Source organism: Dermacentor andersoni, chromosome 7 (genome assembly GCF_023375885.2).
Source record: "Dermacentor andersoni chromosome 7, qqDerAnde1_hic_scaffold, whole genome shotgun sequence".
Taxonomy (NCBI): Eukaryota; Metazoa; Arthropoda; class Arachnida; order Ixodida; family Ixodidae; genus Dermacentor; species Dermacentor andersoni.
In genome coordinates this window covers 80,752,185-81,040,542 of record NC_092820.1, presented here as the reverse complement: position 1 = coordinate 81,040,542, position 288,358 = coordinate 80,752,185, and the positions used below count along the sequence as shown (strand labels likewise).

Genomic DNA, 288,358 nt, shown 5'->3' with positions numbered 1-288,358 from the left:
TTCTTTTTTTTATAATCTGCGGCTTCTTGCGATCGTTATGCTACAGCTCGCGCACTATTTACATAAGCAGACGTCGGCCGCAGTGCAACGCAGCCGACAAGTACGGGGTTGCAGTACTTGTTGCACTCAGTGAGTATCCGCAACGCTCCCGCAGCGTAAGCGGCCAACTGCGAGGTGCTCCGACTGCTGTAGTTTGTTCGCGCAGCTGGCAGTCAACTTTCTTTTAACTCTTCTTACTGAGCAATGGAGCCAGTCACCTCATTTCGACGGTGGAGGTAGGGACTCTCGACTTGTCGCTGAGCGGTACATCACACCCAAGGTGAAAGCGCCCGCTCTTTCCAGGAAACTCCTCTCGCTGCGTTAGATACAGCGGCGCCCTCTGTTGGGCATTCCACATTGGCATTCGCTTCATTCCGTGTTTATACCTACTCGTCTTTCAGGTGAGCGCGTTACCCAGCTGAGCGCATAGGCCCGGTGCCAGCGCTCGTAATTTATGAGGTCGCGACTTGCGGGCTTCGGAGATGTCGTCGCTTCGGCTTCGAAACGTGTACCGCACCGAGGCGTGTTTTGGCCGCACCCGTAGCAGCAGCAGTACCGTTGCTATTTGGGGTGTTTTAACCCTTTTCTGTGTCGCCGACTAGCTGGGTTTGTCCGCGCGTTTCTGGTAAAAAAACGGGCCATGGACGAGCTGAGCTGGTCGAAGATACTTCTCGTTGTTGTATAAAACGTTTCATGGTTTTTTTTTTTTTTTTTAGTGGTGATTTGCTCTTCGCAGAATCTACGAGTCGCTGGCTTGAAGTTTACTGAACACCAACGTTCTCTCTCACTCTCTCTTCAGTTTAGTCACTCGTAAGTTACCTACATACCATGGACGGATTGCACCATCATCATCTTCCGGATTTCTAAGGTTCACGGGCGCTGACATTCGCGTATTGCGATGCGCCGGACCGAAGGCACGTGAGGCAAAGATCGTGTTTATACATAAATCGGGTTTCCGAGGAATGTGCGGCAGTCGTGGTAGGTCGTTGACAGCCTCCTTACAGTATAGATGATACATCAAGAGAAAGCGATATATGCATGCCTCTACCAATCCCAACCACTGTACGTTAAGCCTAGCAAATAACCAAACTGCATGACCGCCCCCACGCACGACAACTCGCAGATAAAACGCGATCAGTTTAACCTTCTCGAGGTTTTGCTAATGCGCGGCACGTTCTTTCGTCGGAAGCAATTTGTGGCATCGAGAAGCTCGAGCATCAGGGGGGGGGGGGGGGTCACGATCTCGGCAAATCGAAAGATACGCGGTCGCTCGCGCGTGCAATGCGCCTCTCCGGCTGAGTTTCACCAAACAGGTCTCGTCACGTGACAGTTTTGCCACGGGAGCTATATATCAATCGTTATTTAGGCACGCACGTCGACAAGCACACGCGCGCGCGCGCACATACACGAATGCTTACATATGCATGTCAGGCGTGCGATGCTGCAAACGATAGAGAGGGACGCGCTTCGGTTTTCTCGTGATTTAAGGATCGTTATGCGCCTTTCGGTGATCTTTCCTCCTTTCCCGTACAGCTGAGTCCATGGGTGCGGCGCATTATATAGGTAACGAAAACTGCGTGCGCATGCGCTCACGTTACGTCGATCTGAATTCATCGCTGTGATTTCTTTCTTCTTTTTTTCTTGCACGCGTCTATTGCCTATATATACCCGACCACCCCGGTTGCAGGGAGCGAAGTCAAGGTTGATCCAAATAGGTCGCGAAGCTTCGGGCCAAAGGCGGTTCAGTACAAATTGTCACCGACATCTGCAAGGGTGGTTATGGGAGAAGCGATTGAAGCGCGACTATGTTTAGAGGGAACAAACCTGGGGAAAGAAACATGCGCTTTTTAATTCAAGCGAGACTCAGTTAGATTCATTCAACAAAAATAATATTCCTGGTAAATTTTATATATTCGTGACGAGTTAAGAAAATAAAGTTTATTTAATTTTATTATTATAAATAAATACATTTCTTTTCAGCGCCCATCGTTACAGGGGGCGTTGACGCCGCTGTCACTCGCAATGCTATACAACTCTTCAATGTGCAGAAAGGCGCGCTCGTAAATTTCACCTGTCGAATTACGTCCCCCTCACAGGTTGTGCTTTCTTGCTTGTAGAAGTTTGTCTGAATTTGGTGACGTGGGTAACTCCATCGCTTCTTAACTTGTTCAGTCAAAAGTAGTGAGTTACGACCGCCAGATAATTGTTTAGTTGTTTTCGTGCGACTGGGCTGGGCGACGGGCTTGGCATCCGATGATAGGATCAGCACTCTACACCCAAAGCTTTCGTCGGCCTTCAAAGGAAGTATGTTCTATGCAGGGGTGCGATTTCGACAACCGTTCGGCTGGCCTTTTGCTGCATCGCTTTCCGCGCTGAAAGCTCGAAACGCCCATCAAGTCGAATGGCGGGGCATTTGAATATATAGCTCTAAAGGCAGGCCAACAAAACAAATATTGCGCCTTCGAAAACAAAATGACGTCACTTCTGCTTTTAATGGATATGGCGTCACATTGTATTTTTGTTCTGCCGGAAGTGTTCCCTCCACATACAGATTGCGCTAAGCCCCATGAACCACTATATGCTCCCGCAGGGAGTAGAGTTGCGCATAGATGCGGCATTATGTTCCAGGTATGCAGTGAAGCCACTACTCGCGCGCGCAGGAGGCAATAGCCGCAGTGTTACACTTGTTCTTTTTTTTTTTTGTCTTTCGGCGCGAGCTATAAGCGGCAATTGTTCGCAACTGCTGAAAAAGATGACACTTCTTAATGCAGGCTACGCTCGAACCATTGGCGTAGCCGGAGTGGGGTAGGGTTCCAGCCCATTGAAAGTTTTATTTTGTATGTAGTAATGTACACGTACATGTACATATACAAACACATGCACGGACGTGCATATAGGGGTAGAACCCCCCTCGATCCCTCCAAATAAAATCCTGACTACGCCCGTGGCTAGAATTAACAGCTCAAAGTTCGCATGCAAACACACAGTACCTTGCAACAAAAAGCGGTGCAATGTTTTTCAGCTTGCATATGAAGATTTCTCGCCGAGGCCGGAAGGCAAGAAAGGTTTTAAAGGGTGTTTAAAGAAATATTCACACACGTATACGTAAGGTGTACAATTATTTAGCGCATTTTGGCTGCCGAAACCAACCGATTAATGATCGCTGCCAAGAAAGCTATCTTGCCTGCAGTTACGTCAGGGACCATTAACAGAGCATCATTCAACACTACCCGTCGTTCACAGGAGCTGGACGTTTTCGGTATACATGGTGCAGACACGTAGATTTAAACGCATTTCAAATGCGTTCCCCGCGCACCTCTGTCCGTCCGCATGGCACCGCGTAAAAAGCTTCGCCACCGTGCATGCGGATTGTGCAGTTTGGTGCGCTGCGCCGCCTCATGCTGGAACAAAAGTGTCAATACGATGTGTTTCGTATCACTTCACCAAGGTCCCCGACTTAATATCGTAGAACGCAGTAGCTGCAACACGGAGCCGATGAATGCAACGCACGCTTGACGGACGGTCCGCTGATTGCAATATCCATGGCACTGACGGAAACGACGAGTCGGCATCGCGCCCGTAAAGTTGGCTTCGCAGCTGCGCCGTTGAACATTTGACGTCATTTTGCAACGCGTGATAGCGCTCGGCCAATAGCGGTGCGAGCGGCGCCGGAAAAATTATGCGCAACTGTGCTCCCTGCGGGAGCATATACAGGAACACTATGAACCACCGATGAACGGCCATGTTTTGAACGTATGGGCTCCTGTGGAAGCTTCGCTACCAGGTACCTTGGCGAAATTCGCTCGCATGCCTCCCTATACAGCTTCCCGGAATGTCAGGGGTGACGGCGCGTGGGCGACGCGTGCGGAGGCTGGAAAAGCACGCGCGCGCGATGTAACTTGATTAACGCGGCGGGGTCACGTGAGGAGATAGATGTCTCGACTCAAATTCGCGGCGCTGTGTTCGTACGCCCCGTATGACATCACCGGGACCGCGGTATTTTCGGAACAGAATGTGCGGCTTGCGTGAAATATCGTGTAAAGGTTGTCGGAATTGTTAGGCGACGTAAGCGATCACTTCCCGCGGCCGTAGTTTGGCCCGCATGCCTCTGACCTTTCTTATCCACGCGGGCTCGGTCTGTAGCGTTTATTAACAATTGCTTTCCCAGTCTGTATTGATGCGGTGTGCGTCTCTGCAACGAATTTCCGGTCAATTTGATTTATTTGTGCATTTTTTCATTACAATTTGTTTCCCTCGTCACGCGTTGTTCGTGCCCGCGTTTCACCATGTTACAGAGAGCGGGGCTTTGTCAAGTGGCTGCCGCAACTTTTTCTTGATCTCTTTTCTATATGTGTATGTCTCCTGAAAAAAAAAGGCAAACAATTCAATGCTAAAAGAAAAACAAAACACACAATGAATCATGGACAGGACGAGAGCAGCGCAATGACTGATTTACTTTGAGCTGTCCTGACTTAGATGTGCTAGCGCTATATAGATTAAAGCGACTTCCAGCGATGTAAGGGGCGGTGTCCTCAACAGAGCACCTGAAGGGGTGAGAGCAGCGGAGAGGGAAAGGAGGAGACGGCGGAGCGGTGTGACGTATTAGGGAGGCACGGGACAGGAGATGTGGCGACGATTGCGTGAGTGTGCTGCATTCGCGCCGCATTGCGCAATGCTATCGACAGCACTGCGCCGTATGCAGATAATTCTAATAAAGCGATGTCAACGGATAGTCATTTAATATGACCCTGTAATACTGTCCCATTACAGTCGTTTAGGCGTAGTTTGAGGAAGGGGCGGGGCAGGGGAGAGTATTTATTTTATTATTGATTCACTGTTGAGTGGTTAGAAATATTCAGCGAGTACATTACGTCGCAGAGTTGCACCGGCTTGTCAGCTGAATAGGGGAGGGGCAGTCTACGTACTGATTATACTAGTATACGCTATATGCTAACGCATTACAGCCGCTGAAGTGTAGCGTGTAGACGTACGATTGTTTTGACGTCACAAAAGAGTATATCACCAGCTAGCCGATCAACGAGCCACAACGAGCCGGAGCGATTCTCCCCCCGTTTTTTTTCCTGTCTTTGTTCTGTTTTTTCGAGTATGCTACATCGTCATTGCGTACAACAGTATACACGATGACGTCGATCCACGCGCTTTTCGTGGAAACGTCCAAGCCGTTTCGCTACGCCCCTCGATTTCTCCTACGCATCGGATAACGATGCGCTGTTGTTTGGGGGTTCCGTCAATTTTAGCCGCACGCCGACGGAAAACTCTTTGTTTCTCATTCAGCCTCCACGCAACAAACCGCGAACCGCCACGCGCTAACACGATATGATAGCGGCAACTGATAACCCCCCTGACCTCGAGCATTCTCGCTCTAGGTCGAGATATATTCGGAGGCGTAAACAAGAGAAGCAGCGCGTCTGCTTCAACGCTCGCCTCCGCCACGCCGTTTCAGATAGCGTAAGGGCTTCGGTAAAATAAAAGGACAGGGAGTGAGTTAACGACGAAGAGTTGCGCTATGGCTGCAACAAAGAGCAAGCGAGGCTCTCAGAATGCCAGAATTTGGCCGGCCCTGACATCCCCGCGCAGGGTCCGCCACGGTCAGTTGCCGGCCGGCCCGACGCTTACTGCCACCCTCGCCACGAGAGGGCGCGGCCATCCGGGGACGTTCTACAGACACAGACATCAGGCGCTCATTAACTCGTAACAGTGAATAAGCCCGCTACCGCGCCGGTGGTATCGGCTACCGCGGATCTCGCCTTTCCCGACCTTCTTGAGTGACCCGCGCGAGCCTGTCCTGTATACTCCATACGGGACGGGGGGCGGAGACACTATAGCACCACCAAGTGAGAAGAGAGGAACGATTGGGGGGCGTGGTCCCTCGATGCTGTATGTACCCGTTTCTTGGGTCGCGGTGAACTATGAGTAATGGTCGTCTTCGCGGGCCCGGCGGCGGGATCATCGCGCCTTGCGTGCGTTACGGCCCGCGTGTGTTGCACGGCTTGTGCTCATGACGCTTGCTCCGCTTGCAATGACCGGCGTCGCTTTAAAGAAAGGATGCCGCAGCGCCCTTGTTGCCTCGTGAAGCAATTTTCTACAGCCGAAATTAAGTGGCGCGTGTGTTGTCTGCGGCGTCTTTATTTGTTTTCTTTGTATTTGTTGCTTTTTTATTAATTTCACTACGATGCTATATAGTATACTAGTTATCAACCCTGAAACGTGTTTTCTTTTTTTTTCGTTAGATATTGTTTCCCTTTCACTATTAAATACATGCCCTTTTCGCCATAATACATAGCTGAATGCTGAGGATTCTGTCTTCTTTCTCTCCTTTATTATTATTTTTCTAAAGCGGTGAACTGATTATAGGTTAAGATATCGAACATTATCACTTGTTCGGGTACGTAAGCTTTTCCTAGCCAATCAACTGGTTCGTCGCGCAGTCTGTAGTTTCCTTTATGCACCATTCTTTCCTTTCTAAAAGGTAGCTGCTTTATTTCCTGTGAAGGGGGCAGTCGAAGCTGAGAAAGAGGGGCGGAATACGTTGCTCTTACGGGCAACTTTTTAATGAAATATATTAAATAAGGCTGGTGGCGACGGCGATGGCCACGGCCAAACAAAGATTGCCCATTTTAAGTTCTCGATTCATTGCTCACCGCGAACAAAGGACTCACCGGTTTTCATATAGCGATGTACACTGTCCCCAATTGGAGCGCGAAATCGTATAGCACATACACTCCAAGTCATCACAATGCACACACAAAATTCAATGTGAGATTACTGTCACACTGCGATGTAGCAGTAGACGGTGTCGATTTTCCATAAGGGAGTTGTGCCTCCCCTTGTGTGTTTTTTTTTTTTTTGCTGCAAACAAAGGATAAGCTTTGCTCGAGTACATTTCTGATAGAACAGTGACAGCCTACACATATATAGTGTTTATCAAACGCAAAGCCCACAACATTAAGCGACGCAGGCATTCCGTGAAAGTAAACACTTTTTTGGCCCCACCAGCACACGGGAGTCTGCAGCACCGAGCGAAATATCGTAAAACATATTATACGTTGCATGGATATTTGTGAACGCAGCTGTCGATTTAATGCTTCATAGGATAAATGCTCTATTTGGGTTAAATTAGCATTATACTAAAAATTGTTGTGTGAGCAAAGAATGGTAATACGAGATGATACGAGAGAATTCCGGCAAAACAGCAGTTTTCGCAAGCGTGTGTGGACAGTCAAATGAACACTTAAAAAAAAAAAACAGACAATAACAAAACCACACGTTCGACAGCTTTTTCTTTTTTTTTTGCGATTGTACTCAGCTCAATAACGTGTCAGTGCCGAAAAAAAGAAGAAAGAAAAAAAGAGAAGAAGAAGAGATAAGTGCGAAGGAATCAATAACATAAAAGACACCACAGACGAACAAACGCGCTCAGACACCCACCCATGCGCAATAGCCAGTGGCGCTTTGGGCAAGTTGTCCAAAGCACTTCGGTGCGTCTTTTAGCCCCTTTCTGCGTCCGCGTCTGACACCGCAAGAGAGAGAGAGAATGAAGAGGAAAGGCAGGGAGGTTAACCAGATATGAGTCTCCGGTTTGCTACCCTACACTGGGGATGGGGGATATGGGTTAGAAAGATGACAGAGAGGAAAACGAAAAAAAAATTTAAAAGAAGGGAACGCGCACACATGGAGACACACACACAAAAGGTGTTCCAGTTAAAGTCGTTCACACAGGCCGGTAGATCGCAAGAAGCGCAAAAGCGCTTGCACGGCCTTCTTCTGTGAAGGTAGGTCCTTTCGATGTTGTAGAATTCTTTTTTCGGATAGCGCTTGGTCGTCCAGTCGGTCAAGTTCGTGGCTAAGGCATGCCCTCTGTGGACTGTGCTGCGGGCAGGCGCACAAAATATGGCCAATTGATTCTTCCTGGACAGCGCAATAACTATTTCGTACGATATCAGCCCGTGCAGCGCGGATAAAAAAGGCAGGCGAAAGAAGAAAGAAAAAAGACACTTGTCAAGCAAGCTTAAGCCGGTTTTGACATGAAAACAATACGAACAATGAAGCAATAAAATGTGTAACTAAATTTTTGTAGAATAATAGCGTAAAATAGCTCACGAAAACATAACCACACGTCAATACATACGTGATACATTACTTTGGTATGCCTTGCTTTTCTGCTAGCAATGGAAATTCGTAATTAATCCGCTGCAACTATTCGTGCTGTTGATTACTTAGAAACGAGTGTCTGCAACGCGATCTATTATTTTACTGTGTCGTCGGGCCTCGCCGATGGTTCGCGTTGAAAAAAAAAAAAAGAAAAAAAGACGATGAGAAAATCAGACAACAAAAGGCCCTTGAAAATTTAACGTATAATATATAATCATGTCTTTTTTTTTTTCACTGTTCAGACAGATTCCCTATTTCAGGAATTTCACTGTCATCGTTCTCGGAATGGCTTCGTCTAGCGACGAGCAAATTAGCGAGGAGTAGGTATGTAGAGCTTGTCCTAAGGATGGGAACCTTAGAGCACGTCTTTCCGAAAGTAATAATGATAGGCCGGCATAAAGTGTTCAGCACTGCCGCTGCAGGCCGCACCAATCGGTCATAGCGATCTCGAGTGGACCCCGCAGACAGGTGTTGTAGTAACTACGTCGACTGCCCTTGGCCTTCGAAGCCAGACGTACGCGATTGGAGGGCGGTGTTAAACGGGTCGCGAACCGTCTAATTTGCCACGCAAGAAAATTAAAGGACTCGAAAGAGCTAAGGCGTTTTCGCGAGCCCGTTATATAGATACCTGAGGAGACGCGTGTAGTTTACGGCAGAGTGTTGTCGGCTTGTTTGCCGTATGTGTGGGCTTGCGCATAGACTTTTTTATCTATAGACATGTATTCATAAACGTGTGTCATATATTGTTATATCTCGTGCTTTGTTGACCATGTGATCTCGACCTTTCTTTCTTTCTTTCTTCCTTTCCTTCTTTCTTTCTTGTTCCTTTTTTTAGAATTTGGTACGTCCAACGTTCCTCTGGCCGTACCGCTCCGTTCCTACCTTTTGTCGCTTATTGAGATTAGGAAAGTGAAAAACACCTTGAGCGTGTAGTAACGAATCACTCCCTGTTTACAGATTAACACGTTTATAATTGCGTTACCTCGAGTTGTCGTGGGAAGACAAAGGGAACCCGCTCGTAGCGTAAGTGGGCGGTTTCGGGGAACATCATTAACCTTGAGACAACGATCGTAATTTGGTGGAGGTCATAGACGGTACGTGGCTTGCGAATGAACTCTAACTCAAACTCAGGTCGGACTAACGTTTCACTAGGTGGACCTGTTTTTGTTGAATGTCATTTCTTTGTTATTTATTCAGTACCTGCATCTCCAATAAGGCATTACAGCAGGGGGATTTCATTCGAAATACGAAAGTTTATAGAAGGGTATTTATACATTCAAGGAGTGGTAAAAAGCATTAACAGATGTAATTAGTACAACGTCAGGCGGAAGAAAATTCCAGGCGCGTGCTGTCTGGACAAAAAAATAAGGAATACCGCAAAACGTCACATTTAAAAGCAAGTTCCTTGACTTTCAAAGGGTGATCCTTTCTTTGGGATACATACGAAGCTGGTTTCATGTATTGAATTCCCTCGACGAATACCAGTATTGGAATGATATATGCTATAAGAGAATTTCAAACGCAGGTTTCTCCTGCGAGTCTTTAGGTCCGACCATTGAACAGTATGTTTAGCATCTGTCATTATGAATTTTCTGTCATAGTTTCCAAGGGCAAATCTGGCTGCCCTGTTTTGCATTCTTTTAAGTTTGTTAATTCATTCCGGCGTGTAAGGGTCCCAACATACACATGCGTGTTCTAGCGTTGATCGTACGTGTGTGAAACACAATTGTTGCTTCAGACCTTTGGGTAGAAGACCGAAATTCCGCCTAAAAAAAACTGAGCGCGGACGTCGCCTTATTCGTTAGATCATTTATGTGCCTAGTCCATGGGAAATCCGAGGTGAAAAAAAGAAAACACCTAAATGTTTGAATTCCTTTGCAGTAACTAAACTAGCCTCGTGGATTAGATACTTGCGCCGTTGGTGGGAGCGCTCCCTTTGAAGGTGACGTTCATACATTTGCTCAGATTCAGCGACATTTTCCAACGTGCACACCATGTTGCCACAATGTTCAACTCATTCTGCAAAGCTGCGTAGTCACTCTGTATAAGATACAGTCTTCGGCAAACATTACAAACGATGAAGTGATGTTATCCGTAATGTCATTAATGAACAGTAGGAATAAGCGTGACCCTAGTACTGATCTCTGGAGCCCCCCGGAAGTGACTGGGGCGTTTACCGAAGAAAAAACGTTCAGAACAACAGGCTGCTGCCGGAAAGAGAGGTATTCAGCAATCCACTTGAGCACATTTTTCTCAAGATTATAAGCTCTCAGTTTTGATATAAGTCAGCCATGCGCAACAACATCAAACGCTATACGAAAATATAAGAAAACACATTTCAACAACTAGCCGCCTATCAATAGCGAGAGCTAAATCATGTGTGAATAGAAAGTCCGCGACGAAATCCGTGCTATCTGTCAGTTAGAAGATTATGCTTTTCAATATGCGACATTACAGAAGAAGAATTACACGCTCCATTATTTTGCACGGGATACTTGTTAACGACACTGGTCTGTAGTTCTGAACGTTGTTGTGTGGCCCACTGTCATGTACAGGCACTACATTTGCCAACTTCCAGTCACGGGGCAAAGCAGCATGGTTTAAAGAATATTGAAATAACTGAGAAAGATACAAACTTAACATCCCTGAACAGTGCTTGGGAATTGTAGCCGGGATATCATGAGGACCGCTGGCTTTGCTCTCTTTTATATCATTAGCCAACCAACGAACACCCGTTATCGAAAGTGACACCGCGGTAATGCGATCTACTTGAATCGGATGCAAAACTTCAATATCTTGTGTGTTAGTAGGGGCAAACACGGACGAAAAGTAATGAGCAAAACAATCAACTTTGGATTCATCATTCTGAATAATGGTTTCATTGTCTTGTAAGGCAGTGATGGTGCTATCATCTCTGCCATTTCTGCGAAGTTACTTCCAGAACTATTGCGGGTCCGCTGCTAATTCTTGCCCAAGGTCTGAAAAGTAAGTCTTCTTTGTCAAGTCCTTCATCTGTTTAAAATTACTTTTCATTTCCGTGAGCAGAGCAAAATGAGCGGGTAATTTACCTCTCTTGTACTAAGTATATACCCGTTTCTGACGGCAAACCAGAAAACTTAACCCAGCGTTGAACCACCATTTGACAAAGATAGGATACACCTATCGATACGTTGGCCAGCATTTCTGAGGCACTTTATCCCTGTTCATGTAGCCTGTATACCAAAGTGTGCTACTTCATCGGTCGACCCCCTTCTTGATTTTGTGATTTCACCTATTGACCCTTTTAAATACGGTGATCCCGTGGACGCTGCCATGTTTGATCACGCGGTGGCGCGGCCATTGCTTGCGTCAACTGCCTCCGTTGCCTCCATGTTTAAAATGGGTTTGTATGACGCCGGTGCGGCTTAGCAGACCTCTTTTTTCGGGAGACATCATAGACGGTGACTGGGTGGACAAAACGAAGCTCTGGCCAGAGCTTCAGATAACATGCAAAAGCGCTTTCGGAGCTGATTAAGCTATATCCAAACGGCGCGAGCAGCGTATATCATGTTTGTTCTACAGCGAGGCCAAATATCTATTTCAAGCTATGCGAACATTTAGCTCTTGAATTGAATCAAGATTAGTGAGTTTTGCTCTTCGTTCTTTATTCAGCAAATATTTTGAAGCAGCGGCTTCTCACATTTCTGACTTCCTCGGTGCGGTCACTATCCGATTATTATCTGCCTAATCACTCACGTGTGTGCTCACTTCCGATAGATTTGTTCTTGCTGCGCGTAAGGCTTGAAACGTAGCTGTTTTGTACCTTGCACCATTTTGTATCAATCGTGCGTTATCGCTGGATTCCGTCATTTATTGTGCTTATATGGTGCGCATACACTCAAGTGTGCGCCCATTCACTCATTGACGCGTTGGCGATGGCGAGGACGTAAGGTTTCGTGCCAGTTGAGGGTAGATGTGCGTAGATACTGTGCGCGAAACGTACTATGACAGGAAGCGGCACTGTTCCCTTTGTCATTGTTTAACGAGCGGTACTCACTCGACGTTCCGGGTCTGAAGCACTTTCTCTGGAGGTTAGCGATGCAACGTTGGCGGATGAGCAAATTACCGTATCCTCGAGAAAAGCCGTACATCTCGAAGTGTGGGTAACTCGTGCGGCCAGTTGCAGCAGCGGTCCGCGAACTTGGACACACAGATACATTCCATTGCTTAATATGCTTATTCCATATTCATTCCACATTCCTCACTCCGTAAATAGAATTTGCCAGTCACTATTTTTGCAGCGAACTGTTGCACGCCTAGTTTTTTTTTTTTTTATTGAAGTGAATATTAGGAGAGGTTGGCGCCTTTATGGTGGCACCGGCTACTCCTTGTCACTTGGCAAAGGAAACAAATTTGCGTAAAAAGGGAGAATAGCGACACGAAATATGGCACTCAGTAGAACACTGGATGAATAAAAAATATACAGTCCAACAGTACATCAGTCGCAAAGTTCTGTGCATTAGTTCAGTCCACATACGCATATATAGTCAGATATTTTGTACAGCCGAAACACACAGCACATGTAACGCACTGCAAGTACAGAACAGAATTATACATATTGCGTAAATGTTGCGATCATCACATAAGCCAATTATGAACCACAGACATCGCTTGTGTTACTCATTTAGCGTAAATGAGTAACACAAGCGATAGTTCTCTGCACTTCTCGACTGCGCTTCTCTTACCTTGGCACTCACTCTGTAATTGCGATAGACCCACCCACCGGCCTGTTTATTAAGAATTCTGGCACCCGTTTCCAAACATACATTAAACGACAAATGTACGTCCAGACGTACGTAGCGTGGACGGTTGGATTTATTTATTTGTTTTTATTTATTTATTTATTTATTTATTTATTTATTTATTTATTTATTTATTTTGTTTAGCACACTGCAGCTATGACGGTTCCGGCGGAGCGCTCCGCCTCCGTGGAAATGCGGGCCAGGATTCGAACACACTACCTCGTAGTGAATAGCAGGACGCCGTCGCCACTCAGCCACCAGGGCGGGTCGGGCGTATATGTATTGAGACGACGAGACGCTGAAGCAGGACCCAAGATTGTGTTGAGCTGCGCGGCTTACGCGTCACAACAACACTCTAATCGAGTAGCACTGTTCGGTGCTGCGATTCTGAGTCGCGGTGTCGGGGAGAACGGGGTTGGGCTCGCGTTGATTGATGGATCGCTACCGCCCGCCTTCACGCCACCTGTCTGTCGCTCGTGGAAGCAGGCCACCGATTAGCCGTTTTTTTATTGTTTACGCTATAACACGCATCACGTGAGAGGCCACGTGAAGTCAAGCACTCGCCACGCGAGTTGAACGTCCGTGTGTTTATTTCGCCGTTGTACCCGAGCGCAGTGCTTGATTGCAAGGTTGTCGCATGTCATTGCGCGGCGGACCAATACACACGTACCGTGAGTATTGCAAGGCCCCAAGAACCGACAGGCACACGCCCGTGCCTGTCGGTTCCGCGGCACTGGTACGTGCATACAAGCTGGTACATACATGGTCGTTCTGTACCAGCTTGAGGTCCCTTACACAGCAGTACCTTAGTTCTCCGCAACAACTAAGCGACTGCCGGCAGCTGATATCAAAGTGAAGCTTTCTTTGCCGCTGCCGCTGTATTGGCGAATACGCAACTTTGAGCCACAAGTAATGTGCCACTGAGTATGTGGCCGAATTGTCTACTTGCTGCTCAGACTGCTGTATTTCGGAGAAGACAACTTGTGTTACTGGGTGTGAGCCCTAATAGACAACTTGGACCACTGGATATGTGCCACTGGGTATTCAGGTCCTTCAGAAGAGGTATACGCGCCACTGCGACTCGGAGTTTATATAGAACGCTTAAGTGTACGTGTCGGTTGGGATTCATCTTTGCGTACACCTCTCCTCAACAGTCTTCCCTCGACAAGCATCACACGTCGCTTTCGTTCGTGTCAAAAAGAGAGCTCACAGTTGCAGCTGTATTATACTTGCTGCTACCTCGCTGAATGAAAAAAAAAACAACTTCGCGTTATTTAAGATTCCAGCAATGTGTTGGCTCTGTCCCTGTTTGTCTATGTTCTCACCACATAGCTCTTGAGTTGGTGCAAATTGAGCAAAATTTCGTTTGATTGTTGGAATCCTAATCTGTTACCGCTCTAATGCGCAGGAAAAGACTGTCGAGTTGGTACGCATATGGTCCGAATGGTACATATCATAATACTGGTGGCCATTGCGCAGAGCAGTAAGAACAACAACTACACTAGGTGAAGGGAGGGTGGCATCGTCCATGCGGGCGTGCTCTTTTTCTTACATGTACATTACATGTCCAGGCTTGGAGTGGCGCCTGACACCGGCAAAAATGCCGAGAGCCAGTGGAGCTATACCAATCCAGGCACCACTAAATTAGGAAGACCCACTAAGCTTCACCAAAATGCCCTCCTTCACCAGATCAGGGATCGGCCTCCGTGTGCAGTCAGTATTCGGCCATTCTCTTCCGAATGACTCATTCGATCAACCAATGACCCTCAGTACCCAGCAGCTGCGGAGCACCTGAACAAGGCGGCGTCAGACCTGTAACGCAGCAGAGGGTGCTAAGAATCTCTGGGTCCGGACAGGCCGCCAATGGAAACTGACCCTTGCAACGTTTAACACCCGAACCCTCTCGAGTGAAGCTAGCTTAGCAGGACTATTTGAGGAACTATCAGGCATTGTTTGGGATATAATCGGCCTTAGTGAGGTTAGAATAGTGAGGCTTATAGAGTGCTGACAAATGGCCACGTCCTCTGCTCTAGAGGACTTCCAAATAAGAAGCAGTACGGAGTAGGATTCCTAATCCATAAGGACATAGCGCGCAACATTGACGAATTCTACAGCACTAACGAGAGGGTAGCAGCAGCCGTAATAAAAATTAATTAGAGGTACAGAATCAAGGTAGTACAAGCCTACGCTCCAACCTCCAGTCATGATAATGGTGAAATAGATCAGTTTCATGAAGATGGTGAATTAGCGATGAGAAAAGTGCGGACTCAGGATACTGTAGTAATGGGCGACTTCTATTCAAAAGTGGGGAAAAAGGCAGGCTGGTGAACAAGCAATTGGCAGCTACGGCGTCGATTCTAGGAACACTCGAGGAGAGACGTTGGTAGAATTCGCGGAAAGAAATAAGCTGCGAATAATGAACACCTTCTTCAGGAAGCGTGGGAACAAAAAGTGGACCTGGAAAAGCCGTAATGGTAAAACGAGAAATGAAATTGATTCATACTTTCTGCCGATCCCAACATAGTGCAGGATGTAAAAGTATTAGGCAGGGTAACGTGCAATGATCGAACGTTAGTGGGGTCTAGAAATCACCTCAATGTAGAGAGAGAAATATTAACATTGGTCAAAAAGAAACAGGCCAACCTAAACGCAGTAAGGGTAGAAGCAGACCAATTCGGGCTGGTACTTTCAAACAAACATGCAGCCTTGTAACAGAGAGATGAAGATGACATAGAGGTAATGAATGAAACCGTAACTAGGCTGGCTGCAGAAGCAGTTGGAGGTCAGCAGTGGGAGGTAAGGCACCAATGCGAACAGTTGGCAAGCTCTCCCAAGTAACAAAGGACCTAATAAAGAAACGACGAAGAATGAAATTATCCAATTCAAGAAATCAGATAGAATTGGTGGAACTGTAATAACTGATCAACAAGGAAAAATTAAGGGATATTCGAAATTATAACGTCAGAAAGACGGAGGAAGCAGTAAAAAATGGACGCAGCATGACATCTTTGAGAAGGAAACTTGGCATAGGACAAACTAAGATGTATGCGCTGAAAGATAAGCAAGGTAATATCTTCAGCAATCCGGAAGATATAGTAAAAGCAGCGGAATAATTCTATACTGACCTGTACAGTACCCATGGCAGCCACGTTACTTCCATTCGAAGTACTAATGAACAGGTTACGGAGGTTCCTAGTTAGCGATTAATTTAGAAGGGCCTTGCAAGACATGAAATGGGGAAAAGCGACAGGAAAAGATGGAATAACAGTCAAGTTAACCAAAGATGGAGGAGACATAATGATTGAAAAACTGGCGGCCCTTTATACGAGCTGTCTATCGACTGCAAGGGTCCCATAGAACTGGAAGAATGCGAACATTATAGTAATCCACAGAAAGGGAGATGTTAAAGAATTGAAACATTATAGGCACATTAGCTTACTTCTAGTATTATACCATATATTCACCAAGATAATCTCAAATAGAATAAAAGCAACACTAGATTTGAGTCAACCAAGGGAACAGGCTGGCTCCAGGAAGGGATACTCTACAATGGATCACATCCTTGTCATCAATCAGGCAATCGAAAAATTTTCAGAGTACAATCAGCCTCTTTATATGGCTTTCGTAGATTGCGAAAGGGCATTTGCTTCAGTAGAGATACCAGCAGTCATAGAGGCATTACGTATTTAAGGAGTACAGGACCCTTACGCATATAGCCCGGGAAATATCTACAGAGGTTCCACAGCTACCTTAATTCTCTACAAGAAAAGTAGGTGGATACCTATAAAGAAAGGGGTCAGACAAGGAGGCACGATCTCTCCAATGCTATTCACTGCGTGCTTGGAAGAAGTAATCAATCTATTAAAGTGGGAAGGCTTAGGAGTGAGGATCAACGGTTAATATCTCAGCAACCTTCGATTTGCAGATGACGTTGTCCTGCTCAGCAACACTGGGGATGAGTTAAAACAAATGATTGAGGATCTTAACAAAGAGAGTGTAAGAATGGGGTTGATTAATATACAGAAGACAAAGATAATGATCAATAGCCGGGCAAGTGAACAAGCTTTCAGGATCGCCAGTCAGCCTCTAGAGTTTGTAGAGTACGTTTACCTAGGTTAATTACTCACAGGGGACCCTGATCATGAGAAGGAAATTTACAAAGGTATAAAAATGGGTTGGAGCTCATACGGCAGACATTGTCAGAACCTGACTGGAAGCTTACCGCTATCATTCGGAAGAAAGGTGTAAAATTAGTCCATTCCACCGCTATTAACATATGGGGCAGAAACTTTGAGATTGTGAAAGAAGCTCGAGAACAAGTTAAGGACCGCGCAAAGAGCGAAGGAACAATGTTGGGCGTAAGGTAACGAGACCGGAAGAGAGCGGTATGGATCAGAGTGCAAACGGGGATAACCAATATTCTGATTTGATTGACGTCAAGAGAAAAAAATACAGCTGGGCAGGCCATCGAATGCGTAGGTTAGATAACCGGTGGTCCATTAGGTTTGCAGAATGGGTGCCAAGAGAAGGGAAGCGCAGTGGAGGACTGCAGAAGACTAGGTGGGGTGATGAAGTTGAGAAATTCGCAGGCGCTAGTTGGAATCGGTGGGCGCAGGACAGGGGTAATCGGAGATCGCAGGGAGAGCCTTTCGTCCTGCAGTGGACATAATATAGGCTGATGATGACGTACATCATGTATATAGGTTGGTCTATCGGGCAACAAAACGAATGGTGTTTAGTGAGCAGATTGTCCTGTCGGTCTTCCCACGTCCCGTCGTCGCGCTCCTCACCTACATGTGAAAAAAAAAAAACTGTTCCGTTTTGAATATATGAACGCTGGTTTCTGTATCATAGAAGATAAAAAAAATTCGGGTAGTCTGTATCGGGGATGCAGCCCCAGTGGGATACGGGAACCGTCTTGTGCGCGCGACAGAGAGCGTACGGGCACCAGGGTTCGGAAAGGACATAACCAAGCACACTAGTTACGTATAACTGACGAATTTGAAAGCTCACATGCCTAACTTATGTTACATTTGGGGCTTCACGGTTTAGTCGTGCAATCGTGCTCGCTCCCTATTCGTTGTGGGCCTGTTTGCTTGACCAGAGGGTGTTTGGGCACTAGGGTAAGGAAGTGACCTCCCCCCCCCCCCCCCCTACTGGTGGCTCCCGAGACTAATCTGCACCGATCGAGCCCACTGCGCTCACAGACGGATGGGTCTCCTGCACTTGCGCTCCTTATGGACACGGACACGTTCCACCGTGGCCAATCGGTTGGATATCACTCCGTCTTGCTGTCAGACTCTTTCCGTGCCATTTCGCGACCCTGCGTGTCGAATACGGCGGCGCCATACAACCAAGCAAGCGTTACATTTCTGAAAAAAAAAAATGAAAGAAATGCGTACCTGTCAGGCCTGATAAACTTCTGGTTAGCACTGGTTTGAGTTTGACGAATTATGCCTAGTATGACTGAGTAATCGCTCTCTCAAGCGCTCGAATCGACAAACGTACTGATGAGTTATATGCCTCTCCGAAGGTCGAGCGAGAGATTAAATTTAGCTCCGATTGCGTCACGCGTGGCGCTACAAGCGCGCCATCTGTAGACGCGAGACATCCCCGACGGTGGCTTCTTTCCTCTACACAACGATACCAATAGGACGCATGGGTGTATTTGAAAATAGTAGAGAAAGTTTTCGTTACTTCAGGTTTTGCAAATATTTATGTTCGGATGTAATGCTTTGTTCTTCTCCTTCTTCTTCTGTTTCTTATTTTCCTTTCTTGGTGCCCATCACCTTCGTGGGTCTACGTGCTGTGACGTTTAAAAACTCAACAGTGGCAATTTTTCATATCACGAGAATGAAATGCTAAGTTTTCGTGACACAGAACACTAAGCGAAGCGTAGTCTCCGATTCTTTTCGCGAACTCCAGCTGTTGTTGTTGTTGTTGTTGCTGCTGCTGCTGCTGCTGCTGCTGCTGTTGTTGTTGTTCTCCTGAGTGGCTGTGGTGCATACCCACATTGGAGCCATGGATCGTGGGCCATGAATCGGATGGTTAAATTAGGTCTATAAAAACAAGGCAGTTAACAATTTGAACGTTGGAGCTTAAAAAGTAAAATTTGTGTGTGTGGGAGAAAAGTAATCAGAAGAAAACCGTACATAAAAAAATTCTCATGATATAGGCTTGTCACGAGCGACTCGGAAGCTACAACTTCTTCAATATACGTCTATGTATATTGCATTAAAGCGATGGCAAACATTTAAAATATTTTGACGAGTATACATCTTATTCCACTCTGTTAAGAATTTGCTTGTCTGATTGTTTTCTTTCTTTCTGGCTTGCTTACTTGCTTGCTTGCTAATTTGTTTGTTATCTCTCTGCAAACGACTCATACCCACAAAGATGGATTGGCCAAGATTTGGATGGAAGCAGAAGGCATCAAGAAAACAATAGAAACGTGTGAGGAATAATTCAAAGAATGAAAAATAACAGCAAGTACTAAAAACTTAACGAACAGAAACTTCCCTGAAACAAGTAGAAATTATTAAACGACTCAACAAGCAGCCCTGTAACAGAGTCCGGAAGAGGAAGCTCCCAGAGAAAGGATGTCATGAATTCAAAAATTCCCTCAATTTCCTTTGTAAATTTTACTTGTAAAATGTTTGCTTTCCTTATAGATCCGAAACGGCAACGGGAAAAAAAAATCTCTACATCATCTCTACAAAATGGGCACTGTGGGGAGGGAGCCAGACTTGACTTGCGCCGATGAAACTTCAAAAGGAAGGTGCCCGACAACCTAATGGCAAGTGGCTTCAATATATATATATATATATATATATATATATATATATATATATATATATATATATATATATATATATATATATATATATATATATATAGTGAAAGAAATTGCGGCTAAAAAGATCAAGCATGATTCTATGTTTCTTGAATATAGCTGCAGTTATGTAAGCTGATGCAAGCTAGCTAGAAGTATCCTGAGAATATGACTGCTAAAGGGCGATCTCACCAGGCTATCTGCCGTTTCATACATTAAAAAAATGGCCCATGCCCTGGCACCAAAAAGAATCTTATTAATTTTAAATCAGCCGGCACTAGAGAACGTAAAATGTGAGAACCCCTATTTGCAGTGTGCGATGAACGTAAGGATGACTAATCTGTTCATGGGACGTTATTGTCATTTTGTCCTTCACTTTGAATGTTCCCGCTTTTCAGGCGTCGTGTAAGTGCTGCCACATAGAGGCGTAGATGTGATACTATTCGGTTGCCTCCGAGACGTTAGACTCCGCAGTCCGCGCCATGTCCACGCGCGACGCTAGATGTTATGCCCCAACCACTGGCACGCGCCGAAAGCTTCGGCGCGCGCTGGCAAGCGAATGCGTCGCTTCGCTTCGGCTGGAGGGAAAGGGCGCGCAACCACTGGAGACAAGCTCCGACGCGCGCCGAAGCTCGCTCCTCGGCTGCGGCGCACTGTTGCTGGACTATTCTGTCTGTGATGTTATTGGGGCCGGATCACTCCAGAAAAAGGGAGAAGCAGCACGCGAAAGCAAAAACACACATCAGACTTGTATTGACGAACACGACACAGATAACGGCACACACACGTGACAATGTCCCAAAATGCCTCATAGGCGACATGCACGATATCTATGGATCGGTGGATTATGATTAGCCTACAGTTCCGGCGGAAGCGTGTGTCGCCGTGTCCGAGACCTCGTTGAACCGATGCCGGCCAGTGGGGTCGGACAACAGTGTCGGCCGGCGGGTCGGACAGCTGGGTCGCACGGCCGGGACGGTCGGCTGGGTCGGACAGCCGGGTTGGACGGCCCGGTCGGACCGCCTCGCGGGGCTCAGGTAGCCGGCCGCAGTCACCAGGTCGCGTCCACAGCTGGCGGGGTAGCCCTGTGGCCGCTCACCAGAACGCTCGAGCGCCCCGGTTCCGGACCGCCAGCCCTCCTGGACCAGTGCCCAGCGGAAGAGCGGGGCGAGGTAACCTCCCAGCGGGCGACAGTGTTGCTTCAGGTGTGGCGTATTGGCACGGTCGGCGATAGCTCCTATGGGCCAGACGCCCAGCGAGGAAGCTGTTTTTCGTCGACCGCCGAACCTCGCGCACTGCTCACGCCACGGGCCACGGGCCACACTCTCTCGCGCCACGCTTTTCGAGGCGCCACTGTCGACGCTCCCAAATCGGCGTCGATGATGATGATGATGGTTCTCTCGCGGGTATTTGCAAAGAGCCGGTGTCCTCTTCGCCCCCGCACGGCGCACTGCCTTCCTATGTTTAAGCTTTCCACTCCCGCGTACCATATATTATGACACTGTCTTCATCCGTGAAAGTCCGGCCTAAAACAGCCTGCTGTAAACTAAGCTTGAAACAATAAGTTAGTGATCTGTATGTGCTTTTAGATATAAAAAACACGTTTGAATAATGAATATACGCCTGCCGCAACAGTTTTTTATTTTTGAAGTAACAATAGTGTACAACATGTCGACATCAGCGCTCGCGCGTCGTCTGCCTGCAAGATCGCTTTGCAAACGCCTGCACGACGATGCCATATATCAAAAACTGTTGCACCATTTCATTTTTTGGTAGCTTATTGCACAGCCAACTATGTAAGAATTAGGCGTGCAATGTATAACTGAAAAAAATCTGTGTTGGAAATATTGCCACGTAGTAGTGACGGTAAATAAATAGTGCCGGCTCAATCGCAACGATAGCGGCGAGCAATGTCGGCAATCGTAGAAAATCTCATCTGCGGGTCAAGCGCGTCGGTTTGCTTACGGCAGTCGTCGAAAGTTACAGCCTATTCGCTGGTGCCCGCGCGCCTTCCAGAAACTATAACACAATTCGTGTCGCGTATGCAATCAGATTAGCAAGGTTCGTCGACAACAGACAGAACCATCGATAACATTCGCGAAACTTCCGATACGTTCAGGCGCATCGTGCAGCGAGCGATAACGTTTAACATCTTTTAGCCGGTGAAATACGGTAACCGGACACAGATAAAGCATCCGTGTCAATATAATTATGCTTCTTGGTACATGAAAGAACCGTGAAAAAGTGGGTTCTGAGAAAATCAGCACAAACGAATTGAAACACCTGTAGCACTCACAGAAAAAACAAACTAGAATAGCTAAAATGTATGTAATTCGTATCTTGTCTCCCCCCAATTCTTGATTCTGCCAAATCTAGCCCATGGAGCACCTCTATTATTCTAGGTTGTTTTGATGCATCAACACCGCATCCAGAGGCCTTCACATTGAGTGTGTTGCTACAAAACATTTTCACAGTGTAAGGGCCATGTTCCATTGTAACTGGTTTCCACATATCAAGTTTGCCTTTCTTTACATTAATGATATGACATACCGTCAGATAATAAAAGCTTGAGAATTAGAGGGTTTTAATAGGAGTCTTTCGTTGCCCTTTGCCAAGTCGTACTATTGAAGCACTTATTCGAATGTATGGGAGCAGCTCATTTGCATAGTATAAGAAATATATAAACAGGTTATTTTCACAATTTATACACTTCGTCAACACAAAAAGAAAAATTGCAGTTTATTGTTTTCAGCCTGCTATGATGTTTTGACTGAGAAAGATATATTCAATTTGTTCTGCGAGGCACGCAATAATTGCTGTGGCATACTATTTTTTTGCACAACACTGCATACAGTAGCCAGCCATTATTAAAACTCAGAAGAAATTAATAGCACAATGCATATGATCAGGCACATAGCATATTATTGCACTTTCTTAATTCATGCCAGAACGACGACCACAGGCGTCCTTCTCCAACAAGGTCAGCATCCATTGTGCCTCCTTACCATCGGGCTTCACACCCTCAGCACGTTCAACCTCAGCTTTGTGGTGTTTAAAGCAACCTCAAGTGCGTCTTACGGTTCCAGGGATAAGAAAGAAGACCGTCCTGCCTACCTTGGCCTTGAAGCAAGCAGCTCTGGATTATTTGCACACTTTCTACTTTGATCGAGTCCACATATATACGGATGGTTCTTCCACTCAGACCAGCTCCACCAGCGCAGTGGTTATACCATCATGATCACTAAGCATCCAATACAAGATTTCTCACTTGACAACATCGACCAGTTTGGAGCTTGTTGCCCTCCGAGGTGCCGTTGATTATATTAATAACCAACCGGCTAATCGGTGGGCAATATTCTGCGATTCAAAGGCGGCCTTACAATGTCTTCTGTCATCTCTTCGTCGCGGGTCATGTGAACAACTCGTGTCGAAGATACGAGAAATGCACCATCACGTGATCAAGAAAGGACATGACGTCGTGTTTCAGTGGCTGCCTGGACATTGCGGTATCTCCGGTAATGACCTCCCTGACGAAGCTGCTAGGAAAGCCCACGAAGGAGCAACCCTTGTTTCTATACCTTTATCGCGGACCGACGCAGCCCAACACTTAGGCAAGCTAGCGCACTCTTTTGACATTGGAAAAGTGGCACACACGTGAATTCACTCAACATCGATTGCATTCCCTCGATCTCTCTATGCAACTGCGGCTGTTACCAGGTCTTCTGCGAAATGAGGAAACAGTGCTGTGCCGCTTACGTTTCTCACTCTCTTCTTAATTCATGCCCTTTTTTTAATTGCACGAAAGCTACTGCACTAAAATAGTATACTAGCACATACTTAAAAAGCACAGTTTTATACTACGATAATAATCAATCATTCAAATTTTTATTGTAATGCCCAGGAACAGCTAGAGAGCTTTTGTACTGGTGCTCTTAACGAGCACTATGTGAGACAAAATGTAGAGAAAACATGAATGCAGTAGACAAAAAAATGGAAGATAGAGAAACAGATAGGGAAAAACGGAAATGCGGAAAAGTAAAAGGGAGTTAATCCTATGTGATTATCTACAGATACACAATACACAGGAAATGAACTCTGAAGTATGTTTTGGAGTCGAGTCTTATTAGCACCATCTTGTAACAAACCCAGGCAACGAATGTGGAATGCTACCTGTTATACTGTTGCGGCACAAACAAATGCATATAATCAAGAAGCTTTAAGGAATGTATAATGTCATGGACCACCTTATACAGGAACAAAAGGTGCGATTAATTAAGACTTGAATCTAGAGGTGCGAGTTGAAGTATATTTGAGAAGGCTCAACTGTGGTCGCCATAATGGCAAAAGTGGTGCTTTAAAATAGATATCAATTTATTCTGGATGCGTTCAATGAGGTCAGAATTAGATTTGCTCATTGCACCCCCCTCCTACAGAGGCAAACTCTAGTAGTTGGAGGCACACAGCAGAATTTCAGAAACACAACAGGTGAGTGGAAATCATGCAATATACGGCATGCAATTCCAAGAGCGTGAAGGGCATCTTGTGTAATTATCTATGTGAAGAGAAGCTTAGCATTTTGTCGAATTACACACCAAGATCTTTCATTTCATCGACCCTAAGGAGTGGAGCATCACGTAGGGTGTATCAAAATTTCACATGGTGCGTTTTGTGCATATAACTTAATGCCATAGTGTTGTAAGCATTTAAGAGTACTTATTGCTTCTGCACCAGTTTGAGAGTGAAAAAATGTCTTTTTGGAAGTCGATGCAGTGGTGAACACTGTTGACAGTCTGAAATAATCTGAAAGTCTGAAATGTCGGCACACAAAGTCATGCTGTTCATTTATTAAAATGCTCTTAGCACTAACAGAAAGCGAGGAATCCCATATCGATTCGAACACCTGACGCACTGAAGAGGATAGATATAGGTCGGCAGTTAGTAACTGCACATCTAGCACCTGATTTGTGCATGGGCAATGTTCATACTACCTTCCGAGTGCTAGAAAAGGTACTAGACTTCAGGGAACTATTGAAGATGCTTGTGAGAACGAGGAACAAGTATGCTTCCATACGTCTTAACCCTTTCAGACACTACTTTATCCCGTTGATTGAAAAGTTGCTTCCACCACATCTCTTGCATCCTCAGAATCGTAGAAAGTGTACAGCTGCAGCAAATATTAAGAATTTTCAATTGTTTAGCGAGTTTTGTCAAGTTTACAAAATTTCGACTCCATGCGAAAACTCACTACAGGAACACAAAATATGAAAACATGTACTATTTCGTGTTTTGAAAAGCTTGAAAAGCACTTATCCAGCCACTTGACAATTATGCCTGGTGCACGACATTGTAAAAAACAATGAAAGAAGTGAACCCGCTACATACAACATACTGACACAGAGTAACAACACCCAGCCGTCTACCTTCCCACTCATTTTGTTAAAACATTCTGCACATTATTCAAAATTGCAGCACAGTTCCAATAATAAGTGTTTCAAGATGTATGAAACACATTTTAAATACCATTACTTTCATCAGTGCTTTTGCTATTGATGCACGCTCCTGCTGTGCCCAATTGTGTAGACAGCGTCTCAAAGGGTTAAGCTCTGTGGAGGAAATACCATCAACACCACAAGAAAGGGATAGATTAAGGCACTTCATATACTTGGAAATGAGGTTTTCATTGACTGTTAGCATACACTGCGCCAGACTGAGAAGGAAGGTTACTTGAAGCATATTTCACACCATATAGCAAACAGAAATGTTCTGCAAAGGCATCAGCAGTGTTCGATACAACACCACTATGTTCATGAAGAAGACGTACATCTTTGGCACTCCTTTTAGAGGAGAGAGCCCACAAAGCTCCAGAAATATTTTGAATTATGTGTCACGCTGGCTTCAACACAATCAATGTGGTCAAAGTGATGATTCTAATAATAATAATAATAATAATAATATACTTAGTGGTAACTTGGCACACTAGACTAAAAAGAAGGCTGATGCCTGTATGTTAGAGCATCTGATAACCAGCCATCTAAAGCAGGAATTTGCAGGATGCAGAAGACACTTCCTTCCCCTCCACGTGCACACACACTTGCTCAATAACACAGCACGGCACACACGCACACATTCGACAGGTGCACAACACACAGGAGTGCCAATGAAGTCTGGTTCCAAGGAAGGAGAATCCAAATCGCCAGGGCAGTGGAGAGAAAGCTCTGCATGCCAGATATAATCATGGAGTTGTGGTGTCGGGCCATAGAGGCGTGATGAGGGCTCAGGCTGTGCTGACCACTTGTTCAGACGAACTGAAGAAAGATTAGTGCTGTCCAGAGAGACGTCAAACACCCTGCAGTATAGACTAGTGGAATGTTGCGTTGGTATTGCAGGGTGTGCTACTTGAGGGGTTTGAGGCAATCCTCGAAGGCTGGCATGAGCTTGTGACAACCAAAAAGACGGGAGTAAAGGGTGCGTATTGTCCGGCGCTGAACAAGCTTAAGCTTGTTAGCGTCGCGAGTTTGGTACGGGAACTATACTGATGAGCAGTAATCAAGTCGTGACAGAATGATAGAAGTGTAGAGTGCTCGGAAAACCTTAGGTCATCGGGGAAGGGAGACACGGGACGCAAACCCAAGAAAGGGCCGGTGCTTACATACAGTGCTGGTGACATATGCGGAAAAGTTGAGAGAACAGCTAAATGCTACACCCAGAATGGGAAGGGCCCGAACAGTCTTTATAGAAGTGCCTCCAAGGAAGAAGGTTGGACGTGCAGCAGTTTCGTTGTAGCTGATACGCATGGCAGCACTTTTTACGGTGCTACTACAAAGTTTGATATTGTAGGCCCAGTCGTTCACCCTTACGGAATGTATTTATTGTAAGCACGTATGCTGTGCATCGGCATATTGTTGTTGTGGAAGCGTTAACTTGTTAATCAAACACATTCTGCGCAGATGCATTAGTAACTTGGTTTTGAGTAGTTCTTTGTCCTGACTACAATTTATAGTATCGCAACAAGAAACATTTTAGTAGAGGCTGAAGGCATTCCAGCAGTTTAAGCATACTGACTGCACAAAACACTGATGACACCTTTTCACGTTCCCCACAATGCACTCACACCATCTACACTTTCCATAAGCAAAAAGTCAGATAAAAAATCAATTACAGTTTCATTGACTCAGTAGGTGCTGCTTCTGAAGCGGGCATCGAAGCAATCGTGGTATACGCTGCTACATGCATAGGTCTTGCATGATGCAGGTCCTGCTATGCACTGCACACAGGGCACACGTTGCAAACAGATAATTTCTCTTTGCAGTGCTCAACTATAACGACACACTGACTCAAACATGACTGCGTTGTCACGTATGCTTCAGTGCGTCAGTGTTCTTGATTGCTTCACGAGCGATTTATGTCCAACTAGCCCAAAAGACGGACGCACTAGAAAGAAGTGAGTGAATGAGTACAGTGAACTTGTACTGAACTGGATTCACATGCCGAATAGAAGAGCGCAGTGTCAGCTGAAACAGGCGGCACGGCTGATTATGTAAGTACTTCCAATAGTTCGGCTACTAGTGTATTTCGCTTTCGAAAGTTATCTTTACCACTGGAAACAGCGCAGAGCTTGCCCGTTAAACTTGAGTCAACCGACACCACACGAAACACGCCGCGGTTGACCAACCCAACTTCCACACGGTTCATTCACCACATCACAGGTCACACGAAGTCAAGAGTGCCATATTTTAAATCACTGCAGCACCAAACGGATCTGAAAATTCATTTCCTTCGACAGAGTTTCTCAGGTGAGTTCGTTCACTCGCCAGTTACGAACTCGATGGACGCGCTAGGCCTACGCGTAACGTAAACAACATCGGCGGTAGGCGAGTGTTGATTATCCAGACTTCGGAGCTCGTAAACGTGTTTCCATTCGTTTTGAGCACAACAATATGCACATACAACAAGCACAGACGTTGCGGCAATCGTGATTCGGTTGGCTGTTTTAGCAGACGATCGTACCGAGCCCGGCGGAACCCAGTGGGCAGGTTGGATTAGTCGGCGTCGTTCGAAGTCGCTTCGGATCCACGTCGCACTGCCACAACCCACGGTCGTCGGTCGGTCGGTCGTGTCGTTGTCGGCCTACTATTACAACACTGTCTTTCAGGAACACTGTCGCGCGCGTCGTGCGTCCAAAAAACTCGGACGATCGTCGGTGCCGGCGCCTTCGCACGGTCGGCCATTACAGCCCTAGCAGCCGGAGGCTCCGCAGCCTCCGATTGGTTGACGCCTGCGAGACGTCGCAGCCTCTCATTGGTGCACGCCGGCGCAGCTTCGCCGCGCGCCGGCAAACTTCTAGCATCGGCAGTAGACATAATCGCTGCGCGACGTTCCGCTTCAGCGAGTTCCCGACCGACGCTTTGACGCATTTGACCCTTCGGCGCGCGCCGAAGCTTTCCAGCGCGTGCCAGTGGTTGGGGCATTAGATCGCTGTGGAGCACTGAAGCAGTGGAGCGCGTTTGGCAATCTCGGAGGCTTTAATCCACAATGCGCCTTCTTTAACGCATCACCACGCTAACACGCGCACGAACACACAGAAACGTCATGTCTGCCGCGGTGACAATGACGTTTTTGTGTGCGTATGTGTGTGTTACGCAATCATTTTCACTGTTTATAGTCAGTAAAAACATGGCCTTTGAGGTTAGATTTTGTTACCCTCAGAGATCTGACGTGCACATCATAAATGGATTTCTCCGCTCTTTCTGTGCATGCGCGAGGAGCAGTGGTCGCGAGAGAGAAATGTGGGGACTTTCGGTCCTCGAGATTTCTCTTCGCCTAGGTACTACGGAGAAGAAAGTTGTTAGCTCCGTTCGTCACTAGCCGAGCTGGCAACGCAATCGACAGAATGCGTGGCCGGCAAGGCGAAGAAGTCTTGTCCAAGGTGAGTTTGTTGCTATTTTGTTGCGACGGTAGCATAATAAATTTTTATAGTCGCAGCGGGATACGTTTGGAAGTGAGGTGTCTTCTCGGATGACTTTAGTGGCAAAGCATTACATCGTGCCGATGCATTGTTCATTAGTGTCGTTGAGCAAGGTCAGCATACCGCACACTTCAGGAGATTCGCGGGAACGGAAACAGTTTATGAATTCGACTGCCGTGCCGATGCGAGTTTGTTGCTTTTTTTGTTTTTTTGCGGCGGTACCATATTAAATTCTGATAGTCGCAGGGGGATAAGTTTGGACGTGAGGCGTTGTCTCGGATGACTTTAATGACAAAACATTACGTCGTGCTGATGCATTGTTCATTATATAGTGTCGTTGAGCATACCACACACTTCAGGGGAATCGCGGGAACGGAAACAGTTTATGAATTCAACTGCCATGCCGATGCATTAGTTGGAGATTCGTAGGAATGAAACATTTTGTACTCTGTATGTGAAAGTACTCAAACTTGCGTCGCCATGCAATGTGAGCCGTAGACCGTTGTGAGAGCTGTACAGCCACACTGGCAAAACACTATGTCCTGCGGATGAATACGGAACAAATGTATGCTAAAGAAAAATGGTCGTCATGCAATTTCATAGCAGCAGACCCTTGGAAAGCTGTACAGTAACACTGATATTGGCTACGTGGGTTGTGCAATCAGCCAGCTCTTCCAGATTCATAAAAAACTTAAGACCGGAGGAAAATTTCTCAAACTACAATACGGCATTCTGATTTGATAAGTCATAGTTTGGATGTTTCCAATAGAAGCACTTGCACTAATGGAAACTAAGTTGCAGTAAAAGTTGGACTTCAGAAAGTAAATGCGTCAACATTACACCAACGATAAACGCAATTCCACTACATGGATGACTTGCCTTGTATGAAAACATTGTTTTCACCTTTTGCTCTCCTGTTCTACACATAAGCATTGCGGATTAAGGCGAAGTCTCACTGTTTAGTGCAATGCGTTTGTCACTGGTTGACCACAAATGAATCGCTATCAATGTCGTATGATTAGCATTAAAAAGTTCTCTTCGGCTCCTACTTTGCGACTGATGAGCCGCCTGTGCTTACATAGGTGCGGATCCGCCTCCAGAGGGTCATCACTTAATTGAATTTTCTTTTTTTTTTCTTTTTTTCTTACAGGAGCATGGACACCTGCATAAATAGTGTTTTTTGACTGACTGCACATAGGTTACCAGGCTTTCTATCAATCTTTTATATCACCCACACAGGCGTACGTTATCCTCTTCATTTAGTAAAGAGGGATAAACATCGACAAAACGATGCAGCTCAAATAGCTTGAATGTGTATGCGTTTTCTATCCGCAGTGACGGACAAGATAGCTCGAGCGTTGCACAATGCCGTTTGCCTAAAGTCAGCTTCGCCGTAAAGCACCAGTGTCGCGCAATCAAGCATGCGCAGTGTATTGCGGCGAAGTATACCAAGAGTGGAAAGCGGCCACTGTCAGAAGATATAGTGTGACATACGTGCGCACCTGCCGTCACATCTCCTGTCGCAGTACAAGCACGGAGACGCCGAACAAGTGTACTGGCAGGCCTTCAGAGCTATTTCGCACGCGTTGTAGCGATCTGAGCCCTTGTTTCGCCCACATAGGGCTCCCCGTATATGAGCTATCGTAACAGACGGGATTAGTAATACGCACTCCTTCATTAATTACCCTTGCGCACAAGCACCTCAGAATCGCTACGAATCTGCACCACGTAGCCAATATCAGTGTTACTGTACAGCTTTCCAAGGGTCTGCTGCTATGAAATTGCATGACGACCATTTTTCTTTAGCATACATTTGTTCCGTATTCATTCGCAGGGCATAGTGTTTTGCCAGTGTGGCTGTACAGCTCTCACAACGGTCTACGGCTCACATTGCATGGCGACGCAAGTTTGAGTACTTTCACATACAGACAGGGGCGTAGCCAGGGGGGGGGGGCTTATGGGGCTTCAGCCCCCCCCCCCCCCCGAAATTTTTTCGTGCTGTCCATACACCGCCCACCCAAGCAATCTCCGGTGCCGGAAATCATTCTGAATTTTCTCTAGAATGTCTTTTTCACGCTCGGAAAGACATTTCAGCGCGAACCTTGCGAACTCGAGCTGGATTTCGCGGCAGCGCCCATGCACCAGGAGTCACAACACGCCAAGCAGCCCCATCCGAGCACAAAGTTTCAAGGGCGTTTTGATGCGTGCGTCTATTTGTCGTACAAAAATCCCTCACGTGACCTGATCCTAGGTGCCTAGGGACAGCATCGTTTAGGGATTTTTGAGAAGGCGCGATGCTGGCGCCGAACGACGCCGTGGCGTGTTCGTCCTCGGCATAATCGTTCTCTGGACCGCGCGTTGTTCAACATTGCACATGTGATTGTACGTGCGTTGCTTGTGTGTTGATTGTAGGTTCTGTGTAACTTGGCGGAAAGCCGTGAGTAGTGGCGGTGCGGCAGTGCGGCTTTGGCCTCGGTGAGCTCTGGTAGTACAGAATCTGCGTTGTGTGACCCGTGCTTTCTTGAGAACCGGCGGTGGTGACGATTGAAATATCGAAGTGGCCTAGCGCCTCGGCAGCGAAGTTCTGCGAACCGCGATGTGGCGTCGCCGTGTCCGACTTTGCTTAACGGACATCGAGGCATGTGCTGTTCGCTGCAAGTCATGTAAATGCAACTGCGTCGACCACCCACTGTTCAGCGCTGAATGTGTGTTTGGTGTGCTGTGCTTGAAACGATTGATGCAGCCGTGCAGAGGGGGTGGCGAAGGAGCAGAGTGGCTTAGGGGCTCCGTTTGCGTGTTCACAGACATGTGCTCCCGTCTTGGTCTCATTAGCGGCTGTCGCGGGATTGTGGTGTGCTAGCTCCTTGCCTAATATGAAGTTTACGACGCTAACACACAGCATGTTCACGTTTTCCCGCGCTATATGTCATTTGCATGACGGCCGAGTTGAAAACGAGACGTATGTCTGTGTTCTTTGCGTTTGTGTGTTGTAAATTACTTGCTATTGTGGAAGTTCTGGGAGTCTTATTACGCAAGGAGTGCGAACGTAAACATAAACACATGTCTGTGTGAATCAGCTACCGTATGTTGCGACGCTCTTCCGTGTGGTAGACTGATGCATGGTGCGCGTTTATTGCTGTACTGTTGTAAAAACCATTTGTTTATTCACTCAATAAAAATGTACGGCTTCTTCGCCGCAGTACATTTTAATTACGCGGTGAAGCATACTAAAAGTGGGAGGCGGCCGCTATCAGCCAGCATAGTATGTCCACTTAGGCGACCTGAGAGGCCGCGGGTGCGCGAGTGTATAATTAAAGAACTCTTATTATGTCCGGTGACAGTGGCCCCTTTTCACTTTTAGTATGTTTCACCGCAGTACATTGCTTAGGCTTCACCGCGAAATATTAGTGTATTGCGAGAAAGATAATCGTAAAAAGCCTAATTATGCAACGTTTCTTTTGTACCTTGCTACACCGCAATACAGGGGTGTAAATAAGCATCATGCAGTAAAGCATACTAAGAGTGGAAAAGGCACATAGGTTGACACTGTGCTCATTATTTTCAATTGTGACATAATTTGCAAGTGCATCTGTGCTCGTGGTAAGCTTCATTGACAATTCTTTGTACATTACAAATTAATATTGCAGGGAAGCTTACTAAAGCACATTCGCCATTATGGTATGTGTTATTCACCTTCAATGCAGGAGCACAATGTGGATTCTTGCCCCTGCTTTTGGCTGGACTGCACATGCTCTTTGAGAAATGATTCATTTCATTGATTCATTCTTTGATTAAGCGCGAGACCTAGCAATGGGTAGCCCAAATATAGATTTGAGAACACCAAAACGAATTCAGCAGTAAGAAGCTAAAGGGTTGTTTCGGTGTAGAGCAGTGGCCAAGTCTGGATATGAAAGAGGAGGAAGAAAAGCCGAGTCTTTCCACTTCAACACTGGGAGGCACAACTCCCACAAATAAATACGACTCTTACTTATTTTACTTTTAAGATTACAGACTTGCATTGGCAAGTGTTGAACAAATGCTGCATGAAGTAAGCTTCCTGCGCATATTTCACCAGCTACTGCATCATTGTTTCACATTATGAGTGAAACTGCAATTTCCTTTATGCCACAACTTGCCCAATCTTGTGTTTTGCAGTAGGATGTTAGCAGTGCTATTAAGGCACTTAAATACTCATGCATAGTAGTAGAGAGAAAAAAAAATAAAAGTAAGAAAGCAGTGGCTTTTCGTGCGTAGACTATGCATACACCTGGTGATCTTATGGTCATTTTTTCCCTATCTGCTAAACCATTCTAAACAAGAAAAGTTTATACACAATTAGTTTATACACAGACCACAACTAAACCACAGGTATCGTTGGTAAGCAAAGTATATTTATTCGGTGACATTTTCTGCAGCCCTGCTATTGGGCTTTCCTCCCTTCATTTTCACCTGTGCAGATTCATTAAGAAGTGATGAGACAGTTTGACAATTTTAATCGCTGAAAGCCTTAACGAAGCCTTTTTCAGGTTGTTTATTCTTGGTTTCGGACTCTGCACATTGCATGTTTTCTGTGTTTGTTGCTTTTTCTTTATGGGTAGGGAATGTCAACATTTTTTACACCATGTCAAGTATGTGGTGCCATAGACTGTTCTTAGATGGAGTCTTGCCCTTTCATTCTGTACAATATGATGTCGTTTTTTGTTGTGTCCAAGGCCGTTTTACAGCGTGATTGTAGCATTTTGCTAAGTTTTGCCTCTGTCACCCAAGCTTGAAAGATTGCTACCCACTGCTGGTGGCATGACAGATGTGACATTTCTTGAAAAGAATATTAGGTAAATTTTGGTGTGGGTGGGAATCATACCCGGGCCTCCGGAGTGCGAGACAAGCACACTTCCCCAATGCCACGGTTGCTCCACGGTTCTGATGGGCTAAATGAGCGCCCAGTGTGTGCATCCTTGTGCACGTCACGTCGCAGCGCTAGTGCGTGCGTCGTTGTGCTTGTGGCAGTGCAGCCAATGGGTAGGAGGTGACGCCACGTCACGAGTGTATAAAGTGAGTGCGTATAATAAAAAGCATTAATGTCCAATTAAATGTCTCTGAGTGGTCTATTGAATTATGAACTCCTTGTGGGCATATGAGGACACTAAGATGCTTGGCACATTTTCATTTGGTCTCACCAAGGCACAGAAAAGCGGCCGAGAGCTTGCACCGACAAGGAATGTGGACAAAAAAAAAGCATTTCAGCAAAAGGACTAATGCTTTCGCATTCCCACACATAAGCAGTCATAAGTGTCCCTGCCGAATTTATTATATCAGTATTGCCTTGCGTGGGGCAATTCTAACTCTCCAATTATTGTAATTGCAATTCACTGCTGAATCCTGTGATTGAACCCTTCACTGATATATAGGGTGTCCCAGCTAACTTTGGACAGAGTTTAAATATATGCGAATGCCACACAGCTGGACAGAACCAAGGTAATGTTGTTTGCCGACACTTGGAGATACTCACATTACTTCTTTTTCGTTCTACCTAAATACATAATTAGTCCTAATTAATTAATCAGCTTCTCAAGTATTGTTGTTAGATTAAAAGTGTCAATGAGAAAATTGCCATAAAAGGAAGTGTGTCACTTATCCTGTGCACTGGTTCTCTCTTTGAATTGCAATTTGTTGCCTATATTTGCTCTTTTGTTGCATTTTAGATTAGGAATGGCTATCATAATTGACATTTAACCATATTGCACACAATGTGGATGATATGTAATTGCTATATATGGCCACCATAAATATAATAGAAGCTAATAATTCAAGAATAGTGCCTTTGCATGGTGATGCAGCCATGAATTGTGGCTATAAGGTACCAGTACTGCAGGTAGCACTGTTTGTGCAGAATATAGTTCAACTCTGCTACTTTCAAACATCATTGTTTTTATCTGCATTTATATAGCTCCAGTTTCTATGAACAACACACATCTGGTGGAAGAGTGGCTTGCACCTGCAGTTGGGTCCAATTAATAGCCAAATTTCTGCCCGTTTTCATGTTATTAGCATATTAGTAAAGGCAGTCGTTTTTATAGTAGCCTGCTTGCCCAGTGTAGAAGCCGCTGCAGGGTGTCAGGATCTCATACACATCTTCAGCTTTGCAGGGGACACAGCATCTGGCACATAATTTGTCACAGGCCATGTATTCGGGGCAAGTTGAGTTTACTCACTAGCAACGGTAAAACCAAGCTTGTTGGATATGAAGTAAACCACCTATATACTCAGTGGCCTTCTTCATTTCGTGTGACATATGTGGTTATAGCGACCCTTGTTTTCAGCACTTCTTGTCCAGCAGCGGTCGTTTGCTTTTGAAACACTCAGGATAGCTTTCAGCAAGCTGGACAGGAATAACACTGAAAAACCAGCAGATGTTAATTGTCGCACTTATTATGCGAAGCTTCGTACAGTATGATGAGGGCGTAAATAAATGAGGGTGTTCCTCAAGGCCTTGTAGCACATGTCACGAGTTTGAAGGAACATGATTTATAGCACTTTTTTGATCGCATGCCATAGGTTTAGCAGGTGTGGCCATGGTTGAAGTGCGGTGCAAGGTCAAGAAAACAGATATCTATGAGCAGCACCCTGGTAGAGGAGACTCTGGGAAAACTAGTGGGAAGCCTGTTGAACATCTGGTTGACCCACTGGCTGGCTCCATCAGGCAAAGTATGATAAAGAGAAGGAAGTCATCAACACATCAGAAGGTTTTTACATCTAAACACTGTGCTAAGGCCATAACATGCCGACAAGTCTTAGTGCGCAGGCTATGCACGACCAACTACATATGCCTTCTGTTCGGACATCGCTCATTGTAACTAACAAGGATGGAGTGGACAAAAAAAGAACAGCAGCTCCATTAATTTGGTTTCACTGGTATCAACAGTGTTTTGTAAGTGTACATTGCCATACTCCCCAATGCTTTCTTGGGTGACACCAGCAAGGACCAGCTTGAGGCAAGGGGTAATAGAAGTCTGTACAAGCTAAATATGCATGCATGCATGGAGAGCACATTGTGTCCAAAAAGTAGGCACTTCACAGGGGCACTGGAGAAGGAACAGGTTATTAACAGTGGGCAAAGACAAGCTACTAAACACCCAACACTGTTGCCATGTAACGACCCCTGAAACAATCCCTCTTAAAGAGGAAATCATCTTTGTGTATCCATAAAGAGGGCAGATGGGCAAAGCCCCTTCAGTAATGTTGCCAGCTTCAAAAGCCCACTTTGCACATCCTGAATGCTTCCTTCTTACGATTTTGCTGGGTGCAAGCATTCTACTGTCCAAAAGCTGTCATTGAGAGAACTGTTGGTTTGGTGGCAATACAGTTCAGAAGCAATTGTAACACACCTCCCTTTCTAGTTGGCCTGGATGCTCACGGTGCTTATGAAGCAGCACCATGAGGCAAGCAAGGTGAACGGATGCCTCGAAGCCCTTGTTTGTTTATCACACTGTTCTGTTAGTAACAACCATGAGACTTGAAACCAATAAGCTCAAGTTCGGCACTCACGTGGTTACTGCGGAGGATCCATAAAAAGCACAAAAACAGAAAATTCAGGGAAAGGATAAAGCACCATTTAACACTTAGTATTGCTGCAGCCCACCCCCTTCTTTTATTTTGTCTGGTCGTGCTACAGCTTTTTACTATAGATAGGCATGAACTTAGGTGATGTTCCCAATCAGTGTCCAATATTTATATACACTACGTGCTGGGTAGTGTAACACACAGGCTCGAAACACAGGCTCGAAACACTGCAATGGAAGCTTCAAGTAGAAAAGGTGCCTGGAAGAAAAAAAGGAAAGCTGTGCTGCAACCATCTCGGCAACATCTTGTCCCCTTAATAAAAATTGTGCTTTCATATCACTTCATACTAGGCAAGGAGCTAGCACACCACAGTCCCGCGACAGCCGCTAATGAGACCAAGACGGGAGCACATGTCAGTGAATGCGCAAACGGAGCCCCTAAGCCACTCTGCTACTCCGCCACCCCCTCTGCACCACTCGTTTCAAGCACAGCACACCAAACACACATTCGGCGCTGAACAGTGGGCGGTCGACGCAGTTGCATTTACATGACTTGCAGCGAGCAGCACATCCCTCGATGTCCGTTAAGCAAAGTCGGACACGGCGACGCCACATCGCGGTTCGCTGCCAAGGCGCTAGGCCACTTCATTATTTCAATTGTCACCACCGCCGGGTTCTCAAGAAAGCACGGGTCACACAACGCAGATTCTGTACTGCCAGAGCTCACCGAGGCCAAAGCCGCCCTGCCGCACCACCACTACTCACGGCTTTTCGCCAAGTAACACAGAACCTACAACCAACACACAAGCAACGCACGTACAGTACAATCACATGAGCAATTTTCAACAACGCGCGGTCGAGAGAACGATCGCGCCGAGGTCGAACACGCCAAGCCGTCGTTCGGCGCCAGCATCGCGCCTTCTCAAAAATCCCTAAACGATGCTGTCCCTAGGCACCTAAGATCAGGTCACGTGAGGGATTTTTGTACGACAAATAGACGCACGCCGTTTTGATGGCGAACGGGCTCGCCACGGCATCTTGCGGAGGCCGCGGAATCTACGCAGCGCGTGAATGTCAATTCCGAAATTTATGGGTATAAAGTTCTCATGAAGTTTTGATGTGGAAGGTGCATTGACATTCCCAAAGTTGTGGTTTAGATTTTCAATCGCGGAACTTTGTGGGTTTGATGTTACTATAAATATTGGACGCCAAAGGTGCATTGACGTTTCTAAAGTCTTACATCGGACAATACAACGAGACAATTCAAATCAACACACTATCACACAAGCTGACAAAGGCAGCAGCGAGGTGGGATGAGATGAAGCGTCGTGGTGGTTCATTCGTGCCGTAATGACACATAAAAAATACCATTCTTTTTCCCCTACGCCAAAGCATCCATGTCAAACTCTAAAGTCAGCCAAGGTAACTACGTTCTTATTTATTTTTTTCTACTTCGACTTTTATTCGCGAGGACACATTGAGCCTCTTCAATTTTTTTGTCCTCGCTATACCCTACCCGCGGACTGCCAGAGGCAGCCAGAGCGCATGAGTTTTTCTGGTGTTACCACAGAGCACCTATACATTCTGGTGTTACCCCGACCACCGCGCGGCGCACTTCGGTGCGCGCTCGCTTTTCTCTGGCCGAGTGGATTTTCGCCTGGCGTAGTTTTGGGCACTTTCTGGCTAGCAGACGAGAAAAAGAAACTATCGTCGCTCACCGCCATCACTGTGGGGACTCAACGCACCGCGTTCGCATGAGCGCAACCTCTCCGGAAAGTCTTGTCTCGCCAGTGTAGGATACCGAGCAGTACGCGTATGGTTCTCGGTGGACCAAGCGTCTCACGTTTTCTTCGATATTCTTTCGGTAGTTACATTAGGTGCCCAGAGTAGGCACTTGATTGTGGCAAACATACTTTGCGCTTTTTTCATTTCGGTGCCCCGGCCCCACAAAAGAAAATAAAAGGACATTGTTGTGGCGCAGCGAATTGTCGTATGGTGAAAGTTCGATTTTGTTACTTCTTTTGCAGACAGTAATGGGCCACGGGACGCTTCAGTTGCCGGATAGTATTATTATATAGTATTGCGATAGCAATTATATGGACACTCCAGGCGCATTCCGCCGTCGCCCTCATGTTTCGTATAAAGTCCAAGGGCGATAACATCGTGACCGCGCGCGGCATGCTGTATGTGCGAGTGAAAGCGTAGGGAGGGGCATGGAGGGCTGGAATGGGTGAGACGACGATGGTGGCTCAGTCTTGTGTGCGCAAAACAGCAAAGCGGGGAGCAAGCGCGTCGCCTTCCGTCGCGCGCGATACATCGGGGGGAGTGGATGGAATATGGGTAGGATCTAGGATTCTGTGAATGTCTGATTGCGCAACATGTTTATTTGCTTTGTTGGACGCATTGTATACAGTGACTTTTTTTACATACGTAGATTTATTGGAGACTTATACGTATATTTAAATATCTTGTTGCGGGGTTTTGTGTATACGTGCAGTGAACTTTGTTTCCAGTGAAACTTTTTCCCCTTTTATCAAGCTGTATCTTCGCATTTGTATATTCCATTGTATCGTCGCATTTCTAATGTACGAAGGCGAGTAAAATGAAAGTGACCCTACCCACGCCTCGCAATAATTGTTCGGTCCATTAGCTGCGACGCATGCACGTGACACAGAGGCATCTCTCTATCACAAAAGTGGCATGCAGGTGTGAGTATCAAGGTTGTTTAATGCTCTCATGCACTGGGTTGAACATGGTTGCGCGACATAATGGACGCTCTAGAAGTTGAGTAGCGTGGTGCCCTGAGGTTTTTGACAGCTGAAGGTATTTCCCAAAAAGAAATTAGTCGCCGTATGGCTGCCGTGTACGTTGAACATTGCATTAATTGGCCACTGTGAAGCGTTCGAGCAAACGATTCAAAGAAGGACGTGAAAGTTGCAAAGACGATCCCAGACCGGGCCAAAGCCATCGTGCAATCACACCTAACAAAACTGCAAAGGTTGATGAGCCGATGAGACAAGAACGGAAGATAAGCATCGATGAACTGGCAGAGCGTGTGAACACCAGTCACGGTTCGGTTCACGCCATAATTCATGAACATCTCGGTTATCTGCTCTTGTGTGCGCAATGGTTGCCCAAGATTTTGATCTACGGCCAGAAGACGGATAAGTTCAGCGCTGCCTTGACTCATCTGATCCGGTATCACAATAAGGGGGACGACTTCTTGTCTCCAATTGGGATAGGGGACGAACCATGGTGCCACTTCTACGAACCTGAAACCCGACAGCAAAGCTTACAGCTACATAGTTTACATAGTTTTAAACATAGTTTTACATAGTGTTAAACTTGATAGTTTAGATTTCTGAAAATTCGGTATTTTGGTGAATTTTTCATAAAGAATTGACAAACTAAATGAAAAATTCAAAACAAACAGTCACTAGAATTTAAGTTTTTCTATTAAATGCAACAAACCTCGTCAAATTTGGTACATTGGTTGCCGAGAAAAACTAATTCTCCATTTTCATGTATTTAGATACGAGCACTCGAGCTAAAGCTTCCTCTTAAGGAGGAAACCGAGCTGCAATGTGAGCCCCCCCCGAACGAAATTTCTGGCTACGCCACTGCATACAGAGTACAAAATGTTTCATTCCTACGAATCTCCAACTAATGCATCGGCACGGCAGTTGAATTCATAAACTGTTTCCGTTCCCGCGATTCCCCTGAAGTGTGTGGTATGCTCAACGACACTATATAATGAACAATGCATCAGCACGACGTAATGTTTTGTCATTAAAGTCATCCGAGACAACGCCTCACGTCCAAACTTATCCCCCTGCGACTATCAGAATTTAATATGGTACCGCCGCAAAAAAACAAAAAAAGCAACAAACTCGCATCGGCACGGCAGTCGAATTCATAAACTGTTTCCGTTCCCGCGAATCTCCTGAAGTGTGCGGTATGCTGACCTTGCTCAACGACACTAATGAACAATGCATCGGCACGATGTAATGCTTTGCCACTAAAGTCATCCGAGAAGACACCTCACTTCCAAACGTATCCCGCTGCGACTATAAAAATTTAATATGCTACCGTCGCAACAAAATAGCAACAAACTCACCTTGGACAAGACTTCTTCGCCTTGCCGGCCACGCATTCTGTCGATTGCGTTGCCAGCTCGGCTAGGGACGAACGGAGCTAACAACTTTCTTCTCCGTAGTACCTAGGCGAAGAGAAATCTCAAGGACCGAAAGTCCCCACATTTCTCTCTCGCGACCACTGCTCCTCGCGCATGCACAGAAAGAGCGGAGAAATCCATTTATGATGTGCACGTGCTTTTGCGGACGGCGCGCGACTTGGCGAACCTTCTGCGCATGCTCCGAAAGTAGCAGCCTACGGCGCGCGCGTTGAAGTATTGGCCTCGAGCTCCACCACTGGAAAAGCTGGCGCCACTGTCGGCGTGACGTGATAGGAGGGATCACGTGGACATAGCGGCCGCGTCGGCTGCTTCGGGCGCGCCGAAGCGAGCTGAAAACGAGTTTAAATTCCCTCGTATGCTGCGGTCCTCATTTAGTGGCGAAATTTTCCCGCTTCGAGTGTCTCCTTTACAACGCTTGAAAGCACTACAATAGTTAGTGGCTGCCTTTGAAGGCGCGCAACATGGTAGGCTACTGCTCGGTGCCGCAGGGCGGGACGCACGTAACGGAGGCCGGTGTCAGCCTTATTCACACGTAACCGCAGGACAAGAAGCTGCGTGAAGCTTGGCTCGCGAAACATAAAACCGGCGAACAGTCATCGGCTACAACTCGGGTATGCAGCAAGCACAGACGCGAGGAAGATTTCTGCTACGGCGCCCGGTCTGCGATGTTCTGAAAACGCGCACTGAGACGCTCGCCCGAGTCCGCTGCCCGACTAATGTCGTGACGGTTTGGTCTATGAACTTGTCGATGCTATAGATACTGGCAAGTTCAGTGAAGTGGAACAGCAGCGGTAAGAAGCACATTTAAAGAAAGCATGGCATATGGTCATGTTTGTGTTATGAATTAATGCGCTAAATTACTAAAAAGGAGCAGCGGGAAATTGCGCGCTGAGAACACCGATAAACATACAGTGCGACGCAACTCGAGAAATAGTATTGAAAGGTCAAAGAATTTAGAAGAAAAAAAGAAGATTGAATCGTTGCGACGGCACATCACAGTCCCCGGGGAGTAGGCGTCGAAGTCTCTACAATGAAATTATTTTTGAACAGCTGTGATAGCGCCTACGCAACAATGGTTGCTTGTATACTGTCAAATGCTCATATCCTGCGGCCTAAAGCTCATGGCACGGTGCGAAAACGCGCGCGCGGTGAAAACGAAACAGTGCGCGGACAAGCATGCAGACGCGCAGTCGGTCGCTGCGAATCTGTGCGATCGCTGCATTGAGGCTTCGTTCTATTACACTCCATTTAGTTATACAAACACTATAAGAACATATTTCACATAGTTTGCTCTCAGCGTTTACCTACTTTTCACGCGAGAAGCCGGTTCGGGAGACTCCATCGCGGCGACCGCGCGCAGTGGCGTTCACTGTACGTATTCGGTAAAGAGATAGCGTCTGTAAACGATTGTGGGCTTTCAGTTTGTCCAAGATTATTATTTAGACAGTAATAAACTTCTCTCGTTTCGAAAGTACTTACAGAAATGTTCGGGAGAGCTCGCGCGTGGTGCTTTCAGTGAGCGCTGACAGCAAAACCTATGAGGAGCGCGCCACGTGATCCCTCATAATACGCCAGCGAGGCGCTTCCGATAGGTGGCGACTCCGTAACTCCTCGCCGCCAATAGAGGGGATGGCATCTCGGCCGGCGCAGCGCAACCGACGTAGCGCGACTGACCGCGAACGACGCTCGCCCGCGCGCCGATAACGTCGGACTATAAACGGGCCTTGAGTGTCAGCCAGCAACAGACACTCAAGTAATCACGGCGCGGGTCTTCGTCGTCTTCTTCAACATGCGATGGAAAATCACAGGAGCGCGTCTGCTCCAGTAAAACTGTTGCAGGAGTTTCATAGGCTTTGTTCCTACGTGCGACGGCAGCACACTCCACCAGCGGCTCGTAGCAGTGCAAGTTCAAAGCTCGCGCCTCTCTGCTCCGGTGATCTGATTGGAGGCGCAAAAGGTGATGGCACAATTGAAGCCTTTCCGGCTTCAGGAACGTAACGTCAGGGGCCCTATAACGTAAAACTATTCCAATATGTTTCTATTCCAATCTCCTGACGTCAAATTTGCGTAACCGCCGACGCAAGCACTGGGCGGTCACCCGCAGGGTTGTCTGAACACACCAATAAAACGCACTCCTCGTTCATAGGAGGTCACTTTTGTTTGCTTGAAAAACGAATAACATTGCCTACACTGAGCGGCTTGTCGTATCTAATTTGCTGACAAGAGGCGAGGAGAACGCTCAAGTGGAGAGAAATTTGATGGGGCAGAGCCATTGCACTGAAAATCGATAACCAGATAAAGAGGGTGGTGCCGGCATATGCGATTGGTCGGCTTTCCCTTACTTAGCTTCAGGTGGCTAGTCGAAAATCGCGGCGGCATCCAACGGAAGCTTAAGAATGATGCTAAAAGGGATACTCAGCAAGGAAGAGTTGGCAGAATGAGGTGGTAAACGTGCCGAAAGTGCTCGAAAACGTTACACGGCCACGCAAGAAGTTTTATTATGCGCAAGTACACCCATGCTCTCCGGCAGGCGCGAGTAGCCAGCGCCTGAGCGATCGGCGGCAGCCACCTTTTATTTCTTTCGGAACGGGGCCGCCTGCGGCTATTCAGAAAAAAATTCAGTTTTGTTCGGCATATTCATGCATCTTTAATGCGTACACGTCACTTTGATGTGGTGAGTTTTCGCGGTTTTGTGACGTCGCGTGACAGGCAGTGGAAGTGGGTGCAGCCCGAAAACTTTTGACCAATAGCCGGAGGCTAGTGGCGAAAAGGCGTCGAATCAAAAATAACTTTTTCTTTTTTCTGTCAAATCATGCATAATAAGTGTGTACACAGCATATCAGATGGGGAGGTATCGCGGTTTTCGCGACGTCGTGTGACAGACAGGTGAAGTGGGGGTGGTTGAAAAAAGTTTTTGACCAAATGTGGAGGGTTGATAGCAGAATTGGAATAGAAAAGTTTGGAATAGTTTTACGTTATAGCGCCCCAGGGCCTGTCGCATTTTGTTTCTTTCCTCCATGGCTGATCGTTTCGCGAGAACCTAAATCCAAGTTTTGACAATAACCTAGCGCCACCTTTGCGAAACTTGTTATACAACGAAGTGTCTGTTTCAGGTTATGCTCGCCAGGTGAGGCCACCATACCAGATATTTTGTGAAGGGAGTTCACATAACAAAGGCCTGTTTCGTTCTGAGATCGAGATTTGACCACAAATAAATATGGGATCGTGCCACATTATCTGCAATGTACCGGCCATGTCCTCTGAGTTATCGTTAATACAAAGAAATTTCTTTTAATAATAAGACACGAGCTCTCCACGTTGTACAATCTATATGGCGAAAGTCTGCCTGATTTCCGCAAGGTGACTGTTCGAATAGTTGCGGTAGGGTAAATCACGGTGTAAGAATAGGTAAATGAAATTTCACGGAATGTGCGAATTAGTGACATGTTTAGTTACGGCGATAACGCGCTGCTAATTAGTGTCCGTCACAGCTGCGCAGACGATCTGTTGCGCAGAGCCGCAGATCCCATATCCCTCCTCTATCTTATATCGCGCTAATTCGCTAAGCTTTTCTCTCGGCGCTCCCACTTCACATGACTGAGATGGTGCATGAGTAAAAGGCAATGTGTAATCTGCGTAATCAACTCCGGCATACTGGTTCTGTCTGCGACGGTCTGATCTTGAAAATATGGGGTTGAGACAATCAAAGGGATAATTTCTGCTGAAGAAGCTTCGTAGCAGCGACGGACATGAGAATTTGCGCGATTGTATCGCCAATAGAAATAATAAATAAGAAAATGTCACTAATTAGCTCCCTAACTAGGGGGGAGGGGGCAGCATGCTGAAATTGCAGAATTAAAGTGCGTTTTCTGAAAATGGAATTTCGCAATGTACGCTGCTACATGTTCCAGTTAACATTATTTTCCGTATATTAATCAAGAGTTCGATGGAACATCTTAATTGACCAATGTGAAAAAAAAAAAAATATTCAGGATTCCCCAAGCTTTGTTGTTTGTAGGGATCTGTACAGAAACTACATGGATGCGTGCGTCAAGTTTGTAGTTTGCAGGGATCATATAGATTCCGGAAAAATCGTTTAGCTTCCTTTTTTTTTTTTTTTTGAGATATGACAGATACCCTAAGCAAGTTTGGTTTTGTAGATATCTATACAGATTCAGGTAACGTCAAGTTCGGGCATCGAATAGCAAGGCATTGTCCTCTGTGTTATTGTTCAGACTTCCCTCCTTATTTCTTTCTTGCCGTATTTGTAAATACATATCTATGGTCTTTTTATCGCAAAGCATTCTTCTCCGAGTCGAGCCACTTTTAGGCGGGCGAGCCTATCTCGCTGTTTTCGTGGGTTGATCCCATTGATGGCGCTGTCTACAATTATCCGCCACAGGGGCGACTACGTATGTGCAAAGGGGCCAAGCGAGCGGAGTCGCTCAGGTCTACCATTTTGTTCCAGAGGTATGCGGTAAAGCCACACCTTGCGCGCGCAGGAGCTAAAGAACTCGGTGGCGGAAGCGAATAGACGCTGTTTTGTGTTTTAATGCGTTTAGCGTTGTAGCATACTTTGGGCACATTGAATCTATCTATCTATCTATCTGTGTACCACAGGATCAGTTCTGCGCTGTAAAATGTGGGAAAAAGTATAAATATCCGCGCAACCCATGGATGACGGATGATCTTATAGAAAGCTTAAGAAGGAAAACATGTACGAGAAAACTAAACGTCAGCCCTTTAATACTAGACTAGCTAGACGCTATAGTAGGTACTGTAAATTACTGAACGCTTTACTTAAACAGGCGAAAAAAGGTACTACGAAAATAAATTTGACCAGAACAAAAATAACCCCCGAAAGCAATGGCAGTTATTGAACTCTTTTCTTAACAAGTCATCTGTTGATGCCTCTATAACCAAAATAAATTACAATGGTCTCACTCTTTCTGAGCCCAACGAAATCGCTAATGCTTTTTCGGACTACTTTTCTTCTGTTTACACTAATAACAACCTACATGCGCAGTTGCATAATACTTTGAGCCGTACGACACAATCGTTATTCTTGTTGCCAGCTACACCAAATGAAGTGTGCTCCACGATTGCTAACCTTAAAAATGCAGGGCCTGGCTTAGACAATATTTGTGTCAGGCATTTAAAACTGCTTGCGCATTTAGTTTGAGATACGCTCTGTAATATTATCAACCGTATGTTTAAAGAAGGTGCATTCCCTTCATTTTTAAAGAACGCCAAAATTATTCCTGTTTTTAAAAAACGCGACAAACACACAGTTAATAATTACCGACCAATTGCAATTCTTTCCTGCCTTAGTAAACTCATTGAGAAATTATTTGTTAAACGTCTTAATAACTACTTAAGAAAGTTGAAATTGCTAAAGAACAATCAATTTGGTTTCCGCCCGGGAAGTTTCACGAATCTAGCTGTTCTATCTCTAACTGTACATAAAAAATGTATTCATTCGGGAAACTTAGCCAGATCTGTATTTTTAGACTTCAGTAAAGCTTATGACACGGTTAACCATCAAGTCCTGCTTAATAAACTTGACTCTTATGGTATAACCGGTCCTGCGCTAACATTCTTAAAAAATTACTTAACTGCGCGAGGACTAACCAACCGTGCCGCTGCTACTACAGCCGACCCGTCGTGGTGGTGGGAAACCAAGGACGAAATGACTTCCTACAATGAAATTGTGAAATGGTACCGACTAGAGCGAAGGACTATGCCGCCAGTTCATCCGGGCTTGACCCGTAAGGAGGCGGTTTTATATCGACAACTTCAAACGGGGTCGGTATTCACCCCGGTGCTGATGAGGCACGTGTGTCCAAGTGTTTATGAAAGTGATCTGTGTTGTGTGTGCCGAGAGGAAAGAGCCACTGCAGCTCACATCCTTTGGGACTGTGCTAAGAATCCGCATGAAACTGCAACGATGACAACGATCCCGCCGCGGCTCGAGGCCGCAACGAGGTGCTATGACCAAGATGTCCAAACCCAGGCCGTCCAGCAGATCTCGGCGGCCCTCGAAAGGCAACGACCGAGCGAAACCGGAGGGAGGCTGCCACCCCAAAAAAGGGGCAGGCGCGGTCGACCAAAGGGAATAGTGCGGTCGCGGCCGAAGTAGAGGCACCACACGCCGCGAAGACGTCATGGCCGCGTCACGGTAACGCCTCCCTAACAGGGGAAGGCTAACCGTTCTGCAGGCGTTCACAACAAAGTTTCTTCGCTCACTCACACTCAATTGACCGGCCATACACAGCAGGCACGTACGCAGGATTTTTTTTCGGGGGGGGCCCACCACCTCCATCATCATCATCATCCTCATCCTCATCATCATCATCAGCCTGTTCTTTGTCCACTGCAGGACGAAGGCCTCTCCCTGCGATCTCCAATTACCCCTGTCCTGCGCCAACCGATTCCAACTAGCGCCCGCGAATTTCCTAGTTTCATCGCTCCACGTAGTGTTTTGTCGTCCTCGATTGCGTTCCCCTTCTCTTGGTACCCATTCTGTAACCCTAATGGTCCAACGGTTATCTAACCGGCGCATTGCATGACCTGCCCAGCTACATTTTTTCCTCTTGATGTCAATTAGAATATCGTCTATACCCGTTCGCTCTCTGATCCAAACCGCTCTCTTTCTCTCTCAACGTTATGCCTAGCAACCTTCGTTCGATCGCTCTTTGCGCGGTCCTTAACTTGCTCTGAAGTCTCTGCCCCATATGTCAGCACTGGCAAAATGCACTGATTGCACACTGATTGCACACTTTACTTTTCAATAATAATGGTAAGCTTCCAGTCAGGAGCTGGCAATGTCTGCCGTATGCGATCCAACATATTTCTATTCTTCTGTGAATTTCCTTCTCATGATCAGGGTTCCCTGTGATTAATTGACCTAGGTAAACGTACTCCTTCACAGTCTCTAGTGGCCGACTGGCGATCCTGATCTCTTGTTCCTTTGCCCGGCTATTTATCATTATCTTAATCTTCTGCATATTAATATTCAACCCCACTCTTACACTCTCTTTGTTAAGGTCGCCAATCATTTGTTGTAACTCGTCTGCATTGTTGTTGAATAGAACGATGTCATCGGCAAACCGAAGGTTGCTGAAATATTTGCCGTCGATCTTCACTCCTAAGCCTTCCCAGTTTAATAGCTTGAATTCTAAGCACGCAGTGAATAGCTTTGGAGAAATTGTGTCTCCCTGTCTGACCCCTTTCTCTATAGGTATCTCCCTGCTTTTCTTGTGTAGAATTAAGGTAGCTGTAGAATCTCTGTAGATATTCTTACGCGAAGGACGAGTCAGTAAGACGAGAAACTATTTACAGATTATATTTAGAACAACGGTTGCAGCGTTGACCGGTTAGATTCACAGCACGAGCCCAGTTCGTTCTTCCTCCTCTTTTCTGGAGTGATGGCGCCTACGCGCCTCGTTCAAACAAACAAATACCACATGCATGTAGCAATATTTTCCAAGCTTTTAACGTAAGCGTTCTGTACTCCTTGATTACGTAGTGCCTCTACGATTGCTGGTATCTCTACTGAATCAAATGCCTTTTCGTAATCTATATAAGCCACATAGAGAGGCTAATTGTACTCTGCAGATTTCGCGATAACCTGATTGATGACATGGATGTGATCCATTGTAAAGTATCTCTTCCTGAAGCCAGCCTGTTCCCTTGGTTGACAAAATCCAGTGTTGCCCTTATTCTATTGGAGATTATTTTGGTAAACATTTTATATAATACTGGAAGCAAGCTAATGGTCCCATAATTTTTCAATTCTTTAACGTCTCCTTTTTTGTAGATTAATAGAATGTCTGCATTCTTCCAGTTTTCTGGGACCCTGCAGTCGATAGACACTTCGTATAAAGAGCCGCCAGTTTTCCAAGCATTATGTCTCCTCCATCTTTGATTAAATCGACTGTTATTCCACCTTCTCCTCCCGCTCTTCATCGTTTCATGTCTTGCAGGGCCCTTCTGACCTCATCGCTAGTTATAGGAGAGTTTCTGTATCCTGTTCATTACTGTGTCTAAGTGAGATATCGTGACTCCTCTGGGTACTGTATACAGGTCAGCTTAGAATTTTTCCGCTGCTTTTACTATATCTTCGAGATTTCTGATGATATTATCCTCCTTATCTTTTAGTGCATACATCATGGTCTGTCCTATGCCAAGTTTCTTTTTTACTGATTTCAGGCTGCGTTCATTTTTTACGGCTTCTTCAGTCTTTCTCATGTTATAGTTTCGAATATCAGTTATTTTCGCCTTGTTGATCAGTTTTGACAGTTCCGCGAAGTGCGTAACGCTGTGCGGCCGCCAGTCCCATACAACCGCGTAGAGCGCAGGACTCTGCGATTCTAGACGTACTGCGCTCACCGCGAAAGGTTAGAAAAACACCCACATAAGCATAGCAGAGAAGCGGCTACGTGAGGCGGTTCGACCGATAACTGTAGAAGCGTCATTCAAAACAAGCAATTGTTCTCCACTTCCGGCGGCGTTTTCTCTATTTCCTTTTTAAATAAACAGATGTTGATCCATAAACATTCTCATAAACAACGGCTAACATTTTTATTATTCGCTTTTGTTCGCAGTTTGGTTGTTGCCTTGGCTCTCTCCCTTAGTAGATCGCTTAATTTCTCAACTCCTTGCGATTTTTTCTTTCCGGTTGCCGATTTTGCACGAAAAGTGCTATACAATTAGGGAAAAACAGACGAGGTAACGGGCGACAGTCATCTTGCTTATGGGTTTAAGGGTTATTGCAGGGTTTCATGATGGACGCTCTTTCACATTATTTTATTTCCCACCTTATCTAACCCATATCACGTGTATATATGGTTCCGGGCAGCACTTCCGGCGCATCTGCCAGCGTCGCGGCGAGCCGTAACTCAAGGAAATAATGAAGCAAAGGGATAAGTTAAACGCAACTGGCGTTTTCTCCGGCCGCAACTCGTTCCATGAGAGTACAGACCAGCTGAGTAACAGCCGCATCCCTCTCCTGGTCCCAGGATCAGCCTAAACAAAGAAGGTTTAACTAACAAAAGCAACAGCTATGCGCGTGACGGTTGAATAGATGGTGACAACTGAACGCATCTCGAGTTAATCGCGCGGGTGCGGAATATATGAGAAAACCGTCCTTCACATTACAAGAGATGCCGATAACTACCGCCATCTAAAAGGAGTGAAAAAGGCAGCATAATGCTGACCGATGAACAGCTGCCAAGTCTCAACATTGATCTGGCGGCGCTTTAGGAATGTGTGAGGAGTGGTGGCGTGGGTGGGGAGGGGGGGGGGGGGTATGCCACTTGATTTCGGGGGGGGGCCGGGCCCCCCCGGGCCCCCCCTTGGGTACGTGCCTGATACACAGTACATGCAGCAAATACTTTCTCAGTAACAAAATGTATTAACCAAGGTGTACCACAGGGACCAGTTCTGGGCCCTTTGCTTTTCCTTCTATAAATTAATGATCTTCCGGGTTCTGTTAACTCCACCAACTACGTTCATTGCATATTATACGCAGATGACACAACCATATCTTCATCTGACAAATCTGTTGCTACTCTTACTTCTAAGTTAAATATTGCATTAAGTAACACTATAAAATGATGTAGCAACAATTACTTAGTTCTTAATCCTCTAAAAACTAAATTTATGTTATTCAAAAGTGGCTCAAAGCACCTTAACTTCTATTCCTGAAGTAAAGCTTGGAATTCATTCAATTCCCGTTAGCACCTATGTAACTTTTCTTGGCATACCTCTTGACCCTAACCTTACATTTCGCTCTCAATTCTAACAAACATCTCAAGCACAAGACTGCGTTTGGTATACGTGCATTAATCAAAGCTCGCCCTTTTTTTTTTTTTCTCGTGAGGCTTCGCTAGCGTTGTATTATGCGTTCATTCATAGTCACATTAATTACGGCATTGTTTCATGGGGCAACACGTACGCTTGTCACTTATCATCAATTCAACATGTCCAAAATCAGTCAATACGTATTATCACTTCTAGCTCCATGCAACCCAATGTCTCTTTGTTACTTCGCGCGTATAGTATCTTGCCTATTAATAATTTGTTCCAGTTTAGCATACTCGTCTTACTCCCACAAGTTGCTTCATAATAACCTTAGGTTTCCGTTCATTGCAGTTGACCTTTTGCAGAATTAAAATATAACCGGATTTGTGGCTGACAACAATTTCTTGTTATCGATGGTTCATACCAATTACGGCAAAAAAACATCTTCCTTCGCTGCAATTTCTCTTTGGAATGAATCACCATCAACTATAAAATCCTGTACTTCTCTTGAAATCCTGCAGGACGCGCTGACGTGCGTCCTGCAGGACTTCTATTAAAGTTTTTCCAATCCAATCCAATCTTGAAATCTTTAAAAATCGCCTTAAGCATCATTCCTGCGATAACTTAACTACGATCTGGAGGTGTACCTTTGACTTTTCTCTCATGTCATTTCTTGTATTTCATCCATGCTTTCTTCCGACTTTCTTTTATAACGTGCCTTTTCGTGCTTGACTGTAAATGTCACGTCTAATGATGTATTTGATGCGTAGATGTTGTTTATAATGACGCTAATTTGCTGACTATTGACATCACCATCAATGATGTTATTCTTAACCGAGGGTCCCACTACAGTTCTTTCACTTTGGGATCCTCGTCTGTATATTTGTCATGTTGTAATTACTTTTTTTTTTGAACCAATAAATCTGAATCTGAATTTGAATCTGAATCTGAATCTGAATTTGAATCTGAATTTGAATCTGAATCTGAATTTGAATCTGTATCTGAATCTGAATTTGAATTTAATCTGAATTTGAATCTGAATCTATCTATCTATCTGTCTGTCTGTCTGTCTGTCTGTCTGTCTGTCTGTCTGTCTGTCTGTCTGTCTGTCTGTCTGTATGTATGTATGTATGTATGTATGTATGTATGTATGTATGTATGTATGTATGTATGTATGTATGTATGTATGTATGTATGTATGTATGTATGTATGTGTGCATGTATGTATGAGGAGGGAAGATAACCGATGGTCATTAAGAGTTACGGAATGGATTCCAAGGGAAGGAAAGCGTAGTAGAGGGCGGCAGAAAGTTAGGTGGGCGGATGAGATTAAGAAGTTTGCAGGGACAACATGGCCACAATTAGTCCATGACCGGGGTAGTTGGAGAAGTATGGGAGAGGCCTTTGCCCTGCAGTGGGCATAACCAGGCTGATGCTGATGCTGATGCTGATGCTGATGTATGTATGTCGGATTCACGGCAAGCTTCTCCTTTGATGCTGTTTGCGAGACATAACCTTCTTGCCGTCCAAGTTGATGGCATACTCATCGCAGCACTCATAGATACCGGAGCACACATATCGATTATGACTAGCCGCCTTCGCCGCCGTTAAAGGAAAATTGTTAAGCCTGCCGTTACTCGGTTCGTACGAATCGCCAAAGGCAGCCCGGTGACCGTGGTAGGAATGTGTACTGCACGTGTGAGCATTTCCGGCCGCCATACTGTCGGCCTTTTCACTGTGCTTGACCAACGCCCCCACGACCTCATACTAGGCCTAGACTTCCTCTCTGCCCATTCAGCACTCATCGATTGTTCCTGAAGTATCGTGCGGTCTTGACCTGCCTCTAATGAACGTTCCTCCGACAGCGCATGAAGTTCACCTAAGACCAACTATATTTGTTCACGTTCCACGACAGGCCTTAACATACATTGAAATGCCGCCTTCTACGCCGGTTCCCGATGGTGATCATATCTCCGCTCCCATAACTGCCATTGTTCTCACCCACAACGTTAGTGTCCCGCATATAAAAAGGGTCACAGACAATCGCACGAATCTCCCTCTGGCGAATTTCGGGCGGGCTCACTAAGCAAGTTCTGCCTAAAGATATCACCCTGGCTGCAATCACTGCTTTAGACGTTAGCTGCGTTGAGACTTTTGCCGTAGACGCTTCCTGTGAGCCTTTCTGGTCGGCCAATTGTACTGACAACGACATTCATAAAATGATCGCCCCGAATCCTACACCTGCGGAGGCTGAACAGCTCTGCAGTCTATTGCTTTCGTACAAGGGATTATTCGACCTGAACATCTGATCCTTAGGCTAGACATCACTTGTCAAACATCGCATACATACAGTCCACCCATCCATCGGCGACCCTACCGAGTTTCAGCTTCGGGGCACCGCGTCATCAAAACGGAAGTAGACGAGATGCTAGCGGAAGACATCGTTGAGCCATCGTCAAGTCCCTGTGCGTCACCTGTCGTGCTAGTCAAAAACAAGGACGGCGCATGGTGATTCTGCGTCGATTACCGCTACCTCAACCGCATCACGAAGAAGGACGTCTACCCACTACCTCGTATCGATGACGCCCTCGATTGCCTATACGGGGCACACTATTTTTCGTCCATCGATCTACGGTCCGGATATCGGCAAATCGCTGTGGATGATCCAGATCGTGAAAACACCGCCTTTATAACGCCTGATGGTCGTTACCACTTCAAAGTTATGCCTTTTGGGCTATGCAACGCTCCAGCTATGATGGAGCGTTGATGGACTCATTCCTCCAAGGATTCAAGTGGTCGACTTGTCTCTGCTACCTAGATGATGCTATTGTGTTCTCGCCTTCATTCAGCACACACTTTGAACGCCTTGCCGTTTTTCGCAAGGCCGGTCTACAGCTCAATTCCAAGAATTGTAACTTCGGCCACTGTGAGATTACTGTTCTTGGACATGTCGTCAACGCGACTGGCATCCGACTGGACCCGGAGAAAATTCACGCCGTGAAAGAGTGCCCTGTTCCACAGACCGCAAAAGATGTCTGAAGTTTCGTGGGCCTTTGCTCTTACTTCCGCCGCTTTGTTAAAGATTTTGCCACCATAGCACGCTCTCTCACAGATCTCCTGAAGAAAAGTGTGCCGTTTTCATGGGGAACCTCTCAGGCCGCCGCCTTTCCTCCCCTTACCACCATGCTCACCACCCCACCGATTCTAGGACACTTCGCTACTTCTGCACCTCAGAGGTTCGCACCCAGGCCAGTAGCCACGGAATCGGTGCCGTCTTGGCACAGGTTCAACACGGCCATGAACGTGTCATCACGTACGCTAGCCGTCTTTTGTCACTTGCGGAGCGGAACTACTCTATTACCGAGCGCGAATCTTTGGCCGTTGTGTGGGCAGCAGGGAAATTTCACCCCTATTTATACGGCAGGCCCTTTTCTATTGTAACGGAACATCATGTCCTCTGTTGGCTTTCGTCCTTAAAAGATCCCACATGGTGGCTTGGACGATGGGCTTTGCGGCTACAAGAGTACTCTTATTCGGTGGTGTATAGGTCTGGTCACTTACACAAGGACGCCGACTGCTTGTCTCGTTACCCGGTACACACGCCCGCTAACGCGGACAGGGACGCTTCCGCAAGTGGTCTTTCCATTTCCCAGCTTTTGGGCATGGCCAACGAGCAAAGCCGTGACGCTACTTTGAGAACCCTCATTGACCCAATAAAATCTCCTCATACTGATCCATCATTACGGTGGTCGGCCCTCAACGACAGGATATTGTACCGACGCAATGTTCATCCTGACAGTCCTCCCCTTCTCCTTGTCGTTCCTCAACACCTCCGCTCAACCGTGCTTCAGGAGCTTCATGACGACCCAACTACCTGACACCTTGGGGTTGCCCGCACATACGACCGCGTGCGCCGCCGCTTCTACTGCAGCCCGGCCTCGCACTCTCTGTACGGCGCTATGTAGCTGCTTGCAAGCCCTGTCAACATAGGAGAAATCCAGCAATGCTTCCTGCCGACCGATATTCCACCTGAGCCATTCTTTCGCGTTGGTTTGGATCTCCTTGGCTCTTTTCCCCGAGTCCATCTCCGGCAACAGGTGGATCGCTGTCGCTATGCGCTATGCCATCACTCGGGCACTTCCCACGAGCTGCGCAGCCGACGTTGAAGATTTCCTACTCCAGGATATCATTTAAATACAAGGCGCACCGCGTCAGCTCCTTACCGACCACGGCCGCACTTTCCTCTCCCAAGTAATCGCCGATATCCTACGCTCATATTCTACCAAGCACAAACTGGCTACCTCCGGTCATCCCCAGACCAACGGCCTTACTGAGCGACTTAATCGGACCATTACTGACATGCTATCGAAATACATTTCACCCGACCACAAGGACTGGGATGTGGAGCTGCCCTATGTCACGTTCGCCTATAATTCATCACGCCGCGATACTGCTGGGTATCGCCCCTTTTACTTCCTCTTCCGTCGTGACCCTGTATTACCATTGGACGCTTCACTCCCCTTGGTACGTGATTGGAGGACCGAGTATGCCCGCGACGCCATCGCCCACGCTGACCATATGAGCGCCCGTACTCGTTTCTTGGCATCGCATGAAACTCAACGGCTCATCCGTATTTCAGGCTGAATTTCTAGCATTAGTATTAGCCTTACGCAGGCTAAGTTCAACGATATCGACGGTAGTGATAATAACGGATTCTTTATCTTAGTGTACATCGCTCACAACAAATAGTGGTGCGATCCTTTTACGTACACTCCATTTTCTAGTGCCTGACCACATAAATTTAATTAGATTACTTTGGGTACCTGGTCATAGCGGATTATACATGAACGAGATGGCTGACAGTCTCGCGAGAGTGGCCCTCAATGGCCCTGTACTATCATTACTGCCGGCATCAGCTTACCTAACTACTACTATATACAGGAGATATGCAATTGCTCTAGACTTTTTGCATCCAGCGATAGAAAATTTTTCAGAATATCGACACCTCCTATTCCCTTGGCAAAAAAATTCCTTTCACACCAGAAAAACTGAAGTAATTTTTACCCGGTTGCACTGTCGAACACCATTATTAAACTTTTGTCGTCACAGGGCTGGTCTGGCACCCTCCCCTCTGTGCCCATCCTGTGCAGTAGATGAAACCATCGATCATGTTTTCTTATTATGCCGCCGTTTCTCCGATTTAAGGAAAATCGTTTTAGAACCAACGTTCACGCAACTTGGTTTAAGTTTCTCCATTTTAAGTATCCTTTCTCTAGGAGCTTCCTCTCTTGGCAACTACCACAGGGATGTCTGCTCAACCGTGGAGGAATTCATAGTTGTTTCAAGACGTACGTTTTTCTTAAGTTTTTCTAACATTATTTTTATCCATTTCCACATGACACTTTTACCAGTTTTTGTACTACCAACATCTTCCTAATACCATCCCAATCTTGGCCAATCCCCCGCAGGGGGTACGCGCCATCGAACAAAAAAATCCAGTCCAATCCAATTCTCAGCTGCTGTTTATATATCTCTTGTAAGTACATCGTGTAAATGGTTTTATACCCGTAACAATATTAACGTCCAATAATTGCCTTGATTGCGTTTCTCGGAAAGTCGATTGGTTCACCTGGGGCTAGTGCAGCTTTTAAAAAAGAAACACGCTTGTTCCGATCGGGAGTTTTCACTCATCCAATCAGTGCATTTAAAATATTTCATAACTTTTCTCTTACATGTATGTCGTTGAAATATATGTCTATGTACCCTTAGATTTACCTAGAAGTGCATTGGTCATCTGCATATCTTTGGGCCTCGCAATTATTAATATTGGTTTATTTCACTATAGTCTGGAGTTCTTTAGTTTACAGTGCCCGAATGTGTTTTGCATTTCCCCCCCATAGAAATGCCACCCCCGCGGCCGCAAGTTAGAACCCGAGTGAAAGACTGGCGCGGCAGTATTTCAGCTAACCACCAGATGCACGCGTCATCTGCTGACGTACCCGCCATGGTAGCCTAGTGGCTATATACGCCATGGTAGCGCAGTGAATATATACGCCATGGTAGCGTGGTGGCTATATAGGCCATGGTAGCGTGGTAGCTATATACGCCATGGTAGCGTGGTGGCTGTATACGCCATGGTAGCGTAGTGGCTATATATGCCATGGTAGCGTAGTGGCTATATACGCCATGGTAGCGTAGTGGCTGTATACGCCATGGTAGCGTAGTGGCTATGTACGCCATGACAGCCTAATGGTTATATACGCCATGGCAGCGCAGTGGCTATATACGCCATGGTAGCGCAGTGGCTATATACGCCATGGAAGCGTAGTGGCTATATACTCACGAGGGTTGCAATGTGGGCTTGTTGGTAATGCATATTCAAGGGGAGTACGGTAGCGCGATTAAAAGACGCTGTATATTTGAATGACGCTTCTACAGTTATCGTTCAAGCCGCCTGACGTAGCCATTTCTGTGATGTGCTAATGTGGGTATTTTTCTAACTTTCCGCGGTGGGCGCAGTACATCTAGAACCGCAGCTTCCTGCACTCTACGCGGTTGTACGGGACTTGCGACCAGGCTTTATTACGCAGTTTCCCAAATAACAATACGAGTCGAATTTGGCACCTAACTTGGTAGAGCAGTAAACGAGGGATACAAAAGAACTGTGATTGTTCCACAAATATATCTTTCCCGATAATTCTTCCAGAGCTAATTGGAAAAACACTACTAGAAATCTTCATTTTACGCTTTCATTTGTATACTTGTTCTTGGCTGTGTTCTTGTTGTGTTTCTTTCCTGCGCGACTCAATTTGATGTGGTTCCTGGTTTACCAAGTAAAGGATACGTGTATATCACAGGCGTACTTGTGAGATACACATGATTTCATTTCTCTTTTGTGCGTTTACGCGCCCTGGTAGCGAACGGTGGGAATTATTAACGTTCGTACTAGTAAAAGTACACCCCCGCCCCGTCTCACGTGCACAGAAAGGTTACCTTGGGGGTTGCCCCCCCCCCCCCCCCCCGAAAAAAAATCCTGGGTGCGCACGTGATTGTTATCCAACTATAGGCCCGTCTCCTTAACAACGCATTCATGTAAATTACGCGAACACATTATCTTTAACCCCCCCCCCCCCCATATTATGGAATTTCTTGAAACTAACAAAATGTTATGCACTTCCCAGCATGCTTTTAGACGTGGCCTCAGCACTATAACACAACTGACAGAATTCGTTAACATCAGCAGCTCTTAAGACATAGGTGACCAGATTGATGCTATCTTTATAGACTTTGCAAAGGCCTTCGACACTGTCTCAGACCCTAAACTTATGCACAAATGGTTCGCTATACTAAAAAATGCATCCTTGGTTGGCTGAACATCGAACTTTCTTTCCCAGCGCTCACAATATATACGTTTCAACTCTACTAACTCACCCTTGAAGCCTGTTTCATCAGGGGTTCCCCAAGGCTCAGTACTGGGTGCTCTTTTATTCCTGCTTTATATTAATGATCTCCCCCTATACACGCCTCAGTGAAAATACGCTTTTTTTTTTGCAGACGATTTAGTTTTATATCATACCATTAAGTCTCCAACTGAGCATGTTGTCCTTAACAATTATTTCGCCGACTTCTGTAACTGGTCCAAAGCACGGCAAATGAATATCAACTTATCCAAAACTGTTCCCATGTCCTTAACACGACGCTCATGCCCTTTCTTCTTTGCCTATGCCTTCAATAATATTACTTTAAATGGAGTGTTCGAATTCAAATATTTTTAAGTATCCTACTAACACACGATTTGTCATGGTCGAAACACATTGATGTCAGCAGTAACAAGGCCCTTAAAAGACTAGGTTGCTTACATCGCACACTGCGTCTGAATTGCTCCTCAAGAAACTAAATTTCTAGCATATAAAACCCTCATTCACCCCATCCTCGAATATGGCTGCGTTGTATGGAATGCATACAGACACTGTGACGTCAAAAAACTAGAATCAGTGCAGAAAAAGACAGTGAGTTTTGTTTGTACGAGATATGGCAAGGAGTTTCCCCGTCTCCCTTCCCATATACTTTGCCTCACTCCCATTGCAAAGCGTCGCAAACTTGAATGCCTAAAATTACTTCACATGTTGATCAGTCTCCTCGTCTCTCCTCTCTAGATACCTATTTGACTTTTTCTAAACCCTCATCTATGAGGAGTCACAACACACTAAATATCTCAACCTTTTTACCCGCACTGATTACTTTCAATACAGCTTCTTTCCATCAACAATTTAAGTCTGGAATTCATTACCGGGCAATATCTGTTCACTACTAGTGAAACAATTCACGCAGGCTTGTTTATAAATGTTCGTATGTTTGTTGTTCATCCCACTCCAGCAATAGCCTCATTGAGGCTGCAGTATGGGTAGCTAAAATATTACGCTTGCGCCCTTGATTTACCTGAAAGCCGTCGTGAAGTATTGATTGGTCTGAAAGCCATGAGAAACGAAAGTGATTTGTCCAGATTCGCGTCGACGAACTCAGCCGTTCCGAGATGTACGGCTTTATATACAGTCTATCCGAGCATAAAATTTATTCCGATTGGTTTTGATAAGTTATTTACTGCTACTCTTCCCAATGTCCTCCAATCTAATGCATTTAGTGATGCCGCTGAACCGACAGCGCTTCAACCCATTAAAATTGGTCTGATAGATAATGAAAAATTCACCGACGACACGGCACTCCATTAATCCGAAATTTGAGCGCAGCTCTATGTGTGTTTTCATTTTGCGATATATTGGCTGGCACGGACAATCTGTCTTGTGCGGAAAGTTGCAAATGGAGCGAAGTGCGGTGCGACTTCCTCGATATATAATCGGGCGATCGCGAGAGACAGCGCATAGGTGACGCGTGGCCGCGATTCACAGCAGCCACCGCAAACATATCTCCGCTAGTGCAGCGATTTGTTTTCATATATAGTATCGTTGGACGCGCTCGCTGCATGCCATCGGTCAACACATGACGCGCGCTATTCTGGCGCCATCTCGTAGCCTTCGTCGCCGCAGAGCGGCACTACGATTTTCTCCCGGCGCTTTTGCCATACCCTCCTCCTCCTCCACTTTCCTCCTTGCGCTCTTTTCGCTTTTCATCTCCCGCTGTGCTCCGCGTTCGCTCTGCTAGTTCACTCGGTAACGTTGACGACGCCGACGCCGAGGCACGCCGACGCTCAACGCAGGAGCGGGCGCTTAAGAGCTGTGCTATAAGAACATGTCAATTTTGTGAGCACAATGTGAAGTCTGCGACTGACCACTATGCTGTGAAGCACAATCACAATATCAAGACTACAGATGTAAAGGCAACCATTGCTTCATCATGGTCGTGGAGCCAATGCATCATACGAGTTTCAGCCATGTGCATGAAGATTTTGAATAACAGAGTTCTAGATGGCTATTTCTTAAGCGACTTTCGTCACTTCCATGTCACTATAATGTCGCCAACTGTTCATTCAAGTCGCCAAAAAAGGTCACCGGTCGCTAAGTAGGAAAAAAAAATTTGGCGCTAAACAGATGAAAATCGATAAAAGGGCAAGACCGTTAAGTTATAAAAATCAACGCTGATTTCGTGTTTCCAAGGATGGTTAGGTTGCATGCTCTCAACAAACTAGTAATTATGCAAGCGGCAGAAGATGAAACTTGTTATAGACCGCCCGGTGACAAGCCGCCTCAGCAATGCAGGCGTGCGTCCGTAGGCGGCTCGCACCGCGAATAATTACCATACCCTGCTTAGTGCAGCCGGCTCAGCGTCTTCGGCAAGGCCCGAAATACAATCCTCGCTGCTTGAGCAGGAAATACAAAGCATGCTTACGGGGGCGCTATCGTGAAATACAACTTGGTCCCTGCTGTTTTCTTAGATTTTGTGGTGTGCGGCCGTCAGTGACTGCTTTCGAAAATGAAGGGTGGGCCAAAGTAGGCTCTTTGCCCCCTCACTTTTGACGGTGGGGGGACGAGTGCCTCCCCCCCCCCTCGTTAAGTACGCCTATGCCGTTCGGTGTCGGAAGCGGAAGCCAATTATTCTACGACCAAAAAAACAATGCCTTGCCAGTTGGGCTACCACGAAATTCCGCCCTTACCTATACGACAGGCCCCTCAAAGTCATAAGTGATCACCATGCCTTGTGTTGGGTGGCAAACTTCAAGCACCCTTCAGGACGTCTCGGACAATGCAGTCTCAGACACCAGAAATTTGACATGACCTACGAGTCCCGACGGAAATACTCTGATGCCGACCGCCTATCATGTGCCCCCATTGACCTGCCGCCGAGGATGACGACGCCTCCTGGGCGCGATAAGCGCGGAAAACTTCGCTGAACAGCCACGAGCGGACCCGGAGCTAAAAAGCCTCGTCGAGTACTTGGAAGGCGACACTGACGTTGTCCCTAGGGAATTTAGGCGAGGATTGTCTGCAATTTCCCTGCAAAATAACGTCTTGGTAAAGAAGGACTTCTCACCAGCCCGCGCCAACTACGTTCTTAATGTACCCTCAGCAATGCGTCCAGAGGTTCCGCTCGCCCTACACGACGATCCGACCACTTGGCACCTCGGATTCTACCGTACGCTATCGAGTGTGCAATATCCAGTATACGGCGGTCAGGCCGTGTCTGGCCGCCGACGTCGCCCACTACGTCAGTACATGTCGAGACTGTCAGCGATGTAAGACAGCACAAACAAGGCCAACGAGATCGCTACAGCAAATCAAGCCACCTTGCCCACCATTCTAGCAGATCGGAATGGACTTGTTGGGGCCATTTGCGACGTCAACATCCGGGAATAGTGGGTCATCGTCGCTACCGACAACGTTACCCGATACGCCCGAACGAAGACCCTACCCGAAGGTACAGCGGCCGAAGTGGCGAAATTCTTCGTCGAGAACACCCTCTTACGACGTGGTACCCCAGTGCGGCATTTTGTTTTCACGAAGGAAAAGCTACAAATGTGCAAATATGTACAGCCATGACATACAGTTGCCGTCGTAGTAGTACGCAACGACGCCGGCAGCGCGAGCCCTAAGCAGCAGGTCACGTTCATCAGTGCTTAAATCGCTGAAGTCGAGGCCAGCATCGCGAGCCAATGTGTGGTTGTCAGGGTCGTCCATTGCAACGAGCGTCAAAGTTGGCGTCATAAAATAATGAATAAGCTTATTGTCGCGCGCTTTCCCTTCCGCTAGCGGCCATAGTTCCGCATTCGCGCTGCTGTCGGCTCTGTCTTGACTCTTGGCTCTGTTTCTGACCCCGCGTTTGAGTTTTGCGCAGAAAAGCCGTAGCGCCGTCTGCGGGCGCCGTTTCACGCACCGACGGCGCAACGTCACTATGAGGTCATGACGTCACCACTCCTCGATTGGAGGGCGGGCGATTTGAACTGCGTAGAGGTACGCGGACGCTTCAGAACGCATTTTCTCTTAAAATAAGTCTTTTCTTCGCATGAAACAAGCGTTTCGAGGTTTCTGGGATGGTATTTCAACAGTCCACGCTGACTTAATATTAACCTTTAGTGTCCCTTTAAACCTTTCTACTCTCGCTGACGAACTCTGGGACCTTGTTATCTTGTAGCTGTTTTGAGCATGGAATTCTTTTAGCTCCCGTTATCGGCGACCTTTAAGTGAGCTTACGCTAAAAGCGAGAGCCGTTATCCGGGCACTCAAACGAAAACATTCGGGCAAGTTGGAATAACAAAACGAGATCATCCGGGCAACCAGTCAAAATTGTGCAAAATGCGGTTTCTGGCCTCCAACCCTTTGTACAGGACCGCATTACATACCCTAGTTACTGCCCAAACAAGTCACAAAAAAATATTGCTTCCGAGTTCTTCCTAACGTTTCTTTACAATATCACTCCTTCTGCAACTTCTAGTACGCTGAAGTTTTATTTGTCGTTTCGAATAGCGACATTCAAAAGGCAGGTACAAGGCCCCATAAACTTCATTGTCATCTTTTGGCGCTGATACATGTTTTCCTGTATTATTTTAAACGCCAGCGATCCGCGAGTTTTGCGGCGCGACTTCTCCGTCTCTTCGAGGGATGGCGCCATGCTGCGTGGCGCCTCCTTTAGGCGCTTTTCTTTTTCTAGCTGGGCAATGGGGAACCAGCGCTGGATAGGCGGCGCGTCGAAAAGAGTGCGTTGTACGCCGCCCTGGCGACGAAACGCGGCATATTCCAGCCACACAACCAGACGACACACACATACGCAGCCATATTATAGTTCGTATGTTCCCGTTTTCGCGCCGCTTCAAGTGGAGTTTTTGTAAAGAAGCTATATAGCGCCATCAAGTGAAGAAATGACGAAAGAAGCTTTTTAAACTTTATATATTTTTCACAGTGCGTCGCGGCGAGCACGTGTGTTTAGTGTGTTTCTTTAACGGTTGCGTCGTGTATCGATGCCATGCTTGCGTGGCTGCCTGCCTCGCAAATCTAGCAGTTATGGCTCCGGTCGTGCTGCGCTATGGTTTCGTAAGTATTAGTTGGCCTGAAGATATTCCATATTTCTCTGGCAAGACATAAAAAATTCTGATGTTACTTCGCCACAGCAGTCAATGGAGAAGAAAGCTTTATCGCATCAGCTGACTCGCGCAAGCAAATGTTTGAGTGCTCGGCTGCTTGATCCGTAACAATCCTGGCTACATTTAGCACTAATTACATAAATTTGCCGGATGCATCTCAGCGCCGAGTCCTCATCCGCATGCGCATTTTTATAAACACATAGGCGGCTTAGTCGCGCGTGCGCCGGCACTATGCGCATACAACTCGTATTACAAGGCAGCTTCCCTCCCACATAATTCTTGGCAATGAATGGATAATTTTTACCTTTCGCTTCGTTCACTTGGTGCGGTGGCGTTCGAAGGGGCTTGGCGGTGGCATTGCGAAGGAAAAATGGTACATATGCCGGATGGTGCATGCTATTGCTCATTTTGTTTCCGACGAAATACCGACAGCAGATTCTGCTGTTTGGTACTGTCTGCCATGGCTGACCGTCTTCACTATCGAATAAACCAAGGACACATGCGAAATTTGATTTAGAAACCAGCCCGACACCGCTTGACAGGGCGACAAGACGGGAGCTTAATTACTCCGCTCGCCTGCCTGCTTGGATCCAACGCCGCCTCCGTTCTTGTTCGTAGGGTTTAGATGGAAAGACGCAGAAGGATACATCCTCCCTCATCCCGACTTAGTTGTGGCACTTGTATACGCAACAGTATCGTCGGCGCCCTTTTGTTTTCCTTCGACTTTAAGGGCACGCAACGCAATTTTCGTCCGCGGGGGAGGCTGCATTGTGCACGTTCTGACCGCCAGGGCGGCGCTGCAGGCGCCGTGAAAACTCCAGCGCTGGTTCCCCATGCGCTCCGCATGGTGGAAGGAAACTGAGGAGAGGCCCTATTCCCTCCGCGCGCTAGGAGAAAAGTGTGGAGGAAGTGACGTAGTACATTCTCCTCTTTTTTGCTGATTTTTATATTTCTTTGCCGTGGCGGCCACGCCTTTCGGGCCACAATGGCGGCTTTATTTTGGTTCTGTGCGCTCACGCGTGTTGCTCCGTAGGTTTCGTACCGTGGCAAAGGCGCCGTGCGGGCAGGTTTGGGTCGGTCTCCGTGATTTGTTGCGCTGCGTTATCTGGACCGTGCTCTCCCGGATGTTGCTGTGACCAGGTGGGACAGGAGGAACTAAAGTTCGTGAAATGAACGTGCATGCAACGCTGTACGCAATGTACCGCGCCACGGCAATGGCTACGGACGAAGGAATATCCGCGGGAAATGTTGCCCTCTTTCGCGGAATCATGCTAACGTGCTAACGATTGCTCAGTATTGCTGCTGAGCGCGCGCGTCCGAGCAGCATGGTTGCGCGCAGCGCGGCGTGGTTTCGCGAGAAATGTAAACAAGAGAGGAGAGCTGGCCCGATAGGCGGTGCAACGCCACGAGCAACGCGAACTTCCGGCTTCACTTTAGCTTCACAAAGAGTGACGTCAGGGCCTCTCCTTAGTTTCCTTCCTCCGTGGCGCTCCGTCTCGCTGGCGTCTTTCGCTGCCTGTCGTGCCACCTTCAGCCGGTTTTATTCTTCTATTTTTATTAATCAAAAGGCTGGCGCGATTAACAGGGACACAGACAGAGAAGACAGGACGAGCGCTAATTCAACTAGCCCAGCTTTCTGCCTTGATCGCTTATTCTTCTAGCTGGGCAGCGTCCACATGGACCAGTGCACAGTATGGCGTGGTGCGGTGTGCTGTATAATGGGCTGTACCGTCGCGAACATGCACTTCAGCCATTTTAGGATTGTGGCTAGTATCATTGCCAACCAATCTGCTTTGCCCGTTGCCATTTCATGCTTACATCAACTCTGAATTACGGGAAAGCCAGCAATTTTTTTTTCTTTAGAACGGCCGGGTACCTTTGTTTTTCGCTTTTGTGTTTACAGTCAGTGCCTTCCAAGTCACTGCGGAGTCATAGGGAACGAACACGCTGATAACGCTGCTCGGTCGGCTCTTCAAGGGGACGAAGAGGAGCCGATACCGTTATCAAGGACAGATGCAGCTCGAAAACTTCGAATGATCAGCCGTGACATCACGTTCTCCTTGTGGAACGCTGGCAGTTTTCACGACTACCAACTCCACAATCTTGACTCCTCCTACGCCTTTGTATTCCAGCTGGACTCTGCCGTCGCGAAGCTACCCTGCTTTGTCGACTATGGCTAGGGGTGGCTTTCACCAAGTCTTTCGCTTACCGAATTGGATGGGCCGACGACGCCTCGTGTGAGGACTGTGGTAACGAGGAGACTTTTCAACACCTTCTTTGTGACTGTCCTCGATATAATTTACAGAGACAATCACTCGCAACCGCGATAGCGCGCTTTGACCAAAGACCTCTCACAGAGCAACTTATTTTAAAATACCGCCATCATAAGCCATCGCAGCAGAGGGCGACGAGGGCACTGTTGCGGTTTTTGAGGGCGACAGAATTGGACAGGCGGCTGTAACCTGAACAGAAGTTGATAGGGCTGCAAGTGACACTGTGCTGTGCGATGACAGTATTCGGTGACAGTGACCGATTGTGATTGTGTGTCTATGCTCCTTCCTTTCCTTATCTCTACTTTGTTACCACTTTACCTCCCCCTCCCCACTCTCCCCAGCGTAGGGTAGCCAACCGGATCTTTTTCTCTGGTTAACCTCCCTGCCTTTCCCCTTTTGCTCTCTCTCTCTCTCTGTTTGCAGCATCGGGACGACGCTTTTCAAGAGGGGACATTGACACGTACACTTATTTATGTTTCTCCGTTGGTCGCTTTTCACTGGCTAACGAACGTTAAACTTTGTACACCAGAACACAGAAAAAAACTGAGTGGCGCCATTGGATGGATGTATGGATGTATGGATGTTATGAGCGTCCCTTTGGAACGGGGCGGTGGGTTGCGCCACCAAGCTCTTGCTATTATACTGCCTAATGCCCTACCTAGGTTAAACAATAAAAAAAGAAAGAAAAACACTATGAACTCCCACAACCAAATTTTCTGATCCCCAATTGCGAACTGTGCTTTTGCACGTCTCCGTTTTTTTGTCTTTGCCTACTGTTATTCCACCAATCCTCCAATCACCTCTTACTAATCCCTATTGCTGATTGCTTTACCTCCATTTTCGAAGCACGGTGGCGCCACCTGCTGCTCCAACGGCTCCGAGCTGCAAAGCGAGGCGACCGCAGGTAGACGCAGTGCTTGCGCTTTGACATTTCTTTGAAGTTCTCATGACGGACGTGATGGTGAATTTTAGCTAACGAATTTAGTTAGTGAACTTCAGTTTCTCGGCAAGATTGTGCTGCAAATTAGAATGGCTGTGGCAAGCGCAACTTCCGCAGGCGGAGCGGATCGTTCGGGTAAGTCCGTGTTACCTTTGCGTGCGGAAACATTGGTTCTGCGGCTATGCCACTTTGATTTGCACGTCTGACAATACGTCATGAACTAGTAAAAGCCTTGCAGTACGCGATATACTTTACCTCCGCGTTGTAGTGCCTGGAAAAATCTCGCGGCTCGCACCTTGAAAACAGGAGGCATGGCGTAGGTTCGAGTAAGCGTAGTGCACGTACGCGGGTGCCCAGACGTGTCCGTTTTTTGTCTCGGTACGGCGGAAGAATGAATTAAGATTAGTTCAGCCGTGTCGGATTTACTGTGCAACGTATGCATACTTTTTTAACAAACATCGCCGCTCTGGCAGGTAGTTACGACAAGCAACACAAACCAGCTTTCGCACGTAAAGGTTTCGGATAGTTGCTGAAAGGTATTGCGAAATTTCGTGGCCACTAACGCCAGTGGACGGAATTCAATCTGTTACGCATGAGTTCGATTGTCATGAGCGTCAGAACTTCGTAGCAGTGCCAACACTGTTGCGGCATTTACTTGTGAATCAGGTGCGGAGTTCTATGGCGAAGCCCACCTGTACGAAGCCCACCTCAGGTCTTTGTGATGCCCGTAGAGATACACGCACAGATACACACATGCAGAGACAAAAGGGCATGCACGGCTGAATATGCCACAGCGGCACAGCTCTCGACGTACATCGTGTTCGTCGCAAACGGTGCTATGCAATTTGCTTCGTTTTCGCTGGTTACTTGCACATCCATATATGACGCAGTGACGCCCCGATGATGTTCGGTACTTGGATGTTGAGGGCACAGATATATTTACCGATTGAACACCCCTTAACACACAGACGCTACATGCACGCGAACGCGTCTTGGCAGCTCACGGGAGACGGCGGCCGGTCGCTGGGTTCCGGAGTATGCGCTCAGTCCATCCGGTTCGAGACTATCGTGTTAGCGCAAGATCCGCCTTTATGTATCTGAAATTTCTGGAATGTTATCGCTGGTTCTATCCATTGTCTCTTGTCACCGCATCTTTGTAATCTTTCTATACGCGCCACGCGAGTTGTGTAGTACTTTCTGGAAGGCACGCGGACACCAGCGATTACGCTGGAATCTTCGACGTTCGTGGGGGAAACATCGCGAACTCCACTACCCGACTATGGTGGAGCGCCTAACGAGGCGTTGGACGCCCCCATCACAGAAGCGGAAGTGCGAGCAGAGATTGTAAGACTCCGAACGAAGTCGGCTCCGGGCCCTGACGGGGTAACGAACAAAATGCTCAGGAACTTAGACGATGATTCCATTAGTTATCTAACGAAGTACATGCAGGAATGTTGGGAAAAAGGCGAGCTCCCACAACAGTGGAAGACGGCAAGCATTATTTTAATACCAAAACCCGGGAAGCCTCCGCAATTGGAAAACTTACGGCCAATTTCCTTAACTTCATGCGTGGGGAAATTGATGGAGCACGTCGTCCAGACCAGACTGATGGGCTTTATGGAGCAGGGCGATCTGTGGCCACATGAGATGGTCGGGTACCGACCTCTTTTGTGTACGCAGGACGTCATGCTCCAAATCAAACATGATATAATAGACTCAAGGTCTAAAGATGCAAAAGCAATTCTGGGACTCGACCTCACGAAGGCTTTTGACAATGTAAAGCATGAGGCGGTCCTGGAAGGGCTGAACAAGATTAATGTAGGTACCAGGACATATCGATACATCAGGGACTTCCTGACGGGAAGAACTGCTTGCATGAAGTTCCAAACGCTGGTATCCCCCACAATTGAGCTAGGGAGTAAGGGTACGCCCCAAGGATCAGTGCTGTCTCCCCTACTCTTCAACGTGGCTATGAGAGAACTCCCCGAGCAATTGGCAAAGCTCGAGGGATTAAAATTTAGTATATATGCGGATGATATCACCCTCTGGGTGAACCGGGGAAGTGATTCAGCCGTCGAAAGCCTGCTCCAGGCCGCCACCGACATCATAGTCGATTACGCGGCCGAGAGAGGCCTACCATGCTCGCCGCAGAAATCAGAATTGTTCATATACAATCCGAAACACTTAAGGTGCAAGGCACCATCGGAGATCAAAATTAATGTGGCGGGTAAAGAGGTACCAATAGTCGAGCAAATTAGAATCTTGGGCCTGATTCTCCAGTCACACGGCCACAATGGCGAGACCGTCAAGAGGCTGCAGAATCACGCAATACAGACCCTGAGCCTAATTAGGCGGGTGGCCAGCAAAGGCCAAGGGTTAAAGGAGAAAAATTTAATTAAACTAATACAGGCGTACATATTCAGCCGGGTGAGCTATGCAACGCCATATCTCGATTTGAAAGTGGTGGAAAGAGAAAAGATTGATTCTCTAATGAGAAAGTGCGTAAAACGAGCGCTGGGACTGCCCATGTGTACATCAACAGAGAGACTGATGGCTCTAGGAGTGCACAACACATGGGCAGAGCTGGCGGAAGCGGTGCGAATTTCTCAAATTGAGAGACTTAGCACCACGAGAACAGGAAGAGCCATATTGGCCAAAGTTGGAATAAATTCGGACAGAGGCCCCTCCCAAAAGGTGGAAGTAGATAGGGAAGTTAGAAAAAATCTGATTATCCCCCCCCCCCCCCCCTGCCAAAAAACATGCACCCGGAACATAGCAAAGACAGGAGGCTTAAACGAGCCGAAGCATTAAAAATTAGATTCGGTAATATCTCGGAACATGAGGTGGCCTATGTAGACGTGGCGGGAGGTAGCGGCAGTTTTACGGTGGCAACGGCCGTCAGCGGCCGGGGTATTCCCGTGACCGCTGTCACTCTGCGCGGGCGCAACATAGAAGTTGCCGAGGAAATTGCGATCGCATTAGCTTGCGCTGGAACGGACGCGAAATTTGTGATCAGTGACAGCAAAACTGCCATACAAAATTTTAGCAAGGGAAGGATCTCGCCCTTAGCGGCCAGAATCCTAGGCCAGAGAAAGGTAGATAGAAAAATTCAAATAATTTGGACTCCGGCGCACGAAGCCGTCCCCGGCAACGAGGCGGCCCACGAGCTGGCTCGAGATCTCTACCGCCGAGCCGCTACGGGGCCCCTCGATGACCGAGGGAGCGGAGAGCGCATGCTAAAATTTGGGGAGATCACGCAGCATTATAGATTGGCTCGTAGACTGGTATCCCCGCCAGACCCAAAATTAAACAACAGACAAGCAGTCGCGTGGAGACGACTACAAACTTATACATATCCGCACCCGGTTATGGCGAACCACATGTTCCCCGAGGCCAGGAGCGATAAATGTAATCTCTGTGGGGCGAGAGGGACCCTCGACCACATAATATGGGAATGTCCGTACTCTTCCGGGGGAACACACAAAATAGATAGTAGAGACGCCTGGGAGACTCTGCTGCGCAGCTCGGACTCTGAGCTCCAGCTCCGGCTCGTCCAACTGGCTGAAGAGGCTGCTGGGACCCAAGACCTCCCAGCCTGCATCTGAGGCGGCGGCACTCGCCCCCTGCCCTGCGTGTCGGGGGGTGGGTAGATCACCTAATCCGTTGGACATTAAAGTTTATTCTATCTATCTCGACGAGTCATGTATAAAAGCCGACACGCTTGACCCGCAGTTCAGATTTTCGACGATCACCGACTTGGCTCGCCGCTATCGTTATGCTGGAGTGTTACTTGTTTTGCTGGGCAGTTCCCCCATAAACAGTTAAATTTGTAACTCAGTTTTGACACTGCGTTGTTATTCACAGTCACTACAACGTGACAACATAGTGTCTACGTTATAGCAATCATAAAAATTTGTTGCAGAAGCCTCAACAATAGTGAAATTTTATTACAGAAATCTCGATGTGAGGTATTTATTCTCTGCTTGCTTGTGAAGTTTACGCGCTTGTCTTGTAAAGCAAACGCGACTATTACTTGCACGATGATGCCGCAAGTCACTCTTCCGCATGGAAAGTTCAAGCTTTTCTTTTTTTTTTTCGCTCATGATATATACTGCCAGCTAACGAAGCTTGTTGACCCTGGAGCTTGCATACCTGCTAGAGATGTGTGATGCGTCCAATTTCTGGAATATTGTAGCTACAAGAGAATATAAGTTTTGTCAAGTGGTACTGTGTCACCGTAATGCATATTTGCCACAGAATGCATGAATCAAGACTAATTTCTGTGCTTAAAAAGGAAGTGATTTTTGCTTGCAATGCTTATGTTAGATTGAACAACAATATGATGGGCCTTGCAGACAGACAGTCTTTCCTGCTTATAAGGTCCTTGTAATGATGAAAGGAATTGACACAAAACAAGACAGAGCTCATTTTTTGAGAAATCATAACCGTTTATTGCCCGGTCCCACAGGCTGGCTCATTATGTACAGTAATGCTCACCAACAATGGAGTCAATAATAATAATAATATTAATTAATAGGTTTGCATCTTATAAATTCTTTGGCTCTAACAGCTCATAAATAACATGGTGTAAAAAAAAGGCTGGTGAAAGGAATAAGGAAATTAATGCAAGGTTACCGTCATTTCGCCGTGTTCTGTGTTCGTCCATTGGCAACCCTCAATAGCTGAAATGCTTCGCCCCGTGTTGTTGCTGGCATTTCTGGCAAGCCATGACACCATCAGCCATCACTTATCTTTCATCGTAGTATCTTCACATAATTCTTTTCTTTTGCTTTGCACAATGTTCTATGTACAAGTGAGTGAGCAACGACGATGAGACTGCAGGCGATATTCACCAAAGAGCTAATAGAGGCAGCGCATGCACTACTATGCACACTGGTTCACCACACGTGCAGGAGGTCAGACACTGTCCTTTTTACTGCAACTGAAGTAAGTAAAAGACTTACACTAGAAAGCACAAACAAAGCAAGCACTGGATCCAAAGAAAAGGCAATATAGCAACACGTCTACACTTATGACCTATCGCACAACTTGAGTGCTAGCGTGATGTGACGGCTGCCACAATGTAAAACTACATGGTACTTATGAACAGAGTTGTCAGGTTGGCCACCTTGTGCCAAAATGGGTAGCTTTGGGGCTTGTTAATTATGAAAATTTTGGCTCCTCTACTGTTTAGCTATTTTTGAAATCAATATCTGTAATTGCAGCAATGCAATATTTTGCACTACAACAATAGCACGCACTTAACTATATTACAAAGTTCAATCTTTCATGGTTAAAATGAAATACCTGGCCATCACTTAAACATGTAGGGCATTCCTGCATTGAACAAATTGGAGTGAGCGTTCTTTTGGCGACTTTATTTGCTCTTAAGCTGTGTTTGTAATCTGAGGCCTAGACTGACTGACTGGCTTTTTGCTGCTTTTGAAAATGTCACTGCGTTCAGAGTTTTGGGACCTGGCAACTCTGCCCATGAAAAAGCAGCGAATTCACCAAAGTCAAGCATACTTGGTGTGACAGCTTTTTCTCTTCAACCTCCTCCAAGTGATCTTGACAAAGTTTTGATTCAAGGCGCATGAGTTACAAGGGGGGATGACAAGGCGGCAGTCACTTCACGCACCCACCCACACCCATTGAATCAGCAAGAACAGCACTGACAACAATAAATGAGAGAGGACACAGGACCACTTTCATTTTCTGTTGACAATAAGGGCACAGTCAACATTCAACAAGTCACCAAAACAAGACAGAACAAGGCAACACCTGCACACGACAAAGAGCAGATTTATAGCGTTTCAACTGCGTTGAGCTTAGATGCATCGCCACCAGCCAACCAGTCAAAAGCCCGATGCTACGCACATCCACACAAATGTGAAAAATCTAAAATATGCCGGTTGCAAAGGGCCGTTTTGGTGTAATAAGTCACAGCTTTGCAACGCACATCATGCTCTACATGGTAAATGTTGACGAAAGACTTCTACAATCTGACCATCTTACAAAAATTACAAGTGCACGGGAGTGCTGCAAGCAGAATTAAGCGAGGGAAGGAAGGCGTGGGACATGGTAACTGCTGGTTAACTCCTGACGGCAGTGTTGTTGACTAAGATTGCGAACCACAGTGAAACAGCGCTTCGGTCATGCTGTGTAAGGTTTGTTCAGTATTTTTGCGTGCCAGTTATGTACAGTGTTCCTTTCTTGTAAGAGTCAAGGCTGTTCTGTACCCAAACACTCAAGAACCCGTGAAGTGTGTAGTGCGTCACATAGTATAAATGTCTAGTAGGTCTTAAAAACTTCATGAAGTGAGCTTATGAAAAGCACTGTAGTGCTTCTCATCAAGCTTGTGTAACCTGTGCTTCCCACAAGACTTTTGTTAACAGTGCAACTTCTACTACTATCGCAGCATTTGTGACATCCAGACAACACAGAAGTTATGCCCACTTCTCATGCGCATTCGAGAACAGGCACAGATACGCGTTGTGAGCTATGGCCAGCCTTTGTGTGCTTTCTAAGGATCGGCTAGATGAAAGAACATGTGCTCATGAAAAAGTTTAAGATGCTTGCTTTTCATGACATGGCCGTACATGACAGTTTGGTGTGATGTTGAAATGTCTAGTTGCCAAGTGAAATAACCCAACTTTCTGGTTTGAACAGAAGTTACTGGAGAGTAACCCGTCGAAGAGCAGCCTAGCTGGATACAGAGAAAGCACTGATTACTAGAGTAAAAGCACTATAATAGGGCTTGTGGAGGCTGAAAAACAAAAAGGAAAGATTCAGAGGACAGGAAACTAGGCAGTGCAAACTCCAGGTAAAAGCAGTTGACACTTCAGTGCCCAAGACCACTTACTTTTCAATATATGCATAAACTTTTTTTCTACTATAGCAGAAGCCTATATAGTAAAGGAGTGTGCAAGTATTCGAAATTCCCAACAGAACTGTGTACTTCCAATTCAGATCCTAGTGCGTCAGTTTAGGTCTTGATCAATGATTCTTTTTTCCAGCATCCAATTAAGGTTAACTAGGTAGCTTGCTACAATCAATGGAGCCTGGCTGGCTCATGCATGCAGCCTGTCAGCTGCTTTTAAGTGTCCTGTTGTAAGCCAAAGAAGAGCTGTGGGAAGCTCATTTTTTATGATTTGCAAGCAACTCTGCCAAATGAATTTCAGATTGTCTATGTTTCTTTCCCTTTCTTTCAAATGGTTAGGAAAATTCAGTAATCGATTTGATACTTGAAGCTTGATTTTTTTTTACAATATCTATACCGAAATGTTACCGTTGCAGAATACACCGGCCACAAAGCAATTTCAAATTTCGATGATGATGACATTGCATAACATCCATATTTGCGAAGAAAATTTTTTAATGCAACATTAGCCTTTTTTTCTCAGTACAGTGCTGACTGTATGCTACCATGCTTTGCAATATTGGCTCCCACCTCACATCTCAAGGATAGCAACAATGGTGGCCGATGTTCAGCTGCTTCAATTACTGTGTTTTATGAGCACATATCCTTTCCATGATTGAGGGGAGCTTAAGAAGGTGCCTCAAGCAATGGCCAAAGTGTCATTAACCTGCCATGCAAACTAGAGAATCATAATCTTACTCACAATTAACCGCGTGCAGAGATGCCGGTCATATTTTTCGTGGCAAAAAAACAGTTAAAGGTATGTTTTGTGAAAAATAATGTTTTTGTTCTGTCATAAACATTTACAAAACAATTCTTTCTTTGAAAACTGTTGGGCGGGTAGTTTCAAGACAAGTGACATAAGCTGATGCTTTTCAGTCAATAAACTTTTTTTTAGCTTGGTAATGATGCTACAAACATGTATTAAAGGAAATACACTTGCCTGCTAGTGCCTAGGCTTATAATTCAAGCACTCTAGCTTGACAGACAAGCTGTCAGCATGCCATTAACAACTCTAGCTCAATGTCAAGCATATAGGTGGCTTTGGCAAAGATATGGCAATGAAAGCATGATCTGATAAGTGCAGCTTGATGGAAAGGCTATTCTAGGCAATGGAGATGACTGCACATGTATGACAAAGACATACTCACATATATGCTCTTGCGTATCAAATGGAACTGCTCAGCAATGTGTAAGACGACGCACACAACGATACACACACACTGACCATTATTCATGGTTGCCGAGAAACTGAAACGGCCAGTGGCTTGTGTGGAGAAGATTAGTATTGTGAAAATTTCCCCTCGCACAGTTCAGAACATGCTAAAGAGAGTATGTTGCACTTACATATAGGAGTGACTTCAGCTGAAGAAAAAAAAAGAATGAAGAAAAAAAAAAGCACAGAGCTCATGTCAAGAAACAATGGTTGAAGCTTTACAGCTCACTGGAAAGACAAGAAGTGGGAGAATGTGGCGACTGCCTGTTTGAGCAATGCACAAGGTTCGGTGCGTGTCTTGCATCCACCAGCAGTAACCGTACTCAAACCAATGATAAGACAAAATAAACACAAAGGAGACCAGTAATGAGCAGTAATCATTTTCAGCTTGGCTCCATAGGAGCTGCTTTTATACAGTGTGAAGCAAAGCTTTTTATACTTTGCATCATCCACCGCTGATCTACAGTTGGGCTTAATTGCACATTGCGCTACAGTGCATGGAGGGAGGTCCAACCGGAGGTGAGAACCAACGACACATCAAAATACCTGGCATGAAAATTAAGGGAAAGACTTGCATGAAGCCCTATACCGATTTCTTCATTCAATAGTGACTGCAAAAATCATCTCATTAGGCAACCACAACTTTGATTTAGATTGAAGCTGTTACATGCAAAACAAAATGCCAGATTACATTAGAGTAAAAGAATATTTATACCCTGGTATATTGAAGAACAAACAAGAAATTTTGCTTAGGAATGGCAGCATTACAACCTTGCGGCTCTACAAATAAAATGCATGCCTAAATGCACAGCACAGCAGTATTTCACTGATAACTTATTAACAGAATTTGCTCATTTGACCAAATAGTTTCCCCAGAACTGGGTGAATGCCATGTGCTTTGTAAAGCTGCCTACAATCCCTAAACATCCCTATAACTAGGCCCTAAAGTAAGCTAAGCCTTTCCATATAGATACATTTTGATTGAAAAAGATAAGTTTGGCCCAAGGTAAACTTTCTCTTAAACCATCTTTCGAATGTCCACAAGATTCTTATGTAGGAGCACATGTCCTAGCCATGGGTCGTAAATCGTCACGTGCAGTGCAAAATATAAAATGTTTTGCAAGTTTAAAGACAGTTACAAAGGCAATGTCAAAAACAGCGTTGCCAAAAATAATACTTCCACCTAGCCAGCATCTTATGTGTGAAGCAGCTCCCGTTAGGACAGCTGGACCCACCGAGAATGCAACACAATGGAACCATATGCCTAATGTGTCCAGGGTGCCATGGCTGCTGCCAGATTTGCCAAGTCATGGGAAACAAAAATTGGGCAAATAAGGAGGGGATGGTCTAACAATCTTGAGTAAGAGGCGACTTCCTGTAGTGCTTAAATTATTTGAAGAAAAAGTAAAGCAGAACTGGAACATAATGCAAACCTGCAAGTTACACTTACTGCAGCAAAGCATGTGGACTCATGGAGGTGAAAGAAGCTGTGAAAACATCTAATATACGTGGACAAGTATCTGCGCTCAATATAACTCGTACTAGGTGATAGTACTGCTAGGTGTACTAGGTGTTCTTGGCATTCTTCACTTTGTGCTTTGTTCATTTGACGGCTAGTTAAGAACAGATGTGTTTGTATCTGCACAACAAAGTCACCGTGCTAGCCACAAAGCTGTCTTTTTATGCATCATAATAACAAGCAATAAAAAATTCATATAAAATCCACTACAATATTAAGCCCAATAGGACAGAAAACCAGCGCAGAATGTCAAAATGAGAACCAGTAAACAGAACAAGACAAACCAGCTCTGAGATGGCAGAAATAATGGCAACAGACGTTCTTGTGAAAAAACTGTGCCTAGAAAACGTGACTAATTATGCACTACAGTAATGTGTTTGCGACTATAATGTGCACCAAAAAATCATGAATATGCTCAATGAAACACTCGTACAACTCAGTGGTAGATACACAGTTGTCATGTCACTGCACATGCGTTTGACACTGTGCATTTATCAGCACTGCCGAAGATACATTGTAGCAGTTAACTGCGCATTTCGTTAAGTGACCTAACGTGAGCACAACATTATTGTTCACACTTGAGTGTCGCAGAGAAGAATCATTGCAGGCAATGCAAAGGTTGCTAGGACCGGCAGCATATCCGTTAAAGCAGCTGAATTTCTGTTAAGTCACTAGGTGGGTTAGAGTATCATAGCTCCAGTGCACATGAAAAATATTGTGGCAAGCAAGTGACAAGCTGCTATTTATCTTCAGTAATTGAAAGCACAAGGAGAATTAGGAGAATGTCAACCTATAGACTTGATGCATCACAAAGCTTCATGGTACTCAAAGGTGCTCGCATGGTAGCATGTGGAATGACTCCTAATGCAAATGGTCAACAGCAGGAGGATTTGTTCGTTTTACTAGGTGCAGCATCAACTTCACCTACACTCGCCCAAACACCTAATATGTTTTAGGGTTGCAGCCTATTTTGTTATTTAAGGACAGCATACGATTTGGAACAACAGCAGACACTCTCTGCTACGTAAAAAACAATTTTAATTGTTGAAGTGCTGCAGGGTTTGGTGGTGTCAGAATAACAAGGCCCATGTCAAATCATGAAAGGTAATGAGTGCAAGAGAATTGAGAAAATGGGCAGAACAGACAAGTTTGAAAGAGGAATCAGTATTACCACAAGCAGAACAGTTACGCACATACATGTACACGCATGCAGTTGCAGTGTCTTGGTGGCAAAATTCTGTGCTACCCTCACATACCAGGGCTCTGGCGCCTGCACCAAAGCAGCGTGGCAAGAGGGAAGCGCTGTCAGAATTTGCTGGAAATGGCAATCCTTCTTGCTGCTCAAGCACTGCGTTTGGCCTCATGTGCTAATGTTTTTGTGGCAAAATGACAATTAGGCTTACAGCGTGTTCTGTTTCTCGCTTCCTGTCTGTGTCTATCTGTGCACATAAAAAACATGTTAAGACATTCACATATTAAACCTAGTTTGCCAAGTTATTCATAGATATTCAGGTCAGGTTTAGTCTGAGGAGCTCCACACTACACTAGGCCAAGCACTTAGAATCACTTCGAAGTTTTTAAACTTTTCTGCTAAAGCATTCTGAAATCAGCTGAGAGATGTGCAAGTACATAGTAAAGGCACTCTCAAAATAAGTGACAAGGTGTTGGCAAAAACTAGGAAAACACAGGAATTACAGAACACAAAGGAAAGCCAGCGTTGCCCACCGATCTCTCCTTGCTGTCTGGATTGTGTTTAGAATGTCTATGTTTCGAACCACTTATCTAAGTTTGTCGACTTGTATATTGAAAAAAAAAAAAAGACGTTGCTGGAGCATGTCACAGTTTCACCCTGAAATGCTTACATGGATGGTTCATTGAAAGCAGTTTCATCTTTTTAAATAAATTTAATAATCTTTCTATGTAATCAGGCTAGGTACATGCAGACATTACAGAATCATGCCCAAAACCAAATGGCTCTCAAAATATGCCAAGCTTCGATGTTACAAAGATGCACCTTCATATCAAGCTTATGCGACTCACACACTTTAAGCCTAAACTGCCCAGGAGTGTCTTGTTCAGATAATTTCATGCAGAATGCAAAAGTCTATCACTAAAACAGCAAATCAAAACAAGCATTAAATTCCATATTGCATTCCTATTAAAACTATCAACTTTATATCTAGCATACTTATTAAGCTTCTGTCAGGTGAGCGAGCCTCAATAATGAGTAGAGAAACTCACAGTTTCAACTTCTTTTTACTATATTCTTCTTTGCACTTGAAGAGCTGACTTGTGAAGCACCTAAGTTGTTATATAATTTGAGACTACACCTTTCCCATGAACAAGTATTATCAAGTGGTTCAGTGTGTGAAGTTGAATGCACCGACTATTGGAAGGCGAGCATGTGCTGCAGAAATCAAGGTAGCGCAGATAAGCGTTAAACTAGTTCGATTGATAGACAAATTCCCAGCAGCCTAAAGAAAGAGGGAATTGCTAATGTGTACTGGCTCCAGACAAACTCAGACTAATACTGACGAGAGTGGTGACTGCCCAAAAAGATTTGCATCAGGCACCTTAGAAAATATCTATGATGTTTGTATGCTTGTCACATAACAAAAGCATGACCTCTGAACATGGCTGCAATGCCTCTATTTTCAAAAGACAAGAACTGTTACACAATAGAAAAGTGAAAGGCAGCCCAGACAGTGCTCTTTTCCGCAAGAATCATGGCCATCCATAAAGGTTATAAAGCGAGGTATGTCGTTAACCACGTACAGTTGAAACTCAATTCAGCGAAGTGATAACCACGCTCGAATTCCTTTAAATAGGGAAGTTTGTAAAATTGAGAAAGGAATTTTTTGGTCCTTCGAACTCTAAAATTGTAACATAGCGACATGCAAAGGCTCCGCCGCATTGTATTTGCCGCTAATCCAGTCACCTGTCGCATAAACCATGAAATAACAAAAGCAACCACCGCTGCCCCTACCGAGGCGATGTTGAGTTGGCTGTTCCGTGCATGGGCACGGTGTGCTGCCTCGTAAAAATAAAGCTAGGGATGTGGCCATGGTGCTTAGACGTTTTAACACGATAGCTTTAGAGCACACGCTTGAAGAACCCATCTGTGTCAAAATGAGATAGAAGGCACCGTTTCTTTTACTAATTTATTCCAGAAAAACTTAGCTAAATCGAGTTCGGCCAGGTTTGTTTTGTTAATTCAGGTTGAGGATAACATTTAACCCTATGAGTACTTGCCGAGGAATGTAAATTTCTTCGTTAGATCGGAAACTTAGTAAAATCGGGTTTCGCTAGATCGAGTTTTAACTGTACCATAACATAGTCAACTGAGTTTAAGTAAGTTCTTTCTCATAAACTTTAAAAGATTGCCCTCCCTTCAAATAATTACATAAAGAAGAATGCCTGTGCGAGCACTAAAAGTTTTAGCATTATGGAGTACTGCGTGGGGAAATTTTCTCTTAACATGTGCATAGAATCAAAATGTAGCAGTATTAGAAAACTGCTTCGATGAATTAGATGGTGAAAAGGAAAGTACATCCACCAATCATTCTTCCAAATACACAACACATCAATCAGATTAGGGGTGTGCAAATAGCAATTTTTGAGACTGAATGGAATACAAATTGAATAGTTGTTTAATAATGAACAGCCGCTATCACAAATGATTTAAAATGATTTTCACATCCTAGTATTCTTAAAGCTAGCAAGTTTTTGTCATTACATAGTACGTTATGAAGCATTGTTTATTAAAAGCACAAATGGAGCATTAGGAGCGAACCACTAGTTTGTTCACATGTACCGGACTGTTCAGAGAGAGTGAATGATCGCTATGTATATAGCCTATGTTGTATGGCTACCTAAGTGACATAGCCGGGGCATCCCCAGCTGAGACACTGCCAGCAAGTCAGCACTTCAGCAGCAGATCAAATGGACAGGTCCACGAGGTGGACACTTACAGTTGACATTTTGAAATACTGGAAAAGTAGTAAAAAAACATTCGCAATTTCGAAACGTGACTATTCGATTCATTACTTGAATGTTTAAAATATTGGCACCTCCCCTATTAAGATGGTGTCACAAGTGCAGCATAAGCTTTTCAACTTAACTTAATGAGCGTTGGCAGCAGTAGCTTAGCCTGAAATTTTTTTTTTTTGGGGGGGGGGGGCATGCATGTGTCTGGGGACGGGCAAGGTGAGGAGGGGGGAGACGCTGAATAAGCCACATACTAACACAAAATTTCGGGGCAGGGGCTCGTTTCCAGTGTGCCTTGGCTGCGCCTACTGGTTAGCAGTGCCCCCTACTTTATAGTGACATAAGTGGCTCAGACCAGCGACATTTTGTCAACACAAGGATGAAAGCCTTTCTGCGAAATGTTTCTATTTTGTGGTCTGCAAACAACTGAAAGAATGATTCGAAGTGCCAAGCCTGTAGTGCCGTGTCAGGAAAGCTCCTTCAATGTGAACTAGAATACTTGTGTGTGGCATCCTCCTGAAGAGGTAAAGAAGTGTTGATGCTAAGTGGTGGCACTAGCACTGCAAACTAGTGCCTTGCTAAATACAATCCACTCTCACCATGCAACCAAACAAGTGCTCCATCCCTAGCTCAAAGAAGCTGACTTGTACCCTCCTGCCACAATGTCAATAGGTGGGCTAAGGGTAGGCTAAAGGGTGGGCTGTTGGAAACATTGCTGTTTATACCACTGTATTGTAGCAGACTAGCACAGAAAAGTAGGCAAGGACAACAACATGACAGAATGTGTCTGCTTTTTTGTGCTGGCCTGCTACAATAAATTACCAACTCGCCGAAATATACACTGCCTTGGGTCTACACCTCGCCCACATGGTATGGGCAACCTCCTCTCCCCAATCCAAGTGTTCACTGCAAGCCAGTGCTGCGCGATGACATCCCCTCCAGTTTTTCGAGGACACAAACGGGCGCATGACACAGCACACAACCACACCGCGATGTCCCGCGGCCCGAGCTTCTCAGGCCTGGTGCCGGCCCCCGCACAATCCACACCCGACGGCCGCCCGGTGGCAGGCCCTGAGGGGCAGGTAGCACCAGAGGCAGGGCACCAACAACGACAGCAGCGTCAGCCCCGCCCAGCGGCGGCGGCAGTCCCTCGGAGAACCCGAGCACGAGCAGGGCCGCTGGCTGAAGTCGCCCTCGGCGTCGGCCATGCAGTGATACAGCATGCAATGGGCACACGAGATGCACGAGGCAGTGTTGATGCACGTGAGCACGCTGTCCGGCGCATACTCGCACGCTCCGCGCACGTTGCTGTCCTCCGAGAACTCCTCGAGGCAGTGCCGACACTGACGGCGCTTCTGGCCTCCACGCGCCTTGCTGGGCAGTGGCGGGGCTGCGGAACCTTTCTTGCCGGGCGGCGGAACGGCGGGCGTCTGGCCGGTGACCGGAGCGCCACCGGTGCCCGGAGGAACCGCCGCGCCGCTGCCGGCGTCTCGGACGACGCCGCTCTTGAGCGTCTCGACCAGCGGGTAGGAGTAGTCGTGCTTGGCAAACTGCACGTACGAGTAGGGCTCCGGCGGCTGCTGCTGCACGGGGTTGCCGGCGTCGTCCAGCAGCAGGCCGCCCTTCTGGTGATTGTTGGAAGGCGGCGGCCCCCCGTCGTTGCGGCGCACGTAGTTGATGCGGTGCAGGTGGTGGTTCGCCGAGTACGGCGACAAGCCGCTGCCGGCCGAAGAGGAGCCCGATGAAGAGCGCGAGTCGACGGGCAGCTCGAGCGTCATGAAGACCTCGTCGTCGCCGATGTCTGAGTCGGGAAATGTGCCGCACAGGTCGCCCACGCCTGCGCAAAGGGGGAAAAAAATGCGAGGGCGTGTGTCATTTAAATGATAGGCACTTAACAATTAAGTCTCACGCGATCATCAGCACAACTCCTGCGTACCAACGAGGAACGTTGTATTTGGTGCTCACAACTCGGAGAAGCAGAGGCGCGTCTGTAAACACGGAGCTATTAGCATGGAAAGACGGTAGGAATTCGCACGCAACCACGAAAACCGACTTGATTACGCATCGCGTCGCAAACCATTCTTTTTTGTTCGTCAGCGTAGACTTTTCTAACGAGAACTGCTTGAGTACCAACATGTTGCTCCTCGACTATTGATCGTGGGCAAACGACGGAAAGCATCGGGAAAGCGGGCGCGTCTGCCGTCTGCACGTGCTTGCAACAGTTCAAAAAGCGCGTGTTTTACGCCCGATGAAATTGGGCATAATCATGGACTCGTTACACTTTTCTGAAACTGGAGAAATATGGCCAACGACAGATCCGTTGGACAGTATACACGAACAAAATGACTCATATTTTTTAAAGATATTTATATTCTGGAAGGAAACTCGTGAGTGCGATGAATGAACTGGTTAGGCCAGCATGGCGTGAAACAAGAAATGCAGAATCAAACGGCCAGCGATAGCGGGTTGCACGGGACTGCACGGTGGGAGGAGGGAGCCACGGAGCTTGAGCGTGGCACCTCCTCGGAGAACTACAGGAGCGCCACCTACGATCGATGTTAGCAAGGGCTCGACACGAGCGCGGCCGCAGCCCCTCGGTGGCGCCACTGCCACGGAGGGTGTGCTGCTTTCGAGCCGTAACCCCCCGTATCCCTGCGTCTGTCGTTTGGCCTCCCTTCGTTTGTACATCGCCGATTTCCATTGTTTCCAGATAAACCTGTTTCTCTCCTCTAACCCTACCTTACAAAACATTCTTATAATATGACGCTGCGAATCTATGCGCTACCGACGCATCGCTAACAAAGATCTACGTCGATTCAAAGCCGCACCAGACGCTTCTATAGCGAAGTGTTTGAGGCCTCCGAAATAATTCGTTCTACAGGTAGCTTCGTTGTAAAGGTCGCGCACCGCACAGCAGAACCGGGACACGATTATTCCTTCGTTCTACACACCATTCGGTTGTAGAGGCGCTTGACTGCATGTGGTTTTCCGCGCATCGCCAAACATACAACTCTGCTACCGCTTCTCTCCGATCTTAGCCAGAGAGAGAGAGAGAGAGAAAGAGAGAAACAGCGAACGCTGTGGGTCACAAAGAGTAATGGCACCCAAGATGGCCTGGTCGCTTTAGGCGCTGTTAAGTGTTTTGCGTAGTCGAATACAAAATTTTGTGCAGCTCGCCTGAGCCGCTGCGATTTTCCTTGCACAATGCGCGTCGACATTATGATAGCCAGTCGAGCCAGCCGGACATTAGGTCGACGAATGTTGCAGAGTGCGTCTACGGTGAAGAGAGGCTCTGTTTCGAGTGAGCTCTGATCATATTCAACCCCTACTAGTGCAAGCTTGACCCCTTGGAGTTAAACGATGACCAGGGTTTCATAGAGTGCCACGAATGACCCTCAGGAAGACGCTGACATTGCGCGTTCTTGCGAGTTTCGTGGCTCTATCGCAGCAAATCCTGTCGACTGCGCCAAACTTGTCCCCCATCCAGAAGTGACTAGGCCATCATGGCGGCTGCGTGTACAATATATATATATATATCCACTTCTTTATGTTTAGGAGATACTTTCTTGCTTCTTCTTCGGCTAGATTATAATACTAGTTTCACTATATGTGCCTTCGCTGTGATTCAAGCCTAGCAGGCGAAACCGAATGTGTGAACCAACCCAGAAACAAGAAAGACAAGCATTACCGCATTACGCCATACACACAGTCCGGTAAACAACGCGGCGCCAGCCGCTTGCTCCGCGCAGGCGCGACCGATCACGTGGGCAGTACGTCAAGTACGCCCGCTCAACGCACCTCTCCCCTAGTCACACTTTTTCCGGAGTAGGAGCGAGTGGGTGTGGGTGATCCGAAGGCGACAACAAAAGCTGAACCGGCGTAGAACGATCCGCCGCCGTTCCTGCGTGCGCTCGTTGTACTTTGAACCGTAACGCTCTCTTCACGCACGCTCACGCGTATATAGTATAAGTACTACGCACCCACGCAGCTCTTTCCGCCATTCGTTTCACAATTTCCGGTAGCCGCGTCCCCGCGTATTGTTTGTTACCTTACGCACGCGCTGACGCCGTGGAAGAGTCAACTAGCAAAGAATTAACAGAGATAGAGAAAATTAGAGATGGAGGGAAGAGATTCAAACGTTCTTGCGCCACATTTCTTGTCCCGCTTGCTCTCCGTCTCGGGACACTGAGAAGCGGCGAAAGCGTACAAACGACGATGACCGCGAATGCGTGTGAGGAAAGCTCAATGACAGGCAAAAGAAAAAAAAATGACAAAGGAAGGAGCTCCAAACAAACCCCCCCCCCCCCCCCCCCCCCCCCCGAACACAGAAATCGGGCAGAGGAGACATAGATAGACGCTCTCTTCCCCCAGCTACCTTCTCGCGACCGCTCGTCGCGTTCCTCGCTGGCCGGCTTCATTCACGAACCGAGGCCCACCGACTTATTTTTACCCCCGAGCGCCCCGGCGGTCGCCCCGCGCGCGCCCACCACCACTACCACACCACCACAACCAGCGCGCACGCAGGCAGGCAGGCCGGCACGGAAGGAAAGCTTGAGGGGGTCGTTGCCGGCGGAGGCGGCCGCTTTAGAGCGAGCCAGCTCGCTTTTATCTGTTCTTTATTTCTTCCCGCGCGCGCCGAGTAAAAACAACGACTAGCCCGGTAATTGACGGAGCGAGCGCGGCAAAAAAAAAAAAAAATAATAACTGGTTGGGCGTGGCGATGCACGGGGTGTTTGAGAAAGTAAACTACGGGAGCTGGAGAAGCGAGGTACCATAATAAGGCGGGAGGGCATTTCTAGACGCACCGAATCAACGGAGCTGCGTGTGGCAGACGCCGGTTCACCAACTTTTTCATTCGGAACTCGGTGTCGGTGACGATACGCGATATACGTAATGTTTAATGTTGCTTGTTAAATTCTAGGGTTTTATGTGCCAGAACGAAAATATGATTACGGTGCCCGCCGTAGTGGGGGACTGAGGATTAATTTAGACCACTTGGGTTGTGCACCGAACGCACGATACGAATGCAGCAGCCGCGGCCCGGGATTTCATCCCGGGCCTTCGGGTTCAGCGTTCGGGGTTTCTTGATGCGAGTCTACAGTTGCTGGCTTCGCAGCGTTGTCGAGTGCTACCGTGAACCGCTACGCCCACGAACTCTATGAACTCTACACAGCTACATCCATCACGCTCGAAGAGCGCGGGCATAGAAATGTTTCAACGGTGGACGCGTACGCAACACGTGACGCTTCGCTGTACGGGGACGCCAAAAGACTACGAGCGGGGTACGTGTAGGCGTGGTCATCAATGGGAACGTCGGCCTTCCTAGGTTGACGTCATGATGAGAGCGTTCAGGCCTCGGGCTACCTAGGACGCGCTGCTCGATAAAGGGAAACCAATAACTATTTCTCTCTTTCTCTCTCGACACGAACGCGTAAAAAAAAAAAAAAAACCGGCCCAGTCCCTTGCAGGCATCGTACCAGGAGCAGATACCCCGGCTGCTATAAAACGCCAAGTTTAACACGCGTTGAAGATGCCATCCGGTTTGCGTGTTGCAAGTGCTCACCCGACAAGTGCGAACAGTCGGTGCGGTAAATCTTTCCGGCGCGTCTACCGGCAGATCGCGGATCGCTTTGACGCGCGTGTTTCCCACCTAACCTTAGACTGTGGGAGAGTTATAGCAGTCATATTACATCTAGGCATCGCCACGCTTGTAGCTTTGTGTGTAGCTTGTGTAGCTTTGTGTGCCGAGTCTCTAGCCGGCAGTGCTAACAAGACTACGTTCACCGTCTCCCGTGCCAATGTAGCCCGATTCGCTAAAGAGGATAGTGAGTACCGGATGCTCGCACGTCGCGCGCATGCGCTAGTGAGCTGCCCGATGTCGTCGCGTTCCGAAAAGTCCTTCCAACATCGTCGCTCTCCGCGTTCTCGACCTCCCCCCCCCTCCCCCCCGTATTGTAGAACCTGCTTGTTTATTCACTAATCACTGCGTACATCTCACTAAGGTCCAATAAAAACAAGACATTGGGGTTCAGCCCTACAATATATGTCGACATCAGAGTGCGAGGTAAAAATCTGTTCACACGCAGCCCGCTGCATGCAGGACTCAATACGTAAACAAAGGTTCCTAGGAGTTCAGCACACCGGCGCTTCCATCCGTAATGGTTCGGAGAGGCGCACCGGTATACAAAAGCAGTCACGGATACTCACCGTGAGAAAGTGGCGGCCAGGACGTTGCAGTCCACAAAGCAGCGTGCGTAAAGTGAAATGGGTGGAAAAGGTGGGGGAGGGGTGGAAAGACAATGAAGAAGCTTGTCGCGAGCATTTGGCGCACCGTCCACACAATCGTGACAGTTCCCCAAGAGGGTAAAGAAGGTCACACTCCGCACAGCACACGGGTCACACGACCCGTTGCATCGTCTCTAGTTCGAAGCACGGCTTGCCGAAGCGATACGCATTTGAGGAAGCCTCACCGTCGGTGCTAGACTGATTAGATTAGGTTAGGCAGGTACTTAGATAATAGGGCATCGGGAGTAAGTGCTGCGCGCGCGAAATCACTCTCGCTTGTCACGATGTGCAAGAAATAACGCGAGTCTGTCCCTATAACGCATTAGCACTTTATGGAATACCGGCAAACCTGATACGTAGACGTCGACATTAGCGCTTGTGATGCCATCTTGCGACGTTGAGCTCGAGCACAGCGCACAATACGAACATAGCAATGACAGGTTGTGCACTATAGCAAATTTGTTCGCGAAGAAAAGCGTTGGCAGCAACATAATCACGGAAGTACAATGACTCGTTTCTTTCGAAGTGAACATCACGAAGCGCAAGATAACGCACCGGACACTTCGTGATTCAGCAGACGGCCGCAAGATGACGCCACCAGTGCTGCGGTTTACGCCTGTAACTCCGGTGTTCGTGCACTCAGTAAACAAGCAATGCGTTCGCGGATAGACAACTACGGAGCGTCACTTGTCCGTAACCGTATTACCCTACATGGAATACGTACCGGCTTATCAGAGACGTGGATGGGAGTGCAAACGATGGTAACAACATCTGGTGACAGTTTGTCTAACCATAACGCCTTATAAACGTTTTCGTGTAACATGAACGTTCTCGCCGATCGAGAATTACGAAAGAACTGTATGTAAACGCTTATGTCGCTGCCGACGCTTTAACAGCAGCAGCTGAGTAGAATACGGTTGGTCATTGCCGTAACAAATCTGAGCACTGTCTGGTTAAACTGAGCGCCACTAGGTGGCGATACCAATGCGGCAGCTCATGCCCAATTGATAGGAGCGGATCCGTTACAGGCATATGTAGCGGTACAAGGTAGATACAGACGTTTAAGCGAAGAAAAAGAAATGATTAAGGGAATGCATACAAACTGCTAGAGTGAAAAGCATGTATAGCATACCTGATTAGCTCTAACAGGCATGGTGACCATTGTCATAGCCCCGTTTCAAAGTACATGCCACTAAATCGTCGTCATCACGTTTACGGCATCGGTAAACCGGCGTTTCGCGAATGGTAACACGTTTACGGACGGGATGAAACTTTCTACTTTCTAATCTCGCAGCGTGCGGCGAAAAAAAAAAAAGATATATATATATCAGCTACGTTCTGTCGAACGCTACGCGCTTCCAAGATGTCGCCGACACTGCTTTTTTTTTTTTTTTTTCCTGGCTACGTGTCGTTATACAACAGCAATAAGGCAACAGAAATACGCGGGTGGGCCTGATAGAAACCTGACAAATGACGCTAGTTGGGCCGACTCGCCGGAAGCACATTATGATTACCGAGCGCATGTTCCACTGGCCCTGGCAGACCTGATACGTGTTACATCACAGATAACCTGTCCCGTGTGACACATTCGAGTTACGCCACAGCAAACACGCTGGCTCTCGACGGCAACGCATTTACTACATACACTCACAATCAACAGCTGTTTTTCTTTTGTTTATTTTTGCCCTCTGCATTGTCGCCGTTGGCGAGAGGCCGTACTCTACCGCAAGCACAATAACAACGAAGAAACGAAGCCGTGCATTTGTTCAATGAGTCTCTGTAGCGACGTAGGCCCTCCTTTTTTTTTTTTTTTTTCGCAATGGCCCTCCGCAATAGAAAGCACGAGATTTTCGTTTGATTGTTTGATTCTGTCCGCAAAGGAGCGCGTTTTCCAACCGTGCAGCTGCTGCACATGTCACATTTTTAGCCAGCAATGTGGTAAAAGTGCGGACTCATGTGCGGACTCCATAGAGCTTCTCACTATAATACATACGGCGCGCCACCGCCTATGGGAGTTTCCTAAGGGGCTCTGTGCCGTCATGGGAATGACGGTATATGCGTCTGCAAGGCTTGTGTTGGTTGGTGTTGTAAGAGGCTTCGTTTAAAACGTGGATATGGCTACACAAATAACGTGTTTTTGCAAGGAAAATCTTAATAAAAGGTTTTCGTTCCCCCCGTATGACACCTTCCAATGAAGTTTACTCGCCTACAATGCATAACCAAGTGAAGAAGAGCGAACGCGAATCTTGTCGTCTGTCCTCCAACTTTAGCGGCCCGCTGATACTTCTTTACGTTTCATACAATTGTAGATGCAATAACAAGTTCTCGTAATTGAACAAAACATGTTTTTGTGTAATAATAAAGCTAAACCAGCTTATGTGCTTTTTTAGTAGAGAATGAATCGTTGTGACAGACGGAACGGTGCTAGCCAGGCGCGTCTTCAAGGCAAGACGCCTGAAAGCTCTCCGAGAACGAAGCCAATCCGAAGTCACAATACACCAGCTTTCCCATGCATATCACAGTGTAGCAGCGCCAGATTTCAGTCTAGGAAATATAGTGAGAAACTCTATGGCGGACTCGCGTTCTTTCTTTTATTCCCAGCGATAACGGTACAGCGCTGGGAAAGATTGGGATTGGCAGAGAGGGAATGCAAACAAGGAAAGGTAATCTCGCGTCTTCCAACACAGTAAAGAAACTCCTCCCATATCAGTATAGAACACATACCTAATTTAATAGGACAGAGAACGCGGACGAAGCTCGTGCGACGTGTGAAAGCTGGGGTGTGATATACGAAAAGCTGAAGGAGTTCTCCCTCGTCCGCAGGGGGACCGGGGCGTCCCTACAGTTCCGTTCTGTAACGGCCAACGTACGCGCGACGGCCACCGCAAAACTGCCACCACCGTGGCGGGAAGTGGCACGACTAACCGCCAGGTGGTCAGCTGTCTACAGAACGGCTATAGGGAGAAGCCCGATTTTCCATCCTGCTAAAAAAAATAAAAAGTGGGTCTGTATGCACCGTACCACAAGTCGCATGTATTCACACGGGTTTATATAGGACCGTACGATTTTTCCATACAGGATCCCACATGGCCGCACGCGATTATAGATGCGAGACGTTAGTTTATTTTCTCGGTTTTCTTTTTTCTTTTTAACTTTCTTTTCCCGCCGATATCGACAGGAGCAGAATGGCGCTTGACGGAGCTTGTCACGGAACACGATTCGTCTCTCGTCTGTTGTTTCCTGCGCTGCTTCGCGTTTTCATGCCGACTTACACTTATTTTGTTTTTGTTTTCCCTGCCAAACTCCGCTACACATAGTACGAGTATTCATTTTTTTTCTGTCTTCCTTTTTACTTTAGTTTTATCTAGTTTCGCAATATTGCTTACAGCCGATATCTTGTCTATTAATTACTTCATCTACTTATATCTGTATCTCATTATTTATCTTTACTGCAATTGTACCGATTGAGCTGCTGTTGCTTGCCAAATGAACTTTTATGTTAACCATGAACAGGAGGTCCCAATTCAGTATTAACTATGGGTCCTCCTTCTGTACACCACTATCTGTATAGTATTTTTATCTAATAATAAACATTGATTGATTGATTGATTGATTGATTGATTGATTGATTGATTGATTGATTGATTGATTGATTGATTGAGACCCCGCGGCCAGCGTGCCGTGCACACAGCATGCATTAGTAGCCATCGCGTACCGTCCAGCAGGTCCTCCATGGCGATGCGCACCGCCTTGTCGAACGCCCGGGCGTCGGCCGACGTCTGGAAGGTCAGGCCGAACTTGTGCTCGCCGGCGCGCCAGTGGTGGAAGGTGGGCATCACCTTGTTGTACGTGAAGTCCCGCCCGATGGCGCAGGACAGCAGCACGCGGGCCTCGCGCTCGCCCGTGATCTGGTAGCAGCAGGCGCCGGCGTTGTTGGGCGCCGGCTGCAGGTCGCAGCGCTTGCGCACCGACACGCTGCTCAGGCCGCCGCCGCCCAGCGGCACCCAGCCGCCCGTCGAGTCGTCCCGCGTCATCACCTGGGCCCGCACACGAACCAGGCAGCCGCCACTGCAACGCACGGACAGACAGACACAGGCGGGAGCTCAGCAACCGATGCGTGTCGACAAAAAACAAAAAAAATTGTCACAAGTATATGTATATATATGTAGCGCTGTGGTGTTGAGCTTCGTCTCTCTGACCTGAGGTTCCTTGCACGCCTTAGTTTCTCATTTGCTTTATTATAATTTTCTCTATCTCGCCTATCGCATCCCTTTGCCCCTGCCCCAGTACAGGGTAGCCAACCGGAGATAATCTCTGGTTAACCTCCCTGTCCTTCCTTTGACTTTCTCTCTTTCTCTCTGTCTCTCTTTTAGCAGTCCCGTACCAACAAGGCTAAAGCTCTCGTTGACAGAGACTAGAAGTTGCCCGTTGACAGAAAAGAAACGTTGGCGATGTATCTTCTGCCAACCTTTCCTTTCTCAGCGCTCTAGTTCTTACACTTTTTATTTGGAAAGGGCACTAAGTGCGTCCACATACACCATACACCATTCTGCAACGAATCATCGGTGATGCGAAGGGGATTTACCAATGGAAGACAAGAAATAAACGAAACCTACAATCTGCACGTGTTTTCACGGTAGTTTAGCTTCTTCTCGGTGAGGGCCCAAGAAGGTTTGGCATCAACGGCGACATGCAAGTACACAAAGGCGCGCTGTCACACATAGGTAGTTACGGAGCTTTGGGCGTCTCGTCGGTTACGAAGATCAAAGACGCAAGAGGAGGCTTCCGCAAAGAGAGGAGTTCCTTTCCCACTATATCCCGCAGGGACCCCCCGCCTAAAGGAGACGTCATAAGAAATGCCCGACATCGGAAGGCGGCTCGCACCAGAGTCCGAATTCACGTATCTTCTCGTTCGTATACGAACTACGCCCCTGGCCCGCCGTCTTCGCTCCTGATATGTTCGTTGTTAAGGTCGTCCGCCGCCTTGTCTTGCCAACAGGTCTGCCGTACGAGCTGCCTTGCGAATTAGGAACCATAACTGTTGTGTCATGCGTTTCTTGTAGAAATGTCAGCGCAAGCACATCAGAAAGTAGACCGCAGGTGGAAGCACTGCTTGCGAACAAAGTCAACCGCGTGTCGTTACTCGTGTTCTTGCCCGGTGTCTCACCAGCGCTAATACTCGCTCCGATTCTTTCGGCGCTTGCCTTGTCGCCTATCGATGACTAAGCTTCGACTTGCAACCCAACCTACAATGATAGCAAACGCGCGGTAACAACACGCACGCTCGTCACCAATCAGTTTTATTCGACCCAAATTGGAATATTCTTGCGTTCTTTGGGACCCGTTTACCAAAATCAACATTAACGCCCTTGAAGGGAGGGATACAGAGAAGAACCATACGTTTCATTTTTTCCAAATACGGCCGAGAAGAGTCCAGGCGAAAAATAATACGCCTGAAGTTCCTTTACTCCTTCATAAACCGTAAATTTTCTTTAGATCCTAGTCCATACATAACTCTTTCTGCGTCCAGGAAAACCCGTCATTCCCACCCTCTCGCTCTCTCCCCTTACGTTGCCAGGACAAACCCCTTAAAATTTTCTTTCTTTCCTCGAACTACAGAAGAATGGAACCTCATCCCTTTCCATCATCTGAACTGCCCTGAATCAATTCTGACTCATACTATTAGTATTTCCTAAATAACATTGCTGTTTTGTGTTATATTGTTTCATTTCCTAAGTATTATATATTGCAACTCCACCTTTTGTGCGCGTATTTCTTTATGTGTTAACTTGTCCCTCCTGCTTGGGCCACACGGCCTGCAGTATGATGTAAATAATAAAAAAAATAATATCAGGAGACGGGTAAGCCACGTTAAAGAAAGCTCTTTACTGTCTGGTATAGTTGCGTCACACCGTAAACGTAAGAACCCGTTAATAACAAAACAAACAGAACACAGTTCTTTCGTTGCCACGGAGAGGCGCGAGCATAAGAAATGAATCAAACGCGCTTGTTACAACGGGCACGCTCAGTATTTCACCGAACAAAGGTCCGGGCCGAGAAGACACTCAAGCATATTTGCCATTGTGCGGCCACGCGCAGCTAAACCACGTTTGAACAAAAGAGAAAGACGGCGCATTTTCCTTCCTTAAAACGAAGCATTCCGCTATAAAGTGAAGCTGCTTTTCTGCTCTAGAGAGAGAAAGAAAGAGAGCGAAAAACAAACTTTAATGATATGCTCGAGTGTTAGCCGCGCTGATCGCCTGGCATGTCAATCCAGGTTGCTGGGTTTTTGGGTGAATTCTGCTCTAGATGTTGCAAGCAAACCAGTGAATAAGAACTGCGTAAGCGGTCCCAATTGTCTGGTGAAGCACAGTGAAGCTACGTTGTAACGAAACCGAGAGTGAAAGAGCGAATCGCTTCTTGTTCCAAGTCGGCCGCATTTCACTTATACAGCCAGACGGCGCTGAAGCCACCGCCATTTTGGAACGTTCCGTCGCAGCGGGACTGAGAGGGAACAATGCTTGTTCCTGTATTAACAATGCCGGGCCTGCAACAGTTGCTCGCCGTTGTGTCACGCGAGGGACTCGTCGAGCTTCCGCGCAATTATTATCGTCACCTTTTTTTTACTCGAGGCGCAGTAAAAGGTCACAGGTCTGCCTTCACGCTTCACTCCCGTTACTGTAATGCGATGGCATCCCGAAAACCTATCATTCGATGATCACCTGTCAACTATGGCAGGACTTCCCTTAACTCGTGGTCACGTGTGAGTTATTACGCCATTGCGATCTGCTGGTGCCTATACCACCTGCTGCCCGCGAACGTGGACGTCACCCGCCGTGAACCGAAACACAACAGCGCAACGACTGCGTCTGCTTTGCTGCTCATAAGCAAGATGCATCTAATACCGTATGACATATCATGCAGCCGTCTTTATAGAACTCACTATACACTGACCATAGCTGCCGCAATTTAACCACGCACACCCAATATATACCTACAGCATTTTGTTTATTATCAAGTCGCCGACGCGTGTTATTGGTTGCAAAACATAAATAAATAAGTAAATATGAACGAACAGTCGGTCTCTTTAGAACCACCCCGTAGAGCGCAGTGTGGTGACGAGCACGCGCAATCCAGCGCCCGCAGCTTCAGCTTCGCAACCGCCGCCGCCGCTCCTCCAGTCACGTGCCCCTCTACGTCACATCACTCCGCTGCTCCTCTTTTCCCGCTCCCTGGATGTTGCTCCGCTCGGGAGATACTTCGCAACGTGGCCGAAGGCCAACTTTTCATCCGGATAACGCCACCGCATTAAAGCGCTTACGAGGACACGTCGTGCATTGGTATCGGGAACTAACCCCACGCCTTTAACTTCACTGCCTCCAGGACTGGCCCGCGTTAAAAGCAGGGTTACAACAACACCCACGGCCCAGTTTTTATCCGTATAACACCGTCGCATTCGTACACAAACACAATGTTGCAAGGGTGTTTGTCAAAGCATTTGGTACGACATTTGTCGTCTTGAGCGGCATCGGAGCCGTAATAAAAACGCATCGCCACCATTGCAGGTCGCGTCAACAACGGCCACTTGCGGGGTATTAAGTCGCCACAGGTTTTCGCGACCACATTCGTAAGACTTTCTCCATCAGGCATCTACAGGTACGTGTATATAAAGCTTACAGAATGTTTACGAACCCCGACAATTGTGTTTTTCCTTTAATGCGTGAGTCAACACACCTAAGAGGCCCTTCGCGGGTTTCGCCATTCGCATTTGAACTGCCGCTACAGCTCAAACTAGGGGGCGGGGAGGAGGTGGAGGGGGTAGAAGGTCAGAGGCGAGCTCACCCTCTCTTGCGACATCTTTCGTGTCGTTGCCCCTGCTTTAAGATCGAACTAAACGGGCGCACGCGAGAAGAAGAAAAAAAAGCGTTAATGCGTTATCGCGGGATCCTTGGAGGACCACACTTCGTTGAAACAGCTTGCACGGCAAAAGAATGCGAAAGGTATGGACGGCACAACAAGAGCTGATAACTAACAAAACTCTATTCGCAAAGACGATCAAGATGTAATGGAAGGATATCGATCAAACGGCTGTTTAAAGAAGAAGTAATTCATCGGAAGACGCTACACGATTGATCAGACACTAAACGACGACCGCATCACAATTTCGTCCGGCTACACTTCGCCCATGCTATCGTTTGTTTGTGACTGACAAAGGCACTCAACGAAGTGACAGTGCGACCGAACACTCCGGGAGGAATGATGACCAAGTTGCTTTTAGTAAATATTATGCATAGTACAGGTCTCTCCCTGGCCCAATATCTTCTCTGCCTGTCCTTTACTCCCACCACACCACCATTCCTCTCCGCTGACCATCGTTCAGGCCCTCGATTTAGACGGTTACAGTGCGCCTCTCAGCAGCGATTTCCTTCCTTCCTCGCTCAGTTCAATAAACAACCCCTTACTAACTGCCGTCTGCTCTGTTACAGAGATAAACGCGTGTTCACGCTCATCCATATATAGTTCACCGTTACGCTCTTCCGGACGCTGTCAATTTCCTGCATGAGGGCGCTGCCGAACCAATCAGAGATGCCGTAACAGCCCTGCGAGCCAATCAATGCTGATAAGATGGCGGATTGGACTATGTCGCTGAATTTGACGGCGGAGTACAGAATAGGAAACCTGCGCGCGACGCACGTGCCATGTTGTTCTTGATCCTTCACTTCGCTCTTTCATCCTGCGGCCATGCGCTACGTAATGTTTCAGGGTATTCAAGTAAAACACGTTGTTGGGCAAGTTGGTGCATTGCATTAAGAAAAACCAGCAAAAAAAAAAAAGACATAAGGGACGCACACAGGAAACATACAAGAAGCCTCTTTCTTGTCTTCTCGTGCGTTTCCTGCGTGCGTCTTTTTTTTTTTTTTGCTGATTTTTCTTAATGTTTTAGGGTGTACAGACAAGCCACAGGTCAAAGAGCATTCGACTACTTTGACAGCTTTATTCTTCGCAGTTGGCCGTATTCGACAGTCATTTCAGAGTAACTTGAAAACGTGGCCACGTCTGTTCATCTGCGCTACACATAACATATACGCGCACATTTTCCCCCTTGCCCCTCAACACAGAATTCTAGAAATAGCGGACGTTGCGTCAGGAACGCAATCTAAACAAAATATGTCACCCTATGAAGGTTACGTTCGGTAAACGGGGAAGGGGGCCTAGGGTATTCACAGGACTGCGAGAGGCGCTTTCTGTACCACAGCAGGACATAGAATAAAGCGTTCATGATGATGATGATGATGATGATGACGACGGCGACACTAGCGCAATGTCAGAAATTTAGTCTGTCCACAACGCAACGCAGTTACAAGATTAGACAGCTTTATATTAGGGGGACGCAAGCGCCAGCAGGTCGCAACGCTTGCGTACCCCTAATCTAAAACTCTCTATTAAATGCACAGACGCTCCGACACCGTCGCCGTCCACGTCGACCAGAGTGTGACACAGCGATCCCTTCAGAAGGCCAGTGGCGCGAAAGAAGAAGAATAATGTTTATTTACATGTTCGTGCGTGTTCCTGTATTACATTAAACAGTTTTGTGGTAGCGTGTGCAGAGCTTCGCATGTGTTCGTGCTCTGTGTTCAGACTGCATTGTTTTTTTTTTCTTTCCAGGCGCTTTCTTTTGTGATTTCTGTGCTTTAAAGTGCTTTTTTTTTGTGATTTCATATTGTTTGTCATGCGAGAACGAGCAGTCAGCGCCACCTAAAAGCGCCAACCCCTCTTATAATATCGTGCCATAAAAAAAAAAGAAAAAAAAAAAAAGACACGGCACCGTCAAGAAAAGTATTCCCAGTGAAAGACGCCGGTCGCTGAAAGCAAATATGGAAAAAGAAAAAAGAGAGAGTCTCCCAAAAGACGTGATGCGCGCTACAAGGCCGAGGGGTTCGAAGGAGGAAGAAGAGGACAGCCAGAGAGAGAGAGAGAGAGAGAGAGAGAGAGAGAGTAGCTTGAAAACTTCTCCGGTCACACTTCCGGTGGCGCCTTCTCCCTTTCCCCCGGAGGGCCTGCCTGCCCATTTTAGCAAGAGCGGAACGGCAACGGGCCGTGCGAGGAGGCGCACGCGTTCTTTGACGCCGTTTTCACGGGCTGCATCCGTGCGTACTTCCCTCCTTGGCGACGCCAGCTCCCATAGAGCTTTCGACGTAAAAACTGCTGGGGGAGTACCTCTGCCGCTGCAGTCATTAGACGACCACGGGAATAATGGGTACAGAAGTCGTTGCGGCTATAGAGGTTATTGTGCCGTCATGCATTGCGCTTTCGTCTTTCTGACGCAATACTTATAACGCAATATTTTATGGTCTCTTGTACGTGGGTCGCGTGAAGAGATTGAAGAGCGCTTCGGCTACTCCCATTGCTCCATGTTATATGGCAAAAAGTAAATAAATGAATGAATAAATTAATATTTTGTTCAAGGTTATCAACAGGCACAGTCACAGAGTTTATTCGGAGACAGAAAGACGATGTTCAGGAAAGTTTGGCAATCAAATCACTCATATGTATGCTGGCTGAATCACCGTGCTCGCAGCTCCCGCAGACACAAGCGCTAAAGATTTCTCTACCAAAAAAGGAAGAGAAAAACCCTGTGCTTAACCATGGCCTCCGAGATCAAGGGCCGTCGCGGGCACGTCACGCATTCTCGGAGGCCATGGCTTAACGTACCGAAAAGGTGCAATGGGATAGATGAGGGGGCGCCGTGTAGTGGGCGGCTCCGTATTAATTTTGATGACTTGAGAGTTCTTAACGTGCAGCAAAGTACGTACAAGTGCGCAAGCGCTTCCGCCTTTCGTCCCAATCTTACATTCTGCAAATGCAAATGAAACTAAAGAAAGAACAAAGATCCCGCGCGCACTTGCAACTACTGGAAACAGCCAATTCCATTGGTTTTGTAGTTTCGCTAGACAGTAGATGGGGTCGAGTACTTCCATGGCGGTATACAGGGATGGTGACAATCCACTTAATCCATTTACTCACGTCGTCGCGGTTGCGAGTCGAACACGCCACGTTTAGCGTTCAGCAGAGGAACGCCATGGCCACTGATTTACGGCGGCGGGAACTTCCTTCTTGCAAGTTTTTGTTTAAGAAAGAAGATAGAAAGAAGAAAAGGAAACAGTACAGAAAAACATCTACACAGAAGCTACTGCCTCTACTCTTTACCCTCCCCCCCACCCGCTTCTAACGCTCCCCCTTACTCGTACACCGAGCTCCGCGATGCGTCTCCGCTGTTGGCATTGGAGAAAAAAAAAAAAAAAATCACTACGGCTGTTGAAGTAGGCGCCTCACGCGGCGTTTCCGCCGATTCCGGCTAGGAAGGACAGACAGACAGGCACCCGGATTTTCGCTGCCTACACCGTGGAGGAGGCGGCGAACAGAAAGGAGACGAACGTGGCCGCCTGGTTGTTCTCTATCGTATCTCCCAGCTCTCCCTCCCCCCCCCCCCCCCCCCCCCCCCCACCGCCACAGCTATAGTATAGCCCCCCTCCTCCTTCCCGCTTCGTGGTCTGGAACTTCCTGCCTTCCTGCAAGTGTCTTTTACCCCCGTTTCCGAGAGATGCGGATGCGAGCGCGAACGCAGGAGAAATGGGCGTCGTCGCCACCGCCGACGGCTCTTAAAAGAAAAGGGAATACATAGAGGAGTGTGAGAAAACAAAAACAAAGTGCGGGAAGAGTAGAGAGAAAAAAAAAAAAGAACGATCATCCATATACCGTCTCACGAAATCCGTGCACTGTAGGGTTGAAGCTACCGATCACGTAAGCTTATGGCAAAATACCGAGCACGCACCATGCGACAAAAAGGGCCGACCCCCGTACTTTTAAAGACACTGAGAGATATTAACCTTTAATCATAAGGATGGATCAGTCGCCTAAGGAGATGTGAGGGTGAGTAGTAAGGATCGTAAAGCAAACATAAATCAGGAAAGAAACGTCAAGCGTTAACTCCCGCACCTTGGACAAGCTGAGCATTCTCCTAACCACCAGCCAAACTCCTTCAGGATTAATTAAAGAGCCTCTCTCTCTCTCTCTCGTGTTCCTAAGTACGCATATCAAGGACGTTTCATCACTATGGGCACCCATTTATCTATTTAACGAGTATGCCAACCTCCTGGATCGCTCAGACTCGGGTGAGTACTTTGACGCGAGGAACAACGAATACCGGTGTAAATGTGCTTCCTAAATTTTATTTCTAAACACTGACGACTATTTGCCGAGGGCGCGAAACTCGATATTTTCTTTTTATTTCTGCGGTCGGTGCGAGCTATCCAATCCCGTGCGTGACACCGATTCCGATGGACGGAAGCGTGGCCTCCGAGACTGCCCTCGTCTTTCAAGTGCGATCTCGAAGGCCACGACGAAAGGTAATCACATACATAGTGCGCTCGTGCAGTTATCTTTGCTATGAAAGGTCTTTTTTGCTCGTCTCAACATGGGTTTCCGTCTTTCTTCTCCTTGCATTCCTTCTCCGTACACCCGATAAACCAACCATTTCAGCATCGCCCAGCTTTGCAATCCCGGATAGATTTAGCGGCGCAAAACATGGCCGTGATGGGACAGTGTAGCGCAGTACACAAACCGTTTCCCGGATCGCGTTTCTGAAATTCGTGCGATCCGACTTTCACTGCACGTAACTAGGCGCAGAAATCGGAGCGCACGGGAAATAAGGGAATGCACCAGGGAGGCGAAAGGGTGGGAGTGGAGGAGCGGGGGGGAGGGCGAGGGGGATTAGAGGAGGGCGGGGCGGCATGCCGAAACCGTGCCCTTGGACTTCACGGAAGGATGAAACACAAGTTATCACCGCACCTCGTACCGAAGGCCGCCGAAATACCTCGGACGAAAACGGAAGGAGAGGGACCCCTCTCTCTCACTCTTTCTCTCTCGTTTTAATCGCTCTCTCGCTCTGTCGTTTCAATCCCTCTCTCCCTTACTCTGTTCTTTGCGGCAAGCCTGCCGGCAACGAATGTGATGCTACTGTCCACCCTCAAGCAGCTGTCCCGAAAGCACAGCGTGGCAGCATATACAGCGCGGAAAATAAGAAATATGCGGACAGTCTGCGACACAACTATACATGTTTTATATAGCACACGTTCGCTTTCCCCAAAAAGACAGAAAGTACAGGGAATACTGAAACACAAGTACGACCGCATGGCGCAACATGGAAGTGTTGCAGGCATATCGCAAGACTGTAGTCCTTGTTTTCCTTTCTTCTTTTTTAGAGGGATACGCTTCTTCTGTAATCTAAGCGCCGCGCCGAAGTATACTCGGGAGGCTTGAGCACCGACGCCTACGAAACATAAGCAGCGCAGGATTCGGAGGCGTGAGCAAATGAGAGAAGCCAAGGAAAGTCGTCGTGCCATTCTGGTCATCTCCATCGGCGCCGACTTGGTCTTGCTGCCGGGACACACGTTGGCACGATAAACAGATCCAAGATCTCAAGCAGGTTTACGTCGCGCCGCTGACAAATCGTCCTCCGACGGTTTCTAAATTACGCTTTCTCAGGGCTCGACTGCCCTGGTGTCCGCAATATTTTGCGCTTTTAGCGGCCTCGCGGCGGTATTCCAGGCAAGAGCGTCACCGCGCTTCCTCAATGCTCCCCATTGCAGGGCCATCTATGCTCATTCCCGGCGATAGCCAACTGATCCTGCGGTGCGTGAACAGACCGTATCCGTCCTATGCCTCCAAACTTGCTAAATCATCAAACTACCTCTGATAGCCTTGCCGTCCCCGACGGCTTCTCTCTTGCCTCGGCACTCATTCCGTTTACTAGAACTCCCACTTCTGCCTATCTCACACCACAGCGTGCCCAACTTCACTTCTCCACACACAAACCTCAACCAGGTGCAGGCACTTCGCGGACTGTGCCGTTCCCTTTCCTCACCTTCGTCACACCATTCGCCACCATCTTCCCCACCCGGCAATATCTGTCGTTCCTCAGCGCGGAGGAGCAGCCTCGTGTCGGATCACTCGAGCAGACCTCTCCACCTTTCTCTCGTTAAAGTGTCTTTTTTTTTTCTCTCACCATCTCTCTCGACACACACACACACACACACACACACACACACACACACACACACACACACACACACACACACACACACACACACACACACACACACACACACGCGCACACACACACACACGCACACACACACACACACACACACACACACACACACACACACACGCACGCACGCACGCACGCACGCACACGAGACCAACTCGAACGGCAAGGCGTGGGCACGACGCGGCCGGGGCTGTATAGAGAGACGATGCCGGTTGCCCCCCTCCCTCCTTTTCGGAATGCTTCGTTCGCGGCACAGCCGAAACCGCGCGCCCCGAACGGCGGCGGGCGAAATCACGCGGCGCGACTTGAGGACGTGCCTGCTCCCGTGCCTCCTCCGCCCACGCCACGACTGCCGCGTAGGAAGCGTCACGTGAGCGAGGCTCTCGTGGAATAGAGGGGTTGGGGGGGGGGGGGGTAAGGGGGTGGAGTGAGTTGTACCCCAGGGAAGTACTTCTGCCGCAGTCGCAAGATACCCGGGCGCCCCCGCCCGTCTACTACTGACACTGTTTCTTGTAATTTTTTTTTTTCTGCGTTCTTGCCCCTCGTACTGCGGGCCCTGCCGCCGGTTCCGCCGACGAGGCGACGGAATGCGCCGAAACGTCCAGACGTGCACCGCTATATCTCCGACTCGCCTCCTTGCGTACGTTGCAACCTCTCCCTCACTCCGACTTCCCTCGTCCTCGCCTCCAAGAGTTCACCGTGGCCCACATAGCGATAGAAAACTAAACGTGAAAAAAAGAAGAGATAAAGGAGAAAAAATAACAGAAAAAGTACCGTTTCCTGCTTTTTCTGCGCCATTCGACACTTCAACACCCTGCAAGCAGCGACGGCAGCTGGTGCTGCTAGCGAGTTGTCGGCACTACAGAAAGGCCACACAGAGGAAAGAGGGGGTGGGGGGGTGGGGCGGCGGTGCACGGGAGGGAGGGCAGGAAGTTTGCCTTCTGCTACCTCCCGCTGGTATTCGCTCAGGAGCTTACTGGTAAAGCCTTGCGTTATTACTCATCGTGTAGGGGAAAGTTTCGACAGGAATGCTTTGAAGCGTGCAGTATAAGTTGATGCACGCCGCAATTTTATGCTGCTCTCGAATGACGGAAATCGCGAGCCGTGTAACTGACGTCCTGCCGCATGATTTGCATCGCGTGATATGTTACCCATCATCGAACCATTCAACGGAAGAAGAGAGGGAATTCCACAGAGAAAAAAAAAAAAAAGAAAGTGGGGAAGGGGGTATGTTCCTTGGGACACAACTAGTAGAGAGAAAACACTCAATATTCAATGTTCTACGTTTTCAGGGTTTACATGCGCGTTTCATTTACTCTCCTACTTCTTGTTACCTTTCTGGCGGTGATACTAGTTCTCTCAAAACATGTCCTCAGAAATCGCGCGCGCAGGGATCTCGAAGGTCATGGTCAAACTGCGCTATAGTTATCTCGCCCCTCCTCCTCCCCCTTTCGTCCAGTCAACTTTGCGGTAACTCTTATCACTTATCTGAATCGTACGGTGTCGAAGGGATTGTCTGCGACTCCAAACGTCCATCGTCAATGGCGGCCGTGCGGGTGTGTCCACAGCCTTTCACAATGAGAAAACATCGCCGTTTCGGGGCCACTGGTTCCCGATAAACACTGCCTCGTGCGATCTCGACAGAGACGCGAGTATCTGCCGAATCAACATTGCCACTGAGTACTGCTCGGCAAGGGGCGAGGCGGACGCGTCTCCGATCGAATCTTTCCGATAACTGCTGATGTGACACGCGCATGCGCTCACGTCACATGACTATGACGTCGTTATACGCGCGCTCGACGTCACGTATCTCGGCGCCTTATGCCGGCAGAATAAGCGGATGCTCCCCCCTAACGAATGTTCTGGCCGGCCACGCGCCCACTCAGACTCCCACGTACACTCGCTAGCACACATATTCACGCCCACTCACGCTTGCCGACAGTCACCCGCGCACTCAAAGAATCACCCGTCGCGTACTTTAGTTCGTATACATACTCACGTTAACAGGCACTCGCTCCTGTTCATGTTCGCGTCCACTCAAGTTCATCGGCACTCACTCCCGTTCTGATTCACGCCCGTGAAATGTGTGCGCGACGAGTGTGAGTCTTGTGTGCCCCCGTGAGCGATATACGCCGCCCCGTGTATCTCAATGCCTGTTTGTCGTTGTCAGAACGGCTGCCTGGTATCGCTCTTATCCGGACGAGGGATGGAAGAATCTGGCGTAACAACGGAGGGGCTCGAGTCTTTTTTTTCTTTTCTTTTTTTGTCAGCAACAGCCACATCAAGCCAAGAGACAATGAAGCCAAGGAAAGAAAGCACAGGCAAATATAAAATGCTCTATTTAATCGAAAGGCAGAGCTACTAGAGAATAGGGGGAAATGAAAGTAGACGGCAAGGCACAGTGTCGCCGGTGGGAGTCGAACCCACAACTTTCCCATTAGGCTTGCGATGCTGTGCGAACTATCTGCATATACGCAACGCGCGATGAACAGGGACAAGAGAGAGAGAGAGAGGCAGGGACACCCTGGCCTGCCCTCATCTACGTGCTCCCTGACCCCCCGCCCCGCGCCGTCCCTCCATTTCATTTTTCGCCCTCGTTTATCGTGCGCTACGTATAACAAGGTCAATACTGTGCCAACTCACCCAAACAGCTACCATATCAAGTGAGCTGTGCGGCAGCGTTGGTAGCTCAAGTGGAGAGGACATTCTCCGTGACCTAATGTCAAAAGAACCCCGGAGAGTCTTTGTCAAACAAAGTTTCGAAGTCACAATCGGCGAGTGACGTCATCCGTAATCGGGCTCCTCCCGTTTCCGAGGCTCCCGTGAGCGCAGCCGGCGCACCGCGATTCTCGGGAGAACGAGGTCCGCCGTTATGCGTTTCCAAATCTACGCGCCTTTAGAGCTACGAAATGAGGGCAGACAGCTACGGGTCCTGTCCTAGCTCGTACACGCGGCCTAAAGGTCAGGTCCAGTCCCGCACGCAGTCGGTTTCCAAACCTTTGAGGCCGCGTGCACCTAAGTGCTCAGCTATGACAAACGCAATTACACGGAGCGAGTGGCTGCCGGCGCTTGTTGCGCCGCCTCACTGAAGCGCTGGGGGGTTTCGCATGCGTCACAAACGCTCTCGCCCTCATCGTATACCCCCAATGCATCTCAGTCCGGTTTCCCTAGCGTCGGCAGCCAATGCACATTGAGTATATCGCGCTCGAATCGCTCGTCACCTGTACGTGTACGCATGCACGCGATGACGCGAACGTTGCGCTCCCTCGCTCGTCGATAGCGCAAACGTGCACGAACAATATCTGCAAGGTTGTTGTCGCAACGCTTCCTCCCGCACTTCCCGCGATTAACCGGCCACACGCATCGAATTCTCTCTCTCTCTCTCTCTCTACTAAGGTGTCCTATGTTCCCACGATTCGCACACACGCAGAGGAGCATGCGACGCAATGAGAACTGCCTCAAGAAAGTGCTGCGTGCGCCCGGCAGCGAATACAATTGCGACCCAGATACCTGGGGAATTCGCGATAGACGTTCTTTTGGTGGACACCGTGGGATTCGGACAAGCCGTCGGCTTGTCTCCACCCAAACCGCCACGTTGCGTGGTTACACATAAAAGGTACGGGCACGCTGACACAGCACCTCGTGACTTAGTAACAGATGGTGGCCTTGTGCAGTCTCTTTTGAAAGACGGGTCAGTGGCGAGTGCGCTAGTTAATTAGCTTGGTACACGCTTATTCGTATACTAGCACAATTTTTTCTATGTGCATCATTTTTTTATCACTTTATACTGCGCGCGAAATCTTTCTTCCCCCCCCCCCTAATGTCGTAACTGTACAGATAGCGACTTTCCTGGCAACGCATCCTGCGAATAGACTTTCACGTGCAGACGATACAGCGCGTTCTGACAACGCACGTTGTATATAAGTTATGCGACGCTTGATTCCATCCACTATCTTTACCGTTGTCTGTTTTTGTATTTTTGTCTGCCTGCAAGACTTACTCATTGGAGCTTATTTTCGACTATAGGTATGGACGGCCCTACGGTGGCCTATATTTTTCTTGTGACTGTTTTTTTTTTTCGCACTTCGCTGCTATTTCTATTTCAGTTTTTTTTTTTTTATTTAGAGATACTGTTAACGCTCTCTTGAGGGTCATTACAGGAAGGTAGACCATTCCGCATACAGAAGTTTACACCTACGCACACATTTATATACATATGCGTATAAAATAATTAATAGACCCAAACAACAACACCATACCTGAAGCTCAAAGTAACCCTCAGAATTAATGACATAAATGCACATCAAGTAAACGCATGAATTCAGAAACATCATTTGTATTGACCACACCTTTCAGAAGGCTGTTCCATGCCTCAATTGCATCAGGAAAAAAAGAGAATTACTATTGCTAGTATTATTCTCTCTCTTTTTTTTTTTCGTTTTGCACGGTAAACCGAAGGTGTCGTATATGGACGGCAACAGCGAAGGATTAACATTTCGGCGTTCTGTGACGCATCCCCCGCGCCCGAGGAACTGGGCCCACATTCAAGAAAGGGTCTTTCATGCGCTAAGACTGCTCGCAAGACAAGAATGCCGCCAGTATAACTGGCGGTGGACATATCACTGAACGCGGTCGGCGAATGACAAAGAGCACTTATGACGAACGAAAAGCTCCGTGAATTCGGCCCCTCAGTTTTAAGAAATCGTCGTCCTGCATTTATTTTACAGAATCTACTTCGTTCGCAACGTTATTTGACGTAACTGCAAGGGAGACCTATCATAGATGGTGGGTGTCCCTTGCATACATGAATAAAGATTGATACATGATTGATACATGCCCAACCCGTGACGCTATTTTACCCGGCGCGCTAAGCCGATCACGTGTGTTGTTCCTCAGAGCCTGCGTACGTCCGGCAGGACCTCGAATAACGTTTACCCAATCCAATACGATTTCGTACACACCGCAGATCAGGCATCGACGTTGCCATACAACGCTGCCTGCCATCTGTGCCGCCTGTGTAGTGGGGAGTACATGTGCTGAAATTTCGAACGGTATACACGTGATTGACAGGCATATACTTCTATCAGAGCCCTTTATTCTATTTCGGCGTTTACGTGATCACTGTATATGTTATAACTATCACCAAGCAGGTGGAGCATGCCAGGCGATCAGCCAGGCTTAACATCTCCGGCATATCGTTAAAAGGTTGTGTGTATATATATATATATATATATATATATATATATGTTTGTGTGTGTGTGTGTATCTTGCAATCTTAGCGTAATTAAAAAAAAAGAAACTGACTATTTGCTGGTCCTGGGCGCTGGCCGCGAGATTAAAGTTTTCTGACTGTAGTAATAGTGCGCGCGATCAGCATGTTGTCACACAGTTTTACTTGCTCCAAGCAAAAAAGAAAAAAAGAAAAGGAAAAAGAAACAAACCCTGGGTTCAACGAAATTCGAATATAGCGAATTATAACTTGTCCGTACAAATGCATTGTCCTCTGCGCTACACCCGGTCGCCAGAAGTGATGTAAACGTGAACGGCCGGGTCGGTGGCGCCACCTAATGGTGCCGAGTTTAACCAGTGACGACACAATGCGCTATTATTTCAGCAGCCGAGTATATTCTAACTAGCTGCTGGTGCGAAGCTTCGGTAGCGACGTAATCGTCAACATGCAGCATTTTTGTTTTCCTCATAGTGCATCGACAACAGCCTCGCCCTCCTCCCCTCCCCTTCAGCTATGTGACAAACACATCTCTAACACATCGTCGTTGGGCAAAACGTCACAAGATCTCGCTAACCGACGTCCTGTGACTGTTATCTTCCATTGTATTTTGTGCTCTTGGCGTTTTTCCTAACCAATGGATTACAACGCTACTGCAGTCCACGAATCCAGTCCCCCGGACTCCGGTAACTTCCTTAGATCCATTGAGGATCTCGTATCCGGCAAACTTTTCGCGCCGGCTGTACAAATACGCGCCGACGAGCGCGCCCGGACACATCCCGGACGCAGAGGCTTCACGGACGCGAAGGCTCGCGATCGCCTCTCGTCTTCTAGCGAGGCGGATGCGGTGATGGCACAATCGCAGCTACAAAGAGGGGCCTTGACAGCTGATCGCGCCGCAGACAACGAACCGAGCGAAGGAGGCGCAAGCGAGGCGGCTACGTTTGAAGGCGATTTTGCCGCCCCACGCTAAGTGAAATCATTGCGTCGCTCTCCGCTCTGGCACCAAACTTAGGCGTATTGTGTTGTGAGAAAGAATAAAATAAAAAAAATTAGCCACCTCTTTGTGAGTCATTAGCAGTTGTAATGTCAAAAAGTCATAGCGCATAGGTTTCCTGGTAACGGCGTATTGTCTCGTGAACAATGGGCCATATAGGGGGAACTTTGTAAAAAAGGCAATATGGTATGCAGTATGCACCGAACGGATTTAAGAAGTTGTCTGTTGCCCGCTGGCGAAGCGTGGTGAGGGGGCGACGGGGTCAACCCCGCCCTACCCGAAGTGGCCGTTTGTTTCACCTGCTGGACGAATCGTCCTAGAAGCGAAATCGGATAGAGCACACAGTTTAGCCCTTAGTAGTAGTAGTAGTAGTAGTAGTAGTAGTAGTAGTAGTAGTAGTAGTTAGTATACAGTAGCATAATCATTACGGAAGCGTAGTCTATTCGCCGCGATCGCTACAGCCCAAGAGTTTGGCGGTTGTTTTCATACCGCGCGGAGCCGGCTTCGTCGTCGTTCGTTCCATCCGCCGCTTCTACGCTCTCCTCCTCCTCCTCTCCTCGGCGCACCATCAGCTGTGCGCGCGCGCGTCGTTGGCGTCCATTCATCCGTTCCTCGTTCATCCATTCAAGCGGCCAGCGGCAGCAGCAGCCAGGCTAGCAACGGTCTTGCGAGGGAGTTACGCGGGTTGGTGGAAGGGAAGCGAGGCGACGACTGGGCACGGCCATTCTCTGGAACCGCCTCAGTCTCTCTCTCTTCCTCGTACGTATTCTCCTTTCCCTCTCAACCTCTCTTTCCGCTGATGCATTTGGCTGCGACGAGCGTCCTTCTGCGCAGCAGCAGCAGCAGCAGTTCCCGCCGCCACTTGCTATTCTTTTTTCTTTCTAGCTTTCTTCGATGAATGTGGTGTGACGCGGGCTCGCAGAAGCGGCAGCAGCCAACGGAGCTGAGCTACGTGCAAGATGTGCCGTGCGTGAGCCCAAGCGAGCAGCTGCGTTCTCCCCCCCCCCCCCCCCCCATCTCGCCCCCAACGCAGCGACGGAAGCAGCACCGTCGAATAGAAGAGGGAGAGAAGGCAGGTGAGAAGGAAGAAAGTGTGCCGCTCGGTGCCTTTTCTCTATTTTTTTTTCTTTTTGAGTAGATGAAAACATGTCATCGGTTTCGGGCGCGCGACAGTACAGCACCTGCGGCAGCGCGCGATGCGCGAGTCTTGCGTGCACACAGCTACAGCTCACCCACGGAGCGAACTTCGCGGCGTCTGGAAACGTGTCTGCATTCGTACGGCGCGACGCGAATTACGGGAAACACACGCACATCACAACATCTAGCGCGGACGGGTGAAACACTGAAATTTCGGCTCGGTTAAAAACGGCGCTTAGTAAGGATGCGGCATACGGAAGCCGGCGGCGCACGTATAGTCGCCTACTAGCGCTTTCACACGATCGTTCGCTTGTGAGCGTGTTCCCTCCACCCGCCCTCTTCCTCTCTTTCGGTCGACACCGTCTCATAAGGCGCACATTTGTATATAACGTTTGCACTGACGTCATCGAGGCCGCAATCTTGCCCCCCCCCCCCGCCCCCTACCCACCCCCTTACTCTCTTTCTTTCGCTCGATACCGTCTCATAAGGCGCACATTTGTTTATAACGTTTGCATTGACGTCATTGAGGCCGCCATCTTGGGCTACCGGCGCAACGAAGATGCTGCATAAGCAAGGAACCGGACGGCAGTGCAGGCGCGTTTTGTGCCGAGCGACGAGTCGAATACAGTCATAATCCGGTGAAAAATTATCACTGTCAAAAAAAAAAAAAGAAATGTGCGCGCGATGAACATGGTGCATTGACGTCATCGTGGCCGCCATTTTCGGATACTAGCACGGTGAGAAGCTACGTCCGTGACGTCACGCGACAACTATCTCTAACCGAGAAATGAAGACAGCCAGCCGATCGGCGCTGTGCCCCAAGTGGCCGTGTCCACCGAATCTGCTCCATCCACTCCAAACCCTTTATTTGCGCTGAAAAGAGGCTTGCGTTCGCTTGTACCGTGAGTTCGACAAGTTAACGTCTACCGATGTAGCCATGCAATGCTCCGGACAACCCCGAGCCTTCGTCAGGTGTACTCGCATAATCATCACGAAATCAGTTACACTTCTTTAATGTATGACTAGATCGGTCGGCGACACCACGCAGGCACTTTGCTAGCGCTCGAAGGACGTTTTCTTAACTCGGTCCTCGCATTCGCCAAGTGCGCAGGCTTACGCACTACTGTTTACGTCATCGTTACCCGATAAACCCTTCTTGCGCAAGTTGAACGCGTGTATAGCCGTTTCCACGTCAGATCCTGGTTGTTTCGCGCGCTTCTATTTCAGGGCGCGTACATTCGTCGTCGCCAACATCGTAAGGTCTTTTTTTTTTCCTTTCTTTTTTTTTTTACACACAAAACGTTGCCGGTTTCGGCAAGCACGTAACGGTGCGTAAGACGTAGGTGACCCTCGGTCCATTACGTGTCCCGCAGACCCGCTCGGGGCTCTTTGTCGGTGGGACCGTTACTCCTTCGCCGAGCAGTCAAGGCTCCTCTCATCTCGTGACGCACCGGTAATCCGACTCTGCAACGGCGAGCACACGCAGTTCGTTTCCGACGTATAGTCGGCGACGAAACTACGCGGGACACGACGCGTTCCGCGCAAAAAAAAAAAAAAAAAAAAAAAAAAAGAAAAGCGAATTTCCGCTCTCTTAAGGCATGGCCCTTCTATCGAATTTGGTGGATTGTGGTGTAGAGGTTGCCGTTTTGTCTTCATAATGACGAGTGTACAAGAGGAGAGCACTGAATATAGTTTTGCTTCGGCAAGCGTCACTCACCGAGATAGATAGATAGATAGATAGATAGATAGATAGATAGATAGATAGATAGATAGATAGATAGATAGATAGATAGATAGATAGATAGAGATCTATTAGGTAGACTGTAGTTGCCCCCCATTCGGAACCTAACATCGGTACCCAACTAGATCTCGTGATAGACACACACACACACACACACACACACACACACACACACACACACACAAAAGGCAACTTCCCACACATCCTCTACCTGACTCTATAGTCGACCAAGCAGATCGGATAACGGAACGTGAAGCGTAGCGTAGTAGTAGTACGTGTACGCGCTGTCGGAAATGTAGTGGCGGGGAAATGGGGAGGAGGGTGGTAACGGTGAGCGTACGGAGCGTAGTAGTAATACAGTAGTAGCGTAGTCGGGAGAGAGAGAGAGAGAGAGGAGGGGGGGCATCGCAGGACAGCGCCGACAGGAACGCATAGAAAGAGAAGGGGGTCTGCATCCGTTCTCTTTCCCCCCTCTCTTTTTTTTCCTCGGCGAGTCAACTTCCGCAGGAAGAGACTATTTCCGTTGCCGGCTTGTTATTAGCATCGGGACCCCCCCCCCCCTCGTGCCTCTCGTGTGTGTGTGAGGGGGCCTAACGCTAGCTCTCCGGCCAGACTGCCAGAGAGCCCCCACCACAGTTGCTTCCTTTTTCAGTTTCAGCAGTTTCTGCACACATCGGCTCCCATACCGAAAAAGAGGAGGGGACGGGATGGGGGGGGGGGGAGGGGGGTGTCTCACGGCGATGACGCCGTGTCGTCGGATTGAGCCCGAGACTACGTCACTTCCGTTCTCGACGCTGCCGCCGCAGCTGTGTCACGTTATTAGCGCGCGCCACGTTTTTTGATCGTCGCGTCGGAAACGGAACGCTCGATCGGGAACCCCACGCAGGCACGTCGCACCGGCAAACACACCGTACGTGCGCTGGCGTGCGACTATAGAGCGCTGCTAAATATATACGGGCTGCGAAGCGGGAAAGTTTCGCGCCGCTGAATGAACAAACAATATATATATATATATATAAATATGAGAAAGAATTATGCGCTTTCGAAACCGAACAGCACCAATGGCAGCAGCTACGAGAGCATTCTTGGAACACTTCGCTTTATAGATTTTTTTTTTCTTTCTTTAGCTGCACCAAATTTTTTACAGGTTGGGCTGTGGCAGGTAGCACAGTCTTAACCCTTACTGATACATTACTTTGCGAGAGATCGAAATGCTTAATTGAATAATTAACATCAGTGAACTAATCAGCTTTCTTAAATTAATGGCTTTACGGCCCATATTTCAAGTTACGAATTGTGGCTACAAACTTTACAAGATATATATGCACTTCGAACGTATTCTGGGTGTGGCACCGGTTTCGAAGGATGCGCCGTCAAACGTGCGGTAAAAACATGCACTGTTGTTCCACTTGCCCCCCCCCCCCCCATTTTTTAACGCTGTTTTATGCATTGAAGCACTAAGGTAACTGGAACGCCAATGGATTTCGTCGTACACTTTGAGAATTTAAATATCTCGGGAAACTGGTCCACAGTCCTGAGAATTCGTTCCAAGCGGATATATCCTACGCCTTGCGAACCCACCGGGTACACTTCGTAAATTGAATTACGTGCCGGAACGTACTTAGTTAATAAATTAGTTACATATTATTGATCCAATTAGGCATTTTGATATTTGTCTGAAGTAATGGCCGCCTCGTCGAGTAATTTAGCTCAAGGGTGAGAATCGTAATGTCTGCCTGAAGCAATTTTTTTTTTAATTTGATGCAGCTTTAAAAAAAAAAAAATACAGACGCCATAGCATACTTCCAGCGTGCCGCTCCAAAGGAGCACGGCAAGTGAAACGCGTCTCAGTTGGTTTCATAAATGCCTTTACACACGGATAGAAGAACGTTTAATGACAGGAAAGGTCACACGAAAAAGCGCGCCTCTTGGCCGACTGTTTTACACTAAGGTAAATGGAGAAGGGAAAACATAAAAAAAAAAGTTTAAGACAAGCTGAGGAACAATGCACCTAGCTGAGTACGCGCTTAGTACCACACACACACACACACACACACACACACACACACACACACACACACACACACGCACACACACACACACGCACGCACGCACGCACGCACACATCACAGGGACCCTCGCAAGGTTTGCGGTTTGCGCCACAGAAATATAGAACGACCACGCAAGACAATGGTGTGCCGCAGTTGTTCGGCAGAATGAAGCTCTGCTCATTTTCGGCAGTTTTCATCTACAGGCGATCACAATTAAACGAATAAATTTGGCCGTGTAATACGCGGAAAAGCAATCAATATCCGTGCTCTAGGCATGATAAGCGTTTCTTTCATTCCAAAACGGGGGTGTCTGCTACGTTGACAGCCAACTTGAAAACACGCTTACACTCAGCACGATATAGACGAATAGGGCATGCGACCGGAAGTTTCTTTGGGGCCACAAGCTCACTACTGCCAAGGCGCGTAGAATATTGTTTACACCTGTATACGCAGACCTATATAAAACGGCAAAACACGCATTTAGTGTTTTGTTATTTCCTTTAAGCCATGTCTGGTTTCCACGTGTGGTCTCCATTTCGTCCTTGTTCAATTTCCCCGCTGAAAAGTTCGACACGAACACATAAAAGCACGCAAGAAAAGCCGATTTAGACTACTTCATGTCAATTCGGTCTAGACAAGCGGCTGAAACTTGCTGACGCGATGTCTGTCGTTACCTATGCTGATGCGCGTCAGTGGGGTAACCACACCTCGGCGAGCCTACTCATGTGTCGTCTCATTCGGAACCTATCGCGAGCAAAGGTCTCAGCAGGTCCGTGTGAGACCCTCCACTGCCCCCGTTGTTCTCACACGAACCTCGATTCAAATTTCTTCCTCCACTTTAACAAGTCGAGCACAGCGCCAAGCCGCTTGGGGCGCTACGCTTCTCAAGAATTTCCAATGTCAATGTCAATTCGAAGATTTCCAATTTGTCAATGGAGCGGCGTGACCGCTTCTGCCGCGGGACGGCGCTGCCATCGACTTTCGCTCGAGTCTAGGTGCAGTATTGAGTTGAGCAACGTTCTAGAATACGGGGCTTAGGTAACGCGAGTTTGAGTCTCAGTGGGTCTTAAGTGAGTCCGCGGTAGCTGAAAGATCGCGCATGCGCGAGACCTTCCTTCAGTAACTTTAGTAGGAAACGCTATAGGGCTTCCATCTGTGAGTGGCTCGCGACATCAAGAGAGTTTTGGCTAATCCGCGAGCTTCTTACCGTTTACGGATTAGCGGGTTATCGGAGCCGCGGACGATATGAGCGGAGCTGGTAGCGGCATCTCTTGACGCTTCCTTTTTCAACTATAGATACAATGCCTTTGAAGCAATTTGTGTACGCGGTGCGACTGTTCTCATCGAAGGAAAATCGTAAAAGCATCGTGCGTTAACGACTACATCACTACGAACGCTTTGTACCCGCAGTTAAGTAGATTATGGCAGGTAACTGCTGGGGTGTCACACCCAGGCATCTTTAATAATTACCAAACACTGGTTTAAAGCGGCAGGGAAGTTATATAAACACACCTGCTGTTAAAAAGACGCAACCTCTCGAGGTTGCTAACGGAAAGTTGTTAGAATGCGGGCAGTCTCTAGAAATATCAGTATTTCTGAAAATGCTGCCCATCGAGTTACACTGGTGCATTGTGGCGAAGTTCAGCAGATAGCCGTAGGGGCAACGTCGTAAAGGGACACTAAAGACAAATACTATTAGTCAACGTGGACTGCTTAAATACCCTTCTAGAAAACTCGCAACGCTTGTTTCGTGCCAAGAAAAGACTTAATTTACGAGAGAATCGCATCTGAAGGGTCTGGATACCTTTTCGGAAATTTAAAATCTCCCACCACCCAACCAGGGGAGTAATGACGTCGCATACGCCATCACCACCCTTTGCTGCCGTCAGTGAGTAAAATGGTGCCCGACAGACGGCGGTACCGAGCAAGGTCAGAGCTGAGAATGGAGGTTATTTGACTGGTGGCTAAGATCAAGGGAAGAGTGAAATTTCACCCTCCACTAAGTACAATATATATTATTAGTCACGCCTAGGTGGCTTGTGCCGCCGCGCGCGCCCGATTTAAAGGGTTCAGCCTCATTCATTCATTCATTCATTCATTCATTCATTCATTCATTCATTCATTCATTCATTCATCCATCCATCCATCCATCCATCCATCCATCCATCCTTCCAGAGCGGCGGATTCGCCGCTGCAGCTGCTTTTTTTTTTTTTTTTTTTTTGTCAAGTGGGGTAGACCGTTTGGGCATCCCGCGACATCACATGGAAGTTGAATTCTCTACTACTTGTAGTTTGTGCGAGTTTCGCGAGCCAGCAAAACCAACGCAGCACTACGCGATAACGAAACAACCTAAACGCGAGAGTGTGGGCGGCGCAGAGTCGAGCGAAAACGAAGCCTTTCGACCGACCGCGTCATTTTGTCCAGGGTAATTTGAAACAGTTCTGTTTTCTAAAAATGAAATAGAACTGGAAAAGCAGCATTCTATTTCGTCTTATAATACAATACAAGGCGTTTTTTTTTTTTATTTTGCGACGAGTAGTTGCTTACTAGTGACGGAATTTGACTGAGGATCGAGTGCTTTCGTCGAATGTCCCGGGGGAGCCTCTAATCGTGTCCTGCGTTTACCTCAATTTCTCGATTACTAAGGCTCTGTTAGCGATAACATTGACGCCTTAGAGTTCATCGAAAACCAATCTATCACCTTAGCTCGACTTCTTATTTGCCTTTAGTGTGCCTTTAAAATTCCTGGACATGTCTCTGATTAAGCTGCGCGGCACAAGATGCCGCTACCAGCGCCGTTGCTGCCGTACAACTCTCCGGTAACCCGGTATTTCGCAGTCTCTAATTATATATATATATATATATATATATATATATATATATATATATATATATATATATATATATATATATATATATATATATATATAAGTGAATGCCCCGTGCCGTCCCGCGCAAGCGTCCTACCCCGGGGCTGGACCATTCTTCGTTCCTACACTTTCGGGCGCTTTTCATTTTCACGTTCGCCACTTCCGTTTCGTTTTTGGCCCGGCATGCCGGAGTTCTCGCGGTACGCGCTTGGAAGTGGCTTCACGTCCGGGCAGCTAGTTGCGTGCAGTGCGGCTAATGCTGCATTCGCGCTGATATTTCTTCTGCTAACTCCTCCCTCCCGCTTCTTGTTTGTTCACCCGTCAGTATCAAAAAAAAAAAAAAAAAAAAACACGCGTGTTCCCAGGGTAACCGAAAGGGCGACATATGCCAGGCCAACTCTAAGATGTTAATGCTGATGCTGACGCTAATGCTGACGGCAGCGCTAAAAACGCTATTATTTAGATTGTTATGACATTCTCGAAACGGCAACGTTTCCAAATGTGCACATTTTCACATACTGGCGGTGACCGCGGCGCTGTTCGCCCTTTGTTAGTGGTAATATCACGCCTCAGCAATTGCGGTGCTCGAATTTTTCGAACATATGTATTTTAGTCGGGAATAAAGGCGCCTGGCGCTGGGTAAAACCTTAATAACACCAACGCTGCTTTCACGAACCTACCCAAATGTAACCGAAACACCGAAGCCAGCACGGCCGTTGTTTAACGTTAGCGTTACTCGTCTGTCATTAGGAAAAGCCGCAAGTTCGGCCGCATGACGAAATAGTTTCGAAACCGTGGCAGTACAACTGTGCCCGTGTTTCAACAGTGCGGCATCCCGCGAGTCCCCATCTGCGAAACAGTCAACCGGTGCAGGCAACGGCTCCAAAGAGAGCACGCGTTTCCTGTAAGGAATTTCTTTCGGAAGTGATCGAGTGCGTGGAATTCCGACCAAGTCATACACCTCTGGATTGCACCCAACAGCTGATTCATCCAGCTAATTAGAGTTCTGCGGAAGTCCACGCAATGTGGACGAATGTTAATTATGAAACTGATAAGGTATAGGTTTATCATAATGACGAGAAAGCCGAGAGCTCGGCCTGCATCGAAATTCTGACCAGGTACGCACAGCATTGAAGACAAAGAATGGGAGCAAAAATAAAAATAATAATAAAAGAAGTTGATGAGAGAAGAAATGAGGGTTTTATTTACATTATCAGCGAAGTCTATTTAATGTCTCACATCCACAACCACTCTGGGTATCCACCTGTATCACGAAGCTACGAAGATCGACACCACGCTGTGGGTTTGTCGAAAAAAAAAAAGGAAGAAAACACTCAAAGAAAGCTTCGCAGCAGAAGACACAAATCGTAGAAGTCGGGGATTGTAGGACCACATATCGCAGTCTTCAGATCAAACCAGAAGTAACATTATGGTCCATTCTCGACTCCGATGTGTTTCAGAAACCTAAGGGAGCGTTACGCAGGCAGGGTTTGAAATCGACTTTCCGGCGCGCACAAGTAAGTTAGGACTTGACTCGGCCGCTTTAACCTCACGTTGGCACTTGGCGGCCCTCCTCCGCGCTTTAAATTTATCTCGCAATCCTGTTTTCAAACGACTCGCGCTGGTTCTTAGTGACGTATGCCGCTCGTATAGAACGGCGGACTCAATCCGCGACGGCTGACGCAATCCGATCGTGGGCTACGTGCAACGCAAACGATCTGCATACACTCGCTGAAATCTTGAATGAGATGGGAAGCGCTACAATCAACACAGCCCACGCACTGCCGCGACCTCTATCGTAATGGTTAGCAGCATCTGACATAACAATAAACAATGCAACCAATCAGTCAATGTCTCGTAAAGATGCTACATACTGTGGAACAGATTGGCGAACAGAAGGCTATAGCAGTATTCTTTCAAACAAAGCCGGCAGCTTTGTTTGGAAGGTACTCTTTCATGACACGGTATAATACTGCGGTGGTTTCCTATTTCGGAACTTCGAGAGAGCACTGACTGCTTTGAATAAATTTCTTACGAGTGCGAACATGGCATACGGAGGAGACTGTAGCAACTTGGAGGTGAATTGCGTGACCCAACTCTGTTTGCTGTCCTTTTGTTTGACGAATAAATTGTTCTTTCTTTTCTACCCTTCGATTTCCAGTCGCATACGTGCTCGTGTTTATATGCATTGTACTGCGTTTTCTTCTGTAGCAAGGTGGGCACTTTGACGAGTTAGTTGGGACATTCATTTTGCCTTGCAGCGCAGCCTACGTCTTTTTCCTTGCTCACTTCCCGCGGTGGTGCTGCAAGCAAAAAAAAAAAAAAAAGTATGTCCTTACGTTGTTTGTGTCGCTGACGCAAGACAGCGATAACCGAATGCACGCCTGGACTCTGACTGCTTTAATAAAATGGTCAGCCATCATCATCATCAGGCATAAATGAAGACGCCTGATTGCGTCCTATGGCTTTATAGCACAGAACGACAGGGAAGCGGAAATATAATTTCGGGATAATTGTAACCGCCCCCCCCCCCCTCATTTCCTCCCCCGCACCCTTCCCACTACTCCTTCTGTCCCGGTCGCACCCCTGTCTTCACAATGCCACTCGTCTGTCAAGGAGGAAAGGCAGAGTTCGCCACGGCGAAGACGACGGCTACGAAGGTGACCCCCACTTGCGCGAGCTTGTCAGCCTTTCGCAAGTACACCTCGTTACATTGCCTCCGAGATCGGGCGGCGCACTCGGGTTCTGAGACCACGCGTCGCTCGATCTCGAAGGCCACACGAGTCTTAACAGTGCTTCTTCGCTTGCGCAGCAGCGTGAGTGTTACATGGTTTGGCCGTACTTGCTCTGTAGCTGCTGCACCCCCCCCCCCCCCCCCCCCCATACGCGTAACGTACTTTTTTTCCCGTCAACTTCCGGCGTCGCCCGTCACTGTGTAGGTATACTAACGCTCAGACGGCGTGTGCTCGAGCGCGGAGTTCGTCGCGCTGCTGCGGCGTCCAACTAAAAAAAAAACCCGCACACGCCGCTGGGCGGCGTGTGCGCGTGTTTATTGTCTTTCGGGCGAAACGCTCCGGCGCCGTCCCGTCGCCGCCGCGAACGCAACTTGCGCGCCCTACGTGATGGACGTTAGAAAATATACACGGGGCGCCGCGCCGTGGAGGATGCAACCCGACACAAGAAAAAGAAAAGAAAAATCCCGCCGCGGGGTCCGAGCGAACACTATCAAAACCTTGTCCCTTCCCCCTCGCCTTCGTTCTTTTTTTTTTTATAGTCGCTCTTTTTGCTATTCTGCCCCCACCCGCGCGCCCTTTCTCTCTCTCTCTCCCCTGTTGCCTCAGTTTGCCTCGAGCACAGCGCACAGCCAGTGATTCGGCAAACGCTCTTAAGACATACAGTCCAGAGGAGCCTACACTAGCTGCGTAACTAAGAGAGGCAAGGGGGGAACACAAGCCAACAGAGGGTCTCAGAAAAGAAGGAAGACGCCTAAAAGCGAGAACGAACAGAAAAAAACAAAACAAATAACAAGTAATAATAAGCAGAGGCACGGAATCACTGCAGGGCAGGGCACACGTCGATGGGACGGTACGTGTGCTTAAGAAGGGAGCGGGAGATTGCTTAAGGTGCTCGTTCATTATAACTTCGGACGAAGCGCAAATTTGGCTCTAAGGGGCGGGCAAGGTCGCACTAGCTGCGTTTTGCGAAAAGTGCGAATATAGCTCGCGGAGAGTCTACTATGTACGCAGTACTCGAGTAGTGCCCCACATTCCAAGGAGGGAGACGGGGGCGCCATTGCCTCAGCATCGTCTTCTCGGGAAATAACTGTAGATTAATGCCGTCAGTGCAGCTAACAGCAAAATCCCGAGGCGACTGCAGAAGGCAATGAAAAAAGTTCAGTGCTGCCGCCTGTTGGGAGCGGACTCTTTAACTGCGCTCTCAATGTCAGACATGTTGACGAAGATCGTAAAATTTCAGAAGAAATTCCAAGGAACCGCCAGGTTTACAACCCTTAAATCTGGAACAAGGGAAGGTGCATACTTCGCCATTCCGTTTATTTAATGACTTTTTGTTACGATCTATAAAGTCCCAAAGCAACACCTGGACTATATCAATCAATCTAGATGCAGACTCTCCGGTGGAAGATGAGCTCCCAATTAAAAGGTCATGTCCCAATCCGCGCCCCAGCAACGGTTGCCTCAGAGCAACAGAAACGGATCCGGAAGGCTACGCATTTGCGGGCTGCATTTGCGGGCTGCATTTGCGGGCTACAAAAGGCCGGAAGTGATTGAAAAGCCGGAAACACGTGATGGCCGCCACGTTGTTGACACCACCGCATACTGCGACCGGCCATAGTGCGAGCCTGAACACGAGTACGCCAGCGTTTTATTGATTTCTGCCCGCCTCGGTACGCTTCCGCCGCGATGAGGAATCGAACCTGCAACCTTCGCAGCGGAACAACATTTCAGCCAGTCAAGACACCGCGACAACGGCACAGCAAACAGGTCGTTTGTTCGCGTACACAAACATCTTCGAAGAGCGCGAATGCCGAGACTTGTCATGTTTTATGCCCACACTATGCCAGCGGGGATGAAATTTGTCGCATGTGTGTACCAGTTCTACGTTTGATTCCACACCGTCTACGTTCTAAATTTTCGAAAGATATTCGCAATATATTCGTCCTTACGAAAAGTGACTATTATTTGATTCGAAGGCCGAATCACACAGAAACCTACTCGGTTCGTCACTTGAAAGTTTCGAATATTCGCACAGCCCCAAGGCTTTAACATGAAATGCAGAGAGGTCGGAAAGAGCAAGGGGGGGGGGGGGGGGCTGCGGTACATTCTTGTAGCCAGTTATTCTGCGCTAGGATAAAGGAGAAAGTGGGGGGGAGAGAGAAATAGAACCACGATGGGGGTGAAGATGCCAACAGAGGGAAGACGCGATTCATAGCGCATAGCAGTCTAGCGAGTGTGAAGTACACACATGGCATACGCATGTCGAATTTCTTTTCGTTCTCGCGCGCTTTCACTGATGCAAATTCCTTGGAACGCGAAGTATTTCAAACGTTGTATGCCTCACAACTACAGCTCCTCCTCCGGCTCTGCTAGAACCGATGGTACGCATTCATAACCACCAATCGATGAAACAGAACGTCATGTAGTTGACTGTTCCGATTGAGTGAGTGACAAAGCATCGATTATGGCCGCAATTCAGGGACATCATATCTGTATTAGTGGCTTCCTTTTGTTCGACATGTTTCTCTTTCTCTCGTCAACTGCATTATTAAAAAAAAAAGAACTTTCCATGCAGCGTAATCGACAAAGCGGCTGCATGGCTCCGGCGATTAGGGCGGGATTTTCTCGGAACTGTAAACAATTTCCCGAGAAAAGAGTGAAAGCGCCGAGGAGTGCTAACGGGGCGCAGCGATAAGCTAAATTGAAAGTCGATTATCCATGAACCATCAGACATTCGTGGAAAGTGCCAAAGGTCGCATAAAAAAAAGAAGAAAGAAAGAACAGGCGTGATAAACCACTATTGATGTAGCTATGCCTGTGTGTGTGTAGCTGCCAGCGTCGATGACAGCTTATAATAAAGCGTTGCGTAGTTCTGAGGTGCCATTAACATGAACTGTCGCAGAACTGTTATGCCTTGTTAATGTTCGTTGATGAACAAGTACGAGAACAAAAGGAATAGCGCAGAGTTCGTCAGCGTTGCAGCTGAAACAGCAAAAACAGTGCTGCATACAGTCCGCTGCAAGAGGCAACGACAATTTACTATACCAGCACCAACAGCAATACACTTTTGGTACAAACGCCCGTACCAAAGTTTGTCAGGATCGCGCTCACTCTCGCCACCATCATAATCATTGTCATCATTCTAATTTACGTCCCCTAAAGGTCGAAGACTTCACTCTCTCTCTCTCCTAGCGACCTATAACTACTTTTGTACTGCGTCAGCTGACTGCACACTATGCCCGCAAGTTTCCCGATTTTATCACACCGCCTAACATCACAAATTAGGTGGTACACATTAAACGACGAACCATATAATTTACGTAAGTTCCGCGCTCTGGCAGCGTAGAAAACAAATCGCGTTGCTTACTCGGAGCGGTGCGTCCTTTTCTATCTCTCTCTTTCTTTCTTTTTTCACTCGTCTGACGAAACAGTAACAATCGTCTGACATGCTCCGGAACGGCGAAAGCGCCGCCAGCTGACAGAAACGTCGACGGGCTTGACAACACGCGAAATCATCGCGAGACACTGCGGTCTCTCCACCTTCCTTCTTACTCTCTCTTCTCTCGCGACCGACTGCTCTCATCATCCCTCCTCCTGCACTCCGCATCCTCCCCTCCCCCCCCACCCTGCCCTCACTGGCTGGCCACGCGTTTGTCATTTCCACGAGAGCTGAACCAGAGAAAAAGAAAGAGATAGAGAAGTAGGGACACGTGGCGCGGAGTCGTCGCGAACGCGTCGTACCGCAGCAGCAGCGAAACACGAGCCGCGAGTCTCGGATTCCGGTTCACGGGCAAGCCCCGTCAGCACGAGGAGGTCGCGGAAGGGCCGAGAAAAGAAACTGCGAGCAGCAAACAGAGTGTAATGACTTGGGGAAAGGAAGAGAAAGAACGTAGCTGAGACGATGAGCAGAGTGTAGTTGAGTGGACGGTCTCCCGAGACTTGGACAGTCGAGGAGGCTCATTAGACGGCTTCTGACGAGTCATCTATGTAGAGAAACTACCGAGGACAGTGCGTAGTGTTCCTGCATAGCTTCTTCGTTTACGTGTACTCGACGCGAGTGAGTCGAGTCGGCAGTCGAGTTGAGCCAGCCCGACCCGACAGCGTCTCGGCAAGCTTCCGAGTTATGGACCGAGTTGACTGAACTTGCCTCGGATGCTCGCTGGCTCGCTCGCTCGGCTCGACTCCCGCGGCGTTTACGTAAACCCGACGACCGGATTTCGGTCCGCCAAGCCAACTCGACCCGAATCTGACGGGCTATTGAAAACGTAGCTTATATGCTGCGGGAACTACTAACAGAAACGCAAGCCTGTCGTAGAGTCCCCGTCGTAGTGCCTCGTATGGCCCCAGGCGACTCGCACAGCGATCAAATGCCATTCCGAGCTGACAAAAACAGACGACGCTGAAGGCGGCAGCAACAGCAAGAAAACTGCGGCGCAGATGCCGACCAGACGACGACGTCGTATTCGTACTCGCTGCACACTGGAACGAAGACATACTGTTGTACACTGCACGCCGTCGGCTTGTTTCATGTGGTGAAGGTCAGGCAGCGTAGTCAGTCATGTCGACAGTCAGTTTGCCAAACCCGAACGCGCACGCTCTCGCGATTTTTTCCTTGCAAAAGCACTCACGTATTGTTCATTCAAGGCATTTATAGCGTACGTTCGTACTTACGCTCGTACGTGCAGAAACCAGCGTGTGCGTCATGAAGTTCATTCAGACAGGCGGGAGTTCGGACGCCTCCATGTGCCCGGCATTTGTGTGCGCGCGCAGCTGCGCGAACAATAGGTACGTGCTGCAAGCGTGCTCTGCGCGGCGATGTAGAGCTTGTTACGCACAGTACGCGTACAGTACGAATACAGGGTAGCGAAAGACGCGTGCATCTTTCATTGTATTTCTGCAGCGTACGTGTTATTATCTGCTTTCGCTTTAAACCAATGAGGAGCGGTAGGCCAGCAAAGCGCGCTCTCCAAGCCGACGTTCTGCCGACTTCTGTTCATTAAAACCCATTAAATCAACCAATGAGCGCTAGTTATAATCATATCATATTAAGCTCATTTCATTGCCTGTACTGTGTTACTGTATACTCACTGAGAGAAGAATAGAATACTCAATCGAGAATACTAAGAGAAGCGAAGAGAACGACGAGAGGTTAACCAGAAGAAGCAGCAGCAGAGAAAGCAAAAAAAAAAAAAAAGGAAAGAGAAGCTCCAGTTAACCTGCACCGAGGGAGAGGGAAGAGCGCAAGAATGCGGTAATTGGAAATTGCTGGGAATGACTTTCGTTTTGCAGTGGTAGTAGACAGGCCGGTGACGATGTTGCTAGATAATCCCGCACATAAAAAAATAAGGTATCGAAGTACTCTGACGTAACACTCCAGTGTACTACACCATACCCCAAGCACCACCTATCCCAACCCATTACGCCTGACCTCGAACGATAGAGCTTCTTATTTCGCCCCCGGTCGGCGGCGTCCCGAAGGAACCGAGGGCGTCCGGGCTTCGCCCACGCATCGCGTGACCCACGCAGGCGAGCGCGCGCGAGAGAGGGAGGGGGGGGGGGGGGGGCAGTAGACCCCGCAGCTCCTAGCTGCACGGCGTCCAAACTCCCGCGAGATCTCGCCGCACGCAAGCCGCCGGGGCGCGTGGCGAAGCACGGTGGGCGCTCTCGCAGAGCGTTGGCGGCGCCCCCCCTCCCCCCACCCCCATTCTCACCCCACCTCCTCTCGGGTTATAGCCCGGCGTCCACAACGCGCCGCCACCGAAAGGGAAGCGCCGTGGGCTCCCGCTCCCTTTTCGTTCGACGCTACCGGAACGCTTTTCGCGGAAAAGTGTCTCGCGCGCGGCCTACGCCCACCGCTGGCCGAAAAAAAAAAAAAAGTTAAGAAAGAAAGAAAGAAAGAAAGAAAGAAAGAAAGAAAGAAAGAAAGAACGGACGAGTGAAGCAGAAATGGAAAGAACGAGAGTGAGGTAAAGTAAGAGAGAGGACGAAGGTGACTTCGCTCTCCCTCCGCCCGCACGCTAGTGTCAAGAGAGAGAGAGAGAGAGAGAGACGATGAGATCCCAGAAAATAACATTAAAAAAGATATGCGGATGCTCAGATGAGCGCTACAGTAGTGTTGAGTGTGAGTGAAAGATACGGTCACGGCACAAGAAAAAAAAAAAAAAAAAGCGCGTGGGTGGAGGTGGCACGGGGACATGTCGGAACGTTGGAATTCCGTCCGTCTCTGTCTCTCTTCGTTTTTTTTTTTTTTTTTTTTTTCGTTATAGACGATACCTACGCGGGTAGCGCAATTGACGCAGAAGCATCTCTCGCCCTCGCCATCGTCGAAGAAGAGATACGCAAGCAAATTCATGGCTGAACGAAGACGGCGACCGAACTCTCGCTGTAGCTGCGCTCTCCCGTTTCGGTGACGCTCCTCGCGCAAGGCACGCAGCTTTCCATTTCCCCATCTCGTCGCGCGATTATTGATCTTACGCACACCTCCCGGGTGAGAGAGAGAACTGGCGCGCGTCGAGCCAGTCGAGCACGCGAAGCTCTCTGGCGGTGCGGCGCGCTCGAGGTGGGTAAAACGGGAGTAGTTGTGGTAGTTGGCGGTGGCTGGGGGGGCGCACAGGCGAGGGTGCAGTAATCGGAAAGAGAAAGTGGACACGGCACGCGCGCGGCATACGGAGATGAAAAACCGAGCAATTTTTGTTTCCTTTTTTTTTTTTTCAATTTCGTACTCTCCATATATCATAGCCCCGCGTACGTGTTGGTTTCTTTTTTTATTCCTTGTGATTATTGCCATGTGTATCTGGTTGTGATTAAGTATACCAATACTGCCGTGGTTGTGCCTAAGCATATTACGAATTCTTCTATCTTACTGCTACCTTATTGGTGTTTGTAATCTGTGCAGGTTCACTGTTGACGAATTTTGCTACTGTTGCCCTTGTTACAGTCCGCACAAGCAAGACTAGCTAGAGCCGCTGTGGTGGTAGCCCAGTGATTATGGCGTAGTGCTGCCGAGCTCTAGGTCCGGGGTTCGATCCCGGACGCGGCGGCCGCGTTCCGATGTGGGGGCAAAAGAAAAAAAAAACGTACACACACACACGCTTGTATACCGTGAATTGGGGAAACGGGGTAACGGTATGAATAAATCAATAAAGAAATAAAAATACATAAATGAATAATTTGGGTGCACGGTAGTGGGCAAAATTAATCCAAAGGTTATTGGAGACGTGTGCTGCATTGCCCTTAATCTCTGCGCTTACGCACGCACAAAAATACAAATACACAGATGGCCGAATTACGCAGTACTTTTTCGTACCGTGCGCTTTCTATAGAGGCCAGGAAAATTAAAAGCCATAACAACCTTTTTCACGGAAGGAAATTGTTTGGCTATTTCGTAATATGCTCTATACGACTTTTCCACTGAATGTTTAAACTTCAATAAGTACTTTCGAAAAGAGTAAAATTTGCTTTTGTTAATTATGGCATACGCTCATATTGAAGAATACTTGTGAGCTGTTCAAGGGGACAGTGAACGTCGCAAACGCGTAACGCACGCCTTCAAATACTTTTTCTGCTTTTTTTTTTTTTCGTTTTCAAAGTCCCGACACAAGTCGGCTGAAACACCCTCAATGTATGAAGAGTCGTAAAAATTATTCGCTTTTCAGGATAAACTTTCGAGTACAGATGAATAAGGAGGAGAATCGAGACTTTTTTTTTTCTCGGCCACGCGGACGACGCAAGCAGACAAGCAGAGATGCCGATGCCAACTTAGGCGGACCGCAGACTCTTCCTGAAATAGCGTGACGGCTCCTCGCGCGTGAAACCATTCAGCTGGACTCCGCACGTCTCCAGGGGGAGGGGGGGGGGGGGGCGGTTCTGATACGACTTCTTGCAGTGCTCGCCGAAAGGAAGTCAATCGACCCAAGCTAAGCATGACAAGCGATCGACCGGACGCCTGAATCCGAAGTGGTCTCACGCGTGTTCTAACACAATTTGCGCGGCACCAAAGCCGAGAATTCGCTATAGTGGGGATGCCGCCAATTTAGAATTTTGGCATGATGTAAAAATCCGCCATCCTCATTGTGCAACATAAAGTCAAAAGAAAGAAAGAGAGAGAAATAAAGAAGAAAACAAAACCAGCGGGAAATGGCGTCAGGCAGATGGCCACGACAACGCACCCTCCTCTCCTCCAGGTTCCATCTTGCGCGTTAGCTCTAGGGAAATCGGCCCTTCGTTGTTGCCGCCACAGAGTTTCCTACAATAATTGTATAAAACTCAATGGCTGCCGCACCTTTCGAGACACTGGTTCGTGGTAGCTTCTAGTGAGGCTCTCTTCACGCCCCCTCGTTGCCCCGCTTTACCCTCTCCGCACTCCGCGGCTGGAAATTGCCGCTAGCCTGTCACGCAGCGAGGGCTTATTTCCCGCGAGCATTTGTTCCTCCACATCTTTCTTTTATGGCTAGAATTTTTCTTCGTTTCCCTATGTCGCGCGAAATAAAACTGCTTTCACCAAAACGAAGATGTATACATATATCATCGAGTTTCGGGCCGTGAAGCCTTGAGTTTAAATCAGTGCAGTATCCGTACGTGATGAACGCGACCACCTTGAAAAAAAAAAAGAAAAAAGAAAGAGGAGAGAGAAAAAGAAAGAAAGAAATGAGTACAGGTGGGACCGGAAGTTTTCCTCCATGGAGAGCGAAGTGGTGTAAGCTGCAGCGCCTAGCATCTCCAAATAAGCTCACGTGTCGCTTGTTTCCGCACTGACGGCACAGCGGGGCAGTTGTAAACCACTACGTCGGTCGCTCGTGTAGCGGTGGGAAGAAGACGCAACACGACATTTCAGCGGTTACCCGGGCACTGCGAAATCATCGGCAATCGAAAGAGCCGACCCAAGCTGGCCCTCCCCCTGCGCGTTACACGGACGCACTGAAATCACTTCGATTTCGCTGTCCAGAACAGACGCAGCGCGGCACGTTAGCAAAATATTTGCCCATACCATCGCGTTAAAGAAATGCAATTCACCCGAGTTCACTGACCGGCGGCCGCACGAAATGGAGCCGCATTCGAAACTCTCGCTCGAAGTGAAGTATACCCGATTCGGTCGCCTAAGAATACGCGTTGGTTTTACGGATCCCTACTTTATCCTTCCAGGCGACGACGGGTAGTGTGTATGCTGTGCCGCACGTGGACCATAGGAAACTCTAAAGCACCTGACGCGTGCGACTGGCCCGTCGTACGAATGTCAAAGACGCGCCTTTCGGACTGCTCTGGGAAGAGAACTCGACGACGTGCAGGGCCCTTTACAGAACTGGAGATCTCGGGATCGCGGCCTCATTTTGTGCCTGCGAGGTACCAAGGCCACAAAAGCGCTGCTGCGCCTCTCGAGGTCCATCATGTACGTGAACGCCTGTGACAGATTGAACGCTGGGCGCTTGTGCGTGTATCTGCGTGTACACTGTGAACGTTTCTTCCTTGCTTCTCTTAATTTTTTACTGCGCTTTCCCCTTTCATATATATATATATATACGGCTTGAGGAAATCACGCTAGCCCCGGTAGTAAAATGAAGAAAAAAAGAGAGTACGACGTACGTTGAATGAGCACATTATATTGCACTGACGTTTCGGCTGGTGGACCACTTTGACACTTTGTGTGTGTTTGTGTTGTCGCGACGCAGAATATGACGTGCAGACAAGAGACGATGACGAAGAAGCGCTTCGGCCACCACGTTCTAGCGTGAGCTGGTGCCTTCAGGGTTCGCCTTGCATAAACAACATTCGTGCTTGTCTCCGCTTCGGAAAGTTTTGGTGGACGTGCGGGGTACCAACACGGAGCTCCGGAGCGGTCACCGCGTGAGCCCTGACACGATGATCGGCAGCCAAAGCGCCACAATGACCGACCGCCCACCTATGGTGCCGCACACTCTGACCTCCGTGGTGTTGTCCCAGCCGAGAAACCCAGGGACCTTCAATGGCATCGATAGTACGGACGTTGAAGACTGGATTTCCTGGTGTGAGCGTGTAAGCGAAAATAATCGGTGGGACCCACCGATAATGCTGGCGAATGTGATATTCTACCTCCGAGACACAGCGCTACCTTGATACGAGACCCACGAACAAGACATAATGAGTTCGGAAGTCTGCAAGCAGACGCTTCTGGACCTTTTTGGAAAGCCCTTTGGCCGTCAGCTGGCAGCGAAGAAGGAGCTATCTACCCGTGCTCAAACGTAAGCAGATACGTGGCATATATTCAAGATGTCCTCGCGCTCTGTCGTAAAGCTGACAAAGACATGAACGAGACCGACAAGATTGGCCACATCCTAAAGGTTGGCCACATCCTAAAGATTGGCCACATCCTAAAGTTCCCGCAATACGCAGCAGTTCAACAGTCTGCCAAACACAGCTTCGACGTCTTCGTGTGAAGAACAGCCACGTGGACCTCCTCTGTCCGGACAAGAAAAATTGACGCGGTTAATTCGTCGCAAGCTCGATGCCATGTCTCCCGCTGTTCCTCCTCCGCGTTGCCCAGACAACGCATGCTCTGTCTCGCCTATAAAGAACGTTGTCAGACAGGAGATAGCAAATTTAGGCATCCCGTCTCCGTGCCCCATTCGTGATGCCGCTGTCAGTCGGGACCGGCCCGGCCCAGCCACTGCTTCCCCGTTTTCAGCAGTTCCAACTCACCGTCGTAACCCGGCCGACTGGAAAACACCGGACGATAGGCCAATTTGTTTCAATTGCTCGCGTGTTGGACATATCACTCGTCATTGCCACAGTCGTTGGTCATCGCCCCCTAGGTGGAGCTTCCCGTCCGACCGTCCAGGTCAAGGTGCTCCCCGTTTCTCTGCGCGCCCTTCATCTGCGAATAGCGACAACGTACCTACGACCTCCCGAACCAGCCGGTCACCATCGCCCCTAAGTCGTCGGTCGCGTTCGTCGCCCGCCGCTCTTCTTTCCCCGCGTTCGTGCCACAGACAAACTAGTCGGTGCAGCTCCCGGAGGTGACGCTGCATCTGGTAATTTTCTGTTGATTATCGCCATCTGAGCAAGATCACTAAGAAGGACGTGTATCCATTGCCTTGTATCGACGACGCACTTGCCGTCTACATGGCGCGAAATATTTTTCATGGATTTACCTCCGCTTGGGCTACTGGCAGATTGTTGTTGATGAGAAGGATCGCGAGAACAAAGCCTATATTACTCAGGATAGATTTTTTTTCAATTCAGAGTCATGCCCTCCGGGCTTTGCAATGCCCCAGCGACGTTCAACAGAATGATGGAAACCTTTCTCCGAGGCTTGAAGTGGACTATCTCTCTGTGTTATCTCGACGACGTAATCGTTTTTGATCCAACCTTTGAAACCCACATTGAGCGTCTCCCGACTGTCCTTGCTGTGTTTCGCGCTCCGAAACTTCAGCTCAACTCGTCGAAGCTTCAATTCGGTCGTCGTGAAATAACCAAATAACCATTCTCGGGCACCTTGTAAACGCCAATGGAATTCAACCTGACCGGGCCAAAGTTCGAGCCGTGCAAGACTTCCCTGTGCCATGCTCAGTTCCATGCGAAGGTGGTGCCATCTTCGCATTACGCGTGCGATGCCCTACCAACTGAGCTACCGCGGCGCCGTTTCCCCATCCACTTTCTTGGGCAGTTATGTTTTTCGTAGTAGTATTCTGGGAGTGTTAGCCAGCGCCCCCACTCACAAACCTTGGCGGCGGATGTGGAACGTCCTTTCTGCCGCAGGCGTCACGATAGCGTGACGCCTGCGCCGTGTCGGCGAAGGTTCTGGGATCGTACCCCACCCGCGGCAAGCTTTTTCATCCACTTTCATTTCCATTACTTTATCGTTTCTTTATTTCATTTATTAAGCACAAGTAATTTCCCCTATGTTGTTCTTGGTGTCGGTGATTGTTGGCTTCTTATGACATGACTATATATATATATATATATATATATATATATATATATATATATATATGTGTGTGTGTGTGTGTGTGCGTGTGTGTGTGTGCGTGCGCGCGCGCGCGCGTGTGTGTGTGTGTGTGTGTGTGTGTGTGTGTGTGTGTGTGTGTGTGTGTGTGTGTAAAGGCATATCAAAGATCAACCACATATCGAAACAAGTCTAAAGAAAGGTTCGCCTTAATACCCATCGCGCCCGATCGACCTCGCCGTCGCTTTTCTCTCCCCATTGCGCGCCTTGGAATGCAGATCGCGCCACAACCACGGCCGGGAGTCGAATGCGCGACCTTGCGCACGAACGAGGAAGCACGCGTTCGCCGCAGCTCAGAATCGCGCCGTGCGCGTGTAGGCGCGAGCGTACATAATAAAACGGACGTGTTTGTTTATTTGCTGCTCTTTCGATCCCTGCACGGGCTCCTCGCTTCGCTCTCTCCCGTGCCCGACTCCCTTCCTCTCCAGACGAGTAAGACGGCAGCAGCTGCTGCTGCGGAGTGGAGTGAGCGCCAAACTATCTCTCATCTGCGTGGGAAATCAGACCGAACTAGAGATTAGGCGGCCGATAGTGGCGGCGAGAGGAGCGTTATCTCGTGCGCCGCCGCCGCCTATTTTTATTGCACCGGACGTGTGGTATCTTCCGACCGCCGTTATCTCTCTCTCTCTCTCTCTTTCGTATCCACAGAGTGGTCGAGCTACGACGTATGCCGCGGTTCGCATGAGTGAAACCACGTTGGCGGACGCAGCGCGTTAGTTCCGGCACATGGCGTTCGTTCGGGCACACCCCTCGCGTTTGAAAACGAAAAAGCTATTCAGTTTACATTCACGGCACATTGGAGAGTCTGGCGTTCTTTATCGGCCTTTTCACACAAGCAAAGGTATTCGGAGCCTGTCCTCAGAGATCGTCAGCTAATAAAGTCACGTGAGCTCTCCTGCTGTGCAGCTGCGGGTGAACAGACTTGAGTGCCCGACTGTAAATACGCGGCACCTTGCGTAGTGCGTTTGAGTGATTCTAGACTCGTGCTTGCTGTCTCTTTCGATGCCCCCTCCCCACGTTTAGGGTAGCAAACTGGACAAGGTCAGGTTTGCTTTTCCTCTCCATCTTTCTCTCTAAAGCTATTCAGTTTAAAGTGGCGACTAAGAGAAACGCTAAATCGGTTAGGCACGATAAATCTGTCATGCGAAACTCTGGTTTCGCAAATTTCGTGGCAATACGTCGGATATTATAATAAAAAACGCAGGTCACCATTGCGCCGAAACCCAAGTGCGGGTAGACGTTAGTGCGACGTCACGGAATTCAAAACACCTTATCGCGCTTGGGTTATTGTGACTCAGTAAGGTGCTCGAAACTTGCCAAGTCTTGTGTATTGCTTTTCTTTCAGAATAAAATGTCCATCTTTGCCATTAAAAAAAAAAATTAACTAGGCTCGATCAGACGCCGTAAAATTCAATGACGTCACTGCGTACCGACGCGGGAACTTCAAAAGCGGCGTCGCCAAACGCGTTTTGTTTCCGCGCCCCTGTGGCTTACCGAGACTCTCCTCACCACCACGAGCGTCAGTTTTTTTTTTTTTTTCCTTTATTTACGGAAACGTATATATACCTTACAAATGAAGCTGAAAGACTTTTTCTCTTTCATGTACATTTAACGTCTCGAAACTGGACAGTGGGTCACGAGGTTTTTCGGATAATATTTTTGACCACCTGTGGATTTATTTTACTTGCACGCAAATTTAGGTACGGGCACTAGCACTTCCTGCATCAGCTTTGTCAGACAGGCACGTTATATCGTACGATCCGCACTGTAGGAGGCCATTACGCGCATACCGGAAATCGAGCGATCGCGCAATCTCGCTTAATTCCGTTCCGTGCTGTATCGCATATTACGCCACGCGCAACGGCACGGCTGGGTCCAACGCTTCAACGGTGCACGCCCGTGGTGTCCTTCTAGCACGCACGTAGCTCGAATCCCGATTATATTGCAGATATACTGTCGCAGCGTACAATAAACGAGTGGAAGCTCCAGTCAGCGAGGCCATCTTTCAGGAGAATGAGATGGGGGAGGAGGAGGCTCGCGGCAATTGAGGAAAAAAGAAAAGAAAGAGACGGATAGAACGAGGGTGAGCGCGAGCATCGCGGAAACACTTTTTTTTTCCCCCTCTGTTATATTTATTTTGGGAACGGCTCATTCCGTTTCGCTCGACAGCGCGCCGCGGCGGCGATTTGCGCCGAGAATGGACATTTCAAAAGTACACGCCCTCCATTTCGCCTTCTTTCCTTCTCTCCCACACCCTGCCTAATTCCACTCTCTCTCTCTCCCTCTCACAACCACTATACAGTACGAGCGGGTCGTCCTCTCTCTTCCTCAAAACGAACGCTTCCTCGTCGCGAATCGCTGTGACGTGGGCACGCGGCCGTTTTACGCGTCCTACGCCTGCAACTTTTGTTTTCCTCTTCCTTTTCCTTTTTTTTGTCTTGGGGCAGGCGCGAACGTTTTCCCAGGCCATTTAGATGCGAAGAGAAAGAAAAGAGCGAGAGAAGAAGACGGCGAGTTACTGAATGAGAGCGGAGGGGAGAGACGATCGTCACCCCCTCCCCCCACCTCCGTGTAGTCTTTCGTGGCACACGCTGACTACCTACTTTGATGGTCGAAGAACCGTTTCTCGCTGCGTTTCTCAGCCATTCTGTGCGCGGCTTCTCCCAACACCTCATCGACCTAGAAAAAGCAGCACCAGCGTTTCCTCAGCAGTACCCGAAGGCAACGAACACCTTGGGTCCCCGAGCCTATGCACTATTATATTCTTCTAGCCCACTTTTAAGAAATATAACGAAATGAATAGATACAGAAGGAACGAACGCTGGCCTTTGCTAAACTTAGCTCAACTTGTTTCAACAATGTTTTCAATTTAACCTTCAATTTCATTACTCTATACCCTCTTTTCTTTTTCTTTGCGTACCTTAACCAACCTGTACTCAAAACTTCCTGTTTCATTTGTTTTACATTTAAGTACACTCTAAATCGCCTTTTTTTGTTTTACCTGATTCTAGGCCCCCAGGGTGTCGGTAAGCGCCAGCAAATTCATTTGGTTCCACTGCTACAAAATGTACTGCAAGCCTTGTCACCAGGAAACTGTCCTGCCGCATTCGTTTACATAAAAAAAAAAAAAAAAAACTGCAAGAAGAACCGCTGCAAGCAATAAATTCAGTCAAGTTTTCTACAAGCCCAACACGTCTGCAATGACCACAGAAGACGCTGGACCTTATTTAGTGGATACGTGTTTTGTTTTATCTGTGTCCTGTTTTTTTTTCTTCTTTCGCTCCCACGTTCTCCCTTTCCCACGTGCAGGGTAGCCAACTGGAAGACGCCTACTTAAGCTCCTAATGCCAAGTTTCTAACTGCAGTCCAGCCTATCTTTACTCGTCAGACATGTTGCGTCTAAGCGCCCCCCTTTTGTCGGGCCTCGCCGTTTAAAGCAAACGTGATATCTCTGATCTCGATCACGCCAGCTAGCTTATAATTCCCATTTTCTCTCCGCCTTCCCCCTTTTTCCCACGTGTAGGGTAGCGAACTGGACAAAACGCCTTGCAGTGGGGAACCTGCGCAAGCGAGGAGGCGCGACGGTAGTTTGAGTGCGTAACTAAGAGAGAGAGAGAGAGAGAGAGACAAAAGATGAAAGACCGGGATGGCGTAACCAAAAATATGCTGATGCCGTTCTGTAGCAACGTCGGTGTTCCCGTCGGGTGGCCAGAAGCTGGAGGAAGCTCGCCCCAAAAGACGAGCGGTGAACCTGCCGACTCGTGAAAAAATTACAGCGCGTGCTACCGAAAACCCCGCCCCGCTAAGCTCCGCGGTCAAGGGCGCTGCGGTTGGCAGGCGAAGCTTTTTTTTTCACCCGCTGGTTGCGTTCACTCCCGGTGTCCCTTCTTTTCACAAAGGCCCGCGCGCTCCTCTGGCCTTACGGGATTATGACGAGCCCTCGAAAAATTTGGACGGGCCAGACGTTTGCCCGTCCTCCTCGCCCCATCCCTTCCCTTTTTTTCTCCTGACTGCACCAAAAAAAGGCCGGTCTCCAGAATCCCCAGGCACCTACCTAGCTACCCCAGGAGCGGGCCGCCGTTTTTCGGCGTATTCAAAGGTGTATACCCGTTTGTACGTCTGTGTGTGTGCTCGGGCGGGCGTGTGTGTGTATGTGCGTCTGTGTATGTGTGCGTGGGCTGGCAAGCACCGTTTTTACTCGCACCCGCTCATTGAGGTCGTCGCTTTGGTGCCACCCCCTCCTTCCTTTCCTTCTCCGAGCGGGGGGTTTTTGCTGCTCCGCGAGAACGGGGTGACAAAAGACGTCTCAGTCCTCACTTTTCCCGAGAATGTTACGTCACTTCCCGACCAACTTGGCCCGCGTCCACGGGGACGCCGCCGCCGCCGTGGTTGGCTTCTTCTTGGCCACCAAGGCTACGCGATAGCGAGGGAGAGAGAGAAAGAAAAAAAAAATACGAAGAACGACGCGAGCAGAGCGTAGCGCGGAGGTTGCGAGGGCAGCTCGGCGCTCATTCATGGAGCGCAGCGTAGAGACGAGCGAAACAACGGATGCGGCCGCTAGCTGTCTCGAACGCGCGCGCGTGTTTGCGGTTTATGGCCGGTTGGGCGACGGGGTCATATAATACTCTCTCATAGATGACATATCGCGTGGGCGTAGCACTACACGTGCGTCTGCCGTCGCTCGGAATGCCTCGGCAAGGTCGCGCGTACGCAGCACATAGATGAGCGAGTCTCGTAAAAGGGACACCGCAGTTGTTTTTTTCGTTCAAGCTCTTGATCATCTGTCCCCCCCCCTCTTTTTTTCCTCTCTGTCTCTCTCTCTCTTTCTTAAGTGAAGTATTTTATGCGTCCCGCTGTTCTTCTGCCTGTGTTCTTTGCGAAACTCGGGTTGTGTTGCAAGTGTGACTTCTCTAGTTCAGCATTAAGAGTAACATCACGAAATATCACAGCCTTTCTTGAAGTGTTTTTTTTTTCTTCGTCGCTGTAAACAAAACCTCCGACTTAAGGTTAGGCACAAGGATCGGATGTGCAACTGATCGCTCATTTTCAGACGGTACACAAAATTTGATGTTGGGAAGGTCCACGTACTTTGGCGCATACACGTTGCCCTACTCGCCTGTCGTGGGCACTTAATCATCACCAGAGCAATACAGAACCAGTCCAAACGTCGCCAGATCTGGTCGCAATAAACGTGTGCAAATCTGCGAGTCTTGCCAGAAGGCAGCGTAACGACGGAATGCTGTCGCATTCTCGTGGTCACCGGAGAAAAATTCCGTAACGTCTCTTTGTCACTGCTCCACGAACCTTACCATGATTTATGAATTCTTCATCGTTTGTCTGGATGTAAATAAAGTGATGATGATGATGATGATCATTATTATTGCACGCGGCGATTCAACGGCTAATGCATTCAGCCGCTCACGAGGTCGCTGGGTTCGCTTCCTCACGAATAAGGATGCGTACAAAAAAAAAAAAAAAAAAGAAGGAAGAAAAAAACGCACTCGCGCGATGAAATTTCACAGTCTGTCGAAGGATCTGTTGCATTTCACTGTAGCGGTCCCTTTAGTACACGGCATTTCTCATAGATTACAGCGCAGAGTCGGGCGCATTACAAAGGTCGATGTTTCGAAATCTTTGAAAGGCGGCGCGGCCCGTTTCCGTGACTGTCCTTCCGGCGATCCTAGCGTCTGGCGCCTCTCGTTTATAAATGTGGAGGCTATATATACGAGTGCTGATACGAAACAAATCATTCGCGTCCAATCCACCGCTGCAATCTCTTTTGTTTTATGCTGTCGTCTCGCCGTAAATTTTTTTTTTCTTTCTTTCCCTTGGGCTTCGTTACAATCGCATGAGTTGCGCTTCCTGCGATTTCCCCGTTGCTCGCTCGTTAAGCTGCGTGGCGAGACGCCAGGCTTAACCGTTTTTGCTTATCTGTGCGTTTGCTTTTTTGTTTTGTTTTGATTTGTCTTCTTGTTTGTTTTTTTTTTTTTTGCTCTAGTTGCCGCTGCAAGTCGACCTAATAAAAGCAGCGCGTCCGGCGTTTCGGATTCCGGCTTTCAGTTTACTCACTGCTTCACTATGGCTTAACAACTTTTTGTTCTCGTTTCTTTGTTTTTTCCGGTTCACTACGCACGAGGCGATAAACGAGGTATATATCTAGGAAAGAAGGCCACATAGGTTAACGAGAGAATATTCCCGTCGTCTGCCTTTGAAACACATCACCCCGATAGAAAAGCAAATTGAATGGTGAGCGGCAAACAACGCCTCCCCCCCCCCCCCCCAAAAAAAAAAAAAAAAAATCGAAAGGGCTCGGTGTTGTCGGATCTGCGACGTTACGTCGTCTAGGACGAAGTTACCAAAGCCCCACAGCTCTAGTACGGCAACAGCGTGAGTGCCGTAGACATTTCTGTAAAAAGAAGACGAAAAAAAATGGAGTACCACCAAACTGATGCAACTACGCTCAAGCTCGCTGGCCTGCAAAATAAAACATACGAACAAGGAAGAAATAATAGCGATACGCCGCATATAAAAAAAGAGTAGGCCTCCAAGACGAACACCTCGCGTTGCCTAATAAGTTACCTTCACCCGCCGCGCTTGGTTTAGCGGCTATGCTGTTGAGCTGCCAAGCGCGAGTTCGTGGCATCAAATTCCGGCCGCATTTGGATGGGGGCGAAATGCAAGAATACCCATGCCCCTTCCGTCCGTGCATTGGGGGCAACTTAAAGATCCCATGGTGGTCAGAATTAATCCAGTGTCTCCCACTACGGCGTGACTCATGATTAAATCGTGGTTTTGACATGTAAAACCCTAAAATTAATTAATTAATTAATTAATTCATTCAAGTTACCTTGACCGCTAGGTGGTTCACCCTTAGAAAATCGCGAAAAATCGCAACGCGCACAGAGGCACCACACGGCAGGCGCCTTCTGGTGTGGATCTCTCTGCGCATTCTTTCGTTTTTCCTTCTTGCGCTATTCCAAAAATGCAACGACACCAACTCGCTCGGCTTGAGAACATTTGTAAAAAATGTGGCTGCGCATTCGCGAGCAGAGGCATTTCTAACCGCGTAACCTCGACCACAGGCGAGCAGAACGAACTGCGGGTGTACGAACAGTGATTTTTTTTTTTGAGACGGAATCGAATGGTGCCGGAAGCTAACCGAATAATTTTCAGATCATCATCACCATCATCGGCCTATTTTATGTCCACTGCAGGACGAAGGCCTCTCTCTGCGATCTCCAATTATTGTTGGGAGTCATTTGGGAGGGTGTGGCCGTGTACTGCACCAGGGAGGCCAATTCCTGTTCTGGTGAGTTAGTGTCCTTGTTGAAGCTTAGTGGGCCTTCCTAATTTGTTTGTACCTGGATCAGGATAGCCCCACTCGCTCTCGGCATCTTTTGCCGGTGTCAGGCGTCACTCCAAGCCTGCAGATGTAGTGTATTTTCGGATAGTTATCAAATAATGAAGAGCCGTTATCACAAATGATATAAAACGCGTTTAGAGGGAGAAATGTAGACTTGCGAAGGGCAGCACGTGGTTAGAGAAACACCGTGTGGCGCTCACTACTTTGCGAATCGCCTGTTCTGACGCTAGAACACTTTCGTCGGGCGAGCTTTTGGCCGCAACTTTCTCGAAACGCTGCTCCGCTCTGCGTGTCCAAACTTGTTGAAGCTTTCTTTTCCCTTCTCCCCCCCCCCCCCCCTCTATCTTTCTCCGAATACGTCAGTCCAAGGCACGGCACTCCGAGTTTGGCGAATCGTCCAATCCTCCTGCTTTCCCAGCGAACGAGTGGGGATCTCCTGGCCGACGATTAGCACCTATAAGAATGAACCTCGTTAAAGCAAAAAAAAAAAAAAAAAGTAAATGGCCTAGCACTTTCTCCGGCGAGAGCAAAACGACTTCGCAAAGCATTGAGAGCCGTTTCACCGCTGTCTCGCGTCGTCGTCGTCCCCTGACGCGTCCTCTCCCCGTCCCCAACCCACAAGAGCGTCGAGTGATTCATGCCGCTGGAACGAAGCCGGCAGGTCAGGCAGGAGGACAGAAGAGGGTCGGCCAAAGGAGCGGGAGCAAGGGGAGCGTCCTCGGTGCACCTACGGCAGACGCCATTGCGCCGAAAGGAGTGGGGGGGGAGGCCATCGGCGATGAAAGCGCAGGACCCCATGAAAAGCCGCCGCGTTCGAAGGAGTGGTGCGCACGCTGGTACATGCTGGCGCTCTCTCGAACCGCGGAAAGCAAGCGAGTTTTGTCCCGCCAGCTCTCAGCTGTTTGCCGCGCGTTCGTCTTGGGGACGAGGAGAGAGCCTCCACTGTTGACCTGGGTGCGCGGGAACGTTGACACTTCGGAACGACTGACAAAAATGTGCGTGGCGTACGAATTTGGCACGATGGTGGTGGTATTGTAACGGGTCGGCAGCAATCCGTGCGGTCAGGCCAGAGACTTAGCGCACATATATGCATCACATACAACTATTAAACGAAAGAAAGCAACAACCATTCAAAAAGCACACAGTCGCATGACCATATACAGCGATATCAGTTAAAAGCTCGGAAGTTTGTTTACTGTGTCCGCCGTTTTCCGTTACGCCGTCACCGGCGGACCGCCTCCTCAAGCTCGGCTTCGCTCGCACCACGTGGCGAAGCAAAACGGAACTTTGACCGCTAACAGTGCTGGATGTCGAACTCATGACGACACGGAGACGCGCAGTTGCAGGCCGACTAGGTACGTAACTACGCGAAGTTATGAGCAGCACGTTGACAGAGAGAGACTGAGAGAGAGCAAATGATAAATGAAAGGTAGGGTGGTTAACCAGGACTGAGCCCGGTTGGTTACCCTACACTGGGGAAAGGGAAAAGGGGACGGAAAGATTAAAGGGAGAAAGTCCGGTGGGGATATCATTCGGTCACTCGGTTCGGATCACAGACGGTGACTCAATCCGGTAGCTTTCAAATATCGCAGCAGCGCTTTTGTGGCTTTTTGACAGAAGTGCCACCCAGGCTATATAGTACACGAACCTTTAGCTTTCGTCGCACGGGAGATGCAGCTTTCCGTCACGAAGCTGCTGCAAATCGCCCAGAGCCGCACTAGGTGGCACAGCGACGCGGCGGTATCGCCTCCGAGATCTCCCCCGCGGCGGGACGCTCCATGCCGCAGATCTCGGATGCCAAACAAACCGCCTGCGCGTGCGAGTAGCGCCGCGCTTTGCTAGATGTCACCGCGACAGACGGGGTCGACCAGAAAGGTACTCGGGCTTCACTTCGCCGTATTCGCTACAATTTCAGTGAGAACATTCGACGCTCTTCCAGAGCCGCCGGCCCTACAGTCAACAAAGTTGGCCAGTATAGGTCTATTCGACTCAGCCAAGTTTCTCTGCACCTCCTGCACCTGGGGGTTCGATTTCCCGAGGTGCGGCGGTGCACCCTGCACTCCATTGCTCGATTGAACGGGGTGCAAGGCAAGGTGCCGCCGCAGTTCAGTGCACCCTTGAACCTTGCAGCGAGTGGGTGCAGCCCGGCACACCATAACTGGCACCCCCCTGCACCCTTTCGTTTGTGGTGCGGCGCACCTTTTTCTGAACCGAACAAACCTTATATGTCGCAGGCCTCAGTGACTCGAAGACGCACCGGCGCGGCGGAGCTTCTACTTATCGGCCTAGGGTAAACAAGTGCGTAGCGCGGACCGACTCTGGTGCTTGTGCGATCGAACCTGCCTTGCCGACTCCGGCAAACCCGTACCCGGCACGGCGGATGCGTTCGCCGGTGCTCGCAGCCCGCGTCTCCGACTACCACGATTTTAATCGCTTCCGCTCGTACCCCTTTTCTCGCCTGTTTTGCGTTTCCCATACATTCGTCGCGAGGTCTCCCTCATACGTAGCGTTCCTGAAAGCGAGAAAAAAAAAAAATTAACGAAGCCTGTCGCGAAGCAGACGGCCAGTTCAAGAGACTGCACGCTTCCACACAACGCCCGTCTGTGTGAGGTCGATGCATGGCCTCCGAGATTGGGCGCAGCGCGTTTTACCGTGCGCCGCCCGGTGTAGACAGTCAAGGCTGACGCGCCCCCTGATGTCGATCGTACGGAATCTCCTTCGTGGTGAATACGAGTCCTCTGTGAAGATGATTTCTGCAGCTCACCTGTCTGCTTACGGGAGGCGCACAATCCGTACATAGTAGACTATTTTCTCTAAAAGGCGTTTTGTAGTAGCTTCGCGTACGTGTGCGTCTTTTCTCTCACTCGCGTTCTGTCCATGCGACTTGCTACAAAACTAACTCTTCCGTTTTTTGCACTTCTTCTGGCTTATCAAACCTCTTGTCCCTATAAGTACTTTTCCTTTTACTGTACAAGGGTAATGTACAAATAAAGTTCAATTAGTTACTTTCCCTTTAAATGAGTCTAGAGCGTGAAACTTGCGGCGCTTAGGAATATATATATATATATATATATATATATATATATGTGTGTGTGTGTGTGTGTGTAAGTGAAATTCATGACGGTGGAGCGGCGAAACTTTGCTGTCAGAAGAACTGTCCCAAAGTGCAACTCACTCGTCTGCCGCGCGGCTCACTGTAGCGAGACAACAACAGCGATGATCACGTGAGCGCGTTCCCTCTGAAAAACGGTGTGCGGCCTGACCCGCGTCACTAAGCGATCAAAAAGGCAGCGTGTCGCGACAGATTAGCGCGCGCAAATGAAAACAAGGCGACCACACGCGGAGATACGCAGAGAAGCCACTCGTTAACGCTGATTGGCGCCCAGGGGATCGAAGTATGATGGCCCCATAGCCTCGGGACCAAAGAGGTCTGCCTGCGACTTCGCGCTCGAGTAAATTCCTGCGCAGCAGGCTCAACTGTAGTTAAGCGCTACAGCACCCTCGAAATGTTATGCATATTTATTCGTCCCAATTAAGAATCGTGACTGACGCCCGTCCTAATTGAGTAAGCGCATTTGATTCGAACGTCAAATAATTGGACCAACAGCGCCGCCTCCTCATCGATAGGAACGTGCCTCCACGGCTTCCTCAAGCCGCTATCGTTCAATGACCATTCGGATCGTATGTGCGACCACTCCTCCCGATAAGATGCAAGCACTTCCAAGAACGGTCCGAGAGGGACATCCTTGCTGGCCCGTGTAGGGACCACCAAGGAACGAAGCACTGAGAGGTAAACAAGGCGTAGAAAGGGAAAGAGCTCGCGTCCGTACACTTGTCAAAGGGTGACACCAAAGAGAAGCAAAATCAGTTCAGGCAGATAACGTATTCCTTCAAAAGCATATTTCCTTTGATTTCACGGTAATAAACTGACTACTGGAAGAGAAAATTCAAGGAAAATGGCATATTTTTAAAAATAATTTCACGCCGAAACCTCAGCACCAAAACGTCAGCGTGACAGCACGAGTTTCTGAGCACTTCGTAACATTTGGGCCGTTGTGGCACAGTAAGCGTTCTCAAAATTCCCTCAAGCCCAGTCGTTGGCTGCTTTACAATAAAACGTACTCCATCTTTACTGATCAAAAATTAACCAGGCCAGAGTGGTAGCAGTCAAAATCCATGTTGTCACGGCTAACTGCTGGTATGGGAAACCAATAGGCAATGTCGAACTCTATCGAGGAATTGCCTCCACAAGCGAACTACGGATTACTTTTACCTAGTCGGATGCAACTCAAGTCTGCAGTGAAGCCCCGCCCACGCCCTCATAACCGGCAGCCACTGCTCCTCTGCGAGGCTGCAAATAGTTCGTACTTCGAACTTTCCCTGTTACCTAAATAAGGCGCTAACCACAAAAATAAAATGATTAAGCGCGTAATTTTGTACGTTTTCATTCGTCTATTATAGTAGAGCGCTGAAAGCCAAATTTTTTGTGGACCTGAAATATAACGATTGCTTCGCTGCAACTATTTATTGTCAAGTTTCACTTCAGTAGGCAGTGAAGTTTCATCAGTAAAACGGGGTCAGCAATGAAATGAACTGTTCCGTGGCCTTTCGACGAGTGAAATAGTCAGACTCCATACACTTTGTCCATGTCTGTTGCACACCTCATCGCTTCCGCCGATGAAAAGACCCTTCAAAAGCAGCAGACGCTCCGAAGGTATCAAGTACGACGCCATTTTGAAATTTTCGCACGACGACCATTTTCTTTGCTTCTGTGATTGGCTGGCGGAGTAACAGCGGGCCCGCGCGGGCCGTGTGTCTTGTTTGCCAACTGTTGCTTTCTTTTTTAAAGTTGTATCCTACTACAACCGCTCTGTTGCATATATCTTGCATATATGTAAATATAATCTTATTAGCTATATCCGCTCTGCCTGTCACCCCGCACCGTGCAATCTTGCAAGTGCCGAACATCTAGCGAGTCGCCGACGAGGTCCTCCGGACACATTCGAGCGAGTCCATAACAGCGATGGCTCATTAGAGACAAACAAACAAACAAGAAAAACGAACACAGGCGTGGCGAGCGCTTCAGTCTTGGCGGTGAAGAACTCCCACCGTCAGTAAAGCGAGGCAAAGGCGACTGTGGGTCAGCCGCTGCGCCGGAAATGGCTCTCGCGAGTAGAGCTACATACACACTGGCCGGGGGACGCGGCGAAGAAAGAAAAAAAAGCTGCGGAGGAAGCCGGTACGGGATAAAATAATCGCAGCGCAGGAAGCAAAACAAACGAAGTGAAAGAAAGTACATATATTACAAAAAGAAAGGAGAGAGAGAAAGCGGCACCACGCCACCGCACGACGCAGCCGGGCCGGCAGGAAATGCAGCAAGAGAGGAAACGGCCCTCTCAGGAGCACGCACGCACGCACAACAGGCCGTCAGAAGGGGGAGCTGAATAGAACCCGAACTGCCGGGTGTAGCGGAGGGGACCGCATATGCCGACGGCGCGCGGGGCGCTCCTTACAGCCACCCCCTCCCCCCCCCCCCCCCCCGCGCGCACACACCATTTCTTTGCCACACACACCCTCGGCAACTCTCTAAGCCCCCGGGACAACAGAGATGCTTTAAGCCAGTCGCGGAAGCTGCAACGCAGCTGACAGCCACACGTACATTAAAAAAGAATAGAAGCTGTGTGTGTGTGTTGAAGCAGCTCCAGTGAGCGCAATAAGAGTGATAGACGCGCGTGAAAGGGCAAATGCTACGCACACCTACACGTTTTACTAGAAGAAAAAACAAGAAAGGACTGGTCACCGATGAGAGAGACTCACACGGAGGAGCATGAGTGAGCGAAGCCGCGCATGGTTGTGGAGACACTGCGACTGAATGACACTGCGACTTGGGCGGATGTTGTGCCTGATCACGACGCCGCACTCGTCGGCGTCGTCTCTCGTATGCACGCATGCTCACCTGGCAGTCGACGCTGCGTTTCTTTTTCTACAATGCTAGAACGACCACGCGCACGCCGCTCCTTGGTTTGGTTGCCATGGGAGATTTCTTCGCAACACACACACCATTCTCGCTTTTTAAGCATCCCGCGCTGACGCGGTATTCGTTCGATCGGCCGTGGGATGGCGGCGAATAGCAGCCGCGAGAGCGGATTAAAATAGAACGGGTAAAACAAAATCAGAAAGGCCGAAAGACGGGAACGACGGGCTACGTTCGGATTTGTTTTGAAAACCGCGCGCGACCATCAAGACACTGGTTGCGCTCGAACGTTTCGGTTTCTGTCTGGCCGCTCGGTGTTGTTAACCGCTCCTGCTTTTCATTTTCTCTCTCCTTTTTGACAACTCCATTTTCCCTACTCAGTTCGCGGTAGGTGACGAGCGGGGAGTGGCACGACGGAGACCCGCGGGGCCGGCGATCGCAGAAGTAGGCCTAACAACGCGGTTTATTCGCCCGTGCATCGGAAGGGATTCGGCGTTCTAGCATCGCGGCATGCAGGTCGGAAGAAGACGGATGGAAAGCGAGCGAAGAAGCAAGGGAAACTAGAGCTGGTGGTGCGCGCGGCGAGAGCACTGGGCAGTAGCTTCGCCCGCTTCGCTGCTCGCTACGGTCGCGAAGAGCGCTTGCAGGGGATGAACTTGAAATCGCGTGTCCGCAGGGGTGTGGTGCGCAGGGTCCCCACGAAGAGGACGCACAGAAGACGGAGGGAGTGCAGACGGAAGGAACTGAACGAAGGACCGAACGGAGGGACGAAAGATGGCAGGAGCGATCGGCGAAGGAGACGAGGAGAAGCAGCGGGCGAGCGAAAGAACGCTCCGCGAAAGAGGGACGACGCCGTCGCCAGCGCTCCCCTCGGCGTGGTACGACGACGCGAACAGGCCCGAAACCGAAGCGGCTCCACAGCGCCGTTTCGTTCGCGGCGTCGTTCGTAGGTTGGGTGAAATCAGTCGGATCCTTAACCGCACTGAACTCGCGAACCGCGTTCGACCTAAAGGCGATATCACGGGGAGACAAATGCAAGCGCAGCTAACACGGCGTGGGTGAAAGAGACAAAACAATCGGAAAGAATGGTGTTTCGGCCAATGAGCGGAGGCGGCGGCGAAGTAAGGAAGGGGGGTACGTCAATTTCATGTGGGGGCACCGATCGTCGCCGCAGTTCGTTGCGAGGTCGGAGCGCGAGAGGCGAACACAATATGTGCACCAACGAAACGAACCGGCGAATAATACTCACTCGTGGAAGCTAGCTTCGGTCATGTTCCCTCCTCGGATGGAGCGTCATTTTGGTCGCGCGCGGGAGTCCGTCTTGCGATAATCCTCAGGTGTAGGGCGACGACGGCCCCGACTTGCCCAAGACGTCGTCCGCGTCGTCGCCGCCGTCGTGGAGTTGCCTCGAAGTCCTTCGCACGGTCATCGGCGGTCGCCGAGTTTCTCTCCTATATCAACGCCGTTGTGCACCGCTATTCGAAGACCCCCCGCACTCGCACGGAACGCACCCGATGCTGCCGAGCACAGGCCGACGCCACTTCTCGCACCGCCGACGACTGCCCCGCCAAAGCCAAGCACACCACTCACAAAGCCCACACCGCCGCTCCGCTCTCCGATCCGACGGCGACGTGAAGCACACCTTCCGCTTCTGCTGCGCGCGAGCAACTGGGAAGGAGAGAGCCGCCGCGCCGGCAGCGCTGCATTCTGGGACGGCCAACGCCGACCGGCGCCCGCCGCGCTTCCTCCGCGCACCGAGTCGTGGGCAAAATAGTGCGCGACGTGATCACGCCGTGTGCGTCAAAAATAACTCACACATTGACACTACCGACGGTTATGCGCTCATCCGAGCAATAGCGAACGGCAGTTGTCCTCCGATTTTAGTCGCTAAGCCGCGGTGTCTTTTTACCGTCTTCGTGTTTGTTTGTTGAGCTGGCAAACGGAGTCGGGGGAGGTTTTTTGGATGCTGTCAGGGTGCGGACGCTTGGCGGGCGGAAGGCATTGCTTCTTAATTTTTTTCTTTTCCTCCGTAAATTTCTTGCAGGTTTCCCCTACACGGAGATGTAAGAACCGTGGCGCGAGAAATCTGTATCTATTTCTCACGTTGCTTTCTCCCTGTGCGAACCATGAGAAAGTCAGGGTTTGAATGAGGCGTGTCTCAATTTGAGAAATAAACCAGGGAGGAAGGGAGGAACGTATTTAGAGTGGCGCAGCCTATCGGGTTTTCTTTTTTTTTCCAGCCTTATCACCGATGCGGCTTCGAGGCGCCAGCGATAACACTGAGGAATGAGGAAGGGTATCCGCATGCAGCAGGAGTCTCCCGGCTGGGCTCTGCCACCTCGCTGGGCTTGCGTTCCTAAAAGCTCAGCGCTGGTATCACCGGAGGCGCACCGTAACAGCGGCTCGCAATCTTGGTGTCCAAGCTCCCAGATTTGCACCTCACGTGGAGGGGCGGGGGGAACGAGTGTTAACTCACGTAAGAAAATCTTGCGAAGAAACGAGCGTCTGACTTCGCTGTTCATTCATCCAAAGTTCGTTACGCTACGCCATGTATAGCACACGATACCTAGAGTGTGTTTTTGGTAAACACGGGGGGCTCGGACGGGGCAGCCCCCTGCGGCGTTTGGGCGTGGCTTTGAGCATCGCGGCAACAGACGTCGAAAAATCGAAGTTGGATTGGTCTACGTGGTCACGTCGATGTGGGCTGTAGTACGTATGCGTTCAAAGCAACGGACATTCGATAATTTTTCGTTAGTGCGCAATATATGTTTTGGCGGGGCCGATAACGCAACGTTTCGACACACACGCACACTGTAGTGGTAGGATTGCTTCCACGAGCGAACATGCAAACTGTGTCGTTTCGTAAATGTTTTCGAACTCGCTTGTCCGGCTTCTGAATCGAGCTTCTTTACCACTGTTTCTTTAAACCTCTCAGGCGAGACCTCTCGACGTTGCCGGGTTGTGAAACAAATGTGTCAACATGCTTTAACTCTCTCGTGTTGCCGTGTAGCGCTCCTCAGTAGTCAGTAATGATTCCTTATTTTCTCCCAGCACGGTCCTTGATATCGGGACTTGCCGCCGCATGACTACAGTTTTGAACAACCGTCGTTTGCCATTTTAGGCTGCTTAATGCGCGCTACTACGGCGAGATCAGCAAAAGGAAAAGGGAAATTCTTCTGGCGACTACAGGTATGGTAGAGCTCTCAGTCAAATCTACGAATCCCTTCTTTATACAAGTACAATACATAATTTGGAAGGCACAGGTTGAGGACAAGTTTGTTGAAATAGGGAAGTAGGGAAGGAAAAACAAGAAGGTTAACTGCACTTTGCCCAGGGGTGGGGGGTGAGGGGGGGCGAGGTATTTTGCAAGTGTCCACATCGTGGCCATGTACATTTCGTCTGCTGCTGACGTTCTGATTGGGTGGGCTGGGCTATGCGTCAGAGGCAGCCAGGTGCTCCCAGCCAATCAGCAATTTAGCGGTAGGTGAAATGAACAGGTCCACTAGGTGGACACTTGCAAACTACGCCCCTACGCCCCCCCGCCCAATTTGCTACTTTACACGTTGGGAGGGGGAATTAAAAATAGAGATGGAAATAAAGGCAGGAGTTTACGTATGAAAGTGAAAAGGCACTCTCAAACACTCGCACTTGAAATCACTAGTTAAGCTAAATAGTTGTTGTGAGTATTTATTGGGTGTTGTGTGTGTGTGTGAGAGAGAGAGAGAGAGATAGTGAGAGAGAGAGAAAGAGAGAGCGTTTTACGCAGCTATTGCACTCGGCACAGCGCTATACTCGTGTCAATAGAAAGATGCTCAATAGAAATAATAGAAAGAAACTCAATAGAAATACAGTTTTTATACCACCGCCCTTGAAGGCTCGATTCAAGCACTTTCATATAGTATAGTCAAGCTTTGAGCTTCATCCCACTTGTTTCGTACGCAGACTTTCGCCGTTGTAATCGTGGTAGGATTTTACGAGTTTGTGAGGTGCCCTTATAGCAATCACATGCCTCGCGCGAGATTCACGTTCTTGCTTTGTTCGCTCCACAAAGATGGCCAGACCTTCTTCCGTCTTCGAGATGCTTTTTTGTTTTTTGAACTAGACAAAAGTGAGATGAAAATGGAAATATACATATCGTTGAATTCAACACACGCCCGTGCAGGAATCACGACTTTCGGGACTTTGCCTTTTTTTTTTTTTCCAGCAATATGCTGTGCGCAGGTTGGGCTAAACCGAGTATTATGACACCGAGATGGAGGACGTTTACTGTTTTTCGTGAGCGGGATGACAAACTTTCACTAAGATCTCTCGAGAGAAATAAGCGTTCGTGACTACACCGCTTGAGAGGTGAAGAACGGTTTAACAGGTCGGGCTGCTTCGCGTACAACAGTCGTGTCTTTCTTTCGCGCACAATGCGATTACACACGGATCCACCCATAAGGGTGCCCACGAAGTCGAAAGCTAGATATTATCATTTATTTTGATCAGTTCTGTCGCTCTGGCCGTGCAGCACGTTGATCCACGGCGCAACCGCGTCGTTTTTGCGATGCCCTTGATCTTGCTTCGGGTCGCTGATCGATAAAGGTGTCGCACGTTGCAAATATTTCGCCACTGTCATTACACTTACGCTTCGCAAAGCGGTCGCCATCGTGCCAACAGAAGACTGCGTCAGTTTCTCCACCGCGGGGGATCACTGAAGAATACACAGCGCATATATAGACGTAGTCGCAAGAAATTTTAAACATAAATAAATAAAGAACACCTTCTACGGGACTGTACTTTCGCAGTTTAGCCTCCCCGTTATGAGAGGTTGCGTACTTCGCGCCAACCCTTCGAAGGCCTCGATTTCATCCAGTAGGTAAGGACGTGTTCACCACCGCCAGATCGAGAATCCGACGAACCTCCGCCTCGTCGGGTTGCATATGTAGCTCAACACAGAGGGACTGTAGATACCCGAATAGGTTGAGTATTCATGTACGTTTGGTTACTCATGTGAGTTCCTTCGTTCCAGAGTGAAATGGGCACAAATCTGTCGTTGGCAGTTTAAGCATACGTGGAACGTGACTAGGCGAGGGTGACTGACCCTCGACGTGGATGAGTTGGCAGACTTCGAAATAGATTCAGTGACTTCCTTCGACGATTTTTCCCTGGGCCTCCGAGCACATTACACCTCTCTCTCTCTCTCTCTCTCTCTCTTTGCGTTATACTCCGTGTATCATGGAAACACGAGACACGATAAACGATATCTGTGTTTGCGTAGACGCCAAGCGTGGGGCTGAGTTTCACTACATAGAGAACGGCGCCTTTTGTCGCTTCGGTAGTCCAACGGTAGGAGTTGAGCACTCTTACCGGAGCAACACGTCCCAATTTGTGTGGTACGTTTTGCTCCTCCTCATAGGGAATTTCGGTCCCCGATCCCATTCCCTATGTGAAGTAGCACGTAGGCGCCTGCTAATACGCCGACAGAATTCTCCGCATATCAATAAAGAGCTTTCTCTCCCTCTCTCTCTCTTTCTCTCTGTAGTTTCGCTCTCGCAATGCACTCACTGAGTGTATACTAGATACAGTCTACATCACACTTGTCTAGAGGGGTCAATTGGATGGTTAGGCTGCTATCTTTCGCAAAAAAAAAAAAAAAAAAAAAGACGCGCAGGCCGTTCCAGCAATGGGATTACACATGGTCGTACCGCATGCAAATTGTTCATTCACTCAAGGACAAGCCCGTGTGAAATCTAGTAGCTACCAAGACGTAGCAGCTGCGGATGTTGACGCGGCCCCCAGCCGCCCACTCTACCACACTGTAGACAAATGTGATTCTTATTTGATGAACAGGTCATACTCTGTCAGGTACACTTCTGTCTAATCTAAACGGTACTTTGGAAGCGAGACTGTTAAACCGAACAAGCTCTCTCTGCATGCATAAAGGGAATTAATAGAACTTCAAGAAAGAAAAAAAAGAAATAAAGCGGAGCCTCAGATTTTTCCAGAGCCCGATTGAATACATCGGGAACACGAATGCTCATACTCTGCTAGCGATTTGTACAGTGCGTAATAGGCACGGCGAGTAGATGTCAAATGTTAAATTTCTTTTTCTGGGCTCACTTAACTACGCCAAATTATCGCAACTGCAATTCAGTGCAGCGAACAGGCATAGATCGAGGCGCTCTGCTACACGTTCTGCTATCGTTTACATTTTTTTTTTTTCAGTCTAAACAGCTTTCAGCTAGACCAAGGTGCTGCATGATACGCTCACGATTGTTTCAGTCCTGGCATTCTCGTCCTCGCCGTATATTTGCCCAGAATGACGTATATTTACACTATTAGATTACACTATTAGAACGCTCATTACCGTTCAAACAATGCGTGTGCACATAAGACACTACGCCCGGACCCCTGCCCACCGCCTCGCAAGTCTCCCAGTAGAAAGGCCCCACACGACATTCAGTGCAACTGTCTTCGCGCACCGTGCCTCTCCCAGGTCAGGTTACGCACCTGCGGCGAGACCTTCAATTCCTCTATGGTGTGTGAGCCATGCTGAAGCAAACCTTACAATCCCAGGACTTCAGAAAAAGTCGAACTTGCCGTCATCAGCGCTCAAGGAACTTACTTTACTTCCCTTGTACGAGAAATACAGCTACTGCCCACACGTCTATATTGATGAGTCAACTACATCAACCAGTTCCGGTGGCGTTGTAGTTATACCATCAATGGGAATAAACCAGCGGTTGAAGACTTGCCATATATTACTACGTCTACAGCTGCAGAGCTCGCGGCTCTCCGCGACGCGCTTCAAGTGATAAATGCTGAAAATCCTCGAAAATGGGCAGACTTCTGCGATTCAAGGCCCGCCTTGCAATGTGTGCAGTCTTTTCTCCGACATGGAACTCACGATCAGCTCACGTCCGAAATCGTGGAACTTGCCCATCAATTGAGAGAAAAAGGCCATGGTATCTCCTTTCAATGGATAACAGGTCATTGCGGTATCATTGGAAATGTTGACGCAGATAAGGCAGCTCGGACATCAAACAAAGAAGACCACTGCGTCCCCATTCCTCTCTCAAGGACCGACGCTGCGAGGCAACTTCGCATTCTATCACGCACACTCTCCTTAGCAGAGTGGAATACCGCACATACAAGGCGCACCAGACTGCACAGGCTGCACAACCCTTCACTGCAACTCAGACCTCCGGCAGGGCTGCACCGACGCGAAGCGTCTCTTCTGTCTCGGTTGGGGCTCGGAGTTGCCTCCACGAAAGCATACTCAGCACTAATTGGAATGGCCGATAGTCCTGCATGTGACGTTTGCGGATGCGAGGAGAACATTGACCACTTATTGCGCCACTCTCCTCAATTACCAGCACAAAGACAATCTTTGTCCAACACATTGAGGAAACTAGATGATCGTCTTCTGAGTGAACAGATAGTGCTAGAGCACCGTCCCCACCTATCATCGGCTCAGATGGCAGTGAAGACACTTTTGTGCTTTCTGAGAACCTCTGGTTTGCACGAGCGGCTTTGACTCAATGACTGTCTGTGCACCTCTCTATACCTTCTCTCTTTTCCCCTTTTCCCTTCCCCCAGAGTAGGGCAGCCAACCAGACTGTTGACTGGTGAACATCCCTGCCGTCCTTATACCTCCCCTCTCTCCCAAACGGCCCACTGAGCGAAAAAGCCGGCATTTTCTCTAACAGCGGAAACGGTGCCTAAATTCCCATTGGCTGCGACGCCACGTCATAGGTGCGCATCGGTGGAGCAGAGCGGGCGAGTTTTAACACCTGCTGCTGCAACAAAGCGCCATGTGTTGCGTGAGGGGCGAGGGCATCGCCGCGACGCCACGTCACCAGCTCGCCTCGACAGAGCTGACACAGCGACTCGACGCTGCGTGCCGACAGTGCATATAGTTGCTTGTGTTACGTCCCGCCGCGCCGCTCTCGCCTGCGTTCTAACTGCGCCTTGGTGAGGCCAGGGGGGGGAGGGTATTCTGTAAGAGTCCGCCTAGTGGACTCCATTTCGGCCGCTGCTGATTGGCTAGGGCCGCTCGTCTCCTCCTCGCTCGTACAGCTGCATCCAATCAGCAGCGGCTGAAATGGACAGTCCACTAGGTGGACTCTTACAGAATATCCCCCCCCCCCTCCCCAGGTCAAAAAACGCCAAGCCTCTCAACGCCCTCGCTTGTTCGCGAGGAGTTCACAACTCGAAGGGCCGCTCAGCGGCGTTCAATTGGACATAAATTTTTTCGCATCCGCCACTCGTAAGGGGCGCATAGTTGTCCTGGGATTTTTCTAGATTTTATTATCTATTGTCTTTGCATTGAGTCTCTCCTTGGTACACACCAGCTACTAATGACATATTCCCTCGTATATTGTGCCTTATCATTGTGCCATGCACGAGAACTAACGTTTACTCTTCTTATTTCTCAATTTCATCACACATCGCTCATTAATATGTGGCTCACGCCTTACGTATTTCTGTGTATTTGAGTCCCTGAGTTTAACGCAAGCTCACGGACGTCGTGTGCCGCGTTGTGACGTGTACGCGTTGTTCCAACCCTGCCATTTCTCGGTGCCCTGATTCTCGTGAATTTCGCGAGTGCGGTTACTGGGAAGCCACAATAGACCTATACATTTAGTAGTCGCGAAAGTGCGCTATATAAGGTGTTAAATTTCGCGAAACATTTGGGCCGCCATATATCATTGCAGGATATAGACAGTGCCCCATACTTGAATACCTTGGGCGTGGCTTCACTCGCGATGCGATGGTAGCATGCAGTCTTGCCCTTGTGAACTTTTCAAGGATGTTGCGCATATGCGGAATCCGACAACAGGTGCTTAGGTCATTCCATTATTTCTCAGCCTTGTCTGTCAGTCCCCTTTCACGCATTTCCAGCGTAGCCAACCGGATTGAGCCTGGTTAACCTCTTTGCCTCATCCCATATCAGTTTCTCTCTCTCTTTCTCTGTAACAACACTGCCGTTTATCACTGGATTGTCTATGCGCTTTACTTAATTTGTGTTCCTATCTCGTTCTCTTTCTGTCCCCATATTCCTTCTCCCATGCAGAGTAGGAAAGTGGAAGTGTCTCTGGTTAACTTCCCTGCCTTCCCATGGTCATTTCTCTGTTTCTTCACGGTTTTTCCTCGGTCACTCCTTCTGTTCTCTGTCTACCCCTTCGTCTTTACCCCAGTACGGTGTAGCTGGGCAAAGGCGTGCTCCTCTGTACCCCTTCTTCCATGTGTAGTAGCCAACTGAAAGTCGCCCTGATTAACCACTCCGCATTTCTGTAACTATTTCTATATCCCTATCTCCGCTACCATTCCTTCACTATCATTCCGCTCCCCTTTTCTCTGTCTCTCTGTGCTTTCTCTGTCTACCTCAGTGCGGAGCAGCCGGCCAGAGCCGTACACCCCTGGCCCGATCTCTGTGTGTTTATTCTCATTAAACTTCGTTATCTCTAACGACGAACCTACAACCAAATTGTATTCGTTACACTTTCCAATTAACGCTTAAAAGTGCTTGAATTTCTCTCTCGTAACGCCCCTTTATATCATGTACACAATAGTATTTCCGGCTTGTTTATCAAGCATGCACAGCTGTACATTACACAACGTGCGTTGCTAACGTTTCCTTCTTTTTTTTTAAGCGCTGTAAACATGTTCTACCCTCACTTTAATCACTCCAGTTTGTTTACTTCCGTAGCGTCAAATCTTATGCACAGTGAATTTTTTTTCGCGCTTACTAGCACAACGCTTCATTCTCACAGGACAGCGCCTTATTATCGCTGAAGAGATTGACATAGTGACACTCCCGTTGCAAGCCGTTTACTTCGTTACTCTCTTCCAACCTTTTTTTGTTCCTACTATCGCAGCCTTATCTTACAGCCGATATCAGGCGTTATGAACAAGATATGTGCAAACGTTTATGGCAATGGGTCAACCTACAGCATATTTGCAAGTAAAACTTGTAAATTTAATGTCTTTCTAATATTGCTTTAATGCGCTACTGTCGTTGCACAGTGTTTGGGCGGTCTGGTATTGCACTACCAGGACATTTGAGGTGCAACAGCGCATGCTGAGTAGAAATTCAACGGCTGCATTCGTTGGCCGTGTGTGTGACATGTGCTTGAAACGCGTTTCTAACACTTTGGCACGGTACTCTCGGTAGGAAAGCTGACGCAACCCAATGGGAGTCTTAGCCGCAGTGAACAGGAAAGCACTTACATTATTAAATGAACAATTAAAATTACTTCGCACATTGGAGAGATTTAGGTTAGAGGACGCAAGCCACTTGCGTCCCCTTGGGGCCCGATACACCCGAGGGTTACAGATTGATCATCTGTTCCGCGGGGTCATTGTTCCTGACGATTATATTTATCGCGCCCCTGTTGCCGCTCATTTGACCATTGCTTCCCGAGGTTATTGGCCTTGAGGTGATTCTTATCGTGATATCACTTTTCGGATCGACGTCATTTTCCTACAGCATTAAAACTCATTTATGTGGTCTGTAGAAAGTCTATTGACCTTCAGACAGCCTTCACAGGCAGTCTATAGTCTTTATAGACCTCTATGCCAATACACGTTTTCTCGTTATGGTATGCTCACTTCTGGTTTACAGTGCTCAGAAGTCTGTAAACCACAACCCGTTAAAAGAAATAGACTTACTAATTTTTTTTTCTGTAGCCCGCCCATTATACTCCATGTAGACGGTATAGAACCTGTATAACAACTCAAATGGACCTGCAAGATGGCTGTCTATACACGGTTTAAAATTATTTTTGTGATGCTTTAACCTGAAAACGACTCACTGCCGTATTGCCCATGTAGTTGACGTATTTCATCGCTAGTGAGTTTAGTGTATCTCTAGCTTAGACGGACACAAGAATACCGGATAGTGCAGACGCGAGCAGCATAGCTGCTGGCGACATGTTCGTGTTCGTTGCTAACTAAAGAGCGCAATATATACAGCACAGTGACAGACGTGTATTGGACCTGTCCGCTTACGCAAACGTATCTATCAAGATATCTCCATCACGAACGTGTTATAAGAGAGTTTTAGCATTCCATTATGACCATCACTATTGTCGCCACCACCATTCCAGGTGTCCTCCTGCTAGCCCAGCCACGTCAGTCAGGAGCTTGCATGACATTGTTAGAGTACTGCCGGCGAAGGGTTCGTATGTAGGCTAAGAGGTGTACCGGTATCGATAGTGCTAATGGGGTGCTAAAACTCGCTATTTTCCTTTTTTGGGACGTATAGAGCAGTGGAACACACGCAGGCTTTCCGTGAACAGATTCCGCTGTGCTGATCGCAGCACCAGAAGGCATCGTCATTGGCACAGCTGTTCTCTGATACGGCTACAAGCATTCCAGTATGTACGTCTGCGATAGCCACGTCTATACACTGCACAAAAATTCTGCGTTGCTTTGCTAAAGCTCCGCGCTCAGCGCCCGGAAGCCTTGACTGCGCAACGCGTAACCTGATTGCGAAAAGCGTACGAAACTGTCGTTCGTTATGGACCTCAAAAGTGAAGCACAAAGCTATCGTTTCGTACTTTACTCTTGCTGCGCACCTGCTTCCCACTCATACACTCACGCATGTAAGGGAACTTGAAACCAATGCAGGCAGAACCGTTTTTGTTCAAACGACCTCGAAACTTCATTCTGGATCCATAGGACTCGCAGCCAAGGTCGTCTATATTCTGGCGCAATTCCTGGTGGTTTTGCTAACCTCCGAGTAATTTCTGGCAGAGAATGAGTTATCTATAGCAGCGGTTCGACGTGAGCCTATGTGTATTACCGTGATACCAACAGGCTTAGGAGTAACAATGCTGGCGGAATTATCTCGTCACGTGGTGTTCATCCAAACAGGACATAGGAGCTCACGTCCCTAGCGCAGGGTGGCCAACCGGGTTCAGCCTCGCTAAACTCCATGCCTTTCCCTTATCACTTCTCTGTCTCTCATTCTCTAGTAGGAAACAAGGGTATCGTTATATTTTCGTCGCGTCCAAATGTTTCCATGAAAATAAGATTGCGTATAGAACAATGTTGTACACCAAGGTAAGAGAGTTGAGCAGATCTTACTTTAGCGCAGTAACGCATAATGTCGCCACCAGCGCTGTTGCTGGCGGAAGAATATCCATTGAGACCGCATTACTGCAACAGGCAATGCGTACACGCCAAGTTGTAATCATCTAGTGTCCCTTCTACGAGATTGCGGAAGCCTGCAGTGTGGGAAGCGGCTAACGTGGAATAGAACAAAAATCCCCCTAGTTAACGCGGTGACTGCTGCTGGTTGTGATTATGATTAAAGTTGTATTTTTTTGTGCCGGTCCGAAGCGGCGTTGTAAATAGTAGGATAGCCGGCGTGTATAAAACGAGTTGTCAGAATGATGCCGGTTAATACGCTACCACCAGACTACCTCAGTAACGCTTCCAAAAGGCTGAAAATGATAGGTTACTTCGGGCTGTCTGGGACAGATAAGAAGAAATATTGTTTTGTGACGTTGGGCAAAAAACAAAAAAACAAAAAAACAATAGTGCGGTACCTAAACTAACTCAAGGGGACATAATTCCAACCCACAGTCATTTGAACAGCGTACCAAGCCATACAAAGGTGTAGCTATCGTGGATAAAGGGTCTCACAAGCAGCGCGTCCTGTAACGGAAATGACGACATAAAGTGGGAATTTTGCTTGTACTATTTCCACGGCACATAATCGACTTTTGTTCGCACAGTATGATACCGTTAGGCGCACTGGCTTTGTTACACAAACTGGGCAGTGAGGGCTAATTGCCACGATGCCAGTTTGTATAGATTATAGTCTTGCTTGTAACTCGCCTCAACAATAAATCAGTACGAGTCCAGGGAAAGTCATCAAATGAGAATTCGATTTGCCTCAACGAGCATGAATATTTCCCGACAGTTTCATATTCGCAATACCAAATCAGTGGGAGACCATGTTTCGCGAATGCATTTATGTACGTATATACGCAATGCTCTTGCACATGACGTATCGTATTCGGGGCGGTATCGACACTTCTGGCGAGCAATCAATTCAGCATTTTTGCGATGGATAGGTTAGTAGATGGCAAACCCAGTTTCGAGTATTTCCATCTATTTTGGAATTTTTCCGTCCGTTCGGTATGAAAGTACCGCTATCGTTCTCTGCAACTGCAGACATCCGCTCCCCCTTTCTTGCCCTTTCTTACGCACCGTCTCAATCCTTGCCAGCTTCCGCCTTAGCAGTGTTCGTCATTGGGCAAGTTGGTGCACATTTCAAGGAGGATATCATCATCATCATCATCAGGAGCTTACTTTACGACCAGTGCCGGATGAAGGCCTCTCAAACAATTTCGAATTACCCTTGTCTTGCGCTAGCTGATTCCAACTTGCGCCTGCGAATTTCCTAATTTCATTGCCCCACCAAATTTTCGGCGGCCTCGACTGCGCTTCCCTTCCCTTGGCACCCATTCTGTAACTCTAATGGTCCCACGGCTATGTGCCCTACGCATTACATTACCTACCCCGCTACATTTTTTTCTCCTAATGTCAATTAGAATATTGGCTATCCCCGTTTGCTCTTTGATCCACACCGCCCTCTTCCTGTCTCTTAACGTCACGCCTAACATTTTCGTTCCATCGCTCTTTGGGCGGTTCTTAACTTGTTCTCGAGCTCCACTGTTAACTTCCACGTTTTCGCACCATATGCTAGCACTGACAGAGTGCAGTGGTTGTACACTTGTTTTCAACGACAGTGATAAGGTTCCGTTCAGGATCTGCTAATGCCTTCGGCATGTACTCCGACCTAATCTTATTCTGTAAATTTGCTTCTCATCATCAGGGTCCTCTGTGAGCCACTGACAGATAAACGTACTTCTGCACAGACTCTAGAGGCTGGTTGAAGATCATGAATTCTTGCTCTCTTACCAGGCAATTGAACATTGCATTTGTGTTCTGCATATTAAACGTCAACCCTACTCTTACACTTTTTCGGTTGAGGCCTTCAATCATTTATTGTAATTTATCCCAGTGTTGCTGAACAAGGAAATGTCACCTGCAAACCGTAGTCATTGAGGCTTTGCGTGATCAAGGAGTACCGGAGGCATACCTGAATATTTCGGGAAATATCTACAAAGATTCCACAGCTAACTTGCTTCTCCACAAGAAAAAAGAAAATTACCTGCCAACAGGGGGTCCAGACAAGGAAACAATCTCTCCCATGCTATTTGCTGCATTCTCAAATATTCAACGCTTAGTGAGGATTAGCGGCGAGTATCACTAGCTTCGGTTTGCATATGACATTGAAACATATAAGCGTGCACAAGGTTAAGAGGGACGAAGGAGAACACATGTCATGCTTACGCGTGCTTTTATATTCCCATTTCTCTCAGTCTATTCCCGTATTCCCTTCACCCCATCCAGGTTAGCCAACCAGAAGCTTTTCTGGTTAACGTTTCCGCCTTCTACCACTTTTTTAAAATCTTCTTTTCCCTGTATACGTCGTAATAACGAAATGCAGATTCTGCAGGTATATGAGTTTTGTAGTCCTCTGTAGTTATTTGATAGATCTCCCTATCAAGTTTCGAGCTTACTTCGTTAGTTCTAAACTTGGAATTTATGCTACTCTCCCCTCCGTATTAATCCGGATTTATGCTAAAGTTTCATGGTGCACCTTGCATTTCAAGGCGCACGTCAATGTATTCTGTAACTCAACCACATCCAAAACGTTCATGTGAAGCTCTTCCATAAATATAATTAAGAAGAGGTCCTTACAAAGTTCAAGTGAGCCAAGCCATACCTGAGATCGATTCGCGCCCAATATGGATTTCACGCATTTAAACGTTACGTCGACGTGGACTATCGCAGCTACTATCGTTCGAGCTTCCGTCTCAGCCCTATGGCACGGCGTATACGCGCGCTTTTCTTTCGCGTTGGGCTCTTGCGTGCACCGCTATCTGTTGAACTAGTTTCCTTCATTCACATTCGACAACGTGACTCATTTCCACGTCCGGCTGAGCTAGCGGGAAATTGGGAATTTAGCTGACCTGATAACACTGCCGCCTGCAGATAAAGCAAGGCCCACATTGACTGGCCCCGTGGCGTGACGCTTGGTCCCGTGTTGTAAGCCGACCCTTGCGATTGGTTGACATTCCGGAATGCGCGACCCGAGGGCAGGGGTCGGGAACTCAGGTTTTGTCCTACGCAGGTCTCGCGTCGGTATCGTCCTTCTGCGAGCAGCGGTACAGGAGCTGGTAACAAAGCAAGCAAAAGAAACAGTCGTCTGCTTCCAACATCATACACCGTAATCCACTTGTAATCATCTATCTATCCATTCGCAATCCTGTGTTGTTGATATTCCTTTCTGCGTATCATCTATTTAGCGAAAAGTAAAAACAGTTTGACGACGCGGTCTCTGCAGGACTTTTTCTGCTTACCTACGTCTGCAGGTCAGGGTGGACAGACATAGTCATGCTCCTGGGACAATTTGCTAGTGCTAGTACTAGCGTAGCCGAGGGCGCTGCTCTGCGCACGGAACGCACAATTTGCCGGCTATCTCTGCTCTTGAATATCGTGGAGGTATAAATTACATACATATTTAGCTTTATCGAAATCGCTAGTGTGGAACTTAACAGCTTGTTTCAACTTAGCGAAGCTACCAATTTAAGCAGCTAGGCCTCATTGGACAGCGACTTGGTTTTAAACGGCGTTTCATAGCAGAGGCTCTGATAAAACGCGGGCTGCTACAATCACGTGAAGCCAACAGGCAAGGAAGCCAATGACGTCTATCGTTGAAAGGATGTTCCACATCCGCCACCATGGCCTGTATGGCACTGGCTAACACTCCCAGTGCTAGATATAGCCCCGATGCACTGATATCCCCCTCCCCCCAAAAAAGAAAGAGAAAAGAGAGAAAGCGGATGGAGAGACAGCCGTCGCCGTATATCTCAGTGGTCGAGCATCGCACGCATATTGCAGAGCACGTGGTTGCTCGGTTCCCGCCGGCGCCAAGTCGTCCTTCCGGAGGGAAGGACAACGGCTCGTCCTCAAGTTCCTCGGAGATGCTGAACACCGGTCCACTACATGCGCCTTCATTGTTCGAATTCTACAGCACAGACGTGGCTAAAATGAAGTTATCGGGCATCACTTGCGCGCAAGCCGCTGCTGTACTGCATAGCGTGTGCTCTGTTCGTCCCCGTTGCGCAGAGGACTCTGTCTGGGACGATTCTGTCTCGGCTACTTCGTTCCTGCTTGTGCGGTTCCTCTGCCTCCCGGGATGTGGAATCGCATTTGTGCATTCAGCTGCCGCGTTCTAAAGGGTGGCGCCGGGGAGCAGAACTCGGGGAAAGTGTAGATCCGGATTCATCCATGCAGCCAGCGTCGCCCACCTCGCCCTCCTCCCACTACCATTACAAGTCCTTTCGTCAGTCAGTGTGATTTGCGACGCATGATTAACAGCGAAGGGTCAATGAGGCTCAGCCACGTGCGTTAGGAGTGCATGTCACATGACCAGCGAAGGCTTGCGTGATAGACAGCGTAGTGTTCTGAAGGCTCGCTGCTGCAACCACTCGTGTGACGCAAATGAAATTAACGAAGAGAAAGGAGCTCGTACTTCCAATTTCCTGATATCGGTAAATGCGTCGCGGCGACTGTTTTGCCGTTTGGGAGAAAGAGATTATCTTTCAGTCTAAGCCTTGCGCCACGCGGGTATGCTTTACCATTTAACCGAAGCAAACACTTGGTGTTAGATCATCATCATCGTCGTCATCGTGGTCGCTGTCATTGCCATCATCATCATCATCAGCTTATTTTTGTCCACTGCAGGACAAAGGCCTCTCCTACGCATCTCCAATTACCTCTGCCCTGGGCCAACCGATTCCAACTTGTGCCTTTGAATTTCTTAATTTCATTAGTCCACCTAGTCATCTGTCGTCCTCGACTCCGCTTCCCTTCTATTGGCACCAATTCTGTAACCCTAATGGCTAACAGGTTATCTAACCTACGCATTACATGGCCGGCCCAGCTCCATCTGTTTTTAATGTCAATCAGAATATCGGCTATCCCCGTTTGCTCTCTGATCCACACCGATCTCTTCCTGTCTCTTGTCGTTATGCCTATCATTCTTCGTTCCATCGCTCTTTGCGCAGTCCTTAACTCGTTCTCGCGCTTCTTTGTCAGTCTCCAAGTTTCTGCCCCATATGTTAGCACCGGTGGACTACACTGATTGTACACCTTTCTTTTCAATGATAATGGTAAGCTTCCAGTCAGGAACTGACGAAGTCTGCCGTGTGTGCTCCGACCCAATTTTATTCTTCTCTAAATTTCCTTCTTGTGATTAGGGTCGCCTATGAGCAGTTGACCTAGGTAAACGTACTCCTTCACAGACTCAAGAGGTTGACTGGCGATCTCGAACTCTTGTTCCCTTTTGAGGCTATTGATGATTGATTATCTTTGTCTTCTGCACATCAATCTTCAGCCCTACTGTTACACTGTCTCTGTTAAGGTCCGCAATACTTTGTTCTAACTCGTGCTCCGGGTTTCTGAACAAGACAATGTCATTTGCAAACCGAAGGTTGCTGAGATATTCGCAGTTGATCCTCACTCCTAAGCCTTCCCTGTTTAATAGCTTGAATACTTAAGCGTGCAGGGAATAGCATAGGAGAGATTGTGTCTCCTTGTCTGACCCCTTTCTTTATGGGTATCTTCCTACTTTTTTTGTGGAGAACTAAAGCAATGAAGGGAAAATGAGACATCACCCATTCGTACCAATTGCTACAAAGGAAACCCATACGGATTCCTCGAAAGAAAAGCCTCGCAGTTGAATAAAATTCGCCCTGGTCCGGGACTCGAACCCACTACGTCCTTATGGATTAGAAATCCTACCCCCTATTGCTTCTTGTTTGGGAGTCCTCCATGGCAAAGGACATGACCATTAGTCAGCACTGTATACGCCTCACCAGTTCTTCTAACCTCACTAAGGCTGATCACATCCCAAACAATGCCCTCAAAGGAGCCTGCCAAGTTAGCTTCACTCCAGAGCGTTCGTGTATTATAGTTGTCAAGGTGAGTTCCCATTGGCGGTCTTCCGGGTCCAGAGATTCTTAGAACCCTTTGACGTGTTACAGGTCTGGCCGCCGCCTTGGTCAGGTCCTCCGCAGCTGCTGGGGACTGAGGGCCATTGGTTGATTGAATGAATCATCAGGGAGGTAGCGGCAGTATAAGGAATGCATTTTCCACAAACATTATACCACCTGGTTCTGAGGACTTCATTTCTAGCAGAAAAAATTATGCTTCCGCAGGTGATTGTCGTCACTAGGCACAATATCACCTTAAGTCCGGCAACAGTTCAATACACGGTATGTATTGTAGAGCGTCAATGAGATGCGCGTCCGATGCATTGCAGCTTTACAAGATCACTAAACAGCAGTCCACAAGCTTGACCGACACTGTGACAGCGAAATGAATGGAAGTGATAACATGGGTTTCACAATATACAAATTAGGTACCACAGCGGCAGATATGCGCAATGTATAAGCAACACACAGGTATAGTATGTGTGTGTATTGTAGAAGTAAACGCCGAAATTAGGTAAGCGTATGCACCAAAATCAGGTGGCTCGAAAAACAGGCTTTACGAGCTCGTCAGAGACCGACACGAAGGGACAGGACCATTGACCGAGGAATTCCTCTTCGCAGAGGAAGAATTGCTCCTGCGACACCACAGACAGGAGCTCGGTAAGCGGATGATCTAAAATGAGGGCCTGAAGCGATGGCACGCCAGCCGGGTCGCCGCACTTGCGACGGGCAAAAAGAGGCCTGAAACGACGAGAAGCCGCGCAAAGCGGCCCTGCGAACTGCGACCACGAGAAATGAAAGTTTGTTCTAAGGCCACCATATTGGGTACTCCTTGAGCGGTAACAGATTGTCTAGGAAGGTGTTGTTTCATTCTCTAAATGGGGGCAAGTTTGAGCCAAGCTGCTCCATGCTGTTGAGAGTGCTCACCCCACCCGGTACGTCACAGGAAGTTATGGAGACGGCCAAGCAGAAAAGATACCGTTAGCTCATTCAGTGCCACATGACTGACGTGACCGTAGCAGGAGCGACAGCCATGTAGGAGGCAGCGGCCGCAATATGGCGACCACTGTCGTGTCAACAATGGGACATAGGCACATCGGCTCTTGGACAGGTCGGCTGCACATAGCCATAAAATGCCACAAGTGCTGCATAGAATGCCGGCAGCATTAGTGACTGGGTGCCTCGATTGGGATGCACACGGGACAGATTTTACCGAGAGTGAGAGTTGCATGAGTAATACGCGATAACTCGCGCGCCGCACTCATCCCCTTGCACTAGGCCTCGCAGGAGCGGACAGAAACAAAGGGAAAACGAAGCCACCCTGGGGGAAGGCGGCTGTTCAAGTGCCGCACGACAGGTCGATCTCGTGCCACCTGATACCAGAAGAAAACTGGAAGAAACTGCAGTGGTTTCACGGCAGGTAACGTGGTTTCGACTGTCCGTGTCAGAAATGCGATTGACTGCGCGTGATGTTTTTGCTCGAGAAGCCGTAAGCCGATATCCCGAGCATGTGGTAACATTGCTTTATTTTTGCTCGTTGTGGTCGCCTCCGTCGCAGCCGTCAATAGCGTAGCCAAGTACGCCGGAGTGGCCGCAAAATGGTGCCGAGCAGTGCGCGCGCGCCAGCAGTGGCCGCTTGTTCCGAACCCTCGAGAAACGCGCTGGAGGCCGTGATAACCGACCTTCACGCTGTGACTAGAGATGCGCGGGTAGATGACCACAGAGAGTCAGCGGCGTTCATTTTTGTGTGCACGAAGCGCGTTCCTGAAAGGACTGTTCGCCGTTGTTAGATATGGGGCCGTTTCCTGAGCCTACTTCGAGTTCCCCAGACCACATCGAATCGCACCACAGCTAAGTAAGGAGCGCAGAAGCACGGATGCCACATTCCATAGGCGCGCACGTGCAAACAAGTTGAAGGCCCCCACTTCGTACGCCGCCGGTGGAGCTATTCAGTGCTTGGCTCTTCCAGAAAGCGAGGGGATAGCCCGGCACTGTTGCAAGTAAAGTGGGTCCCGAAGCAAGACGGCTGTGATGTACCGGGAAGGCCTGGCAGCGTAGCCCCCATACGCCCATTGTGCCGACGCGTTGCAAGCCAGCGAGGCAAGACTGCAGGGAGAAGTAAGACACCGTGAAATTCTGCCCGCCTTGGTCCGCCGTCGCCCCCACCTGGCTATTGCGACGGCGAGTTGTAAGTCAGCAAGGCAAGACCGCAGGGGGACCAAGCGGCGACTCTCTTCGCCGGGTGTGACTCCATCACACGGGCGCCTACCATTGGCTGAAAATGGCATCACCTGAGCGGGCTCTCCCATTGGCCGAACGTGACGTGTCTTATCGACACCGAAGGGCTTAAAAGACGCAGACCGGGAGCATTACTAGAGATTCCTAGAGCATTCCTTGATTCATCTCTCTCGAACTTCTTGTTGCCGGCCCGTAATGACTTTACGACTGTTAATTGACTCACTGTAAATAATGTAAATAAACCTCCCAAGTTTTTCATCCCGAAGTCCGTCCTCAACTCCTAAAACTGGTTGCTAGCGGTGGGATTTCCTCCAACTCTTACACCGTACGCTCATCGAACCGCCAATGAACGAGAGAACCTTGCCGCTTTGCGCGGAGCCTGGACGAAGCGTTCGTTGAAGACCAAGGGTGGTTTAGGAACAGGTGCAGTTTACTTTGGTCACTTGTGGACCGACAGGAGCGATTAGAGAGGCGTGGAAGCCACGCTGTTGACAGTCGCTAGGAGGCTTAGCGCTCCCAGATGCTCTCCGCAGTAGACCTGTGAGAGGCCAACTATGCTGAGGCCGTCGCGTCGACGACAGCCGCGCGACGGGTACTCCAAGACATATAACTTTCTAGGAACATTGCCCGAGAGAACTCTGGCGCTAATAGAGCTGCAAGCAGGACGGCTCAGCCACCGTTAAAATGATGGGCAGCACACGCTTTCGCTCAAGTTTCGTCCTTCTGGCTCGAAGCGGCTTTGTGACTTTGAAGGTGGGCCATTTTTTAGCAAACTGTTGCGACTAATGTAAACCTTACCAAGGACTACACGTGCATATGAGAAAAGACCTATTGTCTTGAATGTTTATAAAACTATATCGTTGCTTCGAAATTAAGACGAACTGTAATGAATAAAGTCTCAAGAACGTGTCAAGCCACGAGCACGAAGACGAGACAAGTCCATGTGTTACCCCTTATTTTCGTGTTAGCTGTACAACCGCGACGCCAGAATTATCTTAAATAAATTTTGCAGGAAACTACGTTTATGAGGATGAGCATTTTCAAGCGAAGCTTGTATAAGCTAGCCTGCGCCGGTGATGTAACGTTAAAAAGACAGCCCACCCGCCGTGGTTGCTCAGTGGCTATGGTGTTAGGCTGCTGAGCACAAGGTCGCGGGGTCGAATCCCGGCCACGGCGGCCGCATTTCGATGGGGGCGAAATGCGAAAACACCCGTGTACTTAGATTTAGGTGCTCGTTAAAGAACCCCTGGTGGTCGAAATTTCCGGAGTCCTCCACTACGGCGTGCCTCATAATCAGAAAGTGGTTTTGGCACGTAAAACTCCATAATTAAAAAAAAAAGACAGCTGATGTGAGAGCTGCGCAGGTGCAGGGATTGCTAAAAAAAGAACAAGCAATAGACGCGTTGAACGGAGAACCCTCTGTGCCGCCGCGCTACTGACGTCCTTCTCTCCGCCAATAGGAGTCGTGTGTCTAGGTGTCGTGAGAGAAACGAGTGTTTCTCGCGTCAGAACACTATCGGAGCTGCGATGGGTCGGCCGCGCGTCGTGCGTACTGCCGAAGGACAGGCGGCGTTTGATTAACGCCGAGAAAGGTCGAGAAAGGGCTCGTCGTCGACGTGCCGGCCTCGCCGGGAGGGAGCGCGAAGCCGTGGCGCTACGACAACGAAGAGGCGCAGGTACCGAGCTGAGGGAACGTGAAGCAGAAGGTCGTCGACAACGTAATCTCCGAGTCCAACCCGAAAACAACAATAACGAAAGCCTCAGAAACACTAGCGTCAACTTTCCCGGTGCGACGGCCAGATTTAAACGCGAGTTTCTCGACCGGAACTTCCGGGCCAGCTGCAGTGTGTGTGGTCGGTTGTGGTTTGGTCATGACGTGGTTCCCGTCAGTGGAATTCGTTCCAGTGAACGACGACCACACGCATTCGACGTTTTAATGGAACATTACCCCAATCGTGACTGTTTGTACCCTACAACAGTAGAAAGCCTATGCATGCGTCCGCTGCTTTAACGCTACTGTCGACGTTGCTATCGACGATGGACGTTACAGTGGGTATCCTACATGCACGGGGGACGCTGCTTTAAGACCGGGCATTAAGACCGCGCAAGCGGAAAGTCAGAGAGGCTGGAATAGTCTCATAAGCATAATCCCACAAGCAGCGCTCCTGGAGAATGCCCATTGAGAAATGCTGACTGATATTAGGCCGACCCGATACCCATTTCGGTCTGGCGACTGTCGGCGACGGCGTTTTTTCCTTCGTGTTGGCGCCTCTGTACCGACGCCGACAATCTGCCGACTGTCGGCGGAGAGCTCGGCGTCGGTACAATGTGACAGAGGCGCCTCCACGAAGGTAAGAAAACGCACCCAATTACTGCACAACTCGTCGAGAGCATCTTGTATCACATGGGGATCATAAAATTCCGGGTACTTGCAAACTCGTGCTATACTCGCGCGCCCACAACAGCATTTGCGCAGCCACGCATGTGGGACGACGTGTGCGGTGCTCATTAGCGTGGACTTTCTTTACTTCGTAACACGCATAGAATAATGCTCCAGTGTCTAATAATACAGCAACTAGAATTTCAAGCAATAAATATGATTTTTTTAAAACCAGTAGACTTAGGTACAGTCATCTCATGGAATACATTTCAAGTACCAACAAGTCACCGCCAGGTCTCGCCACTTACTGATTCTTCTTGCTTTCTTTGCCAACTCAAAATTATATTTCCTACTTAAGTCCCGAACATCGTGCTGGATTCTATCACTCTAAATCGAGGTCATTTCATTTCAATCAACGTCTCGCAACACATTCTGGCCAGTTGTCAGCCCCTTTAACTTTCTAAGCCGCCAAGCGCGAGGGGCGCACGTACGCCGTCGATATTATAGGCAGCTTTAGTTGGGCGTCCACAACCAGCCACGTGCGCAGGACGCGAGGTTGTGCGTGCCTAGCGTAGCGCCCGCGCACGGTACGGCAATAGTTGGCCGGACGCAAGAGCTGACAAGGGGATTGCTGACTTGCACGCGTAGGAACCAGTAGTGTGCTACTCAGCGCCGCCATATGCCGTCTTCTGAAACTGTGTAGCCAATATCAGCCGCCACGAAGTCAAACCACAAGCCGGAGTCATATGTTCGGCAAGAGCGATATCGAGAAATGCGCACTCGTGGACATGCGAGAACACGCGAGAACGTCCCGCAAAGGCCGCTGAGCCCGCAGCGGACGCTGCGCAGCTTTTGGAAAGCTGCGGGCGCACGCAAGATACCGCGCGTGCTCCTACATACTGCGCATGCGCACTGACGCCTCCGTGGCTTTGCTGCGCACGCAGAGCTGCTGCCGACGTCCGACCAAAAATGCTATTGTCGTAGCAATGCAATACCGTGGAAGCGGCTTTGTTCACCGCTGCGGTAGGGGGCGCTCCGACAGCGTGAACGCCCTCTTGAGCGTCCATACAATTTGTATCGCCATCATGGGATATTTGCGGCTTGCATAAAATAAATTTTAAGGTTACGTTTTACGTTCAAACGACAGCGAACCGTCAGCGTCAGTGAACACTTTCTGAGCGTGGTCAATGCAACCAGTTTTAAAGCGAAAGCTTTACTGGCCGCGAACTTGCGATTTCGCCGTGGCGGTGCTCCGAGGAGGCACATGACGTCACAACGCGCGCCTCGCCACGGATATTTCTCTCTCTTTCACTCCCTAGTCACTACTGCGCATGCGCCACTAGTAGCACCGAGCCACAGGTGTTCCGCCGCTGCGCAGCGCCGCGCCTTCCCGCCGCCGCCGTTTGGTATGACGTCACTCCGCGTTCCTCGTCGTTGCGCTCGCCTCCGCTCGCTTCACCAGCTGCGTCGCATGCCTGATAACATGTCTGAGGATTGAAAAGGAGAGCTCGCGTGCGCCGCAACCACAGTTGAGGCGGCAGTATGGACGGCGACAATTCTGATAAGCAGGAGGAGGCCTGGAATTGACATCGGAACGAGATGAAGAGGAAACGAATCGCCCAGGAAACAGACGAACAGCACGCCGAACGACTGGCTAAAAGCCGCAACATAGCTAGACAACCAGACTAACCTGGACTTGCAATCAAGATTGACCAAGGCTAACCATGCTATGCCTTAGCTTTCCCTACGTATATCCTGGCATAGCCGAGCTAAGCCACTGCCATATTTTTTTGTTCATACTAGCATACACGCGTTCGAACACATTAAGCCGTGAATTGTAAGAGCTAAACGCATGGGGACGTTTGGGGGGGGGGGGCGAGGAGAGGTTCTTCAAGGTGCAGGTAGTACGCAATACTTGTATTAAATTTACCATCGGAGAACTGAAAAACAAGCTTGAAACTTGCTATTTTTCTTCGCGGCTGTATACAGGTCAGCTTTCGCCAGCAGGTCTGATGCAGATTGGGCTTGTTGGTGGGCAGAACAGATAAACCTGGCTGCTAATCGTCGGATACACTTCTATTTCTTTTTTTATTATTTAGTAAAATTAAATTAATGAAATTATGGGGTTTGACGTGCCAGAACCATGATCTGATCATGAGGCTCGCCGTAGTGAGGGACTTCGGAAATTTACGCCACCTGGGGTTGTTTAATGTGCACCTAAATCTAAGTACACGGGTGTTTTCGCATTTTGCCCCCATCGAAATGCGGCCGTCGTGGCGGGGCCATATTATGATTGCATCTTCTAAAGCTGGACGTATGACTGTTCTGTACTGGTGCTGTCTTTAACGCTAGGCGTGGCAGTTGACAGTTTTCTTACAAAAAAAAGTTGCAGCGACGTTTCATTTCGCGAACGCGGGTGACGCGCTAGCGTATAGGTGCTGTAGCGCACACGACGCTATCGGCCCTCGGTGCGCCTAGACGCCTACACTGTGCGCATTGCAGGTCGCATTCGAGACAGGGCCAGCGGGGCCGCGACACATACGCAGCAGCCGCTGATGTAGAGGGCCCCGCTGTAAACACTCGATTACTACCTAAATTGCCTAGCATAGTGTCAGCGAGCACAGGCAAACAAACATGAACGCGCCACACTCGATGACCGCGGACACTCGCTGTCAAAACGCTGGCGTGAGGAATCGCGGCAGCGGCAGCGAGCGAAGTGACCATCGTGCTATCTATCGCTTCAACGCAAACTGAGCGGTGAGAACACAGCGCACGCAAAGCTACGAGCCGTCGGCCTACATAGACTGCGCCCCCAAGGCAGATCGCTTTAATGTTAAAGCCCGCGCGACCGCGCGTAGCCGCGCCGTGGGACAGGGCGGTGGTACCACTGGCATTGTAGTACCGTTCCGTACCGCATGGTGGAACGAAGGTAAGGGGAGCGTTCTCGCATTCTTCCCTCGTGGCAGCGCTTTGAGATGCTGTCGTGGAGACGCTGCTCCTTGGGTCGCAGCGTATGCGCAGGACTCGAAGGACCGCAAAGCGGTCCTCCGAGTTTTGAATTTCTCTGTGCAAGCGAGCGCGTTCTGATTTGGCCTTACCGAAACGCCGTTGAAACGCGGGCGAGCTCTTGCGCGGACAAGGAGCGCGCGAATGACACCAGCAACCAAAGAACAGCGTCAGCCCGGGGCATCGCGTCGCCGTACCTGCTCGGTCGAGGCACGCTGGTGACGCGTCGTCGCGACGATGCCCTCTCCCATCACGTAACACCTGGAGTACTACCAGGCAGCAGGTGTTCCGATTCGTCTGCCCCGCTCCGTCGAGGGGAGCTCGTGAAGTGGCGTCGCAGCCAGTGCGAATTTAGGTGCCGTTCCGCTGCTACAGACGCCGCCGGCTCTTTCGCTCAAAGGGCCTTTCGATGCTTTCGCACCAAAAAAAAGAACGCTTGCGTTGGGACGCTCCGGAAATTGTCTGTGATTGTTACGCCAAAGTGATTAGCGCTTATTCAAATGTTTAAGTTTCTTGCTACTAATTGTTCACCTAAAACAACGAAATATATTTCTTGTTCTCGTACTGTGATACTCCGGTCTGTGATTTTTCCTAACTCTTACGAAATTTGACAGGATTCTGGCACGACCTGGTGGTGTTGATATTAAACGCCATCAAATGTCGTGTTCGACAATTGTTCGATTCAGCCACCTCTCAGCAAGCTCTTCGCGATCGCTGTCTTCGATGTCGACGACGTCGACAGGAACAGAAAGAACAGTGCCTGATGCAAAGTGGAGGATTCTTCGAGAGTTCCAAGAAGTACTTTCCTGCCGTGTGTTTGTGACTTACCCGTTCTCTTGAGATGGGAGGTCCGCCTCACACGTTCCCGATTTCCCTTGCTCAAAGTAACATCTGATATATAACCAGTGACGAAGGGTAGTGCAATGAGCCATCCCGACAACAAAGTTTATATATCTTTCTCTCTGTCATCATATCGGACCTTATTGCGGGACAAATATTCGTCAACATATGGTCGAGTCCGTACATAGGAATTTTTTCTTGGAGTGTGGAATCGTTCCTCGTTTATGCGCGAAAGGGTTGGCGGTTTCTTATGTATTGTAGAGACGTTATTTTATAATGCCCCGTTGTCTCGCGGTATTACATTATATTGGCCAGGGACAAGCGATGACCGGCAGAACGTTTCTCAAAGTTCAGCACTCAAGTCTTCGTCCGTAGAGGTGCTCTTGGGACGATGGCCGGACTCTCGTCGTCGGCGTGGTGTTCTGAAGGTGTTAGCAAATTCCTACACGTAGGTGGTCTCGATTTGAGACTTTGAATGGACTGCGCTCTTCGCGGCAATTGAAACCACGCCTTCAGTACTCGTCATTATCACTTTTCACTCTTTCTCGTTTTTCTCCCTTCCCCAATGCACCGAACGGGCGTCCGCTGGGTGCGCGTCCCGAAGGCCCGCCGAATAAATAACCTCGCGTGGCGCATACGACAACCCTTTCAGGTTTTCTTTTAACCCCTTCAGTGATGGTTTACAGAATTGTACTTGTGGCTTGTTCTTTTTTTTTGCCATTTATATCTGGTGATGGTAAGGATGAAACCATCGTCATGTCATGCCAGGCAAGACTTATGAAATAAAAATATGAGACAGCGACCGACCAAGCTACCAAGTACAAGAAGGAAACGCGTCAGCTCATGTGCGAAGAAACAGAAGATCAGGGATGATGATATTTATGTACTTATAAAAACGATGAGGTACGTTAATAGCGCTTCCACTAAGTATTCCCGCCATGGAAGCGGCCAGCCTGGTCGAAGCTTAGAGAACATCTGAACGGGGATTGAAGGGCCTCATCCGCGACTCGTCAACAATTTCTTTTATTTGGGCAACAGTGGTCAGTGACGGAGTTCACTGCAGAAATTTTGTTGCACAATGGTGTATGGGCCGATGTAGCGTTGAAGGAACTTCTCACAGAGGCCTGGAGTTCGGAATGGTGTCCAAAGCAGGACTAAGTGTTTTTGGTCTCCAGGGTGAAAACTCACGTCGCGGCGTTTGTTGTCGCAGCGACGTTTCCTCTCAGCTTGGGTATAGCTTCCGTGCTTCGCCGACCGATTCGACGGCAATGTGCAACTCGGGCAGCAAAGTCTTCCTGAGGGGACGCGTTCGGCGAAGAAGGTGCAAAAAAGAATTTTCTGTCAAATAAGCAGAAAGGAGATCGTCTATACACAAGAAAAAAAAAGGGGGGGGGGGGAGGGGCTTGTAGCCGGTAGTCCTTTGAACAGCAGTGTTATATGCGAATGTCACAACAGGAAGAATTTTATCCCAGTCAGTGTGGTCAGGACAGACGTACATGGAAATCATGTCAGACAGCCTACGGTGGAAGCGCTTGACAAGGCCGTTGGTTTGCGGATGACAGGTAGAAGTAGATTTGTGCACGGTATCAGTGGCCCGAAGAACTTCCTCGAGAATTTGGGAAATAAACGCCTTGCCACGGTCACTCAGAAGAACGCGAGGAGCCCCGTGGCCCAAGAAAAAGTCAGCGACCTCAGAAGCGGTACCGGATCGCAGAGGTGCACTCTCGGCATATCTTGTTAAATGGTCGACCGAAGTGACAATCCAACGGTGACCGGAGGATGTCAAAGGCAAGGAACCACATAGGTCAATACCAAAAAATTCAAAAGGTGCGTCCGGGCAAAATACATGTTGTCGTAAAATGGCAGGAGGGAATGTCGAGCGTTTGCGGTGCTGACATATGACGCACAAGAGGCAACGTATTTGGCCACCGTTGTAGATAGGCCAGGCCAGAAACAGCGGATCTTGTTGCGGTCGCAAGTCTTGTGGAAGCCTAACTAGCCAGCCGAGACGGGTTCGGGAAGTGCATCTAATACTCTAAGGCGGATGCAACGAGATAGGACTGTGACCCACAGGTTGCCTGTCGGATGGTGGACGTAGAGGTGTAGCACACTACGTTTGATGGCGGAATTGTCGAAGCTGGCGCTGCGAGCGGCTGTTGGGGGGCTCGGCGAACCAACTAAGGTGATCTGTGGGAGTTCGGCAGTAAAAGTCGGCTAGCTGAAGCAAGACGAAATCAGAGCGCGATCAAGGCGTCACGTAGTCCAGAGGCGTCAGCGAAAGCTGGTGTGAGGGAGGTGTAGTATCGGAATGACGTCGTGGGGAGGACGACGGCGCGTTACCGGGAGAGAGCGAGAATGGGCAGTGATACAATGAGCCTGAATCGCGGACTTTTGCTAGACTTGTACGTAATTCTAAATAGCGCTTGTAATTGTAATTGTAAAATTGTTATAATGTTTACAATAGATATATACAAACCGGCTGTTTACAAAAATGCATAAATAGAGCGAGAGAGAGAGAGAGAGAGAAGTGTCGAATGTTCCTGTGCACGCCCGTCATTCCCCCATCACTCAATGCTCCGACCGGAGCCTGTGATGCAACTGTAAAGAAAGGAAATTCAGCATCGATTTAGCGGCATATGCGAGAAAAATGCGTTGGCATTACGTCGCACTTCTTTGAGGTCCTCGATCCATGATGTAAACCGCGTTCACCCCGTTGCAAGATGTTGTTCAGGAGCGCACTCAAAAAGTGTCCTGCCTATTCGAGGAACGAAGCACAACTGACAGTTTCCCGGAGCAGAGCATTGTCAGTATACATAGCATTTTTTTAAGTTTTATTGAATTTTTAAAGATCGCTTGTTGCAGATAACATCATTCTAGCCATCGGGTTGTTTTATTCAGAGAGGCGGACGTTATTTGCACGAGAAATCAAAGCAAATTAAGATAAGTTCACTAATTACCGTCTTGAATAATAACTTGACGGCACATATGACAATTCACGAAATGTAGCCGGATATTTCGCGAGGCGTCTTTACTGGGATTAACTTTCCTGGATGACACACACCATTTTTGTAATTTGCGCCATCAAAATAGAAGTCAAATGCATCGTTATTCGGATTACTTTTTTAACAACATGCTCATTTTTGCATTGAGGCACGAAAGTAACTGGAACATTCACCCGTGTATTTCGTCCCACACTGCGGGAAGTAATATCTCGAAACTAGTCTCATCCCTGAAATTCACGTCAAGTGGAGACGTCTTGCAAGCTCGCCGGCTACAATCCGTAAATTGCAATATGCGACGTAAAGTAATTAATCAAGAAGCTAATTAGTGAATTCATCTTAGTTAGTTCGATATGTGTTACAATTTCTCATGCGAATGATGTCCGCCTCTTCCAATAATGCAGCTCAAGGACAAGGATTACGCTTTCTGCCACACGCGATGTTTAAAAATTCCGTAAAACTTAAAAATGATCACGCCATAAATATATATATATATATATATATATATATATACCGAGCTAAAGGGCGTAGACGTCAACCTGCGATCACGATCAAAGAGCTCAATTGCAATGCCCGGGTCGCGACAGTGTGGGTTCCGGATCGATCAAGATTGCGATCGAAATTGACTGCATAGTAGCACTCGACTCGGATCGAGCTTAATCCGGATGGGGCCCGATCGTGATCGAAACTAACCGTGAAACGCCGGTATTTTATTTCGTGAGGACAGACAACACTATTCGGGACGCGTCCCCTTTTTCATAGACACGCCATGACAGCGTCCAAGTTTGAAACACGGTAGTTCGGTCTTTGTCTGAGCGGAGACGAAAGAGAGAGAGAGAGAGAGAGAGAGAGAGAGAGAGAGGCAAAGGAAAGACAGGGAGGTTAACCAGAGATTATCTCCGATTGGCTACCCTGTACTGGGAGAGGGGCAAGGGGATGCGATAGGTGAGAGTGAGAGGGATAAAAAATATTTTAAAAATTAAAAAGAAAACCTACACACGCACGCACGCACGTACACACGAACTGTTTCTGTGGGCACTGTCACGCAGCCCGCAGAGGCGTTCCTAGTGTTACGCAGTGTCACCGTACAATCCAACGTCACACAGTGTACAGTCACAATTACTTGATAGCACTGATAATCAGGTGAAAACGAACACCAACGGCACAAATGCGGGTCAGTATTCATTGACTGTCAGGGGATTGTACTGGAGGAGATGGCGGAACAAACAATAACCTTTCGCCGAAGTTATCTCTCTACACTGTTTCTACGGACACAACAACCCGCGATGAAGCAATAACCTTAGCTATGATAGTGATAAATGTTCGGTAATGTTGCGGAACTAATGAACCTTCTCTGTTAAAAACAATATGATAATTTGATGACAACTGATTATCCGGGTCTACAAAGAAGGGCCCGGTAATGCGCAAACAACCAATATCAAGTGCCTGCGAGATTGACTGCAACGAATACAAAGTATAGTTGCGTAGCACGACAGTGTTAGGGAAATTGTGCAAAAAGGAGCACAACGTTTTGCTATTTCCAGCAACAACGAAAAAAGAAAAAGATGTCAATTAGAACAAACGGGGGGCTTCATCCAGACGAAGACGACAGCAGAAAATTTTCACAAATGTCCGAAGAAAATTTGTTCACGATACCCCTAAATCTATGACAGAAGGTGCCACACGGAGAGGCACAAATAATGCAAATAAATAAATAATGAAAAGGTACGTAGCGTGGGTTTGTGGATGGCGAGAGAAAAAATAGGGGGAACAAGCAGGGAGGTCAAGCAGACTCACGTCCGATTTGCTACCCTACATAGGGGAAGGGGTTTAAGTGATGGTGAGTATATAAATAATGCAAATGGATACAAATGATGCAAGGGTACATTAATGCAGTATATACGCCAAGGCAAGCTTATCAACATTGTCACAGATATATATATATATATATATATATATATATATATATATATATATATATATATATATATATATATATATATATAATATATGGACAGGGCGTTTCAGCGAACACTTTCAAAAATCGTTAAAAGTTGCCTGTGGCAGATATCACAATTCTATTTCATGAGCTGGTCTACTCGAAGGGGCGGACAATGCTGACACACAAAAATTTAGATGCAATATCGGCTAATTAATAAATATTCACTAATTACGTTTCTAAGTAATTACATTATGGCTCATATTCCAATTTACAAATTATAGCCGTGGAGTTCGCAAGGCAGATCCACTTGGAACTAATTTCCAAGATGACACCAGTTTCGACATATAAATTCCCGAACTTTGCAGACATTGCGAACATTGGCGTTCCAGTTAATTTGTTACCAAAACGTCGTTTCATGCAGTGAAGCACACACACACAATATATATATATATATATATATATATATATATATATTGACACGTGTACTTATCTTTATCGGGCGACCACGTTTCGCCACCTAACAAATGTAATCGCACAGCGCGGGACGCGCCTGCATGTATCCGAAGTTTCTGGAAAGTTATCGATAACGTATGATTAAAGTCTGTTTTTAACTCTTTAAGGAGAAAAGCTGCACTGTTTCTTTGTATTTGTTTGCTATTTACGGAAGACTGTGTCCGATTCAATGTTGCTTTATAACAGGTCTGGAAGAACGCAGTAAACTGGGTATAAGGGTTTCGAAGGACCGTCGGTGCCTCGTCGCGTTTCAGTGGTGCTAAAGATATATTCGCACTTCGAAGTTTGACTCAATCAAACACGTTCGAAAAACATCACAGACTGGGATGGCTGCACAAGGAATCCGAAGAGGAGAAAGGGAGAGAGAGATATGCAAATTAGAGAAAGGCAAGGGGGTTAACCAGAATTAAAGCCTCTGGTTTGCTACCTTGCACTAGGGGAAGGGAAAGGGAAGTAAAGACGGAAAAAAGAGCGAAGACAAAAAGAAAGGCGTGAAAGAAGAAGGACGGGATCGTTATAGTCATTATAGTGTAGAAAAAGAAAATGCGTGGAGGCTGTGGCGAAGTGGATGTAAGCAAGTAAAACTCATACACGATGTGGCTTATTCTCAGATCTGCTTCGCGTAACGCAAGCTGCGACGCAAGTACAAGCCAATGCAGTACAGGAACGCAAGAAGGATTTCACCAGGGCAGTCATAGTGCGCGAAACCTATATAGAAGCACGAGAGTGGCAAATGTCATATAATGGACAAGATAATAATAATAACAAAAAATTTGAATAAGTATTAGGACCACGACTGCTGTGTGCTACCCGGTACAGTGCATTCAAGTCAAGTTCAAGGACCCAAAGAAGGGCAAGAAAAAAAAAAAAAAGAACTGAACCCAGGCAAAGAGATTGGCTACAGCCCATCTTTTTGCCTGTGTTCTTTTTGTGCAATACGGTACTCCATGACACAGCATTGACACAATACAAGGAGAAAGCATTGATAAAAATAAATAAGAAGCATGCAAACGGGCACCACGGCGGGGGGGGAGTAGATGGAGATGTGGAGGTGGAGGTGCACAAAAGATTGAACGTATCCCTTTCCGCATAGTGTGGATAGAATAGAAAGCGCAGAAAACAGCTTTCTATAATACATGCTTCGCGCAGTTTTTCAAGAGCACACGAAGTACACGAGGCATAGTCAACGTCAAATACACGCACACAGACAAAAGACTGCGCTTGTATATTCCGCAATTATTCGTTGCAAACACATTTACGAACACACATCTTCAGGTGGCGGCCCGAGTGCGAAGCCATTGAATGTTTCTGTTCACGTTATTGAACCGGACGGTGGGCGCGATGAAGTGGGGATATCTGATAAGGACAGATGATTATGTAAAAAAAAAAAATCAGACGGCTATACCAATGGCGTAAAACTAAAATAAACCTTTCAGGGAAGTGTGCCATTCATGCCAGCGTTCTTTTCGTTTCATTTTTAAGTCACCTCACTTTCTTTGTCATATCGCCGTTACACGTTTTATCGATATTTCTTGTTCTTACAATTGATTTGCGAATTTATTTGCGAGCTTCTTCTGACTTTGATGCTGTAATGCTATTTCATGCGCGTTAATTGCAGCAATCATCTTTCTACACAAAGTTCATCACTGTGTAACAGCTCTTGCTCATGAAACAAGAGGTCTTGTGTAGACCAAATGAATCTTCACTATGAGAGTGAAGTGGGTAACTCGTTTCATTCTTCAGAGCGCTCATTTGTCACGTCCCTCTTGAAGAACGCATTCGGGATGCCAGCTTGGTTCGGTTTGGTCTGATGCATACGGATATGGCTCAACCCACCACGGGGGAGGGGCCGTGAATCGGGCGGCAGTGGGCAGCAAGGCAAAAATACTTAAATAGAATTTTGCAATTGACGATATTAAATGAATACTAGTTGTTAATATCAATTTTAAGGCTATATTAATTTGAAATTTGAAGTGCCAGCACTGCGTCCGTCACCTCCCGTGCCGCGCCTTCTTCGTGTTCTTTTAATTACGGATAATTACGGATAAATTACGGATAATTTAATAACTGGCGCTGTCCACACTAGCTTATTTTTATTATTCCAATTTAAAAAATAAAAACGTCGGACAGTGAATGTGACATCACGAATGAACATAATGTCATGTGCCTACGGAGACGACGCAGTGACAATTTTCTCTTTCTGTAATGCTCACCATATACGTATTTAAATTTGTCTTTGTCCTGACGGCTCCGATACGGTGTCGATGTAAACGTTGGCAAAGATGAAAGCGGAATAACATTGTATTATTAAATTAGACACTATTCCTGCGATGAAATAACTATTTAACGTGTAAGTATTGGTACAGCGCACTCCATCCATACAAGTGATCAGTGTAGGTATGCACTATCATAGCTGTAAAACGATAGCCACTTTAACCCCTACCCTCCCTCCATCACTAGCCCCTCCCCAGAAAAAGAAAAGAAAACTAAAAGGAGGAGAACCAAACAAAAAGAGTATTACCTGACGGTATCAACTAATTCTGTCTGTTGAAATTTAGTTCTACTAAATCCTTTTTTTTTTGCGTTTTCACCCAGCAGCAGAACACGTTGCGAATCTAGAATATTGCAGTGATTTCTTTTCTGTCCACGAATAGTCTATTTCGCATACCTTGTCCTGCTGAAAGCCACCGACCAGCTTCACATGTTAGCCTGTAGTGCAACCAAACAAAGGCGAGGACCCGATGAACGGTGGCACGCTGTAGGCGCAGCAAGCACGTTAAGTGTACATTGTGACTTTTTTGCTATAGGACACAGTTCAAGCACAATAGCAAATTCTGGCCTTAAAAAAAAAATGCAAATGTAGTTTCACAGGGCGATGTCACAGCATTCCCTGTGAAAAAGTCCGAGAAATAGTAGTGCAGGGTTGGCGCAAGTCGTGGCCTGCCGGTCCTGCGTGAACAGGAATCAGCCCTGAATTGGCGGGAACTAGTTCACGAAGTGCAGGGCGAATTGAATGGAACTCGCGTTTCGACAAGGGGACCTGTACCTGCGTCAGTTGTTGCCCCGAGGAAGACAAGGTCCTTTGTAAACATGTTTGCCCGAGAGGTCCGATAGGAAACGTTTTAAGATTAGGGTTGTTCGAATAGCGAAACTTCGGAATCGGATTTCGAGTACTTGTGAAAGAACGATCACTGAATGTTGGGAATCGAATACCGAATATTTCCTCAATCCTAACAACGTGAAATGTCGTGTGAAGTGCGCGCCTGGAAAGAAACAGACAAGAAAAGAGAAAAAAGAACAAAAGAAAACCATATTTACATGATTTGGTGCACTTAATGTCGGTCAGAGCCGGACGTCCGGTGAACGAAGGAGCTTGTCAATGAGAAGCAACCTAAAGCTGATCGCACCTGGAGCACTATGGCAGAGACAGTAACGAAATATAGGAATAGCCCCTCAGCTAATGTGCATGGAGTATATATACTGTTTTTGTTGAAGGAACAAAGTGTAGTACTATAGACGCAGAACGTTTCAGATGGGTGTAAACATGGCGATATGTATTGCACATAATAAATGACCCCGCCTAAATCAAGAAAGAAATAGGCAAGATGCCTAAGGCGAGGCATCCTCATTAAATGACGAGAGACAGAGAGAGAGAGACAGAGAGAGGGATAAAGGCGAAGCAAAGACAGTGAGATTAACCAGAGGCAAAATGAACGAGAAATGATTCAGCAGAGTTTGGCTTGTGGGAGGCGGCGCGAATAAACCGCCGTAACCACGGTTTATTTAGGCCGGCCAGTCATGGTGCCGCGGGGTCTCGGGATTCCCGGATGCCCTCAGCTCGAGCGCGTTAGTGCGTTCTATTTCTCGCTATACCGGCACGTGAGCCGTATTCTTGTTCACCGGCTTTGGAGACGATAATCGCGCTGGTACAGGGCCCCCTCCTAGTGCAAAACCCGCTGAATGGATTAGCGTCCGTTGAGGAGTCCAGGTAAAACGTGCAGACAGAGCCGTAGGAACACCAAGTCCGGACACAGGGCGCACTCTCTTGTGCGTTGAGGACGTCGTTGGTGTTGTCGGGTTCACGCACTCTGAGAGAGATGTACCTGGCAGCACCGACAGCGTAGGCTGTGAGTGAGGCGCAGCGGCAGTGATGCCGTAGAGCGAAATCGCGACCAGCCGCAGGCTCTCGTAGATGCCCGAGGCTGTAGAAGTCGGAGTTATGAAACCGCCTGGCAGCTCGGGACTTGCGTGGGTAAGCGCAAGTGTTAGTCACCCAATATTTAGGCGTTGAAGCGATGGTCGAGCTGAGGAAACCAGATGATAGAGCTGCTCCTGTAAAACTTCGGTAGGCAATGCATCCGCGGTAGGTGTGAGCACAGAACCTCGGAAGGCTCGCCTGCTGGTGTCTGCGGTGAAATCTCGAATGCCGATAGCATCGAGCTCGCGGTGGTCGCTGAAGGCATCGCGAAGGTTGTGCTTGTGCCGTCGCCGTGCCGGCGAGAGGGAAGTTTGCGTCTAGTGGAGCCGCTGGGAGAGCCTCTGTGTGTGGCCCTGAACGGAAAGCGGACAGCTTGCGAGAACGTCCAAAGAAGGGGAGCGGTGGGCCGTGGAGTAGCTGAAAGCGCTTGCGCTTGGCCCAGTGAACCTTGGAAAGAGTCGTCACGCAGCTGCTTTTGAGACAGGGCGGAGCTAGGCTTTCGGACCGAGTAGAGGTAGGTTTGATGTTGGGGCTGGCCCGCGCTGCCGATCGGCACGTGTCGTGGACCCAGGCGGTGTGGGAAGGAAAAGACGACGAGTGACGCGACGGGTGAAATGGCGAAAGCTGTTGTGACTGAGCGCGCGAGGCGGCGTAGTGAGCAAGGACGGATGCTCGCAAGTCCTCGTAGAAGTCGGGGCCGGCTAGTGGCAGCCGGACCCTGGACCTCGTTGATAGGGAAGGTGCTGTCCAGCTAGATGAACCGGAATGTCAGGCATGTCGAGGTAGAATTTCCGGACACCCTACAACCGCGGACCGTCTGACGGACGGCATGAGGGGCCACGTCACACTCGCCTTGGTAGAGTGGCTGCGCTGACGCTGGCTTGGCTTGGCTCGGTCGTCTGGTGCCACCGATTTGTGGGACCTGGCTCGGAGAGGTAGCCGCCGTGGCCACGGTTTATTTAGGCCGGCCAAGGTGCCGTAGGATTTCGGGAGCGGCAGCTACCGCGGTCGCTCACGTCGAGCGCGCTAGCGTGTTCGATTTCTCGCGGTACCCGCACGTGAGCCGTCTTCTTCTTCACCGGCTCTGGAGGCGAAAGTCGCGCCGCTACAGGCTGTTGCATGCGTTTGCTCAGCAAGTGATGCAACCGCGGATCTCCTGCAGCAGGGTCATTCGGAACATGTGCCACTTGCAACAATATTTATCCCTCTAGACCCAAACAAATGTTCGTGCACCTTCATTCGACCAGAAATTAATATTAAACAACTTCAAATAGCAAAGTGTAAAATAAAACAGCGAAGAATGTTGGATTGGCATTCGCATTACTGTGATCTTGAGACATCATCACGTCGCGCACCCCTGTACACTTATCACCTGAATGGAATATGAAGTGAAATGTATGCTAGATCATACAACATAAAAATCAAATAGTTAATTTAATAGATGGGAGGGTGAAGGACGGAAGGAGGAGGTTGAGGAGAAGAAGGGGAAACGTAGGGAAGCCAATGAGAAGCGCGTCCTGTTCGCTGCCCTACGAGGTGGGGATGAGGTTAATTTAAGGGATCAAAAAAAGAAATAAGGAGAGAGAGTAAACTAGCAGTGATAACACGTTCGGCAACCCATCACGCCTGCTATCGATCACTGAGGCCAGTCGATCTCTTATAAACTATAGCAATGAGTTTAGGCGCAACTCTGGAGGGTTAAGGAAAAGAGGCTTGGATCGCTTTTACTAACACAATCATTGGTGATGCTGTGCCAATGGCAGCGGGGCACGTCAGCTACAACTTAGCTGAAGAGCACAGCAATATTGCACAAATGGGAACAGGTCGCTTCACACGCTGCCTACCCTGCTCGCTTGTGGCACGATTCGCAAAGTGCTCTCGACCAGCTCGCCTTGCTTCGTCCTGTTCCCTTGAAGTGCATGTTTGCCTCAACAACAACAGCTTAAAGAGCAAAGAAGATCAATGAACGCAGAGTTTAGTATTTTTTCGCAAGTAATTACTTCGGTTGTGTTCGTTTTAATTGCGAAAAGAAAAGAGATGTCCACGCGCTTTTGAGCGGGCGGTCGGCGATCGCATCTGACATGCAGAACGAATTTCGGCTTGTATGTGCTACACCGAATTAGTAGATTGTCGAGATGTCCAGCTGCGCGAAGGTGTTACTGTCTAAGCAAAGCAATGTTCTGTGGATCTCAGTTACGATGTGTTACTAATAACAGAAAAGGCAACGTAAATGTGTCGTTTTCAGATTCCATGGCTGTTGCTTCAAAGCGCGTCTTGCTGCAGCTAAACGTCGCTGCAATCATTTCAGAGAGGCAGTTTGTTTTCTATAGTACCATTGATGGGCCGTAAGGGACACGAAATGTGCTCATCTGACCAGGGGTAAAGGGTATTATGCGGTTAAAGGTGCGTGCAAACGGCCGTAGTATAGTCTGGAACGATATCCCACCAAACGCGCGAACACATCTATCTCTGCACGAGTTTTTTTTTTCTAGATCATTGTAAACTTTTTAAATGTGAATAGCATTCCTCGCATCGTGATATCAGCTTTTTCTTTTTCCGGCTGTCTAACCTAACCAAGAATATCGGCCGGTCCCGAAGACAGTGCTGTCTAGAAAATGTGGGCCCGTTGTGCAGTCAAGAAATGTGGGCCGTTGCTGTGGGCGTGTGCCACTAGATATGTGGTGCCACTGGGCCCCCAGGAGCCACTATACGCACGCACTGCACTGGGCATGTGCCTCTCTTCAACGAACCTCTTTGACGCCAACTTGGGTCACTGGGTACGTGTCGCTGGGTACGCGCGGGCGTCGCGGCGACACCGCCAGATGGCGCTGCGTATCCAGAGGGAATCACGCAAAAAAGGAGCTCGGCTGCAGTAGCAGATGCCGCATACATGACTGCGTGTCGCTTAAGATCCCACACTTGGATAGTCAGGGTAGACGAGTTCTGCCCGAAATTCCGTTGATTTCTGACCGCTTCGCGGCCTTTCACATGCACCTAAACCTAAGTACAGTCGCGACCTTTTCGAGCGTGAACACGGGAGCGTGTGGCTTCCCTTACTGCCAGCACCGTTTAGCGGTGGCACCGAGAAGCAGTGCGCATGCGCAGTGCGTCTGGCGTGCGAGAATTCTACCTTCGCGCGCGTTACGTCACGCAAGCACGCGTGTGTCGTCTGCTACACGCGTACCGCAACAAGGAAGCCGTGGGCTTCAAGAGCGCTTGCAATTTTGAACTTTCAAATACGTTCCACACGACGTATGAGTAAACTTGAAAATATATGCCGTTATTTGTCGACGTTATCAAGATCATTGTTGGTTTGTAGCTAGTCTATTGCCAGGCATGCGTATCATACTTGTGGCATATATATTCGTTCACATTACCACATTGGTCAGGGCAGCTCCGGTTTATTCTTGAAAAATCTAAGTGCTTCAGCTGGTCCTCGCTCCCTGCTCGGTAGCGATGGAAGTGGACCACCCTGCACGTCTGTCGGCAACGGCTGCGTCAGCGGCGGCCGCCTCCAGGAAGCGGATCGGTCAACAGAGGGACAGCGACAGCGACGACACCTGTGTTTACTCTCTCAGCAGTGAGGACCCTTCCGATGACGACTTCCAACTTGTGTAGAGCCGCACAGAGAAGAGAAGAAACACCAGGGCGTCTTCATCGTCAAACACGCAAACAGTAAGACACAGGCGGAGGCCGGACGCCAATACCATCATATATTTGTACAAGTTCAAGTTCAAGTTCATTTACTCGTGCTTCCTACCGTCAACATGAAGCTACTTAACAGGCAATCTGTGTCGATGTCACTGGAAGCCCTGGTGCCAAGCGAAATGTCGGACATTCGAGTGAACACCCGAAAAAATCTACTTCCGGTTCATGTCCAGCATGCGGCTGCTATGACCACTCTAGAAGCGTAACGGACCTCGATGGCATTCGGGTGCGCTATTACATCTGTTTGGGATCTGCCGTAGTCACCGGCGTTATCTACGACGTAGACGTCGCCATTCTTAATAACGACTTTTAGATTCTTATCAAGCCAGCAAATGATGAGGTCATTGTTGATGTTACTCGGCTAGGCAGTTCACGCTGCGTGATGTTAAGGTGGGATAATACTTCAGACATGCAGTGCGGCCTTTCATTCCGAAACCTTTCAATGGCACAAAAGCATGTAACTAGAACACGTGAGCAGTGTCTGTGAAAATCAGGCAGCATGGCCATCTGCGCCGAGCCCCACGCTGCAGATAAACGTGGCGCGACTATAATAAAGTGTTCGAGCTGCGGGGATCACATGAAGCTTAATCGAAGAATTGCCCCCATATTAAGAAGGAAATGGCCATCGTGAAAGAGATGGTGAGATATCGTTACGTGTTACAATATATTTACACGTAGGCCAACGGTGGCAAAGATGGCGACGCTATATCAAGCGGGCACACGTCGTCTTCTTCCTCCTTAGCGCAGACACACTGTGGCGGCTGTTCCGTATCAATATCTTTCATCTCGTCGCGAAGCCACCGATAAAATCAGGAAGAGACTTTCCCGTCGCCGACGCTCCTCAAGGAAGGAAGTTGCCTCTGCGACGCGCCAGTTCCTACAACACCACCTCCTCCTCTGCCGCCCAGGCCAGGCACTGTGGAAAGGACCACGAAGAACAAGGCCACTGAGAAGACCACATCTGCCGAATCTTGGCCGGCCCTACCAAAACGACAGCGTTTACCAACTGAACCAAAGTACACTTTTGGTGGACAACCCCCGGCGTCTACTGTTGGTGAGTTGTGCGACCAATACAGGCAGGTGGCTGTAATACTGCAATCGCTGATCAATACAATCCGCATGATACTGAACAAGCTGGAAAATTTCCGCTTGATCTGTCATCATATCGTCCGATTGCGCTTTCGAGCTGCGTCAGTAAAGTGATGGAAAGAATGATTCTTGCTCGCTTGCTGCAGAGCCAAAACTCGGCAGAACAACGTGCGTAGTGTACTGTGTTCTACTTTAGTCTTTAGATTCGTCCTGTTGCTCTTCCCTTCCTCTTTCCTCCCTCCTTCCTATCTTCCATTTCTGTGTTGCTGTCACCTCCCTTCAGAAGAATAGGCAGGCGTTCTGCCCCTTCCGGTGGCAGTTGCCAGCCTGCTCCTCGCTTTCCCTTTCCTGTTAACTGTGTATATGTGTTCAAAACAAATAATAATCATAATAATGGTACTTAGAGCGACCCAACATCTATACGGAGGCCATGGCGGGCTTTCATCAAGGTCGCTCGTCTGTCGACTACGTCATTGACATCGTAACCTTTGTCCAAGAACAAAAAATCATCAAGCGTCTATCAGTGGCACTTTTTTTAGATATCACAGGAGCATACGACAACGTCGCCCATGAGGCCATACTGAACTCACTTGAGGTTGTGGCCGTTGGTCGCCGTGTGTATCAATGGATTCGGGACTATTTGACTGAGAGGTGGTTTTTCTTGCAGACCTAGGACGGCCCAACTTCGGAACATTACTTCTGCCGTGGTGTGCCACAGGGTGGAGTGTTGAGCCCCATATTGTTCAACCTCATCCTGGTAGCACTAGCGCAGTACTCACGGCGGATAGTTCATGTCTCAATATACGCCGACGACATTTGCATCTGGGCCTCTGCGGTGACTCGCCCTCAGGTACGGACTGGGCTTCAGCGGGGGGCAACCATGACACCGTCTTATTTCCGAGAACAAGGCCTCAGTGTGTCTACGTTCCAGCTAAGGAGGTTACAGTAAAATTCAAGTTGTCACATATGACTGCATTTACGTCGGCAGAAGCTGCAGCTCTCCATGCCGCTTTGACGTACGTCACCGAAGAGCTGACAGAGAAATAGGTTGTATTTTGTGACTCTAAGGCAGCTCTTCACATCATTAAGTCTGCATTACATCACAGAACTTACGAGCAGATGATATCCGACATCACGGAAGTACACCACCACGCTCTGGAAACAGGGCACAACATTATCTTTCAATGGATTCCCGCTCACTGTGGCATCGTCGGCAAGAACTTTGCCGATAGGGCTGCCCAGTCTGCCCACGAAGACACCCATACGCGTCCAATACCTTTGGCGAGGTCGGACGCTGCCAGGGAACTTCACCTGCTCCAGATTCCTGGTGGTCAAGTGCGTTCAATTGCTGATTACATAAACTAGACCCCATGCTACGGCTACAACTGCCACCTAGCCTTTCTCGCGGTGGAACAACCTGGCTGTGCCGCTTGTGGCTGGGAGTCGCGTTCACGAATGCCTACTCCTATCGTATCGGAATGGCCGAGATCCCGATGTGCCACTGCTGTAGGTGCGAGGAAATCATCGAGCACCTATTGTGTACCTGCCCTCGCTACGAAATGCAGCGCCTCTCTCTGAGGACAACTTTAACCAGATTGGACTCAAGACCGTTCTTTAAGTCAAAGACACTGTGACCGTGGCCACACCCGTCACTGGCACGAAAAGCGATTCCTGCACTATAGTACACTGCTTAAAGTGCACTGGCTTAAGAGACCGTTCATAGTGTCCCTGTGCATTGCTCCCACACGCACTCAGTGCTCACTCTCGCCCTCTTTTCCTTTTTCTATTCTTCCCCTCCCCCCCAGTGTAAGATAGCAAACCGGGTGCTCGTCTAATTGACTTTCCTGTCTTCCCTGTCTTTGCTCTTTCTGTGTCTCTCTCTCAAGGGATATTCTCTGCACTCCATCGGTGCCTTGGTGCAGAGGCCGTTAAAGACCGGCACAAGGATTATCCAAGCATTGAGCAAGGAAAGCCTCATTTTTGGTGCACCACATAGACGTCGATCAAGGGCAACGACGGATGAACAGGGCGCACTTGTGGTAGCTGCAGTCGTGTAGAGCCCATTTAAGTCAGCGACGGAAGTGTGGCAGGTGCTGGATGCAGACACTTCTGTTGTTTAGCATACGGCGACGCCTCAGGAGTGCTAGTCCGCGAACTTCTCTGTTTGCTCAAGAGCCCGTCCTCGCCGCTTCGAACAAGGCGTCACGACGACAATTTGCCGTCGCCTCGTGGACTTCCGATGAGTGGAGTTGAGTATGCTTCTCGGGCGAGTGACCGCTTCCAACACGTCAAAACCAACACGCGCGAGTGTGGCGAGCAAGAGGGACATAGTGACTTTTTTCTGAACGGACTGTATTTTGTTTGAAGGACTGAATTTAAAATGATTTCTGCGCAGTTACGAGCCGGCCAATGTGCAGGAAGTCGCTGCGAGCGGACGCACCTGTGTGGACACGTGGGGCGCTGTGTCAATGCAATGCTCTCGGGCCTCTCCACCGCATCGAGGGCGCTCTTAATTCGCAGAGCTGTTGTAGCAAAATATTGGACGACGTGCTTCTCTCTTACACCCACACCGCTTTCCCAAATGCTGATTTTGTGCTCCCAAATGACCTTGCGCGGGTGCACACTTCGAAGGTTGAGAGAGAGCACCTGGAAACTCGTAGGGTCCATCTGCTCCCCTGACCGACCAAGGGTGCTGACATGAACACCTGCGAAACTGCATGGGGGCGCATAAAAGCGGCTATGTTGCGACACTATATTTATTCAGCGAATGTTGAGAGTCTAGGGAAGTTGGTTGCCACGAGTTGGAGCACTTTAGAGCAAGTTATAACTGAGTGCCTGCCGTGTACTCTTCACTACCGCCTAGAAAGACAGCATTGGTTGCTGCAAAAGGGGATCATATTAAGGAAAACAAAAAACAGCGAATTGCAGTTTACAGTTGTTACTTCTCTAAGGTCGGACTTTTGTGTTTCTTAGCCTGTTTTCTGCATTGTGCGACTAAAGGAACCAGGGCGAATAGAACAAACAAGAAAGCTAAGTAACGATTTCCAAGTAACTAGGGTAACGCTAAACACGAGGAACGCACCGTTTGAACTGGAAGCGTCCCAATTTTGTTCTGTCATAATGCAGTCACCAACAAGGACAAAAAAAAAACCATCTAGCAGACTGCAAGCGAGCGCTCCATTGACGTACGACCGACGTCACAGCTGGAGCCACGACCGATGCCACAGCCGATGCCACAGCCGGTGCCACATTCGGAGCCACAGTCACATCAAAGGATACAGCGCACCGCGGTAGAGTCCACAGCGCCGGTTCCTGATAAATTGTCCGAAGAAAACCAGCAAGTGGTTGTGATGCTTCGGTCGTTCATAAAACCCTTCGTGAACTTTTTAGCAATTTGCTTACTCCGTAAGCGCGAAGTGCAGTGAAAGTATTGGATGATCTTAATCCAGTGCTTGCGACTCTCGAGTAAGCCCCATAGCTCACCCGCAGCCTTCTATTCGCGCGACGACCACTGGCCCTTTGGTCGTCCCAGATGTGATCAACGCAGATCACCTATGGAACTCCACTTTGGTGTCACGGTGCTTCACTGCACACAGTCACCACATCCTTGCTCTTTTATTCTTTCTATTCTCCCTTACCCTCACCTGCAGTTTAGGGTAGCAAACCGGACGCTCGTCTGGCTGACCTCCCTGCCTTTCCTCTCTTTGCTATCTCCCTCTCTGTCGCTCTCCGATGACGTGATGCGCGCGATAGGCAGCTACTCTCGCCGCGCATGCGCACAGATATTGTGAGGTGCCGCTTAAGTGCGCTGACAGTGCGGAAAGCCACCTGCTCCCGTGTTCACGCGCAAAAAGATCACACAAGAAAGCAAGCTTGGGGGACAAATTCTGCCTTTACTGAGAAGTTGGAAATACCGGTCTGGCTGATCATCTGGCATACTGCTCGGGCTGCCAGTGATGATTTTGGGGCCTTAACTAAACATAGCGAATAGACTTATTGCGCGCATGGCTATGGGTGTATGTGCTGGTCGCGTGTTTGTGTGACTGCGTATTTCATGATTACACAGGGAACCTCGCTACATTTTTGCCGCTGAGATCACTTCACCGCATCTCTTTAAAGCATACCAGAAAACGTAGCGCGCATCTTGGAGAATCTATTACAACACATAGCCACAGCACACAGAAGTGTATTGTTACTGAAAGGTTGCAGGCAGAATATTCGTATTATATCACAGTCTAGCAGTGTCCACGGCACTCAACGCGCAACGAAGGGGGTAATGAGCTACGATTAGGAAACAGACATCCTGTCTATAAGCTTACAAAAGACAGGAGAGCAACATCGAGTGAATTCTGCATCACCCGCTATTGTCTTTTCATGCAGTCGTAAGTCCGAAGATACAAATTTGTTTCCACTTTCAGTCAAAAAAGAAAGAAAAAAAAAGAAATCTACACGCACGCCCCCCTCTCCACAACTAGTTAATGTCACGATGGATGGACTTAAAGGTGATTAAAACTGACGTTGAAGCTGTCTATTGAAACGTTGCTCGTACCCAACCTTTTGATTTAGGAAGCCACGCTTAATCGATCCCTCAAATCACAGTACCTGTATACGGATGCCCGTGGGATACAGCCCGCGGTAAACCACGGAGAATAAACAAGCGTGTTCAAAACTATATTTCAGTGCTTCTAAGAAAAGAATGATTAAGTGATGTGGAGGTACAGAGAGGCTAAAAATAAAGAAAGAAAACGAGTGCTGTACTCCAGTTAAACCCGCTATTTTGGCATGCATGGTGGACGCTTGTACTTCAACCTATGCGCGCGCGCAAGTTCGGAGTGGTTGCGTACGTCGGTATACCTGAATCAAAATTCCGAGCTCGCAAAGCTTGACATTATCCGCACTGTAGCAGCGAGAGGGAGCCGTCTCCGACATGGCTATTATATCCTACTGTCATGGGCACATCGACGCTTCAAGTGGACTGTCAGCGTAGGCGCCTACCGAGATTTCTGCATGATGTAGGGTTACATTCGCACGTACAATGTTAACTGCTGTCTCCTATTACTATAATACAAGGCATCCCTTGTCGAACAAAGAACAGGAAAAAAATAAAAATGCAAATCCAAACGCTCATATCGGAATCTATGCGAAGCGAAGCTTTTGTAAAGCGGTTAATGAAGTTCTATAGAATGGATAATTTTTTTTTTTGCACAGTCTTCTTTTTTTTTTTTTGATGCATAGAGATTCGGCATACTTGCCAGGCACGAAGGCTAGACGCGGAAGACTCCGTCGCGTGACCCGGCCACGTGACCGCCGATCGCAATGCCTCCGAGATCGGCGTACTCTGCTTCTACGCCGTCTCCACAGTCCAGCCCACTCTACTAATGCACGGTCTCCGGGATCGGGCCCACTCGGCGAGAAATCGACCGAGCTGACGCGCCAAACTCCGGGAAAGAAGGCATAGTAAACTTTCCTGTTATATACGCCTCACCTCGCCTCTTCCGAGCCCAATTATTAGGCCTTCGAGCCATCCCTTAATAAATACATCTTGTCATCATCATCATATAGGATTTATGCGCTTGGTGGCGTACCTGTTGAAGTGAGCCAATTTAGGAATCGTTTCATTTTTTGTTTGTTTCGCTGCATAATTCCGCAGAAAACGGGGATGTCCACCGGCACATCTCCAGGGTTAGTAGCACCGATGGAGTTACATGTATAAGGTGATTCGTTATATCGGTGCTGTTCTGAGTGCGAGCTAATCGCCGGGACAGCAGCAGCGGTCACCTAATTCCGGCAGGGTTCTCAAGTAAAGCTTCGTTTTACGAAAGCCACGCATTTATTAAATATTTTAGTTTTAAGGTTTTTTTTACGTGCCAAAATGGCGCTCTCGACATGAGGCGTGCCTTTGGGAATAGGCACCGTTTTTTTTTTTTAATTTCGACGACCTTGGGTTCTTTCACGCGCACCCGACGCACGGTACATCATTATCATCATCATAATCATAATCATAATCATCATCATCATATTCGCACGGTACACGAGCGTTTAAAGCAACGCGAGAAGGAAAGCCTTTTGCCTTCGTCACGGCGGTGCAGCTGCTGTCTCAGCCGCGACCCGATGCGCATCCGGCGGTCTGTCGTGTTAACCCGTGCTCTTATCAGTGCCCGTCGGCAACGGGGAGCGGCAGAGTGCAGCTGGGCTCCCACATAGTGGCGAAGGGTTAACGGCTCACTGTGTGGCAGCCACGCCACGTGATCCGCACCAGCGCTGCTTTGCGGATACGTTGCCGCTGTCAGTACGGCGCTCATTGGCTGGTAGCGAGAGGTCCCGGTCTGTTACGCTCCCCTGGACCAACTAGCCCGCAGACGGGCGAGGGTGCGTCTGATATTCTATGCACCGAGGAATATTATAAAGAAATCTTTATTTCTGGCCGTGAGTAGAACATTCGTGCCGAAAAATGCAAACAAAAGGCTATTTGGGCAAGGAAAAATGAATCATTATATTGATTTGATAATTAGTAATCCATTCGTGATTTATCTCACTCTGGAATCTAAAAAAAAAGAAAAGCTGTATGTTGCGTGTTTTTCGTTAAGTTTCCTAATGTTAATCTACATTCAGCGTGGAGCTTGCTCTCCTAATCTTAATATTAAGCGACAAATTTCATTCAAGGGCCGCCGCGAAAGCCCATCAACTGCTCCTCATATACAAAACACTAAAGCTGGCGCATTACATACAAATGCGCTCACGATAACGCAGCTCACCGAGCCATTCTTCGACGCCTCGTTGGGAGGCGGTTCAGGTGGCCGTGTCAGCTTTCGGCGGGTGTACAGATATTTCAAGGACTTGTTTGTTGCAAACACAGGATGTTGCCGCGTTTCCCCCATGATTACATCTGCCGTGGTGTACCGCAAGGTGGAGACCCGAGCCCCCACGCTCTTCATCTCGTCGGTCTTGGAGTTCTTGTCCGCGATCCGCTCGTGATGTCTGCATTTGGGCATCTCGACTGGCGTGTCCACAGGTGCACGGTACATAGACTGCAGGAATCAGCCGTGCACTTAACGTTCGTTCACCGCCCAGAAGAAAAAACGAGGTCCGGACGTGTCTCCCTCGAGAAGAAAAACTCTTTGATTACGAGGTGCCGTCCGCGAAAGTCCGAAACGTTGTCGAAAGGACGCTGGTCGGCTTCCGAAATTTCGGATTTCTTAAACCGCATTCTATCACATTCGTCGTGACGCGGAACCCCGTGTGGGCCGCGGACGCTATGACGCTTTTCGAAAGGGCATTTGTCTTCGTCATTGCCCTGGCAAAGTGTAGGTGAATGCGTTGCGGCGGTATTATTGGTAGGTGGGCCACTTGCCAAAGCGCCGCCGTTCGTACTTTCTTTCGTTCCTTTGTCAGCTAGTTGAAGCGGCACTGAAAAAAACGTGCACTGGGCCATGTTTTCATCCGGTCAGATTTTAAGAACTCTGTGATGGCCATTTTCAAACTATGACGGTGAGAATATATATATATATATATATATATATATATATATATATATTTATATATATATATATATATATATATATATATATATATATATATATATAAACACACCCTGCAATTCAGCCCAAAATCTGTGCCACAGTGTCAATTTCTAAGAAAGCGGTCCACGTGGTGTAATTCGCACCGGGGAAAGGGTAGTGCAGCCGCCTGGCGATGCTAGACGAAAATATACGTCGAAAATGCGCTTCAGGTCAGAGCTATTCAGTCAAGCCAGTTTTCAATACTCTGCTTCGAACTTTGGCCGTGCTGTTCTTCCGGTCAAGCGACCTGTTTGAACGACTGCGACATTCCCGTTTTCCTTGTCTTTCAATGCGGCCGCATTTTTTTTTCTTTATCTTTCAGCCTTCCCTTAATCATTCCCCAGTGCAGGGTAGGAAACTGGATATCTACGCGTATCTTCCGGTAAACTTACCTGCCTTTCATATCTCATTCATCTCTCTCTCTCTCTCTCTCTCTCTCTCTCTCTCTATCTCTCGGGCAGGTTGGAATACACTTGTACGGTTGATTAATTGTCTGACGTTACACCAGTGGAGATGTAAGTGTTCCGGAAACATTGAAGGCGGGAATGAAAGCATGAAAAAAAAGTTCTTTGAGAATATTTTGTACAGACTGGAGAAATATTATCACCTCTTTTAGCGTGCGGAAATAAGAATAACAGCAGACGACGAGGGCACGCAAAGACATGTTTTCAAAAGTTGTGGTAAGATGTTGACATTCTGCGACAAATGAGCCCCCTTTTCTTATTCGTTCACATCATTCTTAGTAGCTAGCAGAATCCTCACCTGCCGACTGCGAAAGCCGCACTCTTTCAGTTTGTTAACACTCTGGAATTTTAGATTTTCGGATTGCGGACGTCACGTGCTCAATTACATGTTGCCGGTTCGTCATGGCAAAAGCTATAGACCTTTAGGGTTAACGTCTATAAACATTTAGACGGGCGGAATGGTGGGAATAGAGCGGCCATTTGTAAGGATTCTCTTCTGCGACCTACTCGAAGCCAGTAAACAGTGGAAAAATTATTCTTCCAAAACTGCTTTTATTTAGTCTGCGAGAAAGGCTTTGGCGAATAATTAAAAAAGATCATGCTTTCTTTTCAGGATTTTTGGCAATGGCCGTAGAGCCAGCCACGTAAAGCCACATAAATGTGACGTCACAAGTTTCAATTCTTTTTTATCATTGGGCCTGGTTTGGCGCCAGGTAAGTTCCCAAAGCTTGCTATGAGGAGCCTTTGATGTTTCAAAATGCAATGAAGACGGTATTTCCTTTTAGCGAAAAACAATTAGCTGTAGATCCGTGCGAGCGTTGTCTAAATCTACGACGTCTTGAGCCAGTGCGGGGAAATTCAGGACAGCAGGGCAACCCAGATTTTCTTTTTGCGTTTGTTCTGTCTTACTTCTCACAATTGAAAGGGGATTTTTCCATTTGTGAAGCATAACATACCAATTACTATTTTTCTTTAGTGTTCCAATCGCCCGCCTGTGACATCAAGTCTAGTGAATGAATTTATTTGTTGGAAGCACCTCCGAATTCTTGCTCTAGAAGGGCACCAGTTCGCGTTGTGCTTAGAGTTCAGCGAGACAGTCGGGACGACCATATATTCCGACTCTTGCTTTTTTTCTCTACTGGATAACAATAAATAGACATGATTTCCTTTCTATAATACCTGACAGCTCGTTTCCACATTCTTCTTTTTTTGTTTGTGTTCTGTTGCATTGTCATAAACAAATAGCGATTTAATTTTTTGTCTTGGTTCTAGCTCTGTTGTAGGCCATAACCATTCGCACTATCCCTATCCGTATGCGTCGGCTCTTCTCGTCAGGCAACTAAATCGCTACTCGGTAGGAAAAAAAAAAAAATTTCCCCGAACTTTGTTGCATGTACAGATGGCAGCTTCCTGCACTGACAGACAGCCGGCCCTCTTCCTCTTCCTCACTCCTCACTTCCCCCTCCCCCTCCCAACATCTTCCATTCGAGACTTGGTAACCTTAGTTGGTGCTGTCAGGCAGCCTACTAACTTGGTATGTGACAGCATAAAGTCTTGACTTGCGTCAAAACTGAGAATCAAGGAAAAGAAGCAAGTAAAAGGATCGGAAGAGAAGATAGTATAGAGATAAAGAGAGAGAGAAACGGGATGGGAAAGGCAGAGAGGTTAACCGGATAAGATATGTGATAGAGTAAGAGAAGGCGACTATTTCGATACGTGTGCGACTAGGGAAGTATGTGCGATACGCGACCAGGGAAGCATGGTTGAAAATCTCTGTTTGAAATAATGCATCGCCTCTACCCGACGCTCCACGGCTACCTCTGCCCACTCTGCAACGTACCCGACACCCTGGAACACTTGCTCCTCGAATGCCCGTGGCAGGAAGGCAGCGAAATGCAACCGGACAAACGAACACAAGAAGCAAACGAAGACCACCGTTTCGAAACGTGGGAGGCCAAGCTCGCCCTCGGGGACCTGGAAGACCAACGACTGCTCGTCGCCAGGGCCAAGAGGGCAGTCGAAGTCAGAGTGTTCCTGGACTAAGGAGCCTTCCCACCTTAGGGTGATACCGGGCTTCGCTCAGGACACTGTTTCGAATAATAAACGTTTCTCTCTCTCTGTCTCTGAAGTGGTTGCCGCTTTATGCGCCCCCGCCACTTTCCCTCCTTCCGGATAAGATATGTGATAGAGTAAGAGAAGGCGACTATTTCGATACGTGTGCGACTAGGGAAGTATGTGCGATACGCGACCAGGGAAGCATGGTTGAAAATCTCTGTTTGAAATAATGCATCGCCTCTACCCGACGCTCCACGGCTACCTCTGCCCACTCTGCAACGTACCCGACACCCTGGAACACTTGCTCCTCGAATGCCCGTGGCAGGAAGGCAGCGAAATGCAACCGGACAAACGAACACAAGAAGCAAACGAAGACCACCGTTTCGAAACGTGGGAGGCCAAGCTCGCCCTCGGGGACCTGGAAGACCAACGACTGCTCGTCGCCAGGGCCAAGAGGGCAGTCGAAGTCAGAGTGTTCCTGGACTAAGGAGCCTTCCCACCTTAGGGTGATACCGGGCTTCGCTCAGGACACTGTTTCGAATAATAAACGTTTCTCTCTCTCTGTCTCTGAAGTGGTTGCCGCTTTATGCGCCCCCGCCACTTTCCCTCCTTCCGGATAAGATATGTGATAGAGTAAGAGAAGGCGACTATTTCGATACGTGTGCGACTAGGGAAGTATGTGCGATACGCGACCAGGGAAGCATGGTTGAAAATCTCTGTTTGAAATAATGCATCGCCTCTACCCGACGCTCCACGGCTACCTCTGCCCACTCTGCAACGTACCCGACACCCTGGAACACTTGCTCCTCGAATGCCCGTGGCAGGAAGGCAGCGAAATGCAACCGGACAAACGAACACAAGAAGCAAACGAAGACCACCGTTTCGAAACGTGGGAGGCCAAGCTCGCCCTCGGGGACCTGGAAGACCAACGACTGCTCGTCGCCAGGGCCAAGAGGGCAGTCGAAGTCAGAGTGTTCCTGGACTAAGGAGCCTTCCCACTTTAGGGTGATACCGGGCTTCGCTCAGGACACTGTTTCGAATAATAAACGTTTCTCTCTCTCTGTCTCTGAAGTGGTTGCCGCTTTATGCGCCCCCGCCACTTTCCCTCCTTCTCCTCGCACACAACTGACGTCTGCACGGCAGCCTGACTGCCTTCTGCCAACGTTGCTGCGTACGTGGGATGAAATTGAGGCCTTTGCGGTTACGATCGCACACGGCTCGCTAAAAAAGGTGCACGTGTCGGAAACGGGAACGTCTATGCGAATTTTTGTTTTACGTTGCTCTATAACTTTGCGGCGCCTGTCTTCCGCGCATGATTTGTGTCAGGTATTTTTTTCTTCTTTTTTTTGGCAAACGGTTCTTGCGGCAAATGCATTTTGCAGCACAAGCGTATCCAATTGCGACTTTAATGCGCAGCTGTCACTACACTCCGTTTGACTCTGATGCAAACACGTGCTCGACTTCCATATACGCGATGCCCTGTCGCCGTAAGATATATGGAAACACTAAAAAAAAAAAAAAAAAAAAAACACGACAGACTAACAAAAAGAGCAAATAAATCACCGCGTAGTTCAGTTTGTTAGTGTTTGCTCTTTCCTTATTTATAGAGGCGCCCGTTCAGCGCGGTTAAAGCACATATTTTGTCTCTTTGCCTCACGCGCTGCAATTACGCATGTTACATTGTGCATTAAGGCTTTATACCCCATTTCGCATCTGTGACCCCGTGGATCTCGGGGTCACGAGGGATGGGAAAAGAGCTGAGGGCCACGTGGAGCTAAAGTTACGTATGCGTGGGTAGTCTACAGGTACATGTGCTATCGTGCGCGTGGCTTGTTCGGTGGCTTTGTGTAGTATTAAGCTCGGAGAGAGAAAAAAAGAAATATTCCGTTGTCCTCATTCGCGACACGGCCGACATGTGTTCTCGTGTTGAGAAAGTGAATGCATTATTGCAGCGCGTTACGTACTGTTCTTTCCGTCGTCCCTAATACTGGGGACTTCGTAGTATCGTTCTGCGCGCATAGATGTATGCTTCATATCGTATACTTTGAAACACGTGGCGGAGCATGATATATTGGCGCCTCCATGCATCCGGATGAACAATCTACGTTGGAACGGCCTACGTATTTAAGGTGTCTCGGCACAATTAACTCTTCGCAAAACGCTCAAGATAGCTTCCCTGCATAACGCGAAATCCTTCCCCGTCAAGTAGGGCTAGCCCGTACTTGACTCAAAAATTGAGCAGATTAAAAAAATTCCCTTGTCTCAGTGCTCATTTATTGCTGCAGGCCACGGGCTCCCCGAGCGAGCTATGTCGCCTTTTAAATACAACTTCCTGTTTGCGATGCACATGACATCGTCTTCGTCAGTAAGGGTTAGGTAGGGCCTCCGAGACACATACACACACCGGCGGCGCCGTCGGTCTCAGAGTCATCGAGAGTGTACGAAACCTCTCGCAAAGCACCCTAGCTCCGTCGCATGCGCAATAGGGGAGTGTTTTAGCGATTCAAGTTCTGAACTGCTCATTGCAGCAGGGGGCATGGGTTCGATGCCCAGTGCCGGTGCTGGGAACGTCTTGCCTTCTCTGGGCGTACGGAGAGAGTGAGGCCGAGGACGAGAAATTGGCCTGACGACAGCGCGATGGCGACGACGTAACGGAAAGCAAACTTAAGTTCGAGCGTTTAGCCTACGGCCGCGGGGAAATTAGGCGCAGCGTCGTCGTGTCTTCTGGCACGTGGTACCCTTCTGCAGAGATCTGCAGCCCTAGGGAACATGCGTGCTGTTTTACCAACGCCTGTCACGTGGAGGCTGTAATTGATCAGGTGCCGTGGCGACAAGCCACGCAGTGCAGACAACGTGCACGTCGTGACCCCGCGAGCCCACAATACTCGAACCTGCTACGCAATAACAATAATATGACTCTGGCAAAAGCCATGGCGTTTATCATCACCGAACTACAGATGGGCATTCAGAGACAACGTCTTCAGATTGATTTTTACCACTTGCTTCTTGTTTATTGCACAATAAATTCTAAGCATTGGCACGTTCCTTTTCTTTCTTTCTTTCTTTCTTTCTTTCTTTCTTTCTTTCTTTCTTTCTTTCTTTCTTTCTTTCTTTCTTTCTTTCTTTCTTTCTATCTTTCTTTCTTTCTTTCTTTCTTTCTTGCTTTCCTTCTTCCTTTTTTTTGTATACTTTGCAGCCATCTCTGGCTGGGAATCGAGTCACGGATTTCGTTCTCGGAAACGGAGCGCCATGCCACTCTGCCGTGGTGGAGTGGACCGTCGTTTACTGATACTGCAGAACATTTCAGCGGGAATTTGCTCATCACGTCAGCCACCTTGATTGAGGGTTTTTTGCGGAGCTTTCGTTACACCATGCTGCAACTTCGCTGCTGTTGTAACAAAGGGAACTGAGCAGACTAAGTATAGCGTCTAAGCGTGGAGTCAGTGTTAGCGTATATATATGTCTGAGCACGGGGTCAGCCCGTACTCCGTGTACAAGATAGGACTCGCGGCCTCGCCGTTATGTGTGACCTGTAATCACTCACGGACTTCACGGTGATGTTAAACGCTATTTGTTGGGGTGTCTCGGCCTCGCTATACGGAGCTCGAATCTTTGGCTCCCATCGTCGAGGCGCTCCACGCGATGTTCCGCGCGGAGACGAGACATTCGGGAGGGAGGCGTCCCGACTCCGGCTCCCGAAGTCCTTAAGTGATGCGGACTTAACGTGCGATTGGTGGCGTTTGGGGGGCTCATTTCACGCTGTTCGTGTCACGAGGGGTGGGCAGGCCGCTCCGGCATCGTACGTTGTATGGTTCGCATTCTGCTGGTTTGCGTTATCTTCCGCCTCGCTGTGCGCGTCGTCTCTCTCGACCCCCCTCCCCCCCCCCCCCCGTCTCTCGCTGCGCCTCTGAATGAACGCGCACTGAAAGTAATACCTGCAGATTTCGAACTCGAACGTTCCCCAGGGAGGCGCTCGGATGGAGCGACTGTCGGCAGGTTTCGCGAGGCTATATACGTACCTGCAGTCAAAAACATCTTTCTTCCTCCTCCTCCTTTTTCGTCTTTTTTGTTTTTTTACTGAACAAGATGAAACTCTGGCAGTCCTCCGATATCGTGGGCTACGAAGATATGTTTGTTACGTTCTCTGGCAACCTGGCAACGTTCAACATTTAAACCCGCTCAAATGAAGCTATAGCTTCACATCTCTCCTTAGGAATCGGGTGTCACGCAGTGGCCATTGCGGTTGGTGTCAGCCTGGGTCACTATGGTATAACCAGTGGCGAGTTTAGTGCGGGAATATTGTAATGGAAAAGCTTGCGTCCCTTTATTCGCAAGGCCACGTGACTTCAATTGCACGCGTTGGAAAAGGAAATGCCGACATCACAATAATTTATGAGGAGGCAGACGTTAAAGAATTGTACAGCTATATAGGACCATTAGATTGCTTTCGGTATTGCGCAAAACGTCGATGACGATGATGACGAGTATTTCATACCCACCGCGTAGCAGTAGGATCAATCAAACTCAAATAAATATTGTTATATTTATGTTATTATTAAAGATGTTCGTTCGCCGTACCTGGAATGCCAAGATCCCGCGTCGCAATATTTTCACTCAAAGGAACAAAACAGAAGTGCATAATTTAAGCCACTGTTTTCGTAAAATTCCATTCCCCGAACAGATTTTGAAAGCCCCTTGCCGGGTTTCAGAACTTGAGCTCCGGTTACCTGCGTAGATGGGGATCCCGACAAAATGGCTGCTATTCCTGGCCTCGACTTACACAATGACCTTTGCTGCGGTGATCCGGTGTGATGCTCGAGAATGGATGTGTGTTTACCGCGTGCTTGAACTGCGCGTCGAAATTTTCTGCATAAGGCTGAAGCTGAGTGTTGTTCTGTGGGAGAAGAGAACGAGCGAGTGGGCGACAGACTGCTTGGGCGGGCAACCGCAAATGATTGACTGATTGGACTGAATAAGTAGGCCATGCCGAAGTCACAAGGGCGTCCTAAATGTGGTTAAGCTGACCCTCCGTGACGGCGTAAAGCTGCTGCTGCTTTAAAAGGACGCTGAACGCAAGCATTATGCCAAGCTAGATTGAAAGATTAGGCTTCTGTAATTTCTAGTTCGTTTTTCTTGAGCAATGACAGAGGCTCTGCGTGAGAAAAACCTACAACAATAAAAAATCGGAGTTGCGTCACCTGCTGTGGACTATGGTACTTCTCCTTTGACGTCAACACTGGCGGATTCACAGAGAGTGCCCTAGAAGGAGGCCAGGAGACGTCAACTCGTCTGTTTTGGTACGGCCGGTTCAAATTGTATAGCGGAATCGGGAGAGTCGGCGGTAGTTTTCCACGCAACAAAGTGTCCTAGCACACAAGAAACGATGATAGATTTCTAGACGAATAATCTGTCGATATAATTCGACTTAACATTGTCCTTTAGTGTCCATCTAAACTCAGTGTCGCTGACATGGTTAACAGAATGACTACAAATAAGACATAAGCTCTGTTGAAACATCTTGGTTCTTCTGCCGCGTTGCATGTTTCTGCCATATATTTTGTTTGTTCACCCGAGTCACGTTATTTTCAACGCTAGCTCTACTGGTTCATCACTTCGGATCTGAAGGCGTCCGTCGGTACGCAGGACCGGATAATCACCATCATCTTCTTCTTCATGCTTCGTCACGACAAAAATCAGAGGCCATGCAAATTACTGCATAGAGTGCGAGTTGGAATATTGTGGTAGCTTTGTCACAGGCCGCCAGTGATTGCCGCGTCATAAAAAAAAAAAATATGTCTCACTTATGATTAAAAGGCGAAGCTCTCTGTTATCGATAGCAATGTACTCGACAACTACGTGAAGTAGGGTCCGTAGTTTTATCAGCCGTATAAAATGCCGCGAACATTCGCTTACTTATTAACGCGAAAGCACTGTATGCCACATGAAGCGGAAAATTCAACGAGCGTCCGGCGTTAACATCTGATGGTATCATACCCACGTGACCAAGTGATAACGTCACGTTCGCGGCGCAGGACCTGCTGCGGGTCGCGCTGCGAAATTCCACAGTGAACAGCCACCATGCCGGATGGACGCCGTAAACCACACTCAAAAAAGACAACGAAAAAAAGGACATCGCCAGATTAGAAAAATTGATGATTATATGTCGCGTTTTGTGGCGCAAGGGTCGAAAATTGAGCTGACACAAGTTCGAAACCAGCCTAGCCCACTCCCGAATTTGACTTGACCCAATTCTATAAGTGAGTTGACCCACGTTCAAAACCGACCTGGTCCACACACAAAATTTGGGTGACCCACCCTCCACATTTACTCTGTCCAATTCGAGCACACGACCAAGCGAAAAGTATCGCGTGGAAGAGCCATACTGCTTTCGCATTCAGTGCACGTAAGGGGACTTGAGTGCCTCTGTAACATTTAAATTACCAAACCTGGTGCCACGCGCGCACAGGCAAAGATGAACAGATTTCGGTCGATGACTGTGAAGACTCGCTGTCGTAACTCTGGCGTGGAGAAGAACGCCGACAATGGACAGCGAAAGCTTCGTGTGCTCTCACTTCAGCGCACCCGCCGTGGTTGCTCAGTGGCTATGGTGTTGGGCTGCTGAGCACGAGGTCGCGGGATCGAATCCCGGCCACGGCGGCCGCATTTCGATGGGGGCGAAATGCCAAAACACCCGTGTACTTAGATTTAGGTGCACGTTAAAGAACCCCAGGTGGTCGAAATTCCCGGAGCCCTCCACTACGGCGTGCCTCATAATCAGAAAGTGGTTTTGGCACGTAAAACCCCATGATTTTTTTTTCACTTCAGCGCATCACGTAAAGTGGAGACTACGAGACCTGCAACACTAAGCGCGCGGGAACACAGCGTACATTAAGCTACCAGCCATCTCTGGTCCCCTTTATCGTTCCGAGATACGGCGCGTGGGCTCCGTATGCGCTTAGCCGCGCGGTCAGCTATGCGCAGCCATGGCCGGCCTAGAGAAGGAAACGCGTGCTAGATCATTTTACCGCGCACTCACCTCCCCTACCCTTCTCTCCTAGCATGCGCTTGATGACGTCACCTCCAACATTGGACACTCTGAGAACCGGCACGTATCAAGTCACCACCCATCACGGCTCACCCTCGTATACCCTGGAAGACACACCCTCGCCCTGGAAGTCACGCAGGTACCAACGATCACTCTGGAACCCTCGATGACTCGTGCATAAAAGCCGATACGCTTGACCCGCAGATCAAATCTTCGACGATCCCCGGCTGTATTCGCCGTTATCGTTGTGCTTTGAGGGTAACTTGCTTTTGTGGGCACAGGTTCGCCCACCAAAAGTTATTCCCAGTTTTTCTGCGGTGCTTTCCCCGTCACTACTACGTGACACTATCATTATCGTCGGCGCGCCCGTCCACGCTCGCGTTCGTCGTTTACCACCTGATCGCTGCAAGATCGTACGCAGCGAATTTGAACACATGCTTGTCGGTATCGTGCGGCCTTCCTCAAGCCCTTATGCATTTCCACTGCATATGGTGCCAAAGGCGTCGCCTGGAGACTGGCGGCTCTGCGGAGATTACCGTAGACTCTTCAGCAAAATTACACCCTTTTGCCACACAACGATAATCGTCATCTGTCTTGTTCGCATTTCCTTTCTTTAATGCGGCGAGCGCGGTACTTCCCAGTAACGAACCGCGTGTGCGTTATCAGCATGACATAGCATTCCCGACAGGAAAGTAGTTGGCGCGGTGTTTTCTAGAAATTAATTAATTAATTTAATTATGGGGTTTTACGTGCCAAAACCACTTTCTGATTATGAGGCACGCCGTAGTGAGGGACTCCGGAAATTTTGACCACCTGGGGTTCTTTAACGTGCACCTAAATCTAAGCACACGGGTGTTTTCGCATTTCGCCCCCATCGAAATGCGGCTGCCATGGCCGGGATTCGATCCCGCGACCTTGTGCTCAGCAGCCCAACACCATAGCCACTGACCAACCACGGCGGGTTGTTTTCTAGAAAGTAAACGCAAGCAAGGTAGATAACGATTATTGTTGCGTGGCAGAGATACACGCCAAATGGTGTAACTTTGCCTAAGAGTGTATGCTCAACAGTGCTACTTCTCCGGAACGTTACCTACTTCCGCCCATTGCAAATTTCTCTGCACCCCTGCATGGAGGAACGATTTTCTCAAAGATCGACCTGGCGAAGGCTTACCATGGAATTTGTGTGGAAGCAGCGGATATTCCCAAGACGGCAATCTTCACGCCATTTGGACTCTTCGAGTACGTGCGCATGCCTTTCGGCCTTCGCAATGCTGCATAATCTTTTCAACGATTCATCGACACAGTGACAAGTCGATTGCCTTTCTGTTTCGCGTAAGCTCGCAGGGTGGAGAGAACTAATTAAGGGAAAATGAGACATCCACCCAATCGTAGGAATTGCTACAAAGGAAACCCATACGGCTTCCCCGAAAGAAAAGCCTCGCAGTTGAAGAAAAATTCGTCCTGGTCCGGGAATCGAACCCGGGACCACCAACTGGCACCATCAAGGCTAAGCTGTCTCGGGCACCCTCTCTCGTCCATCCGAGACCAGGAGCTCCACTTTGCCTCATGACCGATGCGTCCGATGCTGCTGTTGGAGTGGTGCTTCAACAGTTCGCAGATAATATCTGGCAGCCCCTTGCCTTCTTTCCTTGGAAGCTCTCATCTACGGAGACGCGCTATAGCACATTCGGAAGAGAACTCTTCGTAATGTACTTGGCTCTACGTCACTTTCGAGACTTCCTGGAGGGTCGAGAGGAACACATTAAGACAGACCGCAAACCATTTACCTGCGCGTCCGGTCGAATTCTACCAAACTTTCACCACGCGAAACCCGCCATCTCGCCTTCATCGCAAAATTCACGACGTAGACAGGCACGTGCACGGAAAGGACAATGACGCAGCGGACCGCGCTCTCGCGCTGCGCCTCTTTCATCACTACGGACAACAGCCCGGTTAGCAGCCATATATCACACCACCCGCACGCATATCGCTACAAACTGGGCACCCATTGCAAGTCTTACGCCCACGCTCCCACACAACTACTTTTTCCTCGTCTTTTTTTTTTCCCGCACAGCATCAGATTGGAACGCCCTTCCCCACCACGTAGCTGCAATCACTTGTCCGACATCGTTTCTCGAAAATGAGTCCTTGTTGGCTAATCAATAACCTGCTTTTTTCACGTGTTATTATTTGTTTTTATGCACTTGCGAAAATGTAGCTTCCATGTACAATTATTTCTGTATACCTGTGTTTATATTTGCATTATCAACTGTACCCACCCCTTATGTAATACCCCTAGCACAGGGGTCTTTAAGGAAATAAAACTGAACTGAACTGAACTTCTCCGCACTTGCTCCCCAGCCACAAGACGACACAGAGGTAATGATGATTCGTGCGAAACCTGGCGCCTTACATCTGCGTGCTGTCCACTTTCTACTTTGTGCCGTCGCTATTATTTGTGACATCTCCACGTGCACCCCACGTCCAGTCATTCCATTCAATTTCCGGCGCACCATTTCTGATGCCCTTCATAAGCTATTCCACCTTGGAATCCGGGACACGCTACATCTGGTGACGCAACGTTTCTCCTGGCCGGCCATCAACGAGGATGTACGTACCTGGGCGCGTGGTTGTCCGGTATCTCAACAATCGAAGGTTCACCGACACACAAGGGCACCTTTCGGCTCGTCTATGCCACCATCTGAACCATTAGGCAAGGTACATATTGACATTTTGGGGCCACGGCCACCGTCAAACGGGAACACCTACCTCCTAACTTGCATAGATCGCTTTACACGATGGCCAGATGCCTTCCCTCTGCCAGACATTCGTACTTAAACAATCGCAAATGCAGAGGACGCCAGTTTGAGTCGGCACGATTCAATAATCTGCTGAACCACTTAGGCACTTCTCGCATATATACCACGGCATATCACCCCATCGCCAATGGTCTTGTTGAACGTTTTCACCGCCCCATCAAGACGTCGCTCAGAGGACAGCCTGAAGCCGCTCACTAGTCCGCATCACTACCATTGGTTATGCTTAGTCTTTGAGCTGCACTAAAGCAGGATCTGCGCTGAACGCCTGTCGAGATGGTTTTTGGAGCACCATTGCACCTTCCAGGGGAGTTCTTCTCCACTCCCATTTCATCGCGGCGCCCTGAGCCCACCGACTACATCAACTTCATTCCGAACACTTCGTGCTCCTGAACAATGCTGCCAGCACCATAACACATCGCATATTCCCAAAGAGCTGGCGACGTCCTCTTACGTTTTCGTCCGCCATTGCTCCGTACGAAAGTTTCTGCAACGCCCTTACGATGGTCCATACCGCGTCATCCGTAGTGCCGGCAAACATTTCACCATGGACTTAAATGGTCGACAGGACACTATAGCTATCGATTGCCTCAAACCCGTCTTGGTTAAGGACCCACTCCCTCAGTCACCGGACAAACCAATTAGCCCAGAGGCAGTTGGTCCTCGCTAGACATCAAACACACTTCGACTCCCACAACACCCCGACCCAAACCACTCAAAGTTCCATTCCGGCTACCTGCATGGCTCCGTCACTAAAAGGGAGGGGGGGCTCCTGTAGTAACACCGACGTAGAGCAGGATGAGGATAACGGTGGCTGGCTAGGATACAGGCCATTGCCTAGGAAGCAAAGCAGGTGCGTGGCTCAGATCACGCGCGGCTCGCGCAAGTCCCTAGGAAATTGATCCGCCGAGGCGAATGACTGTCAGCGAGGGCCTTCTGCTCAGTAAAAATATACTCCTATTTATTGTGGTTCATTGTCATCACTGATTTCGTGCGCCACAGATTTTATCACGCTTTGACTTTATACGCAACATGACGGCGACGGCAATAAAGGAGGTGAAAATTCGGCTTGACTGTCCATATAGTTGCTATCGCAGTAACAGCGCGTGCGGCGAAATGCTGAGAGAAGGCAGGGGAAAGTTGAAGCGGCAGCGAACCGAATGGGGCGCAGCCCCAGCCAAAAAGGTCATGCATGGGAGTCCACAAGGCAGAACCAAAGGCCAGGTGGATTCTTCGAAGATCGCACCCGGTCACTGCGAGAAGAAACGTCTCAGGAGAGAGGACAGTAGCGACGAAGACCGTTGTCTATTGCTACACTGTTTATGAACCGGACAGGAGTGGGTGGTGTCAGACGTCGGGCGCAGACGACCCGGTGGAGATTGTTGCGATAGCTTGCGTCGAGGCCGGTGATAAGACAACTCGCCACCTTTATCGCTGCTGGCTGTGAACCGCCTACAAGACCAGTGTTCGTTTACATGTGCGATGAGTGGTATCTTACCATTCCTCCCCCGTGCAGTCGGAATGGCTGCGCCCGGCCGGTTAGCGTTTACGTGAGCGTGTCAGGCAAATCTTAGCTCGACAAGCGGACTATACGCGTTTCTGTCGGGTTCATGTAAACGCCCTGCGTGAGGCCGAAGCGAAGCGTACAAATCTAACAGGGCCAAGGCATTCGTGAAAATATCCTCCAACGTCCATCAGGCCCTGAAACGAAATTTCCCGGGCAGTTCCTGGAAAAATATCTTCCGGATACAAGCCTGAGCGCCCGTCGTTTTAGCACGGCAGGGAGCGCATTTCATGCAACTTTTGCGTCGGGTATGGCTGCGTCGCCTTTGCCGGCAGGAGCCTCGCAGCGTTTGAAGCGCGGATCACGTGAGATGCAGGTATATTGCGCCGGGTGAAGGCCACACCTAATCTTAATGTGTGCAGCAAGCTTGCATTGCACCTTTTCATAGTGGGTGGTATCCGCATTTTCGTCTCTGAGTCAAGTTCGTGAAGGCGGCGATGGCGATGACCTGATGTGGCCCAATATACTGCGGTAATATCGCACAGAAGTCTATACACTAGGGCATTAGTGTCTGGTTGTGAAAATGGAACGGACACTGGGGTTGCATTAACGTGAGTCATCTTTGCCTTCGAGCATTCGGAGTATCACACGCTGTCGCAGTTGTTTCAGAAGCATCATCTCCAGGAAGCGCTTCTCGTACCGCAGGCGTCACTTGTGTGCTTGTGGCTTGAGGTTTCCTTGTTGAGGCCGAAGTCAGCGTTGGCGTTTTATTAAAGGCTTCTTGATAGGTTGCGTTCGAAGCCGGCGATCCGGTTGTGGCGACCTGTCTTGGGCGCTACCGAAGCAGTCTTAGCCGCACAGGTCCATTGACTGTTCAGGATTGACGGTGTGCTTAATGTTCGCTAGGTACAGCCAGATGCGCAGACCGCAAAGAAGTGGGTGTAGCGGGACTTGCTGCTCTCCGCATTTCCACCGAGCGCGTCTAACGTTCGCAGAGCATCTTATGCCAGCAGATAGACAGAGGTTAACATTTATTTTGCTCCGGGCTTTTATAACGCTCTTTTCGTTCCTGCCATCTTTGCACCCCTTCTCCTCCTCCTTCCCCACACCGCTGACCGATTTTCAGGTGTCAGCCGCGCGCTCGACATTTGCGGTGCGGTACGTCAGCAGGCTTTCCTTTTCTCTGTCAACGAATCTCTCTCTCTCTCTCTCTCTCTCTCTCTTGTTCTGGCTTAAAATCATCCGAGGTCGTCGCCCATCTCGAGAGACGTTGCAAGAATGACGCGAGCTTACTTGCGATACGCGCGCTACTTATGGAAAAATATCTCACGTAACGCAAACGTCAAAGCGCCGCTTGTATTTTGACTCCTAATGAAATGCGTCATAGGACGATACGGGGCAGTCAGTGCGGTCAACGCAAGCTCCTCGGCTGCAGTTCACTTGTTAGGCGGCGCTGACACCGGCGATTGACAAATGTTGCGCGACCGAGCTCGACCGATTGCCTAACAAAACAGCGACTCACGACGACCGGCGTTGACACCGGTAAGCGTCGCCACGCCGAGATACCTCGCGAACGGTGCCGTTCACGTTCGGTTACACCGCCATTTCCGCGTGAAATAACCGTCAGCGTATTCCGACGTCCTGCCTCCAGCACCGCTGATTCGTTCAGCACCTTTGCGACTTCAGTGCCACAGAGGATATTCGAGCACTGAAACGGTTGCATTTCGATCAAAGCGACCGTTTGCGGCAAAATTGGTCCCACGACCTCCTCGACTCGCCGGCTCGAATGCCGCATTAATGTGGGGACTCGCGATTCCTGAAGCGGAGACTCCTCTTGCGGACACTTTGTGGGCCCAGCGCTTCGACGTCATCCCCAATACTGTGTATGATCAAGCACGTGAAATTCAACTGAGCGGGGGGTCCAGCTCTTACTGCAGGATTCGCATTATTGGGCCGAACTGCTGATTCAGCCCACGCAAAAAGCGCCACGTGATCACGTGGCTGAACTGCAACGAATCGCACCGCGTAGCAGCTCGTCTGCGGCGTCATTGTCTGCAGCTTGATTCGGCGGTTTTGTCACGTGATGATCGTCCACGGAATTCAGTCCGTCGTGAGAATCCGGCTTGTACGTCAGTTCTGAACGCGCTCGGAGTCCATTGTCTCTGAATCGTTCGGACCTGTCGACTAGCGCATTGCTCACAGCGCCGGCAGCGATTTCAGGCCGAAGTCACAATGCACGGCTCAACGTGCAGCACTTAGCTAGAAACATGCTGCATTCGAACTTACGCCCGGTTTGCAATAACTCCCGAGTCGATTGTTCATAAATATATCTCACGTGTTAATGGCCGCGTATTTCCGGGGCTTGCCGTTGTTTCTCGGTAAGCAGCCGTACGACTGCCCGTAGCCCTTTTTTTATTGTTTTATTGCATACACGCGTCCGTTGTCTGCACAGTTCGCCGAATGTACGTACTCAGTCAAAGACACGTGGAGAGCGCCTGTGCAACTGTCACCGCCGACATCGCGATTTCCACCTAGGGCCAAGACCTTGCTGCAGCCCGTAATTAGCCGCAGCAAGGTTGAGTTCATTTGTGAGTATACCGCGACATAGTAACGGCGACGAGCACATCTTCACTAAGATGTCACTTACCGCGAGCTATACAAGTACGGATGTTGTGGTGTTCCGTAGAGATATTACGTACCAAAAACCACGAACCGATTAGAGGTACAACGCAGTGGAGACCCTGGGTCAATTCTGAATACTTGAGGTTCTTTAACGGCACCCAAAGCACGGCACACGAGCGCTTTTACATTCTGCCCCCAATCAGAATGCGGTTATTGGGAACTGGACTGAACCCGTGACCCCGTCATCAGCAGCGCAGCGCTGAACCCTGTGAACTGGAATACCTTGGCCTCCTAAAAAAATACGCCAGAGGGGAAGTCTAGGGCTAGTGTCTATGGGAACTACAAGAATGGTGGTTCAACTGATGATGATGAACCTTTGTCATGGCTCGCACCCACTAAAGGGGATAGGCAAAAAATCCGGCGGCAGGAGGTAGCTAAAGTTAGTGTGGGAATGATGGTTAGTACTGGTATTTACCCAAACTTCGTCCTTGTGGCTATAGAAGGCCTGGCGACTTTGCAATTTGACCTCCCTGCCTTTCCTGTCATCGTTATCTCTCTCTCATCATTCTCGACGACATATTGCTTCGTGAATGCTGCAGTTCGCAAGTACTGTGCGTGTACGCGCAGAGCCTTATTGCTTTATGAGTTTAGAAAAGTATGACTGGTTAGAAATTTAGGCCACTAAGTGGCGTCCAAATCCAAGCCCGAGAGACTGCTCCCTCCCACTAACAGAAACCAATCTCGAAGCCTTTTCTGGCTACATGCGCCGGAACCAATTGGAAGAGCCACAAACATGCCGTGAGCGCCAGGCTTCAGACGCCACCTCTAAAGAACAGATAAAACGCAATAAATAACGCCACAAGAATGTATGAAGTCGCAAGCAAGAATATCAGACTAATACATTTACAATGCCCAAAATTCTTATGGCGGCTGAGTGAACAGTTCTTCCTAGTAATTTTAGCAGGAAACTCTGTGGAGGGCTCCCGTTGACTACTTCATCTTGTTATCAATCTTGACTGCATAAGAAGGTCTCCGCACTTAGCCCCGCATTCTAGAACGTTCCCTCCAGTCAACACTCCACCTCGACTCAAGAAAGTAGATAGCAGCGCCACCGTTCCACAGAAGTGGTCACTGCATTCACGATCATCCACGTCAATTATTGGGAATGGTAGCGTCTTCACCTGTCGAAGGCTGGCGGTGCCCTCAATTCGCGGAGGGGAAGAAGCAATTTAAGTCGAGGATTGTTTGAGAATACGGTGGTTAATATGTATGTCACTAGTTCCGTATTGCTTGCGGATATTGACAGTCACCATGTGTGACTATTTTAGATATTTTTAAAGAGCTTTTTCTTGCGACGTTCTCAAGATGGTACGGTGGTAGAGATAAGAATGCCAGTGAGGCTAGCTACAGGGCTATACATTGCGTTACAGCCTGCTGGCATTGCAAGTGCAGTGGAAGTGCGGAAATGCCGCCATATATAACGTTCTACTTATATGGCTGTGCCAATTTTGATTCTTTGAAACTGAATCGAATGAAGATGGCATCAAGGAAAATATTGATTTGTAAGGAGTAAGTTTTCGCTGCTGACGCAATACTTCAAAATAGCTATATATTTACACCAGCTCGCTTAATACTACAGGTCCTCTAACTAGCGATTCATTGCTGGCATTGGAAATACCATCGCTTCTCGAAATGGTCTTCGAAATAACATTGAACGAAATAGCATTTATTTCGTACCATTGCTGGTCCGAAATACATTTTTCTATTGGTTCACATTCGACTGCCAATCCAAAAAGTATTCGGAAACACTGACATCGTATCTCACCGGTTGTGTTCGAGAACTGAAAACGATTCGATTCGAGGACCGAGCAGAGTATAAAGGTGTTTCATTCATTACCGAAAACTTTCGGACGCCCGCACACCGACTCCTTTTGCGTGCAACTAAGCAATAGGGACACTGAGGGCTGATGCGTGGACAATGCATTACTTTCGAGTTTTTTACCACAGAACAGCCTGCCAGAACGCCAGAACAGCGAATTCTATCGAACAAGAGTTGGCACTTATGCGTCCCATTTTAGCGCCGTCCATAGTCCCAACTACTGCTGTCTGAGGTTGTATGACCACTTAGTCTTCGGTCGCACACATATGTCCACGCTACTTTGATTTTATTATTGTGGTAGCATTCTTAGCATACTTCACGCGCTTTGCGGCGGCTATGTATGTATGTATGTATGTATGTATGTATGTATGTATGTATGTATGTATGTATGTATGTATGTATGTATGTATGTATGTATGTATGTATGTATGTATGTATGTATGTATGTATGTATGTATGTAGTAACCGCTTTCTCGCATTTCTGGGGCAACCCAACTGTGATGAGGTAGCAGGGTTCGAAACCAACCATCGGAACAGATTGGGTCACTAACGAATATGTACCAATGTGTACATACGTGCCGCTCTTCGACAGACCTCTTTCGCACAGAGACAGGCACTGTAGATGCGGGGCTAGGTAGGTATCGAAGAAACTCTGACGCCGACTCGAAGCACTGGGTATGTGCCACTCGCTCCGTGCTTGTCTTCAATGAACCTATTTCGTGCCAACTTGAGCCATTGGGTATGAAAGTGTGTGCAGCTCTTTAACAAACGTCTTTGACGCACACTTGGATAACTATAGGTATGTGCCGTTGGGAATGTGCCGCTTTACAATAATGAAAAAGATCCTGTAGCGCCTACCGATGCCGCAACACGGGAACGCTAAGGTCGGCGCTTTTAGCCGGCGCCTTGGTGCTGGCTGCGAAAGACGAGAAAAGTAAAGATGGGCGGGCGCGTGCTCGATGTGCAAGCACGGCACGGGTAGTTCGGTTCTACAAGCCTGCCACGCCAGTCGTCTTGTTATGGCGCTCCGCTGCGACCCCTGGGTTCCCGACAGTGGTTACTCCGCCCTAATAACCGACCCCAGCAACCTAACGCCTTCAGGCAACCTTCCGATGGCGCTACCTCGCGCCCACGGGACGTCGCAGCTCTCCAGCTTCTCCTGCCCACGTTCTGGAGTAGGAACCCGCAGGTCGAAGCCATCATCGATCTGCACCACATCAGTTTGGAGACGTCTCGGTTTCGCCACTTACTTTGCAACCATTCTCCTGAGGTGGCTCAAGAGGTGAAGGTCGTCACCGCTGCACATTGAGGACGTGACTTCCCTTACCAGCAACTTAAGCAGAATATCCTAGACCCCACCAAGGCCTCTGAGAGGGCGCGCCTCCAGCATCTGCTCACCTCCGAGGTGCTTGGAGATCGCCGCCGGTCCCAGCTGCTCAACAGCATGCGGCAGTTCCTGGGCACAAGCAACGTCGACTCGAATGGTGCGCTATTGCGGGAGCTCTTCCTGCAGCACTTGCCGCAGTCGACCCGCATTGTCTTGGCCGCTGCGGGGGACTAGACCCTCGACCGCCTCGTTCAGCTCGCTGATCGTATCCTTCGGTCGCCGCCCTTTCTTCAACAGCAGAGTCCTCAGTCATGTCCCGCTTAGAGTCCCGGAAAGACCAACTCACCGTTTCCGTCGACGCCTTATACGGACGCCCTCTCATAATCAGCGCGACGCCTTCTCATGCCCTTGCCGCCGTTCGTCTTCTCCGAGCGGTCCCCGCTCTCGCAGTCCTCGAAGCTCATCTGTTTGCTGGTATCATGGCAGTTTCCAGCCCCGCACCCACCAGTGCACGTCCCCATGCAACTGGTCGGGAAACGCGCCGCGAGATCACTGACGGCGGCATGGGACCTCGTCTTAGAGCCCGGCCGCCTTTTTTTAGTCGTGGACCGCATTTCCGGCCTGCGCTTCCTCGTAGACACGGGTGCCTAGGTCAGCGTACTGCCGTCCTCAAAGAGTGACCGCACTTCTAAGTCCCCTGGACCTACGCTGTGTGCGCCGAACTCCACCTCTATCGCCACGCATGGTCGAGCTTGGCCCGCGGCGCACTTTGCGGTGGGTATATTCATTGTAGCCGGTGTCTATCAGCCCATTCTCGGCTCCTACATCCTGACCAATTTCAACTTCGACGTCAGCATGCGCCGTCGTGTCCTGATTGACGACGAGACGCGCCTCCCCATTGCTGGCGTTCTGTCGGCTGTTGCTCTCCCACTGGCATACGCTCGCTGATCCCACCGGCATACGCACGCTGATCCCACCATGCTTGACCGCTAGAATCTTTGAAAACTTTCCTGGGGTAACGAGGCCCTGCCATTTAAGTCAGCCACCCAAGCACAATGTAACCCACCACATGGTCACGCGTGGTCTCGTCGCAGCTCGTCCGCGCCGCTGCTTCGGTGAGCGTCTAGCGATTTATAAACGGGAATTCGATCACATGCTCCAGCTGGATATGTTTCGTCTCCCGTCCAGGACTTGAGCCTCCCCACTCTATCTCGTGCCGAAGAAAGAACTGGGTGACTGGCATCGATGCGGCGACTACCGGGCGCTCAACACTCGCATGGTCCACAATGGCTATCCACTTCTACACATTCAAGCTCTCACAGACCACTTGGAAGGATGCAAGAGCTTTAGCAAAGTGAACCTTGTTAAGGCGTATCACCGAATCCCCGCCGAGCCTGCCGATATCCCTAAGATGGTTATGACTACACTCTTCGGCGTGTTTGAGTATTTTCTCATGCCTTTTGGGCTACGCGACGCAGCTCAAACATTCCAGATTTATTACGGAGATATCGCGCGGCCTGCCTGCTATATTAGCCTACATCGATGACGTCATCTTCGTGAGCTACACGCCACAAGATCATTAGCGTCACCCCCGAGAGCTTTTTCAACGTCTTAGCTAATTCGGCCTGGTTGTCAACGCCCAGGACTTTGTCTTAGGGTCTTTATGAGCTCGAGTTCCTGGGCCACCATATTTCATCGCTGGGAATTCATCCATTGCCCTTCCACGTCAAGGCCGCGAAATACTTCCCATCACCTACTACTCTAAGCCAGCTGCGTGAGTTGCTGGGCCTGATGAATTTCTCATGCCGCTTTATTCCGCACTGCGCCGAGCTTCTGCACCCACTGACTGATCTTCTTCGCACAACCAAGAACTCCTCATACGCGAGTACCTGGTCTCCGGAAGCTCAAGCTGCTTTCAGGGATGCTAAACAAGCCGTCGCCGATTCGGTACTGCCTATCTACCAGAGGACCAGCGTGCCCACTCGCATGATGGTGGATGCTTCACGCGTGGTCATGGGCACTGTTCTCCAGAAAATCGACTCGGAGTCGTACCCACTGGGCCACTTCTCTAGGAATCTCCAACCTGCCGAGACTCGCCACAGCGTTTTTGGCCGTGTGCTGCTCGCCATCCACTCCACCATTCAGCACTTCTGGGACTTCTTGGAAGGCCAGCCATTTTACATTCTAACCGACCACAAACCTCTGGTGTACGTCTTCCGTACGAACTCTCCCAAGTACGTCGCACGTGAACTTCGTCTAGTGGAATTTTCGATCTCCCATATTATTGGAGTTAACAACGGACATTCGGCACATCAAAGGCACCGGCAATGAGGCGGCTGACGCACTTTCACGCATCACCTCGTCGGCACTTCTACATCTGCTGCGGACTGCGAATGTCTACCTTCGGCGCAGATGGAAGATCCTGAGTTGCAAGTGCTGCACGACCACCTCCGTTCCCTCCGTCGGCGGCTCGTTCCTCACCCGTTTGTGCCTGGCTCACTCTGGTGCACCATGCCCACGGTTGCACCTCGCCACGTCATGGGGCTGCTGGTTGTCGCGCAATTTTCTACTCACTTCACGACATCTGCCATCCCACCATCCGAACCACGCAGCGCCTCGTTACGCAGCGGTATGTCCGGCCGAGCATTAACAGCGATGTTCTCCGGTGGGCCCGCTCGTGCTTCCCTTGTCAGACCGTCAAAGTGACCCACCAGACAGACTCCAACGGAGTTTTTCTTGCCACCTAGCTGTCACTTTTATCACGTCCACGTCCATCTTGATTTCGTTGGACCGCTTCCTCCCTCTCACAATTGCCGGTACATTCTAACAATGACTGACCGCTTCACTCGTTGGCTCGAAGCCGGGGCCATTCCCGACATGACTGCGGAAACTGTCACCAAAGCCTTCATTTCAGCATGGGTTTCCCACTTTGGATGCCCCAACATTGTTAGAACAGATCGCCGGTCGGCAATTTCTATGTACTCTCTTCACTTCCCTCTACCGCCTGCTTGGCACTAAGCACTGCAATACCACGGCATATTATCCCAGTACCAACGGAATTGTTGAGCGACTCCTTCTTCAGCGCAAGGCTGCCTTCACTGTGCGCCTGGGCCGAGACCATTGGGTAGACCATCTTCCTATGGTGCTTCTTGGCCTACGTGCCATCCTTTGTCGCGACCTTGGCTGTTCAGCTGCCGAACTCGACTATGACGCACCTCTGCGGCTTCCTGGAAACTTTTTCTTTCCTTCTGCCCCCTCGCCCCTGCCGCTGCAGTACCTCCAATGCCTAAATGACTGCAATAAGCAACTGCGCCCCGCCCCGCCTCGATGTTCCGACCACATCATCTTTGTGCATCCGGACGTTGTGTCTTCGACGCACGTCTTTCTCAGACTAGACGCTGTAAATGCGTGTCTTACACCCTCCTACGATGGACCGTACCGGCTCCTCCACGAGACGCCGAAATCTGCCCCCATCCTATGGTCGTGAAGAGGTAGTCTCGTTAGACCACCTAAAACTGGCCTACCTAGAGACACCTCCCACGGAGCTCTCCGCGGATGTCACCGGCTTATCCACCGAACCGCATGTGACCAAGATAGCCCCATCTCTACATCGTTGACGCGTAAATTTCGCTGTCCTGTCTGGGCGGGGGGCCCTTTAGCGCCCACCGACGCCGCAACGCCGGAATGTTAAGTTCGGCAAGGCGTCGCCAGCGAAAGAAGGGGTCAATAAAGATGGGTGGCGCATGCATGCTCGATGTGCAGGCACAGCACGAGCAGTTCGGTTCCAGAAGCCTACTACGCTGGTCCTTTTCTTCCAGCGCTCCGCTGCGAAGCCTCAGTTCCCTACAATCGCTTAAATTGCTCCGATGCTTAGCGGAATCCGGCCAGCCCACGTCCCAAGGGTCCCTCAAGGGCAGCACACCGACGTTTTAGAGAGCTGTGCCATGAATACACTGGGTATATGCCCCTCTTCTACGAACCTCTCGCGAACTTGGGTCGCTCAGTACGTGCCACTGGGTGTGCGGCACGCGAGGGAACAATTATCAGCGTTCGCAGGTACCGGCGCACCGCGCTGCTCGTCTCGGAGGCCACGGGCAGACTTCTCGGCAGTGCCACTAGATGGCACAACGAGTCCAGAAATAAGCGCTAGAGAGGAGCCCGGTTCTCAACGTTTCTCAAGCGTTTCTCAACGTTCGAACGCACCGGCATTCCAATCATTTCGGAGGCTACGCGCAGGCTTCGCGGCGGCGGCGCTAGATGGCGCCAAGTACTCCTAAGGAAGCGTGAAAGAGGAGCCCCGCTGCAGTACGCGCCTCATACATAACTCGTTTCGACGGTGGCAACACCTTGCGTTGCTGTATTGATCCAATGCTAACGCATTACCATCGACAGTCATCATGAGATGGGTTCCGCCACATTTTTCGTACGAATTCCCCACACCTTTAGAAGCCACTATGGCTCAGTGGCTATGGCGTTGGACTACTGAGTGCTGATAACGAGGTCAAGGAGTCGGTTGCCGGTCGAGGTGGCAGATTTTCAACCGAGTCACGAAGCGAAAATGCTTGCTTCTTTAATCTTTCCGTGATCTTTCAAGGACCCTACGCGATTCCTGATTTTCACTGTACAGTGCCTGTCATATTCCTTTTTTGCTTCGGGACACAGTGCAGGGTAGCTAACCGGGCACAGCCTGGGTAACCTCTCTGCCTTATCACTTATCTCTCTCTTCTCAGGCACGTTAGACTCCACCAAACCACACATTCGCTTACCCGCATGCAGGGTAGCCAAATGGAATTTTCTCGGTAAACTTGCATTTACTGTATCCTCTTTTGTTCTGAGGCTGTCACTTGTTTGCTATACGACGGTAAGCACTTCACGTTCTTGCCTGGAAATCGGCAACCTTCAGCATGATAAATGTCAATTTCGGGTTTTTGGTGAACGCAGTCCACCTTGCACATATATTCATGATATAGGTTGTGGCTAATTTGAGGACAGAGACTGACTAACACTCCGAGACGCCGCTTAACGCTCTATGGAAGTGTGTTGCCTGCAGGCAACATATGAGAAAGTTTTTTCTAGTTGAGTTCCGGTGTCGAGTACGAAGTTTCTGCCTAAATATCTTCGGCCAATACTGAAAGACAGGCAGCAAGCGTAATTTAAAGGCTTAGAGCAGGAACGCAGGATGAAGAAGAACGAAGAGCGAATGCCATGCGACTCGGTTTTTAAGCACGGTCAGAGTAGACAGACCGATGCAATGTCACCGGCTTCAGTGGTGTGATACACGTGGTGTAAAGCAAATGAAATGTAAACATCTGGTTCAGCTATGAGGAGAGCTGCCTTTACTAATTACAAACGAAGCCATAGGCGGCTTGATGTGAAGCCAACTTCCAGTTTTCTGCCTGGTGTTTCCCCACTATTCCTGAAAAAAGATTCCAGAAAGCATTTTTTTCGTTCATTATGCTTATTCCCAAAGTGCTTTTGAAAATTTTTGAAATTTTGAACATTTCGATCGGCGCCATAGTTCCTTTCTTTTTGTTTTTATGGGCTCGGAAATAGTTTTTCTCTGCCCAAGAAGGCCTCCAAATTTCGAGCTTCTTCTTCAGAATTCTATGCTTCAAACTTTGCACACCGTTTCGAACGATTCATAATGCAAACAAGGGGTAAGGCGTGCAGACACGGACACAATAGAAGAGAAGTGGACAAGACGAACGCCGACTAACAACTCAAGGAAGCATTGAGGCGAAAGAAGCCTTCGATTACCTTACATAAGGAAGAGATCAAATGCCTTAATAGTTATTTCTCACGTAGACCGGCACGTGTACCCGATTGATACGTGGTGCTGCTTTTCCAGAGCATGCGCAGATGAGTTTTGTGTCTTCTTTCTTTTTTCGCTTCAGCGCTTCTTTCAATTGTTAGTCGGCGTTCGCGTTGTCCACTTCTCTTGTGTCCGTGTCTGCACGCCTTACCCCTTCTTTGCATTATGAATCCTTACCAACTAGCTCAGCTTTCCGTCGCTCTAAGTTTGGAACGAGTTCTCGTTTAAAAAAGAAACAAAAAAAAGGAAGAAAAACAGTGCTGCTTATTTTATTATTTTGGTGATTATCGGAGCTTTTTGGCGCAAGGTCCAGATGTGGCCAAAGAGCGCACCGCTCATGTGGGATGCGAGGCTGGGGTCATAAATTCGACTTCCTCCGGATATTTTTGAATGATCACTTCTTCAATTAGCTATGCGCAAAAAAGAATACTGCTCTTTTTCTTAGAAACAGCGCTCGTTTCCCGCTCGAGGCCGCTAGAGGCGCTGCTTATTGTTCATCTACCTAAATACCTCGACATGGTCAGGAATTAAGGACACTGTCAGAAATCATGGGCCACGTTGTTGGTCCAAGGTCGATTCCTAGTCCTGGTTCGCGATTCAGGTTCGATTGCTGGACGCGGGCAATAATCGAAGTGACCACGTGCTCAGCTGCCGAACTCCATGACCACTCACTCTACAGTGCGCCATACAGCGCTAACTGCATCTTTGTTCAACCTGTTCCTCCTGACCTCGTGACCTCTCACGCATCTCTTGCGGCAATCTTCTAAACGACCTAAGAGTGAAACCGTTTCAAAGGATAACTTTGTAGCTAGTGCGACAAGGCGTAGAGACTTTCCGTTTACCCACAACTTTTAGGTTATACCGAGAGCACTAAGCACTCATATGCAAAAAAAAAAATGATCATGATTACGATACTTCATAATGTGGAATTTGAGCGCATCTGCATACGTCTTTTCGTTTCGAGATATATTGGCTGGCGTGGACACTCTATCTAGCGCGGCACGTTGCAAACGGAGCGAAATGTGGCGCGACTGCCTCGCTAATCGGGAGATGGCAAGAGGAAGGGCGTCGGTGACGCGTGGGCATTCACAGGACGATTCACAACAGCCGCCGCAGACAGACATCCGCTCACGTAGCGATTTCTTTCCATACATGGCATCGGTGGCGTCATCGGTGAACGGACGAATCACGCACCATCTCGTAGCCATCGTCACCGCAAAGCCCGTCTTGCGCGGTACTACGCTTGTCTTCTCGGGCTTTCGCCATACCCTCCTCCTCCACTTTCCGCATCGTGGTTCCACTGCGCCCTCCTCTTCCGCTTTCCCCCTCGCGCTCTCTTCGCTATCGCCGTCTTTCATCTGCGCTCCGCTTTCGCTCTTTCATCCATCCCTGTGCTCGTTCGCTCGGTTACGAGGATGACAAGGGACGACACCGACGCTCGCCACAGGAACGGGCGTCTAAGAGCTGCGCTCTAAAAACAAAACGTGTTTCTTGCATTTATATCGTCGAGTTCTTTCGATACAATGAGCATTATTATTGGCAATCAGCGTCGACTTTACATTCTCCACTGCCGACTGTTTTGTGACAAACTGCCGTGGGATCGACTCAGACGTTGCAATGATCTAACGTATTCCTCTATAAGTGGCAACGTCTACCGGAGGCGTGCCTGCACCAATAGGTAATTGTCGCACTTGGACGGCAAAGACGCACTTGGAAGGCAAAGCTATCAGAAAGTTGTTGCAGCTCATACAATATTTTGCCACAAGGTGTAGTTGGAACTACATTCCGGCGATTTTATTAGCAAGCACATTGACCAGTTAGCCGCTGAAGCGCTAGTTGTCGAGAGATTATCTGCAGGTGTCAGTAGTCAACAGTAAACGAATATATACGTGATGTCTACGCATGACAACGATGCTCTGAAGAGTCCTCGTCTGTAACGTGTCACCACGTAAGTAAATTGTCATACAAAAATCTTTCCCTCTCATTGCGAAGCCTTTGTTGAAGCTTCGCTCGTGCTATGCATCGATGCCACGTAGTTATCTTCCTGTTCAATTTGCTTTTCCCCTCTTTCTTTCCCTATTTTCGGAAATATTTGAAGTAGGTCTGTTCCGGGACTGTGAGTTCTCTGCATTCGCATGTTAAACATCATATGACAGACTCCCAAGCCCTCCCAGTTCATAATTAGAGATGTTAGATAATTAGATTGGGAAAACGCAAGACTGGAATGGAGGGAAAGTGCGCAAGACAAGTGCAAGACAAAAACAAAAGTTAATATATGACAAGACACGTTTGTTGCCCGTTCCTCTCCCGTCGATCTGTCATGGGGCGTCCGCTACTGCGTAACCCAAACAACTCACCTTCCGGAACTGCATTCGGGCACTTCGTCGTCCTCCATGACCGTCGACATCAAACGTCCACCGTCGGAGCTCCGCTCCCGGTCTTCCATTCCCGATCGCACCCGTCGGCGACGACGCTCTTCTCGTCCCCGGATCCGCGCGTGCCGCTTCCGAGCCGCGGTCGACGAGGAGCGTCGACAGCATGCGCGGCGTAGTATCCGGTGGTGTTCCCCCCCACCACCACGGCACGGCGTCGGGCCCCCGCTTACCTCTGCCACGCGCGCGCACGCACGCACTCACGACGACGACGCACGGTGTAGGCGAACAACCCGGTACTGGCGGTGAGAGTAGCGGCACGCGGGCACCCCGGAGCGTGCCCTATGCGCCGGACCCCGGCGTTCCGCCGCAGCCGCCGCCGCCGCGATCGGGAGAACCCGGCGTCCGAAAACCTTCCGCCACGCCCCCGCGTCGCCGGCGTTGCCGGCAGCTTCCTCCCCCCCCCCCCCCCCCCCTTCTAGCTTTGCTTTCCGGCGCTGCGCAGTAACCCTCCCTCAGCCTCTCCAGCACTTGTCCTCTCGTTCGCTCGCTCTCCCTCGCCGTCAGCTCGCGGCGTGGAGGCGGGTGGCTTCAACGTCACTTCCGGTGTCGGTTGTTATGTCACTCGCGGTAGTGTTGTTACGGTTGGTACCGCATATAAATTTCTATAGTTGTGAGCCTTCCGCGATTACAACACGCTGCGAAAGCGGACGTCACAATTATTTCGACGCGTGGCCTGTGGTACCGGTAACTGCGAGGCGCCGAGCACGTGGTTATAGAAGTAGAGTGCAGGAATCACGCCGGGCGCGAACTGCGCGTATTTAAGGATAACTGACTGGCGCCAGTGATTTTTCCTACGTTGTGCCCTTCAGCGCGCGCTGTTTTCATTGCACTAGCTGTCTTATTCTCTCCTCCGTTGCATTTCCTTACGTTGCTACACTGCCTTTGGTCCCCCCCCCCTCCCCCCCCCAATATGATATCAGAGATAACTGAGCTACCTATATAGGATATACATGGCAGTGTGACCGGACATACTCCTAAATGCGAACAGGTACAAAGGGCAGAATGTGCTGCCCTTCTCAAGCCAGTTCATAACTCTTGAAATCGATACTGTAGCACAGACACTCATGAATTCTCTCAAGAACGTTGGTAACGCGGTTTAGATATTTCGTGTAAAGGGGGCCCAAACAAAACATGTAACATATGTGAATCGCGAACATCGTAAAACTCGCGCGTTCGCAGCATATTATAGAAAAGCTAAAATAACCGTCCTCAACACGAGATGAATTCGTACTGAGATGCCACTTTACAAGTTTGAACCATCGGGTACAGGGTAAGCTGATAGATAGGTGGATGGCAACTTTGCAGGGTCTCGCTTTAGGTGCCTCATTTCATATTTGATTGAATGGCGGTATTCAACGCCTTAGCGTATGCAAGACATAGAGCCAAAGTCTTATGAATGATTAGAAGCTGTGAAAAGAAGACGAAGAAAAAGGCCTAAAGATGAGATGGGACACCCAGGCAAAGAAGGCAAACATGGAGCGCCACTTAAACTCCAATTAAAGATAAAGAAGTTTGCCCGTTCCAAACATGTTCCCCAAATTTCTGTAGCCCTTGTATACTTAAATGCACCCTTACCTTTCTTCGTTTTTGAAGTGCGGATGTAGGTAGGCGCATATACTCAATAAATGGCTCAATAACATGTTGGTCTGATTAGTATACCACTTCCTCGCCACTCGCGACACGTGGATTTGAACAAACCACGGAAACACGGGGCTAGAAGTAAAGCCAAAAGAAAGCTCTCGTGCGTGACTGGGATACGAAAGTGTCACGTGTCGCCCCGGCGCGTGACGTCAGTCGGCGAGGACGCTTTGATGCGAACGTCAGCATCCTCGACAGTGCACGCAGGCATAGCCAGCATGCGCGACCTCGGAAGGAGCTTGCTTAAGTGTGCAACCGTTTTGCTCGCGATATCTATCTATCCCCAGACATCTGTCGAATGGAACCGCCTCCCTCCCGATATTGCAGCCATTGAGGATAATCAAAGATTTCGTGATGCACTAACAACCTTTGTTTGTTTTGGAGAATGTTGAAATTATGTTCTAACAAAATTCACTGTATTGTATTTATTGTCTTTGTAACCTATATTACCCACTCCCCTCTGTAATGCCTTTGGCCCTGAGGGTATAATAAATAAATAAATATCTATCTATCTATCTATCTATCTATCTATCTATCTATCTATCTATCTATCTATCTATCTATCTATCTATCTATCTATCTATCTATCTATCTATCTATCTATCTATCTATCTATCTATCTATCTATCTATCTATCTATCTATCTATCTATCTATCTATGGTAAGCGGGAAAAAAACATGTTGACCACTTCTATACAAGCACGTGTCCAAAGACACACGTGCACCGACGTAGTGACGTAAAGAGGCGAAACCAAACTTACGTCATGCGTGACACTGCGAAACGCAGTGCTGGGGTCCCGTCGGGCGCGCTTCTGTGACGCGCGTTCTTTGAGCCTCTGGCATCACGCGTGATAATGAGACACGATCCCCGGCCGGCATTGACTCCCCCCGGCGGAGCGCTGCTGGTGGCTCAAAGTGACAATGCGCGTTCGCAACACCCGCTGCCTGCTAGCGCCGCAATAAACCGCTTTGACGTCGGCGGTGGCGCTTCGGTTGGGCAGGAACGCGGGCCAGAATAGTCACGTCGCGGAACAAACGCCAGACAAGGCCGCGCGGAGTGGCCGGCCAACCAGAACAAGCCGAAATTGGGACACCACGCTCCAACCCTTGCATATATGGGCCTGTTTTCGTGCGCGTGTTCTGCTGTCGGTAGTGTGCAGGTGCAGGTACACGTTATCTGTAGGTTTAACACTCACGCTTTACGTATCCGCCCGGACGAAGACAGGAAATAAGGCTCCCGCCCGGTAGCGCTCGTCCTGAAATCCAGCTCTAGCGGTGGCCGCGTACACCGAATGCCTCGCTGCCTCGTACCTGCTAGGAAGACAGGAGAAATCAGAGTGTCGATGGCGAGCTGGCATCTTTCGGGGGTCGCGACGCGTAGCTAAAAGCCTCTCACGAGAGGCGAGTATATATATATATATATGCATTGCGCTTGGTGCTGTCAGCGTGATGCAGATTGCCAAGACGTTCACGACTAAGTGGATGATAAGGTAGTGAAGAGTTCGTAGTTGAACTGCTTAGGTGTAACAGTGAGGCCGCAAACACTACAAATGAAGAGGCAAAGAAGGTTCGGGGTACTATAGGGTTGGGTTGATTCCTGGTGCCTTTTCGTATTCTCGTAGCTAAGCTCTAAAACACCGCAAGACCGTTTTATTTGGCTTCTCGAGCCTTTCCGTATAGGCAGAGCACACATTCGAGTCACCTTGGTGCAGAAACACGTGTGTGGTGTCGAGCCAATGAAGCTCAAAGAAACTATCATTCACTTCATAAATTCTGTTAGATACAGCGGCGCTATTCAGTGACTTGCGGTTGCCAAGAGTACAATTAAAGTATTGCTATAACTATGAGATATGTGTTTCATACATGTCAGTGCGAAAGGACGAGTAACAGCAACTCTTCCCAGGAACTCGGCGCTGACTTCCGGCTTGTTTAGCATAACACCTGCCACGGTAGCTTAGTGGATATGGGCTGCGCTGCTGACCTCAAGATTGTGGGTTCGATCCTGGCAGCATCGGTGGCATGTCGATGAGGGCGGAATGAAAAAAAAAAAAAAAGAAGAACGCTCGGTTGGATTTTGGTGAAGGTTAAACAACGCCAGGTAGTCAAATTTATTCCGGAGTCTCCCACTATGGCGTGCCTCCTAATAATATCGCGGTCTTGGCACGCAACACCCCAGAATGTACATTATTTTTGCCCGTTTAGCACAATGGCATGTATTGTCTCTGAGCATTGTGTCAAAAATATAATTTGGCGCAATCGTTATTCTGATGGCATTGAGTTGTATGACATGCCGACAGGAATTCCTGGATAAAGTTTGGGCTACTGGAGGAAATGTTTGGAAGAAAGACTGTCGAGGATCAGGATAAAAACAGTACACGACGGGGTACGTGCGAAGTGTAGTGCAAGAGGACCTCAGATGGTCGACATTTAAGTCGAGAGCGAGAGAAAAGGCTGCACAGGAAGGCAGGAAGGTTCACCAGAGGTAGTTCCGGTTGGCTACCCTGCACGGGGGAAGGGTTAAGGGCGATTAAAAGAGAAAGAGAGTGGAAGGGGGAAGTAGAGAGAAAGAGAGACGGGCACGAACAAACCGCGTACACTACGGAGCGGTATAGGGACGGCGTTCCTAAAGTCTATCGTGAAGCCCCGTAGACCGCAGGAACCTTAATAACGCGAGTAAGGCCTTCAGCGCGGATGTTCTTTGGGAGTACGGACCTAAAGCTTTGAGTACTGATAGTGGAAGATTGTGCAACTGGTCCAGCACTCTGGATATCACTTTTCTCCAGGCACTATATCGCGGGCAGACACAGATAATACGTGCGAGCGTCTCATCACTGTTGCATGTGTCGCACGTGGGGCTGTTGGCCATTCCAATAAGGAAAGCATATGAGTTCGTAAATGCAACGCCTAGCCACAGACGGTACAGCATGGCCTGTTCACGTCGTGGTAACCCGGGAGGTAGGTGCATCCGTATGTCCACAGACAAAGAACGCATACGACACATGGTGAAAACGTTGGAGTCCCACAAGGGCACAGTACATTCACGGGACATCAATCGCAACCCAGCCGCAGCATCTCTTCGCGAAAGTGGAATCAAGACACGTTGAACACTTTCATGTGCAGATCGGGCGGCTTCGTCGACGTGGTCATTCCCTCTAATGCTGCAATGTCTCGGAAGCCATTGAAAGATTATGCTGCGTGCCTTGTCATGGCTGCGACGATATATGTGTCGACTTTCTGAGGCCAGTTGTTCATTGAGTCCGCGGCGCATTGGGTTTTTTATGCACTGAAGGGCTGCCTTGGAGTCATTAACGACTGTCCATTGTTGTAGTGGTTGCTGATTAATGAAATCAAGTGCAGCACGGACTGCCGCAAATTCTGCACCCGTCGATGTGGTCACACCTGAAGTTTTTAATTTGATTTCTTCAGATTTTGGCGAGATGATGACTGCAGCAGCAGAGCTGTTGAGTTTTACCAAACTATCTGTGCAGACATGTTGCCGGAATGTGTGCACGTTGTGAATGTGTTCCAAACTTGCTTGCTTCAAAGCTTGCAACGACGCTCGAGCTTTCTTTCTGATGCCTGGAATTGTCAATTGCATTTGCGGCCAGTGGACACACCACAATGGGTCTGATAATCGTGTATCAGGCGTAAATTGTGATGGCAAGTAGGACTGTTGTCTTACAATACTTTTGGCAAAAGTTGAATATGGTCTGTTTGCTGGCAAGCAAGCAAAATGGTGTGAGGGAGTCCGAATCTGGTGTCGGATGTGTGCTCTCAGGACATCTGTTCAATGTAGCCCGTCAAAGGAGCGTCTCTGCCAATGGCCACTGTCGCAATCGAGGACGTAGATTTTTGGGAGACCGAGACAAGTGCTGAGTGCTTGTGCTTGCACACTCTGGAGTTTGCGGATAATTGTAGTGCAAGTATTTTCTAGTATAGGTAAACTGTACCGCGGGAAGCCCCAAAACAGTGTTTTATATAGTTGCCATATTGATGGTACTGTTGTGCCCCCGGACTTCCCGCCGAGAAACGCAAGAAGGCCCACAATGCGGTAAAACGCTTTGTCATGTTCGAGACGTGAGAACTCCAAGAGAAGTCTCTATCAATGATGACGCCAAGAAATCGGTGCCTGGCAAATCTCCATTGGAATTGTCTTCTTACCGTCCAATAGCACTGGCCAGCTGTGTCGGCAAGGTATTGGAGAGAATGATCCATACATGGTTAGAATTGTACTTGGAATTTTCAATTCAATTATGGGGTTTTACGTGCCAAAACCACTTTCTGATTATGAGGCACGCCGTAGTGGGGACTCCGGAAATTTTGACCACCTGGGGTACATAACGTACACCTAAATCTAAGTACACTGGTGTTTTCGCATTTCGCGACCATCTAAATGTGGCTGCCGTGGCCGGGATTCGATCCCGTGAGCTCGTGCTTAGCAGCCCAACACCATAGCCACTAAGCCACAGCAGCGGGTATTGGGAATATTACGACGTCTATCGGGAGGTAATGGCTGGCTGGCTGATGGATAGCGTTATTGATCTTGTAACATATTTACAGCACCAGAAAAATCTGAAACGAATCACTGCAGCCTTGTTCCTTTATTATTTATTATTTATTAATAATATTTATTTGTTATTATTTATTATGTTAACCGTGCGTACGACAATGTAAATCATCATGCAATTCTGGACGCCTTAGAAGTTGTAGGGATTGGTGAAAACGCCTTTCGCTGGATACACAGCTATTTGAATGGAATATGTTTCTTTATTTTCACTGAAGATGGACAATCTCCGTCTAGCTCTACGAGTCGTGGTGTACCGCAAAACGAAGCATTCAGCCCTATACCCTGTTCAACCTGGAGTTCTTTGGTCTTGCCGATTAATTACCGCAAACCGTTCAGCTCTCCGTGCATGCAGACGACATTTGCATATGGGCTTCAGGAGTGACAGGTGTGCAAGTCCGCGCACGACTTCAGAAGGCTTCGACGGCCGTGTCAACATACCTAAGAAGGCAAGGCCTGGAGCTTTCACCTGAGAAATGTGCACTCGTTGGTTCTACTCGCAAAGCGATGGCCCTGTGCGCTTTGTGAATTAATCACCAAACTGTGCGATGCATACACTTAAGTCGAGATGCTAATTGCAGTATTTTGACTCAATGGTGGATGAAGTAGGCTACACGTAAAAGGAAGTCGCCGATGTAATACTGGGGGGGGGGGGGGGAGCGTTATTATTGAAATTAATATTTTCAGTATTATTTGTGGTCAGAGCACACCAGTCGCCCTGAACAGCCTAGTGAGTGGCACAGCGGCAAGGCCAGCAGCGTTGCATGATGCTGTGGCAACGCTGATCGAGGAGTGCAACCTTCAAAAGTTTCAAATGCTTCAAACTATAATCTGGGCCTATTTATGTGAAGTCGCCGAAGGAGATAAAGTTCAGAACGGCTTCGTCGAAAAGATGGTCAAAGCGTAGGCATCACAGTTTATGTTCAGTTGGCGCAACGCAGAAAGTTTGGCGTTTTAATAAGAAGACAGAACTTGAATTGGCCGGTTGATTGAAGCGGTTCATTGAAGGGTGATCAACAATTAGCAACAAAAATAACGTGTCAGTGTATAATTGAGGGTGATGTGAAAGCCGAAAAAGACTTGATGAGAAGTGGACACAAGGCATCATTAGAAACACAAACAAAAACAAGCAACACGAAGGTCCGCCGAAATAAGGGGACATATTGACAGTAAAATTGGTGTAGTGTAGATAAGTTACACAGCAAATGCTTTCAGTTCAAAGCGTTACTTTCAGGAAGCACCACGCGCTTTGATCGAAGTGATTATCAACAGTGCTATTCACATCACCATTTAAAGCAGGGGAACTTCACGAACCATAAATCTCGGTTCTGTGGGGACTGTAATGATGTCAACATGCATCCCCTGTCACGAACAACTTGACCACAAATGCGACTACTTCAAGAAAAAGGCTTTCTCAAGAAATTTCAGGCTATGACATGATTTGTTCCAAGCTCAAACGTCTGATGGGGAAGTGGACGTAATTGTGGTGTTGTTTTTGATGATGGTGACCGCTGGCATTGATGTTGATGCCATCATTTCTTGATGAAGTTCGGCCATGATATCTTCAGTCTTCCTTCAAAGTTCCATGTCCTCATATTTACATAGTTTATATCGGATTCTCGCTGCCACATTTCACATTTACGCCGTTGGACACAAGACGCCTGCCTGATTGTGGTCACGAAGTAATTTGCTTGTTCATGCTACCAACATCATTTAAGAAGTGCGGAGCTACTACTCAAAACTACGACTACCATTTCTTGAACTTTCCTGTCAAGCGCGGAACCGGACAAAGCACCTGAGTAAGGGGCATATATGCCAACAAAATAGATATGTCACATATGTCAGATCTGTCACAATATGTCACAGAGCGCTGTGTCCTGTGCTCCTTCTTTCGTGCCGTGCGTTTCTTTGCGCCAAAGACTATTAGCATATATATCATTTCGCAACGTAACAGTAAAGCCGTCAAATAAATTGTCACATGAAATGTCATACAAATTATGCCCGGGCGCCATGTGTGAGTAGCAAACATCCGTTGTCGTGTTTTCATGAAAACGCAGGCGAAAAAAGCAAGCAAAAAGCGTAAATCTTCTGCTATTGTTCATAATTGGCGCTGCGACAACGTCAAAGCCAGTGTTCCGCTAACCGCTTTCCGAGCTGCGACTTGCAGCATCAGAACAGGCACACCGTAAAGAAAGAAACCTAATAACCTAATGCCTTTAAACATACAAAACAAACATTTGAATATACAACATTACGCGTTGATATTTAGGCGCACGCATGCAAATACAGCTTAATAGCGCACTATCTCTCCGCTTAAAACAAAGTGAGTGACCAGATGAACTATTTCCAAAAGCTTTTTAATGTTGGTCGTCCCGTAAGGTCACATCTCAGCCTCTCTTTCTCCCAGACCATCAATAAGAAATCATGGCACTCCATGTGACTTTAAACTGAACGTGCGTGAACATGCCACATTCCCCTCTTCACAAAAAGCCGTGAGAGCACCTAGCAAACACTCAAGTAGGTCAACCCAACTTGCATCCTAGCTAGTGCGCCAGATGGATGCATCTAAGACAAAATGCAACAGGGAAGATGGCTTCTCCGTAATGACCGATGGTTTACTATATTGCTAACGGCACACGACTATACTACTTTAAGGGAGAATGGGAAAGGGGTTTATATAAATAAATAAATAAATAAATAAATAAATAAATAAATAAATCGATCACGCAATCAATCTATCAATCAGTCAATCTTGTGTATCCACCAAAGTGACAAATGGGACCAAAGGCGCTTCAGAAATCGATGGCAGAGCCATTATAGAAGAAATAGAAATGAAGCATCTAAAAAGGAAGCCGCACATGCCTTCAGGTGCAGCACAGATAAGAAACAGTCGTGACATTGTCGAGCACCCGCCAGTCTTCCTCAAGGACTCGCTAGAGAGACAGGCTGGCTAACGCCGACAACCAGGCTTGCCAACCGTGCTCAGACCGTGACAATGTTTTTTGTGGAAAGCGTTGACGCAGGCCATGGCTCCACTGACTCCTGCTTGAATCTGCGGCTCCGAACCCTAGGGTCCAGCAACGGCGACCACCAGGAAATTCAACGTCCACCTATTGCTCTTGTCCTTCGAACCATACCCTTTTCTGTGAGCATGGGAAACTGCGAGTGGTGAAACGTGTGCAAGGGGTAAGAACTGGATAAAGTGCAGCGCAGTAGCGGTCTCTAAGGAGAGAACACCTCAACCGCGCTGCACAGGGTGGAAAGCGAGTGAAAGAGGGGGTGAGAGGGAGAGCGCAGCAGCAATCGAAACGCTGCAGGCGTGAGGAGGGGTGCGGTCCGAGGCAGCCTGCCCTGTTGTGCTTTTCCGTATACGAGCTACGAGTTGGCATGTTGGGCCACTGGGCAACGTTTGGCAGTCAGTGCAAGTCATTGGGCCTCTGGCTTTCAGCAACGAGGATACTCTTTCGTAGCAACGAAACATCAAATTGAAGTAGCCAAGATAGATTGTTTAAGGTCTGTGCTCCACGTTGTTGCATGTGCATGACGCAGGAAAGACTGCACTCACAGTGCCGATCTCGTAGGGGACAAAGCCGAACATTACACACCATGTTGTGCAGGTAATGTTGAGTTCAAGTGTCCCAGAAAGACGTACGCTATCTTCAGAAATGGGCTTATTGCGGTCAACACCGCTCTTAACAAAGACAGCCCCCCCTACAAAAGAAATAAGGGTACTTTTAATGATTTCTAACTTCTTTATTTAGCGGAACCTAGTTCCTTGAGCAGCGTGACGTCGTATATGCTACTGAGCCATTCAGGACGCATTGCGCCTGCAAGTGTCGCCGCCAACAACTATTGGCGATACAGGCAAGCTTGACTGCTGACGTCGGTCGTTACAGATGGTCTGACACATTGTAAGGAAGGGCTAACCCACTGTTTGCCGACATGTTGACGCACAGCGGTGCAATGAAGACCTCCACCCCACCCAGCCCCCAACTATACAAGTCATTTGTAATGCACAAAGGCGGGAATTCCCCTCACCCGTTCTTTAGAAGTTTCAACGAGAGCAGCAACAACGGTAACGCTAATGCCTGCTGCCCTACTAACGTCAGACGCCGGAGGCACGAAGGGGTCTGTCAAGAAAGAAGTCACAACAGGAACGTACACGTATACCATCCGGACACCGCAATCAACCGTGTACGAAAGGTGGGATGCCTCGTAGTGAAGCAGATGAGAGGAGACGGTAGGAGCAGATGCCAAGGGATTGCATGAAACTTCATTGGCGTTTACTCCCCCCGACATCTCTCACCTATACGTTGAAGAGGAGATACATGATCGACTTTGAAGCGTATGTATATGCTTTATGATTGTGCAAATTCCCAGGTGGACCACATCGACGTGTTTATATGATACCCCGACGATAAGACAGCAACATCGGGTACATGGACAATGGCAGATCAGCACAGCATCTCTTCCTACAGGCAAGAAATCATTGGACAAAGCAAACATAACCAGTGAGGACAAGGCGATAGAAAACACTCTCCGTGATGTCACAATAAAGGCGACAAAATATACAGATGTTATAAATGTCGGATGATAGCACTTCACATGTTCAGTTTCTGAGAAACGCTTAACAGACTGCGATATATTTCATCTAACACACAAATTAACTGCAACCAGGGTGGATAGGGCTTGCTGTCTAGAAGTGACTGCCGAATGCAGACAGATGAAATGCAGACACATGGAATTCTTAAAAGATTATCTCGTGGAATGTGGGGCCATAAAGCCTATGGCTGTAATGTTTTCTTCCATGTACCGCAAGAGACAGAAGTACAAACGTCAGTGTGACTTGGTTAATGGCATATATCCACGGTGCGTATGCGCTGCGTAAAGGAACTCTTCGGGAAAATTGTAAAAAGACAGGTCTTCAACGTGATTGATTATTCTATGGTATGTTTTGTGCGCAAGATGCTTCTTCAGAAAGATGTCTCACTCTACGTTAGGCACGCAATGCCAGTCCATTGAGCGCTCTTGACGATGAGCTGTTGGTCCGATTACAACACTTATCGCATAGCAACCACACCACCATGTTTCTTTGTGTTGAAAGGGTGCATGGAACAAAATACCATCATGGTCCTGCACGGCAAGGCAGTGAGTGATTCGGGCTGGTCGACCTCGCAAACGGGGATACAAGTAGTGCTAAAAAGAGAAGGAAATACATAAGAACGACACAGCGCCGTGTGTTGTCGTTCTTATATATATGTCCTTGTCTAGTTAGCGCTCTATAGGATATTAGTACCAAGCTACAGCGAGCTTGAAAGCAGAACGAGCGAAAGTTTGTGCAAGTAGCAAACCACGAGGAAACAGACGCCCAAGTGAAGAAAATCATAAGGAAAATGAACAGGTTTTTAAAAATGAATAACACCTTGGTGAATTACAGATGAAGCTTAAATATGTATTACATCTTCACATTCATAGTAAAGCAATGAAAAAAGTGAGCAGAAAAGGCAACTTTTCATCCGGTGGGAGCGAAACTTGCACTCTCGGCGCGATGACTGCTGGATATCTGTCCAACTTATTGGGTACTTCTCTACGTGGGTTTATGTATAACCACGCCATCTTAGTGTTAACCAACTCCTTTCACAGCCATGTCAGACAATTATCGACATGCGTCACGTGTAACGTAGTGTCTGAAAGCGGGAAACTAGCCAGTAAAGCTTCTATATATTGCATCAAGACAGGACCAGCATGGTGACAGGAAGGAAGCTATACGGTTGTGATGATCAAAAGCGATTTAGAAAACGGGACGATTTAGGCTGGAGCCAAGGTTTCGACGAGAAGGTTTGTCCCTATCACGGCTGGGTTAAGGCTTTTCTTTGTCGGGCCCTGACCAAGAAAGGTCTCCTTGTCGAAGCGTTCGCTTTTCTTGTTCAGTCACTCTTGGTCAACAAGGCATCGGGGCTGCTGGAGTCGAGGCAGTGGCCATGCACTGATCGAGAAGATTGAAGACAAAATGAAAGGGGGGATCGGGTGAGGGAGGGGAGGGCTTTGTGAAAGCACATACACACACGAAAAAAATACGCCGTCACTCTCAGGTCCTAGACTATATGGCCACCTGCCCGTAGTTATGGCCGTTCGCGATCACCATTTTATCCAGAACTAGATCCGCTCGTATAAGCGGCGAACAAAAGGCGACCACGGCGCTGGCACATGCGCACGGCAGGTCGCATGACGCATAGGCCTAATTGGCGGTCGCCTTCACCGCCGCCTCGTTCGTTAACGAAGTGTTCGCGCTGTGACACAAAGCTGCGCGCATGCTTTCACGGACCTTGCGCATCGCCGGAGGTGTCCTGCAGGTGCGTACCTCTGCTCATGGCGCGCATTGTGTTGCACACCCCCCTCGCTGTGCGGTGTGTACTACGGGAATGCTTTTTGATTTAGTGGGATGAATGGTAGTGGCAGTTGCTCACGGTCACCCCAATGAACGCGGCACAGGCGCTGTTGTAACACGAGAAGGCACCTGCCTGCTTGCCGTGTCGCACGCAGCACTTCTTTTTCTATTTGGTTTCTCTCTGCTTGCAGGTGCTGGTAGCTGCGTGGGAACTTGACAGGCGTATTATATTGTATAGTGGGTAAGGTACTGCAATTGCTGATGTCAAGTGCTATGATTCACATAGAAGAATGAAAAATTCTGCGAACGCTCGAGAGGTTCCAGCGCTTGTCTCTGGCTTTATATGTGTAGTACACGGACGAACGTGTTCTTTCTCTTTATCATCCTAGTCGTTGACGCACTGCTTATAGTTCTACGTTGCGATGCAGCGCTTCCGCCTGAAATCTGACGTGTATGCTCGAAAAACACGATTTGCAGTAGTAGCATCGCTCGGGGATATCAGCCCACCGCAAAGGGCTCACCGACAGGTTCAAGACGAGGACACGGACACACATTCGTAGTGCTGTTTGTGTACTCTGCTTGCGCATGTGTTTCGATCGCGCTATGCAAGAATATTTCTTATAGGTTGGCGTACAAAGACCACACACCACGACGCTCCTGAATCTTGAGAGCAAGCCCTTGTCGCGTAGTGGAACTAATTGCATGGGCTATGATGACGAGTCACTAATGATGATGATGATGATCACGATCATGACGATGATGAATGATGATTACGCTTGCAATCTCGCCGGCTTGCGGTCTCTTAACTATAATTCGGATCGCATGAGTCTTCCTGGTTTGTGTGTGTGTGTGTGTTTGAGAGGGAGAGGGAGGTGAGCCACGTCACGTAACCTTTCCTCTCTCACAACCCGGAAAAGCAGATCAGAAGCTCTCCATCCATCGTATTCAGGGTCTACGCGTCGGCCCGAGGTGCGCTCTCTGATCTTAATGCGTCACTTAGGTTCTTTAAATGCCGCTGGGAGACGCTGCTGCAGAGGTCGTCTACAACATCACTCTATGAAGGGGCCGGACACGCCTGCTTGCCTGCTTGCTTGCATACTGAGAGAGCCGGATGGGGAGTCTTTTGGCTCGCCACACGTGCGCGGACCGCGATTCTGGCGTGAGCCGGCCGCCGCGATGTAATTGCGAAAATAGCCGACGAACAATGAGAGCCGGCTGCTGTGGAGAGGTGCACGGAAAGGCCAGGGCCGGGCGGGGTCGTCTCGTTGTGGTAGCACTGCCTTGGGGGAGGAGGGGGGGTACACGGGGTATTCTGCGAGTGTCCACCTAGTGGACATGTCCATTTCGTCTGCTGCTGGAGTTCTGATTGGCTGGGTGCGAGTGCGCGTCAGAAAGAGACAGGCGCCTCCATCCAATCAGCACTTGAACACCAGACGGAATGGACACGTCCACTACGTGGACACTAACAGAATAGCAACCCCCCCCCCCCCCATTTTGACTCCATCTGGGGTGGCTCAACCTTCTTCAACCCGATATTTTCTTCGCGCGCATTCACGTGTGCGGAGCCTTCATTCAGGCGACCGCGGTCTACCTAAAACTTGAGAAAGAATAGGCATCTGCATGCTGCTGGAAAAAAAGAAAGGAATTCATAGATCCAATGCAAGATCGGAATCCAAATGACGCGAAGCTTTCTTTAGTCTGCGAGGTACGGCAGCTGCCGGGGAGCACACGGGCACATTCTCATCGCCTGTCGCTGTCATCTATATCTGTGTCACGAGGGCGAAGGCTATGAATGATGCCTGTCGAAAGAAGAGTACTGCTGAGAAGTGTGTGCGCAGGAATGTACGACACGTGTATCTAAATAGGTTTAAAGCATCGTAAGTCATTGTACCTCGTGTGCCACCGTCGAACAAATGGGCCAAGAATGGTGACCACGCACCTAGTGCCCCGTTGCCAGTTGCACATACTCAGTGGGCCAAGATTGTCTATTCGGTAATGTACAGGCCCAGTGACACATGCATAACGAGTGGCCCAGGTTGTGGAATCGGCAAGGCAGCGAACAGCAACGTGGTGTCTATTCAAACGAAATGAAGCGAAATTTATTTCAACGTACGAGTGATGTTGAGAACCGTAGACAAAAATGGAACCTGCCAAGTGGCCCCAAATTATTGTCTAAACGTGGCAGGGCAGCGACCGGGAAAGTGGGCTGAAGAAGGAAATAAATATTCGCTTTGAAACATTTGGACCATGGACACGCACTATTCTTAAAATCACTTCACAGCATCATCCTCTGATCGTTGAACAATTTGCACGACACAATAGTTGCGAATATCTCCATTTTTTGTTTTGTTCGTATATGTCACTCACTCACTCGCCTGCAAAGCATGTGCTTCGACTGCCCTACTGAAATGTCTTGTGGACAGCGAGTTATGAGTAACATTGTTTCTGGTGCGCAGATCTTGCTGTGGACAATGCTCGCACTGGATGTTTCTTCCAGCTTGAAATGTACGATGTTACCATTCATGCATGCGTATAGGACACAATTATGCTGCTAATGCACACCCTTCTAAATTTCTATTATCTGACTTTTATTTCTTGTATCTTGAGCTTCTGAATGACGCACACCTGTCTACTTGGCTGTAGTTCTCCATGTTTTGGCTTCCTTTCCTTGTCTAACCTTAGTACGTTTGTGTGCCCCCAGCATATGTGTATCGTGTTTCCGTACATTTGTTAAACTAGCTTTGCGTGAATTTCGTTACCCTGCTTCGGGATTACTGGCTCAGGGGTACCCTACTTTCTGAATTTATTGTCTGAAGGTATTAGACAATTATTATCGAAAATATATTATTTAATAATTTGTGTGCCGGTAAACAGACTGTAACAGCACTCTTTACACTCGCATATTGAAAGGAAAGAGTTCCCGGCAACTTTGATAACAGATCCGCCCTGCTGAAAAAATAAATAATAACAAAAAGTATGCATTCTCATAATTTAATGTTCGTTCTATTATTATAGCGGAGCAATTACGGGCACTTTAATATATCCACTTGAATAATTCAGAAAACATGCGGATATATGGCAGCGCATATCATTTTCAGCATGAGTATTCGCTCCAGTCTTATAGTATATATGTGGAATAAATCGACAATTTTCTTGACTGACATGTTTCGAGACTGTGCAACGCAACCTCGACGGAGTTTTTTTCATTGTTGTTGGTGAGTTTCCATTGAGGCTTTCGCGAGCAACGCAAATAGTGAGATCAACAAACGCTGACATTAGAAGAGCCTGTTTAAGTGGATTCAGAAGCGGTGATTCAGCAAGCGGCGATTGGGCGATTACCGCACTTGCAGAACCACCGAGACGGCGATCGAGGCCGCTTTTCGTATCCCTCATTCCATACGAAGGGACAACGAATGCCTCTCAGAAATGTCGCGGCAGTTGGTCTGCCGCCGTTCTACGCACTCGTCTTCGATGAATGTGGCACGGCGCACGAGAGAGCTCTGGTAAACAATCGGACGCCTTTTGAAAAGGGCGCATCGTCGGTAACGCATGAATGAGTGTTTCGAGGTTCCGCGCCTGACCCTTCGACTTTCTCAGCTGAGTGTCGACAAGTACTCGACACCTGTGACCGCGTATTCTGTCACGGTTGCTTGCTTTGCAGCGGCAAAAATGTCCTTTCAGCAGCTGCTCGTCGGATGGTTCTCTTCGTTAAGTGCATTCATCGAGAAGTCACGAGTTCTGCAACGCCCTTCTAAATGCGATGACGTCTGCAACTTTCTTGCACATTTAGTCCTTTTACAATAATACATTACGCTTGAATGTGTGATGATGCGGTTACTTTGCATTCATAGGAATAAATTTTATTCCTGTAGTGTCCATCAGACTGTTAAGATACCGCGCAGCTGTTGCGTTGAACCGTAGAAGTGCTTAGCGAGAAGTGTCAGGAAAAAAAGGTTTGCGGTTGGCCTTGCCAATAACGCTACAGCCGTTACCAGTAACTACTGATTAATGCCTCTAGCACGTCGTTATTTGTAGTTTAACGCAGTTATCTGTGAGCTTTAACAGGACGTCATCGCATCGCCGCGATATATTATCCTTGTATCCACACCACTCGTGTCTGTTGCTATGGTGTGTTTAGCCAAAATGTGATGGACATGTTTCACTACGGCTCCCACCTTCCTGTTAAAAAAAAGGATGTAAGAGTAACTTCCTTGAACATTACGCCTTTGTCAATATCTCTCCAGAATCTCGTTAGCAGAGCGCACTTGTACATGTTGAACAAATCGTTCTGCCCGTTCCGGTGGTATACATAACCTCAGGATATGTGACCATCGCCGCATTGTGGATCCCGGGTACATCCCAGAATCCCGTGAAGAGGATTACAGTTAGCGCAATACGCATGCACCGCGTTTTAAAAATGAAAAATTTCCGTGCGCTCGTCGGATACAGCAGGCTTACGGAACGCATTTGTGCAGCAATTTTGCCCGCAGCGTTATTGGCCCACGCAGCGTCAAATGTGGGGGACCGGATGTCAAAGCTGGCGACAGCCTCTTCTTGCTACTCCATTCATCTAGCAAGAGTGGCTGGATCATTGCAACATCTAACTATATGCAGCACAAGTTAGAGCACAGTGTTGTAAGCATTGAAACGATATGGAGAATAGTAAGTTGTCACAAATAGCAAGAAAGGATAAACCTGCAGAAGTACAAGCAAGAAAAGAAAACGAAGCGGATAAATGAATGAACTTGCAGTAAAAGTGAGCTAAACGATATGAACACACACGAAAAAATGAAGCGAAATAGGAGTTATCGAGTTCAATGCACTTAGATTCGAGTGCTTTGAGATGACATGCGAGATTACAAAGAAGGTCCCACTAGCATACGATGCTGTTTCTGCAGTGTCTGGGTCAGGCCTTGGTCCAAGAATAGTGAGAAAAAAATAAAGCATGCGATTTCTGAACCCCTGTGGTTCAGTAGGAGACAGTTCCGCGAATATCGCAAGCAAGCCTCGTTTTTTGGACACATTTAGCTACAGTGGCCTATGCATTCATTCTTTCATCGCCGATGTCGGTTCTGACGAGACCTCGACCCAGCTTTGTCGCTTGACATTTGTGTTCTAGATGGAGCGCCATGCATAAAACTGTGGTTCGTTCGGCTCTGCGGTACACGAATTGAATTAACTTTGGCGACAAAGCTTTAGCAGTGATTCCAGGGCAGAACTCACACCGACCGATAATCCATCGAGAATATAATTCGCTTGTACCAACTGCAGAACATGAAATTCGGCGAAGGCCCCCACAACTTCAAGACGGTGAATTTACATAATTTGTAAAATATTTATCACTGACCGTCGCAGTAAAGGGAGGTGACGAACTTTTTGGTAACGAGAGACCAGTATTTGTGGGGGCCATTTGTTCCCACGGGCCATGGACTGGCTCCCTCGTATTATAGAGTATAGGCAGGAACGGTGAAAACACGTTGTTTTCCAGTAGAAGTCTTAAGACTCGAGAGAAAAAGAACATTTGTTGCAAAAAGGAAAGAAATCTGAACAAGATAAATTGGCATAGACTACTGCCTTGGGGTAAGATACGGGAAGAGGGAAAGAGAGCGGTGCAAAATACCTGACGAAAGGATAAACGGACGAGGCTGTGTATGCTTATGGCGGAGAGGTCAACAGCTTCGAATTGACATAAATATGTTACTGGTTTAAGCGAGTCAGGAACTAATACGTGCATGTAATCTTGTGTGTTTTGTAATACTGTGTCGGCCACTTCATGCATTTCTGTCCTCTACAGTGCATAAAAACTTGCTGATTAAGACAAGGTGGAGCGATGAAATTAGGAAATTCGCGGGCGCTAGTTGAAATCGGTTGGCGCAGGACAGGGGTAATTGGAGATCGCAGTGTAATCGAAGTGCGATCCCTGCGATCGCACTTCGTCCTGCAGTGGACATAAAACAGGTTGTTGTTGTTGATGATGATGAAGATGACGATGATGTGAGCTGGTTAACATTCCTACCTTCTATATTTCGCTTCTCTCTCTCTCTCTTTCTCACCGCCATTCTGACGCTGCTCCTGTGTTCTGTCACGGTTATATCACAAATTTTGAGCGAGTGTGGGAGAGAGAGAGAGAGAGAGAGGGATATTGAGAGAGCGAGTCATTGAGAGAGTGCGTGAGAGAACGTGTAGGCAGGATAATCCTCGGCGGAGGTGGCGGCATTGTTCCGTTTCGTCTCTCCTTAACTCCGCCATGCTTTATACTCGAAGCAGGGCAAACGACCAGGGCGAGTGACCAGGGCAAGGGACCGAAATTAGCGAGTCAAGAGATAGCAGCAGGGAGGACCTCGCCAAAAAAGAAAACAAAGAATAATGGCTACAATCTGGCCTCAAGTAACTTGTCTGCGTCCGATTGTTATCGAAAGCGTGAAGTCAACACACTCAGCTGTCCGCCGGACGTAGACGCGACAGCTGTAAACGCGCGGCGGGCCGTAAAATATGCGCCACACGTCAACAGAAGCCTATTTTGAAGGCGCCGGACATTAGACAAAGTCATTTTGCGAAATAAAAAGAAGAAAGAAAATGTTGTGTACGGTGCTGCTGAACAGATTTATCTAACTTCTATTGCCAGAGAGGTTGTAGATTTGACCTGCTTGGTCTTTAATCATACGCCCCCACATCGAGCAGTCGCTCGGGATCACAGCTGCGTTGTATATAGTCAACCGTAGAGGCCAAACGTTGAACTTATTCTCCTAGAAATAGAGTAATTGTATCAAAACCTCATGACGGCTCCGGTTTGTGATGATTCGGAGTAAAGTTCAGCGCCCTTTTTTTCTTTTTTTGCTTCACGCCTTTCGAACTCTTTGTCATAACGCATCCGGACTGCGCTGTCAGCGAAGGGGCCCGAGTTCGGTTTGAGGCCAGCATCCCGAGCAGTTCTGAGAACGTTTGAGTTGCAATGTACAGCGTCGTCGCAGCTGCTGCAGGTATGCGCGCGCGATGGAACGAACTTGTATCAGCTTTTTGCAAGTTCTCATTCCACATCTACGAAGTTGCAAAAAAGAATTACGTTTAATTTTAACGTAGCATTCGGAGGTCCGCACTTAATGACGGGTCCTATACATGTATAGGACCCGTCCTAAGCGGGTCCTAAGCGGGTCCTATACATGTATAGGACCCGCTTAGGTGCAGCGACTTTGGCTATATATAGTTGATGCATAACTGCAAGAAGCTGTTTGGGAGTAGTACGAACTAGGAATCGGTTGAGCCTTTTCTGTGACACATCTATCGACCAGCTTTTTCATCGACATCCTAGTGTTTTAATTTTACTCGCGCAAGCGTGCCCGAGTGTTTCGTTGGTTTTCCTCCGGACCCCAAAGTCTGCTTACCGGAATTAACCAAGGTCACCTGGCGTGAGTTTCGCCGAATGTGACAACCGCTCGAGGAATGCAAAGGCGTATACTTTGAAGCGCATCTTCGCGCTGTGCTCCAACAATTCGAAGGATTTAAAAAGGAGTGGTTCTGTAGACCGAAATTGGAATAGAAGGCAGCTGGTCGACGTCGGCAGAGCCCGCATTTGACTCGATACCATTAGTGCACTTACATGGTTATCCACAAACATACTTTATCAGTAACACTAACACTGCGTGGCTGTGCTTTAACCACTAACACGGGGAACACAGGAGGCGAAAAAAAAAAAACGTAGTCAATGGCGGAAGCACAGAGGAAACAGAGAGCGGCTTGCTGACAACTCATTACTCTACGGAGAAAGCGTTAAGTGATAATCATAAATAACCTCGAGAAGAAACTAAGCGCCGTGCAACGAGTGATGGAGCAACGTATGTGGTATGTTCAGAGACAGGGATATGGCAGTGTGGATTATAAAGCACTGGTTTAGCTGATATTTCGGCTTACATTTAAGTTAGAACTGGAGTTAGACGTAAAGTGAAGTTGGCCAGCCGTGAATATAAATTAGGCTGATGGTGATGGGAAATCAATGAATTGAAGGGACTAGAAAGATAAATATGAGCAAAACGAGAAAAAGGTAAAAGCGGAAGCAAACGTTTCGACAAGTGGACTTGTCTTCTTCGAGGCGCCTTGAAAAAGACATGTCCACTTGTCGAAACGTTGGCTTCCTTTTTTACCTTGTTCTCGCTTTGCTCATATCGTCTTGAATTTCCATCTCACGCCTTCCCCGTGTTTGCCCTGGATTACTAAGTTAGCTAAGCGGTTTGGTAGATCAAGAATATCTGCTTTGCAAAGCGACATGAGCGGACGTGCCCGTAGAAACAACTGCGGGGGACTATATCGAGTGTGCAGCTCGGTGCTTCTGATTACAGAGAAATCTGACGCCAGCTACTGGCGTGAACCGCAAGTTTGGCATCTGATACGTCATGCAAACTACACCCAGATTTAGGGATATGCCTCAACTTCGTCCTGATGGCTGCGAATGACCTCACTGAAGCTAACCTGTCATCGGAAATGAGCTTTATGGAGACGAGTAGGACCTCGATTAGCCTCTAATATCAACCATCGGGATGTTTTTCAGTACATGAAAAGCAAGAAGAATTCTTTAGTACGAAAAAAAAAAAAAAGAAGGAAAGTCGCGCCTTCACACGGTGCACGAGAAAATAGACACGAAGTTGTGACACGAAAGCTGGCGGGGGTTTTCCATCCTTTCTCTTTCGCCTTTCTTCAAGACGCCTGAGCACATCGCTGCAGACACAAGAAGACGATTGTTGCTTTCAGTGTCGAGGTCCTCAAAGCGGTCGGTGCGTGACGTGGAAGCGTGCCAGCTTTGCTTGCGTGTTTACGGTAGCGAGAAGGGAGATAAAGGGAGAGGGTGACGGCGTAGAGAGCAATCAGCAATCACCCGGGGCGAGACCCGGCGGGTGAAGCGGTCGAGAGCAGGGCGAAGCCACGCATATGACTAAGGTGATCGCACCGCAGGTTGGGTGCGCGCGGTGCGACAAGCTGTTCCCAGAATCACGCGGACTGCTCGAGGAAGCGCCCCCCGACAAAACGAGTCGAATGCGGCCGACGACGTTGGAGACAAAGGGAGGAGGCTGTAAGAGGGTCTTTCGCGTCACGTGGGCACGTGATCAGGACACGTCAGGGCGCTTGTGAGCTTCCCCACCCAGTTGTCTGTTCGTAGAACAGGGAGTTGCGTAACACCATAATTCGCAAATGCTCTTACTCGTTTTAGACAGGACAAACTGTGATTCACTAAGTGCCTTAAAGTGCCTAAACGAAAACCCAATTCGCCCGTATCTGTCTTACTGGCCTACGATCTGCTTTGCGAACCGTTACTGTTGTGCATGTCACTGGGCCACCATATCCCTAATGGCTACCGATTCCTTATCAGAGCACTGATGCAACTCTATCAAAGCACGCATGCAACTCTTGCAGCTGAACTATGGAGCGGGCCCCTTGTGAGATCCCTTCTTCCGAAGGCCTTTCCTACCTGAGCGAGCTGGGAGATTGACCAGTGCCCACTTACAGGGGAAAGACTTCGGAATGTTCTTCTGCTCTCCACTATCATTTATTCGGAAAGTCTTTACGGTTTGTAAGGAATATACAGATCCGCATTATAACCTCAAACGTGCGAGTGCGCGCGCCAACTTTCTTTCGTTGTCCTTTATTCTCGAATCAATTCCTTAAGAACAACTGCACGCCCCCTCCCCCCTGCCATGTGAGACACAAATTTTCCTTAAAAAAGAAAAAAGAAACCTCGCGTTCTAGGATGTAGATGACGGTTGCATATTGACCTGGGGTTCCATCTTCGCCAGTGATGTTGGCGGTATAGTGTGACCGTAATCAAACGAATTAAACGAATTCCTTGATCTTATTTCATACTTGTTCTTTTTTTGTTTTAAATACCTACTCCTGCCTAAGGCCTGATAACAAGGCTGGCAGTACTTCCAAAATCAACAAAATAAATAAATAAATCAGTTCGTGGGAGCGCTTTGCTGCATGCCCTCTTTCCGGCCCTCCAACAACGATAAAGTGGAAAACCAAGCTATAATGTATGGTTTCCCGCTTTCCATCGCGTCACATTCTCTTCTGAGGAGTTGATCACGTGCTTGTTTAGAGTTCGAATTCAACAAGTCGGCTCCGAGGTCGTACAGGCTCGAAAACGGCGGCCGCACACCTCTCCATGTGTAGGGTAGTAAACTGCTCAAAGTTGTTAACATATGTCTGCTTTTTTCGTTCTCTCTGCCTTACACCGCAGGAAAAGCATGCGGTGTTTCCCAAACACGTATACGGGCGCCCCCTGCGTACTGACGCCCGGCTTTGACACCCGGTGCTGAGCATTCCGGAAAGTCGCCCGCCGCACATCGGTGGTCTAACGTGATTTGCCGAGACGTATCTCTTAAGGTTTCCGCACTGATATCGCCGATGGCAGGGACGTTCATCGTGGCGTTTTACGCCGGAGGAGACAAGCTGGCGTGTTCGCATATGCGGTCTATTTGGGTCCCCGAAGATTATAGTTTCGGTTCGTTCGTGGAGTACACCGAGATGGGACTAGGCTCGCACACCTATACACAAGGAGACAGACGTCGCTCCGGGACCGTGCGCACCGTCGTCGACCCCATTGTCCGACGTGGCCGCGGACGAACTCTGAACCTTCGCCTCGCTCCCGTCTCATCGGTCTGCGCGCCGGCCGCTGTTCGTACGCCTGCCTCGAAAGTCCACGGTCCGCCGAGCGCCGCGTTCGTGTCCCTCGGGCCGGAGACGCGCATCGCCCCCTCCCTCTCCCTGTCCCCCGAGCCGGCATTGTCTCTCCGGTCCTCAAACCCCGCCGCGTAACGAGACAATCGCGCGAGGGAGAGAGACAGGAGACGAACGCGGCTGTGAAGATGGGGCGAGGGGGAGAGGGGGAATACAGGGAAAGAGAGAAACGAGAGGTGGTTGTTCTTGGGAGACGCTCGGCGCGGTTCCGCTTGCTTGCGCGTGGCTCCTTCGGCGACGGTCGCGGATCCGTGGAGCGTGCGCGCAAGTGGCCTGGCCGCTGTTATACTCGCACACGGGGTGGTAGCGGCGGTGCGCCGAACTTATATCACCCTAAAAGTCATCCCTTTGTCTTCTTAATTCCGAATCTTCTTTGTTTTTACTCATTCGCTCGCCGTACGTGGCATTGCCCCCCTGCGTTTCGGGCTCAATTAAGGGCGCTCTGCCGGGAATCGCGGTGGAGCACCCTGAAGGTCGGCATTCCTGGAGCCAAGAGAAAGAAGGACGACAGCCACTTGTCGTCTCTGCCTGGCGACTTTCTCGCGAGTTGGTTCCAGCGCGGAGAGATGGCAGCGTGAGTTCCGGCGATTTCGTATCGCTTCGGGCTGCAGATCTTTAAGCGTTGCCGGGTAGGCGCGTAAGTTTTCTTTTTTTTTTGCACGGGTATTCTTTTTTCTCGAAAAGGTTGGCTTTCTTCGTGGCTACTGTTCATTTACTTCGTTTTGTTTGTGTGACGTCGCCTACTGCACACCAGTACACGCGTGGCGTGTAGACGTTACTATAAGGTGGACCCCAGAGGTGTCAGGTTTACGTCGACACCATGTATAAGAGAGAGAGAAAAAAAGGGGGGGGGGGAGGCATTATACTTTCAGACGTCGGATTGAGCGCTACAGGCATTTAGCGAGACTCGTGGTTATTCTTTAAGCATCTGTGCCGAAAGATGACAGCCGGCTTCGTTTCCGAGCGGTTAGGACCAGCGTCATTTACAGGCACTCGGAGTTCGATATATCTCGCGCGCAGTTCGTTATACGGACTCAATACCGCGTAAATATCAGCAATGAACTGTTTTCGGCGTTCGACATTTATCATAATTTGTTGAACCAGGGTTCATTATAAAGTTGGATTTGACTGGCTCTGGTAGCTGGGAATCCTGTAAATACAGTCGTTACACAACCGCGAACCCCATTTGAGCCGTCCTTAGAACGTATTCAGGAGGCTAATATAGGAACCTCGAGACAAGGATGTAAAGAAAAGGCCGTGTTTTGAACAAACCGCCGAGTCTTATCACCATATGTAAATACTTTCAGCCAGAAATCAATAGTCGGTAACTTTAGGTAGGCCGCATGTGAATTTGCTGCAAGTCTTGCAGCCGTCAGCCACACATACGGAAAGTCTTTGGTCACGACAGTAGCGGGTCCGTTACCAGTTCTTACACGGACGATTTTTAATGCTGCTGGTGGCATGATGCCTTGCCCATGCATTGCGTGCAAGAACCAGAGTTGCCATCATTTGAATGAATGAAAGAATGAACATTTGAGAGTTGCTTGTTTATTTAGAAACTTCCTTCAGATTTTGCAAGCGTCAATGCAGGATTAGGACCTCACCTTTGTCGCGGTGGGCGTGAGTGATACGGGAAGGCGTTGGATCAAAATCTTGGTCTGGGCTAGCTAGATAATCTTCATAAGGTATAAGTATACTATATTACTTCACGCATAAGTTTACGTATAATGCTCTAACGACGCCTCGTGTGTTTGTTTTATATTTGGGCCTCGCGCCCTCGCCGTCGTCTTTAATTGTGCCCTGTACTTAGACATTTTGTGATAGCATCACGTGCTTTATATCTCTAGGTATTCTGTCGTTTTGTTTTCTAAGGCGAAAGCATTAAGCGGCTCGTTGCAATGGCCCATGCCCGATAAAAGTGGCGTGTAGTACAGTGATGCAAAAAATATCTTCATCAAAAATGGCTCATACCCCCTTAAGCAAATAAATACGCAGTCACTAAATATGAATGAAGAAACGAAGGAAATAAAGTGCCAACAAAAGAACATAAAGAAAGAAAGAAAGAAAGAAAGGACGAAATAACCTTTACGTAGTGCTTTACGTACTCGCATGTGTCGTTGAAGAGGTCGAACTACAGCGCCGCGCGTTTACTTCAAATTGCGACTCCTTATGCCTTGCAAGTTTGGCTCCTCCGATCGTACAACTTAATGCATTACCACGTGTGCAGCGGGCTTTCGCCTTCACGTGTTGCAGGAGAGTAACATGCTGCCGAACTTTTTTTTTTTCCTTCACATCGACCGTAGCGGCAACGAAACGGCAACGTTTCCCTCTTTATCTGTCTCGAACTGAGGAAACAGACCAGCTTTTTTTTCTCCTCCTCCCTTCCTGGCTTTGCAGATTCTCAGAAAGGTAAACACGCGAGTTGTCTCTCACTCTCTCCGAGTTTCGTGACGCAAGCGAGTCGACGCCCATGGAATATGCCGCGCCATGCGTCATGCCAGCAGCGCGTCGTGCCTGCATGCCAGATCGGCTTCACTGCCAAGGTCGAGCACTCCAGGAAACCGACAGAGTGAGCACGTCGCAATGTCGCGTTGCTTGTTGTCGTGCGCGTCTCCAACCATCCGGTCGTTCATATCGAGTACGCAGGTCGGGATGTCGTTCCGGGGGGGGAGGTCGTGGAAATCAACGCGCTCACGCCAACCGCGCGATAAGGTTTTTCTTTTTTTCACGACGAGTTTCGCGGCGAAACCCTAGCTGCAAACGATGCCGGTAGCACTATAGGGCTAGCGGCCTGAAGTGCAACTGTGGTAACCTACAACCACACAAAGCCACCAGACAACGAATTCAGGGAAACCAGGCACCTGTCAGAACAGATGCGCATGCGCTCTGAAGACGGGGAGATCGGTTGGTTCGACTGGAACTTCGGAACTGGCAAAGTTCGTCGGGAAGCGCAGAAGAGGACGACGACTATGCTGGTTACTGCTTTCGGGGCTGCAGCTCCTTGACCCATATTTGAAACCATTTATGAGAGTTGTCGATTGAACTGCTGTAGTTGAATGTAGGAGGCGTACGTATACACTTACTTTTACGAGAGGGGTTGCGTCGCTACTTTCTTTGTTCTGTGGGTGACGAATTGCTTCCTTGAGCGCAGAATAAGTTACACATGCAGAGCACAGTGTCGTCTAGGCGCTTTAGTGCAGCACGTTATTCATGCGCGAGAGAAACAAGGGGCACCAGAGGGGCATATATTTTGTTAACAACACATGGAGCCGACAAAGAACGAAGTCAGAGAAAGCACAATGAAAATTAATTTTAAAACTTACTGTGCGCAAAACAAACAGGGACGAAGAATAGAAGAAACACAAGGACGAGCGCTTTAATTGTAAAATTAATTGTAATATATTACCCCAAATGTAGAAATAATGAGAAAGTATAGGTAATGGAAGTAGACGAAAACAGAAGTTGCCACATGTGGGACAGGAACCCACGTCTTGCAGCGCATCGATCTGCCACTGAGTTCCCACGGCCCAACGTCCTTCCCTGTACACTTTCATGGGTATTTGTGTATCGGTAGTAGATCTACCACTGGGACTGTTATGCAGCGCCTCTCACGGCCATGGCGGCCGATGTGGAACATCCTTTCAACCACAGGCGTAACATATAGTACGTGAACTTAGGAGCAATATTGCGACTCAAGGTCGAAGACGAGAGACGGGTTCTTGGAGCAGACGTAGAGCAGACGAAAAGCTTTACACACAATATGTGCATGTAGCAGGTAATAGCATACAAGTAGCGGTGCCGAAGAGCGCACCAGACCGACAGGACGACTGGTGGCGACTCTGTCTCTCTAACAATGGGCAGTTCCTTACTCAAGTCTTTTTGGCAGGAACGAGGCGAGGCGGATGCTGGCGTCAACCACAACCCCTTCCTCTTTCGTCGCGGGCGAAGTACAAGCTGCATACCACTTTCTCCCCGACAAAGAGACAGCAATTCTGTGGAATTTTGAAGGCTGTCAACGGATTCGTCGTGGTGCTCCGACCACGGGCTCCTCAGTTCGACCCACGGGAAAGGGTCGGCAGTTCCTTGGAATCTTGAAGGTCGTCAGTGGATGTTTGAAGCCCAGCACAAGGCTAACCACTTCAAAAGAACGAGGGGGAGGGGGGGAGGAAGCGCCCTTTGCCCCGATTATAGGCACGCAGTGTGGCACAACAGCGTGCAGACCTGCAAATGGCCAACCCTTGGATACTCCGCGACGCTACCGATGCTGCCAAAGTAGAGGCCCTTACTATGAAATCAACCAAAACAATAAGGGGAACCACCGGGTACCCCTCGGGGACCCGCTGCAGGAACTACCGCCCGTGGTGCGTTGAGGGTGGTCCTGGCAGAGAGACTTATTTCGTACGGCCGCCCGCAGCGCTTGACTGTGGTTTGTGCGTGCAAGCTCCCAAGGCCCGAGCTGTGGAGGGCTCAGACCACCATCTGGCCTAGCGCTTGCCAAGAGAAAACATAAACTATCGCGGTTCCAAGGGGTCACGGTGTCATTATTTGGGGGCCACGGATGAGAGCAGGAACTGACGTCTCCAGGAAGTCTTCTCTGTGCCAAGAACAAAGTCATATCCCGGATACTTGCAGTTACCCTTCATCTTCGCCTGCTACTCTGCACAGGAGGGAGGGGGAACGGAGACAGAATGGTGTGATGAGGGATGATGGTGACATAGAAAAAGGGATGCACAGCGGTAAAAGCGAGGTCAGCATTCTGTTGATGAACATTCAAAAATGTCATCCATGAAGCCACTACCGGGTTACATATCTTGTCTGTAGTTACTAGTTCCAATAAACCTTCAGATAAAGGTGCTAAGAAGAAGCTTGTGTGTGGGCCTCCCCAGCGTGAGCAGCACAGGCGCCAAGCGAAAGCTTAACAACATGTAAAGACCAGTGATAAGCGGCTCCAGTACTGCTAGCACCTGCAGGGCACGTTTAGTGGCCGATTTCTGGAGCCCACAGAGAATCACGTGCATCGACTCTACCAGGTGCTTTAGCATTTTCAGAACGCTTTCATCCTCATTAAGTCAATCTCCTTGCTTGCCCGTTGCGTCGGCGGTTTCATTGGCCCTATCTTTCTTGCCTTCATGATGGCTCGGAGGACCATTAGGGCCCGCTGTCATGGCCATAGGTCTAGAGAACAGCAAAGGCCATTCGTTGTCTGTTTCAGCCGGTGGAGGCGAATATTCGCCGCCTGCTCTCACCGACCTTGATTTCGCTGTAGGTGTGATGACTGTCCTCGATGCACACACACAGGCAGATGTGGACGGGGGGCGCAAGCCCCGCCATGCAGTTCTTCTGAAATGGCTTTCTGGCGCTTCTTTCGCGAGCGTTGGTCCCTTGGGCGAACGGATTGAGTAGCCTCTTTACGGGAAGATTGGTCTCCTTTCGTATTTATTTTCTTGGCACGTGTTCTATTAGAACATGCCGTACACAGGCGGACATCAGCAGTGAAATTCTAAGAGCGAATCTCTGTTAGCGAAGTGGCTTTGCTCACCCAAGGAAGGCTGCGCCGAGGCTGAAGGAGTTTTCAGGTGCTAAGACTTCCTGGAGCGGGCTCGTTCACGAGTTCCTGACGAGGTTGACGTAGCAGGCAAGTGGTGGTGACGCTTACACGCCCAAGTGAGTCTATACAGAGCCTTCTGAAGATTGTCGCCATTTGCTACACAATCGGTCCCGCATCTCTGCATGAGATCTGCTTGGAACGCTTGTTCTGCAACGAGAACTCCTTTTTCGCGTTTTATATATGGGTAGAAAAACACTGTTATTCCTTGCTCAGGACGAACATGTGGGCTAGTTGGTTATACATATTTACTTGAACACAGCGCAAAAAAAACTGACAAGGACTGAGAGAGCAACGACACAGAGTAAGTGTTATTCCGTTACGAGAATAATTTGACCTGTTGTTTTATTTCAATACTGCATCGCTGAAACTTGAGCTCTGTTCATACTGGTTGTCACAAATCACTGTCAGTCACGGCTTGAAATGTTTGCTTAGAAAGCCTTCCATCCTCGCCGAAGACGTACCCGTTAAGATAGGCTAAGTTCTTATTCACGTCATGTTGCCGTCATCCCTACATTGTCATTTCCTTTGATTATTTGTGGTCAGAATTTAGTAAAACCGGACGCGAATATTCTTCGTTCACTGTCGAGCGCTAACGCATAGGCTTATCCTCGTTAGATTATCGAAACATTGTCCCATATAATATCCTGAGAGATAGCCTACCTAAAATTGAGAGAAAATTGAGTGAAAATGTGAGGTGAGCTATCATTCAGTGTACCTGTACGAACTAGCACATGTTGTATTATAAAATTAGCCAATCTGGCAAAAAAAAAAAAAAAAACAGGGGTGGATTACGTTTCGGGAGTGGGACATCTCTCGGGATCTTACGGTAGGTCTAAACGTGTGGCTTTCTGCATGATGTCATTACCGATTTTCACCCATCCAATTACGTTCGGGCAAAATGGTCAGGACTAAAGAAAGGCTATATGCCAAAATATTAGAGAGCAAGGAAGATTAATGTAAAATGCATACTACTTTTTCTCTAACTCTTGCACTTCAGTCTTGTATTTAGGTAGGGCCCGAAACCAGAAAGCTAAAGAAAATATGCTATCTATGACTAAGAAGATTTTAACGTATGCGCAGTGAAGACGACAGAGCTCCTTGACGTACATTACATTGGTGAGCTAGTCTACGTTCAGTGTACTTTGTTGAAAAACAAAACAAAAGTCACGGTGGCAGATTTTTATGATGCGTGACTGCAAGGACAGAATGCAACTTGTTAGTACGACTAGTGAAAGTGTTCACAACAGCGCACATAGATGCGTGCTTCATAGGAGGAGGAATAAGAGGATGAAATAAAGAAAGAAGTCAGGGATGTTAACCAGAAATGCGTCTGGTTGGCTACCCTACTTTGGGGGACGGGAAAGAGGGGTCACATAATAACTATGGAGCTCACTAAAATCAATTGCACTGTAGTTTCTCGCCAAAATTACGTTCTCGCTCAACGGCAGGTTGGTACGAATGGCCAAGGAAGCAAGATGCCTCCTGGCACATAAGGCCCACTTGATATTGTACACAATGGCACCAATACTGTGGACCCCACAGCCAACATCATGTTTCTTTTGTGATAACTGCTCTTTCTGATATAGTAATCTTGCATTCAGATTCTCTGACTCTCGGGTCTTTTGTTTAATGTTCTAAGAGAAACAAACGTTGGCACAACGTCGAAGCAAGGGCTACTAACGTCTCCATTGTTAGCGTTTCAGGTCGAATCAATGTCATTCAATTTACAAATACAACGAAAACTGATCTGTGTGATCCCTGCTCAGCAGAGTCCCTAAAGGTAGCAGGGGCAATCGATAAAGCAACAGCCTCAACGTTGCTTCGCCTGCTTCTTACAGACCACCATTGCTTAGTGGTGTCCTTGCAGATAATAATGACCATCGACAAACTAAGACCGCTAATTCTGTATGACCAGATATTTACAGACGAGAACCATACCGTTGCTGAGCACATCCTTTCATGGTGGAATCACTAATAAACCAAAGCCATTGACTCAGCATGCTGACATCTTTGCGGACCACCGTAAGACAATCACTGAGTGGTGCCCTTGAAGATATATGGATGAACATTCCACCAATAAACCAACATCGCCAGCTCTCTAGGACTAGTTCCTTACAGACTACTGTAACAAGATTGCTTAGTGAACTCCTGGCAGATTGCAGAGACAGTCGTTAAACTAACACCACTAAAGCTGTGGCCAGATCTTTTCAGACAACCACAATACCGTTGCTGAGTGCAGCCGCTCAAGATGAAGTTACTAATAAACCAACACAACTAACTCTGTATATTGAGATGCTCACAGACCACGGCAAGAAAGTCCCTGAGCTGAGCACCTTAACATGAAGTTAGTAATAAAGCAACATAACTCTGTATGTTAAGATCCTTACGAACCAGTTCAAGACAATCGCTGAGCGGAGCCCTTCAAGATGGAGTTGCCAATAAACCAACACAACTAACTCCGTACTTTGAAGATCGTTGAGTTGAGTTGAGTTGAGTTGAGTGGTTGTAGGCTACTGGTGGGATTAGCCTTGCAGTAGCTGCCGGCAATTGCTCCACCGTAGCGACACTTAAAATACATAAATCATATAAATCAGACACAGACCTCACAACTACACTACACATAGTCACACCTAAGGTCACCATGTGGAGGCCAAATCCGTGTCCTGCAGGTAATTTAAAAGAAGGCGAGAAACCTCCTTCCTATCTAACCGGTTCCCGCGCGGGAAAACAATGTCCTGTATAGAACTGTGGGGAATTCCTGTCCTCTTGAGGGACCCGAATAACACGCTCCTTTCCGCGTCATACAGAGTACAGCACATAAGGTAATGTTCTATGTCACCGCACACACCACACGTTGAACATAATGGTGACAACGCCAGGCCAGTCTTACACATCCACGCAGGGGTACGAGCAGAGCCCGTGCGAATGCGGAGCAGTAAAGTGGCTTGGTTTCTTTTGAGACCCTTAGTCACACATGGCTTGTGAGGTGAGCTCCACAAAGAGTGGAAGTGGCACGACACCGTTTCTCTGAAGAGTCTCTTGTCCTCTTGAGGCACTTTTCTCAAAGGATTCCCAGACAGCGCTCTATGGGCAAGGCTGTCCGCCATCTCGTTGCCTATGATACCTGTGTGCGAGGGCACCCATTGGAATCGTATGGAGAAGCCTTTGATAAGGAGAGTGTGCACCGAGCGTAGGGAGCTTAGACATAAAGCATCAGTAGGGAACCCATACTCTAACCTTTGAAGGGCGGATTTCGAATCTGTAAGAATGACTACGGGTTGAGGCGTACAAAGCCGTAGCTTTTTTAGGGCTGCCTCAATGGCAACGCTTTCGGCCGTTGTGGAGGACACGACTGTAGTGAAGCGAACCGACCAATCATACTTTAAAGCGGGAATATGAAAAGCAGCTGCACTAGATCCTCTGACCTTGTCCACAGAGCCATCAGTAAAAATTTGAAGATGACGTGCATATTCAGTTTCAAGATGTTCCAGTACGAGCGAACGTGTTGCCGCCAAAGGAGAACTCCGCTTAGCACGAACGTGAGGAATTGTCAACGAACAATCGAGGCTCGCGAAAGACCAAGGTGGATTCAACCTCTTAGTTCGACCTCTAGCGTCAAGACCCAGGTAACCAATAGTATTAAGGGCCAAGTACGCTCGGGACTCGGATCTCTTTCGAAGGCTCTGTAGAAGGGCTCGACCGGCTATCGTCTGTTTGAGGCGGCCAATTTGCATCAATAGCCTTTGTGAAGCGACTAGGCTAAGAGGTCTCGATAGAGACTCATAAAGTACTGCATTATTAGGAGCAGACTGCGGAACGCCAAGAGCCCTCCTTAGGCCCTTTCTGTGCAAAACCTCAAGTCGTTCCAGCTGTGATAGTGAGGGGGAAATTAAAGGGAGCTGGTACATTATTCGACTCGTCACTAGTGCATCGTGCAGCCTGATCATTGAAGAAGGGTGATTTCCCCATTGCTCACTTGCAACTCTACGGATCACATTGAGACGCGGAGATAGTGATGTCACAATAGAGTCCACAGCTCGTCGCCACTGTAGACGGTAGTCAATAATTACGCCCAAAAAGCGTTTGTACTTCAATTGACGAAGGCAAGATTGATCAATGTCTATCTTCAGCCGCGCATACCGTCTTCCTCTACCTGGAAACATGATGAAGCCAGATTTTTCCACCGAGAGAGTCAACCCTACACCTTGAAGGTAATTTTGAACTGAAAGTAAGGCCTGTCGAGCTATCAGAGCTAAACGCTTGTGTTGATATCCGCTTAACCAAATACAAATGTCGTCCGCGTATATCGACATATGGATATGCCTGCAATGTTTTTGCACTTCAGCGGGAAGACCAGCCATTACAACATTAAACAGCGTCGGGGAAAGAACACTTCCCTGAGGTACACCTCGCGATACCGCCCTTTCGGTGCTTATGGTACTTCCTAACCGCACTTGGATTTTACGATCACTGATAAGTGAGTGAATGAAGCGCAGAAGATAGCCCTGTACGCCTATGTCCATCAAGCTATTTAGTACTGAACTTTGAAGTACGTTATCATAAGCCTTTGATACGTCTAGGAAAATAGCTAGTGTTGAGAGGCCGAAAGCTCTTTGATGTTCAATGTGGCTTATCAAGTCCAAGACGCTATCTTGCGCGCTTAGACCTGTGCGGAATCCAGTCATGCATGTTGGCAGAGCCCTTCTATCTTCAAGCCACCATGATAAACGCTTACTTGCCAGCTTCTCCATGAGCTTAGCCACACACGACGTCAATGATACAGGTCGATACGAGGCCAAGTCTGTCATTTCTTTGCCGGGTTTCAGCACTGGGACAACACAAGCCACCTTCCATGAAGGAGGGACGTCGCCAGTCTCCCATACTCGATTGAGAAAGCTTAGGAGCATCTTCCGGTGTTCTAGAGGTAGGTTCTGCATCATCTGGTTGGTAATGTCGTCAGGTCCTGGTGCACATCGACGCCGCAGGCTGCTGAGTGCTGTCTGTAGCTCTCGAAGTGTGAACGGGGCGTCCATAACAGACGTAGATGTTGCAGGCCGAGCGCACTGATGAATTCCTGAGCTTGCACGTACAAATGCATCTGCAAATTCCTCTGCCAAGCAAGCGAGAGGTTTCTGCTTTAGCAGTGCAAGCGCTTCGAAAGGCTTACGAGGACGAGAATCACCAGCAAGGCTGCCAATGACTCGCCAAATTCTCGTCATTGGTGAAAAAACAGACAAGCTGGCGCAGAAGGACGCCCACTGCGACCTACAGAGCTTGTTCGTATGGCGACGAATGGCAGAGTTAAGCCTGTTATAGGTCGTCTTCAAGGATCTGTCGTCCTTCTTCCGCATCATTTGTCGCTCCGCCCTTCTGCGCGCTGCGCAAAGGTTCCTGAGTTTTAAATCTGGAGTCGGAAAATGATTAGGCAACTTGACCGCCGTGGTAGCTGCCATCTTGCCATAAATCATTTTTTCTATCACATCTCCAGAAACACGTGCAAGTTGCTCCCTGTATTTGTCCCAATTAACAACATGGCTTCTTTTAGTGCCGCGCGTATTGAAGTCGGCAGTAAACACAAAAATTGGGTAGTGATCACTTCCCATGCGGTCAGGTGCAGTTGACCACTTCACACGAATGTCAGGTGAATGCAGAGTGAGGTCTATAGATGTGGCTGAGGCGGGAGGCCGGAAGAAAGTGGGACTTCCGTCATTGGCTACGCACAGGTCCAAACTGTCGATAACTTCTACCAGTTCGCGTCCGCGGGAGTCTGTGTTCCTGTCACCCCAGACCGAGTGATGGGCGTTGAAGTCACCGCAGATAATTCGGGGCGCTGGGCAACGGTCACAAAGCTGCTGGAGAAACAAATCCATTGCTACCTTCTTCCGCGGAGACACGTATACGGATGCAACTGAAAGAGTTCGAAAGCCGAGCCGTATCTTCACAGCCGCTACCTCAATGCTATCGGTGCAAAGATCGGTAACGTTCACAGCCACATGAGGAATCTCTCTTCGTACGTAAAGGGCGGCACTTCCTGTGGGAAATGACTTTATGCTGCAATTCTTGTGCGCAACATATCCAGTCAAAGATCTCCCCCTTGGTAGGCCAGCCTCCGAGAGCGCCAATACTGGAACACAAGTTTCTTTCAAAAATAATTTCAGTTCTGCTAATCGACTTAGAATCCCAGCGCAGTTCCATTGCATAATAAACGGCACTTTTCTGTGATTTTTGGTTGCACGAGGTTGAAGAAAACTAGCCATATTATAAGGCAAAGTTCGCTGCGAAGGCGGTAATCATGGACTCAAACGAAAGAACGAGCTGTAGAAAGGTCTTCAGGGTGCCAGCCTGCATCGCTTGAACATAGGAGCGGAGGACTTCAAACAGAACTCGCAGAAGGTCGGACAGATCCCGATTTTTGAGCTCCTTATTTTGTTGAACGCACTGCCTCACCACTTCAACAAAAGATGCGGACTGGGACTCACTCTTCGTCGCTGCAGCTGGTTTCTTCGTCTCTTTTGAGGCAAGGGAATGTCCTCCTTGTCTTCGAGTCTGGTTGTGATCTGGTCGCTGAGGAACTTGGACAGTTTTGGTTGAAGCAGATCGAACAACCGACTCACTCACAGAGGACTTTGCCGTCTTGCTAGGGTCAGGTCGCTCACTGACGTCGCTTGTTACCAAGCCACGAACTTCCGACTCTAACGCAGGGAACTCAACTTCCGACTCTAACGCAGGGAACTTGTCACTTCCAGGTGTCGGCTTCTCAGTAGGTCGTGGTTTGGGACCACTAATGAAGGACACTCGACGGTGTAAGGCGCTTACACGGAAGGGGCAGCCACCGAAACTCGCTGGATGGTCGCCCCCACAATTAGCGCAAGCAAAATCTGCCTTGCAGGCTTTGTAATCGTGGGCGCCACCGCATCGTTTGCAACGTTGATCTTTGATGCAAACTTTGGCTACATGCCCAAAGCGTTGGCACTTAAAGCATCGGGGAGGAGTTTCAACGAATTCTTTGACTGCATGCTTGGTGAAACCGAGGTTAATTTTCTCTGGGCGCTCGGTGTTGGGAGCAAACGTTAGCACAACAGAGGTAGTAGGCTTCGCTGCCCATTCTTTTTCTTGAGTTTACACCCGGCGCATCATACGTTTCACGTGCAATACACCTTGCGGTTTCAAGTAGTCAAGAAGGTCGCTTTCTGAATACCACACTGGTACTCCCCTAATAACACATGTGTTCGTCATGTAGGAGTGGGGCAACCGGGCTTTAACTCTTATGTCACAAAGCTGAGAGCACGCAGTGCAAAGACAATCGCCGAGCGGAATTCTTTCAAGACATTAGGGAGAATCATTCCAATGATAAACCGACAACGCAAACTCTGTATGATCCGCTCCTTGTAGAACACCGCAAGCCATTGCAGAGCGGGGTCCTTGAAGACTGCGAGGGCCGCTGGCGGACGTGCAACTTGCCACAGAGCCGAGGCAATTGGCTTGCGCGCCCGCAGCACAAGCAGAGTCACCTCGCTTTCAGGCCGTCGTACGCGCGCCTGACAACCTCTCATCACAGTGCCGGTCTCAAATGGGGGCTTGTTTACGCTTCCACCTCTTGAGAGGGCTCGGGGGTTGGGGAGATAGAAAGAACTGATGTTAAAAGCAAAACGACGCAGAGGAAAACCTCGACTCTACGGAGGACACGACGTTACGCCAGTGAAGAGCGTGACCAACACCACCTCACGAATGTCGAGCTCCGGCGAATCGTGCAGAGAATACGAAAAAAAAAAAAGAAGAGTTAAAGTGCGCACTAGTTCTCATGACAGTGTGGCGCAGCTTTGTCATCCTTGCCTTTGAAGCACTTTACGCGTAAAAAGAAGTGGTTTAGTTACTTCGTTCCGGCTCTGCGTTCGTTGTTTCGAATAGCATTCAGAAAACGTCTTCGGCCCCAGTCCTTAGCTCTTTCTTTGCTTGTGTCTTCCGTCTCACGTGTCATGGAGTCGCGTATTCCGGCGGTGTTTCTCATGCACTCTTTTTTTTTTTAATTCTTTTGCCAGCTTCCTCGTTGTCCTGGCCGTTATCTCTCTTGACCCGTGCCTTTGACGGGGTCGTTACTTTGTAGGGCCGCGCGCGCGAAGGTGTATAATGCGACGCCGGGAAAACGGCCGACGAAGAAGACGCCGTGAGAAGCAGCCTGCCACGGAGCTTCTCCCGTCTCGCGGGTTTGCTGCGTACGCGGAAAACGCTGCTGGCCGCTCACTGGACCCTCATTGGGACTCGGTGCCTTTTCGGCGCGAAGTGGGCCACCTTTTGGCAGTGGACCCCGGCTCTATTGTCTTTCATCCACCGTGGGACACTTGCAGGCCTTTGTTGGTAAGGAAGGGGCTCATGCGCTTATGCTCTTGGAACTCTTGAGTGTTTGTAATTGCGTTTGCGTATATATATATATATATATATATATATATATATATATATATAGAGAGAGAGAGAGAGAGAGAGAATGAGAGAGAGAGAGAAAGCTAAGTGCAGGGCTTCGTGCGTATGTTCGAGTGCATGCGCGCATGTGTTTGAGTTTGTGTATGCGTGTGAGTATCTATGTGCATGTACGTGCGCGTACGAACACCTACCTGCTTGTGTGTGCATGCATGTGTACGTGCGTATGTGAGTGTATTTTTTTGTAACTTGTAGTTGCTTGACCTCGTTTTGTAGGTGTGTATAGTCTTCATCGTATACCGCTAGGACTATTCTTAAGTTTATTCACCTGAAATACAAACACATCATAAAGAGCACGGTTGGCTAGTGTTCGTAGTTTCGAGCGCATGTAGACCTTCGTGCCATTATCTTGACATGTCACGTGTCGCCTGGCATGCGAAAACACCCGTGTACTTAGATTTAGGTGTACGTTAAAGAACCCCAGGTGGTCAAAATTTCCGCAGTCCCCCATTACGGCGTGCCTAATAATCATATCGTGGTTATGGCACGTAAAACAACATAATTTAATTCCTTTAAGGGCGAAAAGAAGACTGAAAAGAAGAGTGTATTGCAGCAAAACGCGTACGGCCAAGCGCTGGAAATATCAGCACCAGCAGCTGACCAAGTTTGCAAGACCCGTGGTATGCTCGATCCGTTGGGGCGGCGCGCTAGCTTAAAAACCGGTTTGTGAGTACGGACCAAACTCACAATTGTTCTCGTCCACAAGAATCGTCTGTCTTTAGCCAGACGTCTTATCTTGTACAGTCAAGGCCTTCCGTCGACGGCACCCGTCTGTCTAGGGTAGTGAGGAGTGCCGGGGCCAGTGTACCTCATTATGTTGGGTTCACGAGTATACCTGTAACCTCTGGAACGCAGCGCCTATACGGGTGCCAAGTACTCTTCCTATCTGACAACGGCACCAGCCCATAGCACGCACGGCCGTACGCGCTCGAACGCAGTAGCACGGAAGCTCCTGCGCTCGGACGCGACCGTGCGTGTTCGAAACTATACATATATGATTCGAAAGCTTTAGCGTTTCAACGCGGTGCAAACAGATGTTCCAGCAGACAGATCCACAGCCGTATAACGCTCCTTCTTGAGCGTTTGCATTGGCACATATTCCACGCAGAAAAAAAAAATGCGATTGACTCGAGGAGCTGTCGCACAGGATGCAACGTGCGGTAATATAGCGTCAAGCCGTTTGCGGCGCAAGCGCTTCTGCGAGTTACGAAACACCGACGACAAAGTCAACCGGCGCCTGTATTCGTCACGGGCCAAAATTCAAAACACTCCGCGTTCGAAGTATGGGACGCGCGAACGCTCCCTCAAAAGTAGATCTGTTGTCTCTGCGGAACATCTTCCCACGTGGCAGTGTATTTTGTTATTCGTTCGTCTATAGGAGAAACGAGTCAAACAGCGTATAGTTATAGTGTGCGTAGCAGCGCGTGCTCTCGCATGTGTAGCGCAGGCAAAAGGAGGCGTGGAACACTTTGTCGCGCTTCCTGCTAAGCGCTCCGCCTGGACGTGCGGTGGGAACGAGAAGGCTTCCCGCGCTTTGCATATGCACGTCTCCTTTGTGCCACTTAACTCGACGTGAGAAGAAGAGCACCTGTATCGCTGTTTAATTGGTGTCGAGAAATGGATAGGCGCTGGTCTTTCTTACCCATTTACCACGCGGAAGGTATTCAGTGGACTTACCGAACGGTGTTGCAACCTCTTTTGAAACGCCCAAAGAGGCTATAGAGGCATAACGCTAGCCGGCCTGTCCTCTGTATTTTCACGGGTTTCAGTCCATTCTGTCAAGCAATGCGGCCTGACTTGGCGTGCAAGAATACCTCTTTTCTACTTTCAGACTGAGTAACACAAATGCAACATGGGCAACATGGACATTCGAGCTGGCGGCTGTTAGTGAAGACGACAAGGCCTGCATACTAATGGTTATATGGTGAAGTGAGTTATTTACGTATATAGTTATTCTACGAGTGGGCGTTTTCTCCCGTGTGCGTGTGCAATTCTTAATTTCTTTTTTCATTTTTAGCGCAGTTTTTCGATCAGGCTCACGCGCACCGTCTTTCATATCCTAAGTTTGTAAACAGGTTTCTCGAGTAACCTGCGAGTCGATAATCTTCATCTGCAAACCGCGTTTAATTTTCACCATCAACAGCATGCACAATGCCTGACTAGGCCGCGATGTGGAACATACTTCGCGTCATCATCAAGTGATACCCGCCTCTGCCCGCTGTCTATTTCAAGTCTGTTCTAGCCTAAAGCAACGTAATAATGAAGAAGGCATCGATACGACAGGAGTGACTCGAGGCAGGCTGGAAAAAATTCTACCAGAAGCAACCCGGCGTAAGAAAACTGGGTTGTGGCTTCACAAATCAGCTCGTACTCTACATTATTTGCACGTAAGAGTTAAGCATACATGGTTAGTCAAGCTGGCTAAGAATATTAGCGACGGCGGTCGTCCTATAAAAGAAGTTCTTGCATTCGTAGACGAGCTTGAATTCAGCTGAATTTTAGGGGTTCAGCGCACAAGGCGCGTGTACATACATGTTCGTATAGCTCTTGTTGACATTTTATTTAATCGAAGAACTGTCCTAACAATAGTGGTCCCTTTCTGCATCGTTCTCAGCGATGGCACTTTTGCTCAGGAGATGCGGATTCAGATTTTTTTTTACGTGCAGCTTTAAGGTCTCGACTTCTGCTTGCACATTCTTCACGAGAAGTAAGCTTTTGAAGAGATGCTCCAAGGTGCGTTTCATTTGTTTGTGACAAGTGAATAAGTCTCTCTTTCCGAGTTCCCTAAAGTAAGATACATCACTTGTTGGTTGTCGTCCTTCGTTTCTGTTTCTTTCATGTTGGTAAATCTGTCCAGCTTCCGAGAGCACCTGGAAATTGTAGAGCTGCACAAGTCACGGAGCGATTACAAAGCTCTACTTCTCAAGCAAGCTTTGCAAGAACCATCTAACTGGTCGAGAACACTTGACACGCACGTATACATTTACCAAAAACTTGCATGAGCACCGCTCAATTATTCCTGGTCACGACACACAAAAGGAGCATCCCACTGCAGGCGTAGGTGCTCCGCTTTTACGACTCTTCTTTCATGAGAATGGTTCAGGTGTTGAGACTATTCTTGGTTCAGTGTGTAGTCATTTATAACAGCTCCCTCCCTTTTTTTACCATGATTTTCCATTTTTCTACCTCTTTTCAAAGGGAGCTGCGGGTCCTTGCAAGTGTAGTGTTTGAGTGTGCTCTCAACCATGGCATGCCATACTTTCTATTCGCGCTTTCCCAATTTTTCCACGCTGGTCATGGTTTTCCGTCGACCTTTTAGGTTCCCCACTTCCCTGATTCTAAAAGCTAAATGCACATTTATTACGCCTATGCTTTATTCTTCTGCTTTTCGTTGCCAAATTCTTTGCGTCTTCATTTCTTCCCTGGCCCTTCCCACCTGTTTAAGCAAAACCAGATTCCCCTCTTTCTGTTACGCTTCCTGCCTTTCCTTACAGGTTTACCCTTCCCTATCTCTTTTCTTACATCGTTTGTTCATTCAAGAGAATACCTTCGCGTGGTTGAAGGGTCACCACCATTGCCTTTGAGAAATGCAATCGCATTCGAAAGAACGCGCGCCGGGTGGGACCGAGGTTTGCGCCGCGCCTTTCGTTATATGCTCGTTCGCCTCTTCAGAGCTCCCTCTCGTGTTTTTCTGCATTGTGGCTGGCTCGTTCAGCGCTCTCGAACGACGGAAGAAGCCGTAAGAGAAAGAGGGGACGGCGGGGCCGGACCCCGATGGAACCGAAAGGACCTTCGCGTGCACATACGCTGCGCCGATACGGAGAAAGAAGAGGCTGACGACGAAACGACGCGGAGAGTGGAGCCGGACGGGGAGAGCCGGCGCCGCCGCCAACGCAACGGTCGAGAGACTGCATACTACAACACAGCGGAGTAAACAAGGAAGAAGACGTGGAAACAAACGGAGCAAAGAAGAAGAAAAGTGCGAGGAAGAGTGAGCGAGAGAGAGAACTAAAAAAAGAAACTATGGTTCATCCACCACCAACTTTTTGAGAGGAGGCCCGCACGGAGGCGTTGGCGTCGGCGGCTGCCGCCGCCATGGGTGTTTAGGGAGCTGTGCTGCGTTTTGGATGTGAGGGGAAGAAGGGACGGAGGGTAGCGGTGAGATATGGAAGTGGGTACGGAGTGGTATCAACGCCCAGGCGCTTCGGCGGAGGAATACCTCTCGTGTGACGTCACATAGTCATCCCGCAGCAAGCGACGCCGGACCATGCTTTCTATCGATCGCCGTCGATGTGCTGTGTGTGTACGCGTTCGCGTGCGGCGTTGGCGGGGGCGCGTCTCAACGAAGGGACGTCCCGGCTGCCGCCGCATTTATTTGGGACTGGCAGCCTTCCCGGCTACGCACGTGAGCTTTACTGTTGGGAGAAGTGCGCGCCTCTGTGTGTGTGCGCGTGTGTTGTCTGTGAGTGTGAGCTTGCTCTCTGGTGGGCGGAGCCGCGCCCACGCGTCGGGGATTTCCCAGGCCCCGCCCTCTTTCGGCCGGGGGGCATTCCTCCGGCTCGCCGTGGAATCCTTATGTGCTCGAAGCCACGCCCACCCGCTGAACCACGGGGGGGCGCTGGGTGTTCCTGTCTCGATGCGGGAAAAGGAACGAAACAAGACGTTCATTGCGTAAGAGAGGGAGGGCCGCTAGGCTCAACTGCTTCGAAAAAAAGTACATGGGAGGGTGGCGGTAGGAATTTAGGCAACGGCTGAACTCCGGGCGCGATTTAGGGACAAATCCAATGCGGTGAATTGGAGAGGGAAAAAGGAGGGATGTTCCCTCACATCACGCGCTCCAGCACTTTGGAAATAACTCCACTGTTAACTATTAGGGGAAGAAACGCTAAAGGAAAAACAAAAGGAAGCATGTAAGAAAACGGAAGGCCCTAGAACTGATGTCGAGCCGTACATGACGTGCTTGTACGGAATACAGTGTACTTCCGCGCGGGAAGCGACACTGCCGCCCCCTGGCGATGTGAAAGGGAAAGCTGGATGCAGGCAGGAGTTGTTAGGGGGGGGGGGGAGGAGAGGTTCGCTCTCCATGCTCATGTTTTGGCGGTGGGCGTCAAAATAGCGATGACGAAAGCGAGCGGGACAGAAAGGGGTCTTCGCCGCGTTACGTTTGTGTTGTCGAGGGAGCCGCTCTAAACACGGAAGGAACGAGAAGGCAAGAAAGGCTCCGCCAGAGGGCGACCGCATGGTGAGAGACAGAGCCATCTTAGGGCATGCCTGGGTGTAATATTTGGACTGGCTAATGCACGCGGGACGTCGGTACGTGCTTTCGGGCTATGGTGGGTCTCGGCCTCCTGTGCGCTCAACTGACGGAAACGTAAATAACCGCTGCTAGCGTTAATAGTTCGGGGCAGCAGCCATAGTCGAGTCGCTGTTGCCAACAGAGTTCATAAAATGAAACGCGTTGTGAGCTGGTCGTTTGCTCTAACGGAACATTTTAGCCATTTAGCAGCCACAAAAAGATTAAAGTGCGATGACAGTGCAGACTGCATCACACAAAAATCGGAAAGAAATGTTATGCGAAACTTGCGCTTGTTTTTGAAGGTTATTCTTGTTTCGCTTGGTACCTTTCGCTTTTTTTCTTGTAATAATGTGCAGCATGGAAGTACAAGAGTGATAGGCTTCTGCTTTGTGCGCGCTTGTATGCATTTCAATGATATAGGCAGCATTCGCATCTTGCAAGTGAACGCAGTGGCAGAATGAGCATTTCATTTCATAAGTGAATGAAATGAGTTTTGAAATCAAGCGTTCAGCGCAGGGTCGAATCGGGGTAAGCAACGAAGGTTCATTACACTATGACCGAGAAAAGGACGCAGTGGAACGACAAATAAGTGGAGCTTGACGCTTTGTACCAAGTGCCATGGTAACGGTCAAAGAATGCCAGAGGTTGAAGTACATAACATGCGTACAACCCGTGAAAAAGAAGTTCGAATGCCCTACAGCGATGTTAAGCGAATCGTATTCTCAGCATTATTTGCATGCACTTGAATGCGCTTGTATGGCAGTGGTGCTCACTTGTGTATGCGCATTTGACAATTACTCACGTTTTGCGTGTTCCAGGTGTGTGTGTGTGTGTGCGTGTGTACGCGTGTGTGTACGCGTGTGTGTACACGTGTGTGTAAGCGTGTTAGTACGGGTGTGCCTATAGGGTATCAAGTTCATCGTTAAGCGACGGAACCTGACCTGCGCGAAGACATTTGAACTGATCTGAAGATAACGTCAATGAGAAGACACAAAGGTTCAAACTGATTCTGTAATCTGTAATCGGTGGCCGGTGGGCAAACGATTACAGATTTCTAATAGTTGTAAGTACTATGATGTTTCGTTAAGCTGCATGAGCAAGGTCGCGAGATACACTGGCAGAAAGCGCAACCTAGCTTTATAGTGACCGCAACATAACCTAATGTAGTGTAAAATAATGCATATTGTATAGTAACATAATATAGCAAACCACATTTTATGTCCCAAAGGCAATAAATGTGTGACAATAAAGTCACCGTGGTGAATAACAGCGCTCAACATGCACACGCACAGCCACAGAAAGAGAACATTTAAGCAATGTAAGTCCTAGTAATAATTTCTAATCAACTCGATTTATCAATATAACTTATCAGAAATATGTCCATTGCGGTGAATGAAGTCACCAAATTTATCAGGACTTTCGCAATGGCCGGTTACAAGGAAAAAGATTCACCGAGTTTTCAAAGCTGACAAACAAGAAGAACGTAAGGAATAATCGAAATTACAGCGACGGAAAGACTGAGGAACCAGTCAAGAATAGTGGCAGCCTAATTTCTCTAAGAAGAAAACTTGGCATAGGAAGAAACGAGATCTATATGCAGTGAAAGATAAGCAAGGCAATGCGATCAGCCATTTAGATTGTAGTAAAAGCTGCAGAGGAATTTTATACTGAACTGTACAATACCAAGGGCAGCACCATAACCGCTATTGGACAATGGGGCGAACAGGACACAAAATTTTCATGTGTAACTAGGAGTGTGGTTAGAATAAGCTTGCGATATATGTTCAAGGGAAAGGGGGCAGGAGAAGATAACTTACGGTTCAAGATCGTTGAACCCGTACACAAAGAAAGAAAAAACAATTACGTTTAAACAACGTATACGTCCGAGAAACGCTGGGTCGTTTGCAACAAGCACGATTACCGTAACAAGTTAGGTTGTTAGAAGTGCCTGCGTGGCATCTCAAACTGGCCGGGAAGAAGGAAATGAGAAACTGCCTAAGAACAGTGGGGCTATACCCTTTATACCGCCTATACCGTGGACTATACCGTCTAGGTGCAAGTATACATTAGGAAGGCCCACTGCTTCGAAGACACTTCCTCACCAGAACAGGAATCGGCCCCTCTGGCGCACTATTTGGTCAGTACTCGCGTAGTGAGCATCTGACCGAGGCGGCGGTCAGTATTTCGACGTAGCAGATGGTGCTAGGGATCTTTGGGTCCGCAAGCTAAGCCTAGTAAAGTTCAACACCTAAACCCTCTCGAGAGAAGCCAACTTTGCACGACGCACTGGGGAATTATCAGGCATTGCCCGGGATATCATGGGGCTCAGGGTAAGAAAACTCAGTGAGGCACGCATGCTGTATTACCAATGGCCACGTCTGCTGCTACAAGAACTTTCTTGATAAAAGTGAGTACGGGGTAGGATTTCCAATTCGAAAGGGCGTAGCAGGCAATATTGATGACTTGAGGTAACTGAAGGCAATTGATGTATTCTGCAGCATTAACGGGAGGGTAGCGCTGAGCGTTTTAGTGTTAATAGGAGATATAGATTCAAGATAGTTCAAGCCTACGCTCCAACATCCAGTGAAGATGATGCTGCTGCTGTTGCTGCTGCTGCTGATGATGATGATTAAGTAGAAAAGTTATATAAGGGCGTTGAATAAACTATAGAAAGACGAAAACTCGGCATAATGTGGTCATGAGTGACTTCAATGCGGAAGGGGAGAAAAAGCCGGCCGAGGAACGGGCTATTGGCGACAATGTCATCGAGTCTAAAAATCGAAGAGGAGATATATGCTGGTAGAGTTCGCACAAAGAAATCGATTGCGATTACGAAAACCTTCTTCCGAAAGCGCAATAACAGGAAATGAACCCTGAAAAGCACAAATAGGGAAACAAGACATGATATGGACTTCATTGTCTGTGCCGACCCCGGCATTGCGCAGGATTAATAGGTGTTGAGTGGGGCAAAGCACAGTGATCGAAGCTTAATTAGCTCAAAATATTGCTCGGAATTTCTACAGCGAAAGGGCAATATTAGTCATGAAAAAACAGACCAATAAAGAAGCAGTCAGAGCAAAAGTGAGTAAATTCAGGCTAGTGCTCGCGAACAAATGCGAGGCTTTGAAACAGGAAGATTAAGTTAATATAGAAGTAATGAATGAAACCTTAACTAGAACAATTTAAGAGGCCGCAAGTGAAGTGGGAGGTAAAGCAACAAGACAACAAACAGGCAAGTTCTCCCAGATAACAAGCGACCTAATAAAGAAAGGGCAGAGCATGAAAGTGTCTAAGCCCAGATATAAGGTCGAATTCGCCGAGTTTTCAAAGCTGACAAACAAGAAGAACGTAAGGAATATTCGAAATTAGAGCACCGGAAAGACTGAGGAACCAGTCAAGAATAGTGGCAGCCTAATTTCTCTAAGAAGAAAACTTGGCATTGGAAGAAACGAGATATATATGCAGTGAAAGATAAGCAAGGCAATGCGATCAGCCATTTAGATTGTAGTAAAGGCTGCAGAGGAATTTTATACTGAACTGTACAATACCAAGGGCAGCACCATAACCGCTATTGGACATTGGGGTGAACAGGACACAAAATTTTCATGTGTAACTAGGAGTGTGGTTAGAATAACTTTGCGATATATGTTCAAGGGAAAGGGGGCAGGAGAAGATAACTGATGGTGTAATCAATTTACAGAGTGAGTGCTAAGGGAAGGGAAGTGCGTAGTCGAGGATTGCAGCAAACGAGTTGGTGTGACGTATTATTAGGAAGTTTGCAGGCCTAAAATGGGGGTCATTTGCCGCAAGACAGGGTACATTGATATTGCATGGGTGAGGCCTTCGACCTGCACTGCATATATACTAAATAGGCTGATAATAACGATTCATCTTCAAACAGCTGTCCAGCTCAAAACACGACACGGACGGCAATATGCAAACAAGCCCGTCTTTCAGTTCTTTTATCCGTGATACAACGATGACGATAATAATAACGGTGATTCTTAGGAGTACCTTTACGTTGCAGTAAATCATGTCGACAGTTTATGTGGAACTTCAGAATGTCTGATTTCAAGGGAAACAAGAAAGTGTGTATGCATGGCGTGTCTGTGCTATAGGACCAACGTCAAGTGCAAACTTACTAAACGACGAAACATGACTTGCGTAATGACTTTCGCACTGACATGAAGGTAACGTGAATGAGAAGACATGAAGTTTGACGGGGATCCTATAATCGGTCATCAGTTGCCGTTCGGCAAGAAATTATAGATTTATAATTCTTGTAAGTACTATGATGTTTCATTATGTTGCATATGCAGCATCGCCAAATACACTTGGTAGAAAGCACGACTGCACTTTTTGTTATGACGGTCTGCAGCATTAACTGTGTCACAATGAAGTCGGCGTAATTAATAACAGCGCTGAAAATTCCCACGCATAGCAACCGAACAGCAACTTTTGGACAATTTATTCCAAGCAGCCGTAATAATTTCTAACCAACACGATTTATCGGTGCAGTTGCCTTTATAACGAATTGATTGGCGCCTTTGAAATAATTCGTTATACAGGTCACTTTGTTGTACAGGTCGCGCATCGTACAGCTAACAATAGAACAGGGACATAAGTATTGCTTCGTTATACAGGTTGTTTCGTTGTAGAGGCACTCCACTGTATAAGTGACCAGAAGTGTGTCGATGACGGTGAATGAAGCCAACAAATTTATCAAGATTTACCGAATGGCAAGTAAAAGAAAATTAAAAAAATAAACATCACGTATATAGGTCAAGATCGTTGAGCCCGTATACACACTGACAGAAAGAGAATAATATATAAACAATAACATATAAAAAACAACATATAAACAATGAAAGTTAGACTAGCAGTATTTCAGTTGTAACATACACGATTTACCGTAACAGGATGACTTAACAGGAGTGACTATACGTTGCGTTTATTCATATCAACAATGAATGTACAATTTGAGAATGTTTGATTTCAAGTGAAACAGTAAATTGCGTGTGTGTGTGTTTGATTGTGTGTGTGTGTGTGGGGGGGGGTGCTTGTGCACGTTTGTGTGTGTTTCATGTAGATGGCTAAAGATCGTTAGGCAACTGTGCTGTCACATAATTGCAGGAAGTAAACGTGAGCACTACTAAATGCCGCGCAGGCACAAACGAGGATTCGCTGCCTTTGATTTAGTACATGCGCTGTGAAAAACGTAATGTGGAATTACGACTAACAGGAAGACAACGGCGAAACAGCCCTAAAGATCAAGCTAAAGAGTAAGCAGAGAATAAGAACATAAAATAAAAAAGTTCACGTAGTGTTATAATTTCCTCGAAGATGTGAAGACACTTGAGGTAGCTGGGCCGCTTAATTCTATGCAGCACCAACTTGCCTCGTGCTCGTTACGTACAAAATAATGCAAAATAGTACAAAAGTAAGCGCCAGATACGGCTACGATAACTGTGACCTCTCTAAACAGCAGCCTATCAGCGCAAAAATGAAGAAAAGACATCCCACTTAAAGGCCAAAACATGTAAAAATTAAACAAAAAGAAAGATAAGCAATAGCACAAAACATACAAAGGCAAGTAAAGTAATAGACTCGTCAGGCAACCGATTCGACAACAGATTTCGTATTACACCATCCGCCAATTCCTTATTTCCCACCAGGCTTGAAAAGGAAGCCTGCAGCCTCCAGAAATCGTCAGTTTTCGGTCTCCAAACGCCTTAAATATCAGAAACCTTCCCATCTGTGCTTGCTAGCACTGAAAGCCTGCACTAAGGTGTTCTATTGTTTGTTCTGAGGCATTCTGAGGATTCCAGACTAGAATTCCGGCACTAATGTTCATTATGAGTACGCGCATGTATATGTTGATTGTGCATCGTGCCCCTGCATTTTCTGTTCTTCTGTCGAAGCGGTCAGGGGTAAGTTGAGCATTGTACAGTGTGAGGTATTCTTTAAATGTTATTGCCTTGTTAAGCAATGAACTACATAAGGGATGTAACAGCACTAAATAATTCTGTGACTACGCCCTGCATATAGCTGAGTCCACCAGACAGCTGAAACAGCATTGTAATTGACATGGGGTATAAACAAAATGTCACGGCAAAAGCACTGCAGTAATAGAAGTGTACGTCCCTGCGCCTCTTCGGCTGAAAGGCATGACCTTGAAGCCTTGCGTATAGTACAACAAAGTGGACACATCTGTTGGAGGTTTGCAGAAACAAGAATAAGATGCGTTGTGGCTATTTCTTCTGCGATACGAAGGTTTCATAATTTGAAGAGTGGTCGCGGACAAAAGCTGATGTTCAAGTTTTAACAGCTGGTTTCATAGAGCGAAAAGATTTTAGGACTCTCAGAACACTGCTGGGTGCCCATCCAGGGCCATTTCCACAGTCCGTTTCACGGCCATTCCACGGCTGTACAATATTATGACAGGCTGATGAAGAAGAAATTGAAGATTAGTCTTAAGAATACGATACTTTGGATCCCAGTAATCCCGCATAATGGGTAGGTACCACTAACGTATAGGTTCTACATCTACATCGTTCTTGTTTTCTCGGAATTACTAATCGCCTTTTAACTTCGTCCCCGTCTTGACCAATCCCCCTTAGTGGGTATGAGCCAGTGACACGGTAAACAAACAAATCGCGAGCTAACTACCATTTTGTCAGCTGCTACAGCCTGTAAATATTCTGTAAATATATTTATATACAAAGCAAATACTACAACATTCTAGAACATTACAAGAACAGGCGGGAATGTCCGCCACCACAATGCAAGCTTAACAGAGAAGAAGCCGTCATACTACGCCGACTTCAGATGGGCAGTTAAGTCCACGGCACTCTACTGCACACGATGTACCCCTGAACACATAGAAGAGACCGCCAGTTCTGCAATACGCCAAATACCCTTTACCACATGGTCTAGTAATGCAAAAGTAACCCGCGGACAACGCCCACTCAAGCACGAACAAAAGACCAGTGGGAGGCCCAGCTGACAAGCACAAGACCTGAGGACCAGCTACGGCCAGTGAACAAATCTAGGCTATCGGCACAGGGCCACGCACAGCTACGTGGAATAGGGTGGCCGCCCACCTTCGGGCATTAACAGTTTGGTCTCCGTAATAAAGTTTATTCACACGCATATTTCGGGCTTCTCTTTTCTTCCTAACATTTTGATTGAGATTGGTGGCTCAAGACCAAGACGAACTTATGCAACAGGTGCTCCTTAGTTGCCTCTGCAATGTTAGCTCAAGGCAAGAATACTTCAGGCACGTTGACACCCACGGCCACCGTCATCCTGGCACAACCACGCTACCAGGAGCCTTTTCCGGCACCGAAAAGACCGATGTTGAAGGTTAGCTTCATCTGTATGAAAGGGTGAGCGCAAGCAACCACTGGTTCCAGACCATCGTGCTATAGCTAACCTGAAATTTTACCTCGCGGTAACAACACGCGTCTGGTTTGATATCCATGAGGAGGAAGTAACCAGCTGGAACGTGCATATGTGTGAACAAAAGCTCAATTTCTTTAGCAAGGCTGTTGGATGTCAGCGCGCTGCCCAAAACAAGCTCGCTTCGCATGTCTATGACGTGTACTGATTCCTACCTTATGTGTCCAGGACGTGCTCGCTCTGTGCCGCAAAGTGGATTCGAGGATGTTTGCAGCTGATAAGGTCGCACATTTGAGTAAGGGCATCGCAGATGATGCCTTTCATTTCTTTGGTTTTAAGAATTCGTCCACCGCGCAAGCCATAATTACCCGATGTCTGCGCTTTGAGGAAGCCAAAAGCCGACGCATTGCCCACCCATTTCCCCGACTTCGCAACAAGGCTGCTACATTTCCTTGCAAAGACCTCAACAGTCCACCTCGACCAGTCGTTCTGACCAACTGGTTTACATCATACGCCGCGAAATAGAAGCTGCGTCTCCAATCAGAACCTCAAGCCTTGACCTCGACAATAGTCACGCGACCGTCTCACTGGTCCAGACCATCGTGTGCCAGTAACAGTCAAACATTGGCTTGACATCCTTTTGTTCGGTCAATCGGCCCAACTATACACTCCACCCTCCACTGTCACACGCAACCTAAGCCTGTATATGCTCCTTCGCGGTATCGCAACCCGGTCGAATGGTGCACTTCAGACGACATGCCTATATGCTTAACTTGTGGCCTTATTGGCCATATTTCGCGCCACTGCCGCTTTACGATGTGTTCGGCCACTTGGCCTGATCTTCGATCCCACCGTTCGCTCCATGGTACTTCTCGCTCCCCACCGCAAACGCAACCGGTAATCCCTGGCGACACTCCTTTGCCAAACGGATCCTGCTGCCGCTCTCCTTGGCCATATCGCCGATTCTCCCGCTCGCCTCCATGTCGTCCGTCACAGTCCCCTTGCTCCTTACGGCTCACACTTCCATAAAACTAATGGGCTCAGCACCTGGAGGTGATGATGCTGTAATGACTCAACCCAAAAATCCTCTTCTGACTCGGCCCGCAAATCGGAACCCCATAAAAGTGAATGTGGATGGTGTACCTCTTACGACTGATACGATCTCGACCGGGTGAGGTGGGTCTTTACCGCAAGAATCAGGAAACGACAACGAATCCGGGCATCGTGATGATGAAAAAAAGTAGAAAATATTGTATTCATTTCATTCGTACATGGCTGTGACTCTTATCCGAGTCTCGAGTGGTTCTGATTAACATGGCGGCCAGGACAGCCTTAAATAACCCCTTGCGGTCTGTGGTCATCGACGTTTTCTTGAGGAGCCTGTGGAAGTGTTAGTACTTTCGTCAGGTTCTGCCGTCGACGAGCTCCTGCCCTTCGGATTTTCTTCCCTTCGTACTTCCCTTTGTGTCTGCTCATGGAATAAATGTGTGACGCTTTTTCGGGGAAGAGAACAATTATGTCGACATGGGGGACGCCCGCTTGAACGTTTCTCACACTTGGCAGGTCGATCATACGGGGGCCAAGACCACCTTGATTACCCCTTGAGGTCATTGATGTCTTTTTTGGGAAACCTGTGGAAGAATTAGTGCTTCCGTCAGGTTCTGCCGTCCACGAGCTCCTGCCCTTCGGAGTTTCTTCTCTTCGTCCTTCCTTTTGTGTCAGCTCGGGGAATAAAAGGGGTGACGCTGTTTCGGAGAAGAAGGCAATCATGTCGACACGGGGACGCACGCTTGAACGCTTGTCACACTTGACAGGTCGATGTCCAGGCTTATCGTAACCGCCTTTTCTGGGACGAGGCAGATAATCTTGTCATGGGAATGTATGCCTGAATGTATCTCACACTTGATATGTCGATCATAACACGGCCCTGATTGACACTGACATGAAAGTATCTGTGATGAATGCTAAGCTGTGTACTCGACAGAAGAAAGTCTTCACTCCTGCCTCATCGCCCGTTGTCCCAGTCGCCGATGGTGGAACACCGGTCGTTATTGACATGCGTCCGGCTCGTGTGAGGGTCGCCGAATATCACACTTTTGTTTTATTCAAGGTCCTAGAATACTTCCCTCATGACCTAATCGTGGTACTCGACTTTCTGTCAGCACATTCCACCTTGATAGACCGTTCTGCTGGTGTTGTGCAACTCGCTCTACGTGTTGCCATTGACCCTCCCGATAGCACTGTAATCCGGTTATGTTCTACAAAGAGTATTCAACTCCTTTACGTTGCCGTTACCTACATAGGTGTTTAGCCTATTCAACCTATACCAGACGGCGACTGCACCGCATCCCGTAATCCGGATGTTCTGCTATCTCATAACGTTGCGTTTCCTCACACCATCGTTACCATTCGGAACAACACGTCCACTCATCAGCTTGTGAACTTTGGACTCTGTTCACAAGTTCTCACTCGCAGTACATCGCTCGCGTAAACCATTCTGGCCCGAGACTACCACACCATCCCATTTCACCACCACACCACCCCAGTTAGGGTTTAACTTGTAACAGCTCCTCGTGCGCAACTCGTGCTTCGCCTCTTACCCCTTTAAACTTGAATACCTTAACAAGAAATGATAGCTCTAGATCTTCCGCTCCAGCATATTTATGAAGTACATTACCTCCTTCCATCGTACAGGGATATATTCAACCTTTTAGACCATCATGTAGGACAAACTTCTGTTGTCAACCGTCGAAGTAACACTGGCGACGCCAGCCCGATCCCTTGGTGGCCCTGCCACATCTCGCCTACTGAGCGACACATCATACATCACGAAGTCGAAAAGATGCTTTCTCGTAACATTATTCAACCTTCGTGCAGCCCATGAACATCCCCTGTTGTACTCGTTAAAAGAAAGACAACAGTTGGCGATTTTGCGTGGATTGTCACCACCTCAACAAGGCAACAAAGAGGGGCGTCTATCTGCCACCACGCTCTGACGACGCCCTCGATTGCCTCCATAGAGCACAATATTTCTCGTCCATGGACTTTCGCTCCGGGTACCGGCAAACTGCCATCGATGACATGGACAGTCAGAAGGCGGTTTTTCTTATTCCCGACGGCCTTTATCAGTTGATACCCTTCGGTTTGTGCAATGCCCGGCCTCATTTGAACGAATGATGGACGCCCTTCCACACGGCGGCAAATGGTCCATCTGCCCCTCTATACTGTTCTCCGACATTTGCGACGCACCTCTAACGTCTGTTCTCCGCCCGGCGGGGCTACAACTACATTAATCCAAATGCCACTTCTGTCGTCGTTAAATTTCTGCGCTCCGACATCTCATCGATTCTTCTGGCGTCCGTCCTTGATCAAGACAAAACACTGGCAGCGTAGGACCTTCCCGTGCCAACGCGCGCCAAGGATATTCACAGCTTCTTGGGCCTCTGCTTCCACTTCCGTTGGTTTGTCCTAAATTTTGCGGTCATTGCGCGTTCTTTTACTCAGTTCCTCAAGAAAGACGCTGCCTTTATTTGGGGCCCCGAGCAAGCTGCTACGCTCACCGAGCTTGTCCAGCCGCTTACCTTCGCTACCATTCTCGCTCACTTTGATGCGTCCGCTTCTACAGAAGTCCGTACCGATGCCAGTGGCCGTGGGATTGGCGCTATCCCGGCCCAGAAATAACAAGGGCAAGAACGTCTTATTACCTACGCTGGCCGCTTTCTTTCCCCTGCTGAAAGCAAGTATTCGATTACTGAACGCACGTGTCTGGCTCCCGTTGAGGCGGTGGGAAAATTCCGCTGCTATTTGTACGGTCGGCCATGTACGGGCATCACTGATCATATTCTGTGTTGACTTTCGTACACCAAAGATATTTCCGGGTGCCTTGGCCGCTGGGCTCTGCACCTTCATGAAAACAACTACTAAATTGTATACAAGACCGGCCTGTTACATCAAAATGCGGACTGATTGTCACGCCATTTTGTTGACCCACCTGAGGTTTATGCGGCAGGCATGCCTATCACAGTTCTATCTGACTGCTTTTCGTGACATCGGAGTGGGACAGCGCAAGGACTTCTCCTTACAAGAACTCATTCAACGGCCGACTTCGATCTCGCCCGACTCTTCCCTTCGCATATTTGAACTTCAAGACCGCATATTGCACCGCTCTAACATGCGTCCTGGCGGTCCTGAACGACTGTTCGTTGTTCCATGCTCATCTGTGTCAGACATTTCTCGCGCAGCTTTATGAGGTGCCGACTGCCGGTCACCTTGGTGTGTCACGGACTTATGACTGCGTTCGTCGGCGCCTCTTTTGGCCTGGTTTTAACCACGACGTCTGCCATTATATATTTGCCCGTGACCTTTCTCAACGATTAAAAAAACCGACCACGCTCCCTGCTGGCCGCCTTCAACCGCTTGACGTACCACCAGAACCATTCTTTCGTGTAGGCGTTGATCTTCTCGGCCATCTTCCCACGCCTGTTTCAAGAAATAAGTGGATTGCTGTAGCTACAGATTACGCCACCCGATACGCAATCACGTGGGCTCTTCCGACAAGCTGCGCAACCAATGTCGCCGACTTCTTCCTAGAGACCGTGATCGTTCACCATGGTGTCCCCCGACAGCACCCCATCGACATAGGCAGCTAGTTTCTTTTTAAAGTTGTCAATGGCATTCAAAAATCGTGCGCGACTAAACACCCTTACTTGCTGCTTCTTACCATCGACGAACGAACAGCTTGACCGAGCGTCTCGACTGAATCCTTACTGACGGGCTTTACGTGCGACCAGCGCGACCAAGACGCTGCATTGCCTTTCGTTACACACCTTTGCCTGTCTTCTCGCCACGATACTGCGGGGTTCTCTTCGTTTTTCTTCTTGCTTGGCCGCGATCGCATGCTACCGTTCGACACCGATCTGCCTGCTAGTCTGAGTTCCACGTCGGAGTACGCCTGTGAAGCCACACTGAAGGTACAAGAGAAGCGCCATATTGCGCGACAGTGACTTGCGTACTCGCACAAAAATCAGCAGCACCTCTATAACTGACGCCCACCATTGCGAAGCCCACTATACACACCGGGCGCTCTGGTTCTCCTTTGGCCACCGTGGCCGGCGTTGGCCTCTCGGAGAACTTACTTACGTGCTACTCCTGCCCTTACCGCATCTTGCGCCAAGTAACTGACATCACGTACGAAATCACCCCTCTTCACCCCACCGTGGCACTGCCTCCTAACCCCCACGGGGTCGGTGCTTCAGCTTCCGGGGGTCATGTGACAGGCTGATGAAGAAGACATTGAAGATTAGTCCGAAGTAGACAACGCTCTTAGACTTCGCGAGCTAAATACGCTCTTATAAGCAGCTCCAGTCTTTGTAAATATTCTGTAAATACAATTCGCGCTTCTTTCTTCCCCCGTAATTACATGTTCATCGAGCTATTGCCAGGTGGCGCGGTATATTTCTCGTATACGAATATTTGAGTCACGTTTGATACACGTGACCGAGGAGCGAACGTGCCGTTGTTATCCTTCAGCTACGAATGGCCGAGGACGTCCTTAGGATTGTAGTGCGAGCTTTCGTGGGAGGTCGTGTTGTGTTTAAGTGCGAATGGCATTCTTGCCCCTGTCAGACCAGTTTATTTTCAGGCTATAGCTTGCTATCGATGGCTATCTGGTTACGTTGCCAAAAATGTGGACCGATCCTTAAGATATTGGAGTCTAAAAAATATGGACCCATCCCTTAAGGTAGTGCCGTCCATGATGTGAGCCGCTCACGAGGTTATGTGCCCCTGGGTACGGGCCGCTCTTCAGTCAACCTCATTTGACGCCAACTTTAGCTACTGTATACGCGTCACCGGGCGTGCGCGGACATCATGGCGGCACCACCGGAAAGTGCAGGGAATCTGGAGAGAGGAGCCCGGCTTCAATCAGACACTTCATGCACGACATGTTTCGGCTATTCCCAATTTTGGATAGTCATCGTAAATGAGCTCTGCTCGTTTTTCTCCCCTGTTACTTGATTGTGAGTTAAGCTGGTACCTGAAAAAAAGAATGTTTTGTGCCCGATATTTTCCGTCGCTGAAGCCAGTGCACTCAACAGCAGGATCACTACAACGTGTGTGATCATCCGTAATAAAATAAAGGAATAAAAAACTATATAACAAGCTTTTTCGCACAGCCACGCTGCATATCATCATAAATATACATACGACATCCAGTGCTGCCATTACAGAATTGTATGTTTCGTCAACGTTCCTTTGGAGAACGTTTTTTGTGCCTTTACATGCGCTTGAAAGCGGCTTAATGCAATAACACACAGCTATACCGAGCCATGACTTTGGACTCTAATTCAACGTTGACGAAACACTGCTGACAAAATCTTTAACGCGCGCAGATACGTTGGGCCAGAATAAAGCGTTTCCATCCACTTGCGGATCCAGGCTCCTCCCCTCCTATTCCCCTGGCCGAAACATGCTGGCACTTTAGCGCTGACGGTGCGGTATTGAGTACGCAACGACGGAGGGGTCAGAACGGTCCGGTGTTCATGTTTCAGAGAGAGAGAGAGAGAGAAGGATAAATAGAAGGAAGGGAGGTTAGCCAAGACTGGGCCCCGTTGGCTACCCTGCACTGAGGTTAGGGGGAAAGAGGAGGAAAATAATAATAAGGAGAGAAAGTACTGTTTCTAGAGAAGAGGCTTCTGTCCGTCGTTTCTACGTGTACGAGGGACCGAGGCAAAAAAAAATACGTGACTGGCTTTCTGAACCTGAGCTGTTCTCGGGGCCGATGAGAAACGCGTAGAGCCGGGTACAATGTCACGTCAAGAAATATTCATCGCACCAAACTTGTCTCGCCGCTTTTGAGTTTCCGCGGCCTATAGGAAAGCTCGCTTCGGTGTCGAACTTGTGGAGACGCCTTTTGTGCTCAACCAGACCGTCAGCAATATTTTTTCAATTGTTCACACAAACATTCGCGGTCAGTGACGTAGACGACGACGTCGGGGAACTCATTCAAGAATGCAATGCCTAATGGCAGTGTGCCTGCATATTTTCCCAAGAATACGTTTTGTACTGAAGTGGTTCTGATGTGACGCTGGTAGTACGTATAGGAATCTACTTCCCCCTAGAATTTACCATAGACTTGTCCAGGATTGCAAGCGGAACGCTCGCGTCTCTAACTGCAAGCTGGGGCCCTGTAACGTAAAACTATTCCAATATGTTTTGATTCCAATCTCCTGACGTGAAATTTGCGTAACCGCCGACGCAAGCATTGGGCGTTGACACGGAGGGTTGTCAGAACAGACCGATCAAACGCTCTCTTCATTTATAGGAGGTCACTTTTGTTGGCTTTAAGAACGAATAACATTGCCTACACTGAGCAGCTTGTCTTATTTAATTGCCTGAGAAGAGGCAAGGTGCACGCTCAAGTGGAGAGGAATTCGATGGGGCCGAGCCAGTGCACTGAATGTCGATAACCGGATGAAGAGGGCGGTGCCGGCGTCAGCGATTGGTCCGCTTTCCCTTACATAGCCGGTGGCTGGTCAAAAATTGTGGTGGCATGAAACGGAAGGTTAAGGATGCTGCTAAAGCAGATCCTCAGCAAAGAAGAGTTGGCAGAGCTGGGCCTTAAACGTGCCGAAAGTGCTCGAAAACGTTACAAGGCCACGCAACAAGTTTCATTGTACGCAAATAAACCCGTGCTCTCCGGCAGGCGCGAGTAGCCAGTGCCTGAGCGATCGGCGGCACCCATATTTTATTCCTTTCCGAACGGGCAGCCCTCGGCTATTCAGAAAAAAATTCAGTTTTGTTCGGCATATTGATGCATCTTTAACGCATACACGTCACTTTGACGCGGTGAGTTATCGCGGTTTTGCGACGTCGCGTGACAGGCAGGTGAAGTGGGTGCAGCCCTAAAATTTTGACCAATAGACGTTGTGAAAGGGCGAAAAGCGTCGAATGAGAAAAGCTATTTTTCTTTTGTTCGGTCCAATCATGCACCATCAGTGTGTACATGTCATACCAGATGGGGAGCTATCGCGGTTTTCGTGACGTCGCATGACGTCCGAAAGGCGTAGTACGGGCGGTCCAAAAAAGTTTGTGACCAATCACGGAGGCCTGATTACAGAATCGGAATAGAAAAGTTTGGATTAGCTTTACGTTATAGCGCCCCTGGTCTCTATATTGCTACACGGGTGTGGTATTTGATTGTTTGAACGAGGCGCGTGGGCGCCATCACTCGAGAAAAGAGGAGGAAGAACGAACTGGGCTCGCGCTGTGAATTTAAAACGGTCAGCGCTGCAACCGCTGTTGTAAATATAGCCTGTAAATAGTTGCTAGTCTTACTGACTCGTCCTTCGCGTAACAATGTGGTGGAGGTGCGGAGTAATCAACGCATAAACGCCACGTGCCATCTTTCTTTTTGGCGAACACGACCGGCGACGCCCAAGGACTCGACGACCACGACCAGCTACTGTAACACGACCAGCTACGATCGCTGGGTACGTGACAAACATTCCGCAAGACACACTGCTTTAGTTCATACACAATGCAGGCCTAACTACAACGCACATATGATACATACCAAACACAATATTTCTAGGAAAGTTTCCTCCAGAAAAACAAAAACACGAAAAGAGTGTAAACTGATAGCCGAGCTAATGTCAGACAATGAATGCATTTGTGAAGCCCATGCAAAAGAGGCAATTAACTGACATTCATCTTATAAAGTTGAAGGAAACCCCCTTCAGTTTTAGCTACGCTGGAACGACAGCTGTAAGCAGGAGATATAAAATGAATGGTGCCGTTTTGAAAAGAACCCATTACGGAAATGATATACCTTTGGTGAGGGAACCAGACTGAAGTGGAAAATTACAGCTGCGGAGGGGGGGGGGGGGGGGGACGAACAACTATCGACGAGGTTCATTTAAGCACACGGACGTTTCCTATTTCCGAGACTTTGCGAATCAAAAAGATGTTCAGGATATAATGTTTTGTTTTTATTTTGTTGTTTTACCACGAATGCGAAGAACATTTGATCTTCAAACATAAATGTTTTTCGTTTGCGACAAAATTTCCATAATTCACTGTAACCTCTTCTCCGAAACTCCGGTGCTGATGTTTACAGTTGGGGTGCCGCATCACTTTGAGTGCGAGTACTAGGCTCAGTTGAATAGAAAGAGAAAATAAAGTTTGAAAACACGCTTACGCAACCCTATTTGTCCCCACAGGAGACACCTGCTAGGAACAAGCGGAGTTATGCGTGATATTATCATTACGAATACCTCGGTGTTCCTGAATGCGAGAAATGTGAAGCATTGTAATTGCGATGTAATGTAGTCAGGCCCGGATTCTTTCATAAAAGAGAGGTAGGCGAAGCGACGCCCTGAGGCAAATCCAGTAAATACCTACTTATAACGATCTCGGTTATAACGAATTCTCGCATAATACAAATGAAGATACCATGTGGTCTATGACAGCGTGTCTCAGGCAGAAAAAAAAAAACATGCCCCGGCTTCGAAGGCCTTTGAGGCAAACGGAGAGTAGCTTTAAGTCTCCCAAGAAGACGCCCCACTCGTTGCATGCCCGCTGTCTAGCGTGCACCTAAGCGGTGGTTTCCGTGCTCGGCCGCGATGCACTTATGTTGAATTCCCATGGTAGAACCAGATCAAGTTTTTCTGCTCTGTATGGCACAATCCTGTTCCAATTGCAGAATGAGAGCGTGTGTTCTGTTTTGCAATGGCAGATTGGGACCAGCCAGCGATTCTGGATCGCTCTGCGGAACAAAAATATTTGCTCCGCCGAAATCGGCAGATTTGACTGGAAGTCCGCGTGACGTATTTCCTTCACCCGCCTTCTGCTTCCTGTCGCGGCCGCCTCTTTCCGGCCGCGAGCAGCTATGGACGACATGGAAAGCATGAACGTTACGTTGCGCCCTGCGTTTTTGTTCCTGCTCCTGGACGGTGACAGCTCCGACTCGGGCACTACAAGTTCCCAAGTCCAGTGACGATTCTTCCGACACGGAAGCAAAACAAACTCGCGGAATGCCGGGATGATCCGGATGATGGTGGTGACGGTGATGAGGCCTACCCGATCCACCTCTGGTCTAGCGCCCTCTCGCTTGATTTCCTTGAAGTAAGTCCTCCGCGGGAGCGCACGCCTTCCATTCGCAGATTTCACGAGAACGATCTCAGTCGGAACAACAAGCTCCGCTCGTGATCTGGCCGAGCATTCGCGATCTGCCATTGGAATTCAACATTAGAATGCGAGGCGCATCTAATTTCTACTTTTTCTTTATCGTCCCCCTAAAGGTGTATATGCTTGTGCTGCACTTTGTTCCGAAGCGCCAGATCCAGGAACCTCTCTGCAGTGTCGTGTGTGCCGGCGCAAGTGCTGGTATCGGATAACACGAAGTTTCTTTGGGGCAGATGTTTGCGTGAATGCTAAATGTACTGCCGTAATGTGTTACGTTGTACAAATGCCATTCTTACGTTACGTAGTTAACATTCCTTAAGTTGACGCAATTCACGGCAATTAAGTTTACTTCTTTATTACCGTCGAATGAAATGTATTATCGTAGCGGCTTCAAATTCGATTGATCAATTGCACCTCCCAATCGAGACGCTGTTGAGCGACCGCAAGTGCCACGTTGAACAATGGGAACGCCTCTTGCAATGCACATAATCCAGCGCCACTATTCAAGAGCGTCCTTCTCAAACGAGCACACGATAACGTCGCAGTTGTCCTTCGTGTTTTTTCCTCCCTGCATCTCAGTCGTGTGAGACACACCACGCTGCGTCAACTCGGCGAGACAGTGGCACCAAACCAGGAGAAAGAGACAAAGAAGCTGCAAGTCCGCACGATATAGCTGAGCGACTGTAGTTTGACAGCATTTAGCAGGATGGGCCCGCCGATGCCTGTTAATCACACTGCGCGCAGGAACGGCCTGCGTTACAAACCACACTAAAACGATTGCGAGGGTACGTATCGTGCGCTGGTGTCAAGGTAAGCCCACCGAGTCACCTCATTCACCCTCGTCGATTCCCAGTTGGTGTGATCGGATCGGCTCAGTTTACTCGGCGAGATAAGCGAGGCGAAGCGAAAACCCGGTGAAGGTAGGCAAAGAAAACTTCGCCTTTAAAGATATATACCTTGGCCATTCCCCTCCCCAGCTTCTTCTTTCTTTTTTACACGGCCCGAGTGGAAGAATCCTCGAACCACGAGAATTTGCCGACCTGTGCAGGATCTTTACTTGCGGACCTTAATTCACTGACTGCTGACGCCGCCACGTCTTCTGCAGCGTGATCCACACGAAGAGGGGATAGATGAGCTTGTCACCAGGCTTCCTCAGATGTGTCGAAGTACTTTCGACGCCATCAGTCCACCCAGCACAATCAGGGGATGTTCAAATGAATAACCCTGACAGGCCAACCACACCGCAAGACTCCGGCTTGTAGATTGGGGTGGGAAGTGGTATACAATTCACGCACAACTTGACTGTAATCGGCAACAACTTACAAATTGCGTACAACGTTGGCAAAAGAAAAAAAAACACGAACTGCATCGTCCCCCTGTGCCTCCACTCTTCAAAACGCAATCTCGGAGAGCCATCGTATTGAAAGAAGTTCGTCTTCGCCATAACTTAATGGAAACGAGCGAGCGTAATTGACTCTCACATCTTTGCTTATACTCTTCAGGTTGGACAGTGTGGTGTATTTGACATCGAATTCTAGTACATGCACTGCCTCGGGAAGACCTATTTGCACGTAACTATGTTGCGTTTCTGCCGTATGCACTACAACCCATATTTATTCTCCTGTATATTTCCTTCTCACGGTCAAGCTGCCCTGTGAGTAATTGACCTAAGTAAACGCACTCTTTCACAGACTCTGGAGGCTTATTGGCGATCTTTAATTCTTGTTCCCTTGCCAAGCTACTGAACATTATCTTTGTCTTCTGCATATTAATCTTCAACCCTACTCTTACACTTTCTCTGTGAAGGTCCTCAATGATTTGTTGCAATTTCTCCCCAGTTTTGCTGAACTGGGCAATGTCATCTGCAAACCGAAGGTTGCTGCGATGTTCGCCGTTGATCCTCACTCCTAAGCCTTCCCAGTTTAATAGCTTAAATACTTCTTCTAGGCATGCAGGGAATAGAATTGAAGAGATTGTGTCTCCTTGCCTGACCCCTATCTTTTTAGGTATCTTTCTACTTTTCTCGTGGAGAATTAAGGTAGCTGCGGAATCTTCGTAGACATTTTCCAAGATATTCACGTATGCCTTCTGTACTGCTTGATTACGTAATGCCTCTATGACTGCTGGTAGCTTTACTGAATGAAATGCCTTTTCATAATCTATGAAAGCCATGTAGAGAGGTGGATTGTAGTCTGTAGATTTCTCGATTACCTGATAGATGACATGGACGTTGTATCCCTTCCTGAAGCCAGCCTGTTCTCTTGGTTGATTGAGCTATGGAATGACTGAGCGCAAAGAGCGATGGAACGAAGAATGTTAGGCGTAACCTTAAAAGACAGGAACACAGCGGTGTGGATGAGAGAGCAAACGGGGATAGCCGTTCTAATTATAATTCTAACTGACATTAAGAAAGAAACTGAGCTGGGCAGGCCATGCAATGGGTAGGACAGATAACCGATGGACCATTAGAGTTACAGTATGGGTGCCAAGAGAAGGGAAGCGAAGTCGATGATGGCAGAAAACTGGGTGGGGTTATGAACTTAGGAAATTCACAGGCGCAAGTTGGAATCAGTTGGCGCAGGACAGGGGTAATTGGAGATTGCAGGGAGAGGCCTTCGCCCTGCGGGTGACATAAGATAGGCTGCTGCTGCTGATGATGATAATGCATTTCATCCATATAGCAGATTTCCTTCACTGGTCGCACTCGCGACCAAATAATTTTTGGGTTACATATAAAAAAAATGTGTGTATATGTATATATATCCGTGACGTAATTTCATATTACATTAAATCTCATACGATTTAACTAACACATGGAAGACCCCGCAGATCTCAATCCATTAGCCACCGAGCTAGCAGAGTGACACATTTGTGCCACCAGAGGACAGAGTGCGCCGCATACACTCGCGATCAAAACATAGCGCGTCGCATACTGCGAATACAGAGGTGCAAAAATAATGCGTAATTTGGCTTAACCTCAAGTCCGTTAGTTATAGTTGCAACGTATCAAGTAGTCATTCAGTAAAGAGCGTCGCAGATCAAAAACAATTGCACTGCGAAACGCGCGGAGTGAGACGTGCTTGCTTGACCGCACTACTTTCGCAGCTTCCGCAGCGTTGCCTGTTGTGTGTGAAACGGAGTGCAAGTGCTGTTTTGCGGTACGTACCTATCCGGCACCGCTTCCACGAACATACACTATACGCGATGCGGCGTGTAACGGGTCGCCGCGTGGGGGATTTGAGCGTCTGGTTGCCGTGTCAACATGCATCGTTTTAGAGGCCGAACATCAACGCTGCTGTGCTGAGTCGAAGTCCTCGACGAAATACGTCCCCTCTGCTCTCGAGCGTGAAACTTCTTCTTCGGCAATACCCCGTTGAGCTCTCCGTTTTGCTTAAATCGTCAGTCCCGTGCCCTCGCGCGCACTAAACGAAGTTCATGCACTAGGGCAGGCATCAGCACAAAAACACGGTCGCAAAGAAGACGACACAGGCACACATATCCGCATATGACGTGAGGCGTACATATTCTGTGACGACTGATGACAAAATGCCGACTGTGCATCTGTAACTGCATTTTCTTTAATTGTACTGGCTTCGTGATTACTTAGATTCTTTATGTTTGTGTTTTATGTAATAACAAATTTGTAATTCATAATCACGGCTGTAATTTCGCGATAACCTGTCAAGCAACTTTTTTCCCCCGATTACGTGAGCATGCTACACACATACAGTTTGGTCCAAGCATTGTCCATAACCTTATGCTCCGCACTCGCGTGACCTTTATGAGCAATTGTCGTCTTTCAGTACTGCTCCGACCGTTTTTCAACGCAATCTACGTAATGCCAGAGATTTGTTTTTTCGATGTCTGCACCATTTCTGCGTCAATATCGTAGTGATTCATATTCAGTTGAATAAGTGATACGCGAAGCGCCGGGGACAGGCTTTTCCATACTATTAGATTGCCCTACACCATATGTCCGACTATACCCGATAACGGCACCATTCAGCCCGAAGGTATATATATGATTGCAAACAGTGAGCATCTACACCTAAGCAAGAAGGAAATCAGCCAGCAAATTTAAACAAGTCTGAGTATGTCACGACATGTCTTGAGGTCACTTCTGCAAAGTATAGCATCTTGGTGCGTGTCTTGCATTCCAAGAGACTGTATGCTGACGGAATTCTGGTGCACACCGCTCAGTCATAAAAGTTCTCACTAAATAAAGAAGTGCAAATGAGAGCCATAACCGCTACTGCGATTAGTATGCCCCGCCATCCTACAAAGTAAAATTTTGGATCAAGCAACTTCAGCGGGGTGAAGAGTGCATTCATGATGGACACCGCACAAGACGATCTGTGCGGGCCTTTTACACAGAAGCGTACACGAAAATTGAGGATTTAATTTTGCAAGATGAACTAAAGTATCCGGAATAGATGGGGGAAGTGGGAGTTTCGACGTGTTCAGTTTTGACAATTATTCACGAAAACTGACATGTCGAATGAGAGTTGAAGGCGGCTTCTCGGCCGTCAGGAGAACTTACAGAGTGCTCCGCGGTGGTGCAGTGAGTTCTTTTTTTTTTCATCGTTCCGTCACTGGAAACAACCGCAATATCACAAGTTACGGCGAAATCACAAAGACTCCGTGTGGGGACTAGAGACAGCACAAGCCTGCATGCACACCCGAAAATCACGAGATAGATTGTGCAGAGAAAGTCATGGCAAGTGTTTTCTGGCATGCCGAAGCAGTTTTGCTGCTTGAGTGTATACGCCACATATGACAACCATAACTGGGGCAAGTTGCGACTACTCCGAGACTGACCATTTTGATGGAGGTCGTCGTCATCATCAGCAGCGGCAGCACTAGCACCAGCAGCAGCCTATTTCATGTCCACTGCAGGGCGATGGCCACTCCCTGCGATCTCCAATTACCTCTGTCATGCGACAATCAATTCCAACCAGCGCCTGCAAAGTTCGTGATTTTATCGCCACACCTAGTCTTCTGCTGTCCTTGACTGCGCTTCCCTTTTCTTGGCACCCATTCTGTAACCCCAACCTAACCTACGTATTACATGACCTGCCCAGCTCCATTTCTTTCTCTTAATGTCAATTCGAATATCGGCTATTCTCGTTTGCTCTGTGATCCGCACCGCTGCCTTTCTGTCTCTCAACGTTACGCCTAACATCCTTCGTTCCATCGCTCTTTGCGCGGTCTTTAACTTGTTCTCAAGCTTCTTTGTCAATCTCCAAGTTTCTGCCCCACATGTCAGCGCTGGTAAAATACACTGATTGTGCACCTTTCTTTTCAATGATAATGGTAAGCATGATAATGATAACGGATCTGACAATGTCTGCCGTATGCGCTCGAACCCATTTTGAGTCTTCTGTAAGTTTCCTTCTCATGATCAGGGTCCCCTGTGAGTAATAATCCTAAGTAAACGTGCTCATTCAGAGACTCCAAAGGCTGAGTGGCGATCCTGAACTCTCGTTCCCTTGCACGGTTATTGATCATTATCTTTGTCTTCCGCATATTAATCTTCAGCCCCACTCTTACACTCTCTCTGCTAAGGTCCTCAATAGTTTGTTGTAACTCGTCCGCAGTGTTGCTGAACAGGACTGCCATCTTCAAACCGGAGGTTGCTGAGATATTCACCATTCATCCTCACTCATAAGCTTTCCCAGTATAATAGCTTGAATACTTCTCCTAAGCACGCTGTGAAGTCTTTATAGCCATCTTCCTACTTTGCTTGTGGAGAATTAAGATAGCTGTGGAATCTCTGTAGGTATTTTTCAACATATTTCCGTAAGCGTCCTGTACTCCTTGATTACGCAAAGCCTTTATGACTGCTGGTATCTCTACTGAATCAAATGCCTTTTCGTAATCTATGAAAGCCATATAGAGAGGCTGATTCTATTCCGCAGATTTCTCATTTACCTGATGATGACGTGGATGTTATCCATTGTAATGTATCCCTTCCTGAAGCCAGCCTGTTCCCTTGGTTTACTGAAGTCCATTGTTGTCCTTATTCTATTGGAAATTACCTTGGTGAATATGTTATATTATACTGGAAGTAAGCTAATGGGCCTATAGTTTTTCAATGATATAACGTCTCCCTTTCGGTGTATTAGTATAACGTTGGCATTTTCCCACTTCTTTGGGACTCTTGAAGTCGATAGACAGTCGTATAGAGGGCCGTCAGCTTATCAAGCATTATGTCTCCTCCACCTTTGATCAAGTTGACTGCTATTCCATCTTGTACGGCCGCTTTTCACCGTTTCATGTCTTGCTATGCCCTTCTAAATTCATTGCTAGTTATAGAAGGAGCTTCTGTAACCTGTTCATTATTACTTCGAATGGAGGTATTGTGGCTGCTCTGGGTACAGTGCAGGTCAGTATAGAGCCCTCCCGCTGCTCACGGTGTCATGGTAGTAAGGGAGAAAAGACGAGGAGAGCTGACCGCGGGCAGGTAAATGTACCAGTCCACTTGTGTCATCGATCACACACACACAAACACGCAAAGTCATTTGAGATTTATGACTGCAGCACCCGAGCTATGCACCCTACACAGTCCTGAGCCGGCTCCCTCAGGTTCTTTCCTGCGTAGAGCTCTTTAAATAAAACGTCCCGGTGCCGAACGAATCTCATGTGACGAAGCTGTCAAGTAAGTTATGATTGCCTGATTTATGGTCAAACGAAAGAATTTTCTTTTCAAAGCGGTAAAGTCATTCAAAGAAAATTGGATGAAGTCTTTAGAGCTTTCAAGAGCGTAATAAAAAAATGAAACTGAGGTAGATAAGTTATTGAACACCCCTCGTAGTAAGGAAGAAAGGGGCACCGGCTCGTGTGCTTTTGCTTTGGTTCCACTGTGAGACAGACGTCCGTCATCTTCTGTAGGTCCAACTAGACGGGCGGCGAAGCCTACTTGGGGAATTTGTAGGGGGAAAAGAACAACGAAAACGACAGAATCAAGGTGCACGCAGACTTCAACTTTTACAAAAGCGTCGTCTTATTCTTTTTTGTGAACACTGCTCTTTGTCCGCTTGTCTTGAAAGGATCACTTTCCCTTCGGCCAAACGCGCACTGCGGCGAAGGGTAATAACCATGCCGAATGTAACTTCAGCGCACAGTCGAAGCGTAATATAACTGGTGTGCTTCGACTACTCAGCTCCCTGTCATTGTGATCGCTCTTCTAGCCAGCACCGGGATGCTTTCTGGGACAATGTAAATTGTCCCAGAAAACATCACTTGTCCTTTGGACTTGCTAGGCTTCCTGGTCACATGTACATGCCTGTTCTGCGCAGCCAGTGCAAGCTGTACCAGCTACGACATCAAATGAAACGCGAGCAGGTCAACCGTAACCGTAGGTCAACTCACAATGCGCTATTCGGTGGTTGTATGTATAGCGGTACGAATTTTATGACGCTGTGACGTTATCGTGACCCATACCCGGTGGACGAGCTTTAGAAAGATGTTTAAAGCGATCGGCTGCAGAGCAGGCAGGAGTTCTTCGAATTCTCGAACGGTAATCCCACGTTAATAGGGAGCTTTAAATATAGGAGACTCAAAATAGGAGACGCGAAGGACTACACAGGTGCGCAAACGGCGGACGAATGATTTAGTTTCCGGGTACGCAATGTCGCTTGGGGACGCTATTTCTAAGAATCCCTAATGGCTCAACTCAGGGATACCGCTTAGTTAGCCAGCCTCCGCTGAAAGCGCACAGCCACCAGACCTACCACACCACTTTGGGGCCCTTCTCGAAAGTGTCATGGCTACCATAGGACTTCTCACTATATTAGCTAGAAGAAAATCTGGTGGTGATGCGCTGTGGTACGCATGGCGATGCCGATATATTGTGACTTCGGATTGGCATCGTTCTCAGAGAGCCAGGACGCGTTGAAGACGCGCCTGGCTAGCCCCGTTCCTTCTCTCACAATGATTCCTTTCCTACTACAACGGCTAATGAAAAACTGTTTTAACTCTATTATTACAAAATAACATGTTTTATTTAATCATGAGGGTTCGTAATCGGATGTTCAATTATATGAAACGTATAAAGTATCGGCAGGCCGTTGAAGTTGCAGCACCGACAACAAGATCTTGCGACAGTGTGTCGTCTGTTCTTGCTTTTCTTCTCTTGAGTATGCACTGCATGTGAGTAAATTTCATTGAAAGATGTAATATGAGTGAATGAAAGAATTTTATGAAGATTTTATTTTATGATGCTTCGTTTTAGACGAAGTCCCGCACAACACCAGCCAACACAAGCCTCGCACACCCAGACACCGAGTTAGTTATATTAACTCTATGCATACATATGCAGGCTTGGACTGACGCCTGACACCGGAAAAAGATGCCGAGAGCGAGTGGGGCTATAGGAATCCAGGTACAACCAAATTAGGAAGGCCCACTCAGCTTCAACAAAGACACTCCCTCACTAGAACAGGAATTGGCCACCCTGGTGCAGTATTCGGGCACTACCTCCCAAATGATTCCTTCAATAAACTCATGGCCCTCAGTCTCCAGCAGCTGCGGAGCACCTGACCAAGGCGGCGGTCAGACATGTAACGCAGCAGAGGTTGCTAAGAATCTCTGGGTTCGGACAGGCCGCCAATGGAAACCGACCCTGTCAACCTTTAATTGCCGAACTCTGTCGAGTGAGGCTAGCTTAGCAGGACTCTTTGAGGAACTATCAGATAATTTGTTTGGGATATCATCGGCCTCGGTGAGATTAGAAGAACTGGTGAGGCTTATACATTATACATGGTCATGTCCTCTGCTACAGATGTCTGCCAGAGAAGAAGCAATACGGGGTAGGATTGCTAATCCATAAGAATACAGTGGGCAACATTGACGAATTCTACAGCGTTAATGAGAGGGTAGCTGTAGTTGTAATCAAACTTAATAAGAGGTATACATTAAAAGTAGTACAAGCCTACGCTCCAAGATCCAGTCACGATGATGAGGAAATAGATCAGCTTTATGAAGATGTTGAATTAGCGATGAGAAAAGCGCAAACTCAGTATACTGCAGTGATGGGCGACTTCAATGCAAAAGGGGGGGGGGAAGCAGGCTGGTGAACAAGCAATTGGTAACTCCGGCATCGATTCTAGGAACACTAGAGGAAAGATGCGTGTAGAATTCACAGAAAAGAATAAGCTTCGAATAATGAACACCCTTTTCAGGAAGCGTAGCAACAGAGAGTGGAACTGGAAAAGCCCTAATGGTAAAAAAATTAGATTGACTTCATGCTTTCTGCTGATCCTAGCAGAGTGCCGGATGTAGAAGTGAAAGGTAGGGTAAAGTGCGGTGATCATAGGTTAGTTCGGACTATTATTCACCTCAATTTGAAGAGAGAAATACTAAAATTGGTCAAGAAGAAACAGGTAA

The 288,358-nt window shown here is 48.3% G+C and overlaps 1 protein-coding gene across 3 annotated transcripts; it reads right to left on the bottom strand.

The window, feature by feature from the left end:
- Positions 1-70,513: 70,513 nt before the first annotated feature.
- Spred (Sprouty-related protein with EVH-1 domain) lies at positions 70,514-218,906 on the bottom strand. 3 transcript variants are annotated; one of them, XM_055072756.2, is made up of 3 exons: positions 218,617-218,906; positions 89,731-90,083; positions 70,514-81,531 (listed from the first exon to the last, which is right to left on the bottom strand). In XM_055072756.2, exons 1-3 carry the CDS (start codon positions 218,703-218,705, stop codon positions 80,744-80,746), a joined length of 1,230 nt encoding a protein of 409 aa, XP_054928731.1. In that variant the 5' UTR covers positions 218,706-218,906; the 3' UTR covers positions 70,514-80,743. The 3 variants fall into 3 exon arrangements, with proteins under 3 accessions (XP_054928731.1, XP_050037461.1, XP_050037462.1); XM_050181504.2 differs by having other exon boundaries at positions 70,514-81,567; positions 218,617-218,904; XM_050181505.3 differs by lacking the exon at positions 218,617-218,906 and adding an exon at positions 143,448-143,853 and having other exon boundaries at positions 70,514-81,567.
- Positions 218,907-288,358: the final 69,452 nt, after the last annotated feature.

Bases quoted from the DNA above. Each gene is read 5' to 3' on its own strand.
- Spred (XM_050181504.2), bottom strand. From the start codon at position 218,705: ATGGAAGACCGGGAGCGGAGCTCCGACGGTGGACGTTTGATGTCGACG. The intron at 90,084-218,616 runs GTGAGTTGTTTG...CGTGCGTTGCAG, and splicing joins CCCGAATGCAGTTCCGGAAG to TGGCGGCTGCCTGGTTCGTG. The intron at 81,568-89,730 runs GTACGCGATGGC...CCCTTTGCGCAG, and splicing joins CATGGAGGACCTGCTGGACG to GCGTGGGCGACCTGTGCGGC.